The sequence below is a fragment of the Mya arenaria genome, chromosome 2 (assembly GCF_026914265.1).
Source record: "Mya arenaria isolate MELC-2E11 chromosome 2, ASM2691426v1".
Taxonomy (NCBI): Eukaryota; Metazoa; Mollusca; class Bivalvia; order Myida; family Myidae; genus Mya; species Mya arenaria.
The window spans coordinates 49,191,929-49,459,580 of NC_069123.1; the positions used below are offsets into that span (position 1 = coordinate 49,191,929).

General features: G+C 37.7%; 11 protein-coding genes, 4 non-coding genes and 1 pseudogene across 21 annotated transcripts; 7 read left to right on the forward strand and 9 right to left on the reverse strand.

Moving 5' to 3' along the window:
• Nucleotides 1–7,681: 7,681 nt before the first annotated feature.
• LOC128225243 (uncharacterized) lies at nt 7,682–23,936 on the forward strand. The gene is made up of 8 exons (XM_052935347.1): nt 7,682–7,820; nt 14,051–14,356; nt 16,548–16,907; nt 17,851–17,937; nt 18,151–18,468; nt 18,629–18,753; nt 18,888–19,125; nt 19,300–23,936. Exons 1-8 carry the CDS (start codon nt 7,754–7,756, stop codon nt 19,503–19,505), a joined length of 1,707 nt encoding a protein of 568 aa, XP_052791307.1. The 5' UTR covers nt 7,682–7,753; the 3' UTR covers nt 19,506–23,936.
• Nucleotides 23,937–34,380: 10,444 nt separating this feature from the next.
• On the reverse strand, nt 34,381–36,944 carry LOC128215425 (uncharacterized; annotated as a pseudogene).
• A 3,747-nt stretch (nt 36,945–40,691) lies between these two features.
• Nucleotides 40,692–43,990, reverse strand: LOC128225247 (ankyrin repeat and SOCS box protein 8-like). Its single transcript, XM_052935351.1, has 3 exons — nt 43,609–43,990; nt 42,402–42,897; nt 40,692–42,173 (listed from the first exon to the last, which is right to left on the reverse strand). Exons 2-3 carry the CDS (start codon nt 42,885–42,887, stop codon nt 41,529–41,531), a joined length of 1,131 nt encoding a protein of 376 aa, XP_052791311.1. The 5' UTR covers nt 42,888–42,897; nt 43,609–43,990; the 3' UTR covers nt 40,692–41,528.
• Nucleotides 43,991–44,954: 964 nt separating this feature from the next.
• Nucleotides 44,955–48,530, forward strand: LOC128215432 (uncharacterized). Its single transcript, XM_052922122.1, has 5 exons — nt 44,955–45,098; nt 47,138–47,251; nt 47,486–47,561; nt 48,020–48,178; nt 48,364–48,530. The coding sequence occupies exons 1-5, from the start codon at nt 44,955–44,957 to the stop codon at nt 48,471–48,473; spliced, it is 603 nt and encodes a 200-aa protein (XP_052778082.1). The 3' UTR covers nt 48,474–48,530.
• A 9,640-nt stretch (nt 48,531–58,170) lies between these two features.
• LOC128225250 (uncharacterized) lies at nt 58,171–63,293 on the forward strand. Its single transcript, XM_052935355.1, has 7 exons — nt 58,171–58,253; nt 58,418–58,581; nt 59,154–59,267; nt 59,407–59,482; nt 59,726–59,887; nt 62,807–62,913; nt 63,144–63,293. Exons 2-7 carry the CDS (start codon nt 58,423–58,425, stop codon nt 63,168–63,170), a joined length of 645 nt encoding a protein of 214 aa, XP_052791315.1. The 5' UTR covers nt 58,171–58,253; nt 58,418–58,422; the 3' UTR covers nt 63,171–63,293.
• On the reverse strand, nt 60,036–60,118 carry Trnal-uaa (transfer RNA leucine (anticodon UAA)). Its single transcript has one exon. It is a non-coding gene; the product is annotated as a tRNA-Leu (tRNA).
• Nucleotides 62,056–62,138, reverse strand: Trnal-uaa (transfer RNA leucine (anticodon UAA)). The gene has a single exon. It is a non-coding gene; the product is annotated as a tRNA-Leu (tRNA).
• Nucleotides 63,294–63,469: 176 nt separating the features above from the next.
• On the reverse strand, nt 63,470–64,538 carry LOC128215443 (gastrula zinc finger protein XlCGF49.1-like). The gene is made up of 2 exons (XM_052922133.1): nt 64,413–64,538; nt 63,470–63,820 (listed from the first exon to the last, which is right to left on the reverse strand). Exons 1-2 carry the CDS (start codon nt 64,536–64,538, stop codon nt 63,470–63,472), a joined length of 477 nt encoding a protein of 158 aa, XP_052778093.1.
• A 5,980-nt stretch (nt 64,539–70,518) lies between these two features.
• Trnal-uaa (transfer RNA leucine (anticodon UAA)) lies at nt 70,519–70,601 on the forward strand. Its single transcript has one exon. It is a non-coding gene; the product is annotated as a tRNA-Leu (tRNA).
• Nucleotides 70,602–94,737: 24,136 nt separating this feature from the next.
• LOC128225240 (uncharacterized) lies at nt 94,738–133,041 on the forward strand. The gene is made up of 13 exons (XM_052935343.1): nt 94,738–95,298; nt 111,638–111,874; nt 122,096–122,217; nt 125,142–125,233; nt 127,397–127,474; nt 127,825–128,014; nt 128,205–128,320; nt 128,595–128,759; nt 129,665–129,967; nt 130,375–130,454; nt 130,810–130,914; nt 131,117–131,236; nt 131,440–133,041. Exons 1-13 carry the CDS (start codon nt 95,131–95,133, stop codon nt 131,527–131,529), a joined length of 1,866 nt encoding a protein of 621 aa, XP_052791303.1. The 5' UTR covers nt 94,738–95,130; the 3' UTR covers nt 131,530–133,041.
• On the reverse strand, nt 120,382–120,458 carry Trnah-gug (transfer RNA histidin (anticodon GUG)). Its single transcript has one exon. It is a non-coding gene; the product is annotated as a tRNA-His (tRNA).
• A 1,840-nt stretch (nt 133,042–134,881) lies between the features above and the next one.
• Nucleotides 134,882–136,999, reverse strand: LOC128215454 (serine/arginine repetitive matrix protein 5-like). The gene is made up of 2 exons (XM_052922141.1): nt 136,641–136,999; nt 134,882–135,389 (listed from the first exon to the last, which is right to left on the reverse strand). The coding sequence occupies exons 1-2, from the start codon at nt 136,997–136,999 to the stop codon at nt 134,882–134,884; spliced, it is 867 nt and encodes a 288-aa protein (XP_052778101.1).
• Nucleotides 137,000–140,966: 3,967 nt separating this feature from the next.
• On the reverse strand, nt 140,967–176,094 carry LOC128225239 (uveal autoantigen with coiled-coil domains and ankyrin repeats protein-like). Of its 6 annotated transcripts, none has more exons than XM_052935337.1 (19): nt 176,057–176,071; nt 172,636–172,724; nt 162,540–163,043; nt 162,139–162,331; nt 157,118–157,200; nt 156,426–156,521; nt 155,276–155,501; nt 154,950–155,078; nt 154,070–154,194; nt 153,015–153,141; nt 151,639–151,779; nt 150,327–150,350; nt 149,441–149,560; nt 149,118–149,194; nt 148,755–148,851; nt 148,271–148,300; nt 146,974–147,060; nt 145,434–146,093; nt 140,967–141,104 (listed from the first exon to the last, which is right to left on the reverse strand). In XM_052935337.1, the coding sequence occupies exons 2-18, from the start codon at nt 172,713–172,715 to the stop codon at nt 145,446–145,448; spliced, it is 2,787 nt and encodes a 928-aa protein (XP_052791297.1). In that variant the 5' UTR covers nt 172,716–172,724; nt 176,057–176,071; the 3' UTR covers nt 140,967–141,104; nt 145,434–145,445. The 6 variants fall into 6 exon arrangements, with proteins under 6 accessions (XP_052791297.1, XP_052791296.1, XP_052791299.1 ...); XM_052935336.1 differs by having other exon boundaries at nt 150,300–150,350; XM_052935339.1 differs by lacking the exon at nt 150,327–150,350 and adding an exon at nt 151,022–151,036.
• A 59-nt stretch (nt 176,095–176,153) lies between these two features.
• LOC128225246 (glutamate-rich WD repeat-containing protein 1-like) lies at nt 176,154–183,612 on the forward strand. The gene is made up of 7 exons (XM_052935350.1): nt 176,154–176,364; nt 178,951–179,111; nt 181,068–181,184; nt 181,382–181,592; nt 182,098–182,240; nt 182,484–182,681; nt 183,217–183,612. Exons 1-7 carry the CDS (start codon nt 176,169–176,171, stop codon nt 183,526–183,528), a joined length of 1,338 nt encoding a protein of 445 aa, XP_052791310.1. The 5' UTR covers nt 176,154–176,168; the 3' UTR covers nt 183,529–183,612.
• A 1,407-nt stretch (nt 183,613–185,019) lies between these two features.
• Nucleotides 185,020–192,736, reverse strand: LOC128225248 (caspase-3-like). Of its 2 annotated transcripts, none has more exons than XM_052935352.1 (7): nt 192,643–192,736; nt 190,588–190,634; nt 190,148–190,232; nt 189,530–189,774; nt 188,726–188,946; nt 188,210–188,351; nt 185,020–187,914 (listed from the first exon to the last, which is right to left on the reverse strand). In XM_052935352.1, the coding sequence occupies exons 2-7, from the start codon at nt 190,613–190,615 to the stop codon at nt 187,676–187,678; spliced, it is 960 nt and encodes a 319-aa protein (XP_052791312.1). In that variant the 5' UTR covers nt 190,616–190,634; nt 192,643–192,736; the 3' UTR covers nt 185,020–187,675. The 2 variants fall into 2 exon arrangements, with proteins under 2 accessions (XP_052791312.1, XP_052791313.1); XM_052935353.1 differs by having other exon boundaries at nt 192,632–192,729.
• Nucleotides 192,737–196,277: 3,541 nt separating this feature from the next.
• LOC128225242 (uncharacterized) lies at nt 196,278–211,765 on the forward strand. Its single transcript, XM_052935346.1, has 8 exons — nt 196,278–196,440; nt 201,672–201,830; nt 203,049–203,174; nt 204,855–204,966; nt 205,504–206,720; nt 209,056–209,174; nt 209,730–209,797; nt 210,438–211,765. The coding sequence occupies exons 1-8, from the start codon at nt 196,435–196,437 to the stop codon at nt 210,476–210,478; spliced, it is 1,848 nt and encodes a 615-aa protein (XP_052791306.1). The 5' UTR covers nt 196,278–196,434; the 3' UTR covers nt 210,479–211,765.
• The last annotated feature ends 55,887 nt before the right edge of the window (nt 211,766–267,652 follow it).

The following is a 267,652-nucleotide window of genomic DNA, read 5'->3' on the forward strand; positions in this document are numbered from 1 at the left end:
ACCTCAAACGATGCTGCCATGTCACCGGAAGTGTTGTACAGGCGTTTATACACACTTGGGTCGTCTCGCTCGACCAGAGGACGGTCGCGGCCACAGGGACTTCATGGACAGCTTTTACAAAGTCCATGTCAGTGGCCACAACACAGCATATACTGCCATTTTGTCCAAAGTTACTCAACTAGTATGACGAAATAATAAATTCATTTTGATATGTCGTGATTCTAAAACATGTCGATCGATACGGCTTCGATACGTTTTCGAGATTTGTATTATTAAGCATTTTCGAGATTTGTATTATTAAGCATTTTCGAGATTTGTATTATTAAGCATTTTTGTTACAATATATGTCAACTAAAAAACTTTAAATTACCTGATTAAAAAACGGACGAAGAAATGCACTAAATCCAAATAACTTAAAATACTAGTTAGTAAAGTCATCTTTAACGCAATAGTCTTTGTACAGCATTTCTATAATGTGGTATAACTTACTTCCTGTAAAATGTGACAGGACCATCCGCTCATTGTATGTTGTGTGGTTACTAACTTTCTATTATGGTATTTAACAGATTCATATGATTGAGTGGCAGTGAGGAAGGGGGGGGGGGGCTTGTAGTCGTTGTCGTGTTGCAGTCTACTTATTCTTCAAGATAGCGAACTTCCACCGGAAACGCGTTCTCAAAAGTGCATTGCGCCCGACCTAGTCGTCCACCTAGTCTAGCATAGAGTTCTCAACGTCCTCCTCGAACTTGTCCAGTTGTTTCCCCGAATACTTATAAAGCAACATGGGTGTGTTATGGTAATGGTCAATAATCAACTTAATTATGTGGTGGGTTTTAAATACTAATTAGTTAGCGATAAAACAAGTGGTTGTTATATCGAGTTTTATTTTCGACTTTCAATATACATGTAGTAGATAATCTATATTATTTGAATATATCGTAATTTTGTTTGGTTTCGTCAAATCATATTGAGATATGTCTTTGGAGGTTGAAATCATTGTGCGAACACGTTACAATTTGGAACTATGTACAACTACCAAATTCAGCTAGTGTGACTTCCAGTGCCCATAATGAGCAAGCGGGACTTTCTTAAATTAGGACCTGTTTACCATTGAATTTTCCAGCCATCTTACTTACGACACCTTAACACTGACCGTGTATTCAAAGTGTGTATAGACCGCATTGAACCGATGTAGTCATGATTTACTTGGAGAAAAGGCTAAACAAAACAAGATATATCTTTGAACACAGTTTTCATATTTCACAGGACTTCCATAAATGTCTTATGTTTGAAATTGTGCCAAAACCATCATAATGCAGCCATGTTAAAAGACAGGTAATGATGCTAAAGATGGTGTCCTGTTTTGACACATTTTCCTAAAATTGCTCCTCCATTTAGTGTGTCTTTTAATAGCGATGTTTTGTTTGACTAAGGCAATTATAATTCTGATGCTATGTTTCAAGATTGTGTTTCACCATCTCTTGGTGCCTCGTTTAAAGACTACACATTGCATATTTGTTTCGCACCACATCAAAACAATTCTCAGACAGGTCATTACGGCCTTGATATCTGCTGTCGGCGCTATGCTTTCGAACTAAAAGGTGGATATCTTTCCAATACAGTAACAACGACTGTGAACGTCCGAGAGTTATCATTTCCAAACAGGAAACACGGCACAAATCACGCCATCCTATGTAATGGAATTACTCATCCAACTTCTTTTCTGTATCTATAATAAACTAACATTTACTAGTAAAAAATAAACAACAATATAATAACAGTACATTAATATACAAAACCAATAAAATTAATAGAAATAAAACAAATATTATTTCGTATTGTAGAAAACTACCATTCCGATGCAATGATGGGAACTCGGTACCTTTCATTGGCCAAATATGAGCGGTTTACACGTTTTTTCCTATAAAACAATCTAAATACTTTGTTTCTCTTTAGGACTTTAATGTTAAGCAAGGTTAGTGTTCCGAGATTCGAAGTTTTGACTTATGTATATCATTAACTGCAATATTGTGTGATTTTTTTTCTCATTTATTTTCTGCATAGGATAATTACATAAAAAAAAGCCACAAATATGATATTTTTATAAACATTTTACAACACACGCACACGCACGCACGCACGCACGCACGCATGCACACACGCACGTACGCACGCACGCACGCTCGCTCGCACGCACGCACACATACACACATGCACAAGCATTCACACACCTACAGAGTGATGTTTCTTTTTATCATGAAAAGAGATTAAACAAAATTAAAAAAAAACATATTTTTGTATTTTTATAAAAAGTTTCTTTTGACTGTTATTGTTGTGGCTACTCATGTCATTCTTTTTTTAAAATTAATCATATAAGATATCAAGTACTCTCCACTTTTGTTTCTGTGTCTCATATTTGTCATGATTACATGCTTTTTGTAATTCTATTTTTATTCTTAGCTTTAGGAACATCAAATATACATAAAACGACAATATTCTCTTGTTACATTTTGCTGAGTGTATATAAACATGGACTTTCAAAAGTGAATGTCGTGTCAGCACGACATTGGACATTGGACATTCAAAAATGAAAGTCGTGCTGGCATGGCATTGGACATTGGACATTCAAAAATGAATGTCGTGCTGGCACGACATTGGACATTGGACATTCAAAAATGAATGTCGTGCTGGCACGACATTGGACATTGGACATTCAAAAATTACTGCCGTGTTTGCATTACATCGGACATTCAAAACTGAAAGTGGTGCGGGAAAAAAATTGGACATTTGACGATCAAACATGAATGTCAATGCTGGCTCGACATTGGAGTGAGATAGTTGTCTAGTGAATAAATGACAAGACAGACAGAGACATGAAATGATCCTTTAATATAGTTATGAGCAGTGCACCCGTCGATGGGCTGAATAATACGGTACCAGTACTCTAGTCGATTTAAACTGTTTTTCATATTTGAATCTGAAACTTTTATTGAGCCCGGTAAATATGAAATGTTGCAGATGTAAGCACCAATAAATTGAAATACACTTAGTCAAAAAAGAAACGATACCTAGAAACTTTTACATTTTATTTCTTCTCTCTATGACACTTTTCTGAAATATTTTTTTTAAATTAATGTTTAACAACCATTTGCGCAGGGATCGTTACTCGCGGCCTGCCAGATCAATGGCGGTCATTAACTGTGCTAAGTGTGCGATAACGACCTGCCAGACGAGATATTGTCACACGCGACACACCAAAACGTGCAGCGACGTCACCATGGCGTGCGACTGCATGTAGCATACCAATAGCCCGATTACGTTCATCAGTAGACAAACGATGCATACTTGTTACGAAAGAAACCGGATAATTAATGTGTTTTTCTTCAACTGAACTTCAAGCCTTACACAAATCAATATTTACGTGAACTCAACATGTACTATGTACCTCGAACCCCGTGCAGCACGTAAAAATCTAAAGCTACGTCGGTTACTTTAATGCTTCAATGAATTTAGCTAATCCCTATGATTTACATGTACGAACTATTACTACTTCATTATAATTAACCTTTAAGAATATTTACTTATATTTATAGAAATAATTGAAATATAAATATGGTATCGTTTCTTATTTGGGTGAGTATATATATATCACTACATATTGAACAATTACAATTATCATTGAATACAAGAAAAACATTGATGCATAGCATCAAGTCGGCACAATAAAATTAGAAGAAAAACGTGCATGTAGATAACCAAAACATGGTTATTATTTCAATGATAATATGTTGGGTATACTATGTTCGAAGGACATTATGGTTGATAATATTGTTACAATAGTTTAAGCCCGGAATTATAGATATTCTGTTTTTTCCAAGCTAACCCTCCGGTACAAACTGAATTATACCAAAAATATACACACATTTCTTGAATTTCACCTTTTAATTGTACAGGCATGTTATGTGAATTCAAGGCTTTATATATTGTATATGTTTTTGTAACACATTTTACTCTTATGAGTAAATAGAAAGGGGGTAAAATATTATAATACATTAAGAGGGAATTATCTGGAGTTCACTCTTTCGAATGACATTTTCAATACAAACAATTAAGCTTAATGTTGCCTTTTTGTTGTCACCAAGGGAGATTACTGCGTAGGAGGTTTAGAAACTAAAGGCTATTGTAATAGTACTGTGTAAGTACTAAAAAAAACAACAATACATGATACTCATATCGGCTGATCGAATCTTTTTTGAAAGGTAGTTTAATTGAAAAAAAACCTAACCATATAACGAATGAAAGTGAGAAAAGTTGAGTTAAAGATAATTTGAATTATGTGCCAAATTGACTATGCTTTATGGTGCCGAGTCGACTGAGTTCCGAATGTGTAGGGGCCAAATTAACTATGCCGAATTCGTTTGGTGCCGAATTGTCCAGTTACCCTGTATAACCTTCATCTATTTGGGAGGAAGTTGGTATCAATCGGAACACCTCGGCCTTTATCTATCTCTATGCTTGCCGGAGATTAGTCTAAATAATTGTACGTTGACGGATTTTTTTTTACGATTTTTGATATGGCAAATCCTTCACGTACAAATTGTTTTGTACGAAAAGTGGGTAGTTATTCCGATCGGGATGCCGGGTTAAAGCATATTGCGTCTATAAAATATCATAAAAACAAGAAATATTACCAGATTATGTTATTTTATATAAGTTCCCTACACAAAAAATAAATATCCAACGAATAATTATGAGTCTGACGGGTTTTTCTTCATTTCATTCTGTCAAAACATAACGATTATATACATGAAGGGCACTTGCAAGGCTTTAGTTCACAATTTTAAAACAATCGGAACATTTCGGCCATGGCCGAGTTTTTACGATTGTATTTACGAGCTCTATCTCGAAGCTTGTCGGAGGTGGCCGAGTTTTACGATTGGGTCGAGTTGTTCCGCTTGGCATAACTGTTGTCTGTGTCAGTCAACTTTCGTTTTTAAATTATTGAAAAGGTAAATAATGTGTTTTAAAGCATTAAATGCTTGTTTTGTGCAAAATAACTTTTCACTTACATGGTAAAATATCAATTTAAACCTTTATTATCCATTTCAACCATAAAATAATAATAATAATTAATACAATTCCAATATTATTCAAACACCCCCGGTTTTTGCACAAACCCGTTTAGACGTTAGGGATTGGAAAAACCCGTATAACACGTCTATTATTTTAGACTTAAAGCCGGAGATGGCCGAGTTGTTATGATATACGTTGGTTTTTAAAATCAAAATTTTCAAAATGATGAGCAGAGCTATTATAATTTAAGGTTTCATCATCAATTAAAGTGTAAAGTTTTATAAAACATACTAAACTTCATTTTTTTTTCATGCAACGTGGAAAATATTGAAAGCATTGTTCTGCAATTTATGAACTAGTCCATAATTGGAATAATTCTAAAGTAATATCAAATATGATATTTGAATAACCTTACTATGAATTCTTGTTTGGCAGAACGCATTGTTGCAATCGAATGTTTTTCCTCTTTTACTCGTCAATTGTGTTGTTTGCTATTATTATTGGTATTCCCGCTAACTTCACGTACATGTATACAGCAAACGTCTTATGCCAATTTTGAGACTCGCATAAAATGTTTACTTTCTTCGGGGTGTCCATTTCTTTTGAAACAGTCATCGGAGGGAGTAGTCTTTTAGAATTTGGACATTTTAATCCATTAAAGGTGGACACCCTGCTGAGCGCACATCGAAAAACAACGTATATAAGCCCTTTTATCACGCAAATATTCACCAAACCCATAATAACAGTAAAACGTTCCGCGGTCGAAGATGAGATTGGTCATTCAAAACGAAGCCAGAATATGTTCAGTAAAGGTATGTATTTTTATTGCTCAATATAATCCGCTAAAACAATAAAGCTTTAACTAGTTCTTTCATTTCACATTTTATTACTTATAATCATCACAGACTTTTGTTTGAAAAATAACTTATACAAGGTATGTATACTTGTGATGACCATCAAAACCTGATATCGGTAATTTTGTGAACAGATCAAAGTAAACCTCTGAGAATGAATTGGTGTCCAGCGCACGACTTTCACTATTGAATGTCCAATATCCAATGCCGTGCCAGCACGACTTTCATTTTTGAATGTGTAATGTCCAATGTTGCGCTAGCACGACATTCATTTCTGCATGTTAAATGTCAAGCACGTAATTCATTTTTGAAAGTCCAATGTTGTGCCAGCACGACTTTCAGTTTTTGAATGTCCAATGTCCTATGTCGTGCCACCACGACTTTCATTTATGAATGACCAATGTCGTGCGTTTTTTTAAAATCCAATGTTCAATGTCGTGCCAGCACAACAAACATTTTTGAATGTCCAATGTCGTGCAGACATTAATTTTTGAATGTCCTATGTCCAATGTCGTGCCAGCACGACTTTCATTCTCGAATGTCCGATGCCCAATGTCGTGCCAGCACGACTTTCATCTCAGAATGTCCAATATCCAAGGTCGTTCTGGCACGACATTCATTTTTGAAAGCCTTATGTCCAATGTCGTGCCAGCACGACATTTATTTATGAATGTCCAATGTCCAAAAAGAATATACAATTTGTTCCATAATTGTTGTACTTTACTGCATTCCCAATTTAATGTTTAATTGACTCTACATTCCAGTAAGAGAATATGCAATGACTGCAATCGACACGTTTTAATTTATAGAGTAATTTGTTTGTGGGTATTATTCTCATAAGGAATTTATAATGAAAACTCCGCAAGGTTGTTTCTATTGTTAATTTGAATATATTACCGTATATTTTGTTCCAATCTAATTGTTCATTCCGAATTCCATGAGTTCGGTCCATTTTAGTTCTGAGGTTGGATGGATAGATGTTTGGGTCAGTATTGAGTAAAGAAATGTGTATGTTTGTACTGATTTTTCAACTTTTTCTTTTAGTTTTATGTTTTCCATTGACCTTTGTTCCTGTCGCTAAATATCTCTCACCAAACAGCTTTTAATGACACAAGTAAATATTTAATATTTGTTAATTATTGTCCACCATTTTCAAGTTTTTGGTATAATATGTCTCTTTTGATCTTGTCTGCTTTTCCGTCACAAAGGAAATTGAATATGTCTCTTTTTATACTATCAACTATGTTTTGCTTGGATTTGTTAAGATTGTAAATGGATATATAAGTTTTGGTAATGCGTATGTTTTCACCACAGTTACTTGACTCATCATCGGAGAGTAAGTTTTCTGTGTTCATTGTTTTAGTGTTTCATAGAATTATTTGATCTTTTTATGAATATTCTCGCCTATTGTTGTTTGTTTATTATTATAAATGGTTATACCTAAAGCCGTGGAACATTCTAAAGTCCAAATAAAAAAATATCTTTGCACCATTTTAATGTTGTGTTTATTGTATGAACTTAGTAAACTTAGTAAACTTTTAAGTTTTCTTTATAAAAGTGGCGAAATAAAATTCATTGAGTCATTTAAGAAGTCTTAAACATTGTTTAAACTTTTATATGTATCCCGTTAAAGGCTAAAATGGCTTTACATATGTATTACGAAGTAAGAATTAAATTAATCACTGTTAACTTCCGACATAATTCATTTGTTTTGACTTGTTCGATCACATGACTTTATTACATGACAGGAAACTATTTGACTGAATAAATTAAAAGATTGATAATACCCGCATCTAGTCTGGGAAGTTAACGAATAGCATGAAGGCATGGACATGATTTATTATTTAATTGGATACCTTGGGGCAGCTTGTTTGTCATTCGTGTTTTGTGAGGGTAAGGCTCGTTCATCATTTTTTCTGGCATCTAAATTGTTTTGGCATCTAAATTGTTTTGGCATCTAAATTGTTTTAAGGTATTATCAACTACTCAGTATCAAAAACATACACATGCACTCGGAAAGTACATTTCAAAATACAATGCATTGTAAATAGCAAACCAGTTCACTAGCACTCTATTGATGGACGTTGATATGGGTATCACAATAATTTTAATTCGCAAAATTAATATGGAATTAATTCACTGAATGAAATCGATTTTACTGTCATGAATGAACACCAGATGGTGTCAATACTAACATTGTTATTGAGTTAATAAGTGTTGTTAAGTTAATACACAAATACAAATTAATTGGTAGGATAACAAGTCAGTCATATGTAGGTACATGCATGTATGTATGTATGTGTATGCATGTATGTATGTAGGTACATGCATGCATGTATGTATGCATGCATGTATGTATGTATGTATGTATGTATGTATGTACGTACGTACGTACGTACGTACGTATCGTTGTTGTGTGTACGTGCGTGCGTGCGTGTGTGTGTGTGCGTACGTGTGTTGTGCGTGTGTGTATATATGTTTGTATCTTTGTATATGTGTATGTGTGAGTGGGTGGTTGTTGTGCGTGTGTGTATATATGTTTGTATCTTTGTATATGTGTATGTGTGAGTGGGTGGTTGTTGTGCGTGTGTGTATATATGTTTGTATCTTTGTATATGTGTATGTGTGAGTGGGTGGTTGTTGTGCGTGTGTGTATATATGTTTGTATCTTTGTATATGTGTATGTGTGAGTGGGTGGTTGTTGTGCGTGCTTGTGTACGTGCGTATGAGTCAAGTAATTAACACAAGTGATTAACATGAATAATAACACGAATAAATAAATCAACAAACAAACGAACAGAAGCTTGAATGAACCCTGTCAACCTACCCACGCTATAATCATTATTATTCATGTTACTAGGTATGTTTGTTTTTATTTATTATAATATTTATCGCGGCGAATAAAAGCATACACGGAAGGTATGGATTACAAGAACCATGAAAGTCGCCGTATTTTGTGGTGGAAATGTGGTGGAAATGGAAACAGGAGTGTTCGGAAACCAGAAAGTATCGTTGTCTCGAAATACCGCCAATAATGCCAGCTCATGACCCTTTGGGTTGACAAATAACAAAAAACCCAGTCATATTTGGACTGTATCGGGCATGTAAATGAGGTTTTGTGGCTTTAATTTTGAATAGTTTGTGCATGAAGAAATTAGTTATTGAAGATGCATGTTGACTACAGCATTACGATTAATGCAAAATACTCCAAATAAAAAAATGAAAAATCACCTAAAAAAAATGTACGAAGAGAGCCATAACATATTTGAATATAGCCATAACAAATATGAATTGAACATTTATAAGTTTAAGATCTTTTATCGTAAAACGATCCAATTCATTTTGAAAATAAAGCCAAGGTATAAATGAGGAAGTGTAGAGATGACGGCATCTGATTGGATTTCAGTTTCATACGATAGCTTCCGTGTTGAAGATAAGGGGGCTACCGACCAGTAAACACGACTTGAGCTATAAAGCTATAATATATACGAATGTATACATTCGATTAATTACTAGTAGACAGCGGTTCTTGAACTAAAAACAAACCCCATATGCAGGATGAAGTTAAGATAGAGATAACTCATAGTGAGCCCACCGATCAATCTGATGATTATTTTTCAAGCGTTACATGATCCTTGAATCATTTTTGGTTGGCCTGCAAATTGGTAATTGTCACGGGTTTGAATTCTGAAATTACAATAGTTTTCAAAACTTCCACGGGGTGGTTTGGTGAAGTGTATGGAAGGTTACGAATGTATTTCTTTTAGTTAAAGGGACACATATATAACAATACTGTATACATTTGAAATAAAGACTCTAACGGCGGCAAAAGTTTTCCTTTATAAAGTGCTAAAACTGAATGTTCGTATGGAAATGGGCGCCGCCCTGTCCACCGGGGGGGGAGTCTTCTCAAATAACATTTTTATACTGTTTTGGCGAATGTGGTGATTGTATTTAAATGTTTTAGGAGGTCGGGTAACTTGAAACGCCATCGGATCAAATACCGTTACCATGATATGCACCGATCCGATGGCGTTTTAAGTTACTGACACTGAGTAATTAAAATTATTGTGATAAAAAAATAAGGGGATAATGAAATACTAAACAAAAGCAAATCAAAAGGGAGGAAATAGCAAATAGTTCTTGGCAGATGACATACACGAAGGAGGGCACAGACTACATTTAATATTGTGCAAAATACAACTTATGGACTAGATTCATCAATTGCAGTATATGTATGCGGTTCCATGTGGCACTATGAAATGTGATAGATGGTGTTTTTTTGTGTGTTTTTTATTATAATTTATACTTTTATTATTTTTTAACGACGTCTGAAATAACAACGGCCCTCTATATTGTTTTTGAAGCTATTGATTTTAAAAACCAACTTTTCCCTGTAGCTGATGGTATATACGGTACCATTACTAATTGCTGTTTCTAATTCACATACGCAGTAATCTCCCTTGGCATGCAGCGACAAATAAAGTTTTGTAAAACTATCTTTACTATTTATTGCTTTTTTTTCAAAACAAAATATTTAATTCGTTATAATGTAAAGTCATTTTTACCTCATTCATTTACTCATTGCAGATGTTCACAAATAAAAAAAAAGTAAGAGAATTATTGATAAAAAGGTCTTTCGAATAAATGTCTACTAAATATTTTTCAATGAAGTACACAAAAAAGGTCCTCGGAGATCTAGCTGCATATTTGTTCTTTACTTATGACCGCGTCCGTTTTCTTGGAACAATGTCTCCGCATTGTGACCTACATGTACACGGTACAGGTCGGTAATGCTCGAGTCAAACGAGATATATGTAGACTCACTAAAACAACATGCAAGACATTTGACCCACGGTGGAGAACCCACGTGACTTATTTGGTAAAGTGCACGGCAACAAATGTCAATAAGTCTCGATTCAGGTAAGGTTTTTAAAGATAACTTTCTTAATATTTGGAGAATTTTTGTGAAATAAAGACCATAAACCCCGCATTTAAGAGCTCTATCCACGGTAATAAAGAACTTTTTCTAATATCCTAAAATTTTCCTGAAAATCTTGACCAACCGATTTCTCAGAGTTGAAATCTAAGGCAAAGTACACGGCTTTTGACAAATCTATCGCTTTACTTCATGTTAGCCGTAAATAATTCATACACAAATCTTATTTTAAGCAAATTTTATGTATTTTAAAGTTTTCAGGGTGTTTTGTTTAACTTCTAGTTATTTCAAAGGTAACAATGAACTAAAACCAAATTGATAAAGTACACGGACATTTTAGGATGATAAAGTACACGGTCATTTTAGTTTATGTTTGAAAGTAGAGTGCGGTTTACAAACTTATAGTTATATAAGCATTTTCTATTAGCGAAGTCAGAATGTATAATGTTTAATTTTTATTCAAGTTGTATCAATAAAGTTTGCATTATAACGCACACCTAAATAACTGAATATTTAGCAATTATATTTAATGGGGAGTTAAAAGATAGTCTATGGGATTATTTAAGAGAACGTCTGCCATTATAAGTTCGATTACTTTTAAATATGCAGATCAATACAATATCATACATACATTTCTTCAAAAATCAGATAGTTTTACTTATAAATTATAATCTGGACTGACGGCGAATAAAACATCTCTGTGGTTAGCGGCCCGTTTGTGGTGATTATAAATTTCATGAATGTTCCAATTTTAATGTGATATAAAACAATAAAATAGGCACATCACAATCAGTTAATATATATATTTCCACATTTATAGCATATTGTTCACACCTTTCAGGTAACGCTGAATCTTTTATTTGGTTCAGTCTGAACAAATATTATCTGATCTACATCAGTAAAACTGCGGTCGTTCGAACAATACAGACAGGAACTCGATTGTAAAGATGGAGGCTCGGAGTTAGATGGGAAACAGCAAGGAGGAATGAGAGCACACTATATTACCAAATTACAGGCTAGGACTAAGACTTGAACATCTAGAATAGAGCTGAGCATGGAACATTAGAATGTTCTAGACTAAAGGCTTAAATGTGATTACAAAATAATTGTGTTGCTGAATTATATAAGATACATGCAGTTAAGAGTTTATAGGACATCAATGGGAAAATGACAACAATGCATCTCTAAACCTTGTGAAAATGTTTTATGCTCAATCCGTTTTCATACTAATTTTACTCAGCATTTTTTCAGTACTGTAAGACAAACGAAGATTTTGAAAGAGCACCATTGGGTACCAGTACGTTTTGCTATTTATCCTAATAAAATGTTAAACTCATAAAAACGTTATCTTAACTCGGCAACATACTGTAATGCAACTAGACCATTGTGATCTTTCAATGTGTCCTGATTAGGTGAGATTCGCCTTAACGTGCCTGCTGAGTCCATATTTGAACTTGAATGCTGAGCGACACTGTAGACATTTGTGACGTGTCATTCCCCTGTGTCTAGTAGTAATCTGGTCACTGAGATTGGTCGTGTCACCCAATTTGAACCCACACACATCACAGGTTAGCTTCAATTGGCCGCTTTCGCGTCTTTCGTGCATCTTCAAGTCTTGCAAGAGCAGTTTTGCCACAATATTTGCAAACGTGCAACTTTGTCTCGCCGTGATTGCTGCACCTATAAAAAGACATGTACTGTCACAAGTTAGCGAGAAATACTGAGTGTTTGATCGTGTAATCAGCATCATAAAACTAAACGACCCTGTCCACTAAAACACGGACCACATAATTATGTGAAAAACGCAACCCCTAAAAAACGTTGAAAACACAGTCAGACGACGGCAAATCTTAACCTCTACACGAGGGGTGTCATAATAAAAGTATAACTGTTAGTATATTCTTATTTTTCTGCGAAAAAATAAAGCTAAATCTTACCTGTGTCTGTGTTTACAAACACTTTCCCGCAAATAAAACGATGGCAATTGACCAGAATGCCTTCTATCGTGGTCTACTAGATGTTGTTTTTTTTATTTTGAAATGCCATTCCGCATTCTTTGCATAAAGTCGGAGTCTTCATATTCTGAAATGAAACAAATATCACAAAATTATAAGTCTATCAAATCAGCTAGCAATCGAAGACATTAAAAGTAAAAGAAAACTTCTCTTTCTCAAAATTGCCAAAATTAAGAGTTATTAAGCAGTTATGTGTTAATGTTTACCATGTATAATGCATACAAACACGTTTTACATAAACGATACGAAAAAGAAGTGGAACACCCTTCACAAAAACTTCAAGCCCTTTATATGTCAATTGCGAATATATTGTTAAAATACGGGGCTGAATTTTAGTGTGATAACAAATGTTTCCATGATTCATTTAGGCGACTCCGTCGGGCTAACTGTTAAAACGCGTTCATTCTTCCATTGCAACTCCATTACAATGCGTCTTTTCAAACATGGAACAATGTTTAATAATGAGTTTAAAGAATAGAAATAATACATAAATTTATAATAACCGTGTACTTTATCAAACCTAAAATGTCCGTGTACTTTATCAATTTGGTTTTAGTTCATTTTCGCCTTTGAAATAACTATAAGAAGTTCAACAATACACGCTGAAAACTTTAAAATACATAAAATTTGCTTAAAATAAGATTAGTGTATGAATTATTTACGGCTAACAAGAAGTAAAGCGATAGATTTGTCAAAAGCCGTGTACTTTGCCTTAGGTTTCAACTCTGAGAAATCAGTTGGTCAAGATTTTCAGGAAAACTTTAGAATATTAGAGAAAGTTCTTACCGTGGATAGAGCTCTTAAATGCGGGGTTTATGGTCTTTATTTCACAAAAATTCTCCAAATATTAAGAAAGTTATCTTTAAAAACCTTACCTGAATCGAGACTTGTTGACATTTGTTGCCGTGCACTTTACCAAATAAGTCACGTGGGTTCTCCACCGTGTAACCGGGCAGTCGACTTTCAGTCATGTTCTTCACAAGTGGCTCGACGATCAACAGTTAATGCAACCGTATTAAACACTGGAGCTTTTTGTTCTGGCTTATGCTATAGTTATTTCATACGTACGTAATAACATAGCAAAAACAAACTTATTGTTACCAACCATTGCTATTTTCAGAGCAAATAACAAAAACACACTTTTAAATGCTTAACATGGTCATTTTCAGAGGAACTCACTAAGTGCTTGAAATCAAAGCGAGAAAAGATTCAGATTGCTTGTCCTAAAGGCAACGTGCTCTACGCCCCATCCATATCGGCGGGTGTCAGCGAGTCGGGGCGGTGCACGAGAGGATATGGTGACTGCACGGGAACGCCGCGTGCACTGCAGCACCAGATGAACGCATGCAGCTGGAAGAAGAAATGTGACGTCATTCTGAGTACTAATAACGTCCTGCCGTGCGGAACACCGGGTAGTCAGGTCAACAAAAATATTACTTATGTGGTCATCGGCAAGCTGAATTGTATCCCAAAAGGTATGTTTGAGTTATCTATCATCACAATTTCGCTTATATGCTGCAAAAGTACATTAAACACTCATTTTTTAGCTCGACTATTCGAAGAATAGGTGGGCTATACTACTCGCCCCAGCGTCGGCGTCCGGTTAAAGTTTTAGGGCAAGTTGGGATTTTCACTTGTAAGTCCAATACCTTTCATTCAATTGAGTTAATACTTCACACAGTTGTTCAGGGCCATCACATGATGAGGTTAGATAGCTCCATATTATTCTTTACACAGATTATGGCCCCTGATTGACTATGAAACTTAGGTTAAAGTTTTAGGGCAGGGTGGGATATTTATAAATTACTTCTATACCCTTTGTTCAATTGACTTAATACTTCACACAGTTGTTCAGGACCATCACACAATGAGGTTACATAACTCCATATTATCCTTAATACAAGTTATGGCCCCTGATTGACTTAGGTTAAAGTTTTAGGGCAGGTTAAAGTTTTAGGGCAAGTTGGGATTTTCACTTAAAACTCCAATACCATTCATTCAATTGACTTAATACTTCACACAGTTGTTCAGAGCCATCACATAATGAGGTTAGATAACTCCATATTATCTTTTATACAAATTATGGCCCCTGATTCACTACGGAACTTAGGTTAAAGTTTTAGGGCAGGTTTGGATATTAATTTATAACTTCTATACTCTTCATTCAATTGACTTAATACTTCACACAATTGTACAGGACCATCATCCAATGAGGTTACATAACTCCATATCCTTAACCTTAATACAAGTTAAAGTTAAGGGCAAGTTGTGATTTTAATAAAAAAAATCTATACCTTTCATTCAATGCACTTAATAAAATTCAAAATTATTTACGACCATCTTACAACAAGAAACATAACTCCATTTTAACCCTAAATACAAATTATGTCCCTTGAATATTGTTTTTTTTAATTTCTTTTGACAGGCACATTTTTACATTGCATCTTAACCAGTTTTTTACCAAGGGAAAACAAGGAGGGCTATACTATATGGCCCTTGAATTTTATTTTTTTTAAATTTATTTTAATTTCTTTTAAAACGCATATTTTTATATTCTTTACCACATTTTCATAATGGGAAATCATGGGGTCATAATTGACCCGGCCGCGGGATTACTTGCTTAACATAAATTTATATTAGAACAATAAATTTTCCTTTTCTAAAACAGCAACAGTCTTCAGATAAACTTACTTCCCTGGCAACCATAATTTTCATTAGCAACCACTGACTGCTATCACGACCACAAATTTTGTTCACAGCAATCTTTATTCTAAGCAACCCTTTACTGCCTTATATGTAACTTGCTTCCGTTGCAACCATCTTTTCCGTTAAAGCCTTATACCTCCTGAACAGCCATCAACTATCTTAGCAGCCACATTTTTCTTAGTTTCCAATGACTACCAATGACTATCAAATTCCTTATCAACCATGAACCTCTTGAGCCACATTTACTTCTTCAGTAATCACCGGTTGTCGTAATATCCAATGATGTTCTTAGAAAGGAACTTGCTTCCTGAGTTCCATTAACAGCCATAAACAGCCCTAGCAACCACCAACCATCATAGTTACTACATATTTTTCTAGAATCACCTACGCAGTGATCTCCCCCGACAAGCAGAATAGATCTCTGCCACATTGAGCGAGTATAGCTGGATTTCAGCTATTTAAACTTGTTTTCATGTTTTTCTTCTCCCTTTTTAGTAAGTTTTTATCACATTTCAATTATTCAAGGCGCATTGAGGTTCAAATACAGATAAATATTTAAAAAAATTTTTTATAATATTTGCGGATATCTATGGTCACGTGATGGGCATGTTTGGAGTGATTACTGTACAGTTCTGCAAATACACTGGCGAGAAGTATGACAAATAACTACCTCGACTATGGTTTGCTTCACTAGAAATCATCACATTCCCTAGCAACCATGGCCTCCTTAGCAACCACTTAACCACAAGTACTTTTAGCAACCACTTTTGGTATCATCATACAATGACTTTCTTAGCAGTATCTTGCTTCCCTGGTTCCTCAAGTGTCCTTAAGTGAGCATTATATGGTCATATTGGCACTTTTGTTCTAAATAATTGTGTATACTTATTATTATAGATTTGCACTACATTTTAGGTTACCTTTGATAAAACAATTGAAATGTATTTCATTGTATTTTAGATCGAACGTTCAGCATATGTTCGAAAAAAGACAGACATCTATTCACAAAAAGTGATTTCACAGTCGGAGTGATCAAAAGCCATAAACGGTTTCCCGTGAATCGTCCAACGTGTCGTAAAGTACGTGAGATGAAGATTCCAGTTAAATTGAACAGCTCAGTAATGTTCGAGGTTTCACCATTTAAGCACAACACGTTCCCTCTCGGACTGAACATTTACAGAGTAGAGCGTGAGACAACGACATCAACTCCCTTGTACAACATAACCGTTGTCCATGGCAACACGACGAGTGCCATCCGCGTTGTGGCTGACTTCCGCTGGAAAAGAAAGCACCTCTCAGGATTTATGCTGGCTTTCATAGGTATGTTGAAAGGTCCTTCCTTCCTTCCTTCCTTCCTTCCTTCCTTCCTTCCTTCCTTCCTTCCTTCCTCCCTCCCTCCCTCCCTCCCTTCCCTCCCTCCCTCCCTCCCTCCCTCCCTCCCTCCCTCCCTCCCTCCCTCCCTCCTTCCTTCCTTCCTTCCTTCCTTCCTTCCTTCCTTCCTTCCTTCCTTCCTTCCTTCCTTCCTTCCTTCCTTCCTTCCTTCCTTCCTTCCTTCCTTCCTTCCTTCCTTCCTTCCTTCCTTCCCATACATTCCTTCCCATACATTCCTTCCTTCCTTCCTTCCTTCCTTCCTTCCTTCCTTCCTTCCTTCCTTCCTTCCTTCCTTCCTTCCTTCCTTCCTTCCTTCCTTCCTTCCTTCCTTCCTTCCTTCCTTCCTTCCTTCCTTCCTTCCTTCCTTCCTTCCTTCCTTCCTTCCTTCCTTCCTTCCTTCCTTCCTTCCTTCCTTCCTTCCTTCCTTCCTTCCTTCCTTCCTTCCTTCCCATACATTCATTCATTCATTCCTTTATTCGTTCATTCCTTTGTTCAATCCTTCCTTTCTTCATTCGTTCAATCCTTCATTTATACAATCCTTCGTTTGTTCGTTCGTTCGTTTGTTCGTTTGTTCGCTCGTTCGTTCATTCGTTCAATCCTTCTTTCGTCAAATCCTTCCTTCCTTCATTCGTTCAATCCTTCATTCATACAATCGTTCGTTCGTTCAATCCTTCATTTATACAATCGTTCGTTCGTCCGTCGTTATTTCGTTCGTTCGTTCGTTCGTTCGTTCGTTCGTTCGTTCGTTCGTTCATTCTTTCATTCATTCATTCATTTATACGTTCATTCCTTTCGTTTAATCGTTGACTCGTTTGTTCGCTCGGCCCTCTATCCATCTATCTTCATTGTTCGGATCATTATTTTATTTATTTATCATGGGTTGTATTTTTAGCGTACAAAACCCAACAATTGGAAAAAGTAATGCGATGGCCTAAATCAATAAGACCAGTGTTGAAAGAATTGAGCCACATATTTGAAGGTAAAAAATATATTTGTATTCCAGCATTCATTAAAATAGATTTGTTAACGTAATATCATTGGACTTTTCTAGTATTGTATTATAAATACTAAATCAATTATTGTCGAATGGCTCTATCTCGATGGCGAACCAGTGTCTGTTTTGTTCTAATGTACATGAACATGAATCTGAGTAGAAAATGGAAACGTTTAAACGATTTGTATGCATTAATAGTGCGAGCAGTGATAAAGCAGTGCGGACGGCGGCCAGGGGAGATGCAGCTGTCGTGTGGCCGAAACAAGGTCATCTACTTCCCGTCAATCTCCGCCTCCAGCGTCGGTCGTAGCTTTTCACAGAACTGCACATATGGAAGAAGCACATGTGGCGGCCTGACGCCTAGCCTCCTCGTGCAGAGAAACTCCTGCTACTGGAAGCCCCGCTGTAGCATCGATTGGCGGGGCCGAGAGCGCATCCTCCTGTCGAGGGACAGCAGTTGCATCGGCCAGCCCGTAGCATTAGTCGGCAGCGAGGGGCACAGGTGTGTCCGTGAAGGTATGCTCAAGTAAATTGACCACATCCTTCTGTTGTGAATTAGATGGTTTCGCTCGACTTGTAAGGCATTTCCAATAACGAATAAATAGAAACAGATATATAACTCATTTAGGAACTCAAGTTATTTTCTAACAAGTCATGATTGTTTTCCCGTACATAGAGAACATTTACGACCTGTGCTCCAACTGCACACGATTCATTGACGCCTCGTGGGGAATCGTCCGTAGTCACCCACAATATCCCTGGTTTTTCACCTCGCACACAGACTGCAAGGCCATCATTCAGGTAAAATGTACTTGTTATTTACATGTAGTTAATTTGCACACTTTCGTTCGTTTGTATTCATTTTATTAGGCGATGCAGGGGAATGATTAGAATCTCAAATATATTTATATATGTGTTTAATTTTCCATAAAAAGATTGGCCGACGACGGGTACTAACCCTTACCATTCAAGACATAAATCTAGACCCTAATGGTCGGGACAAGTTGACGATGTACCAAGTGGGCAGGAACGGAGAGAGGAATTACGTCATTTCCGCTGCTAAGGAGGCGCGTATCGGGCGAGTTATTACTGTTCAGGATGGAAAGCTGGTGATCCGACTAAAAAGGTTTAAGCGATCCAAGTCAGGGAGAGGACTAGTGCTCGTGTTCCAGCGTGAGTGTTGTCATGTCTTCAAGACACGATTTTTAAATTGTTCTTTGGTGACGTTGATGTTTCTGTATAAATTTAAATATCATACCGCATCCTGTCTGCCTTTGTCTTCTAGCATCGATCCTTGCTTTGTGTCACGCACGTGCTTGGAGCTCACACACTTGTTCATGTTTTCAGGTTTTCGTGTAAGTAATTCAGGGGAGATAGACTCACCATACGAAACTACCACTCCTCGTACTGAGGGAATAGTCAACGACGCATATCGTGGACCGGAAATACGTCTCACAAATCGGATGCTGTGTTCAGGAAACCGGAAGTTGCGTAGGAGGGGTCGGTCATGCGCACAACGAGTTTGGACTGACTACTTTACACAACTAGAATAAGATTCTTGTTTACAAATGAAGAGCGTCTGGAACACTCTTAGCTTGAAATTCCTTTAGTAAAAGTGTGTATAATTTATGATGATAATTTACATGTGTGGAACAGTTGATAGAAATATTGTACGCCGGACGTTATTAAACAATAGTTTGGCATTGGTCAATAATCGGTTTTACAATAATGGTGGCATTGTTGGTATCAGGTATCATGAGATATACTTTTTCGCCTTTTCTATGATCAATGTACATTGACAACTAAGAAGACGTTTTACACTAAAAAGGCGTCAAGCACATTAATACAGACTTGTTAAAACTCTTCTTACTGATGTAAACTGACGATAGGTATATTTGCTGATTCTGCCGAAAAAATACAATTTGGTTTAAATATTCTAAGTGAGTACTGTATTAAATGGAAACTAAGAGTAAATAAAAGTAAAAGTAAGGTACAACATGTATTAATATTTCGAAAAGCTGGCAGAATTCCAGACAATTTAAGAGTTTACTATCACGATAATTTATAGATATAGTAAACAATTGTACATATCTAGGAATCGTCTTGACTACAGTGGGCTCATTTATGTAAGCCACGAATATCTGGAAAGGCAAAGAAGGCAATATTTCAATTAAAAAGATATCTTAATAAATTCACCGTGTCACAAATTAGAATTATTTGATAAACTTGTTAAACCAATTCGATTATACGGGTCAGAAATTTGGGGTGTCATCAAAATGGTCGCAATCGAAAGTATCCATACTTTTTCCATTTAATCAGTGCTATGTATCAAAACAATAACATAACATGATTTTGTTTATGCGGTGACTGGAAGATGTGATCTTTATTCTTGTGGTATAACCCAAATGGTACGTATTGGTTCAAGGTAATCAATACCCAAGAGCATAAATATATTAGTGCAATTCATAAAAAACTTGTTACAAGATATTGAGAAACGACCGCGATGTTTAAATTGGACACTTTGTATAGAGAAAATGCTAACACAATTATTTGTTTTTTATGTCTGGCTATTCCAGGGTATCAATGATATCCCTTTATCCTTGTCGCTTTTTAAACAACGTGTTAGGGATAATTTTATTCAAAACCTTGCAGGTATAATTAATGACTCTTCACCTTCTAAAAATAGTCAAAACGTTCTCAGCTTAAATCGGCTTTAATTTAATTAACTTAATTACACTAGCAATTAACTCGCAAGATGAAAGCGATGTTCAAATATACTTGTACATATAGATTTATCAGTAACTGTTCTGAAACTAGCTAATTGTATACAAAAATCACCACTTAACATTACCTATTCTCAGACATTTATCGGCTACAAACCTAAAATGAAATCGCTCTTTACTGCCTGTGAAGAAAATTGTTTAAAAAGTAAAATCACGCTTGTCGCTCCTATGACTTTTCAACGCGTTCAGCACTTTCATTGAGCTATAGGTTGGATTTTTTTTAAATATTCTGCTTTAAACTCTATATTGATCATCGTTTTTCGTGCCGTATTTATTGAATCGCTAATGTATTGTCCGTTCACATTAAATTTGAAAGGAAATAGCTTGTCTTATGAGGTGATCTTAACTAAGTGGTTTTAATACAAATGACGTTGGATATTGTTTAACTACCGTCTTTCATGAACACATTACTTTTAATTTAGTCGCATTCGGTAAAGTATGTGAAAAGTTATGACAACAACAACTTCGCTTCACTTAAGTGAAAATAACGATGCAGGTTTAACATTGGACCAACTTTCAATTTATTTGTTATTGTTTGGAGATGGTGTGCTGTAATATTTCCAGATACTGTTGAAGGTCTTCAAAGATCTTTAAATGATTAACATGCATATTGTGAAAAGTGGAAACTTAAGTTAAATGTTAATAAAAAAAAAATAGTTATTTATAAAAAAGGAGGTAATAAAAATGAAAATGTAAATCTTTACTACAGTAATGAATTGATAGAAAAAGTTCTTTAAAAAAAACTTTTAACTATCTTGGAATTGTTTTTTTAAGCGGAGGATCATTTATGAACGCTACACAGACATTATTAGATAAAGCACTTAAGTCTATGGGAAATTTGTTTGGGATAACTAGGGGGAAAGAAATTCCTGTTAAAATTATGTTGGGTTTATTCCACTCATTTGTGTCATCAATTTTGTGCTATTCTTGTAAAGTATGGGGCCTTTGTAGGGCTGAAAACATAGAAAGGGTTCATAGAAAATAGTGTAAAAATAAGCGCTAGTAACTCTGCGATATATGGTGAACTAGGACGATACCCTCTGTATGTTACTAGACATGTACGAATCGTAAAAATATTTCCTTAAACTGTATCAATTTAAAAGAGACAATTGCATTTTATACAATACATTGCAAATCATTCGATAAGATACAGAAAATAACGCAAATTCAAACAATTGGTGTTCAAATGTACGCACTATATTACAAAATGCAGGATTCAATGAAGTATGGTTATATCCGTAGTCGATTAATATTGATAATTTTTTCCCTATATTTAGGAGAAGATTAATCGACTCATTTATTGGGCAATAGAAAAATGTTATCGACTCATTAAGTTCACTAGTGTTATACCGAGAACTAAAATCTACCATTCATATGTCATCGTATATAGATAAATTGTATAGCTATATACTTAGGAATATTATTGCTAGGTTAGAAGTGTTCTATCATATGTTAATATTGAAAGAAATCAGCGTAAATGTGTTTTATGTGTTCATAATGATATTAAAGACGAATATCACTTTCTTTTGATATGTTCGCAATATGATGATATTAGGAAAAAATACATAAATAAATTTTACTATGCAAGACCAAGCATGTTTAAATTTATTCAATTATTATACTCGAAAAATACTGCATGTCTACGAAAACTAGCTTTGTATTGCAAACAGGCATTTAAGCTACGATATAATGGTTTGAATAATAACTTTATTGCTTTTAAGATGTTGAAATTATTGATAACTTATATATGTATATGCACTTTCGCAGTTATCAATTATTGCCATGCCATGTGTTATGTTATTGTAATAACGATGAACTGTATATGTTCAAGTTAACAATAAATGTTCTGTCCTGTTCTGTTCTGCTATCGGTAGTAATTTTGCAAGCAATTATATTGTGGAAATATGAAGGGTTTACAGCGTTGTTATTCGATTACATTTTATTCCACTTGTAGTATACATATGAATAAACTTTTTCAACAAACAGGTTGAGAAGGTACTCGTCGTAAAGACTTTATTATGTCTAAAGGTGTCTGTTTGTCAAGGTGCCTATGTCAAGTTTCCATAGCAACAGCTTCGGAACATGCGAAATTGAAACTTCTTTAAACTTCAAATTGCATAAGGACAAAAACATGTTTTTGACGTTTTTGTCTTCTAATCTACTGTATGTGTACACCTCATCTGTGTTATAATATAGTGATAGCGTTTCTTGTTGATAGTGGTGTTTCAATGATGTTCCACTTTATACAGTCGATAGTTTCTATCATTTGGGAACAGTCCTCAATAATACAGGTAGTTTTATATAAAATCATGCTACAATAGCTGGAATAGGCTTAAAAGCCCTAAGTTCTTAGAGGTAACATAAATACTTGTATTTAAAACCTAGTACAATGTATAAGGCTTTTGATGCTTTTGGTACTTCACTCCTTAACTATGCTTGTGAAGTGTGGGGTTTTGGTAAAAACCAAGAGTTGGGGAGAATCCATCTCAAATTTTGCAAATCATTTCAGCATGTTGAAGCAGTCTACTTCATGGTTGTTGTTTACGGAGAAGTACATGGATTTCCACCTTATATTGATAGACATGTGGGAATTATAAAATACGGGTGTAATATTGTAAATAGCAATAACATCATTGTAAGTACGTTGTATAAGGCATTACTATCTTCAACAGACAAGGAAAAACCAACGGAACTACAAATGGTAACACTCTGTTAAACAATTCTGGATATGCAAATGTTTGGTTAAAACCATTATGTGTAGATTTGACGAATTTCCACATTGTATTTAAAGAAAGATTAATCGATGATTTCAAACAAACCTGGTATAATCATGTCCAAGCTAGTCCATCTCAATAATCCCTTAAGAATTGAATCTGGTCGTTACGGAAATAACCGTGTAGCCCATAGTCAAGGCTATTGTTTAATTTGTAACTCAAGTGATATTAAGAATGAGCTCCACTTTGTTTGTGTATGTTGTGCTTATATTAAGTCGCGCATGAATAATTTAAATAAAAAAAATACTGCGTAAGACCTAGTATGATAAAATTTGTTGATTAGTTACGGTCAAATAATAAAAAGGTCAGCTAAAATTGTAAAAATATATATTTGAAGCAATTATGCGTAAGAATATTGTCAATCAAATTGGTTTCATTTCTAATTGTAAATTTTGTTGTCAATTTCGATTAGAGGGTGGACATTATAAAGTACAGTAAACTATATATATATATATATTAAAATATATATATATATATATATATATATATATATATATATATATATATATATATATATATATATAGTTTACTGTACTTTATAAACTCTCAATTCTAATACTTACTTTACATTTCATTATGTAAAAAATACTGTGTGTAGTAATTAAATAACCATCTTGTTCTGATACAACCTTAATGACATGTGTTATATTATTTCTTTTTTTTCTTTCCTCATTAACGTTTTATTCTAAAAAAATCACGTTAGTTATATGTATGTTTAACTTATAATATCATGTAACGAACAACATCTATATGTTTAAGTTACTTTAATAAATATTGTGATTCTTGAATCTTGTTCTTCGTCATTTAATGAAATTATAATTTCGAGATTTGAAGTAAGTGTCTATTGAATATGTTTGTTTTTCATTCACTTTAAAATTGAAATACTTTGCTAGGTCCTGTACTCATTAAGACATGCTCGTTAATAATAATTTGATTGGAAAAAAGCCCTTGTAGGTAGGTTTTTGTTGGGATATATGCTTATCACCTATATAACTTTAATAACTCCATAGTCCACCCATCTCTGTTGTTTTATAGGGAATACCAACTTTTTTCTCGTTTTTTTTTTCTTCTTTGCATTCCTCTCAGATCTCATATCGCTGTTTGTTTTCTTTGAAAATAATGCTCTTTTTGGATTGAATTCTGGGTATTTGACGAATGACGTCTGCACTTGTGTGCTTGTCTTTTGTTTGTTCAAATCCAAATATAGCCGCCAGAAATGATTTAGTTTATTTTAGTGTTTATCCTTCATAAGAGTTTTCCCATTTTGTTCAATGCGAAAAGTCTTCACCTTTGCAATTGTATCTTCATTTTCTTCCTACACACATCCAAGAAACACTCAAATTAGTAAGAAGAACTTTATAGATAAATCAAATAAATCATGAGACATACTTTTTTTTTATCTGCTATTTAGGTATTGCAAAGTATTTTTGCAAGAAATTTAAAATAATGAAGGGGCAGAACTTTATATGAATATATAAATATGTGAACTAAAATTCATTTGAACATTTTAAATGTTTTTAATAACATGTCACGACTATGCCAATGCATTTAAAACCAGAACCTAGGCAATGACAATATCACCACTTATTTGGTAACATATACGACAAACTAAAAAAGAGGAAGTACAGATTCACTAGAACAGCCAAGCTGTACTACTATATATTAAATTCAGTGCATTTGTTGTGCTGAATACAAAGCATTAACGACATTTATATATATATCTATATATACATAATATAATAAAAGTTGCAGCTACATGTTTGTATTCACTTGTCAATAAATATGGTAGCTGCTTCTTTAAAAATACACAAGTAAAATAATACCTAATGTTATCAACTGAAGGTTATTCGAAGAAAAAATGTTCAGTGATTTCTTTGAATCATTCGTCTGTGTGTGGTTGTTGCGAACATCGTTATTGCTTCGAATATTGTGATTCGTGTGATGTCGTGGTAACAGAAATGCTGTGTATGTCGGAAATAATGTGAATGGCGCTATTGTTGTAAATTATTTCATGAACGACCCGAATGTTGTAAATGTCGTGAACGACAAATGGTATGAATGTTGTACATGTCGCGAATGTTTTTAATGTCGTGAATGAGGAAATTGTTTCGAAATTCGTGATTTCTTTAATGTTCCGAATGATCCGAAAATGGTGAGTGTCGTGAATGATACGAATAAAATGAATGTTGGGAATGTGGGAACTTTGTGAACGAATTTCTCGAAATTCGTGAATGTTTTACACATATCGTGGATATCGGGAATGTTTTCAATGTCGTAAATATCAAGTCGTAAAGGAAGCAAATACTTTGAACGGTGCTCAAATGTCGCGAATATCGTTATCCCTATTTTAGTTCGTCCTATAATTAGGAATTTGGGAAAATTCTGGGGGTTTTGATATATTTTGTGTTGGTTAAGACAAGGATTTCTGAATTAGTCGTTCAATATTGTTGAGAACGGTGATCATAGAAAACCTAACAAAAGCTGCAGTAGTAAAGTGCCACTTAACACGCATTTGCAGGCACTTAAGTAACTGATGTTGATAGTAATTTGCATTTGATTTATAAGATATTTGTGGCGGGCCTAATTCCTATTATGCAAACATAGACACACACTAGACACACCTCATTACCAGCGTTTTTTTTCTTTATGTTCAACTCTAAGGACTATGGTTATTATGTTTTACTGCAAATGTAATGATTCTCTCTCTATACTGGATTATCACCACTAATGCAAGGGTTGGTTGGTACTTTCTTACCACAAAGAATTTGTACTGAAATAGGCGGGCATTCCTATTCAGTCCTTCACATGAATGAGTAGTATTTTCATTTTAATATAGCGATGTGTTAGGATTCATATTGCTTATATCTCTTTCAATGTCAGTGTCCTATTTCACCTGTACCGTGTGGAGCGGTGCTTAAAGAACGTTACATAAAGGGAAGTCGAAAGGAATGTACACGCGAAGGTCAGAAAGACTATAGAGCGGAAGTAAAAAGAACGCCCATTATTGAGCAAGCTACGTTTTCTGAGTGCAAAAATATGATTTGTTTGAAGATTTTGATTTAATCATTTTTTTTAAAGTGGGTTCTTTAGCTTCAGAAAGTTATTGGAAGATATATCTGAAACTGTTTTTTGACGACTGGAGTGTCTTTTTTATAATTACGGTAGATGTTTTTTTACATGTTTATAAGATTATCCGGGCCCAAACAACTCGCATTTTTTTTTATCTTTTTGGTGACCCTTTTCTTTTCTTAAATCACATACTTACAAACATGACAAATAATGAACAAGAAAATCACGACATGCAATTATTTCATCGTTAAACATTGTATATGCATGAGATGAATATATTTTTTAACAAAATATTTTAAGATCAATTTATTTGGAAGAAGAAAATGAATTCCTTTATTTTTATATAGTGTTTGAATATTTAAAAGGTCAGAATATAATAATGCACTTAATTTAATACGTTTCTGCCATCTTTCAGATAGAAAGTACGCTTTGTAAACACAGTAACCTATTTGAGATCGAAAAGTGTTGATGATATTATACTCTTTGTATTCAATTGTATATCAAATATGTCTTAACAGAGGCCGTTTATTATTGAATTTTATATATTTATTTCCCCATAAAACTTGAGTTCGAATTGATTAAAACTCCTTCTAAATATTGCTTTACATTGAAATCGATTTAAATTTTAACCACGTGTTGATCAAGTCTTGGTAGAAAACAGAGAGTTTTTTGGTTTGTCCAGAAAGAGGTTTTAGAGATTCTAAAGTCATATTGAAGACAAGATAGTTTGGCCAGAATTGATAAAAAAAAGTATGATGCGATTATTTTCCGATTATTTTCCAATTTGCTTTTCCTTTGATTTTAAGAGATTTACCCATTCAACTTCCAGTCCATTTCTTATCATAGTTGTACGCTTAATTTTATCTCTTTTGTCATTCCAAATGAAATTCAATATTAAAGAGTTAACCGTTTTAATAACACGATTAGGAGTCAAAATATATTGCGCTAGATATGTAAGTTTGGGCAGCATTAATTATTTTATTACAGTGATTTTGCCAAAAAAGGTTCTTTTTTCCAATTGCTTATTAGCTTTTGACATTGTTCAATTTCCGACCCCAGTTTAAATTAATGCATTTAGTTTTGTTGTTTCCAAAAAGAATACCTAAGGATTTTATATATTTTGACGTAAAATTGTTGTTGTACATTTAATTCGACGTAAGAGGCATGTCCAATTTAACGAATATATGACAACTGACATGGTACTCATTAGGAAAGTTAACCCATTTTTTTACAAGTCACTAGGCTAATCATGGCTATTCTCCCTTAGGGGAGGGGTAGAGAACATTTACGGCCTGTGACCCAACTGCACACGGGACATTGACGCCTCGTGGGCCACCCGCAAAATCCCTGTTTCTTCACCTCGCACACTGACTGCAAGGCCTGAAGTTCATTCGGATACACATTCAATTGGTACGATTGGAGGCTTAAGAGTAATATGTGTGATTGTCATAACAAGATTGGCCGACGCCCTAATGGCCGGGTACCAAGTGGGCGGGAACGGAGAGATGAGTTACGTCATTTCCGCTTCTTAGGAGGTGCGTATCAGGCGAGTTTTTCCTATTCAAGATAGAAAGCTGGTATTAAGACAGCGGAGATTTAAGTGATCGCGTTCCACAGTGAGTTTTGTAATGTACTTTTACTATTGTTGTTGTTTCTGTATATATCTAGATATCACACCGCATCCAGTCAACAGATTTCTTAAATGAATAAGTAAGTAAGTAAGTCAATTGTTTCTTACCGTGACATGTGTTCTATACATCAGTAAGTGTATTAAGAAAGACAAAAGGCGAACACCCGGGCCCATGGGCCTATATTTCACCGTTATGCAAAGTTAGCTATAAATGTACAATTATTATCACAATCATAATACGCAGAACAGTTGATCCGCTAATATGGCATTGCCATACAACACGCATAACAGATACAACTTGGTAAATGTTGTGTTATTTATTTTAATTTGAAACATGTCTATATGTCCTATTTCTTTTAAAAGAAAACGCTTTCACTTAGATTTTTGCAGTTTTTCTAGTGCATTTATTTAGAAAGTATTTTAATTGTTCGTGGGTTGATTTTGTACCAAACATATTCCCACTTAGTAAATATTTGTAAATCTCTCGTCAAAGCGATTCAGCATGAGATACAAAGTTAACTTTGCCTGTGAAGATTACTCCGTGATATCTGTATTCGGAAACTGCTCCGAGCACGTTGGCACCGATCTAGAAACAAAAGTATGTTTGCCGTTGACGTCGGAAATGCATGCATTTAGATTTGCCAGATTTTATGAGGACTCGCCATTTCTTGCACCAAACATGAAGGGTATTGAGCATGGTCTGTAAGTTTCTTTCTGATTTGGCAATTAGCACTATATATCTTTGAACAAAAATGAAAAAAATAGGGCAATAAATAAGAGAGTGGTTATAGTCTTCGTTTCATCTTTGTTTCATCATATTAAATGGTTCTATCATCAGCATAGAGCAATATGGACACGGGATGATCATGAACTTGCACACTTATGCCATGTTAATTGATTTCAGTGACGAGGTCATTAACAAATGCTGCAAAAATTGTCGGCGACAAATTATTTCCTTGAGCTACTCCAGACTTGCACTCAAATCATTCTGTCAACTTGTTGTTATTGTAATGTTGGACGCCGTACGATTATAAATTGATTATTGCTGTTATGTATGTTACCGTCGACACACAGAAGCAATAGTTCGTAGAGCATCAAGTCCCTGTCCACAAAATCAAAGGCCTTCTTAAGGTCGATAAAGTCGGTGAACAAATTGGGGTTAATTTTAATGATGATGTTAGGGTTAGAAATATGGTCTTTCCTAAAACTGTTTTGTTCGTCGGCGAGTATGTTGTTTTCTTTAAAGTAACAGATAAGTATTTTACTAGTATTCACCAATGCGCTGTATACCTTGCTGATGCAAGAGAGATGGCTGATCCCGCGGTAATTTAACTTCGTCCTTTTGTCCGAACTGTGGTCTTTAATGATTGAGCGTATCATTGCTTTCGCCAATCACTTGGCCACGGGTGCGAAACAGTGCTTCCAGCTCTTTTAGGAGCTGTGTATAAATAAGAGCCAATGACACTTCCGAGCTAGAGCAAAAGAACGGATATCATCGTAAAACGTGAGTATGACTCGTTATTTTATTTAATATCACAATTATGAGGGCTTATTTGAGAAATCGGGGAATGCAGTGCCATACGTATAAATATGTTTAATCTTCACACATATTTCGGTTATTTTGTAAACATATTGTTTATGGAGTTATAAAACCGATTCTCCCATCAAACAAATGCATGTTTACAAACGAAAGTAGATCATTTTCACCAATTTTCAGCTGAATATCACTGAAGAAGCTTACATTTAAGATAAAACCAGTATTATCGTGTGCCTTTATTTTGTTTGAAATTAAAATAACCACCTGTTTACCGGAATACGCATGTTTATACTCTTTTTCTAGGTTGAGCTGGAGCCAAAAGCCAGGGAGCTGGAGCCAACGCGTGGAGGCTGAGCCAATACGCTGTATAATAATGCACTTAACTCGGCATATTTGGAATAGTTGAAGTTCTGTATTTATAACTAGTATTAAGATATTGCTGTATTTTTTAAAATATATAATTATTTATGAATATTTAATGCAACTCATCTGATAATGGGCGTTGCAATCTCAGAAATGTCGATGGAGCTAAACAATCCTTTCACAACATCTTTATAATTGTATGGCTACTGTTTTTTGACCAGTGTTTTACTCCAATCAGATTCCAAAATAAATTAATTGTAGCGGATCAAAGAAAGTGTGTCATTTAACAAAGATTAGATAAACGAAAAACTGGTAAACTATGTGCCAAATTGCATCAACTCAGAAATAAAATGACCGCTAGTAGACTTAAAACGAATCACTAACTGGTTTAAGAAAAACTAATGTATTTCTTTACATTACGGTTCAAAAGTGGTACATGGAAGTTCATCGCATTTTTTTCTTTACCACCCGACTTTGATTAAAACACTTTTCAAAATCTCTTAACCCTTTTAAGATGCAGATATTGTCAAACTTAATTAATTTATCATAATATAACACAACACGGGTTTGCTTTATTATTACGATAACTTAAAGACTTAAACACCTTATAAGTATCCTCGCCCATTTTCATATACATAAAAAAATGAATAAACATATATCTTTCAGATCAAAATAGATCCCAGTTTTTGCTGCACATCTGACTTTCTGACTTGGAACATATCGAGGAGTAATACATATAACAGTTTTTTATTAAGTAATCTTTATTAATAAAGAATTTAGAGTTCGGAATTTGCCGATATTTCTCATCAAAACGTGTATTATTATACAGCGTATTGGCTCAGCCTCCACGCATTGGCTCCAGCTCCCTGGCTTTTGGCTCCAGCTCAACCCAGAAAAAGAGTATAAACATGCTTATTCCGGTAAACAGGCGGTTATTTTTATTCCCGACAAAATAAAAGCACTCGATAATACTGGTTTTATCTTAAATGTAAGCTTCTTGAGTAAAATTCAGCTGAAAATGTTCTACTTTCGTTTGTAAACATGCATTTGTTTGATGGGAGAATCGGTTTTATAACTACATGAACAATATGTTTACAAAATAACTGAAATACGTGTGAAGATTAAACATATTTATATGGCACTGCATTCCCCGATTTCTCAAATAAGCCCTCATAATTGTGATATTAGATAAAATAACGAGTCATAAGTTTACGTTTTATGATGATATCCGTACTTTTGCTCTAGCTCGGAAGTGTCATTGGCTCTTTTTTATACACAGCTCATAAAAGAGCTGGAGCCACTGTTTCGCACCCGAGTTGGCACAACAATTGTGTCAAATATCAACTAAAATAGTTTTTGCAGAACCGCGATGATCGGCTGGTTTTTAGAACCGCGTATGGAATAGAGTCAATACCACTTGCTGACTTCGATTGTGTCGCTATAATAACTTTCGCAACTTCTCCCAACGTGAATTGGTGGATTAGAATATCGTAAGCGTTTTATAGTGGGTTAGCACTAAATATTTAGCATCATACTTTGACCTTTGGTTTTCTACCGTGTTTGTTATATTGAAGTGCTTTCCTGGTGTCAATACTTGGACCTATGTTACTCAGGTTCCGGAGCGTTTTATTTCAAGGACCACTTGTTCCCGTTTTCAGGTTTTCTTGTAAGAAGTTTTTTTTTTTTTTTTTTTTTTTTTTTTTGGGAGGGGGGGTGTAGAATAACTGTACGAGACAACCCCTGCTACTACTGAGGGAATAGTAAACGATGCGTACTGTAGACCGGAAGTACGTCTTTCAATTTGGATGTTGTGCTCGGGAAACCGAAAATTGTGTAAGAGGGGTCGAACATGCGCACAACGTGTTTGGATTGACTATTTGACAAGACTGGAATAGGATTGTTGTGTGTAAATTAAAAGCGTCTTGTACTAAGATAAATACAATTGTTACAGTATTATCAAAAATAATGTCCTTCGAACACATGTATACATATACTTAACGTGTTATCATTGAAGTAAATAACAACATTTTTTGGTGATCTACATGCATGTTTTTCTTCTATTGTTATATAGCGCCAACTTGATGCATTGCATATTTTTTTCTAATTAATATTTTTTGTATATGTATATAAACGGTTAAATTGGTTGTGACATTGTCAATAATCGTTTTATCTATAGTGGTGGTAGTATTGGAGATTTAAGGTACATTGTATGCCGGCGCGGATTGGCTTGACCCCACCGCACCCCCATAAAGTAACAATGGCTGAACCCGTTTTTGAAGCAATATATGGCAGTTTTAATTCTAAATATTCGGCTTTAAAATTCCTTATTTATCGACGTTTTACGTGTCGTACTTATTGTTTGCGTCGCTGATATATTGTCCATTCACATTAAATTGAAACGAAGTAATTTGTCTGAATATTTTGTTACGTATTATTACGTAAGTGTCTAACTTATATGTCAGAGCAGTGAGAAGTATGCAGTTATTTGTCATAATGCTGTTCTGCTTAAAAGATAACAGCAAAATTCGTTCTGTTTTGAAATTGATTTTAAAACACAACAACAAGAGCTTTACTTGTAGATGACAACGTTCAACCGCTTGTCAAGGAACTCAAGTAAACATCTTTTGTTTGCCTGATAACTTATAATAAACAATGGAAATGGTATTGTTAGTCTTCAGGTCCATGTTGAGTTTTATAAGTAGTCATTAACTATTTCAGATTAATGTTCAACAACTTTTCATGACGACAAGAACGCCATCGTGGCTGTCATTGATGAAAGACAAGGCATTGAAATACTGTCTTTGATGAAAGACAAGGCATTGCAATACTGTCATTTATGAAAGACAAGGCATTGAAATACTGTCATTGATGAAAGACAAGGCATTGAAATACTGTCTTTGATGAAAGACAAGGCATTGAAATACTGTCTTCGATACAGAAACAACGATAACACAATCTTAAGTGCGGGAAAGTATGATTATTATTATAACCTATCTGAATGTTTTGAGTGTTTTTAACGTCACGAATGTTTCGAATATCGTTAATGTCCCTAATGTTGTTTATGTTTTGAATGTCAAGTAAATAATGAATATCACGAGTGTCGTGAACGCCGTGAAGGTCGCGAATAATGTGAACGCCACTAAGAACTTAACATTCGAATGTAGCAAATGTTGTTTATTCATTTTCGAGACCGTCCTACTCAATAAATGAGCTATTAAAAAAATACTTGATGTGGAAAAGTGATTTAGACAATGATTTCGGAATAAGTCTTTTACTATTGTTGAGAACGGCCTTCATTGAAGGGCTAACAAAAGTAGCAAAGGTAAAGTACCATAAAACACGCAACTGAAGGCATTTTAAATACTGTAATTTGTCGTAATTTTCACTAGATTAGTTAACTGCAATTGTAATCATTTTCCTGTTTATATGTATAGGGGATTACCGGTACCACAACTTATGCCAGGTTGACGAGTATTTTCGGGTTAGTACTTTTATATAACAAAGAACATATATAATTGATACATTTTGATATTTGAGGCGGGCATTCCAAGCGCGATTAGAGGCTCCATCCCTGGTACTTGAGAGAGTGACACTGTATCAATATTGTAGCAATAACACTGTAATGACAATCCCCATTCAGTCCTTCACATGAATTAGTAATATTTTCATTTTAATATAGCGATGTGTTATGATTCATATCGCTATATATCTCTTTTAAAGCCACCTGTACCGTGTGAAGTGGTGCTAAAAGAATATGTTCAATAGAGGGTAGTTGAAAGGAAAGCGCCGGCGAAGGTCAGAAAGACGCTAGAGCGAAGCTAAAAGATCCGCCCGAGTTATTGAACAAGCTTTTTTTCTGAGTGCAAAAATATGACTCATTGATTTATCATTTTTCATATCTTTGATTATCAAAAGTGCAATAGATATGTCTACATTGCGTGACTGTCCTTCCTTATTTGAAGTCTTTGATTTCAACCATCAAATGGATTTTTAAAGTGGGCTCTCTAGCTCAATAATGTCAATAGCAAAGACCTTTGAGGTATATTTCTGATACGACCACTGTTGACTGTAGATGATCCTTCTTAAATAGTTAGAAGGTTGTCTTTACTAGTATTATAAATATCCGGTCCCTAAAACACGCTGTTCTTGTATCACTGGAGACATATATTTTGACAATCCATTGATGTGATCTGTATTCATATCAATATCATACAAGTAGTATAATTATCATATAAAAAGACAATACTCACAAGACATTAGTGACTAGAACATATAAATACTAAATATTACTGGCAGTGAAATACGGAAACCGGTTATACACAAATAGTAACATTCATGTTAATGGCAACGTATTTTCGAAAGCTGCAAAAAACCAATATTTTGGAGGTTTGCGTTTATCTTTTACAACCTTCCAGCTTCCGAAACTCACTTGAGCGTAAATACGACGACAGTTTAATAAATACTTCAAATAACACCGTTATTATTTACTGAATCATGTATGACTGACATCCGTGGACCCAAACTTGAGGCTCGTCCAGTTCATCGAACTCCAGGTAGTGTTTAAAGTGTGATTGAATATGGAAGGAGTTCACCTGCTTCTGGAAGCCGACCCAAGACGTCAGAGAGGCCCGCACAGCCACCCGGCACGTACTCTGGAGAGACGGCGCGGCGGCGACACCGAGAACCATTTCGAGATACTTCTCGTTAACCTTGTCTCGTCCCTGGCGCGAGGAAGACTTCTGCCATTTAGTCAGTGATGTATTGGGAGACAATAAAGGGTTAATACACCTGTTTGAGGTCGTTATCATCTGCAAAGGCCCGCAAAATGGTTTACAGCCCGAGTGCGTAGCATAAAATTTCACACCATGAGTACCTTTTGTGTTAAAGCAAGTTGTTAAATGTCACGAAATGCAAAAACAGTTAGTTCAAAATAACCTCAATAACAGGTACTTGTGTGACGTCACGAGTGATGTCATTGAAAAAGTTTTACATTAAGCTCGATTAGGGCCGCAACATAACTCGAAGTTGCCCTTTTGTTACGACGCCATTTGTTCAGTGTTCAGTCGATTGGAAAGTGTGGTTTTTTTTGGAAACTTACTGGATTACTTGGAGTACTTACAGACAATACCTGTCGGGTAATCGAATAATTACCGATATATTCCTACTTTAACATTTGGCAACTAATTTAAACCGGGAAAAAATGTCAAAATGTTCTGGATTAAATATACTGTGGTGCAAGTCCAACTAAAAATATTTCACAAATAGTGTCAAAAGTGTTCTGATTTAGGTACTCACCCAGTAGAGCACCTTCAGCATCAGAGAAAGAAATATTTGAAAACTGTGTTCATTGCATACGAAGTAATGGAATTATGTCAATTTAAGTTTTTTTTCTGAATAAAATCGACATAAATATCTATAGTTGGAAGGAGTTAAACTTTTTAGACTAAAATTAGTGCTTTTAAGCTAAGAAATAGTCAAAACAACTGCAGAAAGTACTGACTAGTAAAAACAGCAAAAGTTTGCATCGTTGACCCACTTTCGGTCAGAAACAAGGTCGCTCAGCCTCCTATGATGGGGGTCCTGATAGCGCTTATGTAAAACAAAAACCCAGCATTAACGGCACGTGAATTTACTGAATAATGCACGTTTTCTACCGATAACGCCCGGGTTTTTGCGTTTTAACACACCACGATAACGGACCGAAAAAATACGTTTTAGGCAAAAATGGGCAATACATTCTAAAGCCTATTTTATACAATTGCTCTCCAAGTTTTAATCTTGACCTGGAGTGAAAGTCGTTGAAGTCCTTGGCAAGCCTGAGTAGCTTCGCAAGTGGGGTTTGTCTATGTTTGTTGACCTGATTAAACTTGCACCCGTGTTTAATGAGAACGGTGATGGTCTCGGAGTTTGCCATGTTGCAAGCCACGTGTAGGGGCGTGTCGCCGTTGATGGTGTCAGGGGTGTTGACGTCATGGCCACGTGAAAGCAGCAGGTCGAGGACTTCCGGCGCGGAGGTAGAGGCTAGATGGAGCGGATGTTTTCCACTAGAAGAGTATCTACTCGTACACACACCATTCTTCAACAGCCACTTGCACATCGACAACTACAACAAAGCATAACTTTGTAATGATTTCAACATTTTGTTTAGCTAGATTTCGTTTTTTTGATTGGTGTATAATACATCTGACATAGCAAAGAAACGAAGTACATGTATAACATTTATTTAATCATCCTCTACGCATGATTTTGGACATTTCATGTAAAGTGTCAATGTTGATCCACTTAGGTTGAGGCAATTACATTCGAAATAGAGAAGAAGTAAAACTATATACACAATCTTACATTATCTGGCTACTGTGATGCCAAGACATTACGCAGCGCTGTGACTCCCCTCTTTTCCGTGCTATCAACGCGCGCTACTGCCGACATAAGCTCGCCCGCAAATTCCACACACCTGCCAATTGCCGCCAAGTGCAGAAGCGGTTTTCCGTAAAATTCCTCGCTCGGGTCGGCTTCACCGCATTGACTAGAACTTTCACTAACTCCAGCTGTCCGTTTCGCACCGCCACACATAAACATAGTTTGCCCAACACGGATGTCCCGCACCTTAAAGTGTGTTTAAGCTCACATTTTACACTAGGCAATATCCGGGCCAGAATGTCCGGGCGGCGGTGTTTTATTGTATCAAAAAGAACATCAACTATATCATCTTTAGACACACAGTCTGTGAAAACGGCAAGGTCCGCCGCATCAGCTAGTTGTCTATATTTGTGTTCAATATGCCATTTTATTTTCCGGAGAACATACTCCGTATTTTCACAAAGGCTTGCTTCCATTTCTCGTTTTTTAAAGGTCAAAATAAATATATAATTATTAAAAAAATATTCGAAAAAAACTCGTAGGATCACTTCATTTTGTGGAGGATTGTTGATTTATCACTTACCACCTAATCTTAAGAAAGCTATATACAAATATCAAATATGAAATCAATTGATGTCAGAAAACACAGTATGTGAAAAATAATCAAATATCTTACGAACATTCAAAAAGCCTATATAGTTCAAATGAAATTGTAATGTTAAAAGTAAGACCAAGTATTTTGTACAAACAGTTACGTCTTTATCCGAAATATTTGTTTAAACTTACTTATTAAAACACGACAGCTGGAACGTTATATTGTAAACAAAGTTATCAAAACTTAACATTTATGCACAGTAAAATTAAACATCAAACGAAGAAAGTGCATAGATTAAATAATTCCAAGTGTCCATTTGCTTTCTTCTACTGCAATGATTGTGCTTCTTGTAGTACACATGTACATTTTTTTTTTATTATTTATTTATTTGTCTATTCATTTATTTATTGATGCTTAATTATAATTTATTACAAAATCAACTATTTACGAATGTATTTTTTGTAGATCCTGACAATACTCTTCATTCCAGTCAAAACGATCAGACCACAATCAGCTTATCAGCTGATGCAAGAATGTTCTCAACCTGCAATATATGGAACCTCGACGCTGCCTACTGACGCCCTAGTTTGTTCCGCTGGCATGTAATTTACCCCGGAGGTGCTGCCCCCTGGCTCACGATTGGTTCACTTGATCCCGGTCCCCCCTGTGTCCCCTCTGACACCTTTGTGCCCACCCCGGTGTCACCCACATATCATATACCTGTACGATTATCCGCTCACTCACTCACATGATTAATCGGGTGCCATCATGTCAGTTTAAATGCTTTTATTAAATCAAATCTTATTTTAGTCTAAACCATTTAAATCACCACTTAAATCGCACACAAAAGCTATTTTCAACACACAAATAAGTATATTGATATACAAGATAATGTAGACGTATATAGAAGACCATGTACACGTCATTCATGACAAACGGTAAATATCCTGCGGTTTTTACATTTGTCAATATTCGTTATAATTATAATTATACTTATTTTTGAAAGTTAGGGTTTGCCTGCGAACTTTGGCTGCAAAATGGCTTGCCTCTTCCCGTTTAGGCAGAGGCTGGCAGTATTTTTCAAAATATTCTATATTTCTCTGTGTTACGCGTCGTACTTGTTGTTTGAGTCGCTGATATATTTGCCATTCATATTTCAGTTGAAAGAAATAGTTTGTTTGAAATTTAATTACGTAAGCGTCTAACATCTGTGACATTGCTGTTAAAATATGTAGGTATTTGTCTTTATTCGGTTCTGCTTAAAAGGTGCCAGCACATTTTAACTGCAAAATTCGTTTTATTTTGAACTTTAAATTGTGACAAGGGTGCGTCAATTAGTCAAGGAACTCGAAATAATATTTTATTTTTGCGTAATAACTTAAAATAAACAATGAAAATGGCAATGCTAGTCTTTAGATCTGTATTCATTTTATAAGAAGTCATTAACTGTTTGCAGTTAATGTTGAACATCTTTTCGTGACACCTACATGTATGACGACATCGTGTCCGTCATGCATGAAAGACAAGTCATTGAAATATTGAAACCAAATAAACAACGACAAAACAATCATAGATGCGGGAAACTAAATTTTAATCCGAAACATATTCCAATGAAGACATATTTCAGTTAAGAAACAAATAAGAAGAAAAACTATGTTAAAATTGCAACCATAGTACCAGCTTGAATTCATATAGCTGTTTACGGGTGTGTAACATATTTCAGCGTAAAGGGTAATAACATGGGCGATTGAAACGGGTGTGCCTTGTCGATTTAATCTGCATATGTATACGTTATCGTTCATTTGAAGGTCTTTATGCAAATTAAACGTTCGTGTAGCTGCGCTTAAGTCAAGGATAATAATTTAGCCATAAAGTATTGCATGACCGAAAGAAGAAAAGACAGAGTGTCAGCCCCGGCGAAAAGAGGTCCGACCAAGCTCTCTGCGCGTCACGTTTGCTTGGTTACAATGAATCGCACCCAAGTGAGGCTCGGAGCCACGACCTCATATATCATATGATTATCAGAGCCGTTGGATGTATTGACAAAATAAACTAAACTATGTTACCTGTCTTAATCTTAGTTGAAGAAAAGATGTATAACTATATTATTTTACTCATCCATCGTCGTGCATGTTCATAGATGATTTGAACTTGAATAGACAAATGGACAAGGAGCTATCAATGTTTATTAAAGAAGCTTAGTGTTTAAAGGGACTCGCTCGTGTTTTTGGACCAAACATTAGTTTTCCCGGTTTCCCTTTACATTTTTATGTAATAAATCAGCATTTCAGATTGGAAAAAATGCCATTACTAGCGTTTCACGTACCATATATCTCCATAAAATTCAGTTCAATGCCAATTGATTTAAACAATCAAACTTGTATGTCACGAGTCTCCTTAAAAGTTCACACACTTTGTAGTTACGCACCTTGATTATTCAAGGAAGATATGTTGCACCAGGCCGAAAGTATGCAAAGTTTTAGTCCAGCAGGAAATATTTAATCTTTGAGAGGTTCTTGACTTATCCGCTCTGATTGTAGTTTTTGGACTCAATTCAAAGACAACTTTAAAGTATGTGCATAACCCAGACCTAAATAAGACATCAGTCTGAATCAGCATTCTCAACCCTAAATAATAGAGTGCATCCTGGACCACACACCGGCATTTCGCATATAGTGACCACTTACCTGAATGATTTGAATGTTGTAAATGTCCCGAATGTTTCGAATATCGTGAATGTCGCGAATGTTGTTAATATTTTGAATGTCAGGTACAAAATGAATTATAAAAAACGTTGGAATGTCTCGAACGCCGTGAAAGTCGCGTATACTGTGAACGCTGCTTAGAACATAACAGCCAAATGTACCGAGTGTCGTTTATACCTGGATGTTATAAAGGTTATATTTCGTGTTGGTTTAGGCAATGATTTTGGAATTAGTCATATAATATTGTTGAGAACGTTTTTCATTGAACAGCTAACAAAAACAGCATTGGTAAAGTACCATAAAACACGCAACTGCATGCATTTTAGATAATGTAATTTGTCGTAATTTTCATGTCATTTACAGCATATTATATTATGTATTGTATTGTATCGTATTGTATTCAATTACTATAATGCAAACACCTCATTATCAGCCATTGCCCTTTATGTTCTTCTAGACGTATTATTACTATAATGATTTAATGCAAATGTAATCATCACCTGTTAATACGGGATTATCACCACTAATGCAAGGTCGACCAGTATTTTCAGATCAGTACTTTAATATAACAAAGAACATATATTGATACATTTTGATATTTAAGGCGGGCATTCCAAGCGCGATTAGAGGCTCCATTCCTAGTACTTGAGAGAGTGACACTGTATCAATATTGTAGAAATAACACAAGATTATTAAAGTTATCGCAAATGTCCGCCCCATCGAAAATGGAGGGGGGCAAATGTCCGCCCCCTCGAACATTGAGGGGGGGCAAATGTCCGCCCCCTCGAAAACGGCGGGGGGGCAAATGTCCGCCATGGTCCAAAAGGGGGGCAAACATCCGGGGGGGCAAATGTCCGGGGGGGCAAATGTCCGTTTACCCTGTAATGACACTCCCCATTCAGTCCTGAATAAGTAGTATTTTCATTTTAATATAGCGATGTGTTATGATTCATATCGCTAATATCTCTTTCAAAGTCACCTGTACCGTGTGAAGTGGTGCTTAATGAGCATGTTCAATAGAGGGAAACTGAATGGAAAGCGCCGACTAAGGTCATAAAGACACTAGAGCGAAGCTAAAAGGTCCGCCCGAGTTATTGAACAAGCTTTTTTTTTCTGAGTGCAAAAGAATATGACGCATTGATTTATTATTTTTCATATCTTTGATTATCAAAAGTGAAATATATATGTCTACATTGCGCGACAGTGCTTCGTTGTTTGAAGTCTTTGATTTTAAACCTTAAAATGGATTTTTAAAGTGGGTTCTCTAGCTCACTAGTAAATGCTTTTGATATATATTTCTGAATCGACTGTTGACTGTAGATGGTTCGTCTTAAATATTCATAACGTTGTCTTCACTAGTATTATAAATATCCAGTCCCTAAAACACGCTGTTCTTGTATCACTGGAGACACATATTTTGACAATCCATTGATGTGATGTGATCAGTATTTATATCATACAAGTAGTATATCATATATAAAGACAAACCAATTATATGCTCACAAGACATAAGTGACTAGAACAAACAAATAAATACTAAATACTACTGGCAGTGAAATACTGAAACCGGTAATACACACATTTAGTAACATTCAATTTAATGGCAACGTCTTTTCGGAAGCTGTGAAGCACGTATCATTTGGAGGTGAGCGTTTATCGTTTACAACCTTCCAGCTCCCGAAACACTCTTGGATACGGCGACAGTTTTATAAATATTTCAAATAACACCGCGTTTATTTCCTAAATCATGTATGGCTTAACTACGTGGACCCTAACTTAAGGCTTGTGTCCAGTTCATCGAACTCCAGGTAGTGTTTCAGATGGGTTGGAATATGCAGGGAGGTTACCTGCTTCTTGAAGCCGACCCCAGACGCCAGGGAAGCCCGCACAGCCACCCGACACGTACTCTGGAGAGACGGCGTGGCGGCGACACCAAGCACCATCTCGAGGTACTTGTCGTACACCTTGTCTCGTCCCTGGCGCGAGGAAGACTTCTGCCACTTAGTCAGTGATATATTGGGAGATAATGGGCAATACATTCTGAAACCCATTTTATACAATTGCTCTCCAAGTTTTAATCTTGACCTGGAGTGAAAGTCGTTGAAGTCTTTGGCAAGCCTGAGTAGCTTTGCAAGTGGGGTTTGTCTATGTTTGTTGACCTGATTAAACTTGCACCCGTGTTTAATGAGAACGGTGATGGTCTCGGAGTTTGCCATGTTGCAAGCCACGTGTAGGGGCGTGTCGCCGTTGATGGTGTCAGGGGTGTTGACGTCATGGCCACGTGAAAGCAGCAGGTCGAGGACTTCCGGCGCGGAGGTAGAGGCTAGATGGAGCGGATGTTTACCACTAGAAGAGTATCTCCTCGTACACACACCATTCTTCAGCAGCCACTTGCACATCGACAACTACAACAAAGCATAAATTTGTAATGACTTCAACATTTTGTTTAATAAGTATTAGTTTTTGATTGGTGTATATACATATGAAATAACAAAGAAACATAGTTTATGCACTAAACAAATTTAATCATCCTCTACGCATAATTTTGGACTTTTCATGTTAAGTGTCTATGTTGATCCACTTAGGTTGAGGCAATTACATTCGAATGATCAAAACTATATACACAATCTTACATTATCTGGCGACTGTGATGCTAAGACATTATGCAGCGCTGTGTCTCCCCTCTTATCCGTGCTGTCCACGCGCGCTCCTGCCGACATCAGCTCGCCCGCAATTTCCACACATCCGCCCATTGCCGCCAAGTGTAGCAGCGGTTTTCCGTAAAATTCCTCGCTCGGGTCGGCCCCCGCATTTACTAGAACTTTTACCAGCTCTAGCTGTCCGTTTTCCACCGACACACATAATAGTTTGTCCAACACTGATTTCCCGCACCTTAAAGTGTGTTTTAACTCACAGTTCACACTAGGTAATATCCTGGCCAGAATGTCCGGGCGGCGGTGTTTTATTGTATCAAAAAGAACATCAACTATATCATCTTTAGACACACTGTCCGTGAAAATGGCAAGGTCCGCATCAGCTAGTTTTCCATCATTGTGTTCAATCTGCCATTTTATTTTATGGAGAACATAATCCGTATTTTCGCAAAGGCTTGCTTCCATTTCTCGTTTTCTAAAAGTCAAAATAATATATAATTATATAAAAAAAAATATTCGAAAAAAGCTCGTAGGATCACTTCCTTTGTGGAGGATTGTTGACTTATTACTTATCAGCTAATCTTAAGAAAGCTGTATACAAATATCAAATATGAAATCAATTGATGTCACAAAACACCGTATGTGAACAATAATCAAATATCTTATAAACATTCAAGTCAAATATATTGTTAAAATGAAATCGCAATGTTAAAAGTAAGACAAAGTATTTTGCACAAACAGTTACGTCTTTATCAGAAATATTTGTTTTAACTTATTTATTGAAACACGACAGCTGGAACGTTATTTTGTAAACAAAGTTATCAAAACTTAACATTCATGTACAGTAAAATAAAACATCAAACGAAAAAAGTGCATGATGAAAATTATTTTAAGTGTCCATTAGCTTTCTTCTACTGCAATGATTTTGTTTCTTATACTACATTATTTTTATTTTATTTCTTTGTTTGTTTATTATTTACTTATGTGTCTATTCAATTATTTATTTATTCTTAATTACAATTTAATTACCAATCAGCTATTGACGAATGTATTTATTTTTGTAAGTCCTGACAAAACTCTTCATTTCAGTCAAACGTCAGACTTAGTATGAAAACCTTTATCCACCTTAAAATAGCTTAATCAGCTTTAATATCTTAGGTGAAAGAGATACAAGAAAGTTCTGAACCTGCAATATATGGAACCTCGATGCTGCCTACTGACGCCCTAGTTAGTTCCGCTGGCATGTAATTTCCCCCGGAAGTGCTGCCCCCTGGTTCACGATTGGTTCACTTGATCCCGGTCCTCCCCTGGGTCCGCTCAGACACCTTTGTGCCCGCCCTGGTGTCGTCCACATATTATATACCTGCTCGATTATCCGCTCACTCACTCAGATGATTAATCGGGTTAAGTACCATCATGTCAGTTTAAATGCTTTTATAAAATCAAATGTTAATTTAATCCAAACCATTTAAATCACCATTTAAATCGCCCACAAAAGCTGTTTTCAAAACACAAATAAGTATATTGATATACAAGATAATGTAGACGTATATGGACGGCCATGTAAACCCATGCTGAGTCAAGCCGATTTCTAATGTAGGATCAGGTATTGAGTATTTTATTTACTGATCAATCAATACTATAGACAAAGTTTATTCATACTGATCTCATTACATACAATGATATCTGTTTGAAATATTTAGAACGAACTGGCTGATTAAACAACGGTTCCTGATTAAGGACTATTAATTGCCTTAATCTGGCACTCTGCATGTCTGGATATAAAGCGCACTCTGTGATTTCTAAACACATTATACAATGTGTGAATGTTAGTATCAGCAGATCAACAAACTACAAGACGTATAAAGTGATGACGCACGCATCTAAGGTGGCCGTTTGTCACAAGATTCAAGATTCAAGAGGTCGTTGGTTCAAGCTCTGTGAAGAACCATGACAGGGCCATATTCTGTTGGACTCATAAAAGGACAGTAGTATTGGTTTTTACTAAGGGACTGACTCGAGTATGTTTTACACCCACAATGACACGAACTTTCGAATTAAAATGTTATTATTTCTGATGAATGTGATTTAACCGTGATCAAATTCATTTTACATCAGTTAAATCCCAAATTGACAACTAATTATGCAATATGAAAGTGTTTACCTGGTACTTGTTATATTACTGGTAGCTATACATGTACGAGCCGCGGGCACCGAAGATAGCTTAAACACATGTATCCCACTATTATGTTTATTTATTTACGGGTGGAATGGCGTCCTATGTGTCTTGTGGTCTCGTCAGTAAATACATAAATAGTTAAGGTATTGTAATCTCGCCATTGCGCAACATTGCAATAATAATAATAAGTCAGAAATAATTTTGTTGTCAAGCGACTCACGCACACTTTTACAATCTTATAAAGTATGTTGAAATATGGGTGACTTAATATTGGGCCATATATTCCCCATCAGTAAGGATAATTGCTTGTCTTATCTGAGGACATCATCTTGTTAAAAATTCGCACCAACTTGATGGAATTTTACGTCGCGTTAAGCGTGCTGTTAATGGCGGGGGCGGCCCCGACAGCGAGTGGATGTTGCTTTCCCCGCCAGTACGCCGCAAACCAGGGTATCATGAAGGCAACCGTGCAAGGAGGGCACTTCTCTATCATGTATGTAAGTTCACTCTCTTCTTAATGGTCATTGTAATGGGTAAGTTGCTGATGTAAGTATGATAGCTTATAGGAAGAGCGTCCGCGGGTTGGAGGTCCTGGGTTGGTTCGTGCGGGTGTAAATTCTGGCGGCAGGCGAATAACAAGTCTTATAAACTAAATGAATCCAGATTTCTAACCAACAATAATTTTACAAGGTCTGCTCTCCCAAACTGCGCGTAAAGTAGCTGCGGCGCAATTGTCTTACATTTGGTGCTTGGGCTTCATTCCAACTACTAATAGTTCTTATTTATTTGCATTAGTTTTGTAAGATCGTGCTGTTAATGTGTTAAACACGTATATGTGTAACTACGCTTGCATTCATGTACCAGTGCTCTGGTTCAATAGCCAGGCATGTGTCAAACTTATTTGTGTCATGTGTATAAGTGTACACTTAGGTGCACGTGCCAATGATCTGGTTCACCGACCAGACATGTGTCAAGCGTGTTTGTGCCATGTGTATAAATGAACGCCTGCAAGCAGGTGCCAGTGTTCTGGTTCACTGGTCAGCCATGTGTCAAGCGTGTTTGTGTCATGTGTATAAATGCACGCTTGCATGCAGATGTCAGTGATCTGGTTCACCGACCAGACATGTGTCAAGCGTGTTTGTGCCATGTGTATAAATGTACGCTTGCATACAGGTGTCAGTGATCTGGTTCACCGACCAGACATGTGTCAAGCGTGTTTGTGCCATGTGTATAAATGTACGCTTGCATACAGGTGTCAGTGATCTGGTTCACCGACCAGACATGTGTCAAGCGTGTTTGTGCCATGTGTATAAATGTACGCTTGCATACAGGTATCAGTGATCTGGTTCACCGACCAGACATGTGTCAAGCGTGTTTGTGCCATGTGTATAAATGTACGCTTGCATACAGATGTCAGTGATCTGGTTCACCGACCAGACATGTGTCCAGCGTGTTTGTGCCATGTGTATAAATGTACGCTTGCATGCAGATGACAGTGATCTGGTTCACCGACCAGTCATGTGTCAAGCGTGTTTGTGTCATGTGTATAAATGTACGCTTGCATGCAGATGTCAGTGATCTGGTTCACCGACCAGACATGTGTCAAGCGTGTTTGTGTCATGTGTATAAATGTACGCTTGCACGCAGGTGCCAATGCTCTAGTTCACTGACCAGACATGTGTCAAGCGTGTTGTGTCATGTGTATAAATGTACGCTTGCATGCAGGTGCCAATGCTCTGGTTCACTGACCAGACATGTGTCAAGCGTGTTGTGTCATGTGTATAAATGTACGCTTGCATGCAGGTGCCAATGCTCTGGTTCACTGACCAGACATGTGTCAAGCGTGTTGTGTCATGTGTATAAATGTACGCTTGCATGCAGGTGTCAGTGCTCTGGTTCACTGGCCAGTCATGTGTCAAGCTGGTTTCCGTATTCCCAGATGTGGCAGAAAATCGCGTGGTGTCTTCTGCCCATTCAAAACATGTCAAGTCGGGGACGTCTGTTTGTTTACACATGTATGCACGGCGAATTTTTCGCTAACGATACACATGACGTGTTCAACTGGCGCCAGGGGTTTACGTCTCTATCCACATGACCATTTACTCGACTCTGATTAGTTCTTTATGTATATATTGATATTCTATGGACAATCACATTGCTGGTGTTCTTTTGTTTTTGTTACAATATAAACAATAAGCTGCTGGTTTGTATGATTTATTAAAATGCATTCAATAAATATGTGGTAGTACATTATATGCTGTAATAGTAATATGCATTTTACGCAAAATACGACAAAGGCATGTAGTTACTGCAAAACCTTTCATTTATTTTAAGACTATAATCAGGTGGGTCTGCCTCACCCCTATGACCATGATCTTTACCTATTGGCAACTACAGCATCATGTAGGCAAATATTTACATATGTAATATGATTATACGTATCCATGGGGGACAGTCACTAGTTCTTAAATCACAAGTACTACGGTTTGGAATATTATTTTCTAGTGTGTTTTTAAGACTGTGTATCTAATTCCAGGGTAATATGTACTATTGGTTCGACGCGGTACGGCGGATGGAGACTTATTTGGAAGACCTGACCGTAGACGGCGTCGAATCCCGCGTCACCGTCATCAAGGATTACAACGTAACCGTACGTTATCGCGTCAATACTGTTAAAATAGAGTAAAACATGCAGATACTGATTAAACAGTAGTTCTGAAAAAGATAATAGTTTCCCTGTTGTTAATTTTACTGAAAAAAACTTTATTTTGGAAAAACGCTGATTTTTAGATGGTGCAAATATGAATGATACTTTCAGATACGTGTTTGTTCGAAGAACTATCTCTGCCCTTAATAATTCACTGGTTGTCTTATTTCTTTTCAGAACACAAAGTACGTCATTGCTAATGATAAATGCCGTAAGATGTCCCTTACTCCGTTTAAGGAAGGTTGCATACCAGGTACTATGTCTTGTTTATGAAGTATTTCTTTCCAACCAAGCACGCCAATATAGTACTTAACTCATTTGATACCAACGTCTTACATAGTAACTTGATATGGACTAAGTCAACATTGCAGGTCGTATAGATCTGTGGTCTAGTGGTAGCACACTTGACTGGCAATCCAAACGGAGTTGCATGCTCGATTCCCCTCCGCACCACTAGTATAAAATACTCGTTTTCCGGGAGGGACGTATAATGGGGATCCCGTGTGACAGTGCTATACACTGGTGCACGTTAAAGAACCAGATTAGCTCTGACCAGGTTAACATTATGTCTGTGCCCTACGCTCCAAAAATCTAAAATGATTTACAATCTCATCGGAGCACTCGGAGTGCCAGTATAAATAAGCTTACACACCACCAGCACCAGCACCAGCACCAGACCCCATACTAGTAGTGCATGTTCACTCACTGCAGATTGGGCGACGAAGCTTGTTGACTCCCACTTTGCGGACGCGGCCACGGGGCAGCGAATCCAAATCCACAATACGAGCGCCGGCTCCGCCACCTCCTTCCTCGTGAGCTCACCTGACGGCTGCTTTCCCATCTACGACTTGTCGGCAGTCCCCACTGGATGTAAGTTTACGTTGAGTGACCATTTGACGTTTTATCGATTACACCCAAAGGCCTTCACCGATACACTGTTGCTCGCTGTTAAACATGCTCGCATTTGAAAATGTACTGTATGTTGGTTAAGCAAACCTCTTTAGGTTGACAAACGCCAAGGTTGATTATTTCAATGTATATTTGTATGGTTTTAGCCGCACCGTACATGCAGGCTGTCCAATTCTACAACTTCACGCTGGGCATCCAGGATCCCTCCGTGTTCGATATTCCCGCCATATGTCAGGACTCCTCCGTGCTCGGATAAACTGTACTCGAGTGGGCATGAAATATCCCTGTTGTAGGATCCAGTGGGTTCATTTGTGGTCTCAAAGGTGTTATGACTATTCATAATTACTATTTTGTCTTGTGCATTGGTTTTGCCCTCATGCAATTTCATGGTTGTGCACTTATCTTGTCAAAATATTTTAAAAAATATTAAAATAAACTAAAATATTGGGTTTTTTATTGTCCCATTATTGATCACAGGCTTACTCGTGTTCAGTTCATGAAGTAAAGGATAATAAAGTGATTTACACACGTCCAAATGGTATGAATAATAGCGCATCGAACCATCAAAAATCCTTATTAATCAATATTGCAATGCAAATCCGGACAAAATGCGGTTTTCACAAATAAATATGCGAATATTTAACAAAGCTTTGCTAACTTAAGGCTACTAGCTTCATAGTAATCGCTCATCGTTGTGAAATTCGCAAACGTCTAAAACCGCATTTAAATACATTACTTCTTTTCTAAAATTACTCCGATACTTCTTAGAACTAGATTTTTACCTTTAGATTTCGAAAATATTCATAAAACCACAACTGCATATGTATCAAAATATCGTATATAAATACTTGTAAATTACTGGTGTTTACAAGTAAGCAGAATCTGATATGTGAATTTCACACAATTAACGGAGACAAAAGCGCCAAATCCTTATTAGAATTCCCAGTTTCAAAACTCAAGAAAAACATATATCTACAAGTGGCATACCAATTGATGAAAAAAGAATAACGCCAAAGCAGCGATTCATTTATTTTATTTTAATGAAAAGCATGGTTTAGGATGTATTATTTGTTAAAGCAGGATCTAGGATGGTTTATATGTGATAGTATGATTTAAGATGTCTTTTATGTAAAAGTATGCTTTAGGATGTCGTATATGTAAAAGTATGATTAAGGATGTCTTTCCTGTAATAGTATGATTGAGTGTTACTTATCTGTCAAAGAATATTATAGGATTTCTGATATGTAAGCATGATTTAGGTTGGGTAATTGGCATATGTATTAAAGTATTATTTAAGATGTCTTATATGTTAATTCAGGATATAGGATTTCTTAAAGGTTAAAGTATGATTTAGGATGTCTTATATATAAAAACATGATATATGATATCTTATATGAACAAATATGATTTAGGAAGTCGTATATGTTAAAGCAGGATTTAGGATGGGCTATATGTAAACGTTTTTTGCAATAATTGTTTTGCTCTATATTTATAGTCTTCTATATTTATAGTCTTGAAGTAATACTGAGATTTCACTTTTTAATGTTTATTAACCATGGAACCATTTTAAAATTCGACTGAACTTCAGTTTTATACTGCTTTTCTTGAACATCAAACTTCCAACACTTCTCTATCCGCAAAATATCTGATTTTCCAGTTACCTTTGTATAGTGGCATACTTTTTTTTTCAATAAATAAAAGATCATTACGGGAAATAAATGCATGTTAGTGCCTACAACTGCCATCCTTGTATTATTTTACCAGCTTAATGTTAAGTGGTTAACTAGTTACGTAACTAGTTAACCACATAATTAACTAGTTAGTTATATGGTTATCTGGTGGCAGAAGTATGCCACCATACCTTTGCATGCCAAGTGTATTTAGTTTAAGTATTATTTTTTTTTGCAGAAGTATTTGTCTTTGGAACTGTCAAGAGAGCATCAAACATTTCAGAGAGGATTATCATTAGGCACGGCCTGGAAAAGTTTATAAATTTCAATGGACAAGGATCTATGAATACATGTTTAGATTGTAAGAGCACTCAACTCAACTCATCTGAACATCTTTATTTCCCCCAATCCTGGAGATATACATAATATATACAAACATTGATAGACATAGAACACATAAACAATAATGATAGAGTTCCAAATTATACCATATTGGTGTCAAAATATTTTAAAGATTCATATCTAAGTGTAAATAAAAGGCTTATACTCTACATGCAAACAAAATTAGTCTATTTGACTTCCATGATGGTAAATTCGTATGTGATCCGCCGCTTGGATGCAGAAATCTTGTCGAAACGAAATACAAGAGATTTACAGCAGCAAGTTATGGCATACACATATTGTTTATTGTTTAAGTCAGAAAAATAACATGTACATGGATTAATTGATATGTATAATCCGTTAATTGCCTAACAGTTTATATGAAATATGTCACTATGTTGCCTGGTCGATCCGGCATAGACGAAACAGCACATTGTAAAGCTTGGATATTACTAAGGAATAGTTAGTAAAAGTATTTGTTTAAGCAGCGTGTAATAAATTTAAAACATATGATCTATTTCCATTAATGACTCGATTGGAGCCCCTAAAACTTATAAACGCCACGTTAAGCTGTCCAGTGAAGAAAGAGTGTCGCAAAGGTTGTGGTTGAAAGCTTTTCTTAGTTGTTTTGTAAAGTTTGCGTTTTCGACTAGTGTAGTTTTACATTCACATAGAACATGTGTCAGTTCTTCCTGGTATATCCCGTCACATTTATTACAAGTTCTGGTCGCAAGCACAACTGATCTACACCATAATTTTGCTATAAATCTAAGAGTCATTTTGCCGGACCTCTTTCTGGGGGGGGTGGATTCAGAGATGACCCCATAGATGTGGCCATGACTGACTCACATGGACCTTAAAGATAGTGACTATGAAGAAATGATAATAGCAGAAAAACAAAACTATCTTGATATGGTTTTCCGGTGTTAAATCAACTTACAAAGTTGGAGTCATTTCTGCAAATTCATGATAAAGTCGTGATCTGGGGAAATTTTACATATAACAAAGAAGAGCATCTCGTTGTTGGCCAACACCATAAGGCATACCGCAGCCATTATAGGGCGAGAAAGACCTTTATAAATTATAATAATTATTGCATGTAAAATAATTGTTCGGTCTCTTCATTGTTTCTAGCTGCATTGCTTCTAACTTCTTCTATTGTTTAAATGTAGATACTGATGTTTCATAGTTGACGGGCTATTTGAATTTATTTTCTCAAGATATATTTACCAAAGGTCATTCCCAGAGCGAGGCTGCGATGTAAGGCAGAACTATTGAAAATCAGATACTAGTACCCCTCTCGGAGAGTATTGACGATCGTCCTACGGAGGTTAGCGCATAACCGGTCATACAACCGGGAATTTACGACCTTCGCCGATCTATGTTCGCTTTGTTTACAAATAAGAACGCATTGGAATTTAAATTGTCCGATTTTGTTATGGGTGTGTTAAATATGCATCGCTTTTTATTTGGGATCTTTTTCTGCAAGCAGATATTTTCAAAGGCTATATGTGGAAGAGAAAACAGGGTCCGTATTTTGGTAAAGTAGATATCTAAATATCTTCATTACGTGTATGTAAATTTTTCCACACATCTACTAAAATTGTCCCGCAGATATTTACAGCGAAATGACTAATTGGCTGCCATTCGGGGAGTGAGGATACATGTTTTATTTCATCTTTAAGGTGTCTCTGGAAACAAGGCGCTCTCTTTGTTTAAAGCTGCACTTTCACAGAGTGAACGTTTTGACAACTTTTTTTATATGTGGTCTTGGAAGGAGCAAATTTATTTGAAAACCAGTGATATAAGACTGCTGACAAAATATCAGATCACTGCTTTTCATATTTAAGGTCCAAAATTGTCCAAAATTAGTAATGCTTTAAGCCACTAAAACATAAATTTTCAAACGGAAATATGAAAATCTGCGATCTGATCTTTTGTCAGTAGCCTTATATCACTGGTTTGCAGATATTTACGCAAAAATTTGCTCATTCCGAGACAAAAATAAAAAAATGTCAAAACGGTATATTTGTGAGAGTGCATATATATAATTTCATGTCTTCCCTTCTTATTTCAATAATACCAGCTATTAACTATAAAATAGCTGTTGTTATCGAGAATAATCAACCCGTTTTCATCACCTTTATGTTTACATTAGCAATACACATCTAATCATTCAACAGATCCGCTTGAGGGCGCCTTACAGTATTACGTAATCAAAAGATTCCCGCGCCCGCCATTTCGTTAAAGCATTTCATTGGTTAAAACTTAAAAAGAGATTCAGCGCATGCGCTAAATCGAGCGCGCAACCCCACCGATTCACTTTCGTTCAGGCAGTCGAACCGAAAGGTCAGTTTTTTAAGAGCTAGGTTTGCTATTTAAGAAAAAATAGTTGAACGAATTAAAATAGTTTTGCTTAGTTAGTTGATGAATTATAGTACAGAACATTACATATACATTCAAATCATTAAATAAATGTTTCTATTTTATTTGTTTTGTCTACTTTATCAAGAACTCGATCAATTTGTCGAGGAATGAGGTTTTCAAACACGCACATACATATGTATATATAAATTGTAAATATTTATACGTCAGACGACGGTTATTGATTTTGCTTTCTTTTTCCTGATGGCATTCCCGCTTCGAGATATTGTGGAAGAGTTTCGGGCCGCTAAGCGGGCAAGGAGGACCCCTCCAGTACAGACAGGCCAGACGCCCAAATCAAACACAATCGCAGCAGTGCCCGCATCAGCCCCGACGGTGAATTCCGGTCTAGCCGCGGCTACAGCTGATGCATCTGTGGCGCTGACTACCGGTACTGTGGCTCTTGCAGATGATGGTCCTATATCGCCCATAGACTTGGCTAATACGGGGAGGGTATCCACACCTCAGGTCGCGTCATCATTCCTCGCTGGCAACGGTTTACAAACCGCCGCCCTGGAAGGCCTCCAGCCATTGAATGGGCCCATCAGCATTCCGCAGGTATCGGTCGCGAACGGTGAACAAGGTGCAGGTACGGAACATTTCCTTTCTGATCCGTTGCCTTTAACGGTTATTGATAACACAGTGAATCAGATGCCAAGTGTCTTTTCAAATGTTGGGTGCAACATCTCGCATCAGATTAAGAATAAAATTGTGTCTGGTGCATTTGTAGAATTCTCTTCTTTGATTGATTCTAAATCAGGTGTCGAGGAGTCAAATAAATCGTTAATGATAGGCCAGGACGGTCGGCTAATTATTGACAACAAGTCCGCACAACAAAAAGTTAACGACATCAGTTCGTGGACAGATGCTTTCTTAGTATACATGTCCATTTGTTTGGCTGCTCATCCGGGCAGGACTCAGGAATTGTTAAAATATGGCCGTGACATCCGGCTTGCTGCAAAAAAGCACGCCGGCCTAGGCTGGCGTGATTATGACCAGCAGTTTAGACTTAGATTAGCCGCCGACCCAACTGGCCTGTCCTTCGCAAAAATAGATTACGAATTGTGGCTTCTTTGCATGGGTCCGTCCTTGGCAGTGGTAAGCAATATTGGCAAACTTGCCGAGAAGAAATGCTTCGATTTCAATTATAGACAATGCCATCGAATAGTTTGTGCTTACCGACATAGTTGTATGTTCTGCAATCTTGATCATCCTTGTAGGTCTTGCGTTAGCCAAAGAAGTTCTATCCCATACCCCGGGCCCCGACCTGTCCGTGACGCAGCTCACCTCGCGCGGACAAGGTTTCCACTCGTCCGGGGTCGTTCCTTTACTCGCCCTTACCTCGGGTCCAAGTTCTCCCCCCGTTACTAACAACGATTCGTGCCCCGTCCGTCGTCTTAAGTACCCCGGCTACAGCCCCATAAACACATCAAATTTAGACGCATTTTTACAGCGATATCCCGATAAGGTCCATGCAACATTGTTAAGGAATGGTTTCCGATTTGGTTTTAGTTTAGGATTTGAAGGGTCGCGCGAACCCATCGATGCAAAAAATTTGCGATCGGCTAAACTCCGACCAAGCGTAGTTTTCGATAAATTGGAAAAAGAAATATTGGAGGGCCGAATGGCCGGGCCGTTCATTAGTCCACCGTTTAAAAATCTTCGAATTTCTCCCATAGGCTTGGTACCGAAGTCTGATGGCGGTTGGCGCCTTATCACTCATTTAAGCTATCCACGGGCTGGCGGTAGTGTTAATGACGGCATAGTTAGTCAATTAAAATCAGTATCGTACACAAAATTTGACACAGTGGCAGACATGATATTTAAATTGGGAAGATCAACGTTAATGGCAAAGCGTGATATAAAATCTGCATTCCGGCTACTTCCAATATCACCTAAAGACTTCGAATTATTAGGCATTAAATTTGATGGCAAAATTTATGTAAACTTAAATTTACCTTTTGGCGCCAGTTGTGCACCATATTATTTCGAGGCATTTTCGACCTTTATCCATTGGCTGGTAAAAGACATTTCAAAAATTCCATCACTTGATCATTATCTGGACGATTTCATATTTTGCGGGGCACATGGAACTGGCAACTGCCAACATTTACTTTCCACTTTCCATCAAGTATGTGTACAGTTGGGTGTACCAATTAACGATGTCAAAAGCACGGACCCTTCCACTGTAATAGTTTTTTTGGGTTTGGAAATTGATTCTTCACAAATGCTTATTAGAATACCCCAGCACAAAATCGCAGAGTTGAAGTCCCTAATTTTGCTCTATATAACTAGGAAGAAAATAACGTTGCGAGACCTTCAGTCACTCGCTGGTAAATTTTGCTTTTTCGGCCAGGCAATTCGTTCAAGCAGAGCTTTTTTGCGGCGATTTTATGATGCAATGTCCGGTATAAAACATGAATTTCATAAAATAAGGATAACAGAAGGAATGCGCGAGGACTTCCGCATGTGGCTGTTTTTCTTAACAAGTTTCAATGGGGTATGTTACATTCCCGAAAATGCTTGGTTGGAAAACGAACATTTACAACTTTTTACCGACAGCGCGGGTAGAGCCGACCTTGGCGGCGGCTGTTACTTAAACGGCAATTGGGCATTTTTTCCATGGCCTCTTGACTGGAGCAAACATGAAGTCATGAAAGACATAACGTTTTTAGAAATGGTCCCTGTGCTGCTTAGCTTGTACCTTTGGGGTCCCGAACTAAGAAATAAGAAGATAATTTTACGAATCGATAACGAGGCTTTAGTTGCCATAATCAATAAACAGTCTGCGAAATCCAAACGCGTTATGCACATTCTCAGACATTTTGTGTTAAGATGCATGCGCCATAATATTTTGTTTAAGGCTGTCCATATTCGAACAAAACTTAATAATATCGCTGATTCTATTTCACGAAAGCAGTGGGCGCGCCTTCGCCAGCTGGTACCCGACTTGGCAGAAAGGGCACCAATTCCACCACTTTTTCAGAGCATGATTTACGAAATGAGGCTCGACGACTAATTGGCTGTTCTATGTCCGGCAATACATTACAGTCGTATCAAGTCGGTTTAAACCGGTTCTCTAATTTTAGGCTTATGTATCAATTGCCAAATTTGTGGCCTCCATCCGTTGACAATTTGGTATTGTTTTTCTCATCTTTGTCACTTGATGGCTTAACCGCCAATACAGCTCGCCTCTATAAATGTGCTATCGGTGCCCAATGCAAGCTTTTTGGGTTCGCGGATACCACCGAAAATTATATAATCACTAAAATTATAACAGGCATGGGAAGGAATACACGCGCACATACAACGCGACTTCCAATAACGGCACAATTATTATGCCTTATTGTTGAAACACTCCCATCCATGTGTATAAATATGTACGAAAGTGCCCTATTTACAGCGGCATACACTTTGGCTTTCTTTGGGTTCTTCCGCGTAGGAGAATTAGCCGTAACACGACAGTCTGTTGTAAATCACACGTTAGCATTTAGTGATGTAAGATATACGAGCGACGGCAATTTATTGCTTACACTTCGCAATTCAAAGACGGATAAAGAGTCAAAGGGTTATATTATTCAGATCAATAAAACCGGTAAAAGTGTTTGCCCTGTACACAGTTTAAATATTTTTCTGGCACGCAGGCCAAAGATTAACGGTCCGTTGCTGTGTCATATGGATGGTACTCCTCTTACACGCACACAGTTTTCTTCTGTATTAAAAAAATGTTTATCTGTTAGGAACCTCGAATTTGCAAAGTACAACACACATTCATTTCGCATTGGGGCAGCCACAACCGCCGCTATGGTGGGTTGCACCACGGAACAGATAAAAGAGGCCGGTAGGTGGACGTCAGACGCCTACAAACGTTACGTTCGGCATGAAACTATACATTTGGTTCCAAATTTACTTTAGGTTTGGTTCATCACATCATATTACATATTATTTTATTTTATTTTTTTGCTTATTTAGATAGAACGACGCGCGTGTGGGTCGTCGGTTCTTCAATTATTAGGCATGCCTTTTGCTACGCCCGATCGCACGACGCGAACCTGGGAATTCCCAATAGTGCCTTTTGGTGGCAGGGCTATGGAGGTCTAAGCCTTAAAGCGCTTGTAAGGAAAGTCACGTTTTTGAAACATATTAATGAAGATGGACTACCTCATGTCATGATTATTCACATTGGGGGAAATGACATTGGCCAATATCCTACTAAAGTGTTAATGGCAATTTTTGCTAAAGTAATAAGAGCGCTTAAAGATTTATTCCCATCAACTACTCTCGCAGTATCGCAGATAACGCCTCGAACAACATGGCGCTATTCGAGTAATAAGCGTGCAATGGGTAATGTAAGGCGCCGATTAAATGGCTTTGTAAAAAAAACCATATTAGGTATTGGGGGTTCCTTCATTTCTCATAGTATAACGCCTGAACAATTGAAGTCCGACGGTGTCCACTTGAACGAGCATGGCAATGCGCTTTTGATTCGCGACTTTAAGTCCTGCGTGTGCAGTTTGGTAAATCATTGAAATAAATATCATCAGTTTTGTCCAGCGACGCTTTATGATACGCTAATACACGTTTACGGTATGCTTTACCGTTCATTCAAGTTGTTGCTGAGTAATGCGAGGCTCCTTTTCTTGTTGCTTTTTTGCTGCCGAGCCAAAATTTCCTTAAAGTATGAATTGTTTTATAAGATAATAAACCCAGTTCTGTTTCGGGTTGTGATGCGTGTTATTTCTTTATGCTTATATTTTGGCGAGTTCGCTTCTAGTACCTAGAATCTCACATTGGCGTTCGGCAGCACTTAAATTATGATATTTATTAAGCTATTGGAATTATATAAATACAGACAGTATACTTAAAGTTAAAATGCTAATTTGTGAGTTCCGGCCATAGTACACCTTGACGGAATTCACGTTCAAATACTTAAGTTTATTTCATAATCAAACTCGTAAAGCCCAGTGGGGGCTATTCAAAACTGCTGCTTTGCCCTTTGGGGCGGTCGCCAGTAATACGCCAAGTTGGCAGGTGACCAGATTGCTTCGTTCGCTGTTCATGCTTGTGAATTCGTGCTTGTGTAAATAACATGGAGCCTCGCCATTAAATCCAAACTTTAAATGTAAATAAAACAAAATAAAATTTTGACAAGTTATTTGCTCTGTTGTTTTATATAGCAAAAACGTATGGTTATGATTGAAATTAGAGTAAGAGAAGCTAAGCGCTTCAATCGTTCTTGTAAGTTGAGGATTTATCGATAACCTATAGAATGTTACAGCTTATGTTTACCCTAATTCTAATTATGATCAAAAAATCAATATTCAAACTTAAACCTATACAGCCGCGACTTTGATGTCTTGCATATAACACTACCAATATTTCAAAATATGTAAAGGGTATGTTCCAGCTGTCGAACCAGCTAACTGAAACAGGGACCCTACGCAACATAGCGTTGTCGCCAAGAGCGTCGGGCATCCCACCAGCTCATGTTGCGATATCTTAGGAAGCGTTCTCATTTATTTAAAGTAGGCATATTACCTAGCTCGGATATAAATTAACTGGTAAGTAATTTTGTAAGTTTGATTTTAACTACTTTCATATTGAAATAAAAAAGGGGGAAATTATTCTCTTTAAATTTCCGATTCTGTTCATTTACATGCAATTTCGTGTAACAGAAGCTATTCACTTTTTTTTTTAATTTGCTCAATATTACAACACGTTGCAGAAGACATGGCAATCCTGTTGTACGTCACCATAACGCTAGCGTGTACAGTCTACGTGCACGCGCAGAGCAAGTACTGCTGCACGCCCCAGCAGTGGGAGTCCGTCAACATGTTGATCGACGGCCGCGACACCGCTGGAAACGCAACCAAACCACTCCTCACACAGGTCCGTACATGAAGGAAATAAATCGTTTCGTGAACATTTAACAATACATTCAATTTAAATGTTTGGTTTCTGAACAGCATCATTTGCTTTCACCGCAATGATTTACGTTAAATGTGTATTTGGTCAGTTATACTGTGACACTCGGTTCGTATTGACACTAGTGCACAATGATGAGTTGGAGCAGTTGTGCAGGTGTCCGCTTTTCACTTAAGCGATTTAATTATCGTGCGCAGTGTTCACTCGTTTATCATGTCTTGTTCGCCATGTAACTTGACCTAACGTTTTCAATGTTTATTTTTTGGAATTAAAAACTTTTTTTCCGGTAAACTATTGCTGCCATTGTTGGTGTTGGTGTTGTTGTTGTTGTTGATGCTAGAGATGAAAGCAGGACTGGTGTCTGTGGACGGATAAAACCATCGGATCGAATCAATGTCCATTCTCACCGAACGTTGTTGTTGTTGCTGTTGTTATTGTTGCTGATGTTGTTGTTATGGCTACGAGTACTAGTATGTAGACGTCGTGAACCCTCCCTTTCAACCCTCATGAAATATTGTTGTTCTTGTCGTTGCTAGGGTTATGAGCAAGTGTCCGTGGACGGAGTGAACCACAAGATTGCCTCCCTGTCCACCCTTACCACTTCCTCCGGCTTCAATATCACTGTTCAGGTCATACAGCTCTACGACAAGGTAGGTATGAGGTAACCCATCTTATAAAACCCAGTTATCAAAATGTTATTTAAATTTACTTTGTTGCATGTTTAAATGGTTGTTGTACGTTATTATCCTGTCACTCAATTGGTAACGCTCACATCCTCCTGTCTGTCAGGGGATCATGTACACGGTGGAGGACGGGGAATGCAAGCACTCGGCCCTGCCCGCCTGGACGCCCAGATGTGTGCCAGGTACGCACCAAAACAGTTTTAGTCAGTGGCTATATAATACACATATGTCTAGCCATAGGTGAGTTTGCCTTTATTAGGCAGAACATATATTGCCATTTATGCTGATGTATACCTCTTAATTATCATTTGTTTTAAGAATAAACTTGTAAACAGTCGCTTTTAACCGTCTTACCTGCTAATTCACAAGGCCGTGATCAATTATTTTTTTAATACTTTTTCTCAATTCTTTAAACTTTACTACAGACGACGCAAAGCTGTTAACGAAGTACTCGCTGGGCCAGGGTAGCGTACACGTAGACGTTGACGTGTACAGCGTCACGGTGGGGCCCAACACTGTCTTCCTGAACATTGCCAGCGCCGACTGTACGCCCATCTACCAGACTGCATATGGCTCCGCTGCCGGAGGTACGGGATATTTTTATGTGTCGCGTTTATGCAGCTACATACATGGTGTTACTTCCAGTATGAAAATGTCAAAGGGAGTAAATCTAAAATTTAGTTGCCTTGAGATGCTTCACGAGAGACTAATAATAATTGCTTTCAAAATAAAGCTTAGTACGGGTGGGGTTCGAACCCACGCGGACATTCGTCCATTGGAACTTAAGTCCAACGCCTTAACCACTCGGCCACCGTACTATTGTGTTGACTATAGATAACTTATGACATTTGATTGCTGCAACTAAGTTCGTATTTGCGCAACATTAGTCATGTAAGTTTTATAACTTCAATAGTGAATCGGTGGTTCATACAGTTTTCATCTCCCTTTGCTTAGTAGGTACCGGGTGTAATATACAGTTAAATTATATAGCGTATAATAATGTCCGGTTTGTAAAGAAAACTGTTCCCCAAAAAGCAAAAGCTGATATATGGGTGTCAAATTGAAGTATCTGTCCACCTTAAGTATCTGTCTAGCTGCACCAAAAGTCGACATGCCGTATCTTTCCGCGTGTAGAGTATGTGCACTTGTAGTATATTAACACCTGTGCTATATGTCAAGCTGCAGTGTCTGTCTACCTGTAGAAAATCTGCACTCGAAAAATCTGTCCACTTGGAGTATCTGTCCACCTGTATTATTCATACACTTTTAGCATCTGCCAACCTGCAATTTCGGTCTACCTGTAGTTATTGTTGATCCGTAGTTTCTATCCATTTATAGTATATTTGTCCACTTGTAGTATATATCCACCTGCAGTGTATTTCACCTGCATTACCTCTCCGTCTTTAGGATCTCTACACTTGTAGTATATATCCACCTGCAGTGTATTTCACCTGCATAACCCCTCCGACTTTAGGATCTCTACACTTGTAGTATATATTCACCTGCTGAAGTTGTATGCATGCAGAGTCTGGCCGCTTGCAGTTTATACCTACCTGCAGTATCTTTCCGCCTGTAATATATATGGACTTGTATTATCTGTCACTTCTGCACATATGACAACCTTAAATATTTCTACAACTCTCTTGAGTCTGTGCACGTGTAGCATATGTCCGCCTGAAGTTGCTGTCCACCTGCAATATGTAGGCACCAACAGTATCTTTACACCTATGGAGTCTGTGCACGTGTAGTATCTGTCCAGATGTAGTATCTGCCTATCAGTAGTGTTTGCCCACATGAAGTGTCTGTTCATTTGTAGTATATGTAGTATCTACAGCTGTAGTATTTGGCCATGTTTTGTGTAGTATCTGTCCAGATGTAGTATCTGCCCACCACTAGTATATACGTCCACTTGTAGTATCTGCCCACCTCTAGTATACGTCCACTTGTAGTGTCTGCCCACCTCTAGTATACGTCCACTTATAGTGTCTGCCCACCTTGAGTATACGTCCACTTATAGTATCTGCCCACCTCTAGTATACTTCCACTTATAGTATCTGCCCACCTCTAGTATACGTCCACTTATAGTGTCTGCCCACCTCTAGTATACGTCCACTTATAGTATCTGCCCACCTCTAGTATACGTCCACTTGTAGTATCTGCCCACCTCTAGTATACGTCCACTTGTAGTATCTGCCCACCTCTAGTATATGTCCACTTATATAGTATCTGCCCACCTCTAGTATACGTCCACTTATAGTATCTGCCCACCTCTAGTATACGTCCACTTATAGTGTCTGCCCACCTCTAGTATACGTCCACTTATAGTATCTGCCCACCTCTAGTATACGCCCACTTATAGTGTCTGCCCACCTCTAGTATACGTCCACTTATAGTATCTGCCCACCTCTAGTATACGCCCACTTATAGTATCTGCCAACCTCTAGTATACGTCCACTTGTAGTATCTGCCCACCTCTAGTATACGTCCACTTATAGTATCTGGCCACCTCTAGTATACGTCCACGTATAGTGTCTGCCTACTTGTAGTAGGTGTCGACAACTGATTTTTCGTCCACTTGTAGCATCTGTATATGTCTTGCTCAGTGGTCGAAGGAACGATGATTTGAATGAATAAACTTCCATGTTACGAATATATACAAGCGTTTACACTGATAGATAGTGTAAAGAAAAATAACTGCGCTGTTTGCAGTCTTATGTTTTAAATAGGCACATATAACAGTTTTCAAAATAAAATTTAGTACGGGTGGGGTTCGAACCCACGCGGACATTCGTCCATTGGAACTTAAGTCCAACGCCTTAACCACTCGGCCACCGTACTGCTGCAATCATGGCATAATGCATATATATATATACAATGTATATATAAGTTTTGATGTAGTTTGATAACCAAATTGTGTGATAAGTGTGCACTTATTATCTGTAGTATATGTCCATCCACCTGTGATATAAATGTACACTTACAGTATCTGTACAGCTGTTGTATATGTCCATCCACCTGTGATATAAATGTACACTTACAGTATCTGTACAGCTGTTGTATATGTCCATCCACCTGTGATATAAATGTACACTTACAGTATCTGTACAGCTGTTGTATATGTCCATCCACCTGTGATATAAATGTACACTTACAGTATCTGTACAGCTGTTGTATATGTACATCCACCTGTGATATAAATGTACACTTACAGTATCTGTACAGCTGTTGTATATGTACATCCACCTGTGATATAAATGTACACTTACAGTATCTGTACAGCTGTTGTATATGTACATCCACCTGTGATATGTGTACACTTACAGTATCTGTACAGCTGTAGTATATGCCCATCCAACTGTGATATATGGACACTTTTAGTATCTGTACAGCTGTAGTATATGTTCTTCCACCAGTGATATGTGTACACCTACAGTATCTGTACAGCTGTAGTTTCTGTCCATTTGTACTCTTTCCAACTAACATCAGGCTGTTTCAAACGGTTTCAGTGTCTGCGCTATCCATGAAGACATACAGCAACTTTACTCTGGGTATCAAGGATCCGATTGTGTTTAACGTCCCTAGCATATGCAACAACGCCACCTATCTACAAAAGGTACGCACTGTCTAGACTCTTGGAATAATTTAATAACTTGCGATAGTTTATATTCTAATTTGATAATGCTAGGCGCATTTGCTTACCGTTTTCCAATCTAAATACTGGAGGGTATCCAAACTTTCCACTTAAAACTAAAAAGCCGTTCATCCATGGCACACAATCGACAATTTTAATTCGAAAGAGAGTACAATTTACATAATGACCATGCATTTCTTTATTAATTGCAGCTTCCTCACTTGCACCCACTACATTGAGTTTGGGACATTCGCTACAGTCAAGGAGAGAATACAACAGATTCCTTTTAATTACGAGTGATTTATTTCGAACAAGGTTTCAATGAAAGTGATTATAATTTTAGAATAAATTTCTACCTTTCTTGACGTGTTCATGTTTTGTTTCTGAACGTTTTCTGTATTAATCATAATGCAATGGAACAACAAATCATTAACAACATAACATAACAGTAATATTGAACTTGAACTTGTTAAATAAGTTGACTTAATGTAATATATTACAGTCAACAAATAATCTCAATGGCATAAGTCATATATGATCACACCCGTTGAGAACACAAGTGCAATTTCAGCTGAATCTTCTGCGGGTAGGCCTTTTCACATCCTGGAACCGTGCACGGGAAAGGGTTATGCCCTGTGTGAAGACGCTCGTGCACCGCACATGCGTAATTGCAGTTGAAACACTTTGAGCAGAAGCTGCACTTGAAGCTGCGATGATCGCGATGGTAGCGGTAGTGCTGGGTAAGGGAGGACCGCTTGGTGAACTTCCGGTTACAGATGGAGCACGTAAATGGATTGCTTTCGGAGTGCATGCTCATGTGGTCACGTAGACGGCTGCTGGTGCTGAATTCCTTGTGGCACACCTCACAGTAGTGCCCGTCGTGCAGTCTCTGGTGTTTCGTGAATAAACACAGAGCTACTTTATTACACAAACTGCATCGAAAACGTTCATTGTCTATTCCAGAGTGGCGAGGAACATAACCATGTTGCATGAATACTAACTTTCGGAGACCGCAAGAAGAGCCGTGGAGACGATGTACATTCCGATGATTCCTTGTATTGCTGGCATCTATACAGAGGGAGTTTACACTTGTCGGGTGTCCGGAATGATATTTGGTCAACGGTTACCAACGGTTCAAAGTATGACCAAATTCGCGAATTTAGCACTCTCGATTTCCTACGTTACTCCACCGTCGGTGCATCTCTGACGTCATTGCGTCACCGTTTCCATTCGGCCAACAAAGCTATTTTATACTTTAAAATGCAGCGAAAAATGCCTAAAACTGAGGTATGCTGTGTCGAAGATATCTCAGCATCCCTGCATTTGCAGCGGCTGGGACCAATTTGACCATTTAGGGGATGCACTACCCTACAAGATGCATCTGTCCGTGTGCCCAGGATGATATTTGGTCACCGGTTTCTTACGCTTCAAGGTAGGCCAAATTTGCGATATTTCGCATTTTTCAACGTTCCACAACCTACCCGGTACGGAACGCAAATCTCGACCATTACTCCGGAACCATAAATGGTAGGAGGTCCGCACTGGTCTTGAAATTTAGCACTTCGATTTCCTACGTGACGCCACCGTCGGCGCATCTCTGACGTCATTGCGTCACCGTTTCCATTCGCCAACAAGGCTATTTTATACTTTAAAATGCAGCGAAAAATGCCTAAAACTGTGGTGGGCGGTGTCGAAGATATCTCAGCATGCCTGTAGTTGCCTCGGCTGGGACCAATTTTGCCATTTAGGGGACGCTGTACCCTACAAGATGCACCTGTCGGTGTGCCCGGGATGATATTTGGTCACCGGTTTCCAACGCGTCAAAGTTTGACCGAATTCGCGACATTTCGCACTATTCAACGTTCCCCAACCTACCCGGTACGGAACGCCAATCTCGACGATTTCTCCGGAACCACATATGGTAGGAGGTCCGTACTGGTCTTGAAATTTAGTACTCTCGATTTCCTACGTAACTCTACCGTCGGCGCATCTCTGACGTCATTGCGTTTCCATTCGCCAACAAGGCTATTTTACACTCTAAAATGCAGCGAAAATGCCTTAAACTGGGGTGGGCGGTGTCGAAGATATCTCAGCATCCCTGCATCCCCTAAATGGCAAAAATGGTCCCAGCCTCGTCAGGTGCAAAGATGCTGAAATATCTTCGACATTAACTAACCCCATTTTTAGGCATTTTTTGCAGCATTTTAGCCTATAGGAGAGCCTTATTTGCGAATTGAAACGGTGACGCAGAGATGCGCCGACGGTGTCGTTACGTAGGGAATCGAGAGACTTAAATTTCAAGACCAATACCGACCTCCTAGCATTTTTGGTTCCGGAGATATCGTCGAGATTAGATTCGCTTTACAAGCTATGTCGGAGCGCGTTTAAGTTACGAATAGTCGCGGTGCATCTTGTATGGTATAGGGTCCCCTAAATGGCAAAACAGGTCCGAGCCTCGGCACATGCAGGGATGCTGAGATATCTTCCGACACTAACTTCTCCATTTTAAGGCATTTTGGCGGCATTTAAGCGTGTAGTGGAGCCGTATACACTATTTGAAACGTTGACATAATTACGTCAGAGACGCGAATCGAAACCACAACAGAATGACGTCAGAGATACGCAGATGGTTGCGTAGCGTAGAGAATCAAGAGACCTAAATTTCAAGACCAGTACCGACCTCCTAGCATTTTTGGTTCCGGAGATTTCTTCGATATTAGCTTCCCTTTACAGGCTTTGTCGGAGCGCGTTAAAAAGGACGAAAGTCGCGAATTTGAGGATTCTTTGACGCGTTAGAAACCGGTGACCAAATAACGTCCCAGAGGAGTGCATCTTTAAGTGCATAGTGTCCCTTAAAGGGCAAATCTGGTCCGTGCCTCGGCACTTTAAGGGATGCTGAGATATCTTCGACATTAACTACCTCATTTTAAGGCTTGTTTGAAGGTATTTAAGCGTGTAGTGGAGCCTAATACGCAAATGGAAACATTGACGCAATGACGTCAGAGATGCGCCCAATGTCGCGTAACGTAGAGAATCAAGAGACCTAAATTTCAAGACCAGTACCGACCTCCTAGCATTTTTGGTTCCGGAGATTTCTTCGATATTAGCTTCCCTTTACAAGCTTTGTCGGAGCGCTTTAAAAAGGACGAAAGTCGCGAATTTGAGGATTCTTTGACGCGTTAGAAACCGGTGACCAAATAACGTCCCAGAGGAGTGCATCTTTAAGTGCATAGTGTCCCTTAAAGGGCAAATCTGGTCCGTGCCTCGGCACTTAAAGGGATGCTGAGATATCTTCGACATTAACTGCCTCATTTTAAAGCTTGTTTGAAGGTATTTAAGCGTGTAGTGGAGCCTAATACGCAAATGGAAACATTGACGCAATGACGTCAGAGATGCGCCCAATGTCGCGTAACGTAGAGAATCAAGAGACCTAAATTTCAAGACCAGTACCGACCTCCTAGCATTTTTGGTTCCGGAGATTTCTTCGATATTAGCTTCCCTTTACAAGCTTTGTCGGAGCGCGTTAAAAAGGACGAAAGTCGCGAATTTGAGGATTCTTTGACGCGTTAGAAACCGGTAACCAAATAACGTCCCAGAGGAGTGCATCTTTAAGTGCATAGTGTCCCTTAAAGGGCAAATCTGGTCCGTGCCTCGGCACTTAAAGGGATGCTGAGATATCTTCGACATTAACTACCTCATTTTAAAGCTTGTTTGAAGGTATTTAAGCGTGTAGTGGAGCCTAATACGCAAATGGAAACATTGACGCAATGACGTCAGAGATGCGCCCAATGTCGCGTAACGTAGAGAATCAAGAGACCTAGATTTCAAGTCCAGTACCGACCTCCTAGCTTTTATGGTAACGGAGATATCTTCGAGATTAGCTTCCCTTTACATGCTATTTCGGAGCGCGTTGAAATGTAGGCATTTTGGAGCGCCTTGTTAGCGAATGGAAACGGTGATGCAATGACGTCAGAGTTGTGCCGACGATCGCGTAACGTAGTGTGTCGAGAGGCCTAAATTTCAACATTTTAAAACGTGTTAATTTATTATATTTTAAATGTATTGTTGCCATACGTGTTTCAATTTTACGTTTAAAAGTGATTTCAAGAGGTTGATCTTTTCCCGCGCTATTTTTGAAGTCATTTGAATAAAATGTTTCCAGTTACAGTTAGGTCGTTCTATTGGGTAAGGAAGGATTACTGAAAGGTTTTATTAAATGAAATGAAATATTTTTTTAACAATTCTTGAATGAAAAAATGAACTATTGGTGTAAATATAAGGAATGAATTGCGGAGTTGATGTCATTATCGGAGATATGAACGTAATTCGGCTGGTCAAAGTACGCGTGGAGTTCTTCTGACTCCACACACTTTGACCAGCCCAATTGCGTTCATACCCGGAAAGTGACATCAAGCCCGCAATTCATTCCATATATACACCTCCACTAAAGTATGTTGTAAGCTTTGATAAATGTGTTCAACAATGTTGCTAGTTGTTATATGGTAATACAGTGTATATAGCTCCATTGACATGGGAAATGCAAACCTATGTTATGCGTGATACTTTGCTTACGTTCGGTAGACTTTTTTGCCAAATCATGAAATTCAATTGAACTCACGTTTCAGTGCACGTCCAAAAACGAAATTACATCTTAGATGGAGAACGCTTCAGAAGTTTGGTCTTATTGTATCCGAAATATGAACTTATTGCGACTTATTGCGATGTTGAGAGGATTCATCAATCTCACGGAGTCCAATCTGTGTAACACGAGAACAAGTTAAATTACGAGAATGTGTCTCAGATTTTACCGATTCCACAACAAACAATAAATATAACCCCATCAAACTGGCAAGAAACATCACATTGTTGACTTGATAAAGCAGTGAGACAAGGAAATGTTAAGTTGAAACGTTTTATTTTACTTTATTCGCTGAGAAATGTTAATTATTCCAGTGAAATGGCTAGGGTCATTCAAGCGGAGATTCTTATGAAACTGCACCAAGGCTTGATCGACCCTAGCTGTGCTCACCTATTGAATTGAAATGAACATCACAATCAGCCAATGTAAAACAGAAAATATTTGAAGAATGGAAAATTGCAGGCTTATTCTAAAAACACGTACGAAAAGTTTTGCTATTCTGATTTCCAGTCATTCGTTATTTTTCGCAGCTAATGCCATTCAAAACCATTTTGTTATATCGCATTTTAAGACTTTAAGACCACATGCTAATCACAGGCAGGTTGCGTTGTTTTGACACACCACGCCCACGTCGATTTTTTTTATCCATTTTTTTTTTATCAAATTTTAGTAAGAATCTGATGTGGTAACTGTAACTTGTGAAATTTGGCAAAATTTTTTTATTATTTTATCTTCTTTGTAATTTACCCACGCAACGCAACTATATCATAGATGCAAGCAGGGCACCAACGCATGCGCCGTGAATAATTTCCGGTTGCGCAATGTCCATGTCGGCATATGCGTAAAGAAATAAACAAAGATTGTAAATCGTGTGCACGGCTCTTTGAGACGACATTTGACTTCCATTTCACCTGTACCGTGATATATATTTTTTCTCTTGGGCACACGTGTTGAATTGATAATGCAATAGCGGGATAATGCATTTTAGTCTGGAAAATATCGGTGAAATTAGCGGGTAGTTGGTTCGTCGAGTAACATGTTTTAGGGAATTCGGGTTTGAAATTGCATTTGTTTTCGTTAAAACTGTACATTTTCTTAAAGATTGACACTAACTCTACAAGGAGAGTCCAAAAATGTAGAGTTTGGTTAAGGTTTGATAAAGTTATGGCTTCTTAAACAGGGTCATGTCGGCAAATATATGGAAATTCAGGGTCAAGTCGTCACCCTTTACAAAGATAATAAAATAAAAAAATAAAAAAAAATTGACCAATTTTCACAAGTTACAGTTACCACATCAGATTCTTACTAAAAATTTATAAAAATAAATTGATTAAAAAAACCCGACGTGGGCGTGGTGTGTCAAAACAACGTAACCTGCCCCTGTGATGCTAATTATATGACATATCCTTCATGATTCCACAAAATCATGTTTTTAAATCCATTTGAAATCATTGACAAATAACAAAACATATGTATACACGATAATACATATTTGACCATGGCTTTTGGTTGATAATTGCCCCAGTGAAAATAATTGCCCTCGGGCAATTAAATAATTATTCCTTCCACTGGGGCAATGATCAACCAAAATCCATGGTCAACCATGTATTATTCTATAAATAATTGAAGGAAAACGTTATTCTTCAGGTGTAACGGTTGATTTGTTTGATGCCTCGAATGAAATGACGAAAGTTTAAGTTTAAATGTCACAGATTTGATAACGATACTGTATATCATACTTTCCGACCAGGAAAGAAAATCCCATTTTTGTTACATATACTTAAAACGAACCCTTAAACTATTCGCCATGTACCTTCCACCCACCCAAACTAAATTTTAAAAAAGCTCGTGTTCCAATCATAGCCGAGCGATCCAATGAAACACTGCCCGGGAGCTTTACCGGGTGGATTCATCAAAGATTTTGCCTCACATGAGTTCAGACTTGCATACATTTAATGTTTTGCTTTAAAAAGCATTTAATTGAAATTGTACTTAAATATAACGCACGTACAAGAATATATAACATGAAAAAGAGTATGATGTGTTCTCTCTAGTAAACGTTCATCGAAAATTATATTGAAGTAAAAAGAAATCGAAACCACTCTGACAAGCCTAGAGGCCAAAGCCGTACTTTGATACTAAATTGAGACTCTCGTCTCGTTAGTTTCGTATTTAAACTGGGCGTTATTGAAATAACAGAATTAATCACCATTAACGTTATTGCACCATATGTAATAATGTTGACATTGAAGATGAGTTTCATTTTGTTTGTGTTTGTGATGTATATGATGATTTACGTAAAATGTATATGAGAAGACAATATATCGTTAGGTCTAGTATGATGAAATTTATTTATCTTATGCAAGATACGAATTATTCCGTACAGATAATTTGTGCAAATTTATTTTTCTAAAGCATTTGAAAGACGTCAAAACATTGTCAATATTGTTTTTAAAATCTTTATTAAAGGTTTACAGTTGAGCTTTTTTGCATAGCATAATATATCTTTAAAATTCTAGCTTTCGTCATGAAAAATATTATATAAATATTCACTAATTAGTTGTAAGTCCATCCTCACGGTGGGGTGTTAGTGAAATGTAAGTGTAATGTTAAAGTATCTAATGTTAAGTTTTATGTTAAAATATTGATTGTCAGTTCCATGTCTAAGATTTCAAACCTATCATTTTATCGTTGTATATATGTTTAATTGAATGTATTATATCTAGCATGTAATGTAACATACAAGACAAATATTTGGGTGTTAAACCAGTCAATACATCCACTTATTCAAGTAGTTACTCAAAAACTCACTTACAATAATGGGCGACGTTAGCTATTACTTTTAATTATTACACAATTACTGTTCGAAGTCGCTGCATCGAAGAAAAGAGGAAGGTAACTGCCGAAACTAACAAATTGCATTATATGCATTTCCTTACGAACACAACAGTACGGTGGCCGAGTGGTTAAGGCGTTGGACTTAAGTTCCAATGGACGAATGTCCGCGTGGGTTCGAACCCCACCCGTACTACATATTATTTAGAAAACTGTTATATTTTGCAATTGAATACATAAGACTGCGAACAATACAGCTTTTTTGAAAAATGATACAAACGAACAGATACTTCTAATGAACATATCCTACAAGTAGATAAATACTAAAAGTGGACAAACACTAAAAGTGGACTAACACTACAAGTGAAAAAACACTACAAGTGAACAAACACTACACGTGGACAAACACTACAAGTGGACAAACACTACAAGTGAACAAACACTACACGTGGACTTACACTACAAGTGAACAACCACTACAAGTAGACAAACACTACACGTGGACTTACACTACACGTGGACTAACACTTCACGTGGACAAACACTACACGTGGACTAACACTACACGTGGACTAACACTACACGTGGACAAACACTACACGTGGACTAACACTACAAGTGAACAAACACTTCACGTGGACAAACACTACACGTGAACAAACACTACACGTGGACTAACACTACAAGTGAACAAACACTACACGTGGACTAACACTACAAGTGGACAAACACAACACGTAAACAAACACTACACGTGGACTAACACAACAAGTGGACAAACACTACAAGTGGACAAACACTACAAGTGGACTAATACTACAAATGGACAAACACTACACGTGGACAAACACTACACGTGGACTAACACTACATGTGGACAAACACTACACGTGGACTAACAATACAAGTGGACAAACACTACACGTGGACTAACACTACACGTGGACTAACACTACAAGTGGACTTACACTACAAGTGGACAAACACTACAAGTGGACAAACAATACAAGTGGACAAACACTACACGTATACTAACACTACAAGTGGATCAACACTACAAGTGGACTTACACTACAAGTGGACTAACAATACAAGTGGACAAACACTACAAGTGGACCAACAATACAAGTGGACAAACACTACACGTGGACTAACAATACAAGTGGACAAACACTACACGTGGACTAACACTACAAGTGGACAAACACTACACGCTGACTAACAATACAAGTGGACAAACACTACAAGTGGACTTACACTACAAGTGGACAAACACTACAAGTGGACAAACAATACAAGTGGACAAACACTACAAGTGGACAAACACTACAAGTGGACAAACAATACAAGTGGACAAACACTACAAGTGGACTTACACTACACGTGGACAAACACTACACGTAGACTAACACTACAAGTGGACAAACACTACAAGTGGACAAACACTACAAGTGGACAAACACTTCAAGTGGACAAACAATACAAGTGGACAAACACTACAAGTGAACTTACACTACAAGTGGACAAACACTACACGTAGACTAACACTACAAGTGGACAGACACTACACGTGGAATAACAATACAAGTGGACAAACACTACACGTGGACTAACAATACAAGTGGACAAACACTACAAGTTGACAAACATTACAAGTGGACTTACACTACAAGTGGACAAACACTACACGTAGAATAACACTACAAGTGGACAAACACTACACGTGGACTAACAATACAAGTGGACAAACACTACACGTATACTAACACTACAAGTGGACAAACACTACAAGTAGACAAACACTACATGTGAACAAACACTACACGTGGACTAACACTACCAGTGGACAAACACTACACGTGAACTAACACTACAAGTGAACAAACACTACACGTGGACTAACATAACACTACAAGAGGACAAACACAACAAGTGAACAAACACTACACGTGGACTAACACTACAAGAGAACAAACACTACAGGTGGACTAACACTACAAGTGGACAAACATTGCAAGTGAACAAACACTACACGTGGACTAACACTACAAGTGGACAAACACTACACCTGGACTAACACTACAGGTGAACAACTACTACACGTGGATACACACTACAAGTCGACAAACACTTCAAGTGAACAAACACTACGCGTGGACTAACACTAAAAGTGGACAAACACTAAAAGTGAACAAACACTACACGTGGACTAACACTACAAGTGAACAAACACTACAAGTGGACTAACACTACAAGTGGACAAACACTACAAGTGGATTGCAGTTGGACAAATATTACAGATGGACAGATACTAAAGGTGGTTAAATCTTACAGATGGTACTACATATGGACAACACTACAGATGGACCGTTACAAAAATGCCAGATGGACAAATCCTACAGATGGACAGTTACTACAGATGGGCAGTTACTACAGATGGACAGATACTACATATGGGCAAATCCTACAGATGGACAAATACTACAGATGGACAAAAATATCAGATGGACAGATACTACGGAATGGCCAATGTAATAGATGGACATATATTACAGGTCGGCAAATATTACAGGTGGATATATACTAAATGTGGGTTGGTACGAAAGGTGTACATATATTACAGATGGACAGATACTTCACATGGATAAGTACTTCAGTTGTACAGATACTACAAATGAACAAATATTAAGATGGACATATACTACAGGTGGACATATACTACAGGTGGACATATACTACAGGTGGACATATACTAAAGACGGACATATACTACAGGTGGACATATACTACAGGTGTACATATATTACAGGTGGATATATTCTACAGATTGACAAATACTAAAGATGGACAAATACTACAAATTGACTGTCACTACAGGTGGGCAGGTACGACAGGTGGACCGGTGTAACTGGTGGACAAGGAGTATGGCTGGTACTACTGGGCAGAAATTACAGATGGTAAATACTCCAGATGGATATACACTACAAGTGGCCATTATTTCATATTTAGTATGGTGTTATCTTATTATGTACATATATTCATGATTTAACAAAAAACATGTTATTGGTATTAAGTCAACGTGCAGTACCTGTCCACCTGTAATATTTGACCACCTACACTATGACCTGCCCATATGTAGCATTTACCCACCGGTAGTGTATGTTTTTGTGTAGTATCGGTCCACGTGTAGTATCTGTCCACCTCTCTGATTATATTTAGTACCGGTATCTATAGTATCTGGCCAACTGTATAATTTGTCCACCTGTGGTATCAGTCCATCTGAGTTATATATCCACCAGTAGTATTTGCCCAACTGAAGTATCTGTCCATCTGTATAGTTTGTCGTCCACCTGTTTTATCTGCCAACCTGTAGGATTTGTCTAAATGTAGTATTTCTCCAGCTGTAGTATCTGTCAACCTGTAGTATTTGTTCAAATGTAGTATTTATCCACTTAAAGAATTTGCCCTGCTGAAGCATCTTTTCACTTGTGGTGTCCTTCCACTTGTATCATTTGTTCACACTTGATTATCTGTCCATTTATAGTTTTTTTTCCACTTGTAGTGTTTAATTACTTGTAGTGTCTTTTCACTTGTAGTGTCTATTCACTTGCAGTGTCTATTTACTTGTAGTGTCTTTTCACTTGTAGTGTCTATTCACTTGTAGTGTCTATTTACTTGTAGAGTTTATTCACTTGTTGTATCTATTCACTTGTTGTATCTATTCACTTGTAGTGTCTGTCCACTTGTAGTGTCTGTCCACTTGTAGTGTCTGTCCACTTGTAGTGTCTGTCCACTTGTAGTGTCTGTCTACTTGTAATATGTGTCCAAGTTTAATTATCTTTCAACTTTTGAGATATGTTTCTGGTACAGGCCTCTTGACCGGACGTGCGACGATTTTGATTTATTTACAATGTAGGTCAATGTTAAGTATATTCACAAGCGTTTACACGGATAGAGAGTGTAAAGAAAAATAACTGTGTTGTTTGCAGTCTTATACATTCAATAGGCAAATATAACAGTTTTCAAAATGATATTTAGTACGAGTGTTAAGTTCCTATGGAAATGCATACAATGAAACATCTTATATTCAGCGACTTCGCACAGTTAATATGTAATAGTAATAGTTCACGTCGCCCTTCATCGTAAGTGAGTTTTCGAGTAAATACTTGGATAAATGTTTAACACCCAATCATTCGTCTTGTTTGTGTCTTATTAATCCTTTCGTCTTTTGACGTTTGGTAATTGCCTAACGATAGTATCAAAGTACGGCCGGGGCCTCTAGGTTTATTTTTAATTCACTTTGAATTCTTGGTACTTGAAATGTTATTCATATTATTTCTCTCTTTGTAGGAGTCCATTACAATTGTACCAACTCTATATGGAGTATGCTGACATGTATTATACCGAACTGTAAGGAAACACGTAACCACAAGGAAAATGTTTTCAATATTCTCAAACAATGAGGTTGTTTATTAGAGTATACACATTATACACTTTTTAATTTTATTTATTCTTATACGTAGATTGTAATCACAATTTTAATTAAATGCATTTTTAACGCAAAGCATTCAATATCTTTTGAAAATAGTAAATGTATTTTGTGTGATGTATTGGAAGATGAATTTCATTTTATTCATGGATGCCCTCTGTATAACGAATTACGAAAGTCATATATCACAAGTTTTATCGAAATAGACTAAACGTACCAAAATTTGTTGAATTAATGCATTCCGAAAATGTTAAAGTGAATAGAAATTTAGCCATGTATGTTAATTATGACTAGTGATAGCCTGTATAAACGTTATTTCACACTGATCTCTCGCTGTCATATATTGTCATGTATTGATTTTACTCTACATGTATACAATAGTTATTAGTTAGGAATTCTGTGCGATGTCATTTATGTTCTGTATATTATAAATATTGCATTGATCACTTGACAACTTATATATATTATGTTCTCAAATGTACACACATGGACAGTATGTCTACATGAATTTCTGAATAAACTAAACTATGTTAGGTATGAGGCAACATTTGATGACTCCGCCAGGTATAGCTCCCGGACAGGCCGTATTCCTTTGGTACACTCGTCTATGCTTGGAACACGTGCTGACTTCCGTTTTAACTTCCGCTTGCGTTGCTTTCGGTCAAACGCATGCTCCCTAAAATAATACAGGAAACACAAACAGGTATTTAAGAAGATGCAAAAATGTAAAAAAACAAAACAGTTTTCATTTATTTGACATGATAAGCCCATCAGGCAAAAGGCAGATTCACTTTGCGTTCATCTAATTAAAATTAACTCACCATTGACTTAAGACTTGAATATTCTTACAATTTATCATTATATTTCGACAATAGAGAATGCTTTTTAAAAAAAAGTTTGGATGGGTAGTAGCAGGAACATATCGATTAGTTTCTAGGGTTGATTTCAAGTAAATGTTATAACATTTGCATTTTCTCCCCTGGCCTGAAAGTATAATCTATCGTCATAAAATCTGCGACATTTAAGGTACGGACGTCATTTATTTCATGACATAAAAGAAATCAACCGTGACACCTGTAGAATAACGTTTTCCTTCAATTCTGTACACGTTGACATCGCATTTCAGTATTTTTTCTTACCTTAACATGATACATCAAGTAATGATATGAACAAACACTATTTTCAAGTTTGATTTCCGCTAAGATTTAAATGACAACATTGTATTATGAAGCTTATAATAAAAATATATATATTCTTAACAATTAACATATGTTTGTTAAGGAATGTTCATGTCAACAATGTGATGTTTCTAACCATTTGGATGGGTAAATATGTATTGCTTCTGGTGGATTTGATGAATCTAAGGCACTATCTACAGGCTTCCGTGACACAAACCCACCAGTCAACCTTTTCTCGTGTTACAGAGATGGAATCCTCTCAACATCTCAATAAGTTCATATTTTAGATTTAATAAAATTTATCGTCTAAAGCGATTTTCCTAAGATGTAATTTCTGTAGTGACATGCACTTCTTTCTCCTGTCGGCACTGTGACTTCAATAGTTCAATCAAGTTTTAGAATTTGGCAAAATTGTTGACCGAACGTGGACAAAGTGTCATGCATAACATAGGTTTGCATTTCCCATGTTCATAGCTACAGCCGAACCCCGTTGTCTCGAACTCCCAGGGACCAGCGAAAATACGTCGAGCCTCGGAAAATTCGAGCCTAGCGGGAAAGCTTACATTAAGTTTAAAGAAATCGGTCCTTTACATACATTTCGAGCCAAGGAAGAATTCGAGCCAAGCGAATTTGAGTCAACGGGGTTCGACTGTTTAAACATTGTAGTGCCATAAACCAGCTAGCAATGTGTATTTATTTTAATTCATTTGACTTAATATATATGCATATGTAGGGAATGCGAATGTGGACGTTTTGTTTTATAAATGATGTGCAATCAATCTGTGATGAATAATATTATCTGGGCCCATGGAAGTGATTATGCACCAGTCAATTGTAACCATGCCCCCCCCCCAGGTGGTGTGGGGGTATACCGGGGATAGCCGTGGGAAAGGGCTGTGTTTTTACTTTCAAGGTGGCCCCGCAGTGCCGGGTGACTGCGGTGGTTTTGTGTTCAGGCCAAATATAGCAGGAAATTGGCCTTATCTAGGGTCCCTTGGTTGCGGGGGCATTTAGGGTGGGTTTTACCAGCAATTGATAAGTAGCCAAGTTAAAGAGCAGACACAGCCACATTGAAATATGAAAAAATTGCATAGGAGGTAACGGAATTGCGTATAACACATACGGATATGAGCCATTTCATGTTTGATAAGCCCTAAGGTGACGGAATTGCATAGGAGGTAATAGAAATGCAAAGGACACATAGGCAATGATAGCAACTACATGCTCATTTAATGAGCATGAAGGTGACATAATTTCATCTCAATTCAAGACAATGGAAAGGGCAAATAAAATACTGATTGAATGGTTAATGAACTTGATTGAACTAAACTGGTACATTAAAATCTCAGTATCATGCAAAGGGATCTCGAACGTTATCACGTTCAACTAATCTCACAAAAATTGGTATGGCATACTCCAAATCATGATTATATTTTATGTTAAAATGAATGGCATACCTAAATGAAATTACCGTCAAGTTTGACTTGTGGGTCATTGACAAGGCACCTACCACTTGTACATGTTGAAGATGACGTGAAGCGTTAGCTCAAATATGAATTCCTCCATTATCACAATAATTGCTAGTTCCTCCCCTGAAGACTTTGCTGGTGCATGTTATCTTCCTGAAGCAAACATTTCAAAATTTATTGCCTTATACCGCATCTTCCCCTAGGAAGCAACATAGAAGCTGGCCAAAAAGAAAGTGATGTGTTTCCAGTATCTCAACATAAATTTTATCCATATATGACGACTGAATTATTTTTAGCTCACCTGTCACATAGTGACAAGGTGAGCTTTTGTGATCACAATTTGTCCGGCGTCCGTCCGTCGTCCGTCCGTCCGTCCGTCCGAAAACTTTTACTTAAAACGACATCTCCTCATAAACCGCTTAGCTAATTTCATCCAAACTTCACAGGAAGGTTCCATGGGTGGTCCCCTTTGAAAATTGTTCAAAGAATTGAAATCCATGCAGAACTCTGGTTGCCATGGCAACGGAAAGGAAAAACTTTAAAAATCTTCTTCTCCAAAACCACAAGGCCTAGAGCCTTAATATTTTGTATATAGCATCATCTAGTGGTCCTCTACCAAAATTTTTAAAACTATCCCCCTGGGGTCAAAAATGGCCCCGCCCCGGGGGTCACTTGTTTTACATAGACTTATATAGGGAAAACTTTAAAAATCTTCTTCTCAAAAACCACAAGGCCTAGAACCTTGAAAATTGCTATGTGTCATCATGTAGTGGTCCTCTACAAAATTTGTTCAAATTATTCTCCTTGGGTCAAAAATAGCCCCGCCCCAGGGGTCACTAGTTTTATTACATAGTGTTATATAGTAAATCTTTAAAAATCTTCTTCTCCGAAACTGTAAGGCCCAGGGCTTAGATATTTGGTATACAGCATCATCTAGTGGACCTCTACCAGATTTGTTCAAATTATTGCCACAGGGTCAAAATTGACCCCGCCTAGGGGGTCCTTGTTTTTACATAGTGTTATATAGTAAATCTTTAAAAATATTCTTCCCCAGAACCGTAAGGCCAGGAGCTTAGATATTTGGTATACAACATCATCTTGTGGACCTCTATCATAGTTGTTCAAATTATTGCCACAGGGTCAAAATTGGCCCCGCCCTGAAAGTTATTTGTTTTTATATAGTCTTATATAATAAAACTTTAAAAATCCTCTTCTCCAAAATATAAGACCTAGAGCTTTCATATTTGGTATATAGTGTTACCTAGTGGACCTACACCAAAGGTATTCAAATCATTGTCCCGGGGTCAAATTGGCCTTGCTCAGGGGTCATTTGTTTTTACATTGTCTTGTCACTTAAACATCTTTTCCTCTGAAAGTAAAGGTCAGAATGACTCCATACTTGATATGTAGCATCCTTACATGGTCCTCTCTCAACTTTGTTCAAATGGTTTTGTTTGGCCCCTTTTAGGGGTCACCAGAGCAAAAAATAGAAAAACCTTTGAACAACTTGATATTATTAACTGCTTGATGGATCTTCAAGTCTGAAGCATCCTAGCATGGGCCTCTGTCAGGTCTTTTCAATAATTTTGTTTGGCCCCTTTTAAGGGCCACCAGAGCTAAAATTAGTAAAAAAACACTTAACATTTTCTTCGCATGAACCCCTTGATAGATCTTCAGCAAATTTGGTTTGAAGTGTCCTTGCATGGACCTCTCTTAAATTTGTTCACATAATTTTGTTTGGCCCTTTTTAGCTAAAAATAAAGTAAAAAACGATTATTCTTGTGAACCTCTTGATGGATATTTACCAAATTTGGTCTGAAGCACCCTTGCATAGACTTCTCTCAAATGTATTAACATAATTTTGTTTGGTCTCTTTTATTTTCATATTTCTTATAATATGCATGAATGTTCTCAAAATGTCAAGACTTAAATCATTGTTCAATATTCTTTGAGAAACAAGCTATATTGATAACAAAGGTTAAACTCTTTTACTCAGGTGAGCGATTTAGGGCCATCATGGCCCTCTTGTTTTGTTAATTTCATTTTCAACAAAGCATAAAACGTTAAAGGCTGAAATTTAATGATTAGTATGTCATGTTATTTTTAATTTGGATAATGTTTAGAATTGAACCGCTATTTTTTTTGAACAGAAAAGGTTATGACATTTTTAGAATTGTTGGATGAATATAAAAATACTACATTCCCAATTTTCTTCCTAAAGTCTGATTACATATCATCACCTTAGTGTAATAACTCATTAATTGTAAATGAAGTAAAAGCAGATCTAGAGATTTTGCACTGAGGTCGGGATTTATGCATGTAAATATCACTTGGGATAGGCAGACAGACTTACTAAGCGTGTATCAGTTGAGTAATATCACTTGCATGACCATAATAATTTTCAAAAAAATAAATAAAAAACAATTATTAATTTGGATAAACCATACTGATTTTAACTACAAAATAAATTCACAAAAGATGAAGCCTATGTCTAATATTAAAGCCATACCTGAACATGATACTCTCTTCTCTGCAAGGGAGGTAAGTGCTGCCTGAAGAGGCACCACCTCAACAGAGAATGGGGTGACAAGCGACTATCCCAGATCCATATATTCCCAAGGTTCTTTATCCTAGATGCCATGAGCATATTGGTATTGTTAGTTACCACTATGTGACATCCATTGTAATATGTCCAGAGCACATCCTAATGCAAGGCCATGCTTGTGATGGAATTCTTGAACTTCAATTGGTTGTGTAGTTGGTAAGTATACAGTCTTGCATGTCACAGACAGCAAGTGTCAGTGACATTTGAGCCTTATTCTTGTCCTTAACGGACAGTCGTTCAGGTTTATTGTAGGTTGTTGTATCACTGTCATCTAACAGGTCATTTCTGGACGACATCTGAAAAAAGTCATTGTGCAAAGCTGATTTATTTACATGTCTTTTTAAAAAATATTAGAAATGAGAGGAGCGACTTAGAACATAAGGCATTTTAATAACAGTAAAGATAAGTTCAAGATTTATATCAGTGAAGCATATTAATAATGCCTGGTGCACAATTTCATTCATGCTTGTAATCAATATGAAATATTTTCCAACTTAAAGTTGCATCACCACAATTTCATTCATGTTTGTAATCAATATGAAATATTTTCCAACTTAAAGTTGCATCACCACAACTTCATTCATGTTTGTAATCAATATGAAATATTTTCCAACTTAAAGTTGCATCCCCACAATTTCATTCATGTTTAATCAATATGATATATTTTCCAATTTAAAGTTGCATCACCACACTTTCATTCATGCTTGTAATCAATATGAAATATTTTCCAACTTAAAGTTGCATCTCCACAATTTCATTCATGCTTGTAATCAATATGATATATTTTGCCCAACTTAAAGTTGCATCTCCACAATTTCATTCATGCTTGTAATCAATATGAAATATTTTCCAACTTAAAGTTGCATCTCCACAATTTCATTCATGCTTGTAATCAATATGAATTACTATCCAATTTAAAGTTTCATCCCTACAATTTCATTCATGCTTGTAATCAATATGAAATACTATCCAATTTAAAGTTGCATCCCCACAATTTCAGTCATAATAGTAATCATTATGTTATATTTTGCCCAACTTAAAGTTGCATCACCACAATCTCAATCATGGTTGTAATCAAAATGATATAGTTTCCAACTTAAAGTTGCATCACCACAATTTCATTCATGATTGTAATCAATTTGAAATATTATCCAACCAGAAGGTGCATCACTACAATTTGCTTAAGTAGGATTTTTTTCATATAGGCAATTGTTGTTTTGGATACCCTTTAAACATGATAATGTTTCTTTAACACAAGTCCTGTCTATGAGGCAAGTTACTCATAATTTTACAGTGCACTCTCAGGATTCAATTTTGAGTACGAGGTACAAGGGCTTGTGATCTGAATAATCTGATTCTAAAGTACCATAAGATGACAAACTGTTCGTGTGTAAGTTTGTGTATATGTTGTCTAAGTATGTGCCATAGTCTGTTGTGACGGAATGAATTAACTGTTCAAGTTGCATTTTTTTCCTAAATAGTTGTGGTATTGAATGGGTGGAAGAGTAATTATAATTGAAGTCGCCTAGTAAGACTATCTTTGCGTTTTCCGGTACAAGGGCTGACAGATTCTGCAAAAATGTTGTGAAGTTGGCAACAGAAACTGCCATTGGAGGGCAGTAGACAAATCCAATAAAAATATTGTTACCAAGGGCAGCTATTGCTATTTCAATATATCCAAATGTGTAGACTGTCATATGTTGCACTATATTTCTATGATACACAGCAATACCATGGGCAGAATGATAATTGCTTGAACAGACCAAGTGAAACCCATCTATTTCATATTTACTAGCATCATCTGACAGGCTGCACACTCTAGTTTCAACAAATCCAAGTAGATCTGCTTGCATGAAATTGTTGTCATGTTTAAAGTTTTTTATGTTTCCTCAATGATCTGCAATTCTGGAAGCATAGCGTTATTTCTCCATGTACCTTCAGGCTCAAGTCACGTAAACAAGGCTGTATACATCTTTCAGTTCTCAGCCTTACCATTTCTTTTGCTACATCTTGAGATACACTGATATTTTCTTCATTCATTTTCAAAATATGTACATCAGCTAGACTTGTGACTCTACTTAATCCAACATAATGTATATGATTTACTTTTGACAAACCAAAATGCAGGACCACACCTGTCTTAATAGTGGAACCCTGGGCTTTGTGAATTGTTTTACCGGCTGACATATGAATTGGAAACTGTCTACGTGTAACAACATATGTTTTGTAGTACTGAATTGTAAAATGTCTACATGTCTCCAAAATAGGTGTCCATGATGGATGAATGCCATCCTGATACCAATGTTTGTATCGTGTACGCCAGTTTTGACCAATTGATTTGTCATTAAACAGTACCCACACTATACTACAACGACATGAATTTTGCACCCTGAAATCGAATTTTTGAACAATGCATGCTGCACCATTGGTTATACCATCTGCCGTGTCTACATTCAGACATATTTCACTAGGTATACCTAGTCCAAGTGTCAGTGTCTTGGAAAGATTCATTGTCTTGCTTGGATCAGATGGAATTCTAGACAAAACAGTTTCAGTCATAGACTTATTCAAATCCCCTGATATTGAATCAATTGCATCTATTACCACCAATTTGGAATCAGGCATACTGGATAGAATTGAGGTATTATGTTCAAATACATCCTTTTCCTGCAAAACAAATGTGGCAAATCTTTCAGGTCCTTCTGATCCTGACCTTGAAGGTTAATTTGCTGCTTTTTTAGTGTCTCTATCTTCCATTGTATGCTTGCATTCTCGCAGCCTGTTCAACAGAAGGGCAAAAGCTTGATCATCATTTTGTCGCATAATGGTTTTTAGCTCATAAAAGTCGAACAGATCAACCCATACATTTGATGCCATACATGAGAGCTGAGTAGAGTTAAAAAATTGAGAAAATATCCATGAATCAAAAACTGGTTTCAACTGAAACAAATCTCCAACTGCCAGGATGCTCAAACCACCATAAGTGACAGTACGCCCCATGATTTCTTGAAGTCTCAAGTTAATGAAGTTCATCATATTCCGCCCAACCATGGAAATTTCATCAATGATCACAATCTTTAAATTATGAAAACGAGCTCGCATGGTATTCAGTTGTTGCATATCCAGAGGTTTGAAATTAAAACCTTGACTGACTGGTATACAGAAAGCAGAATGTATTGTAGAGCCACCTATGTTATGAGCAGCTTTGCCAGTGGGTGCACACAACAAAACCTTTACAGTATTTGGGTCCTGATCTCTGAGATGATTGAAGTATTTAAGGAATGCTTGGTAAAGAGTCTTGACAAGCATGCTTTTTCCAACTCCAGCACCACCAGATAAAAATGTATGAAATGATACAGAGTTTGTCTTCACCTTATGGAGAATATGGTAAAAGAAGGTCTTTTGCTCAGGATTTAATTGGCGTACAGTTTCAATATATTGATCATTCTCCATTTCATTGTGATGCAAATTGTCACTAGCAACACGTTGTCTAGCTGCGCCTATGTCTTCTCCAATGTCATAATCTTCATAGTGAACATTCACACCAAGACCAGGATCAAAACAACCATACATATCTGTTGTTGTGTTGCCCTCTTCTGCATCAATCATATTTTGATGATGACCTTCAGGATGAACCAATACATTTGTGTTCTCATCATGATAGGTATTCTCTGAAATAAGTGTCTCATAGGCATCTGAGTCAATTTTCTCATATTGCAACATGTTCATAGATATTTCATTTATTTTGGCGCTGTAGCTTTCTTCAAATGTCTCAAAACTGCATTAAGTCATATACTTCATCTCGCCAATGGGTGAAGAGCATTATCTTCTCACGATAATGTTCCTCTTTATTGTCATTCAGTGCTGTACAATGACTGTAAATAACTTTTTGTTTCGAACGTTTTCTCACTTGTGTACCACATGGAAACTTTATTATTTTACTAGTAGCACTGCCCTCATCTTCAATTTCAATTCTCTCTACTTCCAAATCATCATCATGATCATAATCATAGTCTGTCTCTGGCAATTCCTCAACAATATCAGTTGATGAAGATGAAGCCACTGACACATTCTTTTTTCGTTTGCACATTTCATACCAAGCTACAAAATCAGCATAGCAAAGCTTTTCCAACTGCTTTGGGCGCCTTTTATACCTCTTAAGAACGCTGTCAGATTCCACATTCTTTGAATTTCCAGGAAGTTCTTTAAGCTCTGAGAAAGACTTCAGAAGACCGGTTCTATCATCAGGCATTGAAGTGTCAACAAACACAACATCTCTTGTGCTTCTTCGCAAAGGCATCTGCAAAACTAAATATACTGCCTCTTGGGCACCAAGCTCAACACTGGAAAGGAATTGATTACCAATTCTTATAACCTGTTGCCTTATATTGCTATCCATCTCTCTTGCCTCTGTGCATGCAGCTTGTAAGAGGTTTGAAAGTCCACGCTGGCCTTTTGATATGTAAGAGACAATGTATGACACACAGGCAAATGGGTCAAGTATATATTGAATATCCATGTTAGCCTCCCAGGAAGTCATCAATACTTTGTTGTAGTTGTTTATTCTAACCTCTGATAGTGAACGCTTCAAGAAAACCTTTGGTCTTTTAATTGTTGAGCGGATAGCCATCAAGTACTCCTCGTAAGTCATTTTTAACTGAGCAAGGAATTCTGAAAATGATAAACACGCATCAGATTTTGACTTATACATTGTATCAAGGTACAACATTATGTTCTCATACTTTTCTTTCCATAGCGATGCATTGTCATCTTCCACCAATGGGTAGGCCACAACAGTTTCTGGCAATGGAGGTATCGGGAAATTGAACCTGCACACATTCTTACCTCGTTTCCTACAGGTTTTTGCATGTCTATGGGTCTGGTAATTGATCAAAGTTGGTATTGCTTCATCCTTGTGACATGTCACATGTCTGTCCACAAATTCAGAAACTATGAAATCAGAAACTTTTCCATGAATAGGTGCATCTTTAATCCAAATAAGCATGTGTATGTGGGGTGAACCTCTCTGTTGAAATTCAACCCTATAGAAGTAATCAACTTTTTCTCCGACTGGCTGTTGTTTGTTCATTAAAACATGTTTAATGAAAGGTTGTACACGAAAGTCAAAATACCTTGCACAAGTGACAGGGTCTTTTTTAATCAGCATGCATTTCTCATGCCATGTCAAGCGCTGAATTTCTGGTGCTGACATTTCTTTACCACATACTAATTTCATCCAAGAGACAAGCAATGGTTCCCATTTTGTTTCTGCAGCAGAAAAAGAACAAAACCAAGTTGGTATACCTAACTGTCTTATCATAGCAAAAACATCTCGTTTGGCATTTTCCCAATATGGTGGTGAACCACGAAGGGTGCGAAGAACCCTAAAGCTATCATTTTGCATTGTCAACCTATCCACAAATCCTGGAGTAAGAATATCTCCTGCTGTAATGCTTGCACCCTTTGTTTTACATTTACGTACAGCTAGTGAAACTTTGTCTCGAATTTGCTTTATCTGCAGTCGCTTCAATTTGTAAAAAATATTTGGCAAGCAAACGGCTACTCTTCGGTCAACATTACGGAGCTCCCATTTGCATATTGCACTATAATGAAGGGGCACAATACGGGCATTGTTGTCTGTTCGTGGTTGTCCGCAAAATATGTAAGGAAAAGAAAGAATCTCAGAATGATAATCATGGAACAGACCAATGGGTGAATTGTTTTCAGCCGGGCCTACACACAATATTTGATTAAATTCCCTGAAATCCACCGACTGCAAAAAAGTGTCCATGTTACCCGTCATGCGCTCAGGGAAATCATCATCTTCTGTCCAATCATCAATTTCAGCATTAAAGTCCATTGCTGCAGTTGTTTCAGGCATGCATAATGGTGCTGTTTCATTGTTTTCAAGCCATGTTTCATTCACAACAATCCCTTCATTTCTAAATAATGAACTGTTGTTTACAAGCCATTTGCAGCAGCAAAAACTTTATTTGGCCTAACATTTTCAAATGCTACATGATGTTTGTACGAAAGTTTGCGTTTCAATTTCAGCATAATTGTTTCTGTATCATTTATCATTCTTGGCAATGACTTGATTGTACTGTTTACATCTGCTGGTACGTTCACAACATTACCTTTCAGATTCAATTGCCCTCCTCTAGGCAGTTCTTGCAATTGCATGAATGGTAATCTTGGTGAAACCAATCTTTCTTCCAAATTTGAAAGACCTAATTCTTGTGGTTTGTTTGGAAATTTAAGACCATTGTTCAACCAAAGCTGGGGTGTTTTCCCCAATTTAATTGCCGTTAAACAAGTCTGACATATCCATTCCTTTCCCTCAACACTCAAAAGCTTGTTCAGATATTACTGAAATGTGTAACTTCCGTGTATACAATCCCTTCATTTCTAAATAATGAACTGTTGTTTACAAGCCATTTGCAGCAGCAAAAACTTTATTTGGCCTAACATTTTCAAATGCTACATGATGTTTGTACGAAAGTTTGCGTTTCAATTTCAGCATAATTGTTTCTGTATCATTTATCATTCTTGGCAATGACTTGATTGTACTGTTTACATCTGCTGGTACGTTCACAACATTACCTTTCAGATTCAATTGCCCTCCTCTAGGCAGTTCTTGCAATTGCATGAATGGTAATCTTGGTGAAACCAATCTTTCTTCCAAATTTGAAAGACCTAATTCTTGTGGTTTGTTTGGAAATTTAAGACCATTGTTCAACCAAAGCTGGGGTGTTTTCCCCAATTTAATTGCCGTTAAACAAGTCTGACATATCCATTCCTTTCCCTCAACACTCAAAAGCTTGTTCAGATATTACTGAAATGTGTAACTTCCGTGTATAGATACATTGGAAGCATTTCTGATAGAATGACGAAAGAACGTTTGAGTACAACAGGAACATACATAATCTGGTCCATGTGAAACCAGTCTTTTGAAATTTGAACAAATATCTGTGTCATTTGAGTTCTTGTCTAAGCATGTTTTAGCTGTTGATGCATACCGGTCATCAATCATATTCCTGAAAGATGTGCCAATCATCAAATCCTGCAATGCATGTTTCTGGTTTGAATGATTTTCTGTGTTGAAAGAGTTCTCTTTCTGAGGAACCCTTCTGGTTTGTTCTTTTATTATGAATCCTTGCTTGTCATCAAGTATGTGGATAATAAATTTGCAGTATGTCCAATGTGTTGACATTTAGATAGAATGCAAATCAAATTGCAAGGTATCAAGGTCAGTTCCACCAACAGATAGTGCCAATGAACAAAAGAATTTGTAAAATTATTGGACTGACTGAACTTGTCCTATTACACATGTACCAGCTGGGCAACACAATCCAACAACATTTCGAGCATGACTGTCAAATATGAAAAATGATGTCCCATCAAAGTGTATTCCAACAGACAAACCACCAAATACTAAAATAATATTGGCCGATGAACTACACGCTTTATTTAAGGCATCTTCTAGTGTGAAAAGATTTTGCCCATCAACTTGAGAATTGTTTTGTAAAATACCAGAGAATACTTTTTTTGACTGACATGGATAGTTTTACGCTTGTACAAAATTTGTTTTGGTATATTACAAGGATCAACTGGTCCAGAGCTGGCAACAGTTGCATGAATTGCATTGTACAAAAAGCTCCCAGCAAAAATGATATCATGTAAATCTTCTTTTTGCATCTGAGCAGGTGCTTTGAAGTACTTTGAAGTTAACAAGAACATTGCACAATTGAGAACACATTGTCGACCTCTCGCATTTTCTGGAAGACATTCGGCAGACTGACTAAAAGCTGATCTCAGTAAGGAAAACATTTTGGTATCACATTTAGCAAAAAGATGCGAAATATTTTAACTGACTGAAAGACATTTACATATTGATGAATATATCGCACACTTACAAGTTGTCATATGTTTAATTCAAGCCATTTTAATGCGGTTCATCTTTCAATATTCTTTATAAGGCTGTACAACTCAAATACTGAAGCTATGATTTGCAGAACCGATAGCAATTCAACGCCAATATCAAATTTCTAACCTGTACACCTAAAGTTACCAATATCAAATTTCTAACCTGTACACCTAAAGTTACCCTAAAGCCATTTTATGCAAAACTGAAAGCTGTTAAACTCCAAGATCAAGTCTTAAAGTTGTTAAACTCCAAGATCAAGAATGAAAGATGTTCAACTCCAAGGTCAAGAATGAAAGCTGTTAAACTCCAAGATCAAGAATGAAAGCCGTTCAACACAAAGATAAAGAATGTAAGCTGTTCAACTCCTAAATCAAGAATGAAAGCTGTCCAACACCAGGATCAAGAATGAAAGTCGTTCAACTCCAAGATCAAGAATGAAACTTTGAAAGCCGTTCAAATCCAAGATGAAGAATGAAAGCTGTTCAAATTCTATAAGATCAAGAATGATCAACTCCAAGATTGAGAATGAAAGCCGTTCAACACCAAGATCAAGAATGAAAGCCGTTCAACTCCAAGATTGAGAATGAAAACCGTTCAACTCCAAGATCAAGATCATATATAGTTCAAACTCAGTGTTCAACTCCAAGATCATAAATTGTTCAACTCCAAGATTATATATTGTTCAACTTCAAGGTCATATATATTTCAAACTCAGTGTTCAACTCCAATATTATATATTGTTCAACTCCAAGATCATATCAATAAAAATTAATTAAATAGAAATATTATCCCACTTAAAGTTGCATCACCACAATTTCATTCATGCTTGTAATCAATATGAAATACTATCCAATTTAAAGTTGCATCCCCACAATTTCATTCATGTTTAATCAATATGAAATATTTTCCAATTTAAAGTTGCATCCCCACAATTTCATTCATGTTTAATCAATATGAAATATTTTCCAACTTAAAGTTGCATCACCACAATTTCATTCATGATGGTCATCGATAGAAATATTATCCCACTTAAAAATGCATCTCCACAATTTCATTCATGCTTGTAATCAATATGAATTACTATCCAATTTAAAGTTTCATCCCCACAATTTCATTCATGCTTGTAATCAATATGAAATACTATCCAATTTAAAGTTGCATCCCCACAATTTCAGTCATAATAGTAATCATTATGTTATATTTTGCCCAACTTAAAGTTGCATCACCACAATCTCAATCATGGTTGTAATCAAAATGATATAGTTTCCAACTTAAAGTTGCATCACCACAATTTCATTCATGATTGTAATCAATTTGAAATATTATCCAACCAGAAGGTGCATCACTACAATATGCTTAAGTAGGATTTTTTTCATATAGGCAATTGTTGTTTTGGATACCCTTTAAACATGATAATGTTTCTTTAACACAAGTCCTGTCTATGAGGCAAGTTACTCATAATTTTACAGTGCACTCTCAGGATTCAATTTTGAGTACGAGGTACAAGGGCTTGTGATCTGAATAATATGATTCTAAAGTACCATAAGATGACAAACTTTTCGTGTGTAAGTTTGTGTATATGTTGTCTAAGTATGTGCCATAGTCTGTTGTGACGGAATGAATTAACTGTCCAAGTTGCATTTTTTTCCTAAATAGTTGTGGTATTAAATGGGTGGAAGAGTAATTATAATTGAAGTCGCCTAGTAAGACTATCTTTGCGTTTTCCGGTACAAGGGCTGACAGATTCTGCAAAAATGTTGTGTAGTTGGCAACAGAAACTGCCATTGGAGGGCAGTAGACAAATCCAAAAAAAATATTGTTACCAAGGGCAGCTATTGCTATTTCAATATATCCAAATGTGTAGACTGTCATATGTTGCACTATATTTCTATGATACACAGCAATACCATGGGCAGAATGATAATTGCTTGAACAGACCAAGTGAAACCCATCTATTTCATATTTACTAGCATCATCTGACAGGCTGCACACTCTAGTTTCAACAAATCCAAGTAGATCTGCTTGCATGAAATTGTTGTCATGTTTAAAGTTTTTTATGTTTCCTCAATGATCTGCAATTCTGGAAGCATAGCGTTATTTCTCCATGTACCTTCAGGCTCAAGTCACGTAAACAAGGCTGTATACATCTTTCAGTTCTCAGCCTTACCATTTCTTTTGCTACATCTTGAGATACACTGATATTTTCTTCATTCATTTTCAAAATATGTACATCAGCTAGACTTGTGACTCTACTTAATCCAACATAATGTATATGATTTACTTTTGACAAACCAAAATGCAGGACCACACCTGTCTTAATAGTGGAACCCTGGGCTTTGTGAATTGTTTTACCGGCTGACATATGAATTGGAAACTGTCTACGTGTAACAACATATGTTTTGTAGTACTGAATTGTAAAATGTCTACATGTCTCCAAAATAGGTGTCCATGATGGATGAATGCCATCCTGATACCAATGTTTGTATCGTGTACGCCAGTTTTGACCAATTGATTTGTCATTAAACAGTACCCACACTATACTACAAAGACATGAATTTTGCACCCTGAAATCGAATTTTTGAACAATGCATGCTGTACCATTGGTTATACCATCTGCAGTGTCTACATTCAGACATATTTCACTAGGTAAACCTAGTCCAAGTGTCAGTGTCTTGGAAAGATTCATTGTCTTGCTTGGATCAGATGGAATTCTAGACAAAACAGTTTCAGTCATAGACTTATTCAAATCCCCTGATATTGAATCAATTGCATCTATTACCACCAATTTGGAATCAGGCATACTGGATAGAATTGAGGTATTATGTTCAAATACATCCTTTTCCTGCAAAACAAATGTGGCAAATCTTTCAGGCCCTTCTGATCCTGACCTTGAAGGTTAATTTGCTGCTTTTTTAGTGTCTCTATATCTTCCATTGTATGCTTGCATTCTCGCAGCCTGTTCAACAGAAGGGCAAAAGCATGATCATCATTTTGTCGCATAATGGTTTTTAGCTCATAAAAGTCGAACAGATCAACCCATACATTTGATGCCATACATGAGTTGAGTAGAGTTGAAAAATTGAGAAAATATCCATGAATCAAAAACTGGTTTCAACTGAAACAAATCTCCAACTGCCAGGATGCTCAAACCACCAAGTGACAGTACGCCCCATGATTTCTTGAAGTCTCAAGTTAATGAAGTTCATCATATTCCGCCCAACCATGGAAATTTCATCAATGATCACAATCTTTAAATTATGAAAACGAGCTCGCATGGTATTCAGTTGTTGCATATCCAGAGGTTTGAAATTAAAACCTTGACTGAATGGTATACATAAAGCAGAATGTATTGTAGAGCCACCTATGTTATGAGCAGCTTTGCCAGTGGGTGCACACAACAAAACCTTTACAGTATTTGGGTCCTGATCTCTGAGATGATTGAAGTATTTAAGGAATGCTTGGCAAAGAGTCTTGACAAGCATGCTTTTTCCAACTCCAGCACCACCAGATAAAAATGTATGAAATGATACAGAGTTTGTCTTCACCTTATGGAGAATATGGTAAAAGAAGGTCTTTTGCTCAGGATTTAATTGGCGTACAGTTTCAATATATTGATCATTCTCCATTTCATTGTGAGGCAAATTGTCACTAGCAACACGTTGTCTAGCTGCGCCTATGTCTTCTCCAATGTCATAATCTTCATAGTGAACATTCACACCAAGACCAGGATCAAAACAACCATACATATCTGTTGTTGTGTTGCCCTCTTCTGCATCAATCATATTTTGATGATGACCTTCAGGATGAACCAATACATTTGTGTTCTCATCATGATAGGTATTCTCTAAAATAAGTGTCTCATAGGCATCTGAGTCAATTTTCTCATATTGCAACATGTTCATAGATATTTCATTTATTTTGGCGCTGTAGCTTTCTTCAAATGTCTCAAAACTGTGCATTAAGTCATATACTTCATCTCGCCAATGGGTGAAGAGCATTATCTTCTCATGATAATGTTCCTCTTTCAAAAATAGGATCAAGTTTGAATAGTCTAAGACTCAGAAAAGCAAACAAATTAAAGGACACAAACACATTTGTATTTCATACATTTTTACGTTATATGTATAAATGATTGTAAATCTTCCATCAAGTAATACAATTCAGCAGTTTCAAAATCAATGCTTTCCTAAAATGGCAGTAACAAAGATGCAGTTCAGTCTTAAGTCTAAGCTTAGGCTTAAAAGTGGTCTAAAAACTGGTTGTTTATCCAGATCGAACCATTCACAATTATTGGCCTTGAATAATACACACCCTATTTTCACAATTTAGCCATGTCTGTAGTATATATTTCATTTATTACATTACAAGTTAATTACTTACTCCCCAATAGTGAAACATATCGCTCGAGTTATTTCAGTCCTACTCATGATTAATTATTGCATAATCCTTTGGCATTCAAAAAAAGTTGGTGCTCCAAACAGGAAGCATAATTAATGATGCGGCCAGTTAGATAGCCAGGTACCACTTTAAGTTGCATCGCGAAAAAGGGCGGCATGCGTGGGTCTGGTGATCCAGACGAATTCGCCGTCTGCAATTTTCACCCATGAGAACACGGGATTGCCCCCAAACATCCACTGACCCCGTGTATATGAGTGTTGAGTGTAACTTAGACCACAGTTGTGGGGCTGGCTATAGTCCTGATTCTTACATTACAGGACATTTCTTGATTACACTGAGAAATTCAAATGATGTTCTTGTTTTTGTACGGAAAATATTTATTCAGTCTTAAAATTTAAAATCAATGAACATGTAATGTAAATGTATAAATAAAAAGAGTTACTGTATGTATGGTATTAATACTGTACTAACATTTATTCATATTCTTATTTTTATGAAATAACATCAAATCTACACACTATAAAAATACAAAAAACATACATATTAAAAATTGGCTTCAGATGGTAGGACTGGTCCTGTCCGAAAATGGCTTCAGCTGGTAGGACTGGTCCTGTCCGAAAATGGCTTCAGCTGGTAGGACTGGTCCTGTCCGAAAATGGCTTCAGCTGGAAGGACTGGTCCTGTCCGAAAATTGGTTCAGCTGGTAGGACTGGTCCTGTCCAAAAATTGGTTCAGCTGGTAGGACTGGTCCTGTCCGAAAATTGGCTTCAGCTGGTAGGACTGGTCCTGTCCGAAAATGGCTTCAGCTGGTAGGACTGGTCCTGTCCGAAAATGGCTTCAGCTGGTAGGACTGGTCCTGTCCGAAAATGGCTTCAGGTGGTAGGACTGGCCCTGTCCGAAAATGGCTTCAGCTTGTAGGACTGGTCCTGTCCGAAATTGGCTTCAGCTGGTAGGACTGGCCCTGTCCGAAAATGGCTTCAGCTGGTAGGACTGGTCCTGTCCGAAAATGGCTCTTTTGTGTAGTTATTAGTCTTTTAGATTCGCATTCACACCGTACTCGTATTGTGGTACAGAAAGGGGATGTAACGCTGCGTGGTGCCTCTTCTATATATAACGGCAAGGTCTAAGGGAAGTAATCATAACTTGTGTTGAATCAAGCAAGTGTAATCAATTTGAAATATACTTGGTTGTATTTGTTTAGTTTCCCAAACCACTTTATTGAGCAGAATGTATTGAAACGTAACGTCCGTCCATCCTTCTGTCTTTCTTTCCCTCCGTCCTTTTGCCTGTCTGTCTGTATGTCCGTCTACCCACCTCACCGTACGCCCACCCTTCTGTCTGTCTGCCTCTCCGTCCTTCCACCCTTCTGTCTGACTGTCTCTCCGTCCGTCCATCCTTCTGTCTGTTTGTTTCTCCGTCCGTCCACCCTTCTATCTGTCTGTCTCTCCGTCCATCCACGGTGCTGTCTATCTGCCTCTCCGTCCGTCCACCCTTCTGTCAGTCTGTCTGCCTCTCCATCCGTCCACCCTTCTATCTGTCTGTCTCTCCGTCCGTCCACTAGGCTGTCTGTCTGTCTCTCCGTCCGTCCACCCTTCTGTATGTCTGTCTGTCTCTACGTCCGTCCACCACTTTGTTTGTCTATCTCTCCGTCCGTCATTCTGTCTGTCTGTCTGTCTGTCTGTCTGTCTGTCTGTCTGTCTGTCTGTCTGTCTGTCCGTCAGTCTGTCCGTCTGTCTGTCTCTCCGTCCGTCCACCACTTTGTCTGTCTGTCTCTCCGACCGTCAACCCATATATTGGTCGGTTTCTCCGTCCGTCCAACCTTTACCTGTCCTTCTCGCTGTCCGTCCGCTCTTTTGTATGTCCGTCTCTCCGTCCGTCCACCATTCTGCTGGTCTGTCTGCCTCTCCGTCCGTCCACCGGTCTTTTTGAGCGTCCGTTTCTACGTTTAGCAGCCCGTCTGTCCGTCCGTATCTCCGTCCGTCCGTCTGCCCCTGACTATATCTCTGAATGACATTTTGATATTAAAGAGATACATGTTGAAACTTACATTATATTTACAAGATACGAATTCGAATGCGCCATAGATGCTTCTTTCTCCAGGCATTCAGTTTATCAGTATACCATTCACAAAATCACTATCAAGTTTAATTAAACCGCTCATATGAAACCGGACATAACAAACTGTTTTTTAAGTGTATAAAAGCTAGCGTAATATCGAAACTTTAATACTTTTAACAATTTGATAGCAGGATATTGGTGTAAGTCTTGGTTGGCTTGTGCGGGTTTTTGGCTTTCTTACAAAGCGGCACTCGCCACATAAGAGTCTGCGCCAAACAGTAGCCTCGATTATAGCGCTGTATGGACGACGCTCGCTTCATATACCAGTATCTCGTATTATCGTGCACACAGACTTTAATATTGTATTTACATTACGCTGACAAGTTTTCGAGTTAATGTTAAGCGTAAGGTAATTATTAGAGAAGAACATGACAAAAGTGTTGGATAATAAATCACTAATTATGTAATAAATGTAAAATTGTGCAACTTTTCGCAGATGCGTACGTTCGGTGGCATTTAAAGCATTATATTCCCAATTAAATAATATAACAATTATTCGCTGACTTAACAGTTCTCTAATTATACAGACGTTAGACTAGGAATGGCGGAAAGTGTACGGATATTGTGGTTGGTGTCGTTGTCGTTCCTGGGGGCGGCGCGCGGAATGGAACACGTGGAGTGGTTCGGACGGACGGACAGCCAGGAGGTGATAGACACGCATAACGAGCTCCGCAGGTCCATCTATAATGCCGCCAACATGCGCGAACTAGTAAGTGGAACCAAGTTTGACCATGAAATTTTTCCTGCAGTTAAATCCCAAGGGGTAGAAAAAACTGATGAGTCTTGGATAAGCCCCACGTATAAGTGTCCACTAAATAAGTGTAGCAATGATGATGTACTAACAGCCAAACCAGTGTGTGTATATAAATATATATATATATAGAGAGAGAGAGAGAGAGAGAGATGAATGCTATATTTTGAACAAAATATTTATGCTGCACAATTTGGTTTTGGAATGATCAGTTGTGCTAGTCTTTACAGCGTACAATAAAGAAACGTGGAGCATTCTAAAACTGCACATATGTCAAGCAGTGTCGCCCATGAACACATTTAGGCACTGACTCCGTAATCGACGAACTTGCCCTAATCTTCTTAACTAATTCATTATTTGCGGTCAGGTGGATGTTATTTTAATCTTTAGTAAACTTTTTATGTTTTAAATGGATTAAAAGAAATACATTTATCCAACCGTACAGAAACAGGTTTAATCGTCTTTAATTTGTAGACTAGATTCTGTATGATATTGCTAGTGAATTGAGTTATTTCATGTTATTCAATAACATCGGGTGACATGGCCATGCTGACATGATGTACCAGTACTTGTAGCCCAGCCCCTTATGTGTTCTACTCCATAAGTTGCTGACAGCTTAGATGAATTTGCATTTAAATGCATGGAGTGTGACTGCAGCGGATGTATAAGACATAAAATACAAGAAAAAAGTCCACATAAATTCAAAATCTTTTGAATAAAAAAATAATGTTATAATCTACTGCAGTCGATTCAAGGGCCATTGACTTGAACCATTTTTTCACCTAGATTCAATGTTCGTGTAAATAATGATTAGATCTATTGATAAAATTAAGAGATAGGCGGTGTTTGTTAAGCGACACGATGTAATTAGACCCATTAACATAAAAGATGAGGTTTTCATGCAAATCGTGGACACTCAGTTGGCTAAACGTACCTTGGAAATAGCAGACGAACCATGCGCAAGCACTTGTCTGTAGCTACAAAAATTCCTTCCATTTTTTTGCTGCAGTAACTTCCACTATCATCAATCATCAACAAAGCCGTCAAAAATCATCATCATCATCATCATCATCATCATCATCATCATCATCACCACCACCACCACCATCATCATCATCATCATCATCATCATCATCATCATCATCATCATCATCATTATAGCATCATCATCATCATCAGCAGCAGCAGCAGCAGCAGCAGCAGCAGCAGCAGCATCATCATCATCATCATCATCATCATACAACAACTGCAACTACAAATATAACACAATCATCGTCCTATTCTATATTGTAACCCACATTTTGGTGCACGGTATTCAACGGTAATCGGTACATCATGCAGTATAATATTCAACTTTATTAGCGCAACATGCTTGGTGTTTTCAACTATTCGAGGTGCTGTCCCAGATTTTATTTATGGTAAATGACATCTATGTATAAAGTTTATCATTCGGTTTGCGTACCATCTATTGTTACCACATTTTGACTAAATTAAGTTTCTGGGTTTGTACTCTTTTGAACATTTACTGCCTATTTCAATGCATACATGATTTTTATCAATGTAATGAGTTTTATGACTTAAAATTAGCATTTAAAATATATAATGTTTTATACAATAATTTGACCAGCCCAAGTTTTATGGGATCAGGGACCATTTGATCCTGTACAGCTGAGAAGACATAAATCCTGAAGAGATGCCATATTTTCCTCAAATAACTCGAGTAAATGAAGATATTTACACTGACAAGTATCGTGTCTCCCGCCCAGTCGCGTTGCTGATGGCTCGCTTAGCTTCAACCAGCAATGTTATGAGGAACTTTTTAATAAGTGGATGCAATTAATTGGGTTCATTTTGTCATCAGATTTTGTTGATGATATTTGCTTGTATGATGGATGAGCGTCAGATGTAGGAGTATTATTTTGTCAACCATTCATTTGTAGATAATAACATATGTAAGAATTAATTCACTGAATTAAGTTGAAATAAATTGACATCAGTTTTAGTATCAATGAATTTCAAGTAGTAGTCATTATATTACTAAACCATCAAATTAGGCAGCCGTGCCGGACTGTTATAAATAATAATAATGTTGTCTAAGTGTTTGCGCGAATGTCTCTGTACTAGCTAGTGAGCATGCGCGAGCCTCTAGATAGCCCAATTAATAAACCAGTTAATAACTTTAGGACTTCAGCGGTCATTCATCAGAAGCTTTCCAAATGAATTAATCAGTATCCGTCCGACGATCCCATTGGTGACAACATAAGCAACATACAACATAAGCGTAAACACTAAAATCCATCAGAAAAGATATCACTTTGAGAAGAGCAGAACATGTAAACAGTTTTAAATACATTTTTTTTTAGATTGAAACAACTCGATGAGTATTTGCATTGCCCGCAGATGTAACATGCCATTTAAAGTTGACATGATGCTGACAGCATGAATGTCGAACGTGAATAAAGTGCTGCATGTATTCAACATACATGTTATAAATCTATACTGACTTTTGGAAGTTTCTTTTTTCATTCATTAAACAGACACACACAGCTGAAATTCAACTGAGGTTATAGAAATATAATACTAGTATGTATTCATGTTGTGGTGAGATCCCTTCAAACTTGATGGAGTAGAAGATTAGCCATATGCTGAACTATGGTTTTGATCCTATATAGGGAGTCCCATCGACAGTGTTATGGCAGTACCAAAGAACCATCCCTCTAGATTTACCATACTGTCCATTCTCTTATATTCAAAATCATCACTTTAGTCTGCCTGTACGGTTTTCTTACATTTCTCTCTGCAGCCAATGAACCAGACTGGTCTTCAGTATCGTTAAAAATGCACTTTGTTTGCCTGCATAGTTTCGTCGTGGACGAGTTGGCTACGTGAACACTTTTCACATTCACAAATTAAGACCTTTCTTAACTTCTTAACCCTAGAGGCCTCCCTTTATCTATAGATTGTACTTTTTGTTAGCTGGTTAAGTATTTTAAGTCATTTTTAGATTCATTTCTCTGATTAACGTCAATTTAAATGCAATACAGCTCCGTATCATATCGTTTTATTACACATTTTGGTATTCATTAATAGTTTGAATATAGTTTGTTTAAGTTAAACAAATATTTCTTTTTTACGTGCCAGATTTTTTATCATTAACCGCCGGGCAGTACCATTTAGAACTCTGGATTAATTATTTTAGCAAATCATTTGGAGCTATATTCAGCCCTTTGATATGTATACAGCGTCTCAAATTATATGAAAACTTTGAATATATAAGCACTGTTATATAAACCCCCACGTATAAGTTTACAAAGTGTACGCTAATTAGTTTAGCATACAGAAATCACCTATGGTTGCCTCAAATGACCTTAGATGGTAGTTACTTACAACTGTTATGCCCTGTTTGGGTAATAGCAGAACACCACTCACGCATACTGATCTAAAGATCTATGTAATAATGCTTCATACCATTATCAAATATAACAACAGTTATAACATAACATAACATAACAGCACTATCAGCTAGGGTGGATATAAGTTGTTCGGTCAAATGGTTAGAATCCGAAGAAGCACGGTCGTCCAACGCTGGCCTACTCATATAGGCAAAATACCATCACTTGAAAATATCCCTGCGCTGTGATTGGGTACTCTTCTTCTCTATTGTCTTTGAAGCATAAAAGAACCTTGAGTCTTTAGTCACCAAATGTCATTTCTTCACCATGAACGTTTGTGCTGGTAACATTCACTGCTGTTTACCGCCGCACTCTTGCTTCATATTCAATGTTATCAGACAGAGCGTTTGCGATGCATTATTGCGAAGATATGTCAAATTCATATCAGTATTCAAATACCAAAATCAGTGTAAGGGCAAGATTCATTCATGAAGCATTTGGGTTGCATTGGGTAGGCTGTCCTATACACTTATAAGCATTATTAATTACTACCCTTTTTACTTTAAACTGTTCATTAAACACACCTCATGCTTAGCGAATAATATTAACAAATGCACAAAAACTGCTTTGATCTGTATAGAATATAGGGTATCAGGCATTGTACAGCAGCTTTCGGCCAGGGTACACTTGAAGGAAGTACCGCCTCTGTTGTGTCCCGTAACACATAATTACAGAGATGATATAAATCAAGAGCGACATTCTGTGCACGCCTATTGCAAAAACGATTAAAATGTAACAAAACACATAGACTCCTATCGCGAAACCGTCAGATTATCAATACTTTTTTCAAAATTTTGTCTACTGCAGTTTTTTATTTGGGGTCAACCGCATTCATTCGTGTGACAGATACTGTTTATATACTTCTGATTTACATATAATGTATGTATTAAAAAGGTAAATAAGAGGACATAGAAAACAACCATTTTAAAAGCAGATGCACATGTTTTGAAGTATATCTGAACGTATAAGCAAGTGAACACACAAAGGGGCTTGCCATTTTTTTATCGAGAAGTCAGCATTTTCTTGAGCAACTCAATGTGTGTATTTTGAATGGGATCAATGGATTTAATGCACGTCAACAGGTCGATATGATGCAAATATTAGCTTATGTAAAATTCAAACAGTAGTGTTTATTTTCCAAATTTCTCATATTTGTATAGGACTAGTGAATACAGGTGTTGCAGCTTTACGTAACCATTTCAATTATACGAATGCTTTGATGTCTAAGTCATGAATTAGTTTTAATAGTGCTTTATATATACGGGTATGATCAATGCAAACCATTATGTGAAATGTATTGCCAGGGTTATAAATCCCCATGTTGGACTACTTAATTAAGTTTTGGGCTGAATGTGAATCTGGTCACAGTTTCACAAAACTTCTTTAGTCCCTTATAACAGGATTAAGTTTTAGACTTTAAAAGGGATCTGTCTTTAAGAATATCATAATAAACCATATTTATCAGAATCATAATTAAGTATGTATTTTGGCTAAATGAAAGAAGCTATTTAAGCCTGTTAAGTTTGAAAAGTTTCGAGAAGATTGGGTCAGGTTTCATTTCACATAATACTGTATGTCTACCAGTAAGGTGTGAAAAAGTTTTCCCCGCTTAGACAAGACACGTGATGAAATCCTTTTGACGTGTTTGATAGTAATCTGTCCAATTTTCCACCTCTATCAATCACATTCGTTTTATAAAAGTGACGTCCTCCTTTGCTGAACAGTAATTGTATAATATAAATTCAGTTAAAAATCAGTATTATGCTAAATGAATTATGAAATGACTGCTAAATATCCTGATGGTATTCTGTGATATAAATATGTTTGAATAAGCCAGGTTCATACCACAAAATATATATCATGTATTTGGCATACATTTGCAATGGATGCTCATGATTATCATATCACCTCCCAAAACAATGATTCTGATGATATTTAAACAGTTTAAGTTACAAGATATGACATAACGGTAGTGTCTTTATAAATCGTGTGTCCGCTGGTTCTTACTGTTGTTCTTCACCTTTAAGTTTCTGTTGCAACAATCATTGCATACTTTAACAATAACAAAATCATCAGAACACAGAGAGCCATTGTGGGCCGCGGTTGTTTGATTTGTCCTTTGTAACTGCTTTGTCAACTGTGTTTGAGCATGACCTAAACGTGTATGACCGACAGTGCTAGTAAAAGTTCCTGAAGTTGGTTTCGCTTTTGAGAACAGCATAATGTCATAGCTTGAACATAGCTTGAAAACCATGTTATTGACTTATTTTTGTCCAAACTACTTGGCCTAGATATTTGGTATGTACCATCAGTTACAGTTTATCTACTAGGTTTGTTTAAGACATATTCCTGCGGTCAGGTTTGGCCGACCCTGTTGTTCATTGTTGCATAATTATGTACTAAAACAAAATCGATAGAAAAATAACTTAACTTGTTCTTGTCGAAATCCTGACAGCAGAGAGTTATTTAATAGATATATGCCGGTATGCAGCATCAGCTATACCCCTATGGGCTGAGGGCTAGCCTCGGTCCGGTATTCATCGTATAAATTAAATAGAACATAATCTAAATAAATACAAAAATGTCAAAAACTACTACTAAAGCCACACAGCTTAGTTATTAGCGTACAATCAGTTAGAAACCCGCTTATTAGTTGGAAATAGCCAACGAATCAGGGTTAGTCTGTCACTTGGGTGCATTCAACTTATAAACAGCAATTAAACTTAAAAACACGTTCTTGGCTGAAATCAAAGGGCGCTGAGTTTCATCGAAATATATTTGATTTGTAACATCATCTTAGCCAAGTTTTTTTATCAAACAATACCTCTTGTGTCAGGGTTGGTCATACCCTGGAGATCATGGCCTCTACATAGATTTATATGATAAGAAATTAATAACACTTCAAACATCAAGTCTATAACTGCCAATTCTATCAAGTCTATGCTTCGTATTTAGTTTTATGTCATCAAATGTATAGAGATGCCGCAATGGTCTGAATCAGAATGAGAACTTATACGTGTAATATTTAGCTACCAAATTATTGTCGTTGGTTATTGAAGTATTGATGCATACATAATTGATATTTAAAACATTCAATTTCCATTGCCTGAATAAGTTAACTGTAGTTTATCAAAGACGCTAATCATATCAGATGGTATAAGACATAACCTTATCACCGATACAAGAACGATATGACAGATGATTAGCATCTCTCCGCCCTGCCATGCTCCTGCCCATGTAAACTTATGTGTCGGATTTCAACCAATGCACTGTACAAATATAATACATATATTCGTCTTGCCTATTACCCTTTACAACTGATTTTAACTAAAATATAACGTTTAATTGAAAGGGAATCTAGTTCAAATTCAATAGAATTGGGTAAAACTCTTTTACCGCAAGCCGGCTATTGTATAGAAATGTCGAACGCTTTTATAAGAAATGTATATAAAAACGCTTTTATAAGAAATGTATATAAGAACGCTTTTATAAGAAATGTATATAAACATGTTTGTCGTCCGTGTTTGAGAGCCTATGTTGGTACCGATAGTTAATCCTGGAAAGAATGAAGTGTGCTGAAGACAACACCTTACACAGGTGTTGTCTTCAGCACACTTCACCCTTTCCAGGTTCAACTATCGGTACCAACATTCGCAGGAACATGATCACTGTCTATTCTGGCCTGATCACTTGGTCAATAACGTGGTCAAGTCGAAGGAGATGATGAACATGGCAAAGTGTTAGATTAGGCTGTCTGAAAATGCCATGTCGATTTATGAAACATATCTGGTTCGGCGACCATCGGGTTTTAATTAACGCCATATGATAGGCAATATGATACGCTTTAATGGGTCGAGATTTGCAAAATATTCTGCATTCGTGTGTTTGAGACACCTAGTGGTGTTGTTAAGAAGGATTCATTACACTGCCGATCAATCGTGATAGAAAACATTAACCTTAGAACCGAATTAATCGCTAGATCTTATATTATGATAAAACCTTTTTTTACTACTTAAATACGCTGTAAAATCAAATAATATTGCGCACTTCCTTGCAATTAAATCAGTTCCTAGGCCACGTTACGCCTATGACCCAAGCCTATTAAGACAACATCTTACTTTCATCTTTGAATCCATCCTTGCGACCTGAGGCAACTAAGTGAGCGAACTGTTTATCAAATGTCGAGTATCTCTTTCATTGAAGATGTTGGATCGTCACTAATCTTTAATGTCAGGTTTCATGAGACGTTTATATGGTAATATAAATAGTGATATTGAGCTAACCACTGAAACACATTGGACAATCTGCATAAAAAATTGCCCCAAACAAGCTCAATTCCAACGTTATATAATAACAGTATAGCCTTTATCAATTTTCAATAATTTAGAGGTAGGATAAGTATATAACAGTACAATAAGCCGTTGTATGTTATAAGATGAAAATTGGTTTAAATGTTTTATTTTTTGTAGCTTGCTTTTAATTTTCAGTTTATCAATGTGATTTTGACAAATCATGAGCTCTGACAGGCAACCATGCACTAGGTAAATCTTTCCAACAATAGGTTTTTATTACAAACTATGACCTGGCTTGGTTCAAAGAAACGAAGTCTAAGATTGTCAAAGTTACCGTTAATATCTACTTTAAAGGAAGAAACTGAGGAGTGTAGCTGTCCACTGAGTCAAACGCTTACTTAACATCTATCAAAATACAAACATAGGGCAAAGAAAAGCAAAAGTGACCGTCGCATCTTTATTGACTTCTAACAGATGGCACATTGGCAAAGATCACAGCTCTTGCACACATAAATGAAATTTTCGAAAATGAAATTTGAGGCTAGTTTCCTAGAAATGCAGTGTATCGTTTTCAGGACTGCCACTTTATCACGTAAGATAAACGAAAATCCTCAAAAGTTATTACTGTTCCGTTGTTTCTGCCGTCCAGTGGTGCGCCTGTTTGTGGTGTCTTCGTTCTGGCATTCCTGTTAAATTGGACAAGTGTGGGGTTGAGATATTGAAAATACTGGTTTCACCCCATCCTGTGTTAACTGACCGTTCCGAAGCGGTTACCCCAATATGTTTTGGTATTTATCATACTATATACTTTACTACACATGTAGTTGTGAACTCCGAGACTATTACATCTCCATGAGTCTGTACATCATGCTAGTCACTAACAAAGTCAAAGATGGGTCTCGGAATGTCGCATACCCAGATGGTGCCCAACACAGGCAGTCTGTGATCGACAGCCTTCACTCTGCCGTCTGATCCCGTGCTCCCCGGCAAACAATTCAAACATTCAATGTCAGCCTCGGCGTCCGCCGTCCCGACCTTCTGTTTGGCCTACGTGTTAAATATCTACAGTCTTCCAAACATGATTTATAGTTTTGAACTAAAACAATCATTCTGTAATAAAACCATGATTTGCGCCTCAAGTAGACAAGCTAGGATGAAGGTTCATTTGGTTTTGACAAAGGTTTATAGGTAAGATGACAGTTTGCTCGTTATACTTGTAAGATATGAACTGGGCGATAGCATCTCTTGTGATAGCTCTCATATAGCGGCGTCTTCATGGGGGACCAGCGTAGGCATCGGTAACTGGGCTTCCTTACAAACTACCTTTATACGCTAAGCTATCAGAAGTGTGCTTGTTCGCTGCTTGTATATCCGAGGTTTTTAACATTACAGCATAACTGTAAAATCAACGCAATTCATGTTTTGAAAGAGTCGAGCTGTGTTCAAACCATGTTTAACATGCTCACAACAAACAACTCCTGATCGCATGGCTTAAAGCTGTATTACGAATGACAAAGAGGTAACTCATATTTAAACATCCAAAATTTACTTAAAGGTACGAATATCCTGGTTACTTATCTATAAATGATGCGCCGTAGTGCTTGAATGGTGTTCCAATTTGTGAGACAATAAATCACAGAAAGGATACACGAATAGCTTGTCAATCAACATAGTTTTACTGGTCCTAGGTTTAGCCTTACATTCGTAATGAAACAAAACCTGACATATCATTAGTCTGCCCTGTGCTATTATTATCCTGGGTTTGATTAATTAATTCTCAATTATTATTTTGGCACTCTTGTCACTGAGTTTCTATTCGATATACTAGTTAATTGATCCATATAATATTCGATGACAAGCGTTTTTTGTCGGTTATAGATGTGCTTTGTCATACGCGTTTAAAACGCTTATAAATATTGGCAATAGTAGCGTGTGCTCTCGGGAAAGGTCAACAGAATTCAAACAGCTTTTATACTTCAAATACATTTTTCGACGGCTGCATGGCGTGCTGCTACATTTAAATGCCCTTGTGTGCTGCCCCATGTATGTTTCGGCATTCTGTTTCATTGGTTATGGTGCTCTATTCAAAATTGATCTGATTAAGAATTGATCTTAAATTTAAGCGTTAGAGTTAGTATAAAACTGAAGTAAAGAATCTTAATAATGTCTATATAACTCTACAGACACAAACCAAGAGAAACTACCCCAACAACAATATCACGTGACCACAAGAAAGACCATATAAAGTGGCATAAGTTGAGGCTGTTATAAACACCTCCGTCGTCAGTGAAGCCACTAACGTTTAAACCAAGTTTTCAGAGGTTCAACCCAGGGTTTATTTTTAAACCACATTCCTATTTAGTATTTTAGCCAATTGCTACGACAAACAACTTTTCCACGAACCATTTGAAAACCATTCTAGTAATTTAATATAGTTGTGAGATGACATTGGCGATATAAGTTGTTTTATGTAAGTTCATCCAATTGCCCAACTAGTTGCAACATCATGGATTACATTCACCACCTGCTCTTCTGTTGTTATCTGAGGGCATCTTGTAACGATGGCGTAATGCGAAATTAGACAAACGATGGGGGCACGGGAGGTCATTTGTCGTCCACATACAAAATTAATGACACCGGTACATTTAAGCAGTGTTTGTCTTTATAAATGGCATTTGATAAGCTCCCTACCATTGCATTTTGGCTAAAACATCTGGCACAATTACAAAAACTTTCACTGACCTAAACAGTTTGAAATAACACTGAATATCTGATATATTTACATGCGTCCAGGGCAAAAAAAGTGAAGCTAGTTCACTGTGCTGTTTATAGAGGGTCCATGATGGCATGTAAGCACTAAAAGAATCTGATATATTTCGATGCGTCCAGGGCAGAAAAGTGAAACTAGTTCACTGTGCGGCTAATAGAGTGTCCATGATGATCCGTGTTGGCAAGTAAGCACTGAACATCTGATATATTTAGATGCGTCCATGGCAGAAAAGTGAAACTAGTTCACTGTGCTGTAGAGGGTACATCATGGTCCGTGTTGGCAAGTAAGCACTGAAAATCAGATGCATGTTGATGCGTCCAGGGCAGACAAGTGAAACTAGTTCACTGTGCTGTAGAGGGTCCATGATGATCCGTGTTGGCAAGTAAGCACTGAACATCTGATATATTTAGATGCGTCCAGGGCAGAAAAGTGAAACTAGTTCACTGTGCTGTAGAGGGTCCATGATGGTCCGTGTTGGCAAGTAAGCACTGAACATCTGATATATTTCGATGCGTCCAGGGCAGAAAAGTGAAACTAGTTCACTGTGCTGTAGAGGGTACATCATGGTCCGTGTTGGCAAGTAAGCACTGAAAATCAGATGCATGTTGATGCGTCCAGGGCAGACAAGTGAAACCAGTTCACTGTGCTGTAGAGGGTCCATCATGGTCCGTGTTGGCATGTTAGGCTCGTCAGCTAGCTTAACGCGGTGCTACCATGTATGACAAATGTGTCTTGACAAATTGCTGAGCAATTATATGCACATCGCACTCGTTTTGTGTTTATTACCGAAAAGCCTTCATTATGTATTAAATATGATAAAATTATTTTCTTTGACATGACCCATAACATCGTGTCAAGCAGATTAATAATAAGGTTGTCTGATCACTATTTCAGTGCGTTCCCTAGAAAACATAGGGTTTTGTCAGAATAACTGACAGATTTCCAAATGTAAGAATATCAAAACACTTTGGTTTCAAAAACGCCATATTTGCAATGTACGTGAAGTTAGCGGCCTAGCGGCCTAGCGGCCTAGCGGCGTGAAGTTAGCGGCCTAGCGGCGTGAAGTTAGCGGCCTGGCGGCCTAGCGGCCTAGCGGCGTGAAGTTGGCGGCCTAGCGGCCTAGCGGCCTGGCGGCCTAATAATTTTTTCCATTTCCAAGCAATTGTTAATGCGTTTTTTTAAAACAATGATAAATCAAGGTTTTTTATTCATATAGTTACATAGCGGCCTTAAATTGTTATATATTCAGAATATTTTTTTTTACCTTTTTAAACACCTTAAAGTGTTAATTTGTGCATAAAAACAGTTAATATGTCATTGTTTTAGAAGAAAATGCATGTATACATGCTTTGAAATAGGATACCATTTTAGGCCGCCAGGCCGCTAACTTCACGCCGCTAGGCCGCTAGGCCGCTGAAGTGCTCGATCGACTTTTTTGAAAAAAAGTTGAAAAACGCTTCAGAGTGATAATTTGTGCATATAAACAGTTAATATATCATTGATTAAGAAGAACAGGCATGTTTAATGCTTTGAAATAGCTGACTGCTTTATCGACGTTTTTGGAAAAAAACTGTTGATAATCGCTTCAATGTGCTAATTTGTGCATAAAAACAGTTAAAATGTTATTGTTTTAGAAGTATATGCATGTATACATGCTTTGAAATAGGATTCAATTTAGGCCGCTAGGCTGCTAATTTTAGGCTTCTATGCCGCTAGGTCGCTGAAGTGCTTGATCGACTTTTTTGAAAAGAGTTTGAAAAACGCTTCAGAGTGATAATTTGTGCATAAAACAGTTAATTTAAAATTGTTTTAGAATAAAAGGTAAAGAAAAATATTCTGAATATATAACAATTTAAGGCCGCTATGTAACTATATGAATAAAAAACCTTGATTTATCATTGTTTTAAAAAAAACGCATCAACAATTGCTTGAAAATAGAAAAAATAATTAGGCCGCCAGGCCGCTAGGCCGTCAACTTCACGCCGCTAGGCCGCTAGGCCGCTAGGCCGCCAGGCCGCTAACTTCACGCCGCTAGGCCGCTAGGCCGCTAACTTCACGCCGCTAGGCCGCCAGGCCGCTAGGCCGCTAACTTCACGTACATATATTTGCATTGGACAAAATTAGTTGACAGTTAATTCGTGTGACAAACAAACTCTCCGCCAGTGGCCACTGGCCAAGCATTCCGTTCCAGTTTGACTTCTGATGGCGTGTGATCTTTCCAGTTAGATAGTTGCCCTAACACCTTGCCTTTATGATGTGGTCAATGTCATTAATCTCTGTACGTGGGTAATACTTCATAATTCTCCACTTTTCCGCCCTCGGTAAAAATGAAGAAGAAACTAGACAAAAATGTGACACATTGTAAGATCATCCTCCATCATACACCTGGTTTCAAATGATCGCACTTTGACTGTAAGAACACAACAAATACTGATCAATTATATAAAGGACATACATATAATAATGGTATACTTCTCTGTCCCGTCTTCGCGCCATAAACATAGACCTAAATGTTGTTCTACATAACCGTCTTTTCTCACATTCATTTTATTTTCGTTCATCTGTCCAATCTCTTAGTGTCGTATCTGACTTCCGCGCATGACGGCGTTGTCGGGAAGGCCTGACCACATGTATGGCACATTATCGGTCTGAACTAGAAACCTGTGGTCAGTACCCGGACATTCAACCGACCAGCTTCTAATGCCTCTCGTCTAAATCGTGAAATCATTTCGGCCAGTCTATGCCATTGAGGTGCCTTTCCTACCTACTCTCAATACACACACGTTAAAGCAACTGTGCATCAGATGGTCAATTTGCAAGAAAAAAAGGAAATTGTCGAAAACTGTCATAAACTTGGTATTAATGTGTACAATGCATTGAAACTTACTAACTGAAGTACCACATAGTTTACAATTTATTTAAGTTTAGCAGTTATCTCGTATTTTTCCATTAAGAAAGATTACTGGGTATGTCTACCTAGTAGAATTCATTCCTTATGCGTGATTGGCTAGTCGGTGTTATCATGTGATATTACCGAGTTAGCTGTATAGCTAAGTTATGTCACTCTAATAGAGTAATCCGTCGTAGCTCAGTGGATACGACGCTGTAATGCAATTTTGGCGACACGGGTTCGAACCTGGTCTCCGACACAATTTTTTTTTACATTTTGGTACTTTTTTTTACAATTATGATATCAAAGCGTAACACATTCTATTAAATAATTGTCCTGAGATATGTTACAGAAAAAAAACTTTTTTTGGTGCCAATCTGGTGTACAGTCCCTTTAATACAGTAATTGTAATCCAACCAGAAAAGGTGATTATTAAACGTGACGCTTCAATGTATGCGATCTTGTATTCAGTTTTGCTTAGTTTACCAGGATGTTGGTAAATTATTCAAAAAACGCACCGCCCATCTGCGCTACTGCATATTTGCTCGCATTTTTGTTTAGCTGGAGAACGCCTGTAATTGCTGCTACAAACAAACCACTTGCACATACTTTGTGCATTCATTAATCATTTAAAACCTTGAACAAAAATCATCAATAAATGGAAGTAGATTTTTAATCTTCATTTTGACATCTGAGATAGTTTTGTTTTAAGGAACTAAAGCGCAAAGCTTTACTCTGTCAATGCAATATGCATATTGAGGACCACACATTGGTAATGATTTAGTTTTTTTTATTCTAATTATGTGGTTTTTATCATACATATGCTTTGAACATTTTTTTACAAAGCCTACATAAATATTCCCTGTACCCAGAAGGAAAAGGTACTGACTTATTATTTTTGTGTGTAAGGTGGGCTGTAACGAAGTACCCTTTTAGTGAAGATATAGACAAGTGGACACAAATAACTGTAGCAAAATTAGTTCTTAAATACACATAATATTTATGAAAAATCATTATTATGTTTGCCGTATTGTTGAAATTGGATTTATTTGCTAAATCACAAATACTCTTAAGAGGAACAAATAGATACAAACATACTCTCGCTTTGAAAGGAAATGGAGTTCGAGAGTTGTTTATCTAATTATGCAATGTTTCAATGAATATGAAATCAACTTTCCGTTTGGTTAAATTCCCTGAATTGACTTTATTGTTTACATTTCCGTGCTTGTTTTGATAAACCATTACACACACTCGATACAAAGGGACAGGAGGACATCCGTAACACAACAGTCCTTTTGCACCATCCACCTCACACTTCCTCTACGTCCATTAGCTTTCCTACCTCTAGCAACAACGTCCAACGATTCCGTTTGGCATTAGTTCCATTGTTTGAAGTATTATTACAATGGATGTAGTTTGCAATCGTCAGCGTTATCATCATCGTCATCATCGTCCTCGTCGTCATCACCATCAGTCATCACCATCACCATCGTTGTCGTCGTCGTCGTCGTCTTCATCATCATCATCATCATCATCATCATCTAGCCCATTATAATTAAATAAAGTTTTGTGCTTGCATTAGTTGGCAATATTAGCTTTAATCGTTTATTTTGATCAAACATTAAATTTAAACGTGCATTTTGCAACGATAACATTGCATAATTATAAGTGTATAATGAAGTGGTTTTATTTGAACACTTCATAGTGTAAAACTACTTGTATTGCAGATTTTACAAAAGATGGATTATTTACATAGCCCGATATCGTTTTTGTTAAATAAGTATCGCATATTTCAACGATGTAGACGTAATGTTATGTGCAAATTATACGGTGTAATATTTGATTATGTGTAATATTAGCCTTATGTGCAATATGTTTCCTCTTTATAGTTAAAGGCAATTTTACAATTTGTTTGTTTCACTGATATCAATGTGCAAAATGTTTAACTAGTAATTTGTCATTTTAAAATTCATTTTCTTTTTGTTCGTTGACAATAAAAAAGACCTCGAAAAGTGTTTTGACCATTGATAAGAAAGGCCTTGAAAAGTGTGTTGACTATTTATAAGACCATTAATAAGAAAAGGCCTCGAAAAGTGTGTTGACTATTAATAAGACCATTCATAAGAAAAGGCCTCGAAAAGTGTGTTGACTATTAATAAGACCATTAATAAGAAAAGGCCTCGAAAAGTGTGCTGACTATTAATAAGACCATTAATAAGAAAATGCATCGAAAAGTGCGTTGACCATTAATAAGAAAATGCATCGAAAAGTGCGTTGACCATTAATAAGAAAATGCATCGAAAAGTGCGTTGACCATTAATAAGAAAATGCATCGAAAAGTGTGTTGACCATTAATAAGAAAATGCATCGAAAAGTGCGTTGACCATTAATAAGAAAATGCATCGAAAAGTGCGTTGACCATTAATAAGAAAATGCATCGAAAAGTGTGTTGACCATTAATAAGAAAGGCCTTGAAAATTGTGTTGACTATCAATAAGAAAGGCCTCGAAAAGTGTGTTGACCATTAATAAGAAAGGCCTCGAAAAGAGCTTTGACCGTTAAACGCCATTTACGTATATTGTATTGGTACTTCTTAAATTGAAACGGGCAAAATAAAATATACCCGAGTATTACAAATGCATATTAGTTATACATGTATTAGCTTAGACATCATTAAAGACATGCAAACAAAACAGCATTTATGATCACATCCAAACATCCTGTTCTTCTCATAAAACGAAGCTGTACAAATGACAAGAAATCACACTCTCGGACAAATATAGAAACTCTGTAGACGTTTTTAATCGAAGACTTGTTCTAGTCTAGCATATATTTGTCATTATACCTTAGACGATTTCCTCTTGTGTCAAACCCAATCAATTTATCTCCACAGACATGGAACGAGGGTGTGGCGACGGCAGCTGCGGAGTGGGGCTCACGGTGTGAGTACGTCAGTCGCCCGGACAACCAGTGGGGCCAGAACATGAACTATTTCCATAGCAACGACTATCACAAGCCCGCCATCGACCTGTTCCGGAGTAGTTTCCACTCATGGACGAACGAGACAATGCACTACGACTACCGGCGGTACCGCTACTGTGGCAGCAAGAACGTCTGCTCCTACGTCCAGGTAAACATATGACATAGGTGTATTAGGCTCGTCGATGTGAAGAACCCTACATCTTCAAGCTTGTTTACAACCTCTATTCTATGATCTAAGAAATGTTGAGTGTTCCTATCGTTTACAAATACAACTATTTAATGACCTTTGTGACGCTTCTTCTGTCCCCACACACTTTGGTACATGTAATACCGCAAGGACCTTCATGAAGCTTCATCTGTCCCACACACTTTTACATTTAATAACGCCACAGAAAACAATAGAAAAAATAAGACGTCACGCAATCTTCAATTTGCAATAGCATGGTTACGTGTCTAGGGTCTGCCTTGTTTACAGACCTCATTGGTAGAGGATCTTAACATGATCACCTCTTTGGAATGCGTGCTTCACTGAAAGTCTTTACTTCATATATCTTATAGTTCTCAAACTGACCGCACCATTAATCCAAGGTTACTTCTACGATAATTTTGGATTTTGGTAGGGTAATCCTTAAGAAACTAACTATATGCTAAGTAAGATGAAGACTGTTCATATGCCGAAATGGTGTACCATTGTGTAACGGTCTTCTAGTACCGGGGGTAAGTTTGCTAATATCACTGAGAATAGTGCTAGGAATAGTGTGTCAATGGGCTTCGTCCAATTATATCATTAAACTGTACATGCGAGTATCTAAAATACTTAAACAAAACTTCTATCCAGACCCTTACAGATTTTGTTTAATAAATCATGTTTTAAATCACTAACAAATGAGATATGAATATACATTGTTTTAAGTAAGAAGAGAAGTTCATTATAGCATCACTGTCAATAAAGTGATACTTGCAAATATTTCATAAATCTGGATTCCAGCACAAACTCCTTTAAGTGACACTCTTAATTAAAATCAATACATACACATGTATAACATACATAAATGTTGAGTGATAAACCTTTTACTACTTACTAAAAATGCTCTTATGAAAAATATTAATTACTGATAACAAGATTGTAACCGTGAATTTAATAGCTGAAATTGCCTGGTGTGTCCGTAGATTTACTGTGATCAACTATCATCTTATAAGGAAAAAAGTACCGTGTTTGCTGCACCTTTCGCTCAAATTAATCACGGTATCCTTCATTATAACCATATTTTTCGATACCATTTCATCATTTTGGTAAATTAAAACAGTTGTATTAATTGTGGTACATCTAATTTTGGAGTAAGAGTGCATCTTCAACATGCCCCCATAACTCAAACACCTTTCAAGATATTCACATTAAACGTACCAAACACAGTCAGTGTAGTAAACCAAAACAGGCGAGCGCTGGAAGAATAAAGCATCATATCATTTCGGCTGTCTAAGCTCTGTAATCAAATCCTTTCTTGGTGATATGCACGCGCGTGCATTTCACCATACGCACGTGCACCACGTTACGCACGTTCCCACGTGGCTTATTGGAAATACCGCAATAGTATACAATGTTTACGTTTGCTTAGGAATGAGTGAAGGTTTTATGTATGAGGGTATAGCGAATAGCTAGAAATCTCTAGCAAACAAAATGGTCTAAAAAAGAGTTGTGTTAAGCAAGTGCACCCACGATACAAATGATTCGGCTTATACTTATTTGCAACCTCAGGTATCGGTCAGAAACCGATAAGCACGTCAGGTAATTTGAAACAAGGACAAAAAGAGAACAGAAAAAAATGAAATTGCAGATAGGATTGAAAGCAATCTCCATCGTCACAACGACAGAATGCTATCTAACCGTTGATGACGTATTAATGAAATATTGAATAGATTGTGAATGTGATGCCTGTTACATTGTATTCTTCGCTTTGCTGCTTATAATGGAACGAAGTTATTTATTCAAATTTAAATAAAATTGTCGTGATTATAGTTTATATCTAGATATAGACTACACTATAGAGACACAACATGTTTTGCTGGAATTTAAAATTATGGCAACTGGTGTAGATATTTGTTTAAATACTAGAAACAAGTGATAGCCAATTGGTGATAGTCTGTTTCCGACCTGATGCAATCAGAAAGATCTACACACGTTAATAAGGCTTCTTAGCGTTGAATCCCAAAATTAGATAAATTAATATTTTTCTATACTACTTTACGGGCTGATCCAGGATTTGACGTAAGTGGGGGCGTAACTTAGGGGCGAAATCTTTACACTTGCGCTCGTCCCTCAGAACCAAATTCGTTTGGTTTAAAATTTTAGCAGGGGAAGGGGGGTACTCCCTCTAGAAAATCTAGTCTGAAATGGTCCTTGTGGGCGTTTTATAATACTTTTTTCACTTATATTTTACTAAAAAGTTAACTTTGACAATTTTAGAGGGGGGAACACCGGGTGTCCACCCCCCCCCCTCCATGGATCCATTGTACTATCGAACAAGTTATATCCTTGCATGCATATTACATATCCCATGTCAATGGTGGTTCTCTATTGTTGGAGGGGATGTTACCTTTAATTCTCGATGGGGCGGAGGGAACGACATTTTATTCATTTTCATTCACATATTTGTATAACACTTCTGCATATATCATGTCAGCAAAATCCCGTGATTTGTAGAGGGTGGGACCTAAACAGGCCGCCAGAAGTCGTGTGAATGCAGCGAAATAACGACCCATTAATAGTGACAGCAGGTGTACAGCCGAATGTGACAGTGAAAAACGGCAAACACAACTAGGTGTCCGAGCCAGGCGAAACATTACCGTATGATGTGCAACACAATCATGCAAATCATTCCAAATTGCTGCACATAGTGTCATATAAACTTGATAGTTTAATTTACTGTTTAAACATTCAAATGCCATTGTATCAACATAATTGTGAAAATCATCATTACTGAAATAATATACCAGACTACACGGTTTACATAAGTGCTGAAATAGCATTCACATTTAATTTTCAACCGGTCTCACGTCAAGCGAAATCCTCATGTCCATAAAAGTGGAATATATTTAGTTGCCTGGAAAAGAGATTTGCATAACCTCCAGAATAGGTAAATAAACAATGTCAGCCTTCAACAAACATTCTTTGTAAATGATATATGATTAATTTAAACACGTTTTCTTCATTTTTGCGGCATTAGTATGGTAATAGGTGTCAAAAAATCAAGTTTACTCATACATTCTAATAAGTACGACTGAATTAACAATTTGTTCATTCAAAACAGTTAAACGTTCGTTTTAATAGTATTCAAGGCTCATGTAAATTTTAATAATATAAGTTATATCAAATGTCATACTATCATAAACTATCACAATCGTACTACATGACTTGTGTGTTTATTAGTTTGCAACAAAAATAGCCGAATCGGTATAGGAAATACTCATATCAACTGACCTATCGCTAATAAACAGGAATTCAAAATTAATCAACAGGCATTTATTCTCTTATTTATATATTTATGGACCGGTGTTTAAATCGTAACTTACAGACGTAAAATGAGTTTGGATTATATGTCTGTCATGTCAAATGCCTTTCATAGATCGAGGAACAATTGTTAATACTGTCAATTAAGAAATATTAATACAACCAACATGTAATCTTTATCAAGTAGCTTTCACAGCAAATTTAGAGTGTAAACGAGAGAACACATTAACCATACACTTAAAAGGTGGATGATTTACTTTAATGCACACAGTCTATTAAATGTGCAGATTGTTATTGATATATGATAATAGTATCAATGACCTAACACGTTTAGGATGATAATAATAATGACATAAGAATGACGTTGTCAATTCGAAGGAAGTAATATCGCTTGTTAGGTCACTATGTCAACTTGGCATTCTAAAATGTGAACAGTAGTGTTTATTTTCAATCTACCCATTACAGAGGTGACACAGTTTCAATTATCTTTGCTAATATGCGAACCAATGCAATGGTTCATTTACCAGCAGTTTTATGTACATCTTATGCACACCTCCAACGTCGCATAGAAGTTTTCGGACAATAAACTTTAAGCTTAACAATACAAAATTAGTATCAATGTCATAAAGACAGGTCATTAGTGTTTTGATAGTGCAAGGCCCAGCAGTTTTGTACTATTTCATGTATCGTTGAACAAGTTAGATCATTGCATTCGGCTACATCAGGCAATGCACTGCGTTCTTATTTCTTTCACTGGCAAGAGTACCGTCGAGTACAAGTATTTCTACATTTTTAATTCAGCTGCATTCAACGGAATGAACATGTGAGAGTTATGTACTCTTTACATTTGAATCGATTCACATACCCATAACAATGTTCATTTTGCATTTTATTAATTTCTCATATCAAATGAAACAAATAGTGCATTTATGTTAGTTATTAAAGCTAAATTGAAAGCCAATGCAGTCAACTTCAGTCATTTTGCTTACTCCAAATTAGCCCCAAATGACCAACGGAACGTGCACATGATAAGATGCAGCGGGCTGCGTGGTATACATGATTACAAATGGGCTCCGTACGTGCACATGATAACAAATGGGCTCCGTACGTACACATGGTTACAAATGGGCTCCGTACGTACACATGCTTAAAGATGGGCTCCGTAGGTACACATGATTACAGATAGACTTCGTTAGAACACATGATTACAGATGGGCTCCTCCGTATGTACACATGATTACAGATGGGCTCCTCCGTATGTACACATGATTACAGATGGGCTCCTCCGTAGGTACACATGATTACAGATGGGCTCCTCCGTATGTACACATGATTACAGATGGGCTCCGTACGTACACATAAATACAGATGTGCTTCCTAAGTACACAATATTATAGATGGGCTCCTTACGTACACAAGATTACAGGTGAGCTCCGTACTTACACATGATTACAGATGGGCTCCGTAAGTACACATGATTACAGATGGGCTCCGTACTTACACATGATTACAGATGGGATCCTTCCGTACACATGGTTACATATGGGCTCTGTCCAAACACATAATAACAGGTAAGCTCCGTAGGTACACATGCTTACAGATGGGATCCGTACGTACACAGGATTTCAGATGGGCTCCTTTCGTATACATGATTACAATTGAGTCCGTAGGTACACATGATAACAGATGGGCTCCGTATGTACACATGATTACAGGTGAGTTCCGTAGGAACACATGATTACAGATGAGCTCCGAAGGTACACATGATTACAGATGGGCTTAGTACGTACACATGATTACTGATGGGATCCGTACGTATAAATGATTACTGATGGGATCCGTACATACATATGATTACAGATGAGCTCCTTACGTACACATGATTACAGATAAGCTCTTTACGTACACCTGATTACAGATAAGCTCCTTACGTTCACATGATTACAGATAAGCTCCTTACGTACACCTGATTACAGATGTGCTCCGTACGTACATATGATTACAGATGAGTTCCTTAGGTACACATGATTACAGATGAGCTCCTTACGTACATATGATTACAGATGAGTTCCTTAGGTACACATGATTACAGATGAGCTCCTTACGTACACATGATTACAGATGAGCTCCTTACGTACACATGATTACAGATGAGTTCCTTAGGTACACATGATTACAGATGAGCTCCTTACGTACACATGATTACAGATGAGCTCCTTACGTACACATGATTACAGATGAGTTCCTTACGTACACATGATTACAGATGAGTTCCTTACGTACATATGATTACAGATGAGTTCCTTAGGTACACATGATTACAGATGAGCTCCTTACGTACACATGATTACAGATGGGCTCCGTATATACATATGATTACAGATGAGCTCCTTGCGTACATATGATTACAGATGAGTTCCTTAGGTACACACGATTACAGGTGAGCTTCTTAGGCAGACGTGATTACAGATGAGCTCCTTACATACACATTATTACAGTTGGGCTCCGTAGGTATACATTATTACAGATAGGCTCCTTACGTACACATGATTACGGATGGTCTCCTGACGTACTCATGTTTACAGGTGAGCTCCGTTGGTACGCATGATTTCAGATGGGCTCTAAACATGTCGCTTTCGTGATACTTACGTCGCTCATAAGATTAGGGTTATATGCATTAACTGTAGAGTCTCATATCATATTTATTATTATCGTATTGTCACCAGTTTCATATGACACGCGAATTATATAATGATGGTGGTTAAGCACTTGAAATATAACTTGTGACACTTTAAAGAGAAACTTAAAATAAACCGCTGTATTGTTATCAAGCTGCAATAAATATTATGTTACGCGTCCATGTCGTTATTTATTTGTTTTATGTATACGGCGATGTACAGAACGATAAAGAAATCACCATTTTACAACAGAATCATAGGTGATGAAATGCTGATTTGATGCAGCGGACCCCAAGCCATTCATGTCGTTATAAATTGTCTGGCAAGTTTGATAACATCATGAAGACACCGTGCATTTGAGACGCTAATAACGAGGCGATGAGTACTCGTAAATCCTATGCAAATAATATTTATTGTTAGAATACCTGGGTATCATGTTAATGACGAAACTCGGTTACCTGCACACCAGCAATTATATGCATCAGCTTTCAAATGTAATTTTAAGATATTCTCGGTTACTTGGGTTATTCAATTTTGATCTACCTGTGTGTTAGAGCGATGACGTGCATTATTCAGAGATGGAGCAGATACTAAAAGAAACAAGTTCTGTTATGGTGATCTGCTCGCATTCTGATCGACGGACTAAAAAGGGATAACGCTTTAAACTGAGCAGGTTTCTTGATAATTTATCCGTCTGAGAGTAAGCTCTTCAAAAAAATGTCAGAATGTTTAAAATAAGGGAAAATAAATTGGAAAGGGGATACTGCCCCAAAGAAATTTTTTACATTTACTTGTCCGAAATGATATATTTGAGCGTATTTTTTTCTCCGATATTGATATAAAATGTGAACTTGGACGATTTTAGTACGGTTGGTGGATGCCGACGGTGCGCCCCTTTCTGGAACCGCTAGTGAATATGCATATCATACGTAATATAATCTTAATCATGTGTTTTCGTGTATTGCAATCGGTATCAATAGGGTTTAAATGCACTAGTTTGATAATACTATCTGCAACATTTATCTCCAATGTGAGAAACATGCACAATTGCACCGAATATGGGACATGTACTGATCCTGTATAGCCATTAGGTCAATATTAAATACATGTCATATTTACCAGTATGTATTTCATTATTGTTCTCACAAAATGCACACTGTTCTGAGTTTTGTGTGATATTGGTGAAACTGTATTCGTCTTCAAAGAGCTTTCATCGGGTTTAGAATTCCACGGGTCACATTGATGGGTCTTGTCTCTTAATGTTAAAACGGTTTGGTTTTTAGGTGTATTTCGTAATGAATATTATACCAACATTTGAGCCTGGTGTTTTGTTCATTCTTTTTTCCTTTCGGTGGTCCAACGTGTCAAAGGCGACAGTTTAAATGATTATTTGAAATGGAGTATAATGAAAAAAAATGAAATATAATCTGATCTGTCAACGGCTGGAGGAAACACTGACAATAGAGATGACACAGGGAATAAACGAATACTCATCTCTCTACAACTCACTGTTACTTTACGATGAATCGAATGGTGGAATACATGAACAGTTTTATACACGTTCAACATCTATGGATTAATCTGTTCTCAAACACAGTTATTTCATTAATAAAGTGTCATATTTAAAACAAACATTGTACACAAGTACATATCATAAATACTTCCAAAGGTCTGTCCAACAATCACATAGAATGCCGGGAAGGTTTGCGCAAATCAAATATATGCCTGGAGAGTCTGCCGCAAACTAGCATTGTATGCCTCGAAGGTCTGCCCCATATTAACATAGTATTCCGGGAAGGTCTGCCTCACATAAATATAGTATACCTGGAAGGTCTGCCCCCCATATACATAGTATACCTAGAATGTTTGCCGTATACTAGGAAGGTCTGCCCCACATAAATATAGTATACCTGGAAGGTCTGCCCCACTTACGTCTAGTATAATTGGAAAGTGTGCCCCACACAAGTATACACATAAGTATAGTATACCTGGAAGGTCTACCCAACGTAAATATAGTATACCTGGAAGGTTTGCCCCACATAAATATAGTATACCTGGAAGGTCTGTCCCACATACATATAGTATACCTGGAAGGTCTGCCCCACATAAATATAGTATACCTGGAAGGTCTGCCCCACATACATATATTATACCTGGAAGGTCTGCCCCACTTAAGTGTAGTATAATTGTAAAGTATACACATGAGTGTAGTATACCTGGAAGGTCTGCCCAACGTAAATATAGTATACCTGGTGGTGGTGTTACTAGTTTATACTTCGGGTCCCGGCGTGAGCACACTGAAGGGTCCCAGAGTGACAGTTCAACCACCGCACACCTATCTGGCGGTTAACCAGTACTAGGTGCCTTCACCTCTGCAAGGAACTGACAACTTTTGTACATGCCAGGGGCAGTGGTACAGTGCGAATGATCGTAGAAAGGATTTCATAACCAGTCACAACAGAAGTGACCTGGTCCGCCCGGGAATCGAACCCGGGTTGTCCGATTCACAGACCAACGCTCTACCGATTGAGCTAACCGGGCGGACCAGTATACCTGGAAGGTCTGCCCCACATAAATATTGTATACCTGGAAGGTCTGCTCCACATAAATATAGTATACCAAGGCCGGAATCCATTGCAATAAAAGTGCGGTGAAATGTTATAAAGCTGAATAAGCACTGTGTAAAGTTATTTTTAAAGAGTATCTGAAAACCCCTACTTTGTTTTTGAAGGAACCCTCTGACAGTTTCTAATTGTACTTTGTTACGCCGTATTCTGGAAATGACAAGCAAAATTCAGCCTTATTGTTGTAGTCACTACTAATACGCAATATACCCAACGAAATTTGCCATTTCATTACTGAAACGTGGTTGATATAGACAGCCTGATCGAAAACAGTTATCATGACAAGGATTGGATGTAATACAACAACAACAACAACAACAATGATCCCGTTTCATCAGCAGCAGCAGCAGCAGCAGATTAAGAAGCGAAATCGTCGTCGGATGATGATGATGATGATGATGATGATGATGATGATGATGATGATGATGATGATGATGATGATGATGATGAGGAGGAGGAGGAGGAGGAGGAGGAGGAGGAGGAGAGGGAGGAAAAGGAGAAGGAGGAATAGGAGGAGGAGGAGGAGGAGGAGGAGGAGGAGGATGGCGATGTCAAAACTACTTTCATTGTACAATCCTGAACTTGTCATATGTACGTTTTTCAACGAGATTGTCTCTACTGAAATTCAGCCGAAATTGTATTTCGGAAACGGCTGAAGCTCCATTTTTGGAAGTCTAAAACACGTAACTAACAAAATAAGGCGTTAACATTGCTTTCTAAGGGTAATCTTGACAATACCCACCCTGTTTCATGTCAGCAAAACTTAGAGGAAACTACGATCAAGTGGGTTTGACATGATATAGTGTCAATGACATTTGTGTATAATCATATCTAAATTAAAAATCAGGCCACTTCTTTACAACTTAACATTCTCGCATTGAATAACATGAAATGCAAATCTTCAATGGTAACGACCTAATTCTGTTTCATACGTAGATCTATAGTCGCAGAAAATTAGTTAACATCAGCATTAATTTCTCTGACAAAATCAACCGTTTGAACTAGCATAGTGTTTAAACGAACAAGGTGATCTCAAATATTTGCATTCCTTTAATCTTTTAACACACTTAGTTGTTCGTCACATAGACCAAAAATAATTTGCAAAACATTATAAATGTCGTTAAAATGGTTGCACATTTAAAATTAAACCGGTATCAGAAACAAACCGAGATTGTTTCACACTACCATTTGAAATAATGCTTTCTGTATAGTCAACGTCTCCGATGACGATGATGAAGTCAATGCTCACCTTCTGGTATAAATGAGGATTGTGAACATATTCAGGGGCGGTTCTAGGTTTTGACGTTAAAGGGGTGTTATTAAGTTATCCTTTCACTTAGGCCTCTTACTTAAAACCAATGTTGCAATTTTTCAGTCCTATGTGGTGCATTGACGTTTTAAGGGCTGGATTTTCGGTATTGCAATCAAGTTTCCAATATTGTGAAACAACATTTGCTGATCAAGTTAATGCATATCTATAACGATCGCAAGTGTTAACAATATATATGACTGACTATTGGTTAATTATACCCGTTAACGGCAAATGTTCGAATTTTCAGTTGATTGCTGCGGACGTGCAGGAGGTTGGCTGTGCTGTGGTCCGCTGTCCCGTCCTGTCCCTCCGCGCCCCCAACACCTCACAGACGCACACTAAGCTGCTCGTATGTTTCTACACGCCGTGGTAAGTAAGGACACATGAGGTGTTGCGAACGAAAATGTCCATACACATTTATCGCTCAATATACGAAAAAAAACAAGAGTTTTCATACAAATGGTATTAAAGTGGCGTCTTAATGTAGAAATGCATAACGATGAAGGCGATAGCCAGAAACCACATTTAAACGCATATTTTTGTCCTCAATCTCATTCATAGATGGTATGTTTTTTATAATTGATATTGCATTATTGTACATTCATTTCACGCGTTTATTAACTCATAGAGCGGCAGGGGGGACTAAAGAGGAGCCACGCACAAACATAGTCGGGTTTCATCTGTGCGAATAACTTTGAAGAAATCTTTCATTTCAAATGCAGCTATTATATTCATAACATCTATCATTTAGAAAAAGGCAAAGTCGTAAACAAGTAATAAAACTAAACACTGACTGCTATTAAAAATAGGTAATATTTAAATAAAACTGCTTTGAATGAAAGCAGTCAGTTCGCTTATTGAAATGGTTAATCACATAGGTGTATAACACATAATAGTATTCGAATTAATTATCGCTCGTGTCATTCAGAAGACAGAGGATAATGTTCACTTGTGTTGGCGATGTTTTAACATTAATTAAGGGCAAAAAATTCTGCCCACTGCACATGCTGTCAGGTGTTACAATGTGCGAGCACCAGGTAACCCACGCGGAGGAGACTAGCTGACTCTCATTCAGAAAAAAGTCACTATCCCCCGCCGATACGCTGATGTTGCGGTAACACGGTTACAGCCAACTAAACGCCCTACTGCCATACATGCTACGGATTTCGGTCAAATTCATAAGATTATGGAAAGCTGTTTTGGACTTTCCAACTGCTAACTACTATTTCCAAGTTGCATTTTCTCATTATTCATTTGTACATAGGTATTTTTACCTATTTTATTAAGAAGTAATCATTATACAAAAGTTTTAACAATATGAAACAATCGGGTGTATCTCTTGCTTGTAATGGCGGCTAATCTGCTACTTGCTCATTGTCAAATATTAAATGAAATTCGCCTCGAATGCTTTTTGCCAATCATATTTTACGAATTGCTCATTGTAAAATGATTTTTTCCAATTTCTACTTCCCAACTGGTTACTGTCAAATGCTATGTCTCATATAAAGGATGCCTCATTGTAAGTTTTTATAACCTTTAAAAATCCAAGTTTCCGACAAAAAGTAAACGCAAACTCTTGTATTATACAGTATCTCTAGTCAAGGATCTTTTTCAATAAAACACGTAGAAAATGGCATTTGGCAACCGGAGCTGGCAAAAAGGCCACATACAATTTATGAATTAGCAATTGGCAAATAGCAATTGGCATTTCTCGACCGGCTTTCTTTACTATATAAGCCTTAACTGCAGTGAAAGGTACTCTGTACTTATTAGAGTAATAGAAGTGGGCTGGGTGCTTGTGTGAATTGTATTCGGACGCTTCAGTTCAATTAGATCTTGACACTCACTGTTAGTTGTGCGAATAATTACTATAGATGTCAAGTTATGTAAAAAAAAAAGGTTTTCCACGTACTGTTGACCGTATTAGAGTATTTTGGAATGTTTAGCTCTAGGTCATGGTTATTGTATCTAAACATATACAGGTTTTTGTCAATTTGTTTACATTAATGGTACAGTTTTGCCTCACATCGTTGGTGTAATTAATGTCTTATTCGTGTCTAGTATCCTAAATAATGATGTAGCGATGCCAGAAAATAAACAGGTCACCGCTCCACATGTTTTAACAATAATGCTTTGAAAATTATAGGATCTCTAAAATGCAAATTTTGAGTTTTTGTATGAACCTATTAATTGTAATTCAAGCATTGAGAAATGCAGAAAATCGCGGTATGTGGTTCATATTTGCATTTATCCCTTGCAGATGTCATTGTTGTCATTGTCGCCACGTCATGCCATCCTTTACATGTACTCTGTCAAAATATTAGCTTATAATTTACATTAACTATTTGATCTTTTATTTTTAGTTGGTAATTGAACAAAATAAAACTAATCAATACGCTTCATTAAAAAGACTGGACATGGATAACTAATTAATTATTATATTTTTGGTAGAATGGAGAGAACAAAATAACAAAATTCCATTGGCTCACCAACTGTTCTGGGGTTACTTGGCATTCATACTACTCTTTCAGCAAATGGGTGAAAATAGCATTTCAAGTTTAGGACATTGCGTTTTCCATTTCAGGATGAGCATTGTATTTATCATTTTAGGATGAACATTGCAATCATCATTTTAGGGTAACCAATGCATTAGTCATTTCCTTGTATTTCCCGTCTTAGGGTGAACAGACGGAACATTGTGTTTCCAATATCAAAGTGAACATTTTGTCTCTGTAACAGAGAGGGCATTGTGTCCCCCCCCCTTCGAGGATGAACACTGCAATCCCATTGTAGGATGAACATTGTATTTCCCATTTTAAGAATGAGTATTGCATTTCCCATTTTAAGGATGAATATTGTATTTCCCATTTTAAAGATAAATATTGCATTTCCCATTCTAATGATGAATATTGCATTTTCCGTTTTGGGATGAACATAACATAGTCTGTCTTAACATGAACAATGCATTTTCCATTTTAAGGAAAAACATTGCATTTTCCATTTGGTGATGAACATTGCATTTTCTTTTTTAAGAATGAATATTGCATTTCCCATTTTGAGATGAACATAAGGTGCTCTGTCTTAGCATATATAATGCATTTCCTATTTTAAGGATGAATAATGCATTTTCCGTTTTGGGATGAACATACCATACTCTGTTTTAGCATCAATAATGCATTTCCCATTTTAGGATGAACAATGTATTTTTCATTTCAGAATAAGCATTATATTTCCCATTTCAGACCTCATTGAGGGTAAGGGGTGTATTTTGAGGATTATGTTTGTCGTTGTAGGGTGAACATTCTTGGCCAGGAAGTTTTCATCCCGGACAAGAGATGTGCCGCCTGTCCAGAGGGTACCACGTGTGTAGACAATCTCTGCTCAGGTACATAAACTCACGCGCGCGCGCACACGTACACCCCCCCCCCCCCCACATACACACAGACATACACACACATATGGACGCATTTTTAATAATTCTATACTTAATTTACTTTTGGAAAATTGGTAAGAGAAAGAGAAAAAGAAACGAGTAAGATGAATACGTGTTGCTATGTCAAATTGCCATTATATTAGTCATACTCAAACACAACTGATAGTGTATAACAAAGTGTATAACATTGTCAACCATTTTTCTGTAAGATTTCTTTGCAATAATTTGAAGGTGGTCCATCCCTTTTTGAATTTAGGTTCTTCACACTGTGACCGATGCCTGGTTAGATATGTAAAGTTTATAACAAGAATTTCAAAAGTGTACTATTCTATTATTATATTCTATATAATGTTGCATAATAAAATATGATGGAATGGGCGATAATTCATACAGTTGCCATAAATTTTGAAAAGGAAGTCTCATTAAATTTAGGTTACTATTTACATTATCCAGACATTAAGAGTGCGATTACTTGCAAGGTGCAACATTTGAAACTATATTCAACAAAAAAACAAAAAGTTTTAATAGAAACAGTTCTAAGCTTTGAGTAAATTGTGTAAATACTCGTATATTAAATTCGTAACTATTCACAAAGTTTAAAGTGATATAATGTTTTAGTAATTAAGCTTAACCAGTTTTAAATTTTATTCATCATTGTTAAGTATGCAACTGCTTGTTAAAAATAGCCCCAAAAGAAGTTTTAATATTGTACACGGGTCAGTTATTTACGATTTTAATCGTTTACGGATAACAATTCTAACGAAGACGAGCGTGATCGGTCAACAGCGACGTCATACGATGTGTGATCGTGACTGATTGGACTAACAATTGTTCTATTCATCTGAATAAAAGTGAAACTAAAAGTACACGATTCTAAAACGATTTCGTTGTTCTTTTTCATTGTCTATCAAATCGATATGATAGTGACGATTCGTCTACATCAGACCAATACCTAGTTAGAACAATTGCATTGCTCTTAAAAGTGTATGGTTAGTTTAATTTTAGAAATAGAGTAACACTTTATTACGGCTGATCACAAGTAGCTTGCAAGGGAATGTAAAACACGTCTTTTGTTTTCTAAATCTCATTTGTTAATACAGATGCTGACATAATATTCATGAAATTATGGGTTTGTACATATTAGTCAAAAAATTAAAATAAGTTGCAATTTGAGTAATGTGTAATTAACTTATCTCCCTTTTAATTAAAATACTTGTAGATGCATTCATGTAATAATAACAGTTTCTTTTCTAAATACATTTTCTTTGACACACAGTTGTTCGTATTCTTCGCAATAAAATCATCGATTACTTTACAACGTTCAAGGGAGAAGCAAGACCAAGCCGAACTTAACATTGGATACTTTCTTTTTTGCTGAGTATAGATACCCTGTTGTCCTCCTGTTCAGCTGATATCTAAAGCGGTGTGGAGTTAGATGAACATACGACATTCAACATCGGACATTCAAAGTTGAATGTCGTACTGGCACGACATTGGACATTCCTTTTTGAATGTCATGCTTGTACGACATAGGACATTGTGTATTCATTTTTGAATGTCGTGCATTTCGACATTGGACATTCATTTTTTTTATTTAGTTTTGAATGTGAATGTCGTTCCAGTGCCAGCACGACATTCGTCTTTTGAATGAGGAATGTCGTATGTTTTGCTACCTTTGCACAATCGATTTTAAGCATGTTTGCAATTTTCCGCGCCGTTTCTGTCATGTGACATACTAGCGACAATGAATTGCTCATAAACTACCAGTTATAAAGGCTTACAAATTCAGATTTAATTTCAAAACATTATAATTTATTATGAAACTGTGAAACTGGTGTGTAATAAAACACGAATAGAATTAATTATGAATTTCAAAAGTTCAAAAGGCATGGCATTAACAATGAAAGTAGATGCTTCACTACCAGTCGTATAATGTTAAACGCGTTCTATTTTAGTGCAGATATATGAAATATACAGAAATATAGTTTTCACTGATATTTGAATCCAAAAAAAGAATACTAGAACAGATCACTGTGGATGCCAGTGACCTCGAGAATGTGTAGTTGATAATTCAGTGGACTATTGTCCTTCATTGTATCTTGTTTATATTTTCAGCCAGATTCTATCAGACTGGTAACACCAAGATACTTCCAACCCAGAATTCCCCGGGAGTGAAAATTGAATCCATATCAGGTATACACGGTTTTGCTTCATTTAAAAGCAAATGAAATGAATTAATGTTCAAACGCAGACTATCTAGGAAACATAAAAAGCGATGTCATGTTGCTGTTTTTGCTGAACATTTAAAAACATAATGCCCAGTTGTATCGTAATATAACAAAATTTGAGGTAAAAATTATTAAGGGAGGGAACTCTTTGTGATTGCTGTAGGTTCAAATTGTCCGCCCTTCTGCATTTGGAGCCTTTCTCGCATAATCTTTAGTTTTAATCCGGTTCGGACGTTTGTTACGGTTCGGACAGTATTGCATCCAGTGAGCCTGTTGTCTGTCATATCAGTGGCATGCAATGCTTTATTTAAACAGGAACGCGAGATCAAAGTTCCCAGACATCAAAAGACCGCAATGGAAATAAGGAGGACCGTGTGCGTCCACAGGACAGGTCACGTGACCGGGAATCGCGGAGACGGGAGCGTAAGGAGCGTCGACGACAGCGCCAGAGAGGGGGAGACAAAACGTCCACAGACAGAATAATCGGAAGTCATAACACATTCGCGTAACTATGAGAACTTTTCAGTTGAACACTTCTTAACACGTTCACTTAAGAAAGTTTGTAATTCAATTTGAAGTCAAGTTTAACAAGATTAAAGCAATGGGGGCAGTACTGCAATACATTTTTGACATGCCGTAACTTACTCGCATCAATTTTATGATATTGAAGTTTCTGATTCTAATGTGCCATTCAGAGTTGCCACGAGCTCCGCCGGAAGTGAGAACCGCGTCCATCAGGAGTTGCAACACGGCGGGAAGAACGAGACTTTCGTGGTGTACACGCCCAACAACCGCGTCGTCCCCTTCCCAGGTCGGTATTCTGACCGGGTTTGTGATAGAATACATACATGCATGACTGCAGTATGTCGAGCAACACGTGTATTCAAACTGGAATGCATTTGATTAACATAAAGAAGCACCAGACATTGTCTTTTGTTAGTCATAAAAACCACTTCTACTACTAAGTAGATGTTCAATTATTTTTATGTTCTAGACTTCATGTGTAACAGTAAATCAATGCCAGTACCGTTTTCTACATTCTTCACTTCTGCGCACTTGTTACTTGACGTGATTCTTGGTTGCAGGTCGCGATGACCGGCGGAACATTCGAAAGATCGAACGGTACGAAGCGAAGGCGGAAGGCGACCTTGACCGGAAGCAGGAGAAGATCGTGCATACGCTAGAACTCATCGCCACCAACATCACTTCCGTTGAGCTGGCCGCCCACAACGACACCCTCAAGTCGAGAAGTATGGATATAATTGATAACATAATGTTGTTTGCTAGTGTTTCTAACAAGTTTGTGATGATGTTTTTGTTTTAATCAACAAAGTATTGAAAGTTAACAATATGCTTTCCTCACAAAATCCGAAAGAGCTTCACAAAACTCTTTTTTTTTTAAATATAATTGTGTATGATCCGGTTAAAATACTGTGGGTACTACAGCTCCTGGCAATATTACGCTAAGTCATCTTAATGTGGGTACTACAGCTCCTGGCAATATTACGCTAAGTCATCTTAATGTGGGTACTACAGCTCCTGGCAATATTACGCTAAGTCATCTTACTGTGGGTACTACAGCTCCTGGCAATATTACGCTAAGTCATCTTACTGTGGGTACTACAGCTCCTGGCAATATTACGCTAAGTCATCTTATTGTGGGTACTACAGCTCCTGGCAATATTACGCTAAGTCATCTTATTGTGAGTACTACAGCTCCTGGCAATATTACGCTAAGTCATCTTACTGTGGGTACTACAGCTCCTGGCAATATTACGCTAAGTCATCTTACTGTGGGTACTACAGCTCCTGGCAATATTACGCTAAGTCATCTTATTGTGGGTACTACAGCTCCTGGCAATATTACGCTAAGTCATCTTACTGTGGGTACTACAGCTCCTGGCAATATTACGCTAAGTCATCTTACTGTGGGTACTACAGCTCCTGGCAATATTACGCTAAGTCATCTTACTGTGGGTACTACAGCTCCTGGCAATATTACGCTAAGTCATCTTAGGGTATTTTTATGTATTTCATGTTATTACCAAATGTGGACTAATTAATTCGAATGGTACATTTTGCTGTATTTATTAAAGCTTTTGAAAGGCAGCTAAACTACTAACTCAATGCTTGTGTTTGGTTTGACTTACAACAGGAAAGCGTCAGGTATCAATACACGATCCCAGATACATGGAGTGGTACGACAACGTTTTGCGTACGCGTCGACGTGAGTACGAACGTTACTTGCGGGATTACGAAAATGTAATACGTGAACGTCAGGAGCGACGTTGGCGGTACGAACAAGAACTACGGCGACGTGAGCAGCACAACAATCACGTGGCAGAACTCCGTAGAGCGGATCATCAAACACAGTATAACGGGGAATTACGTCGTCGTCAAGAACGTTTGCAGCGTGAACGTCAGCGGTACGAGGCTCTGGCGCTAACGGCAAACCAAGGTTAACAATGTTGCGTTTGTACTTTTGGTGTAAGATGTTTGTTGTGTGGTTACAGTGGATGTATTTAATTCATTTGGTGCAGTTGTTTGGCTTCTACTTATTCATACTCAATACTTTTCCGTTTTTATAATAAGGTTTAGTTTCAGTAAGTCATTAATAGTCATCTTAAGGTCAATTTTCGAAGGAAACCATTGTCTGGTTAACAGCATCATATACGGCGATTTTAAACATTCTCTGCATAGCTTAGTGTATGATAAAAAAATGTTAACTACATGACTGTAGCAATGTGTCCATACATCGTGAACAACGAGTCTCTGTGACATTTCTTCGGAAGAAAAGACTTCTGATCATGAGTTGTGAAAGATCTTGATTGTATACACGACTCAACTCAGCCATTTGCAATCCAGGTCAGCTGACGGGAGAGGAGCAGTTTTTCATCATTTCGGCCCACAACTTGCTGCGTAAGGAAGCCGGTGTACGCGATTTGGTAGGACACAACTTAATATCTTATAAGTTAATATAATGTATATATTGAATGTATCAAGCATGTTAAAATATAACGGAGTAACACTTTTCGATCATCGAACTTGGCATAGACACGCATGACATTGAAACAAAATATGCTTAACCCTGATGGCTAGCTATTACTTCTTTACAAGAACTCGAAACATTTCAACCCTAGCTAGTGGCAATAGAAACCTGGATGACGCTCAAAAAACTACATGTAGTATAAAGAAACAGACGACGCTAAATTTAGTTTTAACGATCATGACCAAATGGGCCAAGAACGAGTTGTAAAATTATTGTGGGATATTGGCTACCAAACTCGTTGACCTTTGCAGGCGTGGAGCAGCCACCTGGAGCGTTGGGCGAAGTACGTGATCCGGTGTGAGACCGAGTACCCGGGCCCCATTACCTGCTACACTAACTTCGGCAAGGCAGATCAGGTCAGACACGCCCTTCTTGTCAGCCGTATTTTAATTGTTCCGGGGTACAAAGGTGTAATAGAGTCATTAAAATGCAAAGCACTTTCCTAAGATTTGTCATTACAATTTAGGTAAACTCACGTTTCTATGATAGGCAAGTTGTTATACAAGTTACTATTCTATTGGTGTTGGCAATCGTTTACTTGTGTGTGCCGCAATGCAGGGCGAGGAGATCTACAACGTGGTGTACGAGTGGGGAACGGAAGGGGGCGACCTCAGGAAGCCCCTCCAATACGGCTGCCGTACACCCGCCGACAAGAGCCTCTGCAACCACAACACTAACGTGAGTATAAACCTCATGGACGCACATCAGGGCCCGTCTTTATCACAATATGTGCACGTACCAAACGCTATGTTGGCATCAGTTTTAATAAGATGATAACTCAAAAGTACTGAATAAAATATGTTCCTCTCTGTTGCATATCTAGCTATGTGTTCCAGGCCTTGTCATCTAGCAATATTAACACTTTGTTGATGTCTTTACAGATGCTACAGCCGTCCATGGACCAGATGGCCTGCGCGTCCAAAGCTTGCGGGTCCCAGCGGCAACTGACCTGTATTTACAGCTCCGGCTAATCCTGTATCACACGACCAACTCACATATCATTTCAACGGCTTTTCCTATATATACATATATATTTGTCATATCGATGAAGTGGTAAGACTTATAGTACAACAACCGAAAACCTTTCAGGACACATCGAGTAGCTTGTACCGCGCACGGTACAAGAAATATACCTCAGGATTTTCTAGTAATTCAGTTTACGGTTATTTAGGACTTTATAGAACTATTTAAGACCACAAATGCCAAAGATATAACATTGCCTCCTAGGTGTGAATACTCAATACGGCTTTCAGAAACGTGCGTTCAGAAGTTAAGAATCAAATGGCTTGGGTGGTTTAGTTATCAAGAAAGAACCTTTTTCGACAGCTGTTTAAAGCCAGTAACACCATTGTCTTTCAACAATGAAGCAGAACAGTGACATGGTTTCGGTGCGAGTCATTTGCAATAGTGCTGCGTATAGTAGAAAAAATTGAAATGTTGTTAAAACTAATGGAGAGCTAAAATATAAGGCGTTGTTTACAGTAAGCAGTTATATTGCAGACGTAAGTTCTTTTTGAAAATAGCAAAAAAATGTAGTTCGTGTATAAAGCTTTATGTATCTATACTTTGTGATATGTCGTTGTTCAAATTTAGATTAACCATGTGTATTCTTGTATATCTGTAATTGCTGTATATTGTGTCTATATTGTCTCTAGCGGTGTACTCAATTTCTGAGACATTAATCTTTATATTGTAAATAATGTAAATTCATTTCTACAACTGTTCATTTGAAGAAGTATTCATTAATCCATTTTCGCTTCTTGGATTTATCAATATCAACTGTTTCTGAATGATGCTATTAATGCCTTTTCAACAAGTTCTAACTTTGAAAATGTTTAAAATAAAAATGAATCATGAAATTATGAAACCAAGCATTTCCCTGTATTGCATTTTTATCCGAAAATAACATGTGAAGAACAATACCTTTCATTTTGTATAACATCATAATTCACATTATTTAATATTGTCCTTGGGTGACCTTGACCATGACCTTTTGACCTTATTTCTTTTTGTTTAAGCGACAACATTGAAATTTGAAGGTGTATTTTGTTGTTAGCCAATATATCAAAAACCGCAAACACTTATAGCTTATGTATAGGTATGTACACCTATCTATGATAATTATTGAAACATTCCAAGTAGTCCGCGATCTTATTTTTTAACGGAAACTATTTTACTGAATACGTTAGATAGTATACATGTCATAATGCTTTCGTCTGTGAATACCCATTTGATTAATTAATTTTAATCCTTAAAAAAACGAGAAATAAAAATAATAATAGACACTAGCACGCTTATAATTTTATGTAGTTACTTCTAAATGCAAAACACTTTCTCAATTAATACAATTTATGCTTTGTATAGAAATTGCATTATACCTTTGTATACTGTGGATGTTTTTTATAAATAGATGTAATTGATTAAACAAGGACTGTTATAGATGATCGTATTGTATCTCGTTTTAATAAATTTTATAAAACGCATTCATTGTCAATGCTTCAATACCTCCCCTTCAGAGAACCTCATATCATAACGTGAATGCTAAAATATGCCCTGTCGAACAGTTTCTGAACATATGATTACTTAATTGTTTTTATACATTGTATTGTCTAGCACAACTAATAGCCCAACGGTATCAAAACTGAAAACGTGGCAATGCGACGAAACCAGATTTTCAGAATTCGGTGTCAGTCCATATCTGCATGGGTGTGTTATTTAACTTCAAAGTATCACTACATGTATATGTGTATGTTACTATAACTGAAGTTGTTCACACGAACATGTCTTTTCCAAAAAATGACATTGACCCTAATCACCCGAAATGCAATACCAAGATATGTTCCCATATACCAAGTTTCATAACTTCACACCAACTGCAGTTATTAACAACAGCAACACGTTTTATACTTGAGTAATAGCCACCTGACACCACCATACACTCAATCAACCCCAAGATACATTTCCACATGCGCGAGCTTGCTATACTCCAAGTTTCATCCATTGCAGCGCTAAACAGAGCAGAAACCGTTTGAGCAACATATCGACCTTGAATTTGACCCCACTGATCAAAAATGCAATCACAACGAACATCTTACAGAAGATTGATAAACAACATAAGTATTCACTGTTCATCATTACTAACTAAATTTATAAAGAGAAAACCATATATGTTTAGAAAAACAACAACAATGACCTTGATCTTGCCTTAATCAACCCAAATAAATCTCGATTTATGTCAAACCATTTTTTCTGTTTTAGTTACCTTGACCTTGACACCACATTTCCGAAATGTAATTCTATGATACGTCTTCACGTGAGCTAGCTACATACCACGTTTTGTCAATATACGCCCATCCTAATTACAGTTATTGAAAGGAAACTTCTAGTATGAAATCTGGTTTAATACAAAAACATGAACATATTCGCCCAAAGACGACTGTTCACATCAATTGTGACGGAGTCTATAAAAATTCAACTACAACGACAAAATACCTTTGATTTTCCACATTCAAATTGAGCCTATATTCGCAAATGACAAATAAAAAAATAATAGCCGGGTTTCAATATAAATATATATTGTAAAAATTCGTAAAAATGCAACTTAATTTTAAACTCTCTTTATTACAACTATCGATAAAAACAGGTCTGTGAAGTTGGCGCGTAGCTCGTACATCAATGAAAAATTAAATACATTGGTCGACCTGGATCGTACATCGAATTTGTTATTTAGCCAACGACAATCAACTTAAAGGCCTAGTTTAATCCTTCTATTAGAGACCCCCCCCCCCACCAACAAACCGTGTATTGTACACAACCTCTGATCTTAATCTAATTGCCTAATTGTCTCATCAGATCTCTGCTGTGTAGTTTTGGAGATTTCATTATAGAAATGGAACCTAAATGGCCCTGAGCCAATAAACAAATGAACAGGAAATTGGCCCCTGCTGTGACATCAGTGCATGTAGCAGTAGATGCACAGCAGGGGATTGTCATGTCAAACATTCCTTAAACTAGGCCTTTAAATCACGACCATTTGCACACAATATAAAGATTCACACACTATCAAATTCAAAAAGCTATTGGCAATATCAAATTTTTTTTTGATAAATAATCACTATATTATAGAAAGAAAAAAGTCAGACAAAATTAATTTCGAGCACATTTGCGTTGTGTTGGTCGGTTTGCTCGCATACAGTGAACCTATTCTCTTACATTATGCTCATTACATTGGCAAAAAGCAAATATACTTTTTAAATTCTCAATCTCAAAAAGTTTGGCTGTTTATATCGTTTCTGTTTTAAAACAGTTTCATTATTATGACATTTATCGCCGTTCGTCGTCGGTGTCTGAGTCGGGCGAGTTGCGCGGTGGTTTGTTCCTCCAGGGATCGTTGACCGGTGGCGCCGCCTGTCTAGGAGGTGCTGGAGTACTAGCGGGCGCAGGGGAGAATAAGTCGTCGTTCCTTGGAGTGGGGTCTCTGCGTGGAGTAGGGTCCCGTCGTGCTTTAGTGGCATCACGACGGTCATTTTTACGCTCGTTATCTCTACGCGGCGGAGTTTGTTCACGATCTCTGTCACGACGTTCATACTCACGCCGCGGCGGAGTGTTGTCTCGGTAACGATCCGGTGTGCGTTCCCTTTCCCGATCCCGTCTCGATGGAGTCCTATCCCTACCCCGATGTGTTGATGAGCGCCCTCTGTCTCTGTAGGGCGGTGTACGGTCACGGTCTCGTCTGTCGTCGTACTTCGGTGATTTCCCGCGGCGTGGGGGACTCTGCTTGTACTTGTCACGTCCACGACTGCGGCTACGTTTATCACGGCGGTCGTCGTCGCTAAAGAACAGACGACAGGGAAAAATATCATATAAAGGTATCAGTGTGCATAATAATAGTTACAAAGTAAGAATAACTGTAGAAGTGTATATACTTCATAAATCATCCCTTTTGGGGTAACTGTGTCTGCAAGTAGACTGTACGTCTTTAGCCGGGACAGGGTTACTTGCATGCGTTTGAATAAAATGCATCAATATCGCCATCTGACAACTATATAAAAAATAAAGCATAATCCGGACGCCGAAAATGCATGTACATTTCATATATATATATAATTATATATATATATATATATATATATATATATATATATGTATATATATATATATATATATATATATATATATATATATATATATATATATATATATATATATATATATATATATATATATGTATGCATCTTACATATACTAATATATACTATGCATACTAAAATGAAATATTATTATTATTATTATGATGGGAAAGTGTACTACGCTTGGACTAGTTTGTTTGGGTAAGGAATGGATACTTCTAAACCACATCGCATAGTTTCAATAGGCATCCTAATGACCTAGTTTTCGATGCTTCACGACTCGTAGTTTTCCTTTTTGTACTAGACTTACACTTTATTTAGGCAAACGCTCTTGCCAAGTTTGATGAAAATACGAAAACAATGTGTCCTTAAGTGTTAAGACTGTCCTGATATAATACAGAGGCACACATTTTGATTGGATTAATCATATGACTAGACCATGTTTCATACAATTCGGGTGAACTTGTGGCATCTACAGTATTAACCAGATTCGTTGATTTACTTATGTGTTCTACTTTTTTTTTACATAGCTCCTACTTAAACTTGGCCATTTCTAAAGAAAATGGGGCAGACAATCTGATCGCAGGATTACTACCAATGATTTCCAGGCATGTATTCTAATGATGTATTGTTTGTTTCCAAATGCCTAAAAAATGAACTGCAGTTTCACTGATCGCTCCACGGCTGTAACCCCAGTGTGCTATACTTTCTTTGATCGTTCCACGGCCTTTACCGCCGTCCACTATAGCTTCACTGATCGTTCCAAGGCCGTAACCCCAGTTGACTGCAGTTTTACTGATCGTTCCAAGGCCGTAACCCCAGTGTGCTATACTTTCTTTGATCGTTCCACGGCCTTTACCGCAGTCCACTATAGCTTCACTGATCGTTCCAAGGCCGTAACCCCAGTGTGCTATACTTTCTTTGATCGTTCCACGGCCTTTACCGCAGTCCACTATAGCTTCACTGATCGTTCCAAGGCCGTAACCCCAGTTGACTGCAGTTTCACTGATCGTTCCAAGGCCGTAACCCCAGTGAATTGCAGTTTAACTGATCGTTCCAAGGCCGTTACCCCAGTGAACTGAAGTTTAACTGATCGTTTCAAGGCCGTAACCTCAATGAACTGCAGTTTAACTGATCGCTCCAAGGCCGTAACCCCAGTGAACTGCAGTTTCACTGATCGCTCCAAGGCCGTAACCCCAGTGAACTGCAGTTTCACTGATCGTTCCAAGGCAATAACCCCAGTGAACTGCAGTTTCTCACATCGTTCCAAGGCAGTAACCCCAGTGCACTGAAGTTTAACTGATCGTTCCATTAGCAGTAACTCCAGTGCACTGCAGTTTCACTGATCGTTCCAATGGCGTTACCCCAGTGACCTGCAGTTTCATTGATCGTTCCAAGGCGGTTACCCCATCGAACTATAGTTTCACTGATCATTCCAAGGCTGTTACCCCAGTGCCCCGCAGTTTCACTGATCGTTCCAAGGCAGTTACCCCACTGAACTATAGTTTCACTGTTCGTTCTAAGGCAGTTACCCCACTGAACTATAGTTTCACTGTTCGTTCTAAGGCGGTAACCCCAGTGAACTATAGTTTCACTGATCGTTCCAAGGCAGTTACCCCACTGAACTATAGTTTCACTGTTCGTTCTAAGGCAGTTAACCCACTGAACTATAGTTTCACTGTTCGTTCTAAGGCAGTTACCCCACTGAACTATAGTTTCACTGTTCGTTCTAAGGCAGTTACCCCACTGAACTATAGTTTCACTGTTCGTTCTAAGGCAGTTAACCCACTGAACTATAGTTTCACTGTTCGTTCTAAGGCGGTAACCCCATCGAACTATAGTTTCACTGATCGTTCCAAGGCAGTTACCCCACTGAACTATAGTTTCACTGTTCGTTCTAAGGCAGTTACCCCACTGAACTATAGTTTCACTGTTCGTTCTAAGGCAGTTAACCCACTGAACTATAGTTTCACTGTTCGTTCTAAGGCGGTAACCCCATCGAACTATAGTTTCACTGATCGTTCCAAGGCAGTTACCCCACTGAACTATAGTTTCACTGTTCGTTCTAAGGCAGTTAACCCACTGAACTATAGTTTCACTGTTCGTTCTAAGGCGGTAACCCCAGTGAACTATAGTTTCACCGATCGTTTCAAGGCCATTATCCCGGTTAACTATAGTTTCACTGATCGTTCCAAGGCTGTTACCCCAGTGCCGTATAGTTTCAATTATCATTCCAAGGCTGTAATCCCCAGTGTGCTATAGTTTTACTGATTGTTCCACGGCTGTAACCCCAGTGAACTATATTTTCACTGATCGTTCTAAGGCGGTTACCCCAGTGAACTACATTTTCACTGATCGTTCTAATGCGATTACCCCATTGAACAATAGTTTCTCTGATCGCTTTAAAGGCTGTTACCCCAGTGAACTATAGTTCCACTGATCTTTCCAAGATGGTTACCCCAGTGAACAATAGTTTCACTGATCGCTTCAAAGGCTGTTTCCCCAGTGAGCTATAGTTCCACTGATCTTTCCAAGATGGTTACCCCAGTGAACAATAGTTCCACTGATCTTTCCAAGATGGTTACCCCAATGAACAATAGTTCCACTGATCTTTCCAAGATGGTTACCCCAGTGAACTATAGTTCCACTGATCTTTCCAAGATCGTAACCCCAGTGAACAATAGTTCCAATGTTCGTTCTAAGGCTGTTACCCCAGTGAACTATAGTTCCACTGATCTTTCCAAGATGGTTACCCCAGTGAACAATAGTTCCAATGTTCGTTCTAAGGCTGTTACCCTGAACTATAGTTCCACTGATTTTTCCAAGATGGTTACCCCAGTGAACTATAGTTCCACTGATATTTCCAAGATGGTTACCCCAGTGAACAATAGTTCCACTGATCTTTCGCAGATGGTTACCCCAGTGCACAATAGTTCCACTGATCTTTCCAAGATGGTTAACCAAGTGAACAATAGTTCCACTGATCTTTTCAAGATGGTTACCCCAGTGAACAATAGTTCCACTGATCTTTCCAAGATCGTAACCCCAGTGAACTATAGTTCCAATGTTCATTTTAAGTCAGTAACCCCAGTTTCAATAATCATTACCACCACAGTGGACTATAGTTTCACCGTACTTTCAAATGCGATAACCCAAACATTTATAGATAATGTCAGTTAAATATTAATTTTATCTGTGAGTTGTCCTGTGGCGTCTTGGGACTCATTGAGTCTGTTGAGCTTTCATCTATGTGGCTTAAAAACGGTCATAGTCTTGTCTTGGCTCATCCTTGAAGACTTCGTTACATTCTTAAAATTATAAAGACCACATCATAAATAAAAAATATAAAATATGTTCTTGTAAACATAAATATATCAATATATAAAAATGTAAACAATTTATGCCAAAAAACACACATTAATTAAAGGCCTTTTATGTCATGTTATTCACATAATTAACCAAGCTTAAATAGATTGTGTAGACAATGGGGCCTCCATTTTAAAAAAATAAAGTGTTTGACCAAGTACATAAAATGACCCATATTCAACTTTGAATACTCTGTATATGAAGGTAAACATTCTAAGGTTAGGACTAAAGTTCTACCCTTTCCTGCATATACAATCAGAGTCCCATTCAAATTGGACCTGTTGTTTCAGAGAAGTAGTCCAAATGAAGTTAGATAAATTTACCATATTTCTATCAAGTAAAAACATTTTAAAGGTAATACTCCCTCAAACCTTCAAATTAACATGCATACAAACCATTCAATGTTTGCCTTACCCATTCACCTCAAAGGCAGTCAATTTCACTTTCATATAAAACTAATATATTAGTCAGCTCCACTTAGCTTTAAATGTTTTTTAAATGGTCACATTTTTTTTTATAGCTCGAGAGATATTGATGAAAGAAATACATGTTCTTCATAATTACATGCCTTACTATATGGCATGAACAGGTTAAATTATACCTCATTTGGACCAGTTGATTCACAGTTGCCTGGACACATATTGGGAAATCCAGACAGTCTTTTAGACAGTCCAATATTAGTTTATACCCCGCCTAAATTAATAGACCTGACATGAAAAATTAGAAATCTTTCATTGATTTTATTTCTTAATATCGTTGCAATAGAAACAAAAAGATCTACTGTACACTAATAAAATATAATAGAAAACATGAAATAAATAAACAAACAAATAAAATTAGGTATTACTAATCAGTTCCTGATGTATGATGCTTGCTTAAGTGTCGAAAATACAAGTGTGCCATACCAGGACATTTCATTGACAATGAGCAAAGTATTTAAAAAAGAACGCAACTACTAGATAAAGATATTCAATCTTTTTTACCAAATACCTTCTTAAGTTTTACACATTATTATTCAAACTTGTCTAAGATAATTATTAGTAAGTAATATAAAGATTACACTAAGCACTTATGTTAAGATGAAAACATACACTGGACGGAAATTAATGAATGAGTAATTTTAAGACAGTCATTCATTGTAATAGTAAACTTAATTATGTTGATTTCTAAACAAACATGTAAAGCATACTGCAGAAATGCATCTATGTATTTAAAAATAAATAGTATTTTCTAATTTATAAATGTATGTACAATTATCACAGTTTAAACAAAACCACAGATAGAAAAGCACGGTTGTATGCTGAATACCAAGTAAGGCTCTGGTGTCAACAATAGTTTTTGTTCAAAAAAACTTTTTTCACAAAAAAATCACCCTTTGAATAACAATATCATTAATCAATATAGAATGAATTTGGACTAGCACCATCTATAACAGTATGAACGCAAACATTACACAAAAGAAGGACTCATTTTGATTATAGCAACAATAAGAATTATAACAAATATTTTTTTTAAGAATCAGCAACTTTAGGAGTAATATGTTGTGTGATAATGAGAGATATTGCATTTACTATGACAATATTATAGGTGTCCTTTTTTCATGAAAAAAAAAATTCTATGTAATTTTAATTTTCGACAATAAAACATGAAACATAAACAGGCTACAGTTCTGAAATATGGGGATGAGAACATCTTAAACCAACGGAAAAATGACACTAGACTACCAGGAAACTTTGTCCACATCATCACTGTTTCCTGCTGCTGATTTAACAGAAGTCATTGAAGGATTTCTAGACCTAGTTGGTGTGGACTTCCGAGACTCTGAACCTGCATTAGCATTTCCAGCTGAATTGTTTGTCCCTTTTGGAGACAGACGTGCACTGTGTTTAGAACTGAGATTTCCTTTGTTTCTCGGCGACTCCACAAGAGTTTTTTCCACAGGGGATTTAGGTTTAGGTGAAACTATGGGTGTGGGGTGTCTATCTGCTGTTTGTTGTCGGGCCCTGACCTCCCATAGTTTGTACATGAGCTTGGACTTCCACATCAGCCATCTATGGGAGGAAATCAACAAAAATATAAAAACAAAAGTAATTTCACTATGCTATTATTTACACTGCATCAGACGTTTCTACTTTAATTAATGGAACTTTAATTCTATAAATTAATTAATTTCATATAAAAAAGGATATTGATCTTATTATAAATGCTAAACAAAACTTATCTATAATCTTTGAAATAAAAATTATTTTTAATTAAATATGTCTATGAAGTACAATTCAAACAAATAATGTTCATTTAGAATTTTGTCATTGCATATTCAGTTTGTATAATGCTAAAAACACTGAAAACAAAGTCACAAACAAATGCTAAAAATAATACAACTAAGTCCCTGAAACAAAGTGCAAATAAAACTATTTAAATATATAACAAGAGCTGTCACAGAAACAGCATGCTCGACTTTACCGCCTCTTTCATTTTTAAGGATTCCAAAGTTTTAGTGAGACATTAATGGATCACTGTAAAATTAGATTAAATGGAAAACCTTAACCAGAAATCTTAGCCAAATAATAATTATCATAGTTGATTGTTTACAATTTCAATTCAATACATCAAGTAGTTGCTGAGTTATTGACTGGTAATTGTACTTACATGCAAAACCTTGACCAGAATTTCTACCATAATTTTAAGTCTAATTATAAAGGGGCAACATTTATTCAATATGCATGATAGAGTTATCTTAAATGATTAATTAAAAAGGTTTGATGGTTTGGAGCCCTTGTATAAAGTTTCAATGCAATACATGGAAAATGTGCTGTGATATTGAATTAAATGTGGTAGCAATTGTAAAACCTTAACAAGAATTTCTAAGTCGAATAATAAAGGGACATTACTTGCAAAATAGAGTTATCTAACTTAGTTATTGAAGTAAGTTGGATGGTTGATTTAACGTTGTATAAAGTCTCCATGCAACACATCAAGTAGTTAATTGCTAAGATGTTAACCTATGTGCGCTTACATGCAAAGAAGTTAATCAGAATTTCTATGTCAAATAATAAAAGGCAATTATTTGCGTTTTATGCATGATAGAGTCATCAAACTTAAGAAATTAGTTGGTTGGATTGTTGGGAATGTGTGATGCTAGGGTGAGTAGTATAGCTCTCCTTATTCTTCAAATAGTTGAGCTAAAAATGAAGCATATAAGACAAGAAATATCACGTTCTGAATGAAATTAAAGACAAGACACATAGATATAATAGAACAATACAGTCTAAGAGGACTCATAATTTACCAGTACCAATTAAGTTACATAATAAAGTTACCAACAATTTTAATGTGTTGTATTTTTTAATTAATAAAAATGCATTAAAAGAGAAAATATTCATGGCACCAAATTATGTGCTTTCCCTTCAAACAGAGTTGGTGAGGTTTTCAGGTAACATGCATTGAGGTATGAATCATCAAACTAGGAATGAAAAGACTAAGGGTTTTTAAGACAGATGTTGGACTAGATCCACAACCACGCAAATAAACTAGCAGTTCAGGCAAATATGGATAAACGTCCACAATTACTATACAGTAGTTATTGATGTAGCTACCCATGTGCCTTTTGTTTCTAGGAACATGTGTATTAAATTTCATTTAAACATCTTGAACCTTTTACAAGTAATAGCACTTTTTTAATGCAGGTGACGGTAATGAAATAGAATGCAAGCCTCTGGTTTTTCCCTTGAAAGATATATGCCAAGCTTAAAATAGTAATGAGAAATAAAGATTAGAATGGTTTTAGTTTAAGCTGTACGTCTGCACCCGATCTGTCTGATGTAACTATAAATATTGCATGGGTGCAATGCAACAGAAGCCTAGGTCTGCCTCCACCACCCAGCTCCAGGGTAACACCACAAAGGTCAATCACATAGTGGGCTGTGACCTGCAACATGGGTGTCTTTGTCCGGATGGGTAGGGGTCTCTGGATTAACATTTATGGGGTTGCCAAACATGTCAGGGGGAGGATGGCTTTTCTCTGGGAGCCTAGAATCACATGGTCATTCTTGACTTCAGATTGCAAGTTACAAGCAAGATGACAGCATAAAAAAGAACCCATTTGATATAAAATACATACTTGTTACTTGACTATGTATTGTGTTAAATATTATAATCATGTACATTACAAAGGGGATATTATGATAGGAGACTTTTCTGGTGCCCAGTACCACCATGTGTATAAGCCCATATCCATCAAGACCACGTAGCCAAATGCATATTTATACACAAATGAGATGTTATACAGGTTTTTAGAAAAGCATCCTATCATAATATTCCTTTTATAGATATGTCTATGTTTGATTATTTTCCATATTTACACAGACTTGTAACCTTAAGTTTAAACAAACAACTTGGATTTTACACCACATTTTCATTCCAAAAATGGTGTCAAAATGAATACCATTAAAGATTTAGACCATTTTCTTGAATATGGACACAAATCAGCAATTTGAATACATTTCAATATTTTTTAGGAAATACAGTATGTTCCTGAATTTTTTTTTGTTGTTTAATAGAAAATTTGTATTGTAAAAAATAAAATGAACATCAGTGAGTCAAAGCAACACTCAACACACGCTACTATGCTGATACAGGTTTGAAAAACCACAGTAGGGTGATAGCGATTTTTTAAAAACAGCGTGCTGTATTTTAACTGTTGGATAAGGAAAAGAAATTGATAGGCATATACAAAAATAAAATATTGGTGTGACTTAGCAATACATGTACTTTTCTTCAAAATTAAAATAAGCAGACTACAATGTGAGGCCAATATATGAGAGAAGCATGCAGCTGAACCAAAGAAGATCCATGGCTTATATAGCAACTACTGTGACACAGACACAGCTGAAAGATACTGCCTGCTAGGACCGAAGACAGAAACAATCATACAACATCTTACATTCATCTCTATTCACATAATACCTCTATATCATCACAACACTTAACCAAAATAAAGATGCTTTAATCAAGACTCTCCATGCTACCTTCATTTTCTCCATTTTGTTGATTTTCTCCATTTTGATTGCTAATGTACGAAATGCTTGTTAATATTCATGTTCATTTAAATTGATTGTCAAAGTTTACATATTTTTTTTCTCTAATATATAAACACGTGTTTCATCGTAATAATGGAAACAAGTACTATAATATGTAAATCTAAAGCAAACCCTACCATATTTCAACATAATTATTTGGCATAAAAATGGTGAAAGTGGACGACAATATCCATTGTAATCATTACACAGATACATGTACACATTTAAGAGTGTCCAAAGCATGAGAGATCTGTGCATGTGATAGCCTGCAAACTCAGTTAAAAAGACAAGCTCACATATTATCAGTTTTTATACATCGAATAATTCACACTCATAAATGGAAGAAAAATGTCCAGGATTATAAATCAGAAATTATCTTTAATTTAAAACTAGCTTTTCCACTAAGTAGACACATGGATAAGATTTTGCTTAACTGCTAACTGATTAATCCTTTAACTTCTAATTTTACAAAACTGAGTTCAACCAAATCTGTGAGCCACTGCCTTTATTAGGTGCCGATTATCAGCCCCAACTTACTTGTAAGCATTATAGACGCCCCAGTTATTGACCCCCTCTGGGGAGTTACCGCGGTTACGACCTCTATCATCGTCCTTGACAAACAACGGGTGTGACCTCCCGACCATGGGCTCAATAGCCCGCTTGATATCATCTATCTGCTTCTGGAGATGTTCAACTTCCTCTCCTCGCTAGCATGGGAAAAGGGGAAGAAATGGGAGAATGGTGAAAAATGGATGAACATTGTATGATATGATTTCCAGCTCACTCGCCTTGCAATAAGCAACTTGCTGCATGCAATGCCATGTCTAATGATTTGGCAATACAGTCACTGACCTAGCTGCAAACAGAGGTTCTTGGATAGGGTGTGTTAGCAGAAAAAACAGTAAAATAAACTAGGAACTACAAAAACGTTAGACCAATCAACAGAACAATAAAAAGTCCAACAAAGAAGCCAGAGAGGAAAGTAAGAATTGTGGTTTACATGAAATAATCTGTTATCTTATTTTACATGGATTTTTCACAGTCATTTCTGTTACTTTCCTTTCTGGTTTAGGGAAAAGGCTCTACTTACATCCTGAAAGAAAACCATAAAACTAGGAGTTAGAATTAAGGGATGTTATATGACAAGAAATATCTTCTCCATGCACATTTAAGGGTTGGTTATGTCGTTATGGTCCTGTTTAGAAAATATCAAAATAAGAATAACATTTTCTAGGTTATATACAGGCTAGGCAGGTTAGCAAGTTCACCATGTCAAACAAAGGCTTTTCTGTAGCACCTTACCAATTTAAACATTTATACATCATCTAATCCAGAATCTTGATTGCGTGGTGTGTTGCCTTGTGCATTTGTAGGTGTCTGGTTGCCAGGAGACTGGTTTCCCTGGCCACGGTTGCCAGGAGTCCTGTTTCCTTGACTCCTATGACCAGGGGATTTCTTGCCATTGTTGGGGGTCTTAGTGCCTTCTGACCTTCCAGTCTGGGGTGTTTTCTTGCCCGACTGGCCAGCTTCTGGTGATTTGATATCTCCCCTGGGCGTGGTTTTCCAGTTGTCAGGGGTAACATTGCCAGGGGTTTGCCTGCTGGTGTCAGGTTTCCCACCAAATCTGGGTGACTCATTCACTGCCTCATCTACAGCTTTGGGAGAGGGGGAGGGTATGTTCATGTTTTTTAAACCCTTTGACTCAAAAGGACTCTCTTCTTCCCTTTCTTCTATGATTGGCTGCTGGGATGGTCGACTTGCGTCAGTCATTCTCTGGCGTGACCTGTCCTCTGATTGTGGTGTGTTAGGGTAGGTGCCCATGGAGCCAAGGTCATCCCAACCAAGCCCTGTGTCAAGGTCGTCCATCTGGCTCCTGTGTGGAGGATCATACTTCAGACTGCTGCCACTCAATATCTTAAGCTGATTTATTTGTGCCTGCAAATCCTCAAGGCCTGTGATTCGCTGAAAATGGAACACACAACTGTTCATCTACAATTAAGTTCCCTCCAACTACATAGAATTGTACCCTTTTTCATGTTTTGTTTACTGTTAAGTCCTCACATATTTACATTATCTCCACATAAACAAACATCAATTTGTATTATTGATTTATACCTTTTTTTGGATAGAATAAAAAAATAAACATGAATGCATATTGTGGCAAAAAGTTATATGTGCATTACAACAGTATGTGTAAGAAAATGCACATTGCCATGACTTAGGTGTCATAATGGTCATTTTGGACAGGAACATGGTTCTGAAATATATTCTGCCTGTCCATTCCTCAAATATTACTTATATACTCCTTGATTTTTTTCTCAATTCTTAAACGTGAATTCTATATCTACTTTTTTTAAAAATCTTATTTAATGTCTACTGTGCTCAATGCATTATATGGTGTATTTGTCAATGGTATAAAAGGATTTTGACTACATCTTTTCTATAAATGAGCAAACTAGATTTAAACAAACTGAATGAACTTAGAAATAAATCAATAATACAAGCTAAGGTGCAACAAGAGTTTCTACACACATGCAACACAGTACAACATTCATAGTTTACTCAAAACACATCTGAAAAGTCTACACATGTATTAAACACATAGTTATTATAGGTAAGACTTCTTGAATTAGTTCACAATACGTATATAAGCCCCATCATTATAAAAAAATCATAATACATAAGGTCATTATATTAATGTCGTTCATTAAAAAACACTTACTAATATAGCTCTTGTTAAGAGTTTAAACTGCATTGTTATTTAGATTTTACTTATGTAATAACTTTCTATGTATACGCCAATGGTCTTGCAATTATAAAGGCATTTTTGTGCCATACGTACAAGTTTCTGTTCTGACTGTATCTTCATACCCAGGACGGTCTTCACAGTTTGGAGGTTATCTGCAAGTTTTCGTACTCCGACATTTACCTGTATAAAAACACAATCTGGTTCAGTCACTGTGTAATCATACATGTACAAGTTTGTAAATCTTGAATTTTATGGATAACAATCCTATATAGAACAAATGACCACTAATCTAGTATTATTGTATCGTTAGTAGCTAAGGGTGTAGTGATAAATACACCTTCAGTGGATTCAAACTTCATCAGAGCAAAGCAGGGTGAACTTTCTTCTTAATTTATATCAATGCAAGAAATATTTAACAAATTATTTATGACATACAATTATTTAACACAAAAAAAACTAGATGATACCGGTACAACAAAAAGGTTCAACTAGATTCTACTCATACAAACAAAATAAAATAACAAATATGGTCATTTGAGAAAAATGGTAATAAGACTGACAACATAAAACAGCACAGATTCACCCGTAGGTAGTTGATGTACATTTATTAAGACATGCTGAGATGGACCATCGTGGCTTGTTATTACCACTGAAGCTGTTGATCCAACGGTCAGGTTTCATAACGACAACAGTACTATACTGTACACGTACAAGATACATGTATATGAGATACAGACTGTGCTCACACAAACCTTCTCATCATTTCCTATTTCTTCCAACTCCTGTAGACATGTGTAATATTATTAATTCCAAACAAAACCTGAGAAAGGGTCTCCACTTTCAGGATAATAGTATGATCTTGTTTATATTCTAGTGGAAAAAAATTGCTACAAAGATGGTCAAAGCCATTGTTGGTGAACTTTACGACGATAAGTTTTCAACGGAGTGACTGGACTTGGTCATTTATATATAATATGGGTACTGTTATTCTAAATGTGTACCAAGTTCCTTGTGGAATATCTTTAAGTGATAGTAAGTTATGGCCACCATTCAAATACATGCATGACGCAAACAGCTTTCACAATGACGACTGTCACACTAAACCCAATACCTTATCAACTTTTTTTTGAGAAAAAACAAATGAGCTCAAAATGGATTAAATAAAAAACAAAATGTCACACATAAAAAGCACAAACTTAATTTAAGCCATTTAAATAAAATATATACTGTCTCTTTCACATCTAAATTCAAATCCTAGACTATTTCAAATAAACAAGGCACTTATCTTATCAAAAATGCACAATCTAAGGCAACTTAAACAGATACAAGCTATAATGGCAAACAAATGTTTTCATGACACAGGATAAATGCAAATCTCTCTACATCAAACCTTGGACGAGTCATCTTGGAATCTATTTTTCTGTGGTTGCGAAAATTAAAATAGTAATCTATATTTCACAAATAAACTAGGCCTAAAATAAATCTTAAGTGAGGTGTTTATATGATTGTTGTAAGTTATCTGGCAAAAGTTTAAGACGTTGACCCTGTCAGGTTTATATGATGGGAATACATAAGTATGTTCTACATAACATTTTAAAAAGGTTTCAGTTGTAAAACATTGTCACAAAATTGCTGATACAAAAGCTTAATTATAATTCACTTCCTATACAAACTCTTTAGTTTGTGGATTATCTTTTTCAATGTTTTTAGCAACAATCATAAGCTTCAGTACTTTTCACAAATTGACATTTACCTAAAGTTTGTGCATGTGTATGATTTTTGAAAATATTTTTAGCTCTGTAGACCATTACTGATCTGTTTCATGCATAAAATCTATCAGAGCACAACCCTCCCCCCGCCCCCAAAATACTTACAGACTCGATGTCCTGCAGGGATGCTGGTTTGGGCTGCCTGTCCAGCCGTGCCTTCAGCGTCAAAACCTCCTGCCTCAACTCCTCCATCTCACGTGACCTGTACACAAACAGTCAGATACAATTAAACCTCTAATAGATCTTCAAAAATCTCAATCTTCTGTGTAAAATTAGAATAAAGAATGAAATAGATTCTTAATTCCAGAAAGGTTATGACTAGACGTAAGTACATGTTCAATCCATATATTTATTTCAAATATTGATGAATTATTTTATAACCTTCGATACAGTATACAAGTTAATTAAAACATAGACAACTAAACTTCTATCAAGCAATGATATCCCCCCCCCCCCCCTGGTTGTTACCTGGCATCAGATTCTGAGCTGGTCCTTGAGTCCATATCTGACTTGAGGAGCTTGAATTTCTCATCCAGCTGGTAGATCTGAAACATGGCAGGAACACCAGGAATAGATTTCTTTTATAAATAAAGAAACGAACAATGAACAATTCATTGCAAATAAGATTTTCTATTTTCAGAAAAACACAAGAAGTATGAAACTTCGTTACAGAGCTACAGTTCATGCTGGTAACACCAGGACAATTATGTTCATTACTGATATCTTCATATATTAAAATGTATTATTATGTTAAAATTAACATGAAATGTCTTAAATTCCAGCGGACTCACATCTTGTGGGATGGTCTGAACACTCCTGCCTAGCTCTCGCAGCGTGTCCCCTGTTGCATCCTGCCATTTAGTGATCGCCTCAAGACGTTCGTTTAGCCTCTCTGACATTGTCTGTGAGGCCTGCAGGGTTGATTGGAATAATACAGATTATATGCAGTACTGAAGTATAACACTTGAGCCGGCAAAATATCTCAGCCATATCTTTTTAACAAAGACAGAAGTAAAACTTATTAACATCTCGTTTTAATTATTTAACAATACAATCAACATAATTACATTTAACACCTATGAGGTGATGGCGATTACAAAATTGATGTTTGTAAAGCAAAAACATTCAGTAACAATCTATGATGATTCATCCTATGTCAATAATGTGCATTATCTGTGAATTAGCTATAGCTAGTGTTGCGTGAATATGCCATAATAATTCATGCGTTCTCAGAGTTGTTTTTCTTTTCTATATTCTAGTAATATTCTGAAAGCATTTAGTCTTTGGTGAGCATGCCTGCAGTGAAAAACTCGCAAACATTCACAGGGGACATTCATAGACATCGTAATAATAACCATAATTTAGCAATAATAAATTTATAAATGTAAAATAGAAAAAAAAGTTTATCAACTTGTCTGTTTTGAATTTATATCAAATGAGAAAAGTAATATGACAATTGTCTTAAAATGTTTCTTCTATGGTAACATACATGGTTAACATATAATGAACTGCTGTGCAAAACAAATTGTGACAAGTACCAAACTATACAGATAAAAGACAGTGACAATATACACATCTACTATCGCTAACAGTGACACAATATGCAATGCAGAAGCATGTAATATCGGCAGCTTTAAGAACAAACATTGCCTCAGCCGTGCCAGTGTGATCGTTCACCTCTCGTAAACTCCATTCCGAGCCCTACAATACCATATCATAACTCAACAATATACAAGCAACTTATGAAAATATTTAGCACAGATTTACAATATTGCAACAAAATTCAATAGCTCAAAAATGAAAAGAAAGCAAGCACTCCTAACTATCATAATTATGTCTGCAAAGAATGCCCTGAAGAGGCTTCTAAAACACCTATGAAGATTGAAGAAAACAGTTGACAAATACACCATATTAAAATGTACATTCCCTTGAGTTTGATTATATCAGTGAAATTATTGTACAAAAATATATTTAACTACAAGTTGTGTTCCATGCCTGTATACACGATCTCATATTTGACAAAACATTCATCACAAAACCAGAGGTTAGAACACAAGACTCGAGAAACTCTACAGAGGTAAACTGCGTTCCTCAAACAACATTTAACACAGTACCCACTAACTTTTGGTAACACATTCACATTAGAATCTGGCCCAGGCTTGTTGGTCAGGTGACCACCCATCAGAATCTTAACTTTCTGCAAAGTGCAGCAGTAATGGACAGAAAACATTGTAATACACATACAAGTGATAACATGTGACATACTGTGATGACATTATAATGTGTAATGATGGTTAAATAGTGTGTGCTCATCCAATGTAATTCTGAAAAGGTAGAAAAGGTTAAAAAAAAAAAAATTGCAATCAACTTACATTTTCAGGTACTTTCTTTAATCATATTTTATCATTATCAACAAAATGCTGTATATCTGGTACATCATCTCCATTTAGTGTGTTAACAAATTAAGGAAATAGTCAGAACAAGTTTCAGATGGAATAAAGAGTTTTAATAAGGCTGAAAATAATACATTTAAACATATTATGTCAATGTAATATGTGGAACTGACATAGGTGATATGACAATGTACGACAACATCTCATAGTACAGCACTGGTACATGGCTGCATCACAGACATTAAGAAGCATGTTACAAATTCCGCCAATGGTATTACCTTAAGCATTCTGTATCATGCATTCACACAGCAGAGATCTTGTCACTGGGTTTACAACAAGGCCATATATCCGTGCAAACAAACAATACAGGATAACACAGTGACAGGATATCAAACCATTTTTGTTATAAGACCTATAAAGATCTTGTATAGTAGTTTTTAAGGTCGCAATTTAGAATGACTAAAATTAATTTCAGCCTTCTCAAAACTCAACAATAAACTAAACAGTAAACTGTGTGTTTAAGTGGTCCGATTTATAATTTCAAAATCTTGTGTCAGGACTGACATATAACAGTAAATTTTTGTTATTGTTCTTACCGAGCTGACTTTTGCGTCAAGCATGTCCTCCATGTTGTTAATACGCTGCTTGACAGCGGTCATACGCGCGTCCATGTCAGAGAGCGCACGTGTACTGCCCTGCTGCTGCTCGTTCAACATCTCCTTTAACTCTCGCCTCATCTGCACAAAGAGGGCAAGTGTCACTTTTTGCTTTATTTGTTTATCTCTGAGATTCAATGTTGTTTTATTTCATATCTGTAATTTCCATCTCAAACACTGCATGATCAATTGAAAATGGTATGGGATGGAAGGTTTAAAACAATGACGGTGGTTTTCACATTCATTTTGTTTATTTCATTTTTGTGCAGTCTGGTTCAATTCTTAATTCTGTTTGATCTTTTGAAATCATAGGGACGTTTCGAAACAGTTCTATGTGCGTGTACTTGTAGGCATCTCGGTGTAATGTCTTAAACATATTTGCAATGTTTTCTGATTCTGTATCACACAGTATCCTAGTGCACATGAGCAAAATATACTACTACAATACTTGCGTAAGAAATTTGATGCTTTTCGTCAAATTTAAATGCTTCTGTAAAGAGCTCTAACTATTCTAATTTAAAAAAGCATTTTAAAGGAATGAATAAACAGTGTGTGTATACCATGTGATAGATTACGTCATAAATGTTATGTCACAAGGTAACATTTTTCTTCAAATGAAGACTTCAAAAAAAAATAACTTTCCTTTTTCCTTCACCATTAAAATGAAACAAAGGCCAGGCTATGCATCCTTAAGAGCCCCGCTTTCAAATATTACCGTAGTTTGATAAGGCAATTAGTTTCCTCAAACACCTCGACAAACCTGTTTCCAAAATAATGTTGTGACAGTGCTCCATCAGGCACCAGTTTTGTGAAGAGGTTCGTCGAAGTGTTTTAAGTATCTAAACTCTCATTCAAACTCTGGTAAAGGACCAAAGGCGGGGCTATGTAAACGGCGTAGACTGCGCTTATAATGTTTCGTTTTAAATGGTTATGAACTACTAAAGTTATCTTTGTTTTAGGTCTTCATTTAAAGCAAAATATTGCCTTCCCATATAGCATTTATGATGCAATTTATCAAGTAGTATGTACACACACTGATATGTTAGTTGCTTGACCAGAGGGATTGTATCTACCTTCTGTCTCGTGCAATACAAACTTTACACAAGCATCTCGAGGTGATACAACCTCACAGATCAACCTACTTACGTGATATTCCCTATGTTCCATTCACTACCTTCTTACTTTTCTTTACTAAAATTTTTGAATTTTATATCAAAGAATGGTGTTCTACACAGATTAAAACTTGTGCCGCTTAATTTATTTTAAATTTTCAATTTGTACATTCTCAAGTTTAGAGATTCGACCTCAAACAGTACCTTCTCAGTGTTCGATGAGATGGTCTGGGACACGCCCCCAATCGCCTGTTGCAGTGTGGAGGTGGCGATTTGAAGCTTGTTGTTCACGCTGGAGATCTCCCTCTGTGTACCAACCTCATGTATCTTCCTGGAGCAAGGCAGTTACAAATGTATATGTCACAGTTATCTACATCTAAAACCGATTGATAATTTGGGATGTTCAAAAGCTAAGTGAGTACAGCAAAGTGTGTGCATGCAGACTGGACTCAATTTCTTCATTGATTGGTTGCCTATCTCATGATCTTTAATTTAAATATTGGAGTCAAAATGATCCAATTTGCTGCACATATGGATTTTCATTGTAAACAAGGCAAGATTATTGAAAATTCAATCAACAATCATTTGCATGATGCCATTCCCTCAGGCTTTGACATTAATACTGCATTTAGAAAACCGATCAGAAAATAACCAATTTAACTACAAATCACTGTGATTTTTAATTCAATTCTACAAGAAACGCCGCAATGCAATGAAACCTGGTTTTCAATGATGGACAGAAGAACTTCAGCCTGTGTCTGTTTTTCTATTTTTAGTAACAGCGACCTTGACCATAGGGACCCCAAACACAATCACATGAAAGGTATTCATAAACTCTTCCTTTATACCAAGTTTTGTAAAGATATGTGAACCCTGACTAAAGTTATTCAGTTTCAATCATTCTTCTATTTTTAGTAACAGTGACCTTGATCCTAGGGACCCGAAACACCATCCCATGACAGGTCTCCATAAACTCTTTCTTTATACCAAGTTTGGTCAAGATATTTGGACCATGACTAAAGTTATTCAGTTTCAACTGTTTTTCTATTTTTAGTAACAGTGACCTTGACCATGACCCTATGGACCCCAAACACAATCCCATGAAAGGTATCCATAAACTCTTCCTTTATACCAAGTTTGGTCAAGATATGTCAACCCTAACTGAAATTATTCAGCCGCCCTGCAGCCCAAACAACAAGTTAATCATTCTAATAACCAGTATTCACTTTGTGAAAACCTGGTTAATAAAGAAGCATTACCTTGACTTGATCTCCGCAGCCATGACCTTGTCAACCTGTTTGCGGTTTTCAGTGAGCTGTTTTTCCACGATGGTTATTGCCTGGTCCAGCTTGCCAACTGTGTCCCGACTCTTACCCCGTTCATTCTGAAACATTTAGGGGCTTATCAGGTGTATCAACTATTGGCTCAGATGCTTTAAAATGTAAATAAATATGAGATGTTTATAATCAGATCTTATACAATTATTTCCAATGGAGACCATGTTGTTTTTTTCTAAAAGAGATAGGGCAGGGGACAGACAGGGTAAGATACATTAAAAAGTAAACAATAATACATATTTCACAAATTTTCTGTGCAAATTCACCCGTACGCCAATTTTAAAACTAACATCACCACCCTCTATTACTGGGCAGAAGAAATGGAAACAATTAGTAACATTTTAAAAACATCTTTGGTATGACCTAGTCATACCTTGAATTTGGTCTAATTTTCACTAACTTCCTGAGCCTGAGTTAGAGATCCAGGCTCAGAAAACTGAATCCTCAAAGGTTACTTTCAAGATATCTATTATATCACTTATTTTGACAAAATATGCGTGCCCGATTGTAGATGTTATTTTGAACAGATACAGTAATTTTGACCATATTTGTTCCTGTTATAGCATTTCTTCACTTTAGACTTTGTGTTTCTGACAAAACCTTCTTGGATTAGTGAATCATCATGGATGTGGTAAAGTCCAATGCAAGAACAGCTATATCAGAAGCACTCATACCCATGCTTGGGCAATGATAAATCAAAAGCTGAATTATGGGATGATGTTTTGATTTAACTGCTTCCACTTTGGCAACAATGATCATGTAAAATTCAGGAAGTATTGTGGAATAAAGGCCATGTACGCACTGTGATGGCTTCCTTGAGGTGCAATAGTTCCTCCTCCAGCGCCTTCTTGAGTGACTGCCATTTTCTGTCTGCTTCATCTCGCGAAAGACGCTCATACTCTTTTCGAGATGCCTGTTCCTTGTGAACCAACTGTGCAAATAACAAACAGTTTAGATATTGAAGGAGGGTGCAGTTTAAGGTATTGCTGATTGTCATGTTGTTAAGATAGAATTTCTTTTCTATGTATTTTTTTTTTAAATCCTATTCCTTTAGAAGATATAATATAATATATATAATCAGGCATTTTGAATCCGACCTTTTTTATCTTTTTACAAACACCGCCTTACCTTTTCTAGCTGCTGGTACTTGGCCTGTATATCCTCACGTATCTTCATCTCCTTCGCAGCGAGGCGCTTGTTCACGTCCTCCACAGTGCCGGACATCTTAGCCGACAGCTGGAGTTTCTCTGCCTGTGCAGCGTGCTCCTTCTCGCGCATCACCATGTCAACTGTGTGCATATTCTCCTCACGCTTGCGACTCTGCTCACTCAGCTGGCCCGTCAACTCGTTGATCCTGGGGGGAGAGATGTTGGCTACAGTATGGTCTATGACCATCAACTTACAACTCATCTGTGACTGTTCAGCAATAATCAAAATTCTTAAAGATTAAAGATTGAAAAAGATTGTGACAACAACAACAAAAAACATACAACCATGTTTCATTACTTGGACATGTAGATCCAATGTTTCGAGACAAAAATTAAAAAAAATTGACTAAACATCTGTCTGTCTGTTTTTTCACAGTCTACACCCCGTCATTCAATGAAATAAATCTGGCTTAAAATATCTTGCCATGAGGACCTCAATCTGCTAACATTAAATGTACTTGCATTGCACATTAAAAGATAAAGAAACTCAGACTTCTTTGCCTTGTCCTTTTCCTTTGCATAGTGTCAATGATTTTATCTCAACATTCGATTCAATTCAGCGTCATAAACTTTTCCACTCAGAGAAATTCAGACTTAGAAAATCTTTACAAGTTCTAATGATCTGTAATGAAATTTTCTTTGTTTACTGCCTCAGAAAACACAGTTATTCCATTAGTTCAGAAAAACAGACTTGGATTTCCTACAAGAAAACATTGTTATGCAGGATTTTTCAAGTAAATGTATACAATTGTGTTCATCATATTTCAGCATTATTTTCCACAAATAAAAATAATCACAGACAGAAAGTGTTAAAAAATATAGAACACATAAGCCATAAAAGCATTGAGAGTAAACTCAACATTAAATTGATACTGGAACTGCAAGAATAAGTGTACCACCTTTGTGCTAGCAAATCCACATAATCCCTCTGTATACAGACTTTTCCATATCAAATATACTTGTCAAATACCAGGTTTTCTATCCTTGTTTAACTTTTAATCTTTATAATATTCTACAGCTAGATGTTAATCTTTAAAACAGTTGTGTTTAGCCACCTCATGTCCACCTACTTTGCCTGCATCATCTTTTCGAGGTTCCTGCGCTCCGACTGCTCTGTCTCGTGCTTTCCTCTCAGGTCCATCAGCACATCACGCAGCTCCGATAACCTTCAACATTGAAATATACACAGTCATCCACATTTATAATAAAGGTAATGAAAACAAATAATTTACTTTCATCGACTTCACAATGATTTAAAAAATGTTCAAACATTTTATGTTAAAATCTGTGTGTTACTAACAGGTAGTCTGTGTAATGGTTAAAAAACATGGCTGTATTAGGATAAAATCAACACAAATGAAAGTATGTGATTGACAAATAAGTCAAGTTCACATGTCAGTGTTTTCATCATTTTGGGTAAAGGGCTGGAAAATGCATTTTTTTTTTTACTAAAAATAGAATTTCAATTCTGCATAGAAATGGAAAAAAAACAGAAGAGATAAAGAACTTGATCCTTTTTTGGGGGGGAACACCAATTCTTTCATACAAAATGGTTTGGTGGTCCAATTTGTGTGGAAACAATTTTATTTTTTTATCAAAACAGATTTTTTTATTTTCATTTTTAGGAAAAAGGTATATGTTTTAGCATAGGAATAGGGCAAACCTTCAACTGCAAAATTGTTAGAAACCCCCACTGTAGAAACATGATCATATGAAAACAGAGAGACTCTGACATGAAAATAGAGAGTAATAGGATGAATACCTGGTTTCCACCTGTCCTCGTAGCTGGGTGTTGCCGATGTCCGACATGCTGTGCATCTCTGACTGCTTTCGCATTGACTCCAACTGAAATAGACTGGAAATATTATCATACTAATGGGAGAATAGTTGTTTAAAATGATATCAGCAGTTATAATAAAAAAAAAAAAAAAAAAAATTCAGTCTGAAAATATCATGTAAATTTGTGAACACTCACATTCATTCTGACAGACATATGATATTTACTGATCATAATACTAATATTTATTGTCCCATGCATTTCAAATAATTCTTTATAAAACCAAATTTATATTTCCAAGCATTTCCTGGTCAAGTCATGTTACATTTGATTCTTAACTGCTCTGCCATCTTGATTAAAGCAACTCAGTTGCAAGATATGAGCGGCACAATCATGATTATTGCCACTAGTAGTTATACTTGGTTATATTAGGCTGTATTAATGATTATCTGTGATTAGTTATGTTAGGGTATTCAGCATACAAGAACAGTAAGAAGTACTCTCCAACAGAGTTTAGTTTGCCTTTAAGTCAGTTCAGTCCGAAAGCTTCCAACTTGGTAATAATAATTCCCACTTCATGTTTGTCTAACTTAGTAATTCCTCGAAAACGTTATAAGTAAGTATTTTAGTAAGTGTTAGGTATCACTTCAAAGAGTACTGGTTGAAATGTGACGAGTAATGCATAGTGTATGTGAAAAACAAAGTGATAGGGAGAATAAATAATTGAGACATTCAATGTATTAATTAACGAAGCAAAGAACATGGTTTTGTCAACCCACACCAGGGACCTACAACTGTTCCACTCCAATGGCCATATGCAATATGTGTTGTGACTTCAATAAGTACATAGTGTTACTAAGTATATGAAATATTCATGTTAAATTCCCTAACCTATATTAAAATATTTATAAAATACATTACAATTTGCACATAATCAAGAGATTGGAACAGTAGGTTTGTAATTAGCTAGACTCTGGTCTTGTTCACAACAATGTCATAAAAAACAAGCAATATTAAAGTACCATTTAAAGCCAAAGACATAATTAGAGGTGTTGAGAAGAGATTGTTAATTAAAGTGCGTATTGGCTTATTGTTAGGCTGAAGTCTTGATTTATTGTCATAATGTCATTGTAGGGATGTTTGATCACTGCTGGTTTCACTGTGACCTGTGATAACTCAGTGCCCAGTAATTTACAGATAAGGGGTGGGGACAACTAGCACAAGGACCTTTTACTGCCCAGTGCCCGTTAATTGACAGACAAGGAGCAAGGGGGGAAGGGGGGGGGGGGGGGGGGGGGGCAACCAGCACAATGAACTTTCACTGCCCAGTGTCAAATAATTGACAGATAAGGGGTGGGGGCAACCTGTACAAGGACCTTTCACTGCCCAGTGCCCAATAATTGACAGATAAGGGGGTCACCAGCAGAAGGACCCGTCTTTGACCAGTGCCCACCAGCGCAAGGACCTGTCACTGCCCAGTGCCCACAAGCACAAGGACCTGTCTCTGCCCAGTGCCCACCAACACAAAGGACTTTCCACTGCCCAGTGCCCAACAATTGACAGATATGGGGGAAAACCAGCACAAGGACCTTTCACTGCCCAGTGCCCAATAATTGACAGATAAGGTAGAGAACAAATACAAGGACCTTTCACTGCCCAGTGCCCAAAAATTGTTGACATAAGGGGGACAACCAGCACAAGGACCTTCCACTGCCCAGTGCCCAACAATTGGCAGATATGGGGGAAAACCAGCACAAGGACCTTTCACTGCCCAGTGCCAAATATTTGACAGATAAGGAAGAGAACAAGTACCGGTACAAGGACCTTTCACTGCCCAGTGCCAAATATTTGACAGATAAGGAAGAGAACAAGTACCGGTACAAGGACCTTTCACTGCCCAGTGCCAAATATTTGACAGATAAGGAAGAGAACAAGTACCGGTACAAGGACCTTTCACTGCCCAGTGCCAAATATTTGACAGATAAGGAAGAGAACAAGTACCGGTACAAGGACCTTTCACTGCCCAGTGCCAAATATTTGACAGATAAGGAAGAGAACAAGTACCGGTACAAGGACCTTTCACTGCCCAGTGCCAAATATTTGACAGATAAGGAAGAGAACAAGTACCGGTACAAGGACCTTTCACTGCCCAGTGCCCAAAAATTGTTGACATAAGGGGGACAACCAGCACAAGGACCTTTCACTGCTCAGTGCCAAATAATTGACAGATAAGGGGGGCAATTAGCACCAGGACCTGTGACAGCCACGTTTCTTATAATTGACTGTTAAGGGAGACAACCCTCACAATGACCTATGACAGACATGTGCCTGATTATTGACAGATAAGGGAGACAACCATCACAATGACCTGTGACAGCCATGTGCCTTATAATTAACAGATAAGCGAGACAAACATCACCACCACCTCTAAATAATATTGTTAAATCAATGAATCTAATCCTTTAACACCATCTCCTATATTAAAATACTATTATTACTTTAACGTTTTTATGAGATGTTAATATTATTAAAAAGATATGTCTGGTTAGTAGAAAGTAGAACTACTCACAGAAGAGTTTATAGTTCACAATTACAGACAACAATGATTGCAATTCCGTTGTTTAAAATAATGCTTTATAAGCTTTCAATAAAATTCATTATCTATAACGATATTAATTCATAAACAAACGTCATCAAAATAATGAGCATGTTGAAGCAAATAGTACACATAAATGTAAATATGTAAATAGAAAATTAAAAGTGCAATCATTGGTATCAATCATGAGCATAGAGTCGGTTATTAGTAAAGAGTTAGGAAAACAAAGTCCATATTTACCATCTGTCACACACATGGAATATCAAAGAAACAGAAAAATTTAATCTGAATAAACACAAATCAAAAATCAAAGTCCATCAGTTACTGTTGGCCAGTGAAAGTGTGGCTTTCTTGTGAGTAATACTTACATTCTTCCCCTTATCAAAATACACACAATACAAACACTGAGCAACTACCAATGATAAAATACATCAACAACAAAGTAGGAGGGGTGACTCAGAAGTTCCTCGACTTTTCTCATAAGTTTTGTTTTAACAGAAAGAATTATTTTTTCTTAACGTTATACAGTCATTGGTCTACATGAAATAAAATAAATGTAAAAGTGGTCCATTTGCATTCATACCAACCTTTAATACGTTTCTATGGAAACCTAGTAACATCCACCCAGTGCCCCCTAATTTATTATTTATGATACTAATTTCAAGCACTGTCTTCTCCTACATATGGAAAATAACAATTTTCTTATGCGCAGTTTTGTCTGCCGTTATTGTGACATCACAGCATAATTTCTTGTTATTTTAATGTTAGTAATAGTTTCCTATAAGAAAAATCACAAATGAGACTTAGAAAAAACAAGTGACAACATGAAACTTTTGGCATTGATACAGTTTTGTGAAGCACTCAGGTAAAATCCCATGCACTGAAATTTAATATGATGAAAGAGTATGGCAAAAATTGCAACAGATCTTTGACGTTTAAGTTGCAATGACAATTTAAGTACAGGCTTTAGTCGATCGCAGACAATTAGCATTGTGGCTGTTCCCTAAAAGTGAGATCAACAATGGTGCATAAAGTCGATGACATGATTCACAAAGACGGGTGTTTCACTGTTAGAATGTTTGCAACTAAGCTTCGAGCTTCAATGGACTCTGTTCATAAAAATCTGTTAAAGGATCTCCACATGGACAAAGTGAGTGCAAGATGGGTGCCGAGGCTACTGTCTTCTGAACATAAAACCGAGCGGATGCTGTGTTCCAGAGTTCCTACAGTGATATGACAATGAATTCCTGAATCCCATTATAATGCAAGAACTGGTTATGGCATTATGACTGCGAGTCAATACAGCAGTCTTCAGTGCTGAAGACACCCAACACTCTACCACAAAACAAAGCAATATTTGTTCTTTGTATTTTATAGATTTTTAAGAATAATTACAAGAGATATTAAATTTTGTATCGGTATAGTTAATTGTTGTTTTTTTATAAACATTATGAAGGTAAGGGGTAGAGTCCACTTACGTCTGAGACACCCGTGTATTATATACATGTAAACCATAAACAAAACAGGGGGAGGATTGTTTAAACATCTCACTGTAAAATCTCTTTTAGCTAACAGTGGGGAAAAATACTAACACTGCCAACAAACGACACCAAAACTGAATAAAAAACATGAAAACATACTATTAACTATTAAGTATAAGAATGGAATTACTCTATTCTGAATTTGCGCATTTAAACTACTAGATTATACGATTATAAGTTGTGTCTTGTATACCTCAGAGTCCTATATAATTATATGAATGTACATGATTTAACAAATGAATGTAAGTAATTTCAAACACTCTTTGTAAACAAAAAAAATCATAACAGACATTGATCACTTAAAGCAAGTTCTGATACATCAAATGTAATTTGATACTAATAAAATTCATATAAATTATATTTTTTTTAACATAATAGAAACTGTATATATTATTAGGTCCATTAACACAACACATGAGATCTTTGATTTGAAGTTAATGTAATAACATAATGGTTAGGAGTCACAAAAGCTATCATCATCTTAAGTCATTTCCTAACTTAAGTTTTTTTCGTAAGTTAAATAGCTCACTGTTGATATAATAAAATAACTAAAAATATTTAACTCATTTATTTTATGTAATTTACATACTTTTATGTTAAAAAAACACTTTTCTTTAAATATGACTATAATTTTTTTAGGAAATCCACTTCAGTTAAGAAATAACTTAAGATGTTTTATGAATACAGACTCTGATGCAGGTAGTTAATAAGCATGGATAATTATTATGATAGCTTAAAACATAAATATGAAATTTTTGTTGTACATGATAGGCAATATAATGTATTTTTCATATTTCACCTTTGAAACCATTTACAACTAAAACATTGGAACACAAATTGCTACATCTAAGCATTGACAGCTAGCTTACATGGGTTCTGCCTTCATCCTCCAGTTTCCGTGCCCTGTTTCTCACATCTGAAAGCATGTTAGAGAACTCTGCCTGCTGTGTCTCTACCCGGTTCTTCAGGGACCGCACCTCCTCCGTCAGCGTGTACGTCACTTGCTCCAACTGGCTCCGCGATGACTTTGTCTCATTAAGTTCTGCCTTAAGCTCCTGAAGTCTGTTAAAACATTCAAGGTTCGAATATTAAAACAGTTTGACAAACAAATGCATAAAATATCTTTACAAAAACTGTTATGAAAATCAGATGAAAGCGCTCACTGCCTCAGATACGGAGTCAATGATTGTGTAATAAGAGACAGATTATTTTCCAGGAATGAATCATAATAAGTATCTCAATTAAGAAAATAATATGATTATTGATTTACTTCAACTGTTGAGCATCCCTTCGTTGATGAATCTCCTGTTGGCTCACTACAACCGACTTTTCAACATTCTTTGTATGACTAAACAACGTAGCCAAAGTGTCTTTCTCATCCTCAATCTTTTCCTCTGTCTCTTTTATCCTTACACTGAGCTGTGAAATCAAGTCATTACTTATTTTTATTGCCTCAGACAACTGTTGCCGAGACTCCCGTTCCTCTCTCAGCACGTCCTCACTTCTCCGCGACGTGTTCCTGAGGTCATTCTGTAACCGAAGCACCTCCTCCAGCAGTGCCCTGTTGGATTTTTCGGACACAGTGAGCCTCATCTCGAGTTGTCGTACCCTCTCTTCTGTGTCGTCAATGCCATCCTTGCGGTGTGCGTACATTGGGGAGCCCTTCCTGTTGCTCCTCAGGGGAACCAAAGTACCGTCTGGGCTTCGTGGGCTCTCCCCATGGATGGCAGGGAGATGGTCATACTTAGTTGGGAATGAGTTCTGACCAGACGGCCTGAAAGTAAACGGGCAGGAATTACTTGTACGCACATGTCTATTGGCTAGAAGTAACTATGAGCTGAAATAAAACATTGATAATCATTGTTATCTTCAAAGAAAATTACCAATAAGTAGATTCTAGTAAGGTGATTTCCAGCTAATTGTGAAAATGAAATTGTGAAAGATTTTGCATGTACTAAGTAACGTTTGATATGATTCAACTCTGAATCATATATAGCTTAATTAACAAAATACAGTACACAAAATCTTTAGGTCCAATTGGTTGAAGGTGTTTGAAGTTATGAACTATGAATATGGCTATACAAATTACTATTTAAGTTGATGGTAAATGTACTACTACATCTTGTAGCCAATAATTATGAATACATTGATAGAATGTTGAATTGTGAATATTATATTAGTAGCAAACCCTTGCACCATGCTGTAGTGCCCCATGTAGTGACATGTAGTGATGTTTATGATATCTCTCAATGATTGCATTTTGATGGCATAATCAATTATTTTATAATTAACTCATTTGAATTTTCCACTTTAAAAAACATGAACAAAAAACCCAACCCAAAATGACCAAAAACGTGATCTGTATTATGTCAAATAAATATGACCCAAAAGAGTAATATTTCAAGCAAGAATGAGTTTGATTTTAATAATTGATAGTTTGACACTCTATCCATTTGAATATATCAGTCAATCTATCATAGAACATCAGAATCAGCCTTGGTGCTAGCGTATCGCTATCAATAATGCTTTTTGATTATGATATATTGATTCATATAACTATGGTTGTCACCAAAACATCAACGTTTCCAAGCACAGGGAACATTAGAGAGCCAGAGAACTTGGTTTGTCACCTGACTGGTATCGAGAATCAATCAATACCAGAGAAATGGATGTGGAACTCTCCCAGAAAATGTCTGCCTTGAACATTCCTCGATTATTCAGCATAAATCATAAAGTCTTCTATAAAACTACCTTCGCGAAATACAAGAGAATATGTTAATTTTGAAAGCTTTGTTTTTATATTACTCTGTTTGAAATGCCTTATTTTCCTTCTGGAAAATGTGCAAGCATGCTATAAACTCATAAAATAATACTCAATTAAGGGTAATACGGGTTTCTGGTACATTGCGCCTGTCTCTCACCAGAATGGTTATAGGTTTGGAGACCAAGCTGAAAAGGACTTCTGATGATAATGGCCTCTTAAAATGGCATGAAACTGGTTTCTTTCAAGCCAGTACTAGATTTATGTTTAAACATTTTGACATACAGAGCACCAAATGTTGGGTGAATTTACTTCAAAGATCATACTGCCAGCAATATTGACTAAATTTACATAACATTAACTCATCAAATATAACACAGCCCAAAATGTATCTGACCTGACAAACTTGAAAGTCTTCAGTAAAGGAAAGAAAGAAGACAAATTTGTAGCAATTTCAGGTCATTACAAAGGTTTTATGTTGACACTGGAGAAGTGCCAAACAAGGTAGAACCAAGTCTTCCTCACGATTATTCCGATCTTGAAACGGAGAGTAATAAATCCATAGATAAACAAACATAAGAGCCTAATTGTATCCCGTAATCAATGAAGAAAGACTGAAATGTTGGTGACACCAATATTCAATGTAAGCCTGCTTGTCAAAACAGACATTTTAAATTCAATTATATTGATACTCTTTGAAAGGATATATTTCAACTTCAAACACAAAAAATACAAATATAGAACAAGGCCAAAAAATTAGTTCTGAATAAACTTGCTAAATTCTATTGCCTAGAAAAAAATGAAAAAATACCTTCTGGCCATAATGATCAAATTTGTTTCAAAATCCAACTTTTTCCACAGTGAAGTAAAATAAATAAAAAAAACCTATTTCTTATCAAATCGAGCACTGTTAAATCATATCATAGAGGAAAATCCAACACTGAAAAGAAAGTACAAAATGTGTTCAGTTTTGTCTTAAATGGGTTTAACCTTTCAAAAGCTATGTAAACTAAAGATCATTGATTAAAATATACTGAAACACTTACTGTAAATATTCAACAGTAAATTGATCATTAGAATCAAGAATTGGGAACTTAATCTAATGTTCTGTCTTCTTGTTCTCTGTATTATAAAAGAAACTAGAAATGTGTCCATAGGATGCCCCCACTTCGATTTTTTGTCACAGAAAATAAGCCATAATGATTATTCAGGATAATCTGCACAAGGGCAAATCCTTTTCAAAAATTAGATCGGATAAGATATTTTTTAAGTATTGTTGGGAAATAAAGGGCCCTAACTCCTAAATGATTAAAGCGATTTCCATGGCTATCGAACTTGATCAAGGTATTATGGTCACAAACATGTGTTAAAAGTTTGGTGAGGATTGGACAAACAGTTTTCAAGAATTAGATCGGAAACAATCTTCTGGACGTATTTTTCAAGTCTTTTTTTGCAAAAAAAGGGCCGTAACTCCTAAATGACAAAAGCGATTTCCATGGCTATCGAACTTGATCAAGATATTATGGTCACAATCATGTATGTAAAGTTTGGTGAGGATTGGACACATACTTTTCAAGAATTAGATTGGAAACATATATTTTTGAAGTATTTTTGGCAAAAAAGGGCCGTAACTCCTAAATGACTAAAGCGATTTCCATGACTATCGAACTTGATCAAGATATTATGGTCACAAACATGTGTTTAAAGTTTGGTGAGGATTGGACAAACGGTTTTCAAGAATTAGATCGGAAACAATCTTCGGGACGTACGTACGTACAGACAGACAGACGTACGTACGGACAAGGGCAACCCTATATGCCGCCACTTTGTGGGGGCATAAATATCTAAGAATAATTTAAATTGTCTGGATAAACATTTTTTTTGGGGGGGGGGGGGGGGGGGGAGGGTAAGATGAAGCTCTGGTCATCTTGGGATGATGGACAAATATCTAACTATCATGCCACAATTAATAAAAAAATAGTGTATTTAAAGTTTCTGGCCTGATTCACAAAAATACCCATTTTCATGAAGTTAAAAAACAACACAAAATACCCCACAGACCCGAGTCCTAAAACTGTTGGTAGGGAAATTCCAAGCATACAACTAATTCTGGCCTTTAAGACATTACAAATAGAAAGCTGTATCATTGATCAAGAAAAGTTAAGTGCTACAACACCAAATTAATTAAACTACAAAAATCCACAGAATTATATCATGCAAATCACTAATATTTATATGGTATATATTTGAACCAGCAACTATAATGATTCATTTAAGACCATCTATAATAATTACTGCTAACAAAAAAAAGATGATTGTGATGGCCATTATCATAGAATGACACTGTAAACAATGAGAATGCTGGTGCTATCAATAAAGATTGTTTAAAAGATGCTGATGCTGATAGCATATATATAGACAGTGTTAATGATGATAATGTTGATGGCATATATTGTATTGACACTATTAAAGATGATGATGATGATGATGATGATGATGATGATGATGATGATGATGATGATGTTGATGGCATAAATTGACACTGTAAATGATGATAATGTTGATGGCATATATTGGCACTATTAAAGATGATGATGATGATGATGATGATGATGATGATGATGATGATGATGATGATGATGATGATGATGATGATGATGATGATGATGTTGATGGCATGTATAGACACTGTTAATGATGATGTTGATGGCATATATAGACACTGTTAATGATGATGATGTTGATGGCATGATTATATAGACACTGTTAAAGATGATGATGTTGATTGCATATATAGACACTGTTAATGATGCTGATGTTGATGGCATGATTTTATAGACACTGTTTATGATGATGATGTTGATGGCATGTATAGACACTGTTAATGATGATGGTGTTGATGGCATGATTATATAGACACTGTTAATGATGATGATAATGATGTTGATGGCATGAATATATAGACACTGTTAATGATGATGTTGATGGCATATATAGACACTGTTTATGATGATGATGTTGATGGCATGATTATATAGACACTGTTAATGATGATGATGTTGATGGCATGTATAGACACTGTTTATGATGATGATGTTGATGGCATGATTTTATAGACACTGTTAATGATGATGATGTTGATGGCATGTATAGACACTGTTAATGATGATAATATTGATGGCATATATTGACACTGTTAATCTTGTTGATGACAATGTAAATGTTAATGATGCTGATTGCAGACACTGTTTATGACTATGCTGCTGATGCTGATGCATTTACTTGTGATGTTCTGATAATCAATTATAATGATAATTGATCTTTGGGCATGAAATCAGCAACAATCGATTGTAATTGGTCATAATCGATCATCGATTTAACTTGCGAGTTTTTTGTTTTTGTTTTCGCTTGTTATATGCATTGGTTAATTCTGCCAATTTTCCCTTTGAGTACAATATACATTTGGAAGGGTCTTATGTTCATGTATTTATCGTAAACAAAATGACAGAAAGCATCAACAACACTAAATAACTTCAAATTGCACATAAGCACATAAGCATATGATAGTTTAAAGGATTACGAGTGATTGGACTAAAACTACAATAAAGGTATTGTCACATTTACGGATTGTACTATCTATAATCGGTTACTTGAGTGGAGCAAATTAACATTGTCAAACTGGAACCCATTCCCAACACTATAGCATATATAGACATTAGACACTGTTATTCAATAATGATTCTGATGGCATATATAAACACTGATGATGCTGATGATGAAACTGATGATGATGATGCTGATGATGATCATGATGATGGTGATGATGATGATGATGATGATGATGATGATGATGATGATTATGCAGCTGCTCCTGCTGCTGCTGCTGCTGACGACGACGACGATGATGATGATGATGATGATGATAATGATGATGATGATGATGGTGATGATGGTATAGATAACAACTGTTAATGATGTTGTTTGCATACTGATGTTAATGGCATTGATGGACATTGTTTATGATACAGATGCAAATGGTATATAGAAGACACTGTTAATGATGATGATGCTGACGTTGGTGGCATTGATAGACAATGCTAATTATGATGATGATGAAGTTACAGAGAGGAATGTAGTGCTGATGCTAGAGAGAGGAAGGTGGTGCTAGTTAGGGGCTGACAGCAGTAGTTAATGCTGACTGTTGCAGTGACACCATGATCTATGATGTCTAACAACATTACCCGTGCCAAAAAAGGTTCGCTAAAGCTAAGCTAAAAGCTGAGCTAAAAGCATAGCTAAAAGCTTAGCGGTATTGGCCCGAAAAAGCGCAGCTTTTTTTTATAAAAAACGCAGCTTTTTGGGAAAAAAACAACACAGCTGCTGCGCTAAAGCTATGCTTTTTTGCCAAAATAGCTTAGCTAATTTCTTAAAAAAGCTCAGCTCTTTGTGATATTGGGCAAAATAGCTAAGCTATTTTTATGAAAAGCGCAGCTTTATGGCGGTATTGGCCCAAAAGCTAAGCTTTTTGATGGAGCTGCGCTTTTTCTTAAATAGCTAAGCTAATTATGAAAAGCGCAGCTTTATGGCGGTATTGGCCCAAAAGCTTAGCTTTTTCTAAAATAGCTTAGCTAATTATGAAAAACGCAACTTTATGGCGGTATTGGCCCAAAAGCTAAGCTTTTTGATGGAGCTGCGCTTTTTCTTAAATAGCTAAGCTATTTAATGAAAAGCCCAGCTTTTTGGCGGTACTGGCCCAAAAGCTTAGCTTTTTCTAAAATAGCTTAGCTAATTATGAAAAGCGCAGCTTTATGGCGGTATTGGCCCAAAAGCTTAGCTTTTTCTAAAATAGCTTAGCTAATTATGAAAAGCGCAGCTTTATGGCGGTATTGGCCCAAAAGCTTAGCTTTTTCTAAAATAGCTTAGCTAATTATGAAAAGCGCAGCTTTATGGCGGTATTGGCCCAAAAGCTTAGCTTTTAAAATAGCTTAGCTAATTATGAAAAGCGCAGCTTTTTGGCGGTATTGGCCCAAAAGCTTAGCTTTTTCTAAAATAGCTTAGCTAATTATGAAAAGCGCAGCTTTATGGCGGTATTGGCCCAAAAGCTTAGCTTTTTCTAAAATAGCTTAGCTAATTATGAAAAGCGCAGCTTTATGGCGGTATTGGCCCAATAGCTTAGCTTTTTCTAAAATAGCTTAGCTAATTATGAAAAGCGCAGCTTTATGGCGGTATTGGCCCAAAAGCTTAGCTTTTTCTAAAATAGCTTAGCTAATTATGAAAAGCGCAGCTTTATGGCAGAATTGGCCCAAAAGCTTAGCTTTTGGATGGGACTGTGTTTTTTCTTCAAAATAGCTTAGCTAATTATGAAAAGCGCAGCTTTATGGCGGTGTTGGCCTAAAAGCTTAGCTTTATGATGAAGCTTTTCAAATAGCTTAGCTAATTTAGCGCAGCTTTTAAAAAAAACAACGTAGCTCCTATTTTCATAAAAAAATACCACAGGTGAAGAAAAGATTTTACAAAAAAACGCACTAAATACACACTTGGGTGTATCTAAAGTGCATTGTTTATCAAAAATATACGCTTTAAACGAAATTAAACAAAAAAAAATGCACCAAGTGTGTTTAAACCGCATTATATAAATATATTGAACCATCAAAAATAGAACACATTTGAATAAATACATAGACATTTTGCTTTATTTAAATTTCCTAAACGTGAGTTTGTGTTACATATATTGTTATTATTTCATATTTAATTTTACATGACACCTTGTAACTGGACATAACATATTTACAGACAGACAAACAAGTTCATATTTGTCAAATTTAGCAATAATAAAATAACCTTTTACTCAGTGGCAAAAATAATTGATAGAAAATCATGAAACTGTTAAAGCTACAAATTGGAAAATGACAGTCTCAAGGATCTTTAGTTCTATTTTTGTCAAATCTAGAGATTCCTGACAGCTCTGGAATAAAACAGGGTATCATATTTTAAATATGTAATGACTTTATTAGTACTTAACTTAAATTGATTGACCCAATTTGGCCATTTTCCAATAACTGGTAAGCCATGTGGCAGATGGCAGTTTTATGACCCCTCCAAAAACCAACACTGTAATCATTTGTATAGCATTAAAGGTGCTAGTGTGCATATGTATGGAAACATGGCAATTTCAGCTTAATATGTTAATATGATATTAACATATATATAAGGATGAAAACAAGTGCATCTTCATAGAGTTTTAAAACTACGTAAATCTACTATCTGGGACCAATAATCCTACATCCGGCTCCTATCTACAACAGCATTGTTATTTATTAAAATATGTGCACTAGATTGAAAGTTGACAAATAAAAGTCCCACATGTAGTCAAGTGTCAGAACAGTGAAATTAACAACTGAAATAAAGAATACATACCATGACCTGAGTGCTTTCACATGTCAGTTTATCACAAATCATCCAATAGTGGTATGTCATGTTTCTAATCATAGTTCATATTTATCTGATCTAATGATCATTATTTTATTTCACTAATCCCTTTAATATCAATTTGTTTTAATTGGTGTAAATCCATTTATTAATTAAAACATCATCAAAATTCTTTTAATGAAATCCCAACAAAATGGCTACCAGTAGCTTTGATTTGAAATTGGCTCCCTAAATGCTGAGATTTAATTGGTCCTTGGTACAATCAGATAAGATCAGGCTTATCATGCATGTTGTAAAATTGGAAAGGAAATGACAAAGAATTTGGTAGTGGCATTACAAGAAATTTAAGGAATAATAATTCTATAAATGTTGTTATTACATGCAATTGATTATTGCCTATAAGTAAAATGTGTTATTTTGATTTAAATAAAAAAATATAATATATTTTTTATTTTTAAAATAATATTTCTTTTTATTTCATTATTTTATTTTATTTTAGTTTGAAGGTATATTGATCAATAATAAAATGCTTATTTACTGATTGATTGATTGATTGATTGATTGATTGATTGATTGATTGATTGATTGATTGATTCATTCATTGATTGATTGATTGATTGATTGATTGATTGATTGATTGATTGATTGATTGATTCATTCATTCATTCATTCATTCATTCATTCATTCATTCATTCATTCATTCATTCATTCATTCATTCATTCATTCATTCATTCATTCATATTCTTGTATTTATGTGTATATTTCATAAATGTTTACTTTATTACACAACGATACTACTTTGTTTTACCTAAACTAAAAGATGCACTTCTTAGTAAAAAGATACACTTAAAATGCACTCTTTAATGACAGTAGATTATCAATAAAACTAAAGATACTTTTAAAAGGGATGCCAATAAAAAAAAGATGTATCTTCTTTTCCTGCCAAAATATTTATGCCAAAAACTACAGAATAATGTGTTATAAATAAATAATAAAAAAATGAATTTCACAATATAAACCTTTGTTTTTCTCCAAAAGCTTAGTCTTTTGTTTGAAAAGCTTAGTCTTTTAAAGAAATACTAACCCAATTTTAATTTTGGAAAAGACGCAGCTAATATGAAAAAGACGCAGCTTTTCTAAGAGGCAATCTTTTACCTAGTCAAAAGACGCAGCTTTAGCTAAGCTTTGATTTAAAAAACGCATCTTCATAAACAAAAAGCGCAGCTTAGAAGAAAAAAACTCAGCTTTTAGAGAAAAGAACATAGCTTTTGTGCAGCTCTTTTTTAAAAAGCGCAGCTTTGAAGAAAAAGCGCAGCTTTTTAGAGAAAAAAACATAGCTTTAGCTAAGCTATTATTAAAAAGCACAGCTTTTGCTAACCTTCCTATAAAAAACACAGCTTTTGCTAAGCTTTTTCAAAATAGCTTAGCTAAAAAAACGCAGCTTTTTGAAAAGCATAGCTTTAGCTAAGCTAAAGCTGCGCTTTTTAGAAAGCTGAGCTTTTTTTTGGCACGGGTATTACTTAACATGAGAGAAGAGTCAAGTTCTCTTATGAAGTGCTAGCCAACTTTTAACTTTGTAACTTTTGCCCTCTTTTAAAAAATGCATACATGTTACTGAAAAAATAACAAATTATGCTTTAATTGTGAAAAAAGTATATTCAAGGATCTAATTATGTAATGTATTTATGTAAATCCATCTCTCCTGGGTTATTTTTACACATTTGTTTTGTTAACACATAACACAAATATTATATATAGGATACAATATGTAAGCTTTATGCAAGAGAAAAGTTTTGTGACATTCATCATTCCAATAAAAATGATTGTGATAAGATTGTGTCTAACATACAAAGAAATAAGGTCAGAATTCAAACAGCTTTAAATCAACTCTTTGGCCATTTTCATCTCAATTGCTTTAAATGTATAATCTTGAGTGGTTTATATTTTTATCTTTGCAGCCTCAAGTTTGTCTTACAATGACACGGTGAAGAGATTAATTAAATATTCTGACTTCATTTCTCTAAAATTGTGATCCATGAATAGTATGACGCTGATATACCAACACTCTGTGACAGCTAAGCCTCTGACAGTAACAACACTGAAACTATAACAACACTGCTCCAAGCTAACACTGCTAGTAGGGTCCCATGGTCACATTGTGGGACGTCACTTACCATTGTTGGGCTCTAGGTGTTATTGATGTTGGGTCGTGTAATTTCTTCCATAGGCGTGAGTTGCCCACTTGATCCATCATAGAACACCACTATAGACAAACAAGTCCAATATGCTATTAAATCAAGAAAATCTGGTCATTGATGGTTATTTTCTTGTCACTGGTTATCACTGTTTCATCCTTCATTTTTCATAATTTCAGTTTCTTCATAATGCCAAAATGCTATTTAGGTTTACTTCTTGTAAATTCTTAATTTTGTGCCTTTCAAAATTGGAAATTTTCTGATGTTAAAGATACATCCTGTAATTAAACTGAATTCAAAGAGCTAACTATATCTTAAACAAATTGAATGTTATAAAATTCTAATGTAAAATCACATGCATGCATTCAGCCTTTTTTATTGCAGCTCAAAGAGCTGAAGTTTAATTTAAATGACATTAAATGTTAAATTTTATAAAGACAAGGCCTAAAATAATAACTTCCGAGACAATAATGTTTTTTTCAATAGTTTCTGCCTGATCGCTATTTAATGTCTTTATCCTTAATGACTTATCTTATCATCAAAAATCTTTAACACAAAACATCCCCTGATATCCTAGTGAAAATATTCCTCGATAGAAATCAAATCTCTTCTGTGCTAGTCAAATCCAAATATTATGGAATGTTTGTGATTCTTGGTAAATATTCAACACGTCTATTTATTCTTTTTACAATCACAAAGTCATTCATCAGAAACACTTGTTTTTGCAGCGCTTTCCCAGACACCTGAGAAGTTATTGATTCTCTTCTGTCCACTGCCCCTCTAAGCGCTAACGTTGAGCATCAATGAAGGTCAACTGTCACTAAGCCTTTTATGGCTTAGGAAACAAGCAACCGTCCGCATGAATGTGAACTCAGCTCAATACTATCTCTTAGAAATGTTGACAACAGATAACAGTAACTGTTCTGAAATCAATGAATCTTTTCTTCACATACATCAATATTCAGTCAGAACAAACATCCAACCACTGGCTAGCATTTATTGTTTATCATTAGTAATGTACTATTTGAAGGATTGAACTTTTGATTTTCTGAAAAAAGCTTAAATCTGTTACAAACTTTAATAATGAAAAAAATAAGTGCTATAGACGTTCCTGCATATTTTAAATGGATTAAAATAATTGAATAATCACATCATATAAAGCTACTACTGAAATAAAAACCAAGACATCAATAGAATATTTGTGAAGGTAGAAAATGGATTACAATGTACTGAATTTCATTACATTTTCATGGGAATTACAACCATGTTGTACATTTTTATGGCAATTTCAGCCAAGTTGGAACATTTTAATCAGTAATTTCAGAACAATGTTAAGGTTAATTTTGCTTTCAGCATTATTTGATGGTTGTTTCAAATGATACAGGTCATCAAAAAAACAGTTGTTAACTGCTCTTTTATTTTTATGCACAAGTTTGATAAAGGATCAATTATGCCAATGTCATGATACTTACTATTCCATTTGGCAAATTTGAATGATCAGAATGAGAAAACAAAAAACACTTAAAATAATATACATTTAGATAAGCACAAGACTTTAGAAATTTTCATGATTTACAGCAATATATTATTTTCTATTTTTTATGCACTAATACTTGCATCTGATACAATTAATCGGTATTTGACTGTAAATAACAAATGAAATGCCTTTGTGCACTGCCAACAACATACATTGTACTTTCACTACTAATCTAAATCATATATCTGAAAACGCTAGCTTCAAACTCAAAATTTAAGGTTTTCTTTTTTGCATGGTCATGCGGCTCTAGCTAAATATTAAACAAGATTGCCAATCAGTTCCGATAACATACAATGTACATGTATGCAAGTTTGTTGGAATATTGGTACATGCATTACTAGTTACACTTCATATCCCATACAAATCCAATACACCCCCAGCATCATTAAGTGTAATAATTATATCTCAGTAACCAATTACCTTTAATTAGAAATACATACTTGTAATGATCTCTGCTGCCTTATACACTACAGTTTTTGTTTCTCTATTAACAAAATTCGTACAAAAGGTTATCAGTCTAATTTTGGAACAGCATAAGTGTCAGCATTTTACTTCAAGAACATGTAAAAGCTTAAAAAAAATTATTATAATATACCAATTTTTAGTTAATTAGTAAACAGATAAAAAACATTTGCTAAGCACGGAAAAGCCGCCACAAAATCAATGTCAGAAACTGAATCTCAACACTAGCAAATCAGAACGGTGTATGTTCCCTCTTGGTGCTCCTATTAGATACACTATGTGTGACGGCACACATGTGAAAATTTATCAACAATTGCAGCTTAAGCTGCAGTTATCTTAAATGTGAACATTTTTAGTAATGGATTTAAATATGTGTGAATAATTTAATAAAAGCCAGTAAAAACTGTCTGCAACTTCTTCTCAACCAGTATACATGTATTTTGGCTGAGATCAAATAGAAAAGCAAACAGTTAACATACATGTCATATCCCCGGCGGGGGGGGGGGGGGGATCCCCCGGAATTTCAACCCATCCCCTGGTCCCCCCGGGGGATCCAGATCCCATGACCATGATGACTTAGTCCAAAAATTCTTGTAATTTGAGTGTATTTCTGTATTTATTCTGATATTATAAATACAGATATTGCGCAAATTTTCGTCTCGTATGAGAACATAATTTATGCATGTTTAAGTGAAATACCATAGCTGTTATGATATAATTGAAATAGACCCCTTCCGTTCTTTAACACACCAGATGTAAAATGCACCGATACATAGAAGACAATTTTCCAGTACATAATCTGCCTGTTTCCAAGTATTACTCCTCAAAGCCAGGAGTGCCGGTGAAAAACTGGTACTACGTTCATTATTTCTTAGGTATGTTGCGGCAGTGATTCAATACATTTTCCTGCCAATCTGATATTCTCATTATGGGCAGTGGTCGAAATGAACAGTCAAGCCCACAAGCCCTGCAATGGTAAAATGTCTTACTCATATTCTGAATTTTATTTATCAGGGTTTGTTAAATGATTGATGCCAAGCAATAGTATAAGAATTCGGGTTTGTTAATCCCAACTTATTTTCAATGACTACATATATGAGAGTGAGAGGTTGTGGGTTTGATATCCAGCCACGAGCCAAAAATATTAAAAAAAAAAAACTTTTCTTTCAGGGGCTCTGCATTTAAAAAATAGAAGTGTCACTATTGTAGTAAAGGGAAAATATAAGATAATTTATAAAGATGTAAAATTAACATTTATAGTTTCTTATTCTAACTTTAATTAAATATATGCCAGAACCAGGTTAAATTTGGCCTTAGACTTGTGCCTTTCACTCTAAACTGTAGGTTTTTACCAAGCATAGATCAGGTTACACGTAATACGCTTTTTTAAGCAAAATTTACCTTTCGTACCGCAGGTCCGCCATATTGTTTGTAGTGTATCGAAGGCGAGATTGCCCAATTTGATTGGTGTACGCGTAATGAGGTCAAGGTCAGACCTAAAACCGGAAACAGCATGGCTGACACTGAAAACATGGAAAATGAAAGTGATGAGGAAATGGAAGAAGAGGTCCAATGTGGATCGGATATGGAAGATGAGGGTGAAGATGAAGGTCCAGCGAAAACGTATCTACCTGGGGAACCCTTACAGGAAGGAGAAGAACTTGTCTGTGACGAGTCAGCCTATGTTATGTACCACCAGGCACAGACAGGTAAGCTTGATTCTCACAAAATAATGAAACTGGCTTATTGTACCTGTCAAATTATGCACACATAATGGAAGACCAAGCTTATTTTTGGTTGCTTAATTATACTGACGTCCAAGTAGTCATGTGAAGAAGGGTGCAAGATCGGTTCCCTTGAAGACATTTCACAGAAAAACAAAAATACTCCTCTTTTTTGATTTTTTAAAGCTCCTTGAAGTACATGTATGCACCAGTCAATTTTAACCACTGCCCCCCATGGCCAGGGATATACCAAGGATAATGGGGGAAATGAGCAGTGTTTTTACCCTCCAGGTGGCTCCACAGTGCTGAGTGAATGCGGTGCTCATTTTTGCGCCAAAAATAGCAAGGAATGGGCCTAGTCTAAAATAATAGACGTGTTGTTCGGGATTCTTCCAATCCCTAACGTCTAAATGGGTATGTGCGAAGAACCGGGGGTGTTTGAAAAATATTAAAATTGTATTAAGTGAAGTATTTTATGGTTGAAATGGATAGAAAAGGTTTATATTCATATTTTACCATGGAAGTGCAAAGCTATTTTGCACAAAACAAGCATTTAATGCATTAAAACACATTATTTAACTTTCCAAAAAAACGAAAGTTGACTGACACAGACAACAATTATGCCAAGCGGAACAACACGACCCAATCGTAATAACTCGGCCACCTCTGACAAACTTCACATAGGTATTCGGGGTTGCGAGGCCATTTGGCAGTGATTTTGACAGCAGTGTGTCCCTGCAGGTCGGGTATTTAACCCGGGTTTTGAGAGACCAGATGTCAAAGTCACCGCTATTCCGGACTTGGGGGGGGGGGGGGTCATATACATTTGGCTGGTGCATAAAAACATCTAAATAACAAAAAAAGTACTCTGAAAAATACCCTTGTTCTTTTTGTTTTAATAAGCACATGTCATTGCATTTCCTGTGATAATAAAAACAAACAAAATTTAGTCTATGTTATATGGAGTCTGATGTTTGATGATGCCTGTGTAAGTTATCATTTTTTCACAAATCCAAAATCAATCCTAAGTTATGTCTAAATACAGTTGCATATGATGTTAAACTGATTCAGGTAGATTTATATAAGTCGTTTCAAATTTTTTACTATAAGTAGGGTTATTTATTATTATGAATGATCGTCATACTAAAGTACGTTTTAATTATATAAGAAATTAAATTTATCCATATAATGTTTGTACTAAACACGGATGAATAAATAGTATGTATTCCGACATTTACCCAATGTCCATTAGAGGTTCAGTTCAAGATGGCATTAAAATGGGTTTAAGGGCAATTATTTTGAACAATCTTTCTTATTTATATTGAATGTAAGGAAAAATATTTTTTTCACTCTTCACTCGCTTCGGTTTTTATGAAAACTGACAAAAAAATTGTTTTTCGCTCGCTCGCTCCAATTTTTTTTGGCAAAAATCCGAGGAACTAAACATTAATTTGGTGTGGCCTTATGTTTAAGATTTCTTTTTACGATGACAGGAGCCTAGTGCTAAATTGCTCTAGATTGGAACTTACGTATACTATAATTTATTCCCTGTATCTTAAAATTGCCCTCAAACTATGTCACTCGTGGTCTTAATGAACAGATTTATATCAGTGGTTTATAAATAATTAAATGTGTATATGAAACAGCTCAAGACTATTGGCTGATATTACGGAGACAAACTGAGATTCTTTTTCACACACTTTCCATCCGGCATAACATGACTATACTCAACACTTCACTCGATTTGATTTTAACTTTAAAATGCTATAATATGCATTTAGTACTGGTTTAAGTACATTATCAGATCCATGTTTTTTCCTGCTATTTAACTGGTTAATATTTGGGGAATAAACCTGTCTGAATCCAATACGCCGCAGATTTTTTTTTAACTGATAATACATGTATCTAGTTCCCAGGCTGCAGCCAACATCTAAATAGATATATACATGTATTTATTTTGATTCAATACTTGTTCATTTTGAAACTATTTGGGTATTCTGCTTGATAAATTGCCTTTTGTAACTTGAAGATATTAGAATAATTGCGTTTCCTAGGACTTTAATTGCGTAATAATGCAGTATTTTGCACTATATTATCCGCAAAATATATTATGGATGGCATTACAGCACTTATTTTGGCAAGCCACTTAATATGCAGATCCCATTCCATAGCTATTGGAACGGATTGGTAACTAGGTAATTTAGATGACATTTGTTTATGTTAATAAGGTCATTGAATGCCGCAGTTCTTACAGCGCATTTATTCGTAAAAAGTTAAAAATGTTATGTCAATATGCCATTGTTAGATTCCAAGATATGATTATAAAAGTCTGCAGGCCTAGTTGCCTACAGTCGAACAAAAACCAGTACAGTTTGGAAACTTTTGTCAAATGTAAAGATGAAATGCCTTTTCTGTTCATGTGAGCTCTGTCATATACTTAAAGGTGTGTGTGTGGGGAGGGGTCATATATGTATTAAAATTCCACAAAAAATACCCACCCCGCTGGTACCCTTCCAAACCATATAAGCTTGAATGCAAGAATAATTATATGTATACGTATCTATATTGTAGGATCACCATGTCTTAGTTTTGATGTGGTCCCGGACAACTTGGGGGAATCACGGCAGACTTACCCTATGACTTGTTACATGGCGGCAGGCACGCAGGCACAGAGAGGCAAGACAAACCATGTCATCATCATGAAGATGTCCAACCTGAACAGAACCTTAAAGGTCTACTTGAATAATAATTTGGTTTTATATTTATTTGGATGTGCCACTTTACATGTACATTGTAATTACAGTGATTAATTGCTATAAATTATGAAGGTTTAATGATTTTTCAAGAAATAAAGGGATTTTAAGACTGTGGGACTGATCTATATTAGGGGGTTTTAAATTCAAAATGCTTTATATTCATGTCTTGTATTTGAGAAAAATATGTACCACTCTGGTCTTGCAGGCTTTAAAGTTTAAAGCCAATTCATTTAATGTACATTGTATTAATAGTTATTATATGTTTTTATATCCAACAGTGAAAAAACAACAAATTGCATTAAAATCCAAACCACTATGCTGTCAAGTGCTGCATTTTACACAGTTCTTTATATGAATTTTGATTTATTTTTTTGACAAACACAAATATTACATGAACATTTTGTTTTTCTGAAAGAAACCATTCTGAATAATTCAGATGTTTTAATGTGAAGTGCATTCCTATAATCCCCTCCCCACTCCGTGGATGGAGGGGATTATAGGAATGCACTTTGTCCATCTTTTCTGTCTGTCTGTCTGTCCGTTCGTTCGTCTGGCTGTAACATTTGGTGTCCGGGCTATAACTTACTTATGCATGGATGGATTACCATATTACTTGTTACAAATGTTGTCCTCATTGAGACGATGTGCAGAGACCTTGACCCGGGTCCATACCTCAATGGCCAAGGTCACACGAGTCATTTAAAGGTCAGAGTACACATGCTCGTGCCCGCGCTATAACTTACTTATGCATTGATGGATTACCATATTACTTGGAACAAATGTTGTCCTTATTGAGACGATGTGCAGTGACCTTGACCCGGGTCCATACCTCAAAGTTCAAGGTCACATATTACATTTAAAGGTCATAGTACACATGCTTGTGGCCGGGCTTTTTACATTTAGCAGTGTAGGCATGTCAATTCTTACTGGATTTATTGACCTTATACATTTCATGTACTTTTAGCAACAATAACTGAATTGATCCAAGAACTTGAACCAATTCCAATTTGTGCCAGTAATCCATTATTAAGTTTTGGGTCCATATTATGACAGTGCTTAATAGAGGATAAGATATAAATGTTTATTGAAAGTGTTGAACAAGTTGCACAGATTGATATTAAACGCACTCTACCAAGCATTATTATTATGTGCAACAAGCTTTATATTTAAAAAAACAATGGACACAAATGTGATAATATGTTTATAACATGTGTTTTCTCTTCAAAAGCAACTGTTATGACGTCACCACAATATATATGTATCACTTTATCGAAAATACTTAAGGCTTGCTATTTCATCGATGTTATAAATCAAGGACTCATTTTCCTTCCTATGTTTTGCCAAAGTAACCTTGACATTGGTCTTACCTACACTACACACAATATGAAAAACTTAAACAAATATCCTTTTAAAATATGTTCAAATATCCAAGAATATTTAGGTAACTGGTCAAACAACTTGTATTTCCTATATTCCCACTCTTGACCAGTGGCCAGTGGTTGTGTTCAATTTTGGTCAGATTCAACGTACCAGTCAGGTTGCGAGAAATACAAAATATACTAAAAAACAACAGCGGGGCATAATAGCTGTCCTTTGGACTGCCTTGTTTAGCTTGCATTAAAAAAAAAATGTATATGAGACTGATTGGAATGGAATTTCTGGGAAATGTTGTGTAAAAGTTAAGTGCAGTTTTTTTGTATAAACTATACACAGTGCAATAAATGTGAAACTAATCAAAGGGGACATATAAAAAAGAATTTTCTCATAACTTGTATTATGTCTTGCTTGGTTAATAAATACTTCTTTGCAGTCTGATGTATATTTGTTTATACAAAACCTGATACAATACATCTAAAAAACATCCTTTCATAATACCTTCTATAATTATGTTGTTTATCCTGACAATATAGTCACATATGTATGTATTCACAGGCGTCAAAAGAGGGTGACTCGGACTCTGAGAGCAGTGAGAGTGAGGACGAGGAGGAGAAGCCCGAGTTAGAAACGGCCATAATCAACCACAGTCTTGGAGCTGTCAACCGGATCAGGGTACGCTGTGGGCTATGAATGGTCCGGTTATAAAGTATTCTTTTGCTCATATCTTTTATTAAAGTAATAGGATTAGCTTGCTGTACATCTTGAAAGTCTAATAAATGTTGATATATTAATAAAATAATGCAATAAATTTCGATACAAAGGTCTAAAATCTACCGATTCTGCCAATTTGTAAAAGTTGACTATTACAGGTTACAAGACATAAAGAAAACACTTTAGCAGCCACCTGGTCAGACAAAGGAAAGGTACAGATCTGGGACCTGATGTCACCTCTGATGGCACTGAATGACCCGATGATGATGAGTAGCTACGTAAAGAATGATGAATCAAAGCCAGCACTGTTCACATTCTCTGGTCACCAGGTGGAGGGCTTCGCGCTTGACTGGTCAACTACATCACCTGGTAGTAGAAAATGTTATTGATACACCTCGCAAACAAAACTATATGAAATAAGTTTATGTATTAAAGTCTTGATAAGAAGTAGTTTAAACTTATTTATTTTAAAATTATTGTGAAACAAGTTATTACAACATTATAAAAATCACTCTTGTTGGCACAATATTACAATCACTCTTGTTGGCACAATATAACACATAAGTTTGGTCTTGTTTTGTGGGGGAAACTGGAGTTCTCTGAGGAAACACACTTGTCAAGCATGGTGTTCACAAACCAAACTCACATGTGTCTAGGCCGGGAACCGAACCTGGGTCGTCTAGGTGAGAAGCAAGTGCGCTAACCACTTGGTAACCAGACAACCAACTAAGGCTGAAGTTAATGTGTTGTATCGATTATGAATTAGAGACAGTTGACTTCCTCCTATATTTACCAGTAAATTATTAGTCCTGGCCTCTGAAGGTTCTGAAGAGGTGATATGACAAACAATGCAACATATAAAGATCATTCCCAGGCAAGCTGCTGTCTGGTGACTGCAACAAGAACATCCATCTGTGGACGCCAGGGGAGGGGGGCACCTGGAAGGTGGATCAGCGACCGTTCTCAGCTCACACATCATCCGTGGAGGACCTCCAGTGGTCACCAACTGAGGACAATGTGGGCACTTAAGTTTATTATCTATGCTGTATAAAATGTAAGATATTGAGATATTCAATTGAACTAGTTATAGGCTTATCAGGTATTTCTAAGCCTGTAGTTTGTTTGAGGCATAAAGACCTTAAAAGGGTTGAGGTTCTTTCAACATTTCTCTTGTTTTTCTGCATGTGTTTGCCTCTACTGAGCCTTAGTTCCTTATTGGAATGGTTTCTATTGTTATTAAAGATGTTTACGGTATTATAGGTGTTTGCTTCCTGTTCTGTGGACCGCAGTATTCGTATCTGGGACAGTAGGGCGGCGCCACACAAGGCGTGCATGTTGACAGCGGCTGACGCACATGAGAGAGATGTGAATGTGATACACTGGAACCGCAACGAGCCGTTTATCCTGTCTGGAGGGGACGATGGAGTCCTCAAAGTTTGGGACCTCAGGCAGTTCCAGGTAACAAACCAGGAGAGATGCTTAAAGGATCTAAGATTATGCCTTCAAGGCTTGCTTAACTTGTAATTTTAGGTCATCAGTTATTTGAAGAAAAATGATGAGGCATTCTGAAAACTTGTGTCAGTCTTTGGTTTTGTGGATATAAACATTATCATTGGGTGTTTTTTTTATGTCTGTTCAAGATATTCACATGGAAACTTGACCATATGCACATGTGTATTCAGGCTCTATGGTTTAGAAAATGCTTTGCCCCTATGTTGACTAGAAAAAATACACAGAGCATATGATCTGCTTGTGCTGCACATGTGTTGTGTTGACAAAAAAGAAAGCAATCTTTACAAAATCAATGCTTTGGAAATTATATTTATAGAAATGTTGGCCTGGATATTATTTGAATGAATCACTGAATGTGACCTTAAAATACATATGTTATATGCCAAAAAATGATTGTCAGTATATAACCCCTATATGTTTATTAAAAAATCAAGATTTGTGATAAATAATTTTTGATAATTAGTGCTGTACTTGTTTGCAGCAGGGGAAGCCAGCGGCCCTGTTTAAGCACCACACAGCTCCAATCACCTCCGTGGAGTGGCACCCAACAGACAGCTCTGTGTTTGCAGCAGCAGGCTCTGATGACCAGGTGTCCCTCTGGGATCTGGGTGTGGAACGAGACATTGATGCACAGGGCCCCTCAGATGGGGAGCCAGAAGTGCCCGCACAGTTATTGTTCATTCATCAAGGACAGACAGACATTAAGGAGATACATTGGCATAGACAGTTACCAGGGGTGATTCTCAGTACTGCGCACAGTGGATTTAACATATTCCGGACCATCAGTGTGTGATTGGGTATAACCTGAAGATATTTTGTTGTTTATGATTGCAATGGAAGTTCAACACCTGAAAAGATTATAAAAGGGTAATAAGTATGTTGGACCTTGTTATTGTAGTAATGAGCCTTGTTTGGTCAGCAATTCACTCCAGGGCTCGTTTTTCTTTGGCAATGTCATGGTCAATGGAAAAATGTATTTCACTACAAGTCAGTTGTCATCATGCTTGTCAATCTTGAAAACATGTTGTATTTAAGTCACAAGATTCAAGTCACATATATGGATGGATGGACAAAATACTAGACTTCAGATGGTGTTTAGAATTTCAAGATTACTTGGAAAAAGTGCTCACAACATCAATCTGACATGTAAAATATTTGTGCTACTTGAATTCACAATCAAGGTCACACATATAGGAGTCAAATGTCTGCTACATAAGGCCTCAACTGATGAAAGGCTTTCAAAAATAAATTGGCATTAAAGTAAGATACATCTAGCTGACCTGCAGAGTGTATGTTTTATGCCACCTTCGCTCAGAATCACACATAAGGGATGTTAAATTTTTCCGTACATTCATATAATTATTTCCAAATAGGTTTGCACATACACTCCTCCCCTCCAAAAGAAACACTTGATTTATGTGTACTATTAAAGGGAATTCATGTTTTTGCACGAAGAATTACTTTACTGGTAATGCATCTAAAAACATACTGTTTTTAGTATTGTTTTACTTTTGATATCCAAATTGCAGAAAAATACAATGAAAGAATACATGAATATTTTGGATTGAAGTGGGGTTGCAGCCCACACTGGTTACACGAGTCGAAAAATGTGAAAACTGACGCTTTCTCCATTAGGTCATTACAACTTGTACAATGAAACAGCAGAAGATGGATATTTTTTTACTTTTTAACATTGCATTGTTAAAGTTGATTAACCTATATCGCAACATTTAAATTGGTCTATGCCGTTAAAAACTGGAAAACTTGAAATATTGGTCTTCAAAGACTATATTTGAGCAAATATCAACATTTGCTGAAGGGTTCCAGCTGTCAGAATCTTAGCTTTAATACTCCTAATGATTTGCCAGTCTTTATTTCGTAATAAAATAGGAAGTTCTACAAACCATTAGTCCCTATAGGCCAATGTAGATTAATAGCTAGATTTTCATCCAAATATTTTTTAAACAGGGGCTGGGGGTAACATTTTTTTAGATGACTGTTTCACTGTTGAATATCAGACTGGTACGCAAATACAGACTCTACAGCCTAGTTCAACATTTGTACATGAGTAAAAAAAATGTAAGGGCCGGCAAAAAGGAGGCAGACAGGGATGAAAATTTAGCAATTAATTTATATTCGCCATAACAAGTATCAATCAAGACAGTTTTCACCAGACAGATGGACACACTTGCGTTAACTTAACCACGATGACCACTACATCTGTATGCCAACCTCCTGTTCATTATATTATAACATATCTTCTGTATTTTTATATTACTGTAACAAATACACACAAATTTATTTTGTTTTTATTCAAAAATAATTCAGTCTGCACAGAAAAATATGTAAACCATATGGCATTTTCAAGAAGGAAACAAAACAATACAGAGACTAAGAATGTAAAATAAAGACGAACTTCTGAAGATCTGATTTTACTCATCGAGCAGTAAATTTACTTTTTTACTATTTTTTTTTTTATTATTCCATATAATACGGTAGGTAAATTTTTATGTCAATGTATTTAATACTACACTTAACTGTTTTAATAGCTAATGCAACTGTATTTGAAAGGGCATGTATATCTTGAAAGATAATCATGCAAAATAATGTACTCAAAGACTTACCTGTAATTTAGATTTATCTTCATTTAATTTTGGAAAAAAGAGAACAAATAAAACTGAAAACAGAGTGGATCGAATGGAAAAGAATGTCAACTCACAATAAATTAAAAAAATACTGACCAGGGAAATCTACATGTAAGATGATCATAATCAGCGGAGATGCTGAGGAGCACTCAACATTTCTTTTAAGAAAAAAATCCCAAATTATTACCGTATAACATTTTGTTTGCTCTATTAGGGTATATATTGATGATTAATAAAAATCTAATAACAGTGTTAATAATTAAGAGACTAGAATAAAATTAACTGCCTTAAGAAAAGACCAAGTTTATGCATGTTTATATGAATTACAAATGACTTGTTGCCTCTTTAAATGGCAAAGTTTAGCAATAAATAAATAACAAAAAACAAAAAACTAACATATTCATGAATATTGTTAAAATAAGAAGTATACAGTTAAAAATTACTAAAATGCAATAAATTTCTTTACTGGAGAGTACAATGTAAATATGGTAACATGAGCTGACTGCCAAGTTGACTACCGGCATCATTTACAGAAGTGATGATGCAAAAGAGAAGAACTGAATAGGATAATAATATTGCGGTTCACCGGTGTATGAAAACATTTAGACTGTGTAAGGTTTGTGAACTTCACACAATAAACTGAACACTGATCAAATAGTGTCCTAAAGAGATGAACTGCAATTTCAGTAATATTCAATGTTTATATTTACACTCATTATTTGCAAATCTTTTCTGGGAGAATTCAACTACAACGCTGATAAATTAGGCTTCAAAGATTGTACAAAGCATAAAATCTGCTGAACTAACCAGAGTCAAAAACGCAACCTGTTTCTTCAACATCACATGATTTTACCACAATACAATGTCCGATGACCAATCACAAGCGTTGCCTGTGAAATGTTGTCCATAATCTACAAAATGATCACAATTGTGACATTTGTTCAAGAATATGATTCGAGGCAAAAAAGACATATGCCAGCCTAAAAATAAATAATGACAAAAACATTCATCAAACAACCTATGAACACTAAATGCCATGAGTTTCATCTTGAAGATACATTGACAATGAAGTCATTAATCTTCAGTTTGACATTCAAAGTAAAATGAGATAAGCTGAAATTAACATTCAGTGAGATAAATACACTGATCAATTGCTAACAATTAAAATAATATAAAAAAAAACATAATATAGTTCCTTATCGGGATTGTATACTTTATTGTGTATATGAACCTGGGTATGTAAAAACCAGGGCTTCTAAAAGTTTGGAAAAAAAATTGGAACCTCAACCGGTCTGAGCCTGGCGACAATCGGTCCGAGCCTGGCGACACTAAAAACCACGTTCAAAACAGGAATGTACAGATTAAAACACATTTTACTATTTCAGAAAAAAAGCTGTGGCCAAATGTTCACAAAGCTTGCTAGAAATCTTCATTGTGTGTAGCAGGGCTAAATGTTACTCCTTTTCAAGCCAAATAGGATTTAATATGAAAGATACAGCTTTGTTGTTTCAAATTTTAAAGCCTCATACACTATAGATATCCCACATTGTTTGGAAGGTAGAGTATACAGTAATTAGCTTCAATGCAATAATAATCTAGTAGTTGCTGAGGTATCGTCTTGTGTGCTAACATGTAAAGAACCTTAACCAGAATTTTAAAGTTAAAATAAAGGGACATAATTTGCATAACATGCAATATATAATAACCTAACTTGATTTATGGGTACACTTCTAGTTTCAAAATGCAATACATGATGTTTTTGCGGAGACAATGACTTAAATTTGCTAACATGTAATACCTTAACAAAGGTATGACGCAAGGCTGGGTATATAGCTCTCCCTCTTCAAATAGTCACATTAAAATGAATAAAACTTAAATATCAGGTATGGGTGAATTATATTTCATTATGAAGGAGATGTTAGATTTTATGTTTTGATTCAAATTCTAAAAATTCAAATTCTAAAAACAAGAGTTAAAACAATGGAATCATTAACAGCATCCTCATAATTATGTTTACATAATTTGTCAAATCCCTGGAAATGGCCTTTTCCTTTTAAATTCCAAAACTTCCTTTAATTATGTATCTCGACAAAAAAGGCCAGAATAAGGCTCTGAAGTTTGCCTTTTGGACCTGCAATTTTCTGATTATTATTAAAAACCTTCATCCAATATGTAAACATAACAGAATGACTGCAGGTGCTCCCTTTACTATAACTCAAGTTTATTGAAAGTAAAATGAAGATATCATCAGACTGGGAATGTATTAAGATTAAGGTTGGAGGTAGATACAGGTTATCAGGACTTCGGTGTAAGATAGATGTCCTTGGTCAGCATGGAGGAGAAGCAAGGTGTCTGTTTCTTCCCAGAGATACGGAGATTGAAGGAGCGTGACTGGTACTTCTGGGCAACCAGTCTAACAACAGCAGTGAGGAGTGTACGCAGGTGGCGGGAACTTGCTTCCGGATGGTCCAGCACTTCACACAGGGCACGCACAAACCAAGACCCCGTGTCAGGACGACGGAAGGCATAGTAACCTGTAGAAATATCCCACTTTCTATCACTTCTATATTTTAATTGCACCAAAAGATATTTTTTAAATCATTTTTCGCAATCTGCATCACATTCATACATCATTATTCTGCAACTTAAAATCATTAACAGTTTGCCATTAAAAGTAATTCATTCACCATCACCAAGTGCATTTGATTATCCAGTAGGGCAGTGCTAAACTTTATGCACACTCCTTTATTAAACCATGGTGTCACAGTTCTGAATCCAAGCTGAGCTATATTGAGTTTCATTTCCACCTTTAAATCTTATTAGTTTTACCTGGTGGTGTAGCATACATGATGAGAAAGTCCTTGTACAGAGGGCATGGGGTGACCTCTGTCTTGTCCCTGCAGCCATCGGTACTGTCTTCATTGTACACAGACAGGTCCACTCCGGAGTCCAGGGTCGACCCTCGACATGCCTGAAACACATGATACCACAATACATGTCAGACATACTATTTTGTACAGTAAAACATTGCTAGGAACAAAACATGCAATGTGTATAGTATCCTTAGTTATCTTAACATAAATCACCAGTATTTTTTTATTAAATTTATTGCTATTTACAGATTGTTTTTCCTTGCAAATTATGAAATAATCATTAAAAAAAATCAACAAAAAATTGAAGATATTTTCCAAATAAGACGAAGGACATGTCAGAACAAAGAAACAGTAAAAAACCTACCTTACCTTATTTTCAAGACAAACAATTCCTTGAATGAGCAAGAACATTATATGGTAAACATGTGCAATTCTAACAGCGCAAATGCCCTTTGAACTTTTGATTGCTGACCTGCATGAAGAAGAGCCTTGGTTTATTGGTCAGTGTTGGACACTTCTGGTCTGTGAACAGCCCCACGATGTCCCTTGTGAGGATGATCTGGTCCGTGCCATAGACAACATCTTCCCGCACATGTTGGTCTGGGATTTTCTTGTCAATCACATGAACCTGATCCCCATGTGACAGTATAGCACACGCAAAACAGTCTGCCTGACTGTGATCACTCCTTGAAGCTACAATCATCACATAAAAACAATAACAGCAGTAGAACATTTTGGATGAATACCTGTATGTTCATTATATATTTTAATTATAAATGGGATATCAAAAAACACCTTTTTGTTATCAATACAGTGACAATAATATATATCACAGTCTAATATTTCATTCTCTTTAACATCAATGAATTACACAAAGATAGTATATAACATTCATCACTTAGAAAAAATAATAGCACTTGAACAATTTTGATGAATGCCTTAATATTAATTTTAATGACTCCTTATAAATGGGATATCGAAAGAACAACATTTTGTAAATATATATACAAATATATATATACAGTAAAAATAATATATTTCAGAGAGCCTAATGTTTCATATTATTTGACACCACTGAATTACACAAAGATAGTATAACAGTGTGTCTAGACTCTAGAGACCATTATTCATTGTTTATTCCTCCGGACCCACTATTCCTATACATAGGCGCTATTTTTTGATGGTTAAACTTTTCCAGTTTTAAGTTCAGTTTATATACCTGGTCAATTTAAGGACAAGAACATATAAGGATTGTTATTTACTTGATATGTCAAACCTTTTTTGAATATTTTCATCATTTGTTCCTGTGTTTGGTTGTGATAAGTGTTCACATTAAACCCGAGGGAGGAGAATGTTTTTTGCAAGCTGGCGACGTCAACCCCCGATCCTGGCCTTGGGGAGTGGCCCTTGAAATGCTCGTTGTTTACTATCACCATGAGGCCTCTGTCACGGTGGCTGAAGTCGTACGTGTCTGAGTCATCCCAAACCGGTGAAATCTCACCTGTGTCAACCTGAAACGGTCTGAAATATTGATCAATTAATAAGATTTACTGAGGACATTTCATTAGTTGGTAGGAAAATTTATGGTAGAGCTAAAAATAGTATGTCATATAACTATCTGTTTTGTTGTAAATAAAATAATGTTTCCATTGAACAACATAGAGTAATTAAGTTACTGAAGATATAAAATCTTCAATTTTTTAAGAGAGATATAATTTATAGTAAAAGTATATAAGCACACAAGTACTAAATATATCTGAGCAATGCTCTAAAACTACATTTAATTCATAATTGATTGTGCACAATAAACTTATGCTCTGGCAGGCAGACATAAGCCTGTCTCAATGTGTGAACATATTCCCTATGCAGCCACTGAAAGAGAGCCAACATGTACCTCTTTATGGCGTTGATGATCCTAGCAATGGTTTGACCTCCGGGAATGTCAACATCTTCCCCATCCGCATCCCCATCCACAGTTTCTGGAACAATGTAAGTCTCAATATATAAAGCAAATCTTATCTTAAAACTAACTGTAATCTTATAAGATAAGGTATGAACATTTTGTAATTATAAGTGATATGTTATTGCTAATCCATATATCCATGTTTGATTGTTCCCTTCCTTTTTGCATATTTGTATTCATGTCTAATAATCAACAATACCAGTAATTGCTGGAAATAAAGACTATTGAATTGGTCTTTACTTTTGAAAAAGAAATTACCCATATTCAACATATATTACTAATCTACCTTTGAGTTCTATGAAACATGTCTGCAGGAGATACTATTTCTCCATAGATATAGTGTCACATGAATGATCTGAGAATATAGTCACCTTGTTTGTGTTGTTCACTGCTGCTCATTCCACCAGTCAGTGGGAATCTGAAAACAACTTTGTTTTTTAACAAGTCAGTTAATCTCAGTATGGTACAGATTGTTCAGAACAATGCTTGACTTAACAGCACTTATGTCATTGTTAACTTTCAAATATTTACTGCTCTAGAAGTTTAATGGATACACTTGTGGTCTGCAGAATTTCTAACAAGATTTGAGATAACTGTTTCAGCTGTACTTGTTTTACATAAAATATTAGCTTTCCCTTCTTTCAATGTACTTTCACTTTCCCTTGCCTTCTAAATCAATCCTCCCCTTTATGAAGTAACTTAGTTTGAGATACTTATTTGTTATCATTAAAATTAATGTAAGAAAAGGAAGGTAGATTGCAGGATGAATGAAATAATATACCGAGCATGGCAGAAAATGCATAAGAAATAGATATTGTTATAAAATAATGAAGCTAAAATGTTCATTTGTTTAAAATAATAAAGCTAAAATGTCAATTTGTTTATGTGCAGCTTAAAGCTTAATCAAGCACTTTCTATCAATTATCTTATTATTTTTTTTACTGGGTAATGCTTTTGAAATATTCTTTAATAGTTCAGTTTAATTAAGTTCAGTTTATTCTGTTCATCCTCCATAGGAGAAGAGACTATTGGATTTTAATTATATACAATACAAAGTATAGATATAGAAACACAGACATTAGGGACACATATAAAACATGGGGTTATTGGCAAGATACATAAACAATACATTGAGTCTCACATTTGACAATCACAGACATTTATCATGTATTTGTAAAGTTAGTTTATCACTGTGTTCTGATAACAATGGCACAAACTGTCAACTATAAAACACTTGATTTGACACTCATCAGTGATGTCTAAATTGTTATAAAATTATGCTCTCAACAAAACAATAAGTTGATGATTCAGATTTAATCAAATCAAGCATCTATGGTGTTCTTCACCTAAGAGGTTTATAAATTCTGACCATAATGGGCATCGTTCACTTTCAAAATATGACCAAGAGAACAACTTATGCAGAAAAACTTCATTCTTACTGTAGCACAACTATATAACATGTGATGTTGTATTTCCTTGCAAAGATTCCAAGAAACTGAGTTCAATGTCTGTAGGTGTTTCTTTTGTGTTGCCTAGGATTCACTTGATGCATTGTTTGTGGGCTCTTTCAAAGGGCCTGGGGAGCAACTGGTTCAAAGTGACAACCAGCTATTAAGTTTATGGTTACTACCGGTAATTATCTTAATTCTAATAAATCAAAATAAAGTGAAACTAAACAACTTAACTCTATTTTCATAGGCTCTGAATGAGATGTCCGAAGAGGTCAAAGACATGCCCTAATATTAACAACAAAACCAGAAATACTTCCCTAACAAGATTTCTGTTTATTTATTAAGTTTAAAAGCAGAATATCTAAGCCAGTAAAAAAGAAAGTGTTTGTCATTAAAACAATGCTATATACATATATCAGTAGTGGTACCAGGGTATCTATTTTTAACATGTTTGGAATGCAATTTTTTAACAGAAAATGAGAATATTTCCTTAGAATGTATGTTTTCGTCTGCACTAAAAGGGAAGTATACCCGAAAAATGGTGTTGCCAACTGTTGCCCTATTTAATGCACATGAGCACTGCAAAAGTGAAATGTGATTATATGATCCTTACCTTGTCCATATAATTGGATGTGGATGGGGTTTCTTTTACATTTTTTTTTATATGAGATTTGAAGCATCCCATATTGAACTTATATTATTTTAGTTTAAATCCTTACCATATTACAAGTGTTGTTACCTGCCCAGACGTTTTAAGCAACTGATTGATAATAATCATACGCATGATATGCAACTTCCAATATGAGGAGAAAAACGCGAATATCCGAGAAGTGCTGTCCGAGAACCACACGCCTACTGATCTTCAATAAGCCGGAAGTGAATGAAGATTGAAGCTAAATGAAAGAGATTATACCAAATCGACAAAAACAAATTTAATCAAGAAAATAACAAAAGGAGAACCAACCCAGAACCGACCTAAGAAGCAGAAATTGCGTATGCACAGGCTCTCTTGAACATCCAGTCGAACAACGAACCCCAGCCGAATCAAAATAAGCACAATAAAATAATAACAGAGTAATGTTAAACCGGTTTTGCTGATACTGTAACGTGCGCGGCCAATCCTTTCAGAGAAAACATACTCGACACTGAAGGATCGATTGACTGGTCTTAATGTATAGGTCTTGAACCTCCACACGGTGAACTAGTTATGTCAATTTGCATATTACCAACCAAGTACATCAGCGTACTATGAACACACTTCCATCTACACCGGAACGTTGCAAAACTTCCGATTACTGAACCATATTCTCCAAGGCACTTAAATTATTTAAGAAAATAACAAGACATATTATAAAAGTGTATTTCCTAAGAAGGCGTACACTAACTTATAAATACAATATACATGGCAATCGACTACAAGAAGTGCATGTGATGGGGAGCACGACTTTTCAACCGTGATAAACTATGACATGATTGAGTATGAATTAAATCTTTGTTAACGCACGTATGTATCCAAAGCATTCTAATGATGTTGGGCTTTAGTATAGATATCATCACTAATACTTTGTTAATCAGTCTGTGTTATAACTTTATGAGATATTTGGTTTGTTACTATGACATATATATGCACGAATAAATCTATCCATCCATCCATCCATCCATCCATCCATCCATCCATCCATTCCATCCATCCATCCATCCATCCATTCCATCCATTCCATCCATCCATCCATACCATCCATCCATCCATCCATCCATCCATCCATATATCTATCTATAAATAATATTATTTGATGCAAACTTTATATTCACCATCATTTTCAGTTCAACGCTGAATATATCTTGGCGAGGAGTTCACTGCCTTGTGTGCAATGTCCGTGTTGGTGACGAGCATCGTGCACATGATGTTGTAACGGCCGACCAGCTACGATTACTTCAGAGGCGCATTTCGTGTCGCAAACAAGCCGTTTACGCAGTTGTCCGTCCATGCTTTCCTTCGATAAGGTGCCACGACAAAGCAGCCGGTCCCGCTTTTTTGCGTGTTAATATCTTGTAGGAGAAACTGAAGTACTTTGCCTCATAAAATTATCTTCAAGTTGACAGGTGCTGAGGAAAATCGTCGCCGAAATCATGGATGAGGCACCAGTGGTAGTGGCGTTCACGATGAAGCAGGTAAATTACTTTATAAAAAATCGATAATAGTATATATATGGCATGTCAATACTGTATATTCTATGATATATAAACATACAATATATTTCTCATCAGGGTCGTAGTAGGTTCTGCGAGAGGTGTTTCCTCGATCGAAACTTCATGGCTGTGGATTTCATTGGGCCCAAGCAATCCAGCGACGAGTCAAGGCAGTCGGGTTGCAGGCAACATACGAGAGACGGGAAGGCGTATACCAACGTGTGAGGAAGCTTCTGGTCCCCCATTTCCTGCCGTCTGGAGACATAAGGCGGTCTTTCCAGAAACTGACGGACCGCTCGGATGACCTGACAAGTGATCCGTGTACATAGAAAAAACGTCCGGACAAACAACGATACCGACGGTAATTTAAAACATTAAAATGACATAAACAATGATATATATTCATTATGAATATAAACTTAAATTAACTTGTTCGATGGGTCAACGCTTATTTTTATCATTAACACTTATTATATAAAACAAATGCATACATCAATTGTACATTACTTTTATTTCTTTTATCGAGGATAGCACCGACGCATGTATAGGCGAGGGACAAACTACAATTTTAGGTTTGCTGGGTCTGCTACTGAAGGAGGCGCAGCTGGTCCCACTGCATGCAGGCCCAGCTGTACCAGAGAGGATGTCGGAAGAAATATAGTTGGCAGGTGTACTCCGAAATATACACACGAATAGGTGAGCTTTGGGTTACAATACGACGCAAACGACATCTTGTGAGAGGACTTTCTCAGAGAGATGGGGGAGATTTATGGATGGCCTCTGAACCAAAAAAATGAACAGCCATGCGTTTTTAGATATTCAGTGTAAATTTGTCATGAATTATAGTATTATCATGTGTTTCAAGTATGTTGTGTTTGTTTTTTTTGTAAATATTATATATTTATTATGTATGTTCATGAAACTGTTCGTTATATTTTTTTATTCTTAATATATTCTTTTGAAAATAACCTACACAATTATTTGTTCGTTTTTGTAGTAATTCTATTATAAAGGTGTGAAATTAAGGGGTTGAAAAGTCTTCGTTTTTTAGGTGTTGAAAAGTATTTGATTTAGGGGGGAGTTGACAAGTCTTATCACATTTAGGGGTAAAAATTAAAGGGGTTGAAAAGTCTTTGATTTCACAAATGACAAAGGGGTTGAATAGTCTTTGATTTCACAAATGACAAAGATGTTGATAAGTCTTTAAGCTTACTTAAATTTAAGAATTTATTTTTGGCTGCTTCTTAATTTTACTTAAATAATAATAATAGTAATGTCAAAAATATTGATTGTAATTATAGTTATTATGAAAATGACAGAAATGACAATAATTAATCATAATATAGTTTGTATAACTCGTTAATTACTTAGTATATTGATTATTTCAATTGTCAATATATATACATTTTCATATGCATTTTATATTATATTTGTAATATTTGTTCATGTACGTTTGTGTCTTGGCCATATCGACATTTATGCAATGTGGAAATGGCCAAAGGCAAGATGCCGATTTGCCAATAAAAACTTGTAAAAACTTGTTGAAAATTCTGACACCCCATATATGATGCACGTATATATGAGTGACCCTGAAACTAATAGCGTATAAAAACTTATTGATCAATTTCAGATACAAGTTTAAACAAATCTAACGAGTATATATATGAACTAAGCTAGAAACATTGAGATAAGGGTTAGATATACTTCTATGTTAAATGCAGAAACATACTATTCATTATTAAATTAAAAGGACTATTTTATGGTTTGTGAAATGCATTTATATTTATGGAAAAATAAATTATTACGAAATTAAGTGTGGTAAACCATTAGAAATGTTAAAACTAATATACTGATCGAAGGCCGGAACCCTTGAACAAATGTTCATTTATGCTCAAATATTGCCATTTAATTGGTACTGAAACTATTAATATATAAAACAAATTATTATTATTTAGACCCAGCCAATAAATTAAAAAGTTACATGCAAATCGAACTATATAAAGCATTTTAATGTATGTAATATTTTTCATTGTGATTGAACAGTTGAATTTAAGAGGAAATCATTGTAACTGTATTAAAAGAGTGAATGTAGCATGAGTATATTTATCCTTTAACTTATTTAATAGTTTAAACGGGATATACTTATCTCTTTTGAGTCTAAATAAAATATTATGTAGATTTAAAAGTAGGCAGGGAGTTAAAACTGTCACATGACAACTTATGTAAGCTCATTTTGTTTGCAGTAGAAGGAGTTTATTTGTGTAAGACTGACATGTATATAGATTATACATTTGTATTTTATAGTTTCAATAACAAAAGAAAAAACATAAGAAGCGTACATGGTAATAGTAACGTTTAATGTATTTTTGCCTAAAAGAAAATTATAGTTTTGTGTATCCTTTTTAATCGATTACTTTTTACTTTCATTTCAAGCTAGGAAAACAGACGAAAATTTTGGCAATTGTGATGTGAAAAGTTGTTTATTTTTCTGGAAAAATATGAAAATTAAAATTTTCAAACCTTTACCAATATAAGTAATTCAAATCAAACATTCACAGAATATCTATTGTCATAATAATGGAGGTAAGCATTTTATTCCGATATTCGGATATGTAATTTCGGATATGTCAATACACAGTAATACTAATTCATATGACGGTTTTTGAACAGGGTTGTTTTTGTTCAGTGTAGCCACAAACTCGACACTCACACAATGATCCCATTACTTGCCTACGCCATTTTGACAGGCACATACTAAAGTGCTTTAAAGTTAGCTGACGATATAGAAATAGAAGTGTTGCTGACCATATAGACATGGACCTATAAACCATGGATTGGCAACTCTCATCTGTGTTAATGCGATAATCTCAAAGTCACGCATGCAGCGGGATTTCATTCGGAGATCTTACCGTGTGGTCATTTTCGAGACGTCCGACATCCGCCGAATATATATATGTGGGAAAACATTAATTAAAATTGACTCAAATGCGCGGTACTTTCATTTGAGTTGATAATAGTCCAATTGAATCTGATTAAAATCACAGTTATTATTATGATTAAATCTAGAACGAACAAGGCATTATTAGCAGAGTTGGCGGAAATAGCCAAAGATCGCCGTTAATCACTGATCGGAGATTCGGCGGAATTTTTCAATATTTGCCGAGCGCGCGCTAAGGATTGTGGGTAAATTATTATTTCTTATTGTTTCACCGATATGGGGCAGTTGCCAATCCATGGTTTATAGTTCCGTGATATAGACAAAGAAGAAAAAAAGTTTTGAAATTAAAGATTTTTAAGACTTTTTTGTTTAATTTATTTTTATATACTTTTTATACTGTACGTATGGACGGATGTTTGTGAATTTGTTTGAAAGCAATTATTATAATTTTGATCATTTTCATTAAGAAACTATTTCTCTTTAACATGTTGTATTTTCGAAGTTGTTTTGTGAATAACAATGCAAACATAGGCAAACTCTTGCTAATGAGTAAAGTTTGATTGGTATATATTTCATTTTCTTGGTTGGGAATAGCACAAGCATTCACCCTTTTTTATATTTTCATTTTCTATTTTTAAACCACACACATTTACGGGGGATAAAGGCTTCGTGGAGTTTGTTTCTATGCTGTTTCAATAATTCACCAGCCTTTGCATATTATCTATTTATTGTTCCTCCCGGGTGAGAATCCATTTTTTATGTAAATAATGTATATCATTTTAAAATTTTAACAGTGGCCCTGAAAAGGATCGTTATCAAATTAATAATTAGTATAGTCTTTGTTTATGCCAACATCTAATTACCAACTGGAAATGGTTTTAGTGTATCTTTTAAATTCACCCTGGATGATCAACCTATTTCTATTTTATTTCTCTGGTTAATAAATCCTTGGCAAGCCTAACTCATAACACTATAGGACTGGATGGAGTCTTATGCTGGGATTGGTTACATTCTCCATCCTGGTTTGCCTGGTTACACAGCGACATTAACTTTATTGTCAATAAAATATTAATTTGTCATTTACCATCATGCTTCAATAAACCTGGGATGGCCCCTGTGGTTGTTTTTCACAGGGACTCTTAGGTTCACTGTGCTACATATCAACACCTTATTAATAGTAATACATATATGATCGTGAATCATAATGGTATATTTACACCTCAACTTCCATTCCTTAAATGAACTAACTCTCGGCACTTGCGTTAATCAATCGATGAATGCAACATCTTCGGATATGTTCGGATCGCAATTCATTGCATAACAATATACATGAAAACTATTGATCTTGTTATTGTTTGTATTGTGTCAGCAGGTCACGTAAAATATAAATCAACATTATAGAAAATGTTAATGTATTATATTTTAAATGTAGTGTTGCCATAAGTGTTTCAATTTTACGTTTGAAAGTGATTTCAAGCGGTTGATCTTTTCCCGCGTTATTGTGACGTCATTTGAAAAAAAAAAATGGTTCCGGTTACAGTCGGGTCGTTCTATTTACAGAATGGGTAAGAAAGTATTACTGAAAGGTTTTCTTAAATGAAATTTAGTAATTTTTTAACAGCTATTGAATGAAATAATGATCTATTGGTGTAAATATAAGTAATGAATTGCGGGCTTGATGCCATTATCGGGGATATGAATGCAATTGGGCTGGTCAAAGTACACGTGGAGTCCTTCAGACACACTTTGACCAGCCCAATTGTGTTCATACCCCGATAATGACATCAACCCCGCAATTCATTCTTTAAGAAAACTTGTTTAAAACCCGGTTAATGCAGTGCTATCAGCGCTTTGATTAACTTTGTCGGTGGAATTCAGTGATCACACTGTCTGTCCGTCCTCAGTGTCAAAAATCAACAGTGTCCTAGAACTTCGAGGAGGGAGATACCAGAACCTCGAATAAGTGTCCAGGTGCATACTGTTCTTGCAGAAAGTAGATTTAGATTTTCACTGTACACTGGTCCCTATTACTGCCCTATGTAGCTGCACATGCTGACTTTGCAGTGTTAAACACTGTTAAAAGATTTTTGTTTTGTTTTTAACCTAATTGGGCAAAGACTGTCTTGAACATTCTTAATCACTGTTAATGTTAAATACCTCCAGAAAAAACTATGAAGCCTCTGAATAGGATGTTTACATATGAAAATGTTAACATTAACAGAATTATTATCTGGTTTTTCAAAGTGATAGCCAAATGCAGCCATCTCGAATTATCCTGCAACTGAGACAATGTGTGCATGTATAGCAAAATCCATAACTCTAGCACAGGCATGTCGGTATGTCAGTCGGTCGGTCGGTCGGTCGGTAGACCAAAGCTTGTCCGAGTGATAACTCAACAATTCCTGGACGTATGGTCATCAAACTTCACATGAAGGTTGGGCCTGACCAGTAGATGACCCCTATTGATTTTGGGGGTCATCGGGTCAAAGGTCAAGGTCACAGTGACCTTTAATGGTAAAATAATTTTAAAGCTTGTCCGAGTGATAACTCAACAATGCCTGCACCAATGGCCCTCAAACTTAACATGGAGGTTGGGCCTGACCAGTAGATGACCCCTATTGTTTTGGGGGGTCATCAGGCCAAAGGTCAAGGTCACAGTGACCTTGAATGGTAAAAGGTCGTCCGAGTGTTAACTTGACAATGCCTGCACCCATGGCCCTCAAACTTGACTTGGAGGTTGGGCCTGACCAGTAGCTGACCCCTATTGTTTTTTGGGCTCATCGGGTCAAAGGTCAAGTTCACAGTGACCTTGAATGGTAAAAGGTTGTCCGAGTGATAACTCAACAATGCCGGCACCCATGGCCCTCAAACTTGACTTGGAGGTTGGGCCTGGCCAGAATATGTCCCTATTGATTTTAGGGGTCTTTGGGCTAAAGGTCAAGGTCACAGTGACCTGGAATGGTAAAAGGTTATCCGAGTGATAACTCGACAATGCCTGCACCCATGGCCCTCAAACTTGACATGGAGGTTGGGCCTGACCAGTAGATGACCCCTATTGTTTTTGGGGGTCATCTGGCCAAAGGTCAAGGTCACAGTGACCTTGAATGGTAAAAGGTTGTCCGAGTGATAATTCGACAATGCCTGCACCCATGGCCCTCATAATTGAATTGGAGGTTGGGCCTGACTAGTAGAAGACCCCTATTGTTTTTGGGGGTCATCGGGCCAAAGGTCAAGGTCACAGTCACCTTGAATGGTTAAAGGTTTTCCTTGTGATAACTTGACAATGCCTGCACCCATGGCCCTCAAACTTGACTTGGAATTGGGCCTGACCAGTACATGACCCCTTTTGTTTTTGGGGGTCATCTGGCCAAAGGTCAAGGTCACAGTCACCTTGAATGGTACAAGGTTGTCCGAGTGATAACTCGACAATGCCTGCACCCATGGCCCTCAAACTTGACTTGGAGAATTGGCCTGACCAGAAGATGACCCCTATGGTTTTTGGGGGTCATCTGGCCAAAGGTCAAGTTCACAGTGACCTGGAATGGTAAAAGGTTGTCCGAGTGATAACTCGACAATGCCTGCACCCATGGCCCTCAAACTTGACTTGGAGGTTGGGCCTGGCCAGAATATGTCCCTATTGATTTTAGGGGTCATTGGGCTAAAGGTCAAGGTCACAGTGACCTGGAATGGTAAAAGGTTATCCGAGTGATAACTCGACAATGCCTGCACCCATGGCCCTCAAGCTTGACTTGGAGGTTGGGCCTGGCCAGAAGATGGTCCCTATTGATTTTAGGGGTCATTGGGCCAAAGGTCAAGGTCACAGTGACCTTGAGTGATAAAAGGTTGTCCGAGTGATAACTCAACAATGCCTGCACCCATGGCCCTCAAACTTGACATTGAGGTTGGGCCTGACCAGTAGATGACCCCTATTGATTTTAGGGGTCAAAGGTCAAGGTCACAGTGACCTTGAAAGCGACCTCGACAATTCCTGGACCTATGGTCATCAAAATTTGACATGAAGGTTGGGCCTGCCCAGTAGATGACCCCTATCGACTTTGGGGGTCATCAGGCCAAGGTCAATGTCACAGTAACCTTTAATGCAAAAAAGTTAACAAATCTTCTCCCACTGATATCTCAACAATGCCTGAACCTATGATCATTAAACTTGACATGGATGTTAAGCCTGACCAGTAGATCACCCTTATTGATTTTAGGATTCACAGAGCCAAAGGTCCAGGTCACAGTGATCTTGAATGGTAAAAGGTTGTCAGAGTGATAACTCAACAATGCCTGAACCCATGGCCTTCAAACTTGACTTGGAGTTGCATCTGACTTGTAGATGACCCCTTATGATTTAAGGGGTCATTGGGTCAAAGGTCAAGGTCACAGTGACCTTGAACGAAAAAACTTGTCTGTGTGATAACTTGACAATGCCTGCACCCATGGCCCTCGAACTTGACATTTAGGTTTCTGGTGACCAGCTGATGACTCTGGATTTTGAGTTCATAGAGTCAAAGGTCATGGTCATAACACACTCTATCCTCACACTTTAATGGTCATAATCTGAAAACTGCCTTAATGGCAACAAATCAGCTGTCTTTTCGGTCCATGCATATTTCATTCAATTGTCCATACAATCCTGACAACATGGCGCTCAGGGGGGGGGGGGGGGGGGGGGGGGGGGGGGCATAATGTTTGACAAACATCTCTTGTTTAATAAGTGTCCAGTTGTGCCCCTATTTCGGAAAAATAAATAAAAACCGACAAGCGATTGGCGTTCACTTAATGGCACTCTAGTTCAATACAATGTTATACAATTTTCCTGAAACTGCAATCGAGAGAAACTTGATAACATGATAACCATTCTCTCTTACAGTTAATGCAAGCAGATGAGTTGGACCTATATTCTGGCATGTTTCCTGCAGAGACGGAGCAAGAGGAGATTGTTTGTGGATGTCGAGGCAGAGGACGTCGGGTGAAGAAAGCTCCCAGGCTTCCTCTCATTGCCATGGTGATGAGAATGGAACTGAATGAGGTACATGTAGGTGGTCAAAAGTTTGAAGGATACTAGTGAACTAGAGAGCATTTCATGATGAGAAACAGGTACAGAAGAAAAACAAATATAAAGAAATAGAAACATAGGAGAAAAAACTGTGGTATGGTAAAAACAGTAGGCTGTAAATGAAATGAAAGACATGCTGGCACGTATGTTTTATGAGGACCCTGCCCTCTAAATGAGAACCATTTTTCCCCATTCAGCATTTTTATTTTAATCTGCCTCGTTCCATAAACAGTCAAGTATAGAGAAATAAATATCAAATACCGACTATTCTGGTTACAGTAACAATTATCGTTCAGTACAAGTTTCAGCTACAGCAAAGCTGTATACATCCCTGGTGTGTCAATTAAAAATTGTTCATTGAAAATGTGGCTTCCAATTATCAATACACAACTTTCAGCAATAATGAGAAAAGCTTTGCTCTATTATCGAAGTATGTACTGTAACTTTTATGATAATGTATAGTCTGGTGTGAATGCATGAAATCAGCAACCTGAGCAGGTACGTTATAAACAAATGGCCCTGATGTTATGTTAATCATTAGAACAAATTGGGTTTTTTCTGTATTTTAATTTTGATTTAAATAATTTACTAGATACAAGGTAAAATTTGAATAACATGGTTACAGCAAACATACTTGTTCTATCAGGCACAAGTCTGTTGGGTTGAACATGACGGTTAGTGATGACTTAAGCCAACCTGTGGTTAAAGTTCCTATTATAGATTGGGGTTAATATACGGTAACCCTCTGCTGGTGCACTTTTTATTTTATCATTTTGCCTATGAAAGCTGCTGACATGGTTGGCAAAAAATGCTTAAAATTACATTTTTTCAAAATCAAGTGAAGTTCTGTTTCTTTTGTAAAATTATAGTTACTTTAAAATCCAAGAAAGAGAAATTTTAAACAATTTTATATGATAGAAATTTCAACGGAACTCAAATTTCAACGGAACTCTGAGCTAGATATTAGTGAGACATTAGTCTGCATTGCCTAAAATAAAGACTTCAATTAACATTTTTTAATTCAATGAACAGTAAAACAATACCTGTGTCCATGCCTGTATTTTGTCACTTATGTGATTTATTTATATAGAAATATTCAATCATTATATATTATGCTTTGTGCTTATTATTGTGTCCATGTGTGACATGTCTTATTTAGTGGTTACATGTCTGTGTACTTGCAATGTGCAGGAGAAGTACAATCGTCCCGGTCGGGGAAGGGGTAGAGCGTTAAGGGATCATGCTGTGCAGCAAGGGAAACTAAGGAGACCACACACACACATGGCACATGACACGACACATGACATCTCGCAGCAGGTTAGTGCAGTCATGTCAGGTACAGAGCTTATATTGGGACACGCTCAAGATCATTTGCATATATACAAATATTGGATCACATGGATAGAAACATCGCAGGGTTTATTTTGGAATGTATGTACCTGACCAGAAGCTGTGTGAGCTTTTTAATCCCTCGCCACAGAGTGGGGAGAGGATTATAGGAATGCACTTCGTCCGTCTGTCAGTCTGTCCGTCCGTCCGTCTGTCCGTCCGTCCGTCTGGCTGTTACATTTCATGTCCGGGCTATAACTTACTTATGCATTGATGGATTACCATATTACTTGGTACAAATGTTGTAACCTTGAACTGGGTCCATACCTCAAAGGTCAAGGTCACATCTGACATTTAAAGGTCATAGTACACATGCTTGTGTCTGGGCTTTTTACATTTAGCAGTGTAGACATGTCAAATTTTACTGGATTTATTGACCTTATACATTTCATGTACTTTTAGCAACAATTACTGAATTTGATCCAAAAACTCGAACCAATTGCAATTTGTGCCAGGTATCCATCATGAAGTTTCAGGTCCATATTATGACAATGCTAAATAGAGGATAAGATATAAATGTTAAATGAAAGTGTTTAACAAGTTGCACAGATTGATACTTAGCGCACTCTACCAAGCATTATAATTATGTGCAACAAGTTTAATATTAAAAAAAAAACAATGGACACAAATTTATGTGATAATATATTTATAACATGTGTTTTCTCTTCAAAAGCAGTAAAACAATGTTATGACGTCTCCACAATATATATATATATGTATCATTTTATCGAAAATACTTAAGGCTTGCTATTTCATCGATGTTATAAATCAAAGACTCATTTTCCTTCTTTTTTTAGCCAATATAACCTTGACATTGATCTTACCTACACTACACACAATATGAATAACTTTAACAAATATCCTTTTATAATATGTTCATATATCCAAGAATATTTAGGTTACCGATCAAACAACTTGTATTTCCTATATTCCCACTCTTGACCAGTGGTTGTGTACAATTTTGGTTAGATTCAATGTACCAGTCAGGTTGCGAGAAAAACAAAATATACTAAAAAACAACGGCAGGGGAAACAGCCGTCCTTTGGACTGCCTTGTTTCAATGGCAGCAATAAAATCACAAGTATATGAGCGGATGACTTCGTAAAAGGAATGAATGTAGATTTTTGGATGGGATGAACAAAACTTAAATAATAGCACATACATCACAAATTTCATACAATATGCAATAATTCTAAGTCACACATACTGGTAAGTGGCTTAATTTTATGAGAGCTAAATATTCCGGATTGATTATGAATTAACAAATAACAAATTTAAAACCTAGTAAAATATCCATTTATCAACTGATATAGATTAATTTTGAAATCTGCTTGAATGTGACATATGTTTTAAAACCATTGGTCCTGAACATAAAGTTGAAGTGCCAGGGATAGTTCACCTTGATGAATGTAGGACTTGGAATGCACAGCAAAATGAATCACTGTCAATGGTCTAGCTATAGTGTCATCATGCAATTTGGCCATAATTAAAATTTGGCAAAAACAGAGACCTCACAAAGTAAGAACAAACTACAGTGTTTTAAATGTCCTTCAAAGCTTTGATGATGGTTGTATATACATTGTATCTGTTTCATTCCTGGCTGGCTAGGCTTCCTATGAGGGACAGGGCAAGACGGAGGGACAGGGCAAGATGGAGGGACAGGGCAAGAATGAGGAAGCATTTGCTGACCATCACGACTTTCCTACTCTTCAACAAGCAGGTACACCATTATTACAATTCCCCTTACGAATAGTACAAGCAAACCTGGCAGGTTCTATAACATTACAGGAACAGAAATCGATGTTTGCGTTATGATGTTATGATTATGCTTTCTAAAAGTACATGACTGTATTTTAAACATTTAATAAAATAAAATATTCCGTTTGATGAACAATTATGTCTAAACTAACTGTGTAATGGTGCCATGATGTTTTTATGCCCCCCTTCGAAGAAGAGGGGTATATTGCTTTGCACAGGCATGTCGGTATGTCGGTCGGTCTGTCGGTAGACCAAAGCTTGTCCGAGTGATAACTCAACAATTCCTGGACGTATGGTCATTTCTTAATCTTCATAATCTTAAAACTGCCTCAACGGCATACAATGTTAGCGACAAATCAGCTGTCATTTCGGTCCATGCATATTTCATTCAATTGTCCATATAATCCTGACAACATGGCGCTCAGGGGGGGCATAATGTTTGACAAACATCTCTTGTTGTGATAATGTTATTTTTTATGTGTTGTCTCTTTATATCTAGCTACCCGCAGCAAGGCTACAAGCCGATCTTCTGCCACCAGCACCCAGGCTTCCAACCAGTTACCCCCAAAGACAGCCTTCAACCCCCACAGGCGGAACATGGCTGGCGTGGTGGACAGTCGAGACAGCAGCCTCTCAAGCAGGAATGATGAGACAGGGGAAGTCAAGTCCAAGATCAGAAAGAGATACTTCGACTTTGCCCAGGCCAACCAGGATCTCCTGCAGGAGTTCCCATTGACAATGCCCACAAAGAGAATATTGACATTGACAAGACATAATCTTGACAAGTTTAATGCTCAGAGTAGTGATAGTGAAAGTTGTAAATCTGGCTCTGTATTAAGTGTGGGGTCAAATCAGAATGTACCCATGTATGAGAGATATCCAGTGACTTTAGACGACATAAGGAAATCTAGACATCACCAGGCTAACCATCCTTTACCAAGCAACCAAGACAACCTGCGTGCTGAAAATTCATCCATAAACTTAAGTAAAGATGAGCAAAAGAACACAAGATTAGAAAATGCTATGGATGCATATCTTAGCAATGAAACTAAATGTGATAAACTTCCTGCTGATAACACTTTATTACAGGTAAATGATAAAGATGATGTAAACTCCAACCAAACTGACATTTCCAATGTGTCAAATTTGAATGGCTCAAATTTTTCAGAGGAGGATAATAATCCTGACCCTACTGATCATGCACAAAGTGGACAGGATGTCAAATTTGAAGGATCAGATAAACAAGATAGCGATAAACTGTTTCCTATAAACACAGATGTAAATGCTGTAATTGACTTTGATAGAAAGGTTGCTCAAGCATATATGACACCAGATCAAGTTTTAGCAAATAGTACAAAATCTGAAACAGAGAGTGCAAGTGTGGCAAGAACAGCCTCTGAGAAGATCGGCTCACTTGAAGAATTTTCTTCCTCTGCTGCTGAAAGTGATATACCTTGCTTGAATAAAAAACTTGAATCGGGTGAAAACAGTTATTATGCATTAACCAAGCCTGAAAAGATAGTCCCTAAGATCAATTCGACCTCCTTATCCCAGCCTGTGTATGTTGAAGGTAAGGAGACAGACAGTGAGTTGGAGGGCTTCCAGACGGTGAAACACAAGGTGAGAAGGAAGACACCACCAAAGGCGATAGTTGCAGTAAGACCTCTACAGCAAACAGACACTGTCTGGAGACTATATGGAAGGGATGTCATCCAGGTACAGATGAGGTTATATTCATAATTCCATGTACATATGCTTAAACTAAATTCAGGCTTTCCTAGAAAATCAATGTAATATTAAATAGTATGCCTATATTTGGGATTTGGATGAAGGCAAAAAAGCAACATCTGGTTTAGGTTATATTTGCCAACTCTACTGCTTTTAGCTTGACTATTAGAAGAATAAAGATAGCCATACAGTATAGCTATCCTGATCCTTCTAATAGTCAAGCCAGGGTGAGTAGTTTAGCCTATACTACTCACCCTGAAGTCGATATCACAGGTCGATTAAGGTTTTTCATGTAAACACCTTTAAGTCATTATCTAATACATCATGTTTTGCATTGAAACTTAAAATATATTTTCGAAATTCTCTATCCTACATAATTAATGAAGTTTGATAACACTATTCTGAATTATATAATGCTAATAATGGGCTTTTATTATTCTTGGACTTAAATTCTGGTTAAGATTTTTCATGTAAGCACACATACCCCGGTAGGTTAATACATGTATCTCAAAAAAATACTTGATATATTGCATTGAGACTTTATAAAATGGTACTGGACAATCCATTCTACTTAAACAATCAAGTATTTTCAAAATTTTGCATGAAATGCTAATTATGGTCCATTAATATTCGACTTAGAAATTCTGGTTAAGGTTTTGCATGTAACCACAATACACCAATATCTCCACAAATATGTCATATATTGCAATATTATACCTCACATAAAGGTGTCCCTTCTTTGTATATATAAACTCGATCGGTCCGTATATCACTGTATTTTGATGAAAATCCAGTTTAATGACGTCAGCAGTCCATTTTATATTTTTGGCCGGTCCGGACCTCGCCAAAATTGTAATGTGGACCGCTGACGTCATAAAACAGGTGAGTGTTGCTTACAATTTTCACAACGGCAATCACTTGTCGCAAGTACACATTATTAGCTTTGTTTAATAAAACACATTTAAATCGATTTGAAAATATCGAATGGTAATGAAATGTTCGGTATAGTATAAGAAAGTCAGCCCCCGATAGTGAATGGACCTCGGCTAACGCCTCGGTCCATAAACACTTTCGGTGGCTGACTGGCCGGTCCTTATAATGTCATTAATGACCCTCAGTGGTGTGTTATATTTCTTAATTGACATGTTATTAATGTGTTCCCAACCATCCAACCCACTTATTTAATCAAGTTTGATCACTTTAGCTTGCATATAAAGCTAATTATTGTCCTTTTATTATTTGACTTAGAAATCCTGGTAAAGGTTTTGCATGTCAAGGTCTCAGCAAATACATCATATATTGTATTGAAACTTTTTACAAGGCTCCGAAACAGTTACTGTTATAGTCTGTTGTTTATTATGTTTTGAAGTGTGTTCTTTAAAATGTCAGTGGTCGAAATAAATGCAAGCCTGCCAGCCCTGCACTGGTAAAATGTCTTCTGGGCTTGCTTATATTTTGAATTTTAAAAGCAGTTCTTGTTCAAATTTTTTATGCCAAGCAATGTTATAAGAATTCGGGCTTGTTCATCCAAAAATCTTATTTCGACGACTGATATGTAGTTAAAAAAGCTTTATAACGAAGATATCTTTAAAGCTGCACTCTCACAGATTGAAGGTTTTGACACCTTTTTATTTTTTTGTCTTGGAACGAGCCAATTTTTGCAAAAATCCATGGATTAGACTGCTGACAAAAAATAGATTGCAGGTTTTATATTTAAGTTCAAAAATTGATGTTTTTTGCATTTTTTTTAAACCGTTAGTAACGGTTTAAGCCATGGGAATATGAAAATCTACAATCTGATTTTTTTGTCAGCAATCTTATATCATTGGTTTGCAGATATTTACGCAAAAATTTGCTCTTTTCAAAAAAAAAAAAAAAAAAGTTGTAAAATAGGTATGTCTGTGAGAGTGCAGCTTTAACACCATTCCCCAATGATGACAATAAGGTTCTTGCATAAGGCCTAATAACTTTTTTTTTTTAAATAAGCCTACATACCCTCTCTGTCTTTTGACAAGGTCCAACCCTTACCATACAAAAATGGTTTTGGCTCAACCAACCCAAATTCATTTATTACTTTTCAGCTGTAAGAAAAATGCAAGCGCTTCAATGAAAAATGAATATTTGTATAAGCCCAGTTATTAGACATTCCACTAGTGGCATTGGTACTTACTTAGACTCTTGTTGATATATTTCATTAGAAAGAATCGTAATTAAACACAATAGAACCTACAAGCGGATTTTCATCCATCTTTAATTTCTAGGATGATGTAATGCTTATATACTTTGGCATTTAGTGTAATTTTTCATTATGCCCCTGATACAGGTTGATGGGTTGCCAGCAGTGTCCGATGTGAGCCACCTGCACAGCCTCGTCAGTGGATTTGGCATCATTATTGACCACCAGGTTTGCTTGGAGAATGGAGCCACTGCCATCAGGTTCAAGTGAGTGTTAATTATCATTTGCGAGAAATGTGAATTGATGAAATGTACTTTAGGAAATGTTGTATTATGGGTCAGGGCTTTACTTGTGAAGCCCAAAGGACTGTTCCAAAGAGGTCAGTGATTCTTTACTTAGTTATATATGGATTTTCTAAGAATATTCGAAGTATTAATGTACCTTCCTGTTTCTATTATCAATGCTTCTAACAGATGAGAGCTCTAACAGAGCTTCAGGAACCTACATTTGTACTGTATTTTTACTGTACATCAAGCTCAAAGTTATACTGAACTTATTTTTACAAGGACAATTTACAGCACTGGCACGTTGTCATTATAGCTAGTGTCCTGGCAGAAGAGTATTTTAGTCCATCAGAGTATTCCAAAGTGCCGTGCTAACTTCTAATATTCATGTATGACAAGATGATAATAAGTTATCTTTAATTGGATCTGCCTTCAGTTAAAGGATAACATAAAATTGATTTCTTAAACCATAATGACTTGCTCAAAGGATAAGGCTCAATTTGATAATATTTTATAACATTTTGTTCCTTTGTACAGATTGTGTAGTGCAGAGTCATGTGAGTTTTGTGTGCAGTGTCTTGATGGTTCGGACTGCATTCTACCAGGTAAGCTCCATTCTCAGAACCACAATTATCACAACAGTTCACTTAATATTATGATTACATCTCCTCTCTGTTCACAAGCTTGTCTGCAGTTGTCTTGGTTACAGGTATTCAATCAAGGCATTGGTGTCATTGGGGCCAACATAAAACACTTTCACCTTGGTCATAACTCAAAAACCTTCAAAGATACTCTTATAAAACTGTGCGCACATTACCAGTGACAATTTTCGCTTGTGTAGCAAGTCCAAAAACTCTTAACTCTTATAATTGTAAAGTTATCATATATGTCCATTGATCTCCCTTGATAGTTTGAAAACAGTTGTGCAAAAAAACAAAACTGTGGCCATAACATGAAAACTAATGAATTTTTTCGAATGAAAATTTGTCTGTATGTGAGCATAGACAATAACCAGAAGTGTAGCCAAATCCATAATGCTGGCATTAAACATTGTGGAGTTTTGCAACTTGATTGACAAATGGATTGAAGAACATTGGCATCCACCACCCATGCTTTTCTTTAATGTGTATTGAGCCTACAACTTCAACTGACAAATTTCTAAATATAGAAGTATTATATGTTTCATTATAGCGTTCAGATTGAGGGATAATTATTTTATACATGCTTAACAATGTTACATTTCAGATAGCAACTCGCGAATCAGCTGCCGTCACCTCACAGTCTAGGCCGGGAAAATTTCTTGTCAACAGCTATGTTAAGATGATGAATAATATCCTGGATTCTAATTACACATGTGTAACTAAATGTGAAATTATAGTTAAAAGATGAACAAATACATATAGTTGGTCATACGTATATGCATCACTTGCTCCCCTGCTGTACATACAGCTAAACACCAAAACCAGTTCAATTAGCTATACCATATATGTTGTTTGTACAAGGTGTATTGTTTGTATCATGAATATGATCCTTATACTGTAGCCCAAAGTAGTCCCCATAAGACTTGAATGTGTCATTAGCAACCTGATGTGTATTAGGTTTAGACATGTACATGAAGCAGCAATTAGCAATGATCTCAGGGAGCTGATCTCAACAATTACTTCTAGATATGCTACTATTTCATTCATTTTATAATTTATGGATACATGTTTACTGTTAATACACATTAGCAACTGTTTATTATACTCATTCGAAATACTGTAGAGCATAAATTGTGATCATAAAACAAAGAAAATATTATTTATAATATGGCCTTCTTTTAAAATGTTGGTATTTAGATTTCCTATATTTTAACACTTGGTGGCTACCATGTACCGAGCACTTTTCATTTCATTAAATCAGGAACATTATAATTTGTAAATAGTTTATGCTCATGAGTTTCTGATGATCTATGCAATGCTTCAAACAGTATGTTATTTAATGAGTAAATAAATAAAACTGTTGTGTTGTCCATAATGATATTAATTTATGTTTCAACACAAATGTTGAAATTGTTACTAGAAGCAATGATAAAATATATAAAGCAATATAACATCATTTTACACCGCATTTTGGTCGAAGTGCTCCATACAGCGGTAAATGCAGTATGTTCAAGATTCAGCATTTCATTATTTTATCAATGGAATCTTCCCATATTTTCAGCTTTAATAGCTAATACAATGTTATAACAACAGAAAGTGATCATATGTTTTAACTACATGAATTTTCCTGACAACCTAATATATGGTCTAACCCTTAAATGAGGGTGAATAAGCTCGAATCACACACACTCACACATGCACGAAGCACACACACACACACATGCACGCACGCACACACGTTTAGCTGGGATATAATATATAATTATGTATTTCTCCTATGTCTGTATCTATGCAAGGGTGCAAATGCACCAAATGTGCCAAATTTTATTTTTCTATAGTAGAAGCTTATATCATAATTTTTCATCAATTCCATTTAGCTTTCAGATATTGTTAGTGTCATTCTCCATTCTTTTGTTGTACATGTACTATGTAAATAACAAATACTTCATTAAAATGAAAAATAATGTGATTTACTTATATGATAAATCAACACTCTTACAAATAGAGATAATAATTGCCTATTGACCAGTACAAGAATTGTGCAAACACTTGGTAGAATATATGGGATTGTGCAAACACTACAGAGGTAAAATATCATAATACTGAAATTTAATTTTTAGCCGGATTTTTTATCGAAAAATTACAGGTTATAGAATGGCGAAAAACGGGCAGGCGGGCTTTCAAGAGCTTTTTATCCAATGGTTATCAAACTTGGTCAGATTATTTGTCGGCATGTTATCTTGAATATATAGGAATATGGGTCATCTCCGGTCAAAAACTAGGTCACTAGGTCAAATCTTTAGAAGAAATATTTCACAGAAATAATTTAACAATTTTTATCAAATATTGATGAAAGATGGTCAGAATGCTTGTCTGCATTATATCTTGCATATTTTTAACCAGTTGTACACATAGTGAATATCGGGCGGCCGGGCAGCGTCAAACTCGCCTATGAAACTGAATAACATTAGTAAGGGTTGACATATCTTGAACAAACTTGGTCTTTAGAAAGAGTTTATGGGTACCTTTCATGGAATTGCGTTTGGGGTCCCTAGGGTCAAGGTCAAGAGTCACTGTTACTCATAATAGAAAAACGGTTGAAACTGAATAACTTTAGTTAGGAATGATATATCTTGATTAAACTTGGTCTATAGAAAGAGTTTATGGAGACCTTTCATGGGATTGCATTTGGGGTCCCTAGGGTCAAGGTCACTGTTACTCATAATAGAAAAACGGTTGAAACTGAATAACTTTAGTTAGGGATGACATATCTTGACTAAACTTGGTCCATAGGAAGAGTTTATGAATACCTTTCATGGGATTGCGTTTGAGGTCCCTTTGGTCACTGTTACTAAAAAATAAAAAAAGGGTTGAAACTGAATAACTTTAGTAAGGGTTAACATATCTTGACCAAACTTGGTCTATAGAAAGAGTTTATGGGTACCTTTCATGGGATTGTGTTTGGGGTCCCTAAGGTCAAGGTCAAGGTCACTGTTACTAAAAATAGAAAAACGGTTGAAACTGAATAACTTTAGTTAGGGATGACATATCTTGACTAAACTTGGTCTATAGGAAGAGTTTATGGATACCTTTCATGGGATTGCGTTTGGGGTCCCTAGGGTCAAGGTCTAGGTCACTGTTACTAAAAATAGAAAAAGGGTTGAAACTGAATACCTTTAGTCAGAGTCCACACATCTTGACCAAACTAGGTATAAAGGAAGAGTTTATGGATACCTTTCATGGGATTACGTTTTGGGTCCCTATGGTCAAGGTCAAGGTCACTGTTATTTAAAATAGAAAAATAGTTGAAACTGAATTACTTAAGTCAGGGTCCACATATCTTGACCAAACTTGGTATAAAGGAAGAGTTTATGGATACCTTTCATGGGATTGCGTTTGGGGTTCCTTGATTCAAGGTCATGGTCACTGTTACTAGAAAAAGAAAAATGGTTGAAACTGAATACAGATAGTCAGGGTCCACATATCTTGACCAAACTTGGTATAAAGGAAGAGTTTATGGAATCCTTTCATGGGATTGCGTTTGGTTCCCTTGATTCAAGGTCAAGGTCACTGTTACTAGAAATAGAAAAAAAATGGTTGAAACTGAATAACTTAAGTTAGGGTTGACATATCTTGACCCAACTTTGTGTAAAGGAAGAGTTTATGGATACCTTTCAATGGATTGCATTTTGGGTCAAGGTCACTGTTACTCAAAATAGAAAAACAGACACAGGCTGAAGTTCTTCTGTCAATCATTAAAAACCTGGTTTCGTCGCATTGCGGCGTTTCTTGTTTAATATGGGTCAACCCGGGTCAAAATCTAGTTCACTAGGTAAAATCTTAGGTTAAAAAAAATCCACGTCATAAATTCAACATTTTTTTCATATCTTGATGAAACAATTGGTCATCCCGGGTCAAATTCTAGGTCACTAAGTCAAATCTTAGGAAAATCTTTCCACGTCATAAATTCAACAATTTTTGTCAAATCTTTATGAAACTTGGTCAGAATATTTTTCTGCATAATATCTTGAAAGTTCTTTAATATGGGTCATCCCCAGTCAAAATCTAGGCCACAATGTCAAATCTTAGGAGAAAGAATTCCACGGTCATAAAAATTCATTCATTTTTGTCAAATCTTTATAAAACTAGGTCAGAATATTTGTCTACACGTTGTCTTAAACATTTGTGAACATAGGTCACTAGGTCAAATCGTAGGAAACATTTTCCCGATGTCATCAAAAAATGAAATCTTAGATGATAAAGTGTGTCATCTAGGGTCAAAAACAAGGTCTTATTGGAAAAGCCGATGTATTTATAAAATGTTCATTTTTCCTCACACAAATGGAATAGTTTTTGTTTATCAGGTTATTTGTATGAACGATATCTCCGATAAGTATAAATATGGGTCTTTTTGGTTAAAAATACTAGGCCACTAGCTCAAATCCCAGGTTTGCAAAATTGCATCGTCAAATAAAAAATCCGGCTTTAATGCGGCATTGCCGCAATGGCGTCTTGTTCTAAATATGTATAAATAAATTTCAAGTATGTTGGAAAAGAATCTGATACAGATTCATACGACTAATTTTCAAAATCACTATGTAAAGAGTTGAATCAGTATTTGAAAACCCTTAGCCATCTTCAATTTTATGCTCCTCAAAGGTTGACAAATATATTTCTCACTGTCCATCCTCCATATTTAAATGTCTCCGTCTGTTACATTCTTGCCTGAGCAATAACTATGTAAAAGCTTCACTATTCAAAGAATAAGGAAAGCTATACTACCCACCCTAGCATCGACGTCGGCATCAGAACTTGGTTAAGGTTTTACATGTAAGCACCTTGAAGTCATTATCATCAAATACATCATGTATTGTATTGAAACTTTATATATGTATTCCCAATTATCCAACTGCTTAATAAATGAAGTAAGATAACGCTTGAAAATAATTCAAACTATGGACCTTTATTAATTGACTTTAAAATTCTGCTTAAGGTTTTGCATGTAAGCACACATAGATTTATGTCTCAGCAACTCCTTGATGTATTGAGACTTTATACAATGGTACGCGACTACCCAACCTACAATGCACTCGAATAACGAAGTCAGATAATTCTGTTTTGCGTAAGATGCAAAGTTTGACCTTTTCTTACGGTTTTGCATGTAACCACATTTAAGTCAATATTTCAGCAAATACATCATGTATTGCATTGAAAATTTAAACAAGTTATCCAAACCATCTAACCTTGATTAATTAAGAAAGTAACTGTAACGTGCATATACATTTTTGTAATGCAAATAATTGCCCTTTATCATTTGACATCTAGAAATTCTGGTTAAGGTTTTGCATATAATACACACGCAGGTTAATACCCCAGCAACTACTTGATGTATTCCATTGAGACTTTATACAAAGTTACTGAACCATCCAATTTACTTGTATAACTAAACAAGATAACTGTATTTTGCAAAAATGGCCATTTATTATTCGACTTAGAAATTCTGGTTAAGGTTTTGCATGATACAACATTTAAGTTAATATCTCAGGAAATACATTATGTATTGCATTGAGACTTTTCACATAGGCTCCCATCCATCAACCACACGTTTTGGTGGATTAGTTGACTTTTGTTCTGGTGAATATACTGATACTGATTATTCTGCGCTAGTCCATCCCATGATCAGGCCAATATGTATGCAAAAAAACTACAGAACCAAGCTCAGTAGCAAAAAAGTTTAAACATAAACCCGGTTTAATGGCACTGGGTAAACGCCAAAGACATAGAACATAAAAACAAAAAATCACAAACAAGACACATTGAAGAACAGCACAAAACTCCACAAACAGCACAGTGCATACATACTATATAAAAAAATCCAAGTTTAGCTCGGATAAGATATATAATTTTCTTTCATGCTTTACAATGAAATATGGGTTTTTAACAGTGAAATAACAACAGTGAAAATATCAATTTGATATTTTCACTGCAAAATAAGGAGTGAAAATATCAATTTTCAGAACTACTTTTAAAATCCTTTGTTGTTAATAAAGAAATATTTTATAAATTTAAATAAATATATAATTGGAAATTAACAACTTACCGTTTATTACCGGTTATCCCGTTTATCAAACATTTTACTGATCTTTGAAGCTGAATGTTCGAACATTTGCTTTCATTCCAAACAAATTACAGACAAAAACAACTGTTCGAACATAAATAAAATTTTATAGCATCGATCAAATGTATTTTGAACTGTTAACCGTTGTAGTACGTAAAATTAGCTTCCTGGAGAATTCACACAACAATTTACAGATAGATCCAATATTTTTTTACCCCACCCACATCTCAAAATGTGTCAACAAACTAGCGTGGTATTTACTCTTCTGGAAAACAAACATTTTAAAGCGAAACAGACTGGTCTCTGACAGTAAGATGACTGTATATTAACTTACTATAAAAACACGCGTATATGCAGTCTTAAACTAAGAAGAATGGTTAAAATCCAATGAGTATCCACATTTGTTTTGCCAACACATTTGACCTTCCAAATTTTCATTCTATAAATAGCGGCGTAGTAATTTGGTTAAAATAAAAAGTGTTTTCATTATTTTTTGGAACATTTGTGCACTAATAATACTTCATTTTTTACTGTTCATAAAGCTTTGCAATAAAAAATGAGCGAATATTAAGCTATAAGAATGAATAGCAGAGAACTATTTCTCAGCAAACCGAAAGTAAAAAAGTTGACAGCTATAATTATGCATGAGGGGCGCCCCACGGGTAGCGGCGTAAAGCCCACCCTTTTCAAAGAAGGGGGTAATTCAGAAATAAATAAAACTCCGAAAATAAGCATAAAAGAAACAGAAAATTTGTTTATTTCAGTGTAAGATCGTATTGTAACGTGCCGGGGCTAACTTTCAAATGGTTATATATAAGATTTTCCTCTTTGGCTACTTTGCCAAATAATTTGCACTAATGATTATTTAAAATGATTGGATCGTGAAAATAATTATCGTTCAATCAATGATAAATCAACAAAGATTGGAATATTTACAGTTTTCATAGACGCACATATTAAATTATCTAACTTTTCCGATATCCCTAGCTTTTCACTTAAAAACTGTACTTAATAGTATTATGTCAATGTATGGTAAGGACTTTTGAGTTTACTTTCATTACTTCTATTGTTAAGGAGGCGCTTTTCTATTTAATACTCTCTGGTTCACAGTTTATACCATACTTATATCTATATTAATATAGATAGTTCGGTATAAACCCCTAGGGAATTAACATGTATATTTGCCGCTAGGACAAATAGTGTTTAACCCCTATTAGAGACAATAAATATAGTACACCTTGTCTTATCAAGTTGTTGCTCTCGCAGAAGCCAGCACAAGAATGAATAAAATCCGCTGGTTTGCTGTATTTATACTCACGATATCACGTGACCAGATTGCACGGTCCTAACCGGTTGGAATAGTCCATTTTCAACGTTAAGTCTTTTTCCGAAGGGGTTTCGCCTTATATTTTCATATTTTCAGAAAACAACATTATTATTATAAATCGCTGTTCGCATCATGATTATTATTATTCAATCATCTTATTTTAATTTACATTCATGCTGTATCATTAACTGTTGTTTTTATTGAGAAATTCACTCTCTACACTAATTTCATACCCCATATTAAAAGTTAAGCATTAAGTGCAGACAACAGTTTAACAACGTATCGCTCGGCCCAAATTTGCTACATTACCTACGCCTCCGATTACCACGCGTCTCGCGGGGATAAACCTATTTTTTTTTTTTTTTTTACTTGAACCGAAAAATCTAAACAAATTTAAGCTTAACACAGTTTAATGAGAATTACAAAAACGACATTTACAACACGACGATAAATGAGTTTGATCCTATAAACAAATAAAGTTTCTCGTCAGCTTCCTGCTGTAGCATTGATACACATACAAAAACAAAACTCTACTTCAAAATTTAACAGTTCGCAAAGGTTTCAATAATGTTTACAATACACTCAGTTTTTAGTTTCAAAGCTCACTTGATGCATCCCGTCCTCAAAATCAACCTAATATTCAACATCAACCTTTTTTAAACACTTTTCTCCTTCATCGCTATAATCATGTTCAATTCCAGGATTACAATCCCATCCTTCATCACCAGCTTCCAATTTTTCAATGTCAGTCTTATTACACCCAGGTTTAACTTTGTCCTTAGACATATCACATTTCTCAGTGGTCTTATTATCATGCACCATCTGCTTATGTTTCATCATAAATGAAAACCTTTTAAAGATCTTCCCACATTCATCACAACTTGCCTGTGGAGCTAACATGAGCTTTTTCTTCTCTTCGGTACATTGAATAAGATGCTGCTCAAACTTCTCGTTGGGTGGTATTCTCTTTTTGCATTGCGGGCATATAGGCTGGATCGACTTTCGTGCTTTTACCTTTTTCTTGGCCATCTTAGACCTTTTTGTTCCAAGATAATTTACTCTTCCGGTATCAATCATTTTTAATCTTGCGGGAATATCACCCTTTTTCATCAACCCTACGCGGTAACAACCTAATTTCCCAACGCTTTCGAGAGCAATTTTCTGCCCATTGATTGTCAATGTATCCTGTATGACATTGATATGAACAGTGTGCACTTTCATAAAATCAAGTCCTAGTACGACATCAACATCCATGTCTACTACTACAACTGTAATCGGACAACTTGTTTTACCAAGCCGTATTACAAGCTCCGTGCTACCGATTATAACCATGTTACTTCCAGAAGCCGTTATAATTGGAGCTTCAAAAGTCGAAAGGATGTGGTAACCTTTAATTATTTCCCATATTTTACTGGAAATTAATGTTAGCGTAGCTCCTGTGTCTACAAGGCAGGCGACGTCTATACTCCCTATTTTAGCTGACACATATAAACCAGCCGATGTTTGAATATGAGCTTGTTTTAAGCTTTGCTGCTGTTGTTGCTTATTATTTTCCTTCTTTCCCTCATAAGGTTTACTTTTAATATTTGGACAGTCCCACCTTAAATGTTGTTCTGACCCACACTCAAAACATGCTTTCATTTTGTCAACGTGTCTTTCATTCGACTGTTTATCAAATGATCTGTTTTCAGTATAAAACTGTTTCTTGTACGGTGTTTGCTGATAACTTCTACTACCACTCTCATTTTTACTGAACGATTTCGATTGTGTTTGAGCGTTCAACTTTGCTCGAAGATCTCGAATTTCTTCCCTCATTTGAGACATGGACTCCCCTGAGTGTTTGTCTTCATCATGGTTGGTAGCCCGAACCATTCCTTTCTGCCGCTTCTCTGCACGATAAAAGGACTCTAGTTCAACAGCATGCCGAACAGCATCGTTTAAATCAACAGGCCTAGCCTGTTTAACTTTCAATCGCATGTCTGAATTTATCAATGAATCGATAAATTGCTCTTTTGCGAGCGTTTCTCGCACGTCATTTGGTGCGCTTGGATATGCCAAATTTGTGAGACGGCGAATATCCTGGCCTAGCTCTGACATTGTCTCAGTAGCTCTTTGTTGCCGGTCCCTTAACTGTACCCGGTACAATTCAGTTTGATTTGGAGGTGCAAATCGATCCTCCAAAGCACTCACCAACTTCTTGTAGTCGGTAGTGTTATTTGCAAGGTTTCCGAATACACCTTGCGCCTGTCTCCTCAATGAAACAGACAGATACAGGCCTTTTTGATGGTCATCCCAACCATTCAATGAAGCACATGCTTCGAAATGGGCTTTATAGTCCGCCCAGGCACTAGTCCCATCATAAGTCGCGGGCTTCATTGTTAAACCCCGACCAGCTGTGCCCCCACTATTGCATATCTGCTTCGTATCTTCTAATGGCACAGTTTCTGAACAACGTACCTTCTTCCTTCGTTCAGTAACGAATTTATCTGGCCTGTCATTATCCATGCACTCCGTCTGGCATGCTATGTTCGTAAAGGAAACACTTGATTTATTTGGCGTTTCAGGCAACAACCGTCTTGGTCTTGTCAATTTTGAATGAAAAGCTGGGGTGGTTTCTATCAGTTCTCGTTTAACAATTGAACTAGGCATTTCCATTCTACCACGCGGTATATTTTCTCTGACTAGTGTAGAAGCATTTATGTTATATGAAGTTATGTCAATCTCTCGTTGCATTGCGTCAATTTCTTGTTGTAACTTCATTATATGGAGCTGTCGCCTTAAATCATCTATCTCTTGCTCCATATGACGTTCACGATCACTTCTTCCGGCCATTGTCGTAGGTTTGTGAATATATATGAAAATTCAAATAGTCCCTCGTTGGGCGCCAAATTTTGTAACGTGCCGGGGCTAACTTTCAAATGGTTATATATAAGATTTTCCTCTTTGGCTACTTTGCCAAATAATTTGCACTAATGATTATTTAAAATGATTGGATCGTGAAAATAATTATCGTTCAATCAATGATAAATCAACAAAGATTGGAATATTTACAGTTTTCATAGACGCACATATTAAATTATCTAACTTTTCCGATATCCCTAGCTTTTCACTTAAAAACTGTACTTAATAGTATTATGTCAATGTATGGTAAGGACTTTTGAGTTTACTTTCATTACTTCTATTGTTAAGGAGGCGCTTTTCTATTTAATACTCTCTGGTTCACAGTTTATACCATACTTATATCTATATTAATATAGATAGTTCGGTATAAACCCCTAGGGAATTAACATGTATATTTGCCGCTAGGACAAATAGTGTTTAACCCCTATTAGAGACAATAAATATAGTACACCTTGTCTTATCAAGTTGTTGCTCTCGCAGAAGCCAGCACAAGAATGAATAAAATCCGCTGGTTTGCTGTATTTATACTCACGATATCACGTGACCAGATTGCACGGTCCTAACCGGTTGGAATAGTCCATTTTCAACGTTAAGTCTTTTTCCGTAGGGGTTTCGCCTTATATTTTCATATTTTCAGAAAACAACATTATTATTATAAATCGCTGTTCGCATCATGATTATTATTATTCAATCATCTTATTTTAATTTACATTCATGCTGTATCATTAACTGTTGTTTTTATTGAGAAATTCACTCTCTACACTAATTTCATACCCCATATTAAAAGTTAAGCATTAAGTGCAGACAACAGTTTAACAACGTATCGCTCGGCCCAAATTTGCTACAGTATTTAATTTCACTCGTGATCATAAAAAACTACATTTTCACTCGTGGCTTCGCCACTCGTGAAAATATGTTTTTCTATGAGACTCGTGAAATTAAATACGATCTTACACTGAAATAAACAAATATCGTCTATATATTTTTCTCCTATGTCTGTATTTATGCAAGGGTGCGAAGGCACCAAATGTGCCGATTTTCTTTTTCTTTAGTAGAAGCTTAAATCATCAATTCCGTTTAGCTTCCAGATAGTGTTAGTGTCATTTTCCTTTCGTTTGTTTAACTATACAAATAAATACTTCATTAAAATAAAAATCGTGACTTTACCATTAGTCTGATTTATATGATAAGTCAACACTTTTAAAAATAGTGATTGTTTATTGACCAGTACAAGAATTGGGCAAATACTTGGTAGAGTATATGGGATTGTATAAACACTACTAAGTAACATGTCAAAATACAGAACTGGTTGCAATTAAGTTATGATGGCACTGTTTACATATATCAATGTGAAGTTTGTTGTAGAATTAGAATAATACAGTACATTGATTGCTTCCCTATTTTCTAGTTGGAACCAGGGGGGTCAAAAGATTGACTTAAGCCAATTACTCTGTAGGTAAAGTATTGTGCATGATCGTTTGTATCACGAATCGTGCTGTTGAACAAGGTAATACGAAATTCTTGTCTCTGGAATTGCTAAGCTTATAAGCGTTTTGCCAATAAGTACATTTACGTTCATTTAAATAAAGGGCATGGTCCACTTCCATACTCGTCAGTCATCAACAATTGTTGGGTTCCACTTAGAACAACTGAAATTTACTTATTCTAAATATAAATAAATAATTTCGAGAATGTTGGAAAAGAATCTGACATAAATTCATAAGACTTAAATTTTCAAAATCGCTTTGTGAAGAAGTGAATCAGTATTTTAAACCCTTAACCATCTACAATCTTATGCTCCTCAAAGGTTGGCAAATAGATTTCTCACTGTCCATCCTCCATGTTTCCATGTGTCCATCAAATACATTCTTGACTGAGCAATAACTTTGTGATTAGCTGGACTACTCAAGGGACAAGGAGAGCTTTCATGCATATAATGCAAATAATTGCCCTTTATCATAAGGCATACAAATATAAACACACATAGGTTAACTATTCGATGTATTCCATTGAGACTTTATACAAATGCACTAAACAATCCAACTTACTTGAATAACCAAGTTAGATAACTGTATTTTGCAAATAATGGCCCTTTATTATTCGACTTAGAAATTCTGGTTAAGGTTTTGCATTCAATCTAATTTTACAGTGATGACTGCATGTTTTCTAAAACTGCAATCCTTAAACTTGCGACGGAATAGCCAAGCGTGCTGTCTCCGTGACAGGTCCGGTTATTCATGGAATTTCAATTAAATTTCACGGAATTGGTGAACAGTATTGAAAGGTGAACTGCACATATTTTTCCCTTATCTCAAATGTCATGGTCATGATTGAAGGTCAAGGTTATACAATAGTGAACTCCACATACTTTTAAAGCACCATGGGAAGGTGAGTTGTACAAACAATCTTGCTCTCATATCAATAGTCAAGTCACTGATGGAGGTTAAACATTATTCATAGATTTCATATAGCAATAATTTGTGTCTTAGCAATACTTTTATAACCAGTAATCGGAATTCAGTCAAACTTCATCAATATTAGAGCATCATGAGAAAGTGTGTCACTAATAAAATATGTCTTAAAGGTTAACGTTACACAATATGAATTTCAGCAGTAATTCACGTCTCAGCTTTTACTTTTTAGCTCAATTGAGCACAAAGTTCTCAAGTTGAGCTATCGTGGTCTGTCTGTCCGGCATCCCGTTCCCGTGGTCCAACGGCAACTATTGCTCATAAACCTTTTTTTTCCACCTGGTCAATTTTAATGAATCTTCAAAGGGATGTTACTTTGGTGTTGCCCTTTCATATTAGTTCAAGGTAATTAATTTCAACGCAAAACTCTGGTTGCCATGGCAACCAAAGGGGAAAACTTCAAAAATTGACAAAAATCATGAGGCCTTGCGCTTAGATATTTGGTTGGTTTTTATTGTCTAGTGGTTGCCTACCAAGTTTGTTCAAAGTATGCCCATGTGATCACTAATTTCTTACATTCTTATATTTGTAAATCGTCTTGTCTGCTACCGTTAGTGGTATGGTGTACATCATCATATACACGGGTGCGAAACAGTGGCTCCTGCTCTTTTAGGAGCTGTGTATAAAAAGGAGCCAATGACAGTTCCGAGCTAGAGCAAAAGAACGGATATCATCGTAAAACGTAAGTATGACTCGTTATTTTATCTAATATCACAATTATGAGGGCTTATTTGAGAAATCGGGGAATGCGGTGCCATATAAATATGTTTAATCTTCACACGTATTTGGGTTATTTTGTAAGCATATTGTTTATGGAGTTATAAAACCGATTCTCCCATCAAACACATCAATGTTTACAAACGAAAGTAGAACATTTTCACCAATCTTCAGTTGAATTTCACTCAAGAAGCTTACATTTAAGATAAAGTCAGTATTATCGAGTGCTTTTATTTTGTCGGGAATAAAAATGACCGTCTGATTACCGGAATAAGCATGTTTATACTCGATAAACCTCGTTTCCGCAAAACACCCTACGCTCGGGTCGGAATGAACCTATCTTACACTTTCGGCCATGGAAGATACTTATATTCCAATCGACTGAACACTGAAAAAAATGGCGTTGAAACAAAAATGAAACTGTCGAGTTTTCTTGCAGCCCTATTCGAGCTTAACAAGTACATATTTTGAACTAACTGTTTCTGTTTATTCGTGACATTAAACAGCTTTTCAACAAAGAAGTTACTCATGGTGTGTAATTTTATGCAATTATGGTTAATACACCTTTTTGCGGTTGTTACCATCTGCAAAGGCCCTTCAAATGGTTTACAACCCTCGCGCTTCTCGTCGGGCTGTAAACCATTTTGCGGGCCTTTGCAGATGGTAACGACCTCAAAAAGGTGTTATTACCCTATATTAATTAATAAAAAAATGTTAATGTGTTATCGTTATAATAAAGCAAACCTGTGTTGTGTTATATTATGACAAAAAAATAAAAAAAGTTGTAAAAACGATTTATCTGTGAGAATGCAGCTTTAATATCGTGTGCTTACTTATGCTGTATAGACACCTTGCAGGTCCAGGAAACAATGAATTATTGTAAGAATTCACACTAGTTTTCTCTTAATCTAAGCCAAGCTCGCGTTTAATGTCGGTAAAAAGGGTACCTCATTTTTTTTATATATAGCAAATATAAATCAAATGTACAGAAAAATAAGAAAATTAACACTTACACGTATCCAATCCTATTGATGTACTAGCGGTCAGTTGATGTAATTTAGCACATAGTTTACCAGTTTTTTGTCTATCTAATCTTTGTTAAATGACACACTTTTCTTTCATCCACTACTATTCATTTATTTTGGAATCTGATTGGAGTTAGAAGACTGTTCAAGAAACAGTAGCCATATAATTATACAGATGTTGTGAAAGGATTGTTTAGCTCCATCGGCATTTCTGAGATTGCAACGCCCATTATCAGATGAATTACATTAAATAATCATAAATAATTATATATTTAAAAAATACAACACTATCTTAATACTAGTTATAAATAAAAAAAACTGCAACTATTCCAAATATGACCAGTTGAATGCATTATTATACAGAGTATTGGCTCAGCATCCACGCTTTGGCTCCAGCTCCCTGGCTTTGGCTCCAGCTCAACCCAGAAAAGGAGTATAAACATGCTTATTCCGGTAATCAGACGGTCATTTTTATTCCCGACAAAATAAAAGCACTCGATAATACTGACTTTATCTTAAATGTAAGCTTCTTGAGTGAAATTCAACTGAAGATTGGTGAAAATGTTCTACTTTCGTTTGTAAACATTGATGTGTTTGATGGGAGAATCGGTTTTATAACTCCATAAAAAATATGTTTACAAAATAACCCAAATACGTGTGAAGATTAAACATATTTATATGGCACTGCATTCCCCGATTTCTCAAATAAGCCCTCATAATTGTGATATTAGATAAAATAACGAGTCATACTTACGTTTTACGATGATATCCGTTCTTTTTCTCTAGCTCGGAACTGTCATTGGCTCCTTTTTATACACAGCTCCTAAAAGAGCAGGAGCCACTGTTTCGCACCCATGCATATAGTGATCCAGTGTATCAAGTTTGTTCAAATTGTGGCATAGGGGCCAAAACTTGCCCCATTCTGGGGGGGGGGGGTACACGTTTCCTTATGGTCAATGTTGTTTTTACTAAAGCAGATAAATAATTTCTCAATTACTTTAGGCATAACTTATTTTGATAAAACTTGCTGTGTAGGAAACTTATGTGAAGACAAACATCACGCCGGACAATCATTGGAGCCATAACATTTTGTTATGTGTTGAAAATGCTCCAACGCGTCTTCAGTTATTGTGTCAATGCGTGGAATATGGATGAGCGGTCATTCCAGCAATATTTGCTCTTCTAATATACGGTTTGTGGACACTTGGACTAAGAACAAACTGACAGTCAATTTGTAAGTCGATACATGGTCAATGATTTGACAATGACTGGCCCTTTACACGTATATTTTCAGCCTCTATATATATTCAGGTTTCTAAGTGGTCAACATTCACTTTTGACCAAGAACTTCTAGTGTTGAAATCATGGCGCGGGTCGCTGTGATTTGTCTCTTTTCCATCGGTAAGTTCAGATTTTTTACCCACATTATTAAAATTTTAAATATCTTCCAAGTAAAGTTGATGTATTTAAGAAAAGGTTTATTGTTGAAGTGTATACCATTTCACGTTTCAGTATTTCTGCAACCATCCCACGGCAAGACAACGGTGTTGCCCTCTGGCGAAACGGCCATCAACCCCCAATCTGTTCCCGACCAGCAGAAACAGACAACAACGTCCGTCGGCGACATCAGCGTTCCTGACAGGCAGATCCAGACAACAACGTCCGTCGGCGACATCAGCGTTCCTGACAGGCAGAGACAGACAACAACGTCCGTCGGCGACATCAGCGTTCCGGATAGGCAGAGACAGACAACAACGTCCGTCGGCGACATCAGCGTTCCAGATAGGCCGGCACAAACAACACCGCCAACAAATGGTGAGTTGTGAGCTCAGGCCCATGGGAAAACAAATATTTCTAAAAGTGATTCTTAAAATTTGTATTAGATATTTAAACATACAGTTCAATTTGATTATTTTGTCCTTTGATGTAGTTTGACTATTAAACCGTAGGTCGTATTTTCTTATGATTAAATTATGGTAATTGTCGACATGTTTTATGTCGACTTGATGAGTATAAAGACGCATTTTATTTATTTTTTTAAACGTGTGTCGATTTGTTCACAAATTTGTACTGGAGATGTCAATTAAATTATGTCGAACAATGGTGTTCAACTTGAAAAACATTTTTAACCCTATATGTTGACATAAATTAGGTAAACATGTTATGTTCAAACTTGGCAAGTCGACTTAAAGCCAGTTTACACTATTGCATGATCTCTTTACGTTCATGATCACTTCAATAATATATACGTTATATGCGCTTCCATATGTGACGCACAAAGAATGGATATATAAATGACCGAATTTCGTTATCCTGTTACTTGAACAAGTCCTCTTGGCAGCAGGTATCTTTTAAATGACATCCGTAACTTAGAATGCAATCTACATTTTCAGCTTAATCAATTAAGAATTTCATCTTTCGCGGCAGGTTTGCTTTGCCATTATGAGTCAGCCAATGATTTTTTTGTATTTTAGTGTCAGTTAGATGACCTGAAATCGCTATGCTCACCACGCTCATTCTTAATAATTAAGATTTTACTTCATGTCATATAACCATTACATAATGCGAAACTTGTTAAAGTATTCAAACGAGTTAAAGCCATTAGGAGCGATCGTTGTTAGAAGGTAACGTGTACAAACAGGTAAAATGTTCACTTTAAATAGTTCAGAAGTATCCTGAATTTTATTACGCATATGCATTGTCCTTCTTTTGTACATTGTTTATAAATCACAATGGACAAAGTAGGGACAAAATATTATATTAAATATTATTATTCAAGCTGTGTAAACATCGCTTGGATTACCGAACTTCGCTATTCCGCCAACCTACAATTATTTCACCCTAATGATAAAGGTCGCGGTCAAGATTAATGTCGAAAGTTTAATAGCACAAATCGTGACTCGATCATTAATTCTTTGATTATACTATTTACTTATAAATCCTGTGAATTGATCGCCTTATATTAACAATTTAAGCTGTAGAGAAGTGTGAAATTTATTGAAATATGAGGCACTTCAACTACTGCTGCGGAAGTCATTTATTTGAAACATATCCAGACAAACAGACAAACAGACAGACAGGCATTCGAGTTTATTTTCGTAAAAGGGTTGCAAACAGTTTCTTGACAAAACGAACGTTGTTAAAGAATATAATATTAGCATGACCACAATGTAACATCACATTAGCATAGAAATAAGAATAGTACATATTACGCAAATGAAGAAAACATTTATTCACCGTTGAAATATTTGATGAAAACGCGAAGTTGCACAACATTTCCGAATTAACAAATGTAACTATAACAAAATTAATGTTTTGGCACGCTATGTTCAAGGTGACAGAACAATGATTGATCACCGATAACACATACAGACTTAAAATGCGGCCTTTCTTACTTCCAAACTTCTCGGAAAAATCATATGTTATGTAAAACATATATTGCCATCTAAAAATACCAAGATGTGCGTGAAGTTAGCACCGTAGCACCGTATCACCATATCACCGCGGGGATGCGGTGCTAGCACCGTATCACCATCAAAATCAATACAATAAGAGCATTAATCTCGAGGAAACATGTAAGGCTCGTTCTCGCAGAAACGAGCAAGGGGACCATAGGGACCTATGTCACTGTGTAGCCGAGACCTGGCCCTAGGTGATGGCACATGTGAATACCCTAGGATTTTAGGCAGGCTATGCGGGATAGGGACATGAACTCGATCCCCCATGCCAATTTGGCCCATATTCAGACACTGTTATGGTGCGGATGCCTTAAAAACGAGCAAGGGGACCAATGGCACTGTATCCAAGGGTTACCTGGCGGTGTGATACATTCGGGGAAACTGTTAATACTACGAGGATTTTAGTCTGGCCCCGTCCTTAGCCCAACATTGTGCGTATATGGGCAATATAAGCCCTACTGACCCCTACCATACATGTAAGGCTCGTTCTCGCAGAAACGAGCAAGGGGACCATAGGGACCTATGTCACTGTGTAGCCGAGACCTGGCCCTAGGTGATGGCACATGTGAATACCCTAGGATTTTAGGCAGGCTATGCGGGATAGGGACATGAACTCGATCCCCCATGCCAATTTGGCCCATATTCAGACACTGTTATGGTGCGGATGCCTTAAAAACGAGCAAGGGGACCAATGGCACTGTATCCAAGGGTTACCTGGCGGTGTGATACATTCGGGGAAACTGTTAATACTACGAGGATTTTAGTCTGGCCCCGTCCTTAGCCCAACATTGTGCGTATATGGGCAATATAAGCCCTACTGACCCCTACCATACATGTAAGGCTCGTTCTCGCAGAAACGAGCAAGGGGACCATAGGGACCTATGTCACTGTGTAGCCGAGACCTGGCCCTAGGTGATGGCACATGTGAATACCCTAGGATTTTAGGCAGGCTATGCGGGATAGGGACATGAACTCGATCCCCCATGCCAATTTGGCCCATATTCAGACACTGTTATGGTGCGGATGCCTTAAAAACGAGCAAGGGGACCAATGGCACTGTATCCAAGGGTTACCTGGCGGTGTGATACATTCGGGGAAACTGTTAATACTACGAGGATTTTAGTCTGGCCCCGTCCTTAGCCCAACATTGTGCGTATATGGGCAATATAAGCCCTACTGACCCCTACCATACATGTAAGGCTCGTTCTCGCAGAAACGAGCAAGGGGACCATAGGGACCTATGTCACTGTGTAGCCGAGACCTGGCCCTAGGTGATGGCACATGTGAATACCCTAGGATTTTAGGCAGGCTATGCGGGATAGGGACATGAACTCGATCCCCCATGCCAATTTGGCCCATATTCAGACACTGTTATGGTGCGGATGCCTTAAAAACGAGCAAGGGGACCAATGGCACTGTATCCAAGGGTTACCTGGCGGTGTGATACATTCGGGGAAACTGTTAATACTACGAGGATTTTAGTCTGGCCCCGTCCTTAGCCCAACATTGTGCGTATATGGGCAATATAAGCCCTACTGACCCCTACCATACATGTAAGGCTCGTTCTCGCAGAAACGAGCAAGGGGACCATAGGGACCTATGTCACTGTGTAGCCGAGACCTGGCCCTAGGTGATGGCACATGTGAATACCCTAGGATTTTAGGCAGGCTATGCGGGATAGGGACATGAACTCGATCCCCCATGCCAATTTGGCCCATATTCAGACACTGTTATGGTGCGGATGCCTTAAAAACGAGCAAGGGGACCAATGGCACTGTATCCAAGGGTTACCTGGCGGTGTGATACATTCGGGGAAACTGTTAATACTACGAGGATTTTAGTCTGGCCCCGTCCTTAGCCCAACATTGTGCGTATATGGGCAATATAAGCCCTACTGACCCCTACCATACATGTAAGGCTCGTTCTCGCAGAAACGAGCAAGGGGACCATAGGGACCTATGTCACTGTGTAGCCGAGACCTGGCCCTAGGTGATGGCACATGTGAATACCCTAGGATTTTAGGCAGGCTATGCGGGATAGGGACATGAACTCGATCCCCCATGCCAATTTGGCCCATATTCAGACACTGTTATGGTGCGGATGCCTTAAAAACGAGCAAGGGGACCAATGGCACTGTATCCAAGGGTTACCTGGCGGTGTGATACATTCGGGGAAACTGTTAATACTACGAGGATTTTAGTCTGGCCCCGTCCTTAGCCCAACATTGTGCGTATATGGGCAATATAAGCCCTACTGACCCCTACCATACATGTAAGGCTCGTTCTCGCAGAAACGAGCAAGGGGACCATAGGGACCTATGTCACTGTGTAGCCGAGACCTGGCCCTAGGTGATGGCACATGTGAATACCCTAGGATTTTAGGCAGGCTATGCGGGATAGGGACATGAACTCGATCCCCCATGCCAATTTGGCCCATATTCAGACACTGTTATGGTGCGGATGCCTTAAAAACGAGCAAGGGGACCAATGGCACTGTATCCAAGGGTTACCTGGCGGTGTGATACATTCGGGGAAACTGTTAATACTACGAGGATTTTAGTCTGGCCCCGTCCTTAGCCCAACATTGTGCGTATATGGGCAATATAAGCCCTACTGACCCCTACCATACATGTAAGGCTCGTTCTCGCAGAAACGAGCAAGGGGACCATAGGGACCTATGTCACTGTGTAGCCGAGACCTGGCCCTAGGTGATGGCACATGTGAATACCCTAGGATTTTAGGCAGGCTATGCGGGATAGGGACATGAACTCGATCCCCCATGCCAATTTGGCCCATATTCAGACACTGTTATGGTGCGGATGCCTTAAAAACGAGCAAGGGGACCAATGGCACTGTATCCAAGGGTTACCTGGCGGTGTGATACATTCGGGGAAACTGTTAATACTACGAGGATTTTAGTCTGGCCCCGTCCTTAGCCCAACATTGTGCGTATATGGGCAATATAAGCCCTACTGACCCCTACCATACATGTAAGGCTCGTTCTCGCAGAAACGAGCAAGGGGACCATAGGGACCTATGTCACTGTGTAGCCGAGACCTGGCCCTAGGTGATGGCACATGTGAATACCCTAGGATTTTAGGCAGGCTATGCGGGATAGGGACATGAACTCGATCCCCCATGCCAATTTGGCCCATATTCAGACACTGTTATGGTGCGGATGCCTTAAAAACGAGCAAGGGGACCAATGGCACTGTATCCAAGGGTTACCTGGCGGTGTGATACATTCGGGGAAACTGTTAATACTACGAGGATTTTAGTCTGGCCCCGTCCTTAGCCCAACATTGTGCGTATATGGGCAATATAAGCCCTACTGACCCCTACCATACATGTAAGGCTCGTTCTCGCAGAAACGAGCAAGGGGACCATAGGGACCTATGTCACTGTGTAGCCGAGACCTGGCCCTAGGTGATGGCACATGTGAATACCCTAGGATTTTAGGCAGGCTATGCGGGATAGGGACATGAACTCGATCCCCCATGCCAATTTGGCCCATATTCAGACACTGTTATGGTGCGGATGCCTTAAAAACGAGCAAGGGGACCAATGGCACTGTATCCAAGGGTTACCTGGCGGTGTGATACATTCGGGGAAACTGTTAATACTACGAGGATTTTAGTCTGGCCCCGTCCTTAGCCCAACATTGTGCGTATATGGGCAATATAAGCCCTACTGACCCCTACCATACATGTAAGGCTCGTTCTCGCAGAAACGAGCAAGGGGACCATAGGGACCTATGTCACTGTGTAGCCGAGACCTGGCCCTAGGTGATGGCACATGTGAATACCCTAGGATTTTAGGCAGGCTATGCGGGATAGGGACATGAACTCGATCCCCCATGCCAATTTGGCCCATATTCAGACACTGTTATGGTGCGGATGCCTTAAAAACGAGCAAGGGGACCAATGGCACTGTATCCAAGGGTTACCTGGCGGTGTGATACATTCGGGGAAACTGTTAATACTACGAGGATTTTAGTCTGGCCCCGTCCTTAGCCCAACATTGTGCGTATATGGGCAATATAAGCCCTACTGACCCCTACCATACATGTAAGGCTCGTTCTCGCAGAAACGAGCAAGGGGACCATAGGGACCTATGTCACTGTGTAGCCGAGACCTGGCCCTAGGTGATGGCACATGTGAATACCCTAGGATTTTAGGCAGGCTATGCGGGATAGGGACATGAACTCGATCCCCCATGCCAATTTGGCCCATATTCAGACACTGTTATGGTGCGGATGCCTTAAAAACGAGCAAGGGGACCAATGGCACTGTATCCAAGGGTTACCTGGCGGTGTGATACATTCGGGGAAACTGTTAATACTACGAGGATTTTAGTCTGGCCCCGTCCTTAGCCCAACATTGTGCGTATATGGGCAATATAAGCCCTACTGACCCCTACCATACATGTAAGGCTCGTTCTCGCAGAAACGAGCAAGGGGACCATAGGGACCTATGTCACTGTGTAGCCGAGACCTGGCCCTAGGTGATGGCACATGTGAATACCCTAGGATTTTAGGCAGGCTATGCGGGATAGGGACATGAACTCGATCCCCCATGCCAATTTGGCCCATATTCAGACACTGTTATGGTGCGGATGCCTTAAAAACGAGCAAGGGGACCAATGGCACTGTATCCAAGGGTTACCTGGCGGTGTGATACATTCGGGGAAACTGTTAATACTACGAGGATTTTAGTCTGGCCCCGTCCTTAGCCCAACATTGTGCGTATATGGGCAATATAAGCCCTACTGACCCCTACCATACATGTAAGGCTCGTTCTCGCAGAAACGAGCAAGGGGACCATAGGGACCTATGTCACTGTGTAGCCGAGACCTGGCCCTAGGTGATGGCACATGTGAATACCCTAGGATTTTAGGCAGGCTATGCGGGATAGGGACATGAACTCGATCCCCCATGCCAATTTGGCCCATATTCAGACACTGTTATGGTGCGGATGCCTTAAAAACGAGCAAGGGGACCAATGGCACTGTATCCAAGGGTTACCTGGCGGTGTGATACATTCGGGGAAACTGTTAATACTACGAGGATTTTAGTCTGGCCCCGTCCTTAGCCCAACATTGTGCGTATATGGGCAATATAAGCCCTACTGACCCCTACCATACATGTAAGGCTCGTTCTCGCAGAAACGAGCAAGGGGACCATAGGGACCTATGTCACTGTGTAGCCGAGACCTGGCCCTAGGTGATGGCACATGTGAATACCCTAGGATTTTAGGCAGGCTATGCGGGATAGGGACATGAACTCGATCCCCCATGCCAATTTGGCCCATATTCAGACACTGTTATGGTGCGGATGCCTTAAAAACGAGCAAGGGGACCAATGGCACTGTATCCAAGGGTTACCTGGCGGTGTGATACATTCGGGGAAACTGTTAATACTACGAGGATTTTAGTCTGGCCCCGTCCTTAGCCCAACATTGTGCGTATATGGGCAATATAAGCCCTACTGACCCCTACCATACATGTAAGGCTCGTTCTCGCAGAAACGAGCAAGGGGACCATAGGGACCTATGTCACTGTGTAGCCGAGACCTGGCCCTAGGTGATGGCACATGTGAATACCCTAGGATTTTAGGCAGGCTATGCGGGATAGGGACATGAACTCGATCCCCCATGCCAATTTGGCCCATATTCAGACACTGTTATGGTGCGGATGCCTTAAAAACGAGCAAGGGGACCAATGGCACTGTATCCAAGGGTTACCTGGCGGTGTGATACATTCGGGGAAACTGTTAATACTACGAGGATTTTAGTCTGGCCCCGTCCTTAGCCCAACATTGTGCGTATATGGGCAATATAAGCCCTACTGACCCCTACCATACATGTAAGGCTCGTTCTCGCAGAAACGAGCAAGGGGACCATAGGGACCTATGTCACTGTGTAGCCGAGACCTGGCCCTAGGTGATGGCACATGTGAATACCCTAGGATTTTAGGCAGGCTATGCGGGATAGGGACATGAACTCGATCCCCCATGCCAATTTGGCCCATATTCAGACACTGTTATGGTGCGGATGCCTTAAAAACGAGCAAGGGGACCAATGGCACTGTATCCAAGGGTTACCTGGCGGTGTGATACATTCGGGGAAACTGTTAATACTACGAGGATTTTAGTCTGGCCCCGTCCTTAGCCCAACATTGTGCGTATATGGGCAATATAAGCCCTACTGACCCCTACCATACATGTAAGGCTCGTTCTCGCAGAAACGAGCAAGGGGACCATAGGGACCTATGTCACTGTGTAGCCGAGACCTGGCCCTAGGTGATGGCACATGTGAATACCCTAGGATTTTAGGCAGGCTATGCGGGATAGGGACATGAACTCGATCCCCCATGCCAATTTGGCCCATATTCAGACACTGTTATGGTGCGGATGCCTTAAAAACGAGCAAGGGGACCAATGGCACTGTATCCAAGGGTTACCTGGCGGTGTGATACATTCGGGGAAACTGTTAATACTACGAGGATTTTAGTCTGGCCCCGTCCTTAGCCCAACATTGTGCGTATATGGGCAATATAAGCCCTACTGACCCCTACCATACATGTAAGGCTCGTTCTCGCAGAAACGAGCAAGGGGACCATAGGGACCTATGTCACTGTGTAGCCGAGACCTGGCCCTAGGTGATGGCACATGTGAATACCCTAGGATTTTAGGCAGGCTATGCGGGATAGGGACATGAACTCGATCCCCCATGCCAATTTGGCCCATATTCAGACACTGTTATGGTGCGGATGCCTTAAAAACGAGCAAGGGGACCAATGGCACTGTATCCAAGGGTTACCTGGCGGTGTGATACATTCGGGGAAACTGTTAATACTACGAGGATTTTAGTCTGGCCCCGTCCTTAGCCCAACATTGTGCGTATATGGGCAATATAAGCCCTACTGACCCCTACCATACATGTAAGGCTCGTTCTCGCAGAAACGAGCAAGGGGACCATAGGGACCTATGTCACTGTGTAGCCGAGACCTGGCCCTAGGTGATGGCACATGTGAATACCCTAGGATTTTAGGCAGGCTATGCGGGATAGGGACATGAACTCGATCCCCCATGCCAATTTGGCCCATATTCAGACACTGTTATGGTGCGGATGCCTTAAAAACGAGCAAGGGGACCAATGGCACTGTATCCAAGGGTTACCTGGCGGTGTGATACATTCGGGGAAACTGTTAATACTACGAGGATTTTAGTCTGGCCCCGTCCTTAGCCCAACATTGTGCGTATATGGGCAATATAAGCCCTACTGACCCCTACCATACATGTAAGGCTCGTTCTCGCAGAAACGAGCAAGGGGACCATAGGGACCTATGTCACTGTGTAGCCGAGACCTGGCCCTAGGTGATGGCACATGTGAATACCCTAGGATTTTAGGCAGGCTATGCGGGATAGGGACATGAACTCGATCCCCCATGCCAATTTGGCCCATATTCAGACACTGTTATGGTGCGGATGCCTTAAAAACGAGCAAGGGGACCAATGGCACTGTATCCAAGGGTTACCTGGCGGTGTGATACATTCGGGGAAACTGTTAATACTACGAGGATTTTAGTCTGGCCCCGTCCTTAGCCCAACATTGTGCGTATATGGGCAATATAAGCCCTACTGACCCCTACCATACATGTAAGGCTCGTTCTCGCAGAAACGAGCAAGGGGACCATAGGGACCTATGTCACTGTGTAGCCGAGACCTGGCCCTAGGTGATGGCACATGTGAATACCCTAGGATTTTAGGCAGGCTATGCGGGATAGGGACATGAACTCGATCCCCCATGCCAATTTGGCCCATATTCAGACACTGTTATGGTGCGGATGCCTTAAAAACGAGCAAGGGGACCAATGGCACTGTATCCAAGGGTTACCTGGCGGTGTGATACATTCGGGGAAACTGTTAATACTACGAGGATTTTAGTCTGGCCCCGTCCTTAGCCCAACATTGTGCGTATATGGGCAATATAAGCCCTACTGACCCCTACCATACATGTAAGGCTCGTTCTCGCAGAAACGAGCAAGGGGACCATAGGGACCTATGTCACTGTGTAGCCGAGACCTGGCCCTAGGTGATGGCACATGTGAATACCCTAGGATTTTAGGCAGGCTATGCGGGATAGGGACATGAACTCGATCCCCCATGCCAATTTGGCCCATATTCAGACACTGTTATGGTGCGGATGCCTTAAAAACGAGCAAGGGGACCAATGGCACTGTATCCAAGGGTTACCTGGCGGTGTGATACATTCGGGGAAACTGTTAATACTACGAGGATTTTAGTCTGGCCCCGTCCTTAGCCCAACATTGTGCGTATATGGGCAATATAAGCCCTACTGACCCCTACCATACATGTAAGGCTCGTTCTCGCAGAAACGAGCAAGGGGACCATAGGGACCTATGTCACTGTGTAGCCGAGACCTGGCCCTAGGTGATGGCACATGTGAATACCCTAGGATTTTAGGCAGGCTATGCGGGATAGGGACATGAACTCGATCCCCCATGCCAATTTGGCCCATATTCAGACACTGTTATGGTGCGGATGCCTTAAAAACGAGCAAGGGGACCAATGGCACTGTATCCAAGGGTTACCTGGCGGTGTGATACATTCGGGGAAACTGTTAATACTACGAGGATTTTAGTCTGGCCCCGTCCTTAGCCCAACATTGTGCGTATATGGGCAATATAAGCCCTACTGACCCCTACCATACATGTAAGGCTCGTTCTCGCAGAAACGAGCAAGGGGACCATAGGGACCTATGTCACTGTGTAGCCGAGACCTGGCCCTAGGTGATGGCACATGTGAATACCCTAGGATTTTAGGCAGGCTATGCGGGATAGGGACATGAACTCGATCCCCCATGCCAATTTGGCCCATATTCAGACACTGTTATGGTGCGGATGCCTTAAAAACGAGCAAGGGGACCAATGGCACTGTATCCAAGGGTTACCTGGCGGTGTGATACATTCGGGGAAACTGTTAATACTACGAGGATTTTAGTCTGGCCCCGTCCTTAGCCCAACATTGTGCGTATATGGGCAATATAAGCCCTACTGACCCCTACCATACATGTAAGGCTCGTTCTCGCAGAAACGAGCAAGGGGACCATAGGGACCTATGTCACTGTGTAGCCGAGACCTGGCCCTAGGTGATGGCACATGTGAATACCCTAGGATTTTAGGCAGGCTATGCGGGATAGGGACATGAACTCGATCCCCCATGCCAATTTGGCCCATATTCAGACACTGTTATGGTGCGGATGCCTTAAAAACGAGCAAGGGGACCAATGGCACTGTATCCAAGGGTTACCTGGCGGTGTGATACATTCGGGGAAACTGTTAATACTACGAGGATTTTAGTCTGGCCCCGTCCTTAGCCCAACATTGTGCGTATATGGGCAATATAAGCCCTACTGACCCCTACCATACATGTAAGGCTCGTTCTCGCAGAAACGAGCAAGGGGACCATAGGGACCTATGTCACTGTGTAGCCGAGACCTGGCCCTAGGTGATGGCACATGTGAATACCCTAGGATTTTAGGCAGGCTATGCGGGATAGGGACATGAACTCGATCCCCCATGCCAATTTGGCCCATATTCAGACACTGTTATGGTGCGGATGCCTTAAAAACGAGCAAGGGGACCAATGGCACTGTATCCAAGGGTTACCTGGCGGTGTGATACATTCGGGAAAAACTGTTAATACTACGAGGAATTTAGTCTGGCCCCGTCCTTAGCCCAACATTGTGCGTATATGGGCAATATAAGCCCTACTGACCCCTACCATACATGTAAGGCTCGTTCTCGCAGAAACGAGCAAGGGGACCATAGGGACCTATGTCACTGTGTAGCCGAGACCTGGCCCTAGGTGATGGCACATGTGAATACCCTAGGATTTTAGGCAGGCTATGCGGGATAGGGACATGAACTCGATCCCCCATGCCAATTTGGCCCATATTCAGACACTGTTATGGTGCGGATGCCTTAAAAACGAGCAAGGGGACCAATGGCACTGTATCCAAGGGTTACCTGGCGGTGTGATACATTCGGGGAAACTGTTTAATACTACGAGGATTTTAGTCTGGCCCCGTCCTTAGCCCAACATTGTGCGTATATGGGCAATATAAGCCCTACTGACCCCTACCATACATGTAAGGCTCGTTCTCGCAGAAACGAGCAAGGGGACCATAGGGACCTATGTCACTGTGTAGCCGAGACCTGGCCCTAGGTGATGGCACATGTGAATACCCTAGGATTTTAGGCAGGCTATGCGGGATAGGGACATGAACTCGATCCCCCATGCCAATTTGGCCCATATTCAGACACTGTTATGGTGCGGATGCCTTAAAAACGAGCAAGGGGACCAATGGCACTGTATCCAAGGGTTACCTGGCGGTGTGATACATTCGGGGAAACTGTTAATACTACGAGGATTTTAGTCTGGCCCCGTCCTTAGCCCAACATTGTGCGTATATGGGCAATATAAGCCCTACTGACCCCTACCATACATGTAAGGCTCGTTCTCGCAGAAACGAGCAAGGGGACCATAGGGACCTATGTCACTGTGTAGCCGAGACCTGGCCCTAGGTGATGGCACATGTGAATACCCTAGGATTTTAGGCAGGCTATGCGGGATAGGGACATGAACTCGATCCCCCATGCCAATTTGGCCCATATTCAGACACTGTTATGGTGCGGATGCCTTAAAAACGAGCAAGGGGACCAATGGCACTGTATCCAAGGGTTACCTGGCGGTGTGATACATTCGGGGAAACTGTTAATACTACGAGGATTTTAGTCTGGCCCCGTCCTTAGCCCAACATTGTGCGTATATGGGCAATATAAGCCCTACTGACCCCTACCATACATGTAAGGCTCGTTCTCGCAGAAACGAGCAAGGGGACCATAGGGACCTATGTCACTGTGTAGCCGAGACCTGGCCCTAGGTGATGGCACATGTGAATACCCTAGGATTTTAGGCAGGCTATGCGGGATAGGGACATGAACTCGATCCCCCATGCCAATTTGGCCCATATTCAGACACTGTTATGGTGCGGATGCCTTAAAAACGAGCAAGGGGACCAATGGCACTGTATCCAAGGGTTACCTGGCGGTGTGATACATTCGGGGAAACTGTTAATACTACGAGGATTTTAGTCTGGCCCCGTCCTTAGCCCAACATTGTGCGTATATGGGCAATATAAGCCCTACTGACCCCTACCATACATGTAAGGCTCGTTCTCGCAGAAACGAGCAAGGGGACCATAGGGACCTATGTCACTGTGTAGCCGAGACCTGGCCCTAGGTGATGGCACATGTGAATACCCTAGGATTTTAGGCAGGCTATGCGGGATAGGGACATGAACTCGATCCCCCATGCCAATTTGGCCCATATTCAGACACTGTTATGGTGCGGATGCCTTAAAAACGAGCAAGGGGACCAATGGCACTGTATCCAAGGGTTACCTGGCGGTGTGATACATTCGGGGAAACTGTTAATACTACGAGGATTTTAGTCTGGCCCCGTCCTTAGCCCAACATTGTGCGTATATGGGCAATATAAGCCCTACTGACCCCTACCATACATGTAAGGCTCGTTCTCGCAGAAACGAGCAAGGGGGACCATAGGGACCTATGTCACTGTGTAGCCGAGACCTGGCCCTAGGTGATGGCACATGTGAATACCCTAGGATTTTAGGCAGGCTATGCGGGATAGGGACATGAACTCGATCCCCCATGCCAATTTGGCCCATATTCAGACACTGTTATGGTGCGGATGCCTTAAAAACGAGCAAGGGGACCAATGGCACTGTATCCAAGGGTTACCTGGCGGTGTGATACATTCGGGGAAACTGTTAATACTACGAGGATTTTAGTCTGGCCCCGTCCTTAGCCCAACATTGTGCGTATATGGGCAATATAAGCCCTACTGACCCCTACCATACATGTAAGGCTCGTTCTCGCAGAAACGAGCAAGGGGACCATAGGGACCTATGTCACTGTGTAGCCGAGACCTGGCCCTAGGTGATGGCACATGTGAATACCCTAGGATTTTAGGCAGGCTATGCGGGATAGGGACATGAACTCGATCCCCCATGCCAATTTGGCCCATATTCAGACACTGTTATGGTGCGGATGCCTTAAAAACGAGCAAGGGGACCAATGGCACTGTATCCAAGGGTTACCTGGCGGTGTGATACATTCGGGGAAACTGTTAATACTACGAGGATTTTAGTCTGGCCCCGTCCTTAGCCCAACATTGTGCGTATATGGGCAATATAAGCCCTACTGACCCCTACCATACATGTAAGGCTCGTTCTCGCAGAAACGAGCAAGGGGACCATAGGGACCTATGTCACTGTGTAGCCGAGACCTGGCCCTAGGTGATGGCACATGTGAATACCCTAGGATTTTAGGCAGGCTATGCGGGATAGGGACATGAACTCGATCCCCCATGCCAATTTGGCCCATATTCAGACACTGTTATGGTGCGGATGCCTTAAAAACGAGCAAGGGGACCAATGGCACTGTATCCAAGGGTTACCTGGCGGTGTGATACATTCGGGGAAACTGTTAATACTACGAGGATTTTAGTCTGGCCCCGTCCTTAGCCCAACATTGTGCGTATATGGGCAATATAAGCCCTACTGACCCCTACCATACATGTAAGGCTCGTTCTCGCAGAAACGAGCAAGGGGACCATAGGGACCTATGTCACTGTGTAGCCGAGACCTGGCCCTAGGTGATGGCACATGTGAATACCCTAGGATTTTAGGCAGGCTATGCGGGATAGGGACATGAACTCGATCCCCCATGCCAATTTGGCCCATATTCAGACACTGTTATGGTGCGGATGCCTTAAAAACGAGCAAGGGGACCAATGGCACTGTATCCAAGGGTTACCTGGCGGTGTGATACATTCGGGGAAACTGTTAATACTACGAGGATTTAGTCTGGCCCCGTCCTTAGCCCAACATTGTGCGTATATGGGCAATATAAGCCCTACTGACCCCTACCATACATGTAAGGCTCGTTCTCGCAGAAACGAGCAAGGGGACCATAGGGACCTATGTCACTGTGTAGCCGAGACCTGGCCCTAGGTGATGGCACATGTGAATACCCTAGGATTTTAGGCAGGCTATGCGGGATAGGGACATGAACTCGATCCCCCATGCCAATTTGGCCCATATTCAGACACTGTTATGGTGCGGATGCCTTAAAAACGAGCAAGGGGACCAATGGCACTGTATCCAAGGGTTACCTGGCGGTGTGATACATTCGGGGAAACTGTTAATACTACGAGGATTTTAGTCTGGCCCCGTCCTTAGCCCAACATTGTGCGTATATGGGCAATATAAGCCCTACTGACCCCTACCATACATGTAAGGCTCGTTCTCGCAGAAACGAGCAAGGGGACCATAGGGACCTATGTCACTGTGTAGCCGAGACCTGGCCCTAGGTGATGGCACATGTGAATACCCTAGGATTTTAGGCAGGCTATGCGGGATAGGGACATGAACTCGATCCCCCATGCCAATTTGGCCCATATTCAGACACTGTTATGGTGCGGATGCCTTAAAAACGAGCAAGGGGACCAATGGCACTGTATCCAAGGGTTACCTGGCGGTGTGATACATTCGGGGAAACTGTTAATACTACGAGGATTTTAGTCTGGCCCCGTCCTTAGCCCAACATTGTGCGTATATGGGCAATATAAGCCCTACTGACCCCTACCATACATGTAAGGCTCGTTCTCGCAGAAACGAGCAAGGGGACCATAGGGACCTATGTCACTGTGTAGCCGAGACCTGGCCCTAGGTGATGGCACATGTGAATACCCTAGGATTTTAGGCAGGCTATGCGGGATAGGGACATGAACTCGATCCCCCATGCCAATTTGGCCCATATTCAGACACTGTTATGGTGCGGATGCCTTAAAAACGAGCAAGGGGACCAATGGCACTGTATCCAAGGGTTACCTGGCGGTGTGATACATTCGGGGAAACTGTTAATACTACGAGGATTTTAGTCTGGCCCCGTCCTTAGCCCAACATTGTGCGTATATGGGCAATATAAGCCCTACTGACCCCTACCATACATGTAAGGCTCGTTCTCGCAGAAAACGAGCAAGGGGACCATAGGGACCTATGTCACTGTGTAGCCGAGGACCTGGCCCTAGGTGATGGCACATGTGAATACCCTAGGATTTTAGGCAGGCTATGCGGGATAGGGACATGAACTCGATCCCCCATGCCAATTTGGCCCATATTCAGACACTGTTATGGTGCGGATGCCTTAAAAACGAGCAAGGGGACCAATGGCACTGTATCCAAGGGTTACCTGGCGGTGTGATACATTCGGGGAAAACTGTTAATACTACGAGGATTTTAGTCTGGCCCCGTCCTTAGCCCAACATTGTGCGTATATGGGCAATATAAGCCCTACTGACCCCTACCATACATGTAAGGCTCGTTCTCGCAGAAACGAGCAAGGGGACCATAGGGACCTATGTCACTGTGTAGCCGAGACCTGGCCCTAGGTGATGGCACATGTGAATACCCTAGGATTTTAGGCAGGCTATGCGGGATAGGGACATGAACTCGATCCCCCATGCCAATTTGGCCCATATTCAGACACTGTTATGGTGCGGATGCCTTAAAAACGAGCAAGGGGACCAATGGCACTGTATCCAAGGGTTACCTGGCGGTGTGATACATTCGGGGAAACTGTTAATACTACGAGGATTTTAGTCTGGCCCCGTCCTTAGCCCAACATTGTGCGTATATGGGCAATATAAGCCCTACTGACCCCTACCATACATGTAAGGCTCGTTCTCGCAGAAACGAGCAAGGGGACCATAGGGACCTATGTCACTGTGTAGCCGAGACCTGGCCCTAGGTGATGGCACATGTGAATACCCTAGGATTTTAGGCAGGCTATGCGGGATAGGGACATGAACTCGATCCCCCATGCCAATTTGGCCCATATTCAGACACTGTTATGGTGCGGATGCCTTAAAAACGAGCAAGGGGACCAATGGCACTGTATCCAAGGGTTACCTGGCGGTGTGATACATTCGGGGAAACTGTTAATACTACGAGGATTTTAGTCTGGCCCCGTCCTTAGCCCAACATTGTGCGTATATGGGCAATATAAGCCCTACTGACCCCTACCATACATGTAAGGCTCGTTCTCGCAGAAACGAGCAAGGGGACCATAGGGACCTATGTCACTGTGTAGCCGAGACCTGGCCCTAGGTGATGGCACATGTGAATACCCTAGGATTTTAGGCAGGCTATGCGGGATAGGGACATGAACTCGATCCCCCATGCCAATTTGGCCCATATTCAGACACTGTTATGGTGCGGATGCCTTAAAAACGAGCAAGGGGACCAATGGCACTGTATCCAAGGGTTACCTGGCGGTGTGATACATTCGGGGAAACTGTTAATACTACGAGGATTTTAGTCTGGCCCCGTCCTTAGCCCAACATTGTGCGTATATGGGCAATATAAGCCCTACTGACCCCTACCATACATGTAAGGCTCGTTCTCGCAGAAACGAGCAAGGGGACCATAGGGACCTATGTCACTGTGTAGCCGAGACCTGGCCCTAGGTGATGGCACATGTGAATACCCTAGGATTTTAGGCAGGCTATGCGGGATAGGGACATGAACTCGATCCCCCATGCCAATTTGGCCCATATTCAGACACTGTTATGGTGCGGATGCCTTAAAAACGAGCAAGGGGACCAATGGCACTGTATCCAAGGGTTACCTGGCGGTGTGATACATTCGGGGAAACTGTTAATACTACGAGGATTTTAGTCTGGCCCCGTCCTTAGCCCAACATTGTGCGTATATGGGCAATATAAGCCCTACTGACCCCTACCATACATGTAAGGCTCGTTCTCGCAGAAACGAGCAAGGGGACCATAGGGACCTATGTCACTGTGTAGCCGAGACTGGCCCTAGGTGATGGCACATGTGAATACCTAGGATTTTAGGCAGGCTATGCGGGATAGGGACATGAACTCGATCCCCCATGCCAATTTGGCCCATATTCAGACACTGTTATGGTGCGGATGCCTTAAAAACGAGCAAGGGGACCAATGGCACTGTATCCAAGGGTTACCTGGCGGTGTGATACATTCGGGGAAACTGTTAATACTACGAGGATTTTAGTCTGGCCCCGTCCTTAGCCAAACATTGTGCGTATATGGGCAATATAAGCCCTACTGACCCCTACCATACATGTAAGGCTCGTTCTCGCAGAAACGAGCAAGGGGACCATAGGGACCTATGTCACTGTGTAGCCGAGACCTGGCCCTAGGTGATGGCATGTGAATACCCTAGGATTTTAGGCAGGCTATGGGGATAGGGACAAACTCGATCCCCATGCCAATTTGGCCCATATTCAGACACTGTTATGGTGCGGATGCCTTAAAAACGAGCAAGGGGACCAATGGCACTGTATCCAAGGGTTACCTGGCGGTGTGATACATTCGGGGAAACTGTTAATACTACGAGGATTTTAGTCTGGCCCCGTCCTTAGCCCAACATTGTGCGTATATGGGCAATATAAGCCCTACTGACCCCTACCATACATGTAAGGCTCGTTCTCGCAGAAACGAGCAAGGGGACCATAGGGACCTATGTCACTGTGTAGCCGAGACTGGCCCTAGGTGATGGCACATGTGAATACCCTAGGATTTTAGGCAGGCTATGCGGGATAGGGACATGAACTCGATCCCCCATGCCAATTGGCCCATATTCAGACACTGTTATGGTGCGGATGCCTTAAAAAACGAGCAAGGGGACCAATGGCACTGTATCCAAGGGTTACCTGGCGGTGTGATACATTCGGGGAAAACTGTTAATACTACGAGGATTTTAGTCTGGCCCCGTCCTTAGCCCAACATTGTGGCGTATATGGGCAATATAAGCCCTACTGACCCCTACCATACATGTAAGGCTCGTTCTCGCAGAAACGAGCAAGGGGGACCATAGGGACCTATGTCACTGTGTAGCCGAGACCTGGCCCTAGGTGATGGCACATGTGAATACCTAGGATTTTAGGCAGGCTATGCGGTGATAGGGACATGAACTCGATCCCCCATGCCAATTTGGCCCATATTCAGACACTGTTATGGTGCGGATGCCTTAAAAACGAGCAAGGGGACCAATGGCACTGTATCCAAGGGTACCTGGCGGTGTGATACATTCGGGGAAACTGTTAATACTACGAGGATTTAGTCTGGCCCCGTCCTTAGCCCAACATTGTGCGTATATGGGCAATATAACCCTACTGACCCCTACCATACATGTAGGCTCGTTCTCGACAGAAACGAGCAAGGGGACCATAGGGACCTATGTCACTGTGTAGCCGAGACCTGGCCCTAGGTGATGGCACATGTGAATACCCTAGGATTTAGGCAGGCTATGCGGGATAGGGACATGAACTCGACCCCCATGCCAATTTGGCCCATATTCAGACACTGTTATGGTGCGGATGCCTTAAAAACGAGCAAGGGGACCAATGGCACTGTATCAAGGGTTACCTGGCGGTGTGATACATTCGGGGAAACTGTTAATACTACGAGGATTTTAGTCTGGCCCCGTCCTTAGCCCAACATTGTGCGTATATGGGCAATATAAGCCCTACTGACCCCTACCATACATGTAAGGCTCGTTCTCGCAGAAACGAGCAAGGGGACCATAGGGACCTATGTCATGTGTAGCCGAGACCTGGCCCTAGGTGATGGCACATGTGAATACCCTAGGATTTTAGGCAGGCTATGCGGGATAGGGACATGAACTCGATCCCCCATGCCAATTTGGCCCATATTTCAGACACTGTTATGGTGCGGATGCCTTAAAAACGAGCAAGGGACCAATGGCACTGTATCAAGGGTTACCTGCGGTGTGATACATTCGGGGAAACTGTTAATACTACGAGGATTTTAGTCTGGCCCCGTCCTTAGCCCAACATTGTGCGTATATGGGCAATATAAGCCCTACTGACCCCTACCATACATGTAGGGCTCGTTCTCGCAGAAACGAGCAAGGGTGACATAGGTCCCTATGTCACTGTGTAGCCGAGACCTGGCCCTAGGTGATGGCACATGTGAATACCCTAGGATTTTAGGCAGGCTATGCGGGATAGGGACATGAACTCGATCCCCCATGCCAATTGGCCCATATTCAGACACTGTTATGGTGCGGATGCCTTAAAAACGAGCAAGGGGACCAATGGCACTGTATCCAAGGGTTACCTGCGGTGTGATACATTCGGGGAAAACGGTTAATACTACGAGGATTTTAGTCTGGCCCCGTCCTTAGCCCAACATGTGCGTATATGGGCAATATAAGCCCTACTGACCCCTACCATACATGTAAGGCTCGTTCTCGCAGAAACGAGCAAGGGGACCATAGGGACCTATGTCACTGTGTAGCCGAGACCTGCCCTAGGTGATGGCACATGTGAATACCCTAGGATTTTAGGCAGGCTATGCGGGATAGGGACATGAACTCGACCCCCATGCCAATTTGGCCATATTCAGACACTGTTATGGTGCGGATGCCTTAAAAACGAGCAAGGGGACAATGGCACTGTATCAAGGGTTACCTGGCGGTGTGATACATTCGGGGAAACTGTTAATACTACGAGGATTTTAGTCTGGCCCCGTCCTTAGCCCAACATTGTGCGTATATGGGCAATATAAAGGCTCGTTCTCGCAGAAACGAGCAAGGGGACCATAGGGACCTATGTCACTGTGTAGCCGAGACTGGCCCTAGGTGATGGCCACATGTGAATACCTAGGATTTTAGGCAGGCTATGCGGGATAGGGACATGAACTCGATCCCCCATGCCAATTTGGCCCATATTCAGACACTGTTATGGTGCGGATGCCTTAAAAACGAGCAAGGGGACCAATGGCACTGTATCCAAGGGTTACTGGCGGTGTGATACATTCGGGGAAACTGTAATACTACGAGGATTTTAGTCTGGCCCCGTCCTTAGCCCAACATTGTGCGTATATGGGCAATATAAGCCCTACTGACCCTACCATACATGTAAGGCTCGTTCTCGCAGAAACGAGCAAGGGGACCATAGGGACCTATGTCACTGTGTAGCCGAGACCTGGCCCTAGGTGATGGCACATGTGAATACCCTAGGATTTTAGGCAGGCTATGCGGGATAGGGACATGAACTCGATCCCCCATGCCAATTTGGCCCATATTCAGACACTGTTATGGTGCGGATGCCTTAAAAACGAGCAAGGGGACCAATGGCACTGTATCCAAGGGTTACCTGGCGGTGTGATACATTGGGAAACTGTTAATACTACGAGGATTTAGTCTGGCCCCGTCCTTAGCCCAACATCGTGAGCCTTTATCATGTCCTTATCTCGCACACCCTGCCTAAAATCCTAGGTAGTTATATGTACTTTCACCTAGGATAAGGTTTATACACGCTGATATAGGTCGCTGTGGTCCCCTTGCTGGTTTTAAGGTTTCTGCACCATAACATGTAATGAATATGAGGCAAATAGGGATTGGGACCCTTTTCTGCCTAAAATCTTAAATATTCATATGTACTATCACCTAGGACTAGGTTTAAGATACACGCTGACATAGGTCGGTATGGTCTCCTTGCTCGTTTGAAGGTTTTTGCACCATAACATTTAATGAATATGAGGTAAAAATAGGCATCGTGAGCCTTTATCATGTCCTTATCTCGCACACCCTGCCTAAATTCCTAGGTAGTTCATATGTACTTTCACCTAGGATAAGGTCTATACACGCTGATATAGGTCGCTGTGGTCCCCTTGCTGGTTTTAAGGTTTCCGCACCATAACATGTAATGAATATGAGGCAAATAGGGATTGGGATCCTTTTCTGCCTAAAATCTTAAATATTCATAATTATGTACTATCACCTAGGACTAGGTTTAAGATACACGCTGACATAGGTCGGTATGGTCTCCTTGCTCGTTTGAATGTTTTTGCACCATAACATTTAATGAATATGAGGTAAAAATAGGCATCGTGAGCCTTTATCATGTCCTTATCTCGCACACCCTGCCTAAAATCCTAGGTAGTTCATATGTACTTTCACCTAGGATAAGGTCTATACACGCTGATATAGGTCGCTGTGGTCCCCTTGCTGGTTTTAAGGTTTCTGCACCATAACATGTAATGAATATGAGGCAAATAGGGATTGGGACCCTTTTCCTTGTCCCTATCTCGTATTGCCTGCCTTAAATCCTAGGTAATTCATATGTACTATCACCTAGGACTAGGTCTTGGCTACACGCTGACATAGTTCGCTATGGCCCCCTTGCTTGTTTTAAGGTTAATGCATCATAACATGTAATAATATGAGGCAAATAGGGATTTGGAGCCTTTTCCATGTCCCTATCTCGCATAGCCTGCCTAAAATCCTGGTAATACATATATACTATCACATAGGACTAGGTTTAATCCACGAGCTGACATAGGTTGCTATTGTCCCTTTGCACGTTTTAAGGTTTCTGCACCGTAACATTTAATAAATATGAGTTAAAAATAGGCATTTGGGGCCTTTCCCATATCACTTTCTCGCACAATCTGCCTTAAATCCTAGGTAATTCATATGTACTATCACCTAGGACTAGGTTTAAGCAACGACCTGCCATAGATCGCTATGGTCCCTTTGCTCGTTTTAAGGTTTTTGCACCATACCATGTAATGAATATGAGGGAAATAGGCATTGGGAGCCTTTTCCATGTCCCTATCACCCATAGTCTACCTAAAATCCTAGGTAATTAATATGTACTATCACCTAGGTCTTTGTCTAAGCTACACGCCGACATAGGGCGGTATGGTCCCCTTGCTCGTTTGAAGGTTTTTGCACAATAACATGTAATGAATATTAGGACAATGGACGTTGAGAGCATTATCCATGTCCCTATCTCGCCTAGACTGCCTAAAATCTAGATAATTCATATGTACTATCATCTAGTACTAGGTCTGTCCTACATGGTGACATAGGTCGCTTTGGTCACCTTGCTCGTTATAAGGTTTCCGCACCAAAACATGTATATAATATGAATCAAACATGCATTGGGAGCCTTTTCCATGTCCCTATCTCGCATAGCATGCCTAAAATCCTAGGTTATTCATATGCACTATTACCTAGGACTAGGTCTCGGCTGCATGATGACAAAGGTCGATATGGTCCCGATGCTCGTTTTAAGGTTTCCGCACCATAACATGTAATGAATATTAGACAATTATACATTGGGAGCCTTTTCCATGTCCCTATCTCGCGTAGCCTGCCAAAAATCTTAGGTTATACATATGTACTATCACCTAGGACTAGGTCTGAGAAACAAGCTGACATAGGTCGGTATGGTCTCCTTGCTCGTTTAAAGGTTTCTGCACCGTAACATTTAGTGAATATGAGGTAAAAATAGGCACCGCGAGCCTTTTCCATGTCCATATCTCGCATAGCCTGCCTTAAATCCTAGGTGATTCATATGTACTATCACATAGGACTAGGTCTAAGCTACATCTTGACATAGGTCACTTTGGTTCCCCTTAATTGTTTTAAGGTTTTTGCACAATAACATGTAATAAATGTGAGGCAAATTGGCATTGGGAGCCGTTTCCATGTCCCTATATCGCATAGCCTGCCTAAAATCCTAGGTAATTCATATGTACTATCATCTAGGACTAGGTTTAAACCACGAGCTGACATAGGTCGCTATTGTCCCTTTGCACGTTTTAAGGTTTCTGCACCGTAACATTTAATAAATATGAGTTAAAAATAGGCATTTGGGGCCTTTTCCATATCACTTTCTCGCACAATCTGCCTTAAATCCTAGGTAATTCATATGTACTATCACCTAGGACTAGGTTTAAGCAACGACCTGCCATAGATCGCTATGGTCCCTTTGCTCGTTTTAAGGTTTTTGCACCATAACATGTAATGAATATGAGGGAAATAGGCATTGTGAGCCTTTTCCATGTCCCTATCACCCATAGTCTACCTAAAATCCTAGGTAATTAATATGTACTATCACCTAGGTCTTTGTCTAAGCTACACGCCGACATAGGGCGGTATGGTCCCCTTGCTCGTTTGAAGGTTTTTGCACAATAACATGTAATGAATATTAGGACAATGGACGTTGAGAGCATTATCCATGTCCCTATCTCGCATAGACTGCCTAAAATCTAGATAATTCATATGTACTATCATCTAGTACTAGGTCTGTCCTACATGGTGACATAGGTCGCTTTGGTCACCTTGCTCGTTATAAATTTTCCGCACCAAAACATGTATATAATATGAATCAAACATGCATTGGGAGCCTTTTCCATGTCCCTATCTCGCATAGCATGCCTAAAATCCTAGGTTATTCATATGCACTATTACCTAGGACTAGGTCTCGGCTGCATGATGACAAAGGTCGATATGGTCCCGATGCTCGTTTTAAGGTTTTCCGCACCATAACATGTAATGAATATTAGACAATTATACATTGGGAGCCTTTTCCATGTCCCTATCTCGCGTAGCCTGCCAAAAATCTTAGGTTATACATATGTACTATCACCTAGGACTAGGTCTGAGAAACAAGCTGACATAGGTCGGTATGGTCTCCTTGCTCGTTTAAAGGTTTCTGCACCGTAACATTTAGTGAATATGAGGTAAAAATAGGCACCGCGAGCCTTTTCCATGTCCATATCTCGCATAGCCTGCCTTAAATCCTGATTCATATGTACTATCACATAGGACTAGGTCTAAGCTACATCTTGACATAGGTCACTTTGGTCCCCTTAATTGTTTTAAGGTTTTTGCACAATAACATGTAATAAATGTGAGGCAAATTGGCATTGGCAGCATTTTTCATGTCCCTATATCGCATAGCCTGCCTAAAATCCTAGGTAATTCATATGTACTATCATCTAGGACTAGGTTCAAGCAACGAGCTGACATAGGTCGCTATGGTCCCCTTGTTTTTTTATGGGTTCTACACCATAACATTTAATAAATATGAGGTAAAAATAGGCATTTGGAGCCTTTTCCATGTCACTTTCTCGTACAATCTGCCTAAAATCCTAGGTAATCCATATGTACTATCACCTAGGACTAGGTCTAAGCAACAAACTGTCATAGGTCTCTGTGGTCCCCTTGCTCGTTTTAAGTTTTCTTCACCATAACATGTAATGAAAATAAGGCAAATAGGCATAGGAGGCCATTTTTCATGTCCCTATCTCGCATAGACTGCCTAATATCCTAGGTAATTTGTATGTACTATGATCTAGGACTAGGTTCAAGCAACGAGCTGACATAGGTCGCTATGGTCCCCGTGCTCGTTTTAAGGTTTCTGCACAATAACATGTAATGAATATTAGGTAAAAATAGGCATTTTGAGTCTTTCCCATGTCCCTATCACGCACAATCTGCCTAAAATCCTAGATAATTCATATGTACTATCACCTAGGACTAGGTCTAAGCTACACGCTGACATAGATCGCTGTGGTCCCCTTGCTTGTTTAAGGTTTCTGCACCATAACATTTAATAAATAAGAGGTAAATATAGGCATTTGGAGTCTTTTCCATGTCTTTATCTCGCACAATCTGCCTAAAATCCTTGATAATTCATATGTACTATCACCTAGGACTAGGTCCAAGCAACGAACTTACATAGGTCGCTATGGTCCCCTTACTACTGTTAAGGTTTCTTCACCATAACATTTAATGAATATGAGGTAAAAATAGGTTTTGGTGTCTTTTCCATGTCTCTATCTCGCACAATCTGCGCTATGGTCCCTTGCTCGTTTTAAGGTTTCTGAACCATAACGTGTAATGAATATGAGGCAAATAGGAATGTGGACCCTTTTCCAAGTCCCTATCTCGTATAGCCTGCCTTAAATCCTAGGTTATTCATATGTACTATCACCTAGGACTAGGTCTAAGATACACGCTGACATAGGGCGCTATGGTCCCCTTGCTTGTTTAAAGGTTAATGCAACATTACATGTAATGCATATGAGACAAATAGGGATTGGGATCCTTTTCCATGTTCCTATATCGCATAGCATGCCAAAATCCTAGGTAATTCATATGTACCATCACCTAGGGCTAGGTCTAAGCAACGAGTTGACATAGATCGCTATGGTCCCCTTAATTATTTGCGCCAGAACATGTAATAAATGTGAGGCAAATTGGCATTTGGAACATTTTTCATGGCCCTATCTCGCATAGCCTGCCTAATATACTAGGTAATTTGTATGTACTATGATCTAGGACTAGGTTCAAGCAACGAACTGACATAGGTCGCAATGGTCCCCGTGCTCGTTTTAAGGTTTCTGCACCATAACATTTAATGAATAAGAGGTAATTATAGGCATTCAGAGTCTTTTCCATGTCCCTATCTCGCACAATCTGCCTAAAATCCTAGGTAATTTATACATACTATCACCTAGGACTAGGTCTAAGCTACACGCTGACATAAACCGCTTTGGTCCCCTTGCTCGTTTTAAGGTTTTTGAACCATAACATGTAATGAATATGAGGCAAATAGGTATAAGGGGCCTTTTTCATGTCCCTATATCGCATAGCCTGCCTAAAAACCCTAGATAATTCATATGTACTATCACCTAGGACTAGGTCTAAGAAACGAGCTGACATAGGTCGCTTTGGTCCCCTTGCTTGTTTAAGGTTTTTGCAACATAACATGTAATGAATATGAGGTAAAAATAGGCATTTTGAGTCTTTCCCATGTCCCTATCACGCACAATCTGCCTAAAATCCTAGATAATTCATATGTACTATCACCTAGGACTAGGTCTAAGCTACACGCTGACATAGATCGCTGTGGTCCCCTTGCTTGTTTAAGGTTTCTGCACCATAACATTTAATAAATAAGAGGTAAATATAGGCATTTGGAGTCTTTTCCATGTCTTTATCTCGCACAATCTGCCTAAAATCCTTGATAATTCATATGTACTATCACCTAGGACTAGGTCCAAGCAACGAACTTACATAGGTCGCTATGGTCCCCTTACTACTGTTAAGGTTTCTTCACCATAACATTTAATGAATATGAGGTAAAAATAGGTTTTTGGTGTCTTTTCCATGTCTCTATCTCGCACAATCTGCGCTATGGTCCCTTGCTCGTTTTAAGGTTTCTGAACCATAACGTGTAATGAATATGAGGCAAATAGGAATGTGGACCCTTTTCCAAGTCCCTATCTCGTATAGCCTGCCTTAAATCCTAGGTTATTCATATGTACTATCACCTAGGACTAGGTCTAAGATACACGCTGACATAGGGCGCTATGGTCCCCTTGCTTGTTTAAAGGTTAATGCAACATAACATGTAATGCATATGAGACAAATAGGGATTGGGATCCTTTTCCATGTTCCTATATCGCATAGCATGCCCAAAATCCTAGGTAATTCATATGTACCATCACCTAGGGCTAGGTCTAAGCAACGAGTTGACATAGATCGCTATGGTCCCCTTAATTATTTGCGCCAGAACATGTAATAAATGTGAGGCAAATTGGCATTTGGAACATTTTTCATGGCCCTATCTCGCATAGCCTGCCTAATATACTAGGTAATTTGTATGTACTATGATCTAGGACTAGGTTCAAGCAACGAACTGACATAGGTCGCAATGGTCCCCGTGCTCGTTTTAAGGTTTCTGCACCATAACATTTAATGAATAAGAGGTAATTATAGGCATTCAGAGTCTTTTCCATGTCCCTATCTCGCACAATCTGCCTAAAATCCTAGGTAATTTATACATACTATCACCTAGGACTAGGTCTAAGCTACACGCTGACATAAACCGCTATGGTCCCCTTGCTCGTTTTAAGGTTTTTGAACCATAACATGTAATGAATATGAGGCAAATAGGTATAAGGGGCCTTTTTCATGTCCCTATATCGCATAGCCTGCCTAAAACCCTAGATAATTCATATGTACTATCACCTAGGACTAGGTCTAAGAAACGAGCTGACATAGGTCGCTTTGGTCCCCTTGCTTGTTTAAGGTTTTTGCAACATAACATGTAATGAATATGAGGCAAAAATAGGCATTTTGAGTCTTTCCCATGTCCCTATCACGCACAATCTGCCTAAAATCCTAGATAATTCATATGTACTATCACCTAGGACTAGGTCTAAGCTACACGCTGACATAGATCGCTGTGGTCCCCTTGCTCGTTTTAAGGATTCTGAACCATAACGTGTAATGAATATGAGTCAAATAGGCATGTGGAGCATTTTCCATGTCCCTATCTCGTATAGCCTGCCTAAAATCCTTGGTTATTCATATGTACTATCACCTAGGACTAGGTCTAAGCTACACACTGACATAGGGCGCTATGGTCCCCTTGCTCGTATAAAGGTTTTTGTACCATAAAATGTAATGCATATGAGGCAAATTGGCATTGAGGGCATTTTCAATGTCCCTATCTCGCATAGCCTGCCTAAAATCTTACGATATTCATGTATACTATTATCTAGGACTAGGTCTCTGCTACATTGTGACATAAGTCGCTTTGGTCTTCTTGCTCGTTTTAAGGTTACCGCACCAAAATATGAAAAGAATATCAATCAAATATGCATTGGGAGCCTTTTCCATGACACTATCTCGCATAGCATACCTAAAATCCTAGGTTATTCACATATACTATCATCTAGGACTAGGTCTCGGCTGCATGATGACAAAGGTCGATATGGTCATCATGCTCGTTTTAAGGTTTCCGCACCATAAAATGTAATGAATGTGAGACAAATAGGCATTGGGATCCTTTTTCATGTCCCTATCTCGTATAGCCTGCCTAAAATCGTAACTAATTCATATGTACTTTTACCTAGGACTAGGTCTAAGCCACACGCTGACATAGTTCGCTATGGTCCACATGCTCGTTTTAAGGTTAATGCACCATAACATGTAATAATATGAGGCAAATTGGCATTGGGAGCCTTTTCCATGTCCCTATCTCGCATAGCCTGCCTAAAATCTTACGTTATTCATGTATACTATTATCTAGGACTAGGTCTCTGCTACATTGTGACATAAGTCGCTTTGGTCTTCTTGCTCGTTTTAAGGTTACCGCACCAAAATATGAAAAGAATATGAATCAAATATGCATTGGGAGCCTTTTCCATGACACTATCTCGCATAGCATACCTAAAATCCTAGGTTATTCACATATACTATCATCTAGGACTAGGTCTCGGCTGCATGATGACAAAGGTCGATATGGTCCCCATGCTCGTTTTAAGGTTTCCGCACCATAAAATGTAATGAATGTGAGACAAATAGGCATTGGGATCCTTTTCCATATCCCTATCTCGTATAGCCTGCCTAAAATCGTAACTAATTCATATGTACTTTTACCTAGGACTAGGTCTAAGCCACACGCTGACATAGTTCGCTATGGTCCACATGCTCGTGAGGCAAATTGGCATTGGGAGCCTTTTCCATGTCCCTATATCGCATAGCCTGTCTAAAATCCTAGGTAATTCATATGTACTATCACCTAGGATTAGGTCTAAGCTACACGCTTACATAGGTTGCTATGGTCCCCTTGCTCGTTTTAAGGTTTCTGTACCATAACATTTATTGAATATGAGGTAAAAACAGGCATTTGGAGCCTTTTCCATGTCCCTTTCTCGCAAAGCCTTTCTTAATTCCTAGGTAATTCATATATTCTATCACCTAGGATTAGGTCTATGCTACACGCTAGCATAGGTCGCTGCTCGTTTTAAGGTTTCTGCACCATAACATGTAATGAATATGAGACAAATGGGGATTGGGAGCCATTTCCATGTTCCTATCTCGTATAGCCTGCCTATAATCCTAGGTAATTCATATGTACTATCACCTAGGACTAGATCTAAGTCACACACTGACATAGTTCGCTATGGTCCCGTTGCTCGTTTTAAGGTTAATGCACCATAAATTGTAATAAGAAGAGGCAAATAGGCATTGGGAGCCTTTTCCATGTCCCTTTATTGCATAGCCTGCCTTAAATCCTAGGTAATTCATATGTACTATCACCTAGGACTAGGTCTAAGCAACGAGCTGACATAGTTCGCTATGGTCCCCTTCCTCTTAATTATTTAATGGTTTCTGCAACATACCATGTAATAACATTTAATGAATATGAGGTAAAAATAGGCATTTGGAGCCTTTTCCATGTCACTTTCTGTCACAATCTGCCTAAAATCCTAAATAATTCATATGTACTATCACCTGGGAATAGATCTAAGCAACGAACTGGCATATGTCGGTTTGGTCCCCTTGCTCGTTTTAAGGTTTTTGCACAATAACATGCAATGAATATGAGGAAAATAGGCATTGGGAGCCTTTTCCATGCCCCTATCACTCATAGCCTACCTAAAATTCTAGGTAATTCTTATGTTCTATCACCTAGGATTAGGTCTAAGCTACACGCTAACATAGGTCGCTGTGGTCCCCTTGCTCGTTTTAAGGTTTCTGCACCATAACATGTAATGAATATGAGGCAAAAAGGGATTGGGAGCCGTTTCCATGTCCCTATCTCGTATAGCCTGCCTAAAATCCTAGGTAATTCATATGAACTATCACCAAGGACTAGGTCTAAGCCACACGCTGACATAGTTCGCTATTGTCCCCTTGCTCGTTTTAAGGTTAATGCACCATAACATGTAATAATAAGAGGCAAATAGGTATTGGGAGCCTTTTCCATGTCCCTAAATCGCATAGCCTGCCTAAAACCCTAGGTAATTCATATGTACTATCACCTAGGACTTGGTCTAAGCAACGAGCTGACAAAGGTCGCTATGGTGACGTATGGTCCCCTTAATTATTTTAAGGTTTCTGCACCATACCATGTAAAAAATGTGAGGCAAATTGGCATTGGGAGCATTTTTTATGTCCCTATCTCACATAGCCTGCCTAAAATCCTAAGTAATTCATATGTACTATCATCTAGGACTAGGTTCAAGCAACGAGCTGACATAGGTCGCTATGGTCCCCTTGCTCGTTCTTAGGTTTCTGCACCATAACATTTAATGAATATGAGGTAAAAATAGGCATTTGAAGCCTTTTCCATGTCACTTCCTGTCACAATCTGCCTAAAATCCTAGGTTATTCATATGTTTTATCACCTAGGAATAGGTCTAAGCAACGAACTGGCATAGGTCGCTATGGTCCCCTTGCTCGATTTAAGGTTTCTTCACCATAACATGTAATGAAAATGAGGCAAATAGGCATAAGGGGCCTTTCCCATGTCCCTATATTGCATAGCCTGCCTAAAATCCTAGATAATTCATATGTACTATCACCTAGAAAAAGATCTAAGCAACGAGCTGACATAGGTCGCTTTGGTCCCCTTGCTCGTTTCAAGGTGTTTGCATAATAACATGTAATGAATATGAGGGAAATAGCCATTGGGAGACTTTTCCATGCCCCTATCACTCATAGCCTACCTAAAATCCTAGGTAATTCATATGTACTATCACCTAGGACTAGGTCTAAGATTCACACTGATATAGTGCGCTATGGTCCCCTTGCTTTGTTTGAAGGTTTTTGCACCATAACATGTAATGGATATGAGGAAAATATACATTGGGAGCCTTTTCTAAGTCCCTATCTCGCATAGCCTGCATAAAATCCTAGGTTAGTCATATGTACTTTCACCTAGGACTAGGTCTCTGCTACATGGTGACATAGGTCGCTTTGGTCCCGTTTCTCGTTTTATGGTTTTTGCACCATAACATGTCATTTATAAGAGGCAAATAGGCATTGGGAGCCTTTTCCATGTACGTATCTCGCATAGCCTGCTTAAAATCCTAGGTTATTCATATGTACTATCAACTAGGACTAGGTCTCGGCTACATGGTGACATATGTCGATATGGTCCCCTTGCTTGTTTTAAAGTGTCCGTGCCATAACCAGTTAATGAATATGCGGCAAATAGACATTGGGGGTCTATTGTATGTTCCTCTACCGCAAAGCCTGTCTAAAATCCTAGGTTATTCACAAATACAATTACCTAGGCCTAGTCCTCGGCTACACGATGACATAGGTCGTTATGGTCTCCATGCTCATTTTGAGGTTTCCGCACCATAGTTATACCATTTTATGCGATAAGTAGTCATTTGGAACCTATGTCATCTCCTTATTCCGCCTATTCAGCCTGAAATCCTAGGAAATTAACATGTTCTATCACCCATGGCCATGTTTTGGCTACACGGTGACATTGATCGCTATGGTCCCATCGCTGATTTTAAGGTTTCCCCTGTATATGAGTTACTGACTATGTGGTTAATTGAGTAACACAAAAAATAACACGTATACTTTACTTTTAATTATAAACCAACGTTTCGGCGTGTTTTTTTACTGACTATGTGGCAAATAGCCATTATGTGCCTATATTCAAATACGGCATTGCCGGCCTAAAATCCTAGGTTATTCACATGCAACTTTTACCTATGGTTAGGGCTTGGCCCACAGTGTTATAGGTGCATTATCCAGGAATAAGAGACTCTTAATATTACTAGTATACTGATCTGACAATATATGGAGATACGGTGCTAGCACCGCATCACCGCGGTGATATGGTGATACGGTGCTACGGTGCTAACTTCACGCACATTCAAATTGTTAGATGTATCGTAATCAACTGTCAGTGTGCACTTTTAGAGTTTACTTATTTTAAACGTATATTCATGAGAAAACTTCTCCGAGTTTCCAACTATTAATCGACGATGTAGAAATTCCATTATTGACCTATGAATAGCGGGGAAATACCTTCTGGTTCTAAAAATAGCAACATCCGGATACGTGTAGTGTTCTAAAAATAAAACAACTCGGGGGCAATCGTAATAAAATTTTACTAATGTCACCTTCAACACATTAACAAATAAAGTAAGGTGAACATTTATTTTCAATATCGATTAAATTAAAGAAAACAGCTTACCTCATGTTTTATTAATGCAGTAAACATAACAAAACAACATAAAACATAATTATTCCCATTCACATAATTACCGGTCCACACATTTAACATTTCATTCGGAACTCCTCCGAATGTTTACATTTCCGGCACATGATATTACAGGTAACCAATCGGAAAACGCAAACTAATCGGGAACAGTTATTAAACTTATTTGTCGTTCTTCCGATATAATGTTTTGAAGATAAATTGAAGACAAACTATTCAACCATAAATAGCATTTTTTAACACCCATGCAATCGCCATCGATTTGCATTTTTTAATCATAATAAAATAACAGTAAAACCCAACTGTCAATCAACTTAAAAACCGCTCCTACCACTAACTAAAATAAATTTCCATTCCATAATAGGCGCGCGCTTCAGTGCGGCGCCAATGAAGCTTATGATACATCAATTAACGTGATAGAAAGCATCGGTATATGTACATGTTTTGCCAGATGGGTTTATGACCTTCTTGGAAATAAATGTTCTGTTCTGTTCTATGTATCTGTTCGTTGCTGTCTTTACTAAGTTTACCCGTTTAAAAATTGCGCATGATGGTTTCCCAGTTTATAGTGCGTTAATTTAGCATGTGAAAGTCACATGATTAGTACAGATACATAAACCGACGCTAATAGATTTACTCCGTAACGTTATTAATCTGTACGTACAAATACTTGGTTAACTGTTATGATCTTATGTCATCTTAATAATTTAATATGGACAAAGATTATGGATTAGCTGAATTTTAATATGAATAGATCACCAGACCAATCTGGGCTTAATGTGTTTGTACCTACATGCAAATTAGCGGAAAAACCTTTCTCGCTGAATTCCAGATAACACCTATTTAAAAATTACTGGGATTTGCGTGGTAGACAAACATAGTAAATTTCGATTGGAAAAATACGCAATAATGTATAATGTTAAATAATTCGTCGTTATCGATGTGATACACCAGTTAGTAATATTGCGTTGTACACAACGATATCAATTTTAGTTTTTGACAATTTTCCTCTCTTTTTTCTTGCAATGGTATCATCTGGTGTCTAGTCCCTTTAACACACGACGTTTCTGTGTCGATGTGTTACACAGACGCCACAAGTATGTAGGTCATGGACAAAGGTCAAGGCCGCGGACAACATACCTATTGCACAATCTATGCAAACCTGTACATATCTCTACCTCGAATCCGTGACACGTTCAAAGCAAATCGTACATGAATCTCTCGTATGCATAAATCAATGGTTTCCCCACCTCGAACGTCCAGCAGATTTAGGAAAAATGCAAAATTTGTTGCAAAGTGCTTAAAAACCCCGAGCCAAGTTAATTTCTTGGGTCGCGATCTCACTGGGTTTGTCAAAATTCTGCATGTATGAGTTCTACTGTTTAATATTCTCTATATGCAACCCCTCTCTCTCTCTTAAACCTACACCTAGGTACGTGCATTTTATATAACCAGATAAGTTTATAATGAATTAGTTTGTAGTACCATCTGCGTGTTGTTAAAAACAGTGGTTATTTTTAAACACTTCTTCCCTAGTAGAACGGGCCTACAAATCGTATTTGGTCTAGCTACGCCCCTGGTCACATCTGATCTAAAACCTGCCTACGTATCAATGATCCACATTGCATTATGCAGCTTTAAAAATTCTTTCAATAAAAGATGTCTCAATGCATTTAACAAAAATATAATTGTAGGGTGTTTCAAATACATTACATATAAACGTCAACTACGCCCCGTCAGGACAGCTCTAACTCTTAATTCAAGTATCACAACAAAACTAAGACGTGTTAAAATGCCATTGTATTCAAACAATGCCTTTTAGCCCATTGACACGTCAACTTATAGGATTGAGCGATATTTTCTTCTTCTTCTTCTTCTTCTTCTTCTTCTTCTTCCTTCTTCTTCTTCTTCTTCTTCTTCTTCTTCTTCTTCTTCTTCTTCTTCTTCTTCTTCTTCTTCTTCTTCTTCTTCTTCCAATAAAGTGCATCACCAAGTATTAGACAACAGCTACCTCCAGCCAGCCAATCATAGGCCTGCAAAGTGTTTGATAAACCTCACACACAACTGATTTTCTGTCGGATATTTCAACTGGTAAATCTCGTGCAAATCGTGCACCTACTTATGCTACAAGGACGTTCTTAATACTGCAGAAATGTTTGTTTCCTGTGCTTTCCTGACATTTTTCTCATACAAATGTATGGTATCGGCATGAAAAACAAGCAATACACTTTCTGTTGTCTAAGTCGGATAGATCACGAGTAGCCGTTTGATATGGAGTTATCAACTCGCTACGCTCGCTGATAAATTCCATATCAAACGGCTATTCGTGACCTATGCTAAACATAGGTATCATTGCACTGTACGACCAGCCATGTACGTTAATTGGTATCATTGCACTGTACGACCAGCCATGTACGTTAATTGGTATCATTGCACTGTACGACCAGCCATGTACGTTAATTGGTATCATTGCACTGTACGACCAGCCATGTACGTTAGTTGGTACCATTGCACTGTGCGACCAGCCATGAACGTTAGTTGATATCATTGCACTGTACGACCAGCCATGTACGTTAGTTGGTACCATTGCACTGTACGACCAGCCATGTACGTTAATTGGTATCATTGCACTGTACGACCAGCCATGTACGTTAATTGGTATCATTGCACTGCACGACCAGCCATGTACGTTTATTGGTATCATTGCACTGTGCGACCAGCCATGAACGTTAGTTGATATCATTGCACTGTACGACCAGCCATGTACGTTAATAGGTATCATTGCACTGTACGACCAGCCATGTACGTTAATTGGTCAGCCCTGCATGTATATTGTTCTGGCGGGAAGCGTGACATGGATCTTTCAAAGTGGCGGCCATCGAACAAACTTACCTTATGCATGTATGTTTTGTGTGTTTTACATTCATTAGCCCGGCTGATATTAAAATGAAATGTTTTGTGGGATTATGCCGAAACGTTTCTATTGATTTTGATTTTGCATTTTTCTTGCAATTGCTGTAAGTAAATAAACCGTTCACATCGTCAGATCAATCTAAAAGGACATGCGGAGTAGTTATAAGTACCAAGTCATTTACTAATATATGTAAGATCTCTAACAGTTGATTTTACTTATTATTTGCAAAGCTCATTTCTTAAGTTCACTAATCTTGGGGGGGGGGGGGGGTGCCCTTGTCACCTGAAGTGACGCTCCATCCGTGAGCTGCCATGGTACGAAATACACAAAAACAAGAGAATAAACGGAAGGAAAATATCATTTATTGAAATAGCACTCTTGCTTTATTATAATTGAAAAAAAACACGAGAAATTAAAAAAAAATATGATTAAAACTTAATGATAAAATTATAATGATGATTAGAAATAGATGCTGAATATGGTTCTTGTGGTGATGATGCAGTTGTTGTTATTTTAAAGGATATTCCCAGGATCACAGCTATCGTATGAGGCCATGGTATAGTCGCTGCTATCTCTTCCCCGACTACCTGACGTACTCCCACGCACCTGTATTTCTTCGCACCAACTGCCGTCGACAAAACAACAACCAAACATAAGTTCCATTTCGCTTACGTCTGTGCAAAAGAACGTATTTTAAGCAAAAATATATATTTTGTATTTTTAGTTTTAACGGATGTTGATGGTTAATCATCGAAACAATCCGAATTTAAGAAAAACACGAATATCGGCATTTTCTGTTAGTTTTAGAAATTTTACAGTGAGAGTGTAAAAGGTGCCAGCATTTTCACCAAGATTTCTTTTACCAAACCCGGGTAGCAGGAAATGTTTATCCCATTTTCGTGTATACTATTATAAAATTATATAATATTGCACATTTGTGCAGACATTTTATGATAACGGTAGGTTGCTTCGTCTGTATTGGGATTAATGATAATATCTAGAATGGGAATAGTAAATGTCTTGACAAGTGGATAGTCTGATGAAATATGTAAGTACACGCATAGTTTACATGTTTCAGCGTCTATGGTACCAGAAGTGTCCCTCCATGCAACCGGAAGTGACTGAAGCGATGCTGCGCCATTGAGCAGCTATGGTATGAATTTAACAACACATAGTTGGATTCAATAGCTGGAATATCATTGATGCAACAAAGATGTAAGATACAATTATATTCGAAGTTCATGATTAATATTATAATTACGATTGAATACGTGATAAAGATGACGATAACGGTGGTACCTTTGCTGCTGCTGCTGCTGCTACTTATATTGTTGTTATTACATAGGATAATGATGGTGGTATATTAGGTTATCCAAATGTTAGCAGGGACATAATATTAAACATTAATAAAAGCCTTTTTTATTTGGCAGAAAACATCCCCACAGACCCGTCTTCCCAACAGAGCAATTATGGAGTTTGCCAGCAAGGGAGTGATCTCTTTTATGGCACGATGGGCGTATCGTGGCGACGCCTCACCGATGACGACACCTCACCGATGACTACACCTCACCGATGACGACACCTCACCGATAACGCAATGGGAGATACCTCACCGATGACGCAATGGGCGACTTCTCACCGATGACGACACTTCATCGATGACGCTATGGGCGACACCTCACCGATGACTCAATGGGTGATACCTAACCGATGACGCAATGGGTTATACCTAACCGATGAAGCTTTGGAAGGCACCTCACCGATGACGCAATGGGTGATACCTCATCGATGACGCAATGGACGACACCTCACCGATTACGCAATGGGCGACTTCTCACCGAGGAAGACACTTCATCGATGACGCTATGGGTGATACATCACCGTTGACGCTATGGATGACACCTCACCGTTGACGCTATGGGCGACACCTCACCGTTGACACTATGGGCGACACCTCACCGAAGCAGCAATGGGCGACTTCTCACCGAGGGAGACACCTCACCGATGACGCTATGGATGATACATCACCGTTGACGCTATGGGTGACACCTCACCGTTGACGCTATGGGCGACACCTAACCGAAGACGTAATGCACGACACCTCATCGATGACGATACCTCAAAGATGAGGCTATGGGAGACACCTCGCCGATGACGCTATGGGCGACATATCAGCGATGACGCTATTGATGATACCTCAGCGATGACGCTATGTGTGATACCTCACCGATGACACTATGGGTGATACCTCACCGATGACGCAATGGGCGACACCTCATTGATGACGCATTTGGCGACACCTCAGCAAAACGCTATGGGGGATACATCACCGTTGACGCTATGGGCGACACCTCACCGATGACGTAATCGGCGACATCCCATTGATGACGCTTTGGGTGACACCTCACCGATGACGCTATAGGCGACACCTCACCGATGACGCTATGGGCGACGCCTCACTGATGACGACACCTCACCGATGACGCTTTTGGCGACACCTCACCGATGACGCTATGGGCGACACCTCACTGATGACGACACCTCACCGATGCCGCTTTTGGCGACACCTCACCGATGACGCTATGGGCGACGCCTCACTGATGACGACACCTCGACGATGACGCTATGGGCGACACCTCACTGATGACGACACCTCGACGATGACGACACCTCGACGATGACGCTATGGACGACGCCTCTGATGACGACACCTCGACGATGACGCTATGGGCGACACCTCACTGATGACGATACCTCGACGATGACGCTATGGGCGACGCTTCACTGATGACGACACCTCGACGATGACGCTATGGGCGACGCCTCACTGATGACGACACCTCGACGATGACGCTATGGGCGACACCTCACTGATGACGACACCTCGACGATGACGCTATGGGCGACGCCTCACTGATGACGACACCTCGACGATGACGCTATGGGCGACGCCTCACCGATGACGACACCTCGACGATGACGCTATGGGCGACGCCTCACCGATGACGACACCTCGACGATGACGCTATGGGCGACGCCTCACCGATGACGACACCTCGACGATGACGCTATGGGCGACGCCCCACCGATGACGATACCTCACCGATGACGCAATCTTGTTACCAGTAATTAATATTATCCATATATATGCATTATCTAAGAAGTCGTTAAAGGTGTATCACTCAAGAATTATGCTTTTTATACACATTTTTGTATTGATATTAAATACGAGTGTCAATTTAAATTTGTTTTCAATAAAAAAACTCGGAGAATTGCTATAAGTATACATTTATAGTGAACATGTTGATGTTTCATTTATAAAACGGTCAAATTTAAAGAATAAAACGATATGACTAAACTGTTTTATATTAAATGATAATAATTGACATGGAACAGTGTATAAGGTTCTTGAAGAACGTTGGCTGTGTCTGCAATTTGTGTGGTTTGACGCCAGGTCAATCGTAACAACTCGGCCATCTCCGGCAAGCTACGAGATAGATAGACCTCGTAAATAGTAGTAAGGTGATAGATGTGCCCGCCTTCTGGTAGTGAAATGGTCTGGTAGTAGATGTGTCCGACAGTCACCAAAATATATATTCATATAAATGCTATCAGATGCATTTCGGAGCCTGCTAAAATCTACAACCGTAAAGTGTGTATTTGTAGACAAAAACACTTTTACTGACTTTTGCTTAAATTAGAAATACTTTGCCTTGCATGATTATTTTGATATAACGTACTTCACGAGTGTGTTGTATAATTTTTACGTATCTTACTTCAAGATCAAGTCAACATTTATTATCCAGCCTTAAATTTGACTTCTTAGTCATATACTATTAGCTAATCATCATCTTCATCATCATCATCCTCCTCCCACCACCACCATCACCAACAACAATACCATCATCATCATCATCGTCGTCGTTGTAGTCGCCGTCGTCACCACCACCACTATCATCATCATAATCATTATAATCATCATCATCATCAACACAACCACCACCAGCACCACCATCGCCGCCGCCGTCGTCATCATCATCATCACTTTCACATCATCATCATTATCATCAGCGTCACAACCACCACCACCATAATCACTGACGTCTACATCGTTGTCGTCGTCATTTTCATCATCATCATCATCGACATCGTCGCCGTGGTTGTAGTCGTCATTGTCACCACCACCACCACCATCACCATCATCATCATCATCATCATCATCATCCAACTCATCATTCAAACACATTTTCATCCTCATCATATTAAATACAAATCAAACAATATTTTCAACATTTAATCATATCTTCTTCAATAATACTCCAATTGTGTGACATGTTTAATAATAGGGCATTGTATATTCTATTATTTAGGTAACTCAATGTGTTTATTGTTTGGGTATTTCCTTTGAAGCATTTGTCGATAATGCACCAGTCAATTATAACTACGCCCCTCCCCCAGGTCCGGGGAATAGCGGGGACTTTGACTTTCGTTCCTGCCAAGCCCGGGTAAAATCCCCGTCTTGCGGGGACGAATTGCTGGTAAGGTCCCCGTTTAATGCCCTCGCACCCCAGGGACCCTAGGTAAGGCCAATTCCTCGCTATATTTGGCGCGAAGACAAAACCACCACACTCACACGGCACTGCAGGGCCACCTGGAAGGTAAAAACACGGCCAATTTCCCCGCCTTTCCCCGGTATACCCCCGTACCTGATGGCCGTGGTTACAATTGACTGGTGCATATATGATATCATAGTTTTGTAGATAGCATTATAATGATGTGAAATTTATGTAATAGATCATAAGAATTAAAAAAAGTCAACGTGTTATTGATACATTTCTATAATACAGAATATAAAAAAACAGCTGAGCTAGAATGCCATTGTGAATAAAGAAATAAGTTAAATATTCCATATCAATTAATAATCTCTTAGCGAAGTAACTAGGAAACTAGTTGATTTATTGAGGGATTCTTTTAAAAAAATGTCCATCAAGTTGAACCGACAATTGCACGTGTTGATTACGGACTGTTGTGTTATAATTAAACAAGAGCACCGCGAAACGGAGCATTATACGCCCGAAGAAGATTCGGCTTGAGGTCCTTTTAATGTAGTGATGATTTGTAGTTATTTGAAAATCGCTTTATTAGTTACCAAGTTATGGCCCGGACACGGAATTGCTAACGGACGAGTAACAAAGATGTGGCCCGGACACAGAATTGCTAACGCCCCCCATGGTGATTCTAGTCTTTGAGTTATGGCCTGGACATGGAATTGCTAACGTCCCCCCATGGTGATTCTAGACTTTGAGGTATGGACCTGGAAATCGCATGTGGCACATCCTTTTAATGTAGTGATGATTTGTATAAAGTTATTTGAAAATCACTTTATTAGTAACAAAGATGTGGCCCGGACACAGAATTGCTAACGCCCCCCATGGTGATTCTAGTGTTTGAGGTATGGACCTGGAAATTGCGCGCGACACATCCTTTTAATGTAATGATGCTTTGTATAAAGTTATTTGAAAATGACTTTATTAGTGACCAAGTTGTGGCCCGGACACGGATTTGCTAACGCACCCCCATGGTGATTCTAGTCTTTGAGGTATGGACCTGGAAATTGCGCGCGACCCATCCTTTTAATGTAGTAATGATTTGTATAAAGTTATTTGAAAATCACTTTATTAGTAACAAAGATGTGGCCCGGACACAGAATTGCTAACGCCCCCCCCCCCATGGTGATTCTAGTGTTTGAGGTATAGACCTGGAAATTGCGCGCGACACATCCTTTTAATGTAATGATGCTTTGTATAAAGTTATTTGAAAATGACTTTATTAGAGACCAAGTTGTGGCCCGGACACACGCACCCCCATG

Coding starts and splice junctions, on each gene's coding strand:
- LOC128225243 (XM_052935347.1), top strand. CDS start 7,754: ATGGACATGATTTATTATTTAATTGGATACCTTGGGGCAGCTTGTTTG. Junction 16,908..17,850: donor ATTTATGCTGGCTTTCATAG/GTATGTTGAAAG, acceptor TTGTATTTTTAG/CGTACAAAACCCAACAATTG. Junction 17,938..18,150: donor ATTGAGCCACATATTTGAAG/GTAAAAAATATA, acceptor ATGCATTAATAG/TGCGAGCAGTGATAAAGCAG.
- LOC128225247 (XM_052935351.1), bottom strand. CDS start 42,887: ATGGAAGCAAGCCTTTGCGAAAATACGGATTATGTTCTCCATAAAATA. Junction 42,174..42,401: donor CATCACAGTCGCCAGATAAT/GTAAGATTGTGT, acceptor GCTTTGTTGTAG/TTGTCGATGTGCAAGTGGCT.
- LOC128215432 (XM_052922122.1), top strand. CDS start 44,955: ATGGAATTTTACGTCGCGTTAAGCGTGCTGTTAATGGCGGGGGCGGCC. Junction 45,099..47,137: donor GGCACTTCTCTATCATGTAT/GTAAGTTCACTC, acceptor ATCTAATTCCAG/GGTAATATGTACTATTGGTT. Junction 48,179..48,363: donor GTCGGCAGTCCCCACTGGAT/GTAAGTTTACGT, acceptor GTATGGTTTTAG/CCGCACCGTACATGCAGGCT.
- LOC128225250 (XM_052935355.1), top strand. CDS start 58,423: ATGGCAATCCTGTTGTACGTCACCATAACGCTAGCGTGTACAGTCTAC. Junction 59,268..59,406: donor TCATACAGCTCTACGACAAG/GTAGGTATGAGG, acceptor CCTGTCTGTCAG/GGGATCATGTACACGGTGGA. Junction 59,888..62,806: donor ATATGGCTCCGCTGCCGGAG/GTACGGGATATT, acceptor AAACGGTTTCAG/TGTCTGCGCTATCCATGAAG.
- LOC128215443 (XM_052922133.1), bottom strand. CDS start 64,538: ATGACGTCAGAGATGCGCCGACGGTGGCGTCACGTAGGAAATCGAAGT. Junction 63,821..64,412: donor AGATTTGCGTTCCGTACCGG/GTAGGTTGTGGA, acceptor ACGAAACACCAG/AGACTGCACGACGGGCACTA.
- LOC128225240 (XM_052935343.1), top strand. CDS start 95,131: ATGGCGGAAAGTGTACGGATATTGTGGTTGGTGTCGTTGTCGTTCCTG. Junction 125,234..127,396: donor TGTAGACAATCTCTGCTCAG/GTACATAAACTC, acceptor TTATATTTTCAG/CCAGATTCTATCAGACTGGT. Junction 128,760..129,664: donor CGACACCCTCAAGTCGAGAA/GTATGGATATAA, acceptor GACTTACAACAG/GAAAGCGTCAGGTATCAATA.
- LOC128215454 (XM_052922141.1), bottom strand. CDS start 136,999: ATGGAACGATCAGTTAAACTTCAGTGCACTGGGGTTACTGCCTTGGAA. Junction 135,390..136,640: donor GAACGATCAGTGAAGCTATA/GTGGACTGCGGT, acceptor TCTGTTCTTTAG/CGACGACGACCGCCGTGATA.
- LOC128225239 (XM_052935336.1), bottom strand. CDS start 172,715: ATGATGGATCAAGTGGGCAACTCACGCCTATGGAAGAAATTACACGAC. Junction 148,301..148,754: donor CCCTGCAGGACATCGAGTCT/GTAAGTATTTTG, acceptor TCGCAACCACAG/AAAAATAGATTCCAAGATGA. Junction 147,061..148,270: donor TCCAAGATGACTCGTCCAAG/GTTTGATGTAGA, acceptor GTTTTTATACAG/GTAAATGTCGGAGTACGAAA.
- LOC128225246 (XM_052935350.1), top strand. CDS start 176,169: ATGGCTGACACTGAAAACATGGAAAATGAAAGTGATGAGGAAATGGAA. Junction 179,112..181,067: donor ACCTGAACAGAACCTTAAAG/GTCTACTTGAAT, acceptor ATGTATTCACAG/GCGTCAAAAGAGGGTGACTC. Junction 181,593..182,097: donor CTGGTCAACTACATCACCTG/GTAGTAGAAAAT, acceptor GATCATTCCCAG/GCAAGCTGCTGTCTGGTGAC.
- LOC128225248 (XM_052935352.1), bottom strand. CDS start 190,615: ATGAGCAGCAGTGAACAACACAAACAAG. Junction 188,352..188,725: donor CAAGGCTCTTCTTCATGCAG/GTCAGCAATCAA, acceptor CATGTGTTTCAG/GCATGTCGAGGGTCGACCCT. Junction 187,915..188,209: donor CATGTATGCTACACCACCAG/GTAAAACTAATA, acceptor ATATTTCTACAG/GTTACTATGCCTTCCGTCGT.
- LOC128225242 (XM_052935346.1), top strand. Junction 204,967..205,503: donor TCCTACTCTTCAACAAGCAG/GTACACCATTAT, acceptor CTTTATATCTAG/CTACCCGCAGCAAGGCTACA. Junction 209,175..209,729: donor GCCACTGCCATCAGGTTCAA/GTGAGTGTTAAT, acceptor TCCTTTGTACAG/ATTGTGTAGTGCAGAGTCAT.